General features: G+C 43.1%; 6 protein-coding genes, 1 long non-coding RNA gene and 1 pseudogene across 17 annotated transcripts; 4 read left to right on the top strand and 4 right to left on the bottom strand.

Annotated features, from left to right (window-relative positions):
• Nucleotides 1-7,212: 7,212 nt before the first annotated feature.
• LOC110516916 (uncharacterized) lies at nucleotides 7,213-20,731 on the bottom strand. Of its 2 annotated transcripts, XM_090196100.1 has the most exons (3): nucleotides 17,978-20,731; nucleotides 9,475-10,509; nucleotides 7,213-9,308 (listed from the first exon to the last, which is right to left on the bottom strand). In XM_090196100.1, the coding sequence occupies exons 1-3, from the start codon at nucleotides 18,306-18,308 to the stop codon at nucleotides 9,238-9,240; spliced, it is 1,437 nt and encodes a 478-aa protein (XP_090052226.1). In that variant the 5' UTR covers nucleotides 18,309-20,731; the 3' UTR covers nucleotides 7,213-9,237. The 2 variants fall into 2 exon arrangements, with proteins under 2 accessions (XP_090052226.1, XP_021450888.3); XM_021595213.3 differs by having other exon boundaries at nucleotides 7,213-10,509; nucleotides 17,978-20,730.
• Nucleotides 20,732-75,630: 54,899 nt separating this feature from the next.
• Nucleotides 75,631-124,919, bottom strand: LOC110487375 (uncharacterized). Of its 7 annotated transcripts, XM_090196090.1 has the most exons (5): nucleotides 124,267-124,919; nucleotides 114,262-114,409; nucleotides 109,573-110,400; nucleotides 76,767-77,030; nucleotides 75,631-76,178 (listed from the first exon to the last, which is right to left on the bottom strand). In XM_090196090.1, the coding sequence occupies exons 1-5, from the start codon at nucleotides 124,495-124,497 to the stop codon at nucleotides 76,075-76,077; spliced, it is 1,575 nt and encodes a 524-aa protein (XP_090052216.1). In that variant the 5' UTR covers nucleotides 124,498-124,919; the 3' UTR covers nucleotides 75,631-76,074. The 7 variants fall into 7 exon arrangements, with proteins under 7 accessions (XP_090052216.1, XP_090052215.1, XP_090052217.1 ...); XM_090196089.1 differs by lacking the exon at nucleotides 124,267-124,919 and having other exon boundaries at nucleotides 75,631-77,062; nucleotides 109,437-109,883; nucleotides 110,286-110,400; nucleotides 114,262-114,591; XM_090196094.1 differs by lacking the exons at nucleotides 75,631-76,178; nucleotides 76,767-77,030; nucleotides 109,573-110,400; nucleotides 114,262-114,409 and adding exons at nucleotides 120,617-122,785; nucleotides 123,250-123,336 and having other exon boundaries at nucleotides 124,152-124,902.
• A 5,295-nt stretch (nucleotides 124,920-130,214) lies between these two features.
• LOC149978863 (uncharacterized) lies at nucleotides 130,215-141,291 on the top strand (annotated as a pseudogene). The gene is made up of 2 exons (XR_016485467.1): nucleotides 130,215-130,289; nucleotides 139,961-141,291. The product of XR_016485467.1 is annotated as an uncharacterized LOC149978863 (transcript).
• Nucleotides 141,292-143,626: 2,335 nt separating this feature from the next.
• Nucleotides 143,627-183,925, top strand: LOC118940234 (uncharacterized). Its single transcript, XM_090194340.1, is given in 8 exon segments — nucleotides 143,627-146,790; nucleotides 147,107-147,204; nucleotides 164,850-165,027; nucleotides 168,421-169,127; nucleotides 176,757-176,904; nucleotides 177,348-177,445; nucleotides 177,581-177,758; nucleotides 182,477-183,925. Coding segments are annotated over 8 exon segments (2,652 nt in total). The 5' UTR covers nucleotides 143,627-146,228; the 3' UTR covers nucleotides 183,160-183,925.
• Nucleotides 183,926-190,172: 6,247 nt separating this feature from the next.
• Nucleotides 190,173-195,504, bottom strand: LOC149978862 (uncharacterized). The gene is made up of 2 exons (XR_016485867.1): nucleotides 195,236-195,504; nucleotides 190,173-190,798 (listed from the first exon to the last, which is right to left on the bottom strand). It is a non-coding gene; the product is annotated as an uncharacterized LOC149978862 (long non-coding RNA).
• A 3,631-nt stretch (nucleotides 195,505-199,135) lies between these two features.
• On the top strand, nucleotides 199,136-209,517 carry LOC149978861 (uncharacterized). Its single transcript, XM_090196120.1, has 2 exons — nucleotides 199,136-199,713; nucleotides 204,512-209,517. The coding sequence occupies exons 1-2, from the start codon at nucleotides 199,428-199,430 to the stop codon at nucleotides 204,940-204,942; spliced, it is 717 nt and encodes a 238-aa protein (XP_090052246.1). The 5' UTR covers nucleotides 199,136-199,427; the 3' UTR covers nucleotides 204,943-209,517.
• Nucleotides 209,518-217,607: 8,090 nt separating this feature from the next.
• Nucleotides 217,608-247,482, top strand: LOC110487402 (uncharacterized). Of its 3 annotated transcripts, none has more exons than XM_090196102.1 (2): nucleotides 217,608-218,206; nucleotides 243,056-247,482. In XM_090196102.1, exons 1-2 carry the CDS (start codon nucleotides 217,867-217,869, stop codon nucleotides 244,210-244,212), a joined length of 1,497 nt encoding a protein of 498 aa, XP_090052228.1. In that variant the 5' UTR covers nucleotides 217,608-217,866; the 3' UTR covers nucleotides 244,213-247,482. The 3 variants fall into 3 exon arrangements, with proteins under 3 accessions (XP_090052228.1, XP_090052229.1, XP_036798284.2); XM_090196103.1 differs by lacking the exon at nucleotides 243,056-247,482 and adding an exon at nucleotides 228,230-230,031; XM_036942389.2 differs by lacking the exon at nucleotides 217,608-218,206 and adding an exon at nucleotides 230,435-230,747.
• A 10,985-nt stretch (nucleotides 247,483-258,467) lies between these two features.
• Nucleotides 258,468-274,871, bottom strand: LOC118938062 (uncharacterized). Its single transcript, XM_036939725.2, has 2 exons — nucleotides 274,192-274,871; nucleotides 258,468-260,423 (listed from the first exon to the last, which is right to left on the bottom strand). Exons 1-2 carry the CDS (start codon nucleotides 274,478-274,480, stop codon nucleotides 259,273-259,275), a joined length of 1,440 nt encoding a protein of 479 aa, XP_036795620.2. The 5' UTR covers nucleotides 274,481-274,871; the 3' UTR covers nucleotides 258,468-259,272.
• Nucleotides 274,872-288,358: the final 13,487 nt, after the last annotated feature.

Genomic DNA, 288,358 nt, shown 5'->3' with positions numbered 1-288,358 from the left:
CAGATTTCACCGCTCTTCACTCCTTTACTGCACATCGGCTGAAATCCATATCACCATGAGAGTGAAAACCCGCTGGCCTTTGACGGGGAGAACATCCACGCCCTCGAGGACGTCCCCATGGGACTTGGGGTTCCGCTAGGGCTGTTTTTTTTTTTTTAAATGTCCCTTAAATTTCCCCAAAATGTCAGAAAAACACTTATGTTGTCAAGTTAATGTGTTCTGGGGAGAAGAGAAGTTGGGGTGGAGATACCAGGGCCGGTCAAAAAGATGGAAAACTTCCTAACATAACTAAGTGGATACGATATACACACGAAAGCTGAAAAATCTGTATTTAGCATCAAGTCAACAATATTGTTATTTTACCTATGATTCATTTTTAATGTATGTTTGTTTTTATTTTACATAATTTTAGATTTTTTTTTAGATGTCATGAAATGCACTTTACAAAGTAATTTAATTATTTATTATGGTCTGACATGTCTGCAGAAATGTTGCAATTTTGTAATGTGTTTTGTTTGGTAAATTATTTTGTAAATGTGAATTCACATTTGTGGATCCACTAAATAAACAATTATTTAAGTCAATATTGTCAATATTATTATGTTTTTATAATGGGGGGAGGGTGGACAGGGAGTTAAAAAATGAACCCCAAAAGGTTCTTCGAGGAACCATGATAAGGGGTTCTTCAAATAACTTATAGGGGTTCCCACAAAAGGTTCTTCAAATAACTGTTTTAGCTTTTTTGTCTGAAAGTATTTTCTCAACTGCGATACTAACTCCAGTCAGCAGATGGCGATGTGTGTCTTTCAGGTGATTCTGACACTGTGACGTATAATCTAGTGGACGGGACACTCCTTCAACATCAACAGTTAGTCAGACACTTTGGTTCACTCTAACTTGATGGAAAAAAGGTTTAGTCAATAAATCTAGCAACTCCTCTCATACTGGAAAGACCCCCACAGGCCTTAAGGGCAGTTTTATTTCAAATGTAGTACCCGTACGGAGAAAATCCAATAAGCATTTTATAGTTTCATCCTTAGGGTAACTTACCCTAAAGTGGACACACTCCCATCAGTTTCTGAGACAACTGCCCAGACTTTGTAGACTGTTTAATAATGCTTAAACCTCATCTTTATCAAATTATCCATTAAAGATACCAACTTAAAACCTACGTTCGTCTACATACGGGTTGCTTAAATTATATCTAATTATATTCCCAGTTTTACTTTAGCAAATCTCTAGTAATCATTAAACACACATACAATTCATCAAATTTTCATATATTCACAGAATCCATATAAAACGTAAGAAATTCTTAGGTACTCACGAAAACCATTCAATTAGCTTATTCAAGGACTCTCCATAACTAAGAAGCAGCTCTCCAAACATACTCCCAGCAGAATAAAAAAATTAACTTTTGTTTCCCAGACAATGACCATGGGATCGTCAAAGGTTCTCTAATCTCCCAGAGACCATGGGAAAATCACGTCTCCCAGGAACAATAGACCTTCCGCTGCTTTCTAAAATATCATCCCGCTTATTATCCAAATTTCAATAATCTGAATAGGCATATTTCTATATGTTACTATCCGAACATCAGATTAAGACTCATTTTCACATTCACATAACTCTCATATCAGTCACACAATGCTATTCCCAAACACAACTAATCAATTAGTTGTTTTCCAACAATATTTTAACCTTCAGGAATCTTTACACATTTCTATGTCATGGTTAGTTCCTAGGATAATGTAACTCATACATTTACATCTTTCAATACTTCTAAAATGGGGTCCAGGTTTTAAAAAATTACAGGTGCACCTTACTATCTTATACTATATCATAAATGGTCTTAACTAGTAAACACAGATTCTAGTTTTCATCCAGTTCACACAGATAGCTGCCTCGGCACTGTTTACACCTCCAAGGTGCCCCCCTCACACAGGAATACACACTCAGAGCCTACGAGGCATTTCTAAAAACTCCACTGTACATGTTTTGCTTGTCTTTTTTAAAACTACGTTTGAGATGTGGTATCCACTCAGCTCGCTGCCTCTCAGATCAAAGGTGGGACAATCTGCTCCGTTCCCAAAGTGTGGTCTCCCTGAGATCCCATGTTTGAGGGATCCCTCATGCACCATTTATCCAGGTCGTCAGGAGCGGTCACCAAGTGAAGATTAACATCCCCATCGCCAAAATGTGGTTAATTTCTTTAATATCAAATGAGACAAACTTATCACACAAGTCAGAGTTACATTAAATATTTATTAACTTATTAATAAGGGAGCAGGTCAATACAAAGCACAAATATAAAGTGAATCAATTGAGTGCTCTACGATAATGATGGCTGGTCAACAAATCACCCCCAGATGATTCGTTTGATAGCCACGATTCAAAAGTACAAAGGTCTTTTACAGCCAAGATACACCCCTTTCAACCTACATGACCAACAACAGATGTATAGAACGGGTCACAAGGTTAAGATTTGTATGAAAGATACTCTCTGTTGAGAATTTTAAGTATCTGCTGTAAAAACATTACTCTTTGTGTAGAGACCAGGGTCTGGCCCTGAGGTCATCTCTCCCTGGTACCATATAGAACAGAAACATTAACTCATGCTCTGGAATGCGGTCTCTTTAGGTTTTATCACCCAAAATACATTGTAAATCTCCTGTCAGTGTTATCTCCCAGAGGCCAATCATCAGTAGAAAACACAGACACACTAATAGTTCTAAGAACCCTCTATTCTGTTGAATAAAACAACCGTTTGATGCAATAAAAGTATTATAACATAATGTTGAAGTTTTGCTCTCAGTGTCTACTGAAATTTGGCTAGTAACAACAACTGGGACCTAAAAGACACCCACCATGAGACCCACTAAAACTGCCCAAGAAGAGGGAAACAAAAGAAAAACCCACACCACACTTAAAAACAGGAAGCAAACCAAAAAGGTGGTTAAAATAATTTATTACATTACAATCAATACCATTCATACTACTACAAAATCATAATTCTCATTCATTCTTAATTAATTCTATTTACAAAAACATCAAACAAAAACAAACCTCAGGGGAGCATCGTCCCTCCCCGTCATACCTAACCAATTCCTAACCCTTTCCCTATCTCCCCTTCCCTAATCTATCCCCTTACCAAACTCACTAACACTCCCAGCCCTAAACCCCCTTTCCAACTCTCCCGTGCCGCATGCTTCCCCCACTTCCTCTCCTCCCTCTTCATCTTCCCCCTCAAATCACCTTCCACCCTTCTCACTATCCCTTCCACCCCCCAATCTCTCCCTGTCTTGACTAAATTCTGCCTGGCTTCCCACAGTCCCTTTTTAAAGAGACTCATGAGAAGCCACAGCAGAAACCTGTCCCTATCCGTTCCCTTTGCTCTCCCTACGCCTCTCTCTAGCCTAGCCCATGTCAAAACAAAATCACTCCTAACCACACCTAGCATTACCCGTGCCCTAGCCCAGACTAGTCCGGCAAAGGCACAGTCCCAGAAGGCATGGCGCACAGTCTCCTCCCTGCCACAAGAGGATCTTGGACAGGTGGGGGATTGCACCAAACTATACCGATACAAGATGGCACGTACCGGCAAGCACTTATGGAGGCCCAACCAATTCAGCTCCTTGAGCCGGTTGTCCAGGCCCCGCGCCTGCACTACCTCCCAGACCACTGACGAGATGCCCGCTACAGGCGCAGGACTCCCTGCCTGCCTGACCTCCTCGTACAGGTGCCGGCGGTCTAAACCTACTCGGGCAACTTCAACCTCGGGGTGCGCACGCAGCCACTTGGCCGCATGGCCAAAATGCTACGGCAGCTGTTCCGCCCGAGGATCCGCGTTAGACCACACCATTACGCTTCTCGCCTTATACGAGAAGAACACCCGCAGGAGGTAACCGGACGGGTGTATAACCGGACGAGCAAGCTCCGTCAACAAGAAAGAAACAAAAATGGCATCCAGCTTGAGGGGGAAATGTGGTACCCCCCTACCTCCCTCCCCGATGGGACAGATCATGCGTGCCCTGGCGACCCACTCGCACCTGCCATTCCACATAAACTGAAACACAAGCCTCACTAGAGACCTCCTCAGACAAGCCGGAAATGGGTAGATGTATGCCACGTACAAAAGAGACGGCAACACATCCACCTTTAGGACCAGGACTTTGCCCATAAAAGACAAATACCTAGCCTTCCACATTGCTAGCTTCCTCTGTACCACTGCGATACGCATGTTCCAGTTTAGCGTCGCTGAGCCGGAGGTCTCAAAATGAACCCGAGAATCCTCAGGGCCCCTTCACAGAGAGATAACCCCCCAGGCACATCTGTTCTACCGCGCCATCTTCCGAAAAACTTGACGGAAGACTTTGCATGGTTCAGAACTGCTCCCGACACTCGGGTGAAATCCCCAAAGATGGCAAGGGACCTTGTCAGGCACGAGTCCTTGCACAACAGCAAGGAAGTGTCGTCGGCGTACTGCGTCATCTTAACACGCAGCCCACCGTTTCCAAGGATCAACAAGCCTTCCACCCCTGTGTCTGCCCTAATGGCAGCCCCCAGAGGCTCCATGTACAGAACGAAGAGGAGAGCCGAGAGTGGGCATCCCTGCCTGACCCCAGACGAGAGGTCAAAAACGTCACCTAAGTGACTATTTACACTAACTCGACACCCCGCTCCGACATATAAAGTACGGATCCATCCTATAAACTTCTCCCCAAATCCTAATCTACCTAACACCCTGAATAGAAAAGATCTATTCACGCGATCAAAAGCTTTCGCCTGATCTAGCGCTGCTACCATTAAAGGCAGCCCTCTATCTTCAACCCAAACGATGGAATCCCTGATCAACTGTAGGTTCCATCTTATAGAGCGGCCCTCTACCCCGCACGTCTGATCCCCATGGACGACGTAGGGAAGGGCTGTGCGCAACGGGTCTGCTAAAACCTTTGCAAGAATCTTGTAATCTACGCACAGCATGGTCAATGGCCGCCAGTTGCCAAGGTCAGTTGCTTCCCCCTTCTTATAAAGAAGTGACAGCACACCAACAGCCATTGATCCCCCCGGGACCCCCGTCTCAAGGATGGCCTTCAAGACTTCGAGAACCACTGGTCCAAGTATACCCCAAAACTTGAGGTAAAACTCAGCCGGCAGCCCATCCATCCCAGGCACCTTCCCTTTTCCCATCCTCCTAAGAGCGCTCTCAACCTCTTCTAGTGAGATCTGGGCCTCCATCACGTCTCTAATGTCTTCTGGCAACCGCCGGGACAAGTGTTCTAAAAACACGTTTCCCTGCTCTACATCTATTTCCCTTTCCTTAAATAAACCTTGGAAATGATCAGTTGTCACCCTGACCATTTCCTCTGGTTTACTTACTATACTACCATTTTCTTCCCTAACTCCCTTCATTACCTTCCTACTCTTTCTGGCCCTAACCGACTTAAAGAACATAGCGAAACAAGTCTCATTATGTTCTAGAAAGCCACTATGCGCACGCTCCAGGAAAGCTCGAGCCTTCTGCTCCTGCAGCTCCCTGAGCTGCGCATTTAGGGCTGCGAATCTCTCCCAGTCAATCGACCCGCCGAGGTTGCCTGCCTCGTACTCGAGTTCAATTAACCTTTGGATACGATCCACCTCCCTCCTTTCCTCCCTTTTTTTCCTTCTACAATATCCTATTATAAAAGCCCTTATCCTCCCCTTGACTAAATCCCACCACTCTTAACACCCCCTCGCACATGGACCGAAAGAAACAAAAAAATGCATAAACGAAAGCCTGCTCCTCCAGTATATCCCGATCTAACTTCCAGTACCCCCTACCGAAGAGGCAGACTGGCGACCCCACCTGCAGGAACACCCCGTCGTGATCCGTGAAGAAAACAGGCAACAGCCGCCCAGACAACTGACCCAAAGACCTGGATACAAAAATGTAGTCGAGCCTCCGCGCAACCCCCCTGGAGTTGCGCCATGTAGGACCGACCATTGCCGGAGTAGTGTGCAGGCCACCATCAACCAGACCATGGCAAGCCATTAGCCCAGAGATGGCACCTGCACTGCTATCACCGCCTACCCCTAAATCTATATTAAAGTCTCCTCCTATCACCAAGTGCCTGTTTGTAACACACAGGGGCGCCAGACAGTCCACCATCTCCCTCCTGTCTGCCGCCACCTGTGGCCCACACACCCCAATTAACCTATATCTAGCTTCTCTAAACTTAACATCTATCCCCAAAACTCTACCCTGCATTATTACAAAAGTGTTCTCTATTTTAACCTCTCTATGCCCACACAAAATCCCTACTCCTGTTGAGTGCACCCCTCCTATGCCCCAAAAAGATTCCCCCTTATCCCACTCCCTCTTAAATCTACACACATCCCCACCATCCCTCAGGTGAGCCTCCTGTAAAAAACAGAAATCAAACCCCACACCCTCTAAATAACAAAAAACCGCCCTCCTTTTAACATTATCCCTTAACCCCCTAACATTTAGACTAAAAAAAGAAACAGAACTATTCATTTAATTATTTACAACAAATAAAAACCCCAAAACCCAAAGAAAAACCAGGAGACTCACCCGATGCTCCCCTGGTCCATCTCCACCGGCGGGGACGTCCTCTCCTCTCCTGACGCCCCCCCGTCCTCCATCCCAACCCATGATCCAGGCAGTGTGTTGGGTCCTCCCTCCCCACCCACCATCCCCCCTCCCTGTTTGCCTCGGGGCTGCATATAGGGGACCCCATCTCCCCAAACAGGAGTTGGGATCCCTCTAGCAAACAACCCACCGACCCCTCACTGGAGTCATCCACTAAAATGCAAGGGGCTGAGGCAAACCGGGAGGACAAATTACCCTCCCCTCCCCCCCCTGCCACTCTCTTAACCCCCCCCTCCCCCTCCACACCCCCGTCCCTCTCACTTCCTGCCAAGCTCCCCCTCTTTATCCCTTTCTTCTTTGGTGAAGGAGGTAGCGGGGAGACAACGTCCCATCCCCGCTAACCCCTCCACCAAATCCCTCATTTCGACCTCGAGGAAGCCTGGCAGGCTGTCCCCCCACTCCTTCCCCCCATCTCCTCCCCCCTCCCCTCCCACATCCACTCCTCCCTCCTTCTCCGTCACTGTCCCCCTTCCCTCTTCCACTCCTTCTCGTACCACTGTCCCCTTCTCCCTCTTCTCTGCTCCTCCACGTTCTTCCATGTTCTTTTTAATCTCTCCTTCTTTTTCCTTCTTTCCATCTTCTCTCCTCTTTCTTTTCACCTCTTCCTTCTTCTCTTCTTCGTCCTTCTCCGTCCTTTCCCCTGTGCCATCCGTACAATCCACATGCGTCCTCTCTTTCCTCCCCCCATCCCCCGCTCCCCCCCCCCCCCCCCAGCTGCAGACGCGTATGACCTGTGACGAGCCGGGCAATCACGCCACAGGTGTGCTCTTGAGCCACACCCGTGGCAAGCCTTGGGCTCGTCACACTCCTTGGCCTCATGCTCTTCCGACCCACAAAAACAACATTTCTTGGCGCTGCACGAGGCCAGGATATGGCCGTAGGCCATACAACGCCTGCAGAACAGGGGCTGACGTGCATAGTAGCGTGTTCCCCTGTCAGCCCCCAGGGAGAACATCGCCGGAGGATGGAGGTAGCCATCCACACTCTTCGGGGACTCCCTGAGTAACGCCTGGAACCCTCTCCTCCCGTTCCAGAAACCCAGGGAGTCCCTGAGGTACCTCGCTGAGGAGACATTGTCCATGTATCTCCCCAGAAAGGCCCTCACTTCTTCATCCTTCACGTGCGGATTGTACATGTTTACGGTGACCACCCTGAAGTTGTTCTTTGCCAGGCTGGTCACCGCATAATGGCACAGGGGTCCTTTTCTTTCCGCTTCCTTTGCCATCTTCAATACATCATCATGTTTCTCTTGCTTGTGAAACGTCACATCAAAACCCTTTTCATTTGGGTTGCCTTGAAGGCAGAGTACTTCCTTCACCCCTATCCTGAGGCATCCCATCAATATGGTCCTTCCAAAAGTTTCCCTGCCCCAAGGTTCCATCTCCTTTTCAGTCCATGAAAATCTTACGGTATTTGCTATACCAATCCCCGGAACCGACCAGGTTTGCTTGTTTGTATTCATTTTTCATCTTCTTCTTCTTCAAAAAAAAAGCTCTCTTCAGAAAGAAGCTTCAACCTGAAATGAAAACATCTTAAACCAAAAAGGTGGCGCAACTAAAGGTGTTGACTCTCCACATCTATCAAGACAACTGGAGCACTGGGCCAGACACTCTTAAATAGAACCTGGACCAGGTCAGGTGAAACACCTTCCCACTAACGAGATGGACAAGGCAGCACAGATGTAACACATACTGACTAACGAGGTGACACCAATCAGTGCGTTCTGCGTGCTAACAAGCTGGACGTGCTAACGAGGTGACACCAATCAGTGCGTGCTACGTGCTAACTAGCTATACGTGCTAACAAGCTGGACGTGCTAACGAGGTGACACCAATCAGTGCATCCTACGCGCTAACGAAGTGACACCAATCAGTGCACTGAAGACACATTTCCGTTGAACGCATTCAGTTGTACAGACTAGGTATCCCCCTTTCCTACGTGCTAAAGTCCAACCTCAAAACATAAATGGAAAAACGAAAGCCTGTAACACTTTCCCCCTAAAAACAACAAATATATCTTATCTTGTTGTTGGAAAAGTTTGCGCACCACCAACAGAAAAGAACCATTACACATATTCTACTACAATACTTCACCGCCTACAATATAAACATGGTGTCTACTGGCTGTCAACAATTAAAAACAATAAAAAAACATGTATTTCTAAATAATAATATACAATCGTATATTTTCTTTTTCTTTCTATAGAATCCTTAAAACTCACTTGCGTCTAGAACTCATGTCTTCCTAAAACTCCACTTGCCTCTAGAACTCTCGTCCCCTTGGAAAGAGCACAAACAAAACTCATTCCAATACGGGAAAGACTTACAAGCAAAATAAATTGGCATGCACTGGCTAAAAGCAAAACACAACACTTTTTGACTGCCCAACCTTGAGACAATCAGCAACCAAATACTCCTTCTACAATGTTAAAACCTTCTACATTGTGACATCATTAAAATACTCATTCTACAATGTTTGATATCATGAAAAAAACTCCTTCATGCATGTATTTTCTGATGTTTAATCAGATATCTATATATCACAGCTATAAGATGTATCTCCTGTATGTGTTATCTGGTGTGATATCAGGTGGCTTGATTGAGTAAAACTTTTCCCACATTGAGTACAGCTATGAGGTTTCTCTCCTGTGTGTGTTCTCTGGTGTGCTATCAAGAGACTTGACTGAGTAAAATGCTTCCCACATTGATCACAGCTATAGGGTTTTTCTCCTGTGTGTGTTCTCTGGTGTATCTTCAGTTCCCCAGATTGAACAAAACTCTTCCCACATTGAGTACAGCTATAAGGTTTCTCTCCTGTGTGTGTTCTCTGGTGTCTCTTCAGATGGCTAGACTGAACAAAACTCTTCCCACATTGAGTACAGCAATAGGGTTTCTCTCCTGTGTGTGTTCTCTGGTGTTTCTTCAGATGGCTAGACTGAACAAAACTCTTCCCACATTGAGTACAGCAATAGGGTTTCTCTCCTGTGTGTGTTCTCTGGTGTATCTTCAGTTCCCCAGATTGAACAAAACTCTTCCCACATTGAGTACAGCTATAAGGTTTCTCTCCTGTGTGTGTTCTCTGGTGTTTCTTCAGGTTGCTAGATTGAACAAAACACTTCCCACATTGAGTACAGCTATACGGTTTCTCTCCTGTGTGTCTTCTCTGGTGTATCTTCAGATGGCTAGATGTAAAAAAAAACATCCCACATTGAGTACAACTATAGGAGTTCTCTCCTGTGTGTGTTCTCTGGTGAAGAGTCAGATTGCTCGACTTTGCAAAACTCTTCCCACATTCATCACAGCTATATGGTTTCTCTCCTGTGTGTTTTCTCTGGTGTGATATCAGGCTGCTTAGCCGAGTAAAACTCTTCCCACATTGATCACAGATATAAGGTTTCTCTCCTGTGTGTGTTCTCTGGTGAAGAGTCAGATTGCTCGACCTTGCAAAACTCTTCCCACATTCATCACAGCTGTATGGTTTCTCTCCTGTGTGTATTCTCTGGTGTGATATTAGGGTGCATAGCTGAGTAAAACTCTTCCCACATTGATCACAGCTATAAGGTTTCTCTCCTGTGTGTATTCTCTGGTGTGATATTAGGTTGCATAGCTGAGTAAACCTCTTCCCACATTGATCACAGCAATATGGTTTCTCTAAAGTGTGGATTCTCTGATGAATTTTAATGCCTGCTGATGAGGTGAATCTTTTCCCACAGTCAGAGCAGCAATGAGATTTTTTTCCCGTGGGTGTCTGCTGGTGTTTCTTGGGGAGTTCTGATCTAGAGAGACTCTTCTCTGCCTTGTCAGCATCATGAGGTTGTTGAGGCTCCCAAGAGGGCCCATGGTAGACAGTTCTCTCTCCTGTGTGAATGACAAAGTCATACAGATGGTTAAAGGCCCACAACAGCAGAAATCCACTGTAAAAGGTGATGTACAACATCATGGCTACGCTGTTGGCAACAATTGACGTCTGTAATGAATGTAATGATTATTTGACATTTGTCTTAAAATGAGCAACAATAGTCATATTTTGTCTTGTTTTCAAATTAGTAGTAACATCTAAGTTTGTAGACTAGAAATTAGTTATTCATGTTGTTGAAACTCTAAGCAGTGTGCCAGACGACTTTTGGTCTTCAATATAGGCCCCTTTCTGTGTTTGCTAAAATTGTATGTAGTATATCTGCCTGGAGCAAAAATGGCGAGCAAAGTTTTTCGTCTTTCACAATGTATTCTGAATGGGGGAAACTCAGGGGAGTAACCTCCATTTCCAGGTTGCTAATGAATGCATTTCACGCTTTGGATTATAATTGTCAGGCTCTTTTGAATGTCCTGCTTAATATAATGTTTGTGTACATCATCGCAAATCAACCGCTTTGTACTTAAAAAACACTTCAACCAGTAAAATGCTCTTTGGCTTTTTCATCAGCCTGACAATGAGAGTTTGTACACTGTTTGACAAATTGGCAGTTTGCATAGATCTACTGTAGGACCCATAATTTCACCTAACAATAACATAGACCTACAGTAGGACCCACCTAACAACAAATATAGGAAAACAGCTCTGTGTTGTACAATAGCCTATCCATCAAGGAACAGTTCTCTACACATTATGAGCAAAGTATCTCTGTGTGCAAACAGACCAACGAGACCCTACAGTAAATCAAGCAGACAATAACATTATAAACAACAATTTGTTAGGGATGTTGGATCCAACATGGAACATGGCATAACTGTCTTTACCATAGTAATGAATGAAGAAGCACTTTGATTGTTGTTATGTCATGATGTTTGTCATTTGACTGGCATTCAGAAAATTATTTCCTGGATCTTCTGATGATAGTTGAACATGTGACTGTAACTAAACAGCTACAGTATTAAGAATTATGTGTAATTATTGAAGAACTGCGTTAATGACAGTTTCGATGAGTGTTGTCAATAAAGCTACTATTTAAATATATATATATATATATATATATTTCACCTTTATTTAACCAGGTAGGCTAGATGAGAACAAGTTCTCAACTGCAACCTGGCCAAGATAAAGCAAAGCAGTGCGACAAAAACAACAGAGTTACAAGTGAGAAACAAAAGTACAGTCAATAACACAATAGAAAAATCTATATACAGTGTGCAAATGGAGTACGAAGGTAAGGCAATAAATAGGTCATAGTAGCGAAGTATTAAACAATTTAACAAATTAACACGAGTGATAGATGTGCAAGTAGAAATACTGGTGTGCAAAAGAGCAAAAAAAAATCAATAAAAACATGGGGATGAGGTAGGCAGTTGGATGGGCTATCAGCAATCGGTGAGGTAAGCTGCTCAGATAGCTGATGCTTAAAGTTAGTGAGGGAGATATGTCTCCAACTTCAGCGATTTTTGCAATTCGTTCCAGGCATTGGCAGCAGAGAACTGGAAGGAAATGCGGCCAAAGTAGGTGTTGGCTTTGGGGATGACCAGTGAGATATACCTCCTGGAGCACATGCTATGGGTGGGTGTTGCTAAAAATGGATGGCACTGTGCTAGATTTAATCCAGTTTGCTGAGTAGAGTGTTGGAGGCTATTTTGAAAATGACATCGCCACAGTCAAGGATCGGTAGGAGAAGTTTTACGAGGGTATGTTTGGCAGCGTGAGTGAAGGTAGCTTTGATGCAAAATAGGAAGACTTCATTTTGGATTGGAAATGCTTAATATTAGTCTGGAAGGAGAGTTTACAGTCTAGCCAAACACCTAGGTATTTATAGTTGTCCACATATTCTAAGATAGAACCATCCAGAGTAGTGGTGCTGGGGGGGCAGCGATCGGTTGAAGAGCATACATTTAGTTTTGCTATCGTTTAAGAGCAGTTGGAGGCCATGGATGGAGTGTTGAATGGCACTGAAGCACGTTTGGAGGTTTGTTAACACAGTGTCCAAAGAAGGGCCAGATGTATACAGAATGGTGTCATCTGCGTAGAGGTGGATCAAGGAATCACCCCGCAGCAAGAGCAACATCGTTGGTATATACAAAGAAAAGAGTCGGTCTGAGAATTGAACCCTGTGGTACCTCCATAGAGACTGCCAGAGGTCCGGACAAAAGGCCTTCCGATTTGACACACTGAACTCTGTCTGAGAAGTAGTTGGTGAACCAGGCGAGTCAGTCATTTGAAAAACGAAGGCTGTTGAGTCTGCCGATAAGAATACGGTGATTGACAAAGTCGAAAGCCTTGGCTAGGTTGATGAAGATGGCTGCACAGTACTGTCTTTTATCAATAGCTGTTACATCGTTTAGTACCTTGAGCGTGGCCGAGGTGCACCCGTGACCAGCTCGGAAACTGGATTGCACAGCGGAGAAGGTATGGTGGGATTCAAAATGGTCAGTGATCTATTTGTTAACTTGACTTTCAAAGACTTTAGAATGGCAGGGCAGTATGGATATAGGTCTGTAATAGGTTGGGTCTACAGTGCCTCCCACTTTAAAGAAGGGGATGACCGTGGAAGCGTTCCAATCTTTAGGAATCTCGGACGATACGAAAGAGAGGTTGAACAGACTAGTAATAGGGGTTGCCACAATGGCGGAGGATAAATTTAGAAAGAGAGGGTCCAGATTGTCTAGCCCAGCTGATTTGTACGGGTCCAGGTTTTGCAACTCTTTCAGAACATCAGCTATCTGGATTTGGGTGAAGGAGAAGCTGGGGAGGCTTGGGGAAGTAGCTGCAGGGCGTGGGGAGCTGTTGGCCAGGGTTGGGGTAGCCAGGAGGAAAGCATGGCCAGCCGTAGAGAAAGGCTGGTTGAAATTCTCAATTATCGTGGAGTTATCGGTGGTGACAGTGTTTCCTAGCCTCAGAGCTACAGGGTGCAAATTTCTGTTTGAAAAAGCTAGCCTAACTGACTGTGTATATCGGTTCCCGACTTCTCTGAAAAGTTGCATATCGCAGAGAGTATTCAATGTTTTTGTGCTGGTCGAGGGCAGTCAGGTCTGGAGTGAACCAAGGGCTATATCTGTTCTTAGTTCTACATTTTTGAAAGGGCATGCTAATTTAAGGTGGTGAGGAAATTACAATTAAAGAACAACCAGGCATCCCCTACTGACAGGATGAGGTCAATATCCTTCCAGGATACCCGGGCCAGGTCGATTAGAAAGGCCTGCTTGCAGAAGTGTTTTAGGGAGCGTTTGACAATGATGAGGGGTAGTCGTTTGACCGCGGACCCCTAACGGATGCAGGCAATGAGGTAGTGATCGCTGAGATCCTGATTGAAAACAGCATAGGTGTATTTGGAGGGCAAGTTGGTCAGGATAATATCTATGAGGGTGCCCATGTTTACAGATTTAGGGCTTTACCTGGTGGGTTCCTTGATAATTTGTGTGAGATTGAGGGCATCTATCTTGGATTGTAGGACGGCCAGGGTGTTAACCTCACTAGGGTAGGGGGCACTATTTTCACCTCCGTATGAAAAGCAAACTTGGTAGATTTGGATAGAAAACACAGTTTACAAAACTGTTAAAATAATGTATGTGACTATAACAGAAATTATATGACAGGCGAAAACCTGAGAAAAATTCATCCAGGAAGTGGGATTTTTATATTTTTGTAGTTTTCTATTGAATGCCTATACAGATTTGATTGACTTAGGACTCAAATTGCACTTCCTATGGTATCCACTAGACGTCAGTCTTTAGAAATGATTTCAGGCTTGTATTCTGAAAAATGAGAGTAAGACCACTCTGAATGAGTGGCACATTTAGTGTTCCAGAGATTTTTCATGTGTGACACCGAGAGAGCGCCTTTCTTGTTTACTTTTTATATTGACGACGTTATTGTCCGGTTGAAATATTATCTATTATTTAGGCTAAAAACAACCTGAGGATTGATAATAAACACCGTTTGACATGTTCCTACGAACTTTACTGATACTTTTCGTCTGGCTGTTGTGATTGCTTTTGAGCCTGTGGATTATTGAACAAAACACGTGAACCAAACAGAGGTTTTTGGATATAAAGAGACTTTATCGAACAAAACTAACATTTATTGAGTAAATGGGAGTCTTGTGAGGGCAACGATATGAAGATCATCAAAGGTAAGTGATTAATTTTATTGCTATTTCTGACTTGTGTAACTCCTCTACTTGGCTGGTAACTGTTTGTAATGATTTGTCTGCTGGGCGCTGATCTCAGATAATTGCATGGTATGCTTTCGCCTTAAGCCTTTTTGAAATCTGACACTGTGGTTGGATTAACAAGAAGTTCATCTTTAAACCGATGTATAACACTTGTATGTTTCATGCATTTTTATAATGAGTATTTCTGTTTTTGAAATTGGCACTCTGCAATTTCACTGGATGTTGGCTATGTGGGATGGTAGCGTCCCACACCCCCTAGAGAGGTTAAGCATATCCCAGTTTCGGTCACCTAACAGAACAATCTCTGAAGATAGATGGGGGGCAATAAATTCACATATGGTGTCCAGGGCAAAGCTGGGAGCTGAGGGGGATCTGTAACACACTGCAACAGAGAGAGAGAGGGAGAGACTTATTTCTGGAGAAATTAATTTTTTAAATTAGAAGCTCGAACTGTTTGGGCATGGACCTGGAAAGTATGATAGAACTTTGCAGGCCATCCTCTGCAGTAGATTGCAACTCCTCCCCTCTTTGGCAGTTCTATCTTGACGGAAAATGTTGAAGATGGGGATGGAAATTTCCGAATTTTTGGTGGCCTTCCAAAGCCAGGATTCAGACACAGCAAGGACATCAAGGTTGGCGGAGTGTGCTAAAGCAGTGAGTAAAACAAACTTAGGGAGGAGGCATCTGATGTTAACATGCATGAAACCAAGGCTTTTATGGTTACAGAAGTCAACAAATGAGAGAGCCTGGGGACATGCAGGGTCTGGGTTAACCTCTACATCACCCGAGGAACTGAGGAGTAGGATGAGGGTACGGCTAAAGGCTATCAGAACTGGTCGTCTAGTGCGTTGTGAACAGAGAAAAAAAGGAGCAGATTTCTGGGCGTGGCAGGATAGATTCAAGGCATAATGTACAGAGAGGGGTATGGTAGGGTGCGGGTACAGTAGAGGTAAACCTAGGCATTGAGTGACGATAAGCGGTTGCATCTACTGGAGGCACCAGTTATGCTAGGTGAGGTCACCGCATGTGTGGGAGGTGGGACAAATGAGTTCTCTGAGGCATGTTGAATGGGACTAGGGGCTATGCAGTAAAACAAAACAATGATAACTACCCTACACAACAGTATACAAGGATTATTGATATTAGAGAGACATAAAGCGAGGCATAAAGCAATCACGTGTTGATTGGGAGAGCTAGCTAAGACAACGGGTAAGACAACAGTTAATCAGCTAAGACAACAACAACAGGTAAAATGGTGATGAATGGGCAGAGAGGGTCAGTTAACTACACACAGGGCCTGAGTTCGAGGCTGGGGCCGACAGTTAAACAAAATGGAGAACTGTGATTAATGAACAGTCCAGCAGGCATCAGCTATGTAGCCAAGTGATCATAGGGTCCAGTGAATAGCAATATATGAACCAGGGAAGCCGTTAGGTAGTCATTACTACGCAAGAGGTATTGTAGCTGGAGTAATTTTGTTTGCTAGCCGGTAGATGCACCTGGCTCGAGGCTAACTGGTGCTAGCTTCAAGACAAGGGCGTTAGCCACTATAGCAAATCCATATACAGCAAATTAAACTGTTTCAGGAAAATGTACATATGAAAATAATAACTGGCACACAGATTGGTAGAAATGGTCAGATAAATTGACCCTCCAACTGGAAAAGGTTGCAGACTGCTGGTGTAGTCTATTACTGAAAATTTCAGGAGCAGAACAGCATAAGTTATGAAGTCCAGCAGCAGAGGGGGGGCACCCCCTGGTCGGGTCACGTTGACGACCGGCTCCCCCTGGTCGGGTCATGTTGACGACCGGCTCCCTCTGGTCGGACTATAGTGACGACTGGCTCCCTCTGGTCATTTGTGTGTATAATTTATTTAATCAAACAGCGTGCTTAAAGCATCAGACAAGTTCAGTACATATAGATTTTATAAAAACACATGGGGCGATTGGTAGAAAGAAAATGACTCTTGGTTGACCAATATGTATTTTAGTTGGGGACAGCACTGGAACATGATTCTGGGGCTCTCGAGTGGCACAGCAGATACTGCATCTCAGTGCTTGATGTGTCACTACAGACACCCTGGTCCAAATCCAGGCTGTATCACAAACGTCTGTGGTTGGGAGTCCCATAGGGGGTGCACAATTGGCCTAGCGTCGTCCGGGGTAGGCAGTCATTGTAAATAAGAATTTGTTCTTAACTGACTTCACTAGTTAAATAAAGGTTACATTTAAATAAATAAAAAATAGTGTTTCAAGACAAACTTTTTTTTTTTTATCCGCCAAGGCACCAACTTTGAGAAGGGTTTAAAACAAAGGTTTCAAACCAATTTATGAATGTAATTGAATCTAGATATGTCTTGCCTTTAATGTAAGGGCATGAAAAAACATTGGCTGAATATTATACAATGACTTATCAACCGCTCTAATAATTTGACCCCCACAGGAAATCTACACGGGCAATGATAGAACATACTATATAGCCTAGAAACCTGGTTAGCCTATCATTATGACATCATGGATGAATTCTAGAATATACTATATAGCCGAGAAACCTGGTAAAACTATCATTATGACATCATGGATGGCCAGTCCTTGTATTCATAGTGTAGTGAATTCTGGGGGTAGCCCTGAGCTGAACTCAAACTTGGGTCCAGCGACTGTCAAGCCAACACCTTATAACTGTTACGCCAAGATGTCTGAACTTCTTGACGAGGTCGCTAGGTGTTAGGTTACAGTTGCTACAATAGCTCTCTCTATGAATGTGAGAGTGGTTACACTTCTCCTTCTCCCATCCCTCAGCTGTTTACCAAACCAAGCCTCTGGACAGCCATTTTGTTGCTGTTTAAAAAACCCACACAACCCAGCAATCTGCAGTTCCAAACAATAACAAATCTGTCATTCCACCACTGTTCTGGTAATAAAATGATTATGGAGTTGGAGAAATGGAACTACAGACAGACAGACCTATGGATGCAAGGACTGACCATCCATGATATCAACATTATAGTATTAACCATGTTGAGGCGATACAGTGTTGATTTACATTGTTTCTAAACATTATAGTAAAAAAAGCTTATTTGGGGTTCTGATGGGGTACAACAGTTGAACTAAGCTATAAATAAATAATTGAAAAGTCACAATATGGATGTAGCAATTGTAGATTTCTGCTTTAACACCTAACATCAGTTCAACTGCAGAGTTTGTGCCTCTGTTTTTAAGACAGTACTTACTAGTGTTAATCAGGGAACGGTTTCTCAAAACCATCTTATGGCTTAATTCATCGGTAGAACCATTGGATGCCTTGAGATGCGTTTGGGAAACCGGGACCAGATATCCAGTTTCCTCCTCTTCTTCCTCCTCCTTTTTGGATGTAACAGTCATCTCCTCCTCCTCTTTCACTCCATAAACTGCTTCATCCTCTCCTTTTACTGTAACATCCTCCTCCTCTTTCACTCTGAACATGTCTTCCTCTTCTTTCACAGTAACGGCCTCACCCTCTACTTCTTGTTTTACTGTGATATCCTCCTCTTCATTAGAAGGAGAGTAGCTTAGTGACCGCATGGTTGGGGATGTTAGCTAGGCTAATGCTAACTTAACCAGACCGCTAGATGAATAATAACAACACCGTAAATATGAAATTAAATCGGAAAACTAACCAAGACGACAGAAGTGGGTTTAAAACACAGTGGCTAATATACACTAAAGCGATATATTGGTTCGGCTATTTTGTCTTGCAAGCTACTGAGGTGTCTGACTAACTATTGTTGCTGCTGTTGAAAGAAGATTTCCGTCCACTAGATTAGACGTCACACTAGCCGCATAACCATAAATTCCCACACAGCCATCTGCTGATTGGAGTGGGTAACGCAGTTGAGTAAAATGTATATGTTATTTTCAGACAAAAGGTTAAAGGGTAGGAATCAGGGACGTCACTAGAACTAAAATATTCATTAGCCCCCCCCCTAAATAAATCAATATCAGTCAATATATTTTTTCTGTGAATAATTTTTTGGGGTCAACCGTTCCATCGCATCTAAACGTTCTACCGGTCCGGCACTTGGAGGCTGCTGCACTCGTGACTGTAGGACGGGTAGAACGCTGCTGCACCAGAGACTAGTGACTGTTTGACTTTCATCAGCAAAGATGGCGGACAGAAATACTAGGAGAGAGGTGTACCCCTACACAGAACTGGACAGAAATGTAAAGGATTATAACGTCAGTAAAAAACATGTACAGTTGACAGGAAAATCATAGTTCATTTACGAAAATCGCGATTTAGCAGTTAGCTTTACGTTAAGCTGGCTAGCTTTATGGGTGTTGTGACATTAGTATGAAATTGTAATTCTGGTTGTTTTAGTGACTCCTGAAACAACCAGCAAACCAGCTTGTCGTTTTGTGAAACAGTGGATGTATAGAATCTAGCTGAAGAATTTACTGCAAATTTAATGTACAATTTTGTAAGCGTTCCTTGCTATTGCTATTGTCGTGGAAATCTTTTTTTTTAAATAAAAATATTTTCAAACAGCCTGAATGACATTAATGAAGCCTATGGATTGAGTAGAATATAATATCATGTTGTACCAAGGATGCAAGTCGTACATACATGTAGTTATTACCATGCATGAGATCCCCACATTGTAGCCTGTACATGTAATATATTCACTGATCATGTACTCTATCTTGGCAAATAAAGGTGCAGTTTAGGTATGAATGTATTATCCAATACCGGTCATATCCAATACCAGGAGTATCAAATTCCAGTCTTTGAATGATGCTGTGTCTGCATGTATGTATTACAATTATACACTTCAACAGTATTTACCAATCTTGGTGCTGGGACATCAATGGTTACACATTGTAACTAATAGACTAGAAACAGGATTTAACTAGTTAATTAATATATACAGAAATATAATGTTAAAAAACACTACACTACACTTCCTATGCATCATGTAAATACTCTTAACACCGGTTCATCTCAATATCTAATTTCCTTCATCTGCATTGATCTGATAAACACAGGATAGGTGGAGTATTTCATCACATTACACTTCATTTCAACCAGTAGAGAATGTGAAACATTTATGGAAAAGCTCATTATCCAAGTGTTATCAATACAAGTTCAATCTGTACTTCAATGCACATCTGTTGTGAATTATAAAAACAGAGGAAGAAAGAGGAGGAGGTGTAAAAGACAGAAAGGGAAAGAGGTAAACACAAGGAGCAGGGAAGGCAGCTAAATATTCTCTCAGTTCATCACAATTACATAATAGTGTCTCTAGTCGGCCCAAAGGTTATCTTAAAAGATGGTGAGGTGGCGATGATGGGACTGGGGGTTGGCATCCTCTCACAACAAAACATATCTGCAGACGAGAGAGAGAGCATGTTTAAGCCTTGTGTTTTTATTTTTTATTCTAACATTGTTAGTCATCAATCAGGAGGTGAAATGCAAAACTGACCTGGGATCATTAACTCTGGGACTACTGCATCTATCTGTATTTCAATGTAAAGCATCTCTTTAATAATACTTCCTGTTGACCTGACCAATTGACCTCTCACCTCTGATCATGCTGTGTCCTCTATGTAGCCAGTTCAGATGGAGGAGTGGTTCACCGACACAGCTGATATAACCTAGAGGATTTAGGGAGAAGGGGAGAGAGGGATGAAGTGAAGGAGAGAGAATGTTATTGAGAAAATAAGGTAGTTAAAGCGACAGTGTTCAACAGGAATCTGAGTGTGTGGCCTCACCTGGTGTCCACACCACATTAAGTGGCTGCAGAGCACTTCATGCTGAAAAACATGAACCGACCCACAAGGACAAACAATTTAGCTAGTTAGTTATAGAAGTAATGAAGTGTCTTACTATTCTTCACGGTAGCCTTCACACACCTGAATTCCTCCAGGAGGCAGTCCCAGATGACCCTGGTCACCCAACCTTGCAGTGCCCTACACGGTAACTATAGGCAATAGTTTTGAAGGAATCTCCAGTTACAAGGTATCTGTAGGAATATGGAAGACAATGTAATTATTAGACTGTTACATCACCAGGTCATTGTGGATTACTAAAGTATAATATCCTTGATAACAAATCATGACAACATTGGATTGATAGATGCATGGACACACATATGTACATGTGTAGCATGTGACAATAACAGGATCATATCAAGGATAGCATCACAAATGAATACATAAATACTACTTGAAGCTTGATGATGAGTTGATCATTTGAATCAGCTGTGCAGTGCTGAGGCAAAAACAACAATGTGCCTCTGAGTCCCCAGGACTGAGAACCACTGCTCTTCATTGGGACCTCTTCATATGTAGACTGGCTTTCATAGCGCTCTTTATCTGAGGACAGAAAACCTCACAAGAAACAGACTTCATTCTAGTCAAATTACACCACACTGAATATGTTGGTCCTATTATCTCCGTCTTCACTTCTAGAGCCAGGAACTACACAAAAGTACCTGCCCTATCCAGAATAGCCTCCTCTCTCATTGACAGTTGGGGCTGCTATCCTTTCACCCTCCTCCATGGCTGTTAGCTAGCTACCTACAAATGCATTTGGAGTTTGTTTTTTACAGTGATAAATACATCAAGATAGCTAGCTAATATGAAGTTAGGTAGCTGGTGATATTTAATTCACTTAGCTAGCTATCTATACAGTATTTGAAGTTGTCTAGATAGCTCATTTAGCAGCTCATTTGAGTTAGCCTGCACTGTAGCTAGTTAGCTAATAATATAATCGTTTTTTTTTCCATTTTCAAAATCTATTTACTTACTTACTTGAATAGGTTCTCCCAGAAATGTGGACAACTGGAAACAGGGCAGCAAAGTTCATCACCAGAGGGTGTTACAGGATATTACTATTGAACTATGTACCCATTTAATAACCAGGCCTTCATACAAACTTGCTCTGCTGAATTATTGACGGAGTCACAACGGGGCCTAAGCGGCATCTCGTCCATCTGCTGACTGGACGCAGTTGAGGAAAATGTAGATTTTAGTTTAGGAAGCATGAGTTTTTACTCACCAGTGTAACAAAAGTGTCGTTAAAGACTTAGTAACTTAGTTTTTATTATGAACACAACAAATACAACAACAAAAAAATATAAATATACAAACAAGAGTACATTAACCTAACAAACAGGGGTATTACATATCAAGATTCATTTTCAATTTGTTAAATACTTATGGTGCGTATTGCTTTTTTGTTTTTACATTTACTGATCACTTCAAAATAATATTTAAATTATATCTTAAATCATGTGAAGAGGGGTTTGTCCACTTCATTTTATGGACAAAGAATCTTCCATGAAAGATAAATAAATGAACAATGAAAGTTAAATCAGGGTCCATATCATTTGGATCAAAATAAAACATAATATCAGATTAGCATTAATAGTTGTTTATTTTAAAATAAAATCTTCTGACATGAGAGGAGTCCCCCCAAAAATGGTCAAGAGTCTCTGGGTCACAATCACAAAATACACATTTGTTATTAATAGCTATTTTAAATCTGTGTATAATAAAAGTCTTTACAGGGAAGATTCTATGAATGAGTTTGTATGATGCTTCTTTCACCTTATTAGATAGACAATATTTACCAGACAACAACGAGACTTTGTTCCAGTTCACTTGTCCAAGGGCTGCATTCCAGTTCACTTGTTCTAGGGCTACATTTCATTCCACTTGTCCTAGGGCTACATTTCAGTACACTTGTCCTAAGGCTGCAATCCAGGACACTTGTCCTAGGGCTGCATTCCAATTCACTTGTCCTAGGGCTGCATTCCAATTCACTTGTCCTAGGGCTGCATTCCAATTCACTTGTCCTAGGGCTGCATTCCACTACACTTTTCCTAGGGCTGCATTCCACTACACTTTTCCTAGGGCTGCATTCCAGTTCACTTGTCCTAGGGCTGCATTCCAGTTCACTTGTCCTAGGGCTGCATTCCAGTTCACTTGTCCTAGGGCTGCATTCCAGGTTACTTGTCCTACGGCTGCATTCCAGTACACTTGTTCTAGGGCAGCATTCCAGTATACTTGTCCTAGGGCTGCATACCACTACACTATTCCTAGTGCTGCAATCCAGGTCACTTGTCCTAGGGCTGTATTCCAGTTTACTTGTCCTAGGGCTGCATTCCAGTATACTTGTCCTAGGGCTGCATTCCAGGTCACTTGTCCTACGGCTGCATTCCAGTACACTTGACCTAGGGCTGCATTCCACTACACTTGTCCTAGGGCTGCATTCAAAGTCACTTGTCCGAGGGCTGCATTCCAGGTTACTTGTCCCAGGGCTGCATTCCAGTTCACTTGTTCTAGGGCTGCATTCCAGTTCACTTGTTCCAGGGCTGCATTCCAGTTCACGTGTTCTAGGGCTGCATTCCAGTTCACTAGTTCTAGGGCTGCATTCCAGTATACTTGTCCTAGGGCTGCATTCCAGTTCTCTTGTCCTAGGGCTGCATTCCAGTTCACTTGCCCTAGGGCTGCGTTCCAGTTCACTTGTCCTAGGGCTGCATTCCAGGTCACTTGCCCTTGGGCTGCAATCCATTTCACTTGTCCTAGGGCTGCATTCCAGTTCAATTGTTCTAGGGCTGCATTCCAGTTCACTTGTTCTAGGGCTGCATTCCAGTTCACGTGTTCTAGGGCTGCATTCCAGTTCACTAGTTCTAGGGCTGCATTCCAGTATACTTGTCCTAGGGCTGCATTCCTGTTCTCTTGTCCTAGCGCTTTATTCCAGTTCACTTGCCCTAGGGCTGCGTTCCAGGTCACTTGTCCTAGGGCTGCATTCCAGGTCACTTGTCCTAGGGCTGCAATCCAGTTCACTTGTCTTAGGGCTGCATTCCAGTTCACTTGTCCTAGGGCTGCATTCCAGTATACTTGTCCTACGGCTGCATTCCAGTTCACTTGTCCTAGGGCTGCATTCCAGTTCACTTGTCCTAGGGCTGCATTCCAGTTCACTTGTCCTAGGGCTGCATTCCAGTTCACTTGTCCTAGGGCTGCATTCCAGGTCACTTGTCCTAGGGCTGCATTCCACTACACTTTTCCTATTTTTGCATTCCAGGTCACTTGTCCTAGGGCTCTTTTCCAGTTCACTTGCACTAGGGCTGCATTCCGGTTCATTTGTCCTAGGGCTGCATTCCAGATCACTTGTCCTAGGGCTGCAATCCATTTCACTTGTCTTATGGCTGCATTCCAGTACACTTGTCATACGGCTTCATTCCAGTTCACTTGTGCTAGGGCTACATTCCATTTCACTTGTCCTAGTGCAGCATTCCAGATAACTTGTCCTACGGCTGCATTCAAAGCCACTTGTCCTAGGGCTGCATTCCAGTTCACTTGTCCTAGGGCTGCATTCCAGTTCACTTGTTCTAGGGCTGCATTCCAGGTCACTTGTCCCAGGGCTGCATTCCAGTACACTTGTCCTAAGGCTGCATTCCAGCACACTTGTCCTACTGCTGCGTTCCAGTTCAATTGTCCTTGGGCTGCATTCCAGGTCACTTGTCCTTGGGCTGCATTCCAGGTCACTTGTCCTAGGTCTGCATTCCAGGTAACTTGTCACAGGGCTGCAATCGAGTTTACTTGTCCTAGGGCTGCATTCCAGGTCACTTGTCCTACGGCTGCATTCCAGTACACTTGTCCTACGGCTGCATTCCAGTTCACTTGTGCTAGGGCTGCATTCCATTTCACTTGTCCTAGGGCTGCATTCCAGGTCACTTATCGTAGGGCTGCATTCCAGTTCTCTTGTCCTAGGGCTTTTTTCCAGTTCACTTGCCCTAGGGCTGCGTTCCAGTTCAATTGTCCTTGGGCTGCATTCCAGGTCCCTTGTCCTTGGGCTGCAATACATTTCACTTGTCCTTGGGCTGCAATCCAGTTCACGTGTTTTAGGGCTGCATTCCAGTTCACTTGTCCTAGGGCTGCATTCCAGGACACTTGTCCTACGGCTGCATTCCAGTACACTTGTCCTACGGCTGCATTCCAGTTCGCTTGTCCTAGGGCTGCATTCCAGTTCACTTGTCCTAAGGCTGCATTCCACTACACTTTTCCTAGGGCTGCATTCCAGTGCACTTGTCCTAGGGTTGCATTCCAGGTCACTTGTCCTAGGGCTGCATTCCAGGGCACTTGTCCTAGGGCTGCATTCCACTACACTTTTCCTATTTTTGCATTCCAGGTCACTTGTCCTAGGGCTCTTTTCCAGTTGACTTGCCCTAGGGCTGCATTCCGGTTCATTTGTCCTAGGCCTGCATTCCAGATCACTTGTCCTAGGGCTGCAATCCATTTCACTTTTCCTAGGGCTGCATTCCAGGTCACTTGTCTTATGGCTGCATTCCAGTACACTTGTGCTAGGGCTACATTCCATTTCACTTGTTCTAGGGCTGCATTCCAGTTCACCTGTCCAAGGGATGCATTCCAAGTCACTTGTCCTAAGTCTGCATTCCAGTATACTTGTCCTAGGGCTGCATTCCAGGTTACTTGTCCTACAGCTGCATTCCAGTACACTTGTCCTAGTGCAGCATTCCAGATAACTTGTCCTACGGCTGCATTCAAAGCCACTTGTCCTAGGGCTGCATTCCAGTTCACTTGTCCTAGGGCTGCATTCCAGGTCACTTGTGAACTGGAATGCAGCCCTATGACAAGTGACCTGGAATGCAGCCCTAGGACAAGTGAACTGGAATGCAGCCCTATGACTTGTTCTAGGGCTACATTCCAGTTCACTTGTTCTATGGCAGCATTCCAGTTCACTAGTTCTAGGGCTGCATTCCAGTATACTTGTCCTAGGGCTGCATTCCAGTTCTCTTGTCCTAGGGCTTTATTCTAGTTCACTTGCCCTATGGCTGCGTTCCAGTTCAATTGTCCTTGGGCTGCATTACAGGTCACTTGTCCTTGGGCTGCAATTCAATTCACTTGTCCTTGGGCTGCAATCCAGTTCACTTGTCTTAGGGCTGCATTCCAGTTCACTTGTCCTAGGGCTGCATTCCAGGACACTTGTCCTACGGCTGCATTCCAGTACACTTGTCCTACGGCTGCATTCCAGTTCGCTTGTCATAGGGCTGCATTCCAGTTCACTTGTCATAGGGCTGCATTCCAGTTCACTTGTCATAGGGCTGCATTCCACTACACTTTTCCTAGGGCTGCATTCCAGGTCACTTGTCCTAGGGCTTTATTCCTGTTCACTTGCCCTAGGGCTGCATTCCAGGTCACTTGTCCTAGGTCTGCATTCCAGGTCACTTGTCCCAGGGCTGCAATCCAGTTTACTTGTCCTAGGGCTGCATTCCAGGTCACTTGTCTTACGGCTGCATTCCAGTACACTTGTCCTACTGCTTCATTCCAGTTCACTTGTGCTAGGGCTGCATTTCATTTTACTTGTCCTAGGGCTGCATTCCAGGTCACTTGTCGTAGGGCTGCATTCCAGTTCCCTAGTCCTAGGGCTGCAATCCAGTTCACTTGTCCTAGGGCTGCATTCCAGGTCACTTGTCTTATGGCTGCATTCCAGCACACTTGTTCTATGGCAGCATTCCAGTTCACTAGTTCTAGGGCTGCATTCCAGTATACTTGTCCTAGGGCTGCATTCCAGTTCTCTTGTCCTAGGGCTTTATTCTAGTTCACTTGCCCTAGGGCTTTTTTCCAGTTCACTTGCCCTAGGGCTGCGTTCCAGTTCAATTGTCCTTGGGCTGCATTCCAGGTCCCTTGTCCTTGGGCTGCAATACATTTCACTTGTCCTTGGGCTGCAATCCAGTTCATGTGTTTTAGGGCTGCATTCCAGTTCACTTGTCCTAGGGCTGCATTCCAGGACACTTGTCCTACGGCTGCATTCCAGTACACTTGTCCTATGGCTGCATTCCAGTTCGCTTGTCCTAGGGCTGCATTCCAGTTCACTTGTCATTGGGCTGCATTCCAGTTCACTTGTCCTAAGGCTGCATTCCACTACACTTTTCATAGGGCTGCATTCCAGTGCACTTGTCCTAGGGTTGCATTCCAGGTCACTTGTCCTAGGGCTGCATTCCAGGTCACTTGTCCTAGGGCTGCATTCCACTACACTTTTCCTATTTTTGCATTCCAGGTCACTTGTCCTAGGGCTCTTTTCCAGTTGACTTGCCCTAGGGCTGCATTCCGGTTCATTTGTCCTAGGGCTGCATTCCAGATCACTTGTCCTAGGGCTGCAATCCATTTCACTTGTCCTAGGGCTGCAATCCAGTTCACTTTTCCTAGGGCTGCATTCCAGGTCACTTGTCTTATGGCTGCATTCCAGTACACTTGTCCTAGGGCTGCAATCCATTTCACTTGTGCTAGGGCTACATTCCATTTCACTTGTTCTAGGGCTGCATTCCAGTTCACCTGTCCAAGGGATGCATTCCAAGTCACTTGTCCTAAGTCTGCATTCCAGTATACTTGTCCTAGGGCTGCATTCCAGGTTACTTGTCCTACAGCTGCATTCCAGTACACTTGTCCTAGTGCAGCATTCCAGATAACTTGTCCTACGGCTGCATTCAAAGCCACTTGTCCTAGGGCTGCATTCCAGTTCACTTGTCCTAGGGCTGCATTCCAGGTCACTTGTGAACTGGAATGCAGCCCTATGACAAGTGACCTGGAATGCAGCCCTAGGACAAGTGAACTGGAATGCAGCCCTATGACTTGTTCTAGGGCTTCATTCCAGTTCACTTGTTCTATGGCAGCATTCCAGTTCACTAGTTCTACGGCTGCATTCAAAGCCACTTGTCCTAGGGCTTCATTCCAGTTCACTTGTTCTAGGGCTGCATTCCAGTTCACTTGTCCTACGGATTCATTCCAGTTCGCTTGTCCTAGGGCTGCAGTCCAGTTCACTCGTCCTAGGGCTGCATTCCAGTTCACTTGTCATAGGGCTGCATTCCAGGTCACTTGTCCCAGGGCTGCATTACAGTTCACTAGATCTAGGGCTGCATTCCAGTATACTTGTCCTAGGGCTGCATTCCAGTTCTCTTGTCCTAGGGCTTTATTCCAGTTCACTTGCCCTAGGGCTGCGTTCCAGTTCAATTGTCCTTGGGCTGCATTCCAGGTCACTTGTCCTTGGGCTGCATTCCAGTTCTCTTGTCCTAGGGCTGCATTCCAGTTCATTTGTCTTAGGGCTGCATTCCAGTTCACTTGTCCTAGGGCTGCATTCCAGGTCACTTGTCCCAGGGCTGCATTCCATGTACTTGTCCTACGGCTGCATTCCAGTACACTTGTCCTACGGCTGCGTTCCAGTTCAATTGTCCTTGGGCTGCATTCCAGGTCACTTGTCCTTGGGCTGCATTCCAGGTCACTTGTCCTAGGGCTGCATTCCAGGTCACTTGTCCCAGGGCTGCAATCGAGTTTACTTGTCCTAGGGCTGCATTCCAGGTCACTTGTCCTACGGCTGCATTCCAGTACACTTGTCCTACGGCTGCATTCCAGTTCACTTGTGCTAGGGCTGCATTCCATTTCACTTGTCCTAGGGCTGCATTCCAGGTCACTTGTCGTAGTGCTGCATTCCAGTTCTCTTGTCCGAGGGCTTTTTTCCAGTTCACTTGCCCTAGGGCTGCGTTCCAGTTCAATTGTCCTTGGGCTGCATTCCAGGTCACTTGTCCTTGGGCTGCAATACATTTCACTTGTCCTTGGGCTGCAATCCAGTTCACTTGTTTTAGGGCTGCATTCCAGTTCACTTGTCCTAGGGCTGCATTCCAGGACACTTGTCCTACGGCTGCATTCCAGTACACTTGTCCTACGGCTGCATTCCAGTTCGCTTGTCCTAGGGCTGCATTCCACTACACTTTTCATTTGGCTGCATTCCAGGTCACTTGTCCTAGGGCTTTATTCCTGTTCACTTGCCCTAGGGCTGCATTCCAGGTCACTTGTCCTAGGTCTGCATTCCAGGTCACTTGTCCCAGGGCTGCATTCCAGTTCACTTGTCCTAGGGCTGCATTCCAGTTCACTTGTCATTGGGCTGCATTCCAGTTCACTTGTGCTAGGGATACATTCCATTTCACTTGTTCTAGGGCTGCATTCCATTTCACCTGTCCAAGGGCTGCATTCCAAGTCACTTGTCCTAGGTCTGCATTCCAGTATACCTGTCCTAGGGCTGCAATCCAGTTCACTTGTCCTAAGGCTGCATTCCAGTTCACTTGTTCTAGGGTTGCATTCCAGTTCACTTGTTCTATGGCTGCATTCCAGTTCACTAGTTCTAGGGCTGCATTCCAGTTCGCTTGTCCTAGGGCTGCATTCCAGTTCACTCGTCCTACGGCTGCATTCCAGTTCACTTGTCCTACGGATTAATTCCTGTTCGCTTGTCCTAGGGCTGCATTCCAGTTCACTCGTCCTAGGGCTGCATTCCAGTTCACTTGTCATAGGGCTGCATTCCAGGTCACTTGTCCCAGGGCTGCATTACAGTTCACTAGTTCTAGGGCTGCATTCCAGTATACTTGTCCTAGGGCTGCATTCCAGTTCTCTTGTCCTAGGGCTTTATTCCAGTTCACTTGCCCTAGGGCTGTGTTCCAGTTCAATTGTCCTTGGGCTGCATTCCAGGTCACTTGTCCTTGGGCTGCAATCCATTTAACTTGTCCTTGGGCTGCAATCCAGTTCACTTGTCTTAGGGCTGCATTCCAGTTCACTTGTCCTAGGGCTGCATTCCAGGTCACTTGTCCCAGGGCTGCATTCCATGTACTTGTCCTACGGCTGCATTCCAGTACACTTGTCCTACGGCTGCGTTCCAGTTCAATTGTCCTTGGGCTGCATTCCAGGTCACTTGTCCTTGGGCTGCATTCCAGGTCACTTGTCCTAGGTCTGCATTCCAGGTAACTTGTCACAGGGCTGCAATCGAGTTTACTTGTCCTAGGGCTGCATTCCAGGTCACTTGTCCTACGGCTGCATTCCAGTACACTTGTCCTACGGCTGCATTCCAGTTCACTTGTGCTAGGGCTGCATTCCATTTCACTTGTCCTAGGGCTGCATTCCAGGTCACTTATCGTAGGGCTGCATTCCAGTTCTCTTGTCCTAGGGCTTTTTTCCAGTTCACTTGCCCTAGGGCTGCGTTCCAGTTCAATTGTCCTTGGGCTGCATTCCAGGTCCCTTGTCCTTGGGCTGCAATACATTTCACTTGTCCTTGGGCTGCAATCCAGTTCACGTGTTTTAGGGCTGCATTCCAGTTCACTTGTCCTAGGGCTGCATTCCAGGACACTTGTCCTACGGCTGCATTCCAGTACACTTGTCCTACGGCTGCATTCCAGTTCGCTTGTCCTAGGGCTGCATTCCAGTTCACTTGTCCTAAGGCTGCATTCCACTACACTTTTCCTAGGGCTGCATTCCAGTGCACTTGTCCTAGGGTTGCATTCCAGGTCACTTGTCCTAGGGCTGCATTCCAGGGCACTTGTCCTAGGGCTGCATTCCACTACACTTTTCCTATTTTTGCATTCCAGGTCACTTGTCCTAGGGCTCTTTTCCAGTTGACTTGCCCTAGGGCTGCATTCCGGTTCATTTGTCCTAGGCCTGCATTCCAGATCACTTGTCCTAGGGCTGCAATCCATTTCACTTTTCCTAGGGCTGCATTCCAGGTCACTTGTCTTATGGCTGCATTCCAGTACACTTGTGCTAGGGCTACATTCCATTTCACTTGTTCTAGGGCTGCATTCCAGTTCACCTGTCCAAGGGATGCATTCCAAGTCACTTGTCCTAAGTCTGCATTCCAGTATACTTGTCCTAGGGCTGCATTCCAGGTTACTTGTCCTACAGCTGCATTCCAGTACACTTGTCCTAGTGCAGCATTCCAGATAACTTGTCCTACGGCTGCATTCAAAGCCACTTGTCCTAGGGCTGCATTCCAGTTCACTTGTCCTAGGGCTGCATTCCAGGTCACTTGTGAACTGGAATGCAGCCCTATGACAAGTGACCTGGAATGCAGCCCTAGGACAAGTGAACTGGAATGCAGCCCTATGACTTGTTCTAGGGCTACATTCCAGTTCACTTGTTCTATGGCAGCATTCCAGTTCACTAGTTCTAGGGCTGCATTCCAGTATACTTGTCCTAGGGCTGCATTCCAGTTCTCTTGTCCTAGGGCTTTATTCTAGTTCACTTGCCCTATGGCTGCGTTCCAGTTCAATTGTCCTTGGGCTGCATTACAGGTCACTTGTCCTTGGGCTGCAATTCAATTCACTTGTCCTTGGGCTGCAATCCAGTTCACTTGTCTTAGGGCTGCATTCCAGTTCACTTGTCCTAGGGCTGCATTCCAGGACACTTGTCCTACGGCTGCATTCCAGTACACTTGTCCTACGGCTGCATTCCAGTTCGCTTGTCATAGGGCTGCATTCCAGTTCACTTGTCATAGGGCTGCATTCCAGTTCACTTGTCATAGGGCTGCATTCCACTACACTTTTCCTAGGGCTGCATTCCAGGTCACTTGTCCTAGGGCTTTATTCCTGTTCACTTGCCCTAGGGCTGCATTCCAGGTCACTTGTCCTAGGTCTGCATTCCAGGTCACTTGTCCCAGGGCTGCAATCCAGTTTACTTGTCCTAGGGCTGCATTCCAGGTCACTTGTCTTACGGCTGCATTCCAGTACACTTGTCCTACTGCTTCATTCCAGTTCACTTGTGCTAGGGCTGCATTTCATTTTACTTGTCCTAGGGCTGCATTCCAGGTCACTTGTCGTAGGGCTGCATTCCAGTTCCCTAGTCCTAGGGCTGCAATCCAGTTCACTTGTCCTAGGGCTGCATTCCAGGTCACTTGTCTTATGGCTGCATTCCAGCACACTTGTTCTATGGCAGCATTCCAGTTCACTAGTTCTAGGGCTGCATTCCAGTATACTTGTCCTAGGGCTGCATTCCAGTTCTCTTGTCCTAGGGCTTTATTCTAGTTCACTTGCCCTAGGGCTTTTTTCCAGTTCACTTGCCCTAGGGCTGCGTTCCAGTTCAATTGTCCTTGGGCTGCATTCCAGGTCCCTTGTCCTTGGGCTGCAATACATTTCACTTGTCCTTGGGCTGCAATCCAGTTCATGTGTTTTAGGGCTGCATTCCAGTTCACTTGTCCTAGGGCTGCATTCCAGGACACTTGTCCTACGGCTGCATTCCAGTACACTTGTCCTATGGCTGCATTCCAGTTCGCTTGTCCTAGGGCTGCATTCCAGTTCACTTGTCATTGGGCTGCATTCCAGTTCACTTGTCCTAAGGCTGCATTCCACTACACTTTTCATAGGGCTGCATTCCAGTGCACTTGTCCTAGGGTTGCATTCCAGGTCACTTGTCCTAGGGCTGCATTCCAGGTCACTTGTCCTAGGGCTGCATTCCACTACACTTTTCCTATTTTTGCATTCCAGGTCACTTGTCCTAGGGCTCTTTTCCAGTTGACTTGCCCTAGGGCTGCATTCCGGTTCATTTGTCCTAGGGCTGCATTCCAGATCACTTGTCCTAGGGCTGCAATCCATTTCACTTGTCCTAGGGCTGCAATCCAGTTCACTTTTCCTAGGGCTGCATTCCAGGTCACTTGTCTTATGGCTGCATTCCAGTACACTTGTCCTACGGCTTCATTCCAGTTCACTTGTGCTAGGGCTACATTCCATTTCACTTGTTCTAGGGCTGCATTCCAGTTCACCTGTCCAAGGGATGCATTCCAAGTCACTTGTCCTAAGTCTGCATTCCAGTATACTTGTCCTAGGGCTGCATTCCAGGTTACTTGTCCTACAGCTGCATTCCAGTACACTTGTCCTAGGGCTGCATTCCAGGTCACTTGTGAACTGGAATGCAGCCCTATGACAAGTGACCTGGAATGCAGCCCTAGGACAAGTGAACTGGAATGCAGCCCTATGACTTGTTCTAGGGCTTCATTCCAGTTCACTTGTTCTATGGCAGCATTCCAGTTCACTAGTTCTACGGCTGCATTCAAAGCCACTTGTCCTAGGGCTTCATTCCAGTTCACTTGTTCTAGGGCTGCATTCCAGTTCACTTGTCCTACGGATTCATTCCAGTTCGCTTGTCCTAGGGCTGCAGTCCAGTTCACTCGTCCTAGGGCTGCATTCCAGTTCACTTGTCATAGGGCTGCATTCCAGGTCACTTGTCCCAGGGCTGCATTACAGTTCACTAGATCTAGGGCTGCATTCCAGTATACTTGTCCTAGGGCTGCATTCCAGTTCTCTTGTCCTAGGGCTTTATTCCAGTTCACTTGCCCTAGGGCTGCGTTCCAGTTCAATTGTCCTTGGGCTGCATTCCAGGTCACTTGTCCTTGGGCTGCATTCCAGTTCTCTTGTCCTAGGGCTGCATTCCAGTTCATTTGTCTTAGGGCTGCATTCCAGTTCACTTGTCCTAGGGCTGCATTCCAGGTCACTTGTCCCAGGGCTGCATTCCATGTACTTGTCCTACGGCTGCATTCCAGTACACTTGTCCTACGGCTGCGTTCCAGTTCAATTGTCCTTGGGCTGCATTCCAGGTCACTTGTCCTTGGGCTGCATTCCAGGTCACTTGTCCTAGGGCTGCATTCCAGGTCACTTGTCCCAGGGCTGCAATCGAGTTTACTTGTCCTAGGGCTGCATTCCAGGTCACTTGTCCTACGGCTGCATTCCAGTACACTTGTCCTACGGCTGCATTCCAGTTCACTTGTGCTAGGGCTGCATTCCATTTCACTTGTCCTAGGGCTGCATTCCAGGTCACTTGTCGTAGTGCTGCATTCCAGTTCTCTTGTCCGAGGGCTTTTTTCCAGTTCACTTGCCCTAGGGCTGCGTTCCAGTTCAATTGTCCTTGGGCTGCATTCCAGGTCACTTGTCCTTGGGCTGCAATACATTTCACTTGTCCTTGGGCTGCAATCCAGTTCACTTGTTTTAGGGCTGCATTCCAGTTCACTTGTCCTAGGGCTGCATTCCAGGACACTTGTCCTACGGCTGCATTCCAGTACACTTGTCCTACGGCTGCATTCCAGTTCGCTTGTCCTAGGGCTGCATTCCACTACACTTTTCATTTGGCTGCATTCCAGGTCACTTGTCCTAGGGCTTTATTCCTGTTCACTTGCCCTAGGGCTGCATTCCAGGTCACTTGTCCTAGGTCTGCATTCCAGGTCACTTGTCCCAGGGCTGCATTCCAGTTCACTTGTCCTAGGGCTGCATTCCAGTTCACTTGTCATTGGGCTGCATTCCAGTTCACTTGTGCTAGGGATACATTCCATTTCACTTGTTCTAGGGCTGCATTCCATTTCACCTGTCCAAGGGCTGCATTCCAAGTCACTTGTCCTAGGTCTGCATTCCAGTATACCTGTCCTAGGGCTGCAATCCAGTTCACTTGTCCTAAGGCTGCATTCCAGTTCACTTGTTCTAGGGTTGCATTCCAGTTCACTTGTTCTATGGCTGCATTCCAGTTCACTAGTTCTAGGGCTGCATTCCAGTTCGCTTGTCCTAGGGCTGCATTCCAGTTCACTCGTCCTACGGCTGCATTCCAGTTCACTTGTCCTACGGATTAATTCCTGTTCGCTTGTCCTAGGGCTGCATTCCAGTTCACTCGTCCTAGGGCTGCATTCCAGTTCACTTGTCATAGGGCTGCATTCCAGGTCACTTGTCCCAGGGCTGCATTACAGTTCACTAGTTCTAGGGCTGCATTCCAGTATACTTGTCCTAGGGCTGCATTCCAGTTCTCTTGTCCTAGGGCTTTATTCCAGTTCACTTGCCCTAGGGCTGTGTTCCAGTTCAATTGTCCTTGGGCTGCATTCCAGGTCACTTGTCCTTGGGCTGCAATCCATTTAACTTGTCCTTGGGCTGCAATCCAGTTCACTTGTCTTAGGGCTGCATTCCAGTTCACTTGTCCTAGGGCTGCATTCCAGGTCACTTGTCCCAGGGCTGCATTCCATGTACTTGTCCTACGGCTGCATTCCAGTACACTTGTCCTACGGCTGCGTTCCAGTTCAATTGTCCTTGGGCTGCATTCCAGGTCACTTGTCCTTGGGCTGCATTCCAGGTCACTTGTCCTAGGTCTGCATTCCAGGTAACTTGTCACAGGGCTGCAATCGAGTTTACTTGTCCTAGGGCTGCATTCCAGGTCACTTGTCCTACGGCTGCATTCCAGTACACTTGTCCTACGGCTGCATTCCAGTTCACTTGTGCTAGGGCTGCATTCCATTTCACTTGTCCTAGGGCTGCATTCCAGGTCACTTATCGTAGGGCTGCATTCCAGTTCTCTTGTCCTAGGGCTTTTTTCCAGTTCACTTGCCCTAGGGCTGCGTTCCAGTTCAATTGTCCTTGGGCTGCATTCCAGGTCCCTTGTCCTTGGGCTGCAATACATTTCACTTGTCCTTGGGCTGCAATCCAGTTCACGTGTTTTAGGGCTGCATTCCAGTTCACTTGTCCTAGGGCTGCATTCCAGGACACTTGTCCTACGGCTGCATTCCAGTACACTTGTCCTACGGCTGCATTCCAGTTCGCTTGTCCTAGGGCTGCATTCCAGTTCACTTGTCCTAAGGCTGCATTCCACTACACTTTTCCTAGGGCTGCATTCCAGTGCACTTGTCCTAGGGTTGCATTCCAGGTCACTTGTCCTAGGGCTGCATTCCAGGGCACTTGTCCTAGGGCTGCATTCCACTACACTTTTCCTATTTTTGCATTCCAGGTCACTTGTCCTAGGGCTCTTTTCCAGTTGACTTGCCCTAGGGCTGCATTCCGGTTCATTTGTCCTAGGCCTGCATTCCAGATCACTTGTCCTAGGGCTGCAATCCATTTCACTTTTCCTAGGGCTGCATTCCAGGTCACTTGTCTTATGGCTGCATTCCAGTACACTTGTGCTAGGGCTACATTCCATTTCACTTGTTCTAGGGCTGCATTCCAGTTCACCTGTCCAAGGGATGCATTCCAAGTCACTTGTCCTAAGTCTGCATTCCAGTATACTTGTCCTAGGGCTGCATTCCAGGTTACTTGTCCTACAGCTGCATTCCAGTACACTTGTCCTAGTGCAGCATTCCAGATAACTTGTCCTACGGCTGCATTCAAAGCCACTTGTCCTAGGGCTGCATTCCAGTTCACTTGTCCTAGGGCTGCATTCCAGGTCACTTGTGAACTGGAATGCAGCCCTATGACAAGTGACCTGGAATGCAGCCCTAGGACAAGTGAACTGGAATGCAGCCCTATGACTTGTTCTAGGGCTACATTCCAGTTCACTTGTTCTATGGCAGCATTCCAGTTCACTAGTTCTAGGGCTGCATTCCAGTATACTTGTCCTAGGGCTGCATTCCAGTTCTCTTGTCCTAGGGCTTTATTCTAGTTCACTTGCCCTATGGCTGCGTTCCAGTTCAATTGTCCTTGGGCTGCATTACAGGTCACTTGTCCTTGGGCTGCAATTCAATTCACTTGTCCTTGGGCTGCAATCCAGTTCACTTGTCTTAGGGCTGCATTCCAGTTCACTTGTCCTAGGGCTGCATTCCAGGACACTTGTCCTACGGCTGCATTCCAGTACACTTGTCCTACGGCTGCATTCCAGTTCGCTTGTCATAGGGCTGCATTCCAGTTCACTTGTCATAGGGCTGCATTCCAGTTCACTTGTCATAGGGCTGCATTCCACTACACTTTTCCTAGGGCTGCATTCCAGGTCACTTGTCCTAGGGCTTTATTCCTGTTCACTTGCCCTAGGGCTGCATTCCAGGTCACTTGTCCTAGGTCTGCATTCCAGGTCACTTGTCCCAGGGCTGCAATCCAGTTTACTTGTCCTAGGGCTGCATTCCAGGTCACTTGTCTTACGGCTGCATTCCAGTACACTTGTCCTACTGCTTCATTCCAGTTCACTTGTGCTAGGGCTGCATTTCATTTTACTTGTCCTAGGGCTGCATTCCAGGTCACTTGTCGTAGGGCTGCATTCCAGTTCCCTAGTCCTAGGGCTGCAATCCAGTTCACTTGTCCTAGGGCTGCATTCCAGGTCACTTGTCTTATGGCTGCATTCCAGCACACTTGTTCTATGGCAGCATTCCAGTTCACTAGTTCTAGGGCTGCATTCCAGTATACTTGTCCTAGGGCTGCATTCCAGTTCTCTTGTCCTAGGGCTTTATTCTAGTTCACTTGCCCTAGGGCTTTTTTCCAGTTCACTTGCCCTAGGGCTGCGTTCCAGTTCAATTGTCCTTGGGCTGCATTCCAGGTCCCTTGTCCTTGGGCTGCAATACATTTCACTTGTCCTTGGGCTGCAATCCAGTTCATGTGTTTTAGGGCTGCATTCCAGTTCACTTGTCCTAGGGCTGCATTCCAGGACACTTGTCCTACGGCTGCATTCCAGTACACTTGTCCTATGGCTGCATTCCAGTTCGCTTGTCCTAGGGCTGCATTCCAGTTCACTTGTCATTGGGCTGCATTCCAGTTCACTTGTCCTAAGGCTGCATTCCACTACACTTTTCATAGGGCTGCATTCCAGTGCACTTGTCCTAGGGTTGCATTCCAGGTCACTTGTCCTAGGGCTGCATTCCAGGTCACTTGTCCTAGGGCTGCATTCCACTACACTTTTCCTATTTTTGCATTCCAGGTCACTTGTCCTAGGGCTCTTTTCCAGTTGACTTGCCCTAGGGCTGCATTCCGGTTCATTTGTCCTAGGGCTGCATTCCAGATCACTTGTCCTAGGGCTGCAATCCATTTCACTTGTCCTAGGGCTGCAATCCAGTTCACTTTTCCTAGGGCTGCATTCCAGGTCACTTGTCTTATGGCTGCATTCCAGTACACTTGTCCTACGGCTTCATTCCAGTTCACTTGTGCTAGGGCTACATTCCATTTCACTTGTTCTAGGGCTGCATTCCAGTTCACCTGTCCAAGGGATGCATTCCAAGTCACTTGTCCTAAGTCTGCATTCCAGTATACTTGTCCTAGGGCTGCATTCCAGGTTACTTGTCCTACAGCTGCATTCCAGTACACTTGTCCTAGTGCAGCATTCCAGATAACTTGTCCTACGGCTGCATTCAAAGCCACTTGTCCTAGGGCTGCATTCCAGTTCACTTGTCCTAGGGCTGCATTCCAGGTCACTTGTGAACTGGAATGCAGCCCTATGACAAGTGACCTGGAATGCAGCCCTAGGACAAGTGAACTGGAATGCAGCCCTATGACTTGTTCTAGGGCTTCATTCCAGTTCACTTGTTCTATGGCAGCATTCCAGTTCACTAGTTCTACGGCTGCATTCAAAGCCACTTGTCCTAGGGCTTCATTCCAGTTCACTTGTTCTAGGGCTGCATTCCAGTTCACTTGTCCTACGGATTCATTCCAGTTCGCTTGTCCTAGGGCTGCAGTCCAGTTCACTCGTCCTAGGGCTGCATTCCAGTTCACTTGTCATAGGGCTGCATTCCAGGTCACTTGTCCCAGGGCTGCATTACAGTTCACTAGATCTAGGGCTGCATTCCAGTATACTTGTCCTAGGGCTGCATTCCAGTTCTCTTGTCCTAGGGCTTTATTCCAGTTCACTTGCCCTAGGGCTGCGTTCCAGTTCAATTGTCCTTGGGCTGCATTCCAGGTCACTTGTCCTTGGGCTGCATTCCAGTTCTCTTGTCCTAGGGCTGCATTCCAGTTCATTTGTCTTAGGGCTGCATTCCAGTTCACTTGTCCTAGGGCTGCATTCCAGGTCACTTGTCCCAGGGCTGCATTCCATGTACTTGTCCTACGGCTGCATTCCAGTACACTTGTCCTACGGCTGCGTTCCAGTTCAATTGTCCTTGGGCTGCATTCCAGGTCACTTGTCCTTGGGCTGCATTCCAGGTCACTTGTCCTAGGGCTGCATTCCAGGTCACTTGTCCCAGGGCTGCAATCGAGTTTACTTGTCCTAGGGCTGCATTCCAGGTCACTTGTCCTACGGCTGCATTCCAGTACACTTGTCCTACGGCTGCATTCCAGTTCACTTGTGCTAGGGCTGCATTCCATTTCACTTGTCCTAGGGCTGCATTCCAGGTCACTTGTCGTAGTGCTGCATTCCAGTTCTCTTGTCCGAGGGCTTTTTTCCAGTTCACTTGCCCTAGGGCTGCGTTCCAGTTCAATTGTCCTTGGGCTGCATTCCAGGTCACTTGTCCTTGGGCTGCAATACATTTCACTTGTCCTTGGGCTGCAATCCAGTTCACTTGTTTTAGGGCTGCATTCCAGTTCACTTGTCCTAGGGCTGCATTCCAGGACACTTGTCCTACGGCTGCATTCCAGTACACTTGTCCTACGGCTGCATTCCAGTTCGCTTGTCCTAGGGCTGCATTCCACTACACTTTTCATTTGGCTGCATTCCAGGTCACTTGTCCTAGGGCTTTATTCCTGTTCACTTGCCCTAGGGCTGCATTCCAGGTCACTTGTCCTAGGTCTGCATTCCAGGTCACTTGTCCCAGGGCTGCATTCCAGTTCACTTGTCCTAGGGCTGCATTCCAGTTCACTTGTCATTGGGCTGCATTCCAGTTCACTTGTGCTAGGGATACATTCCATTTCACTTGTTCTAGGGCTGCATTCCATTTCACCTGTCCAAGGGCTGCATTCCAAGTCACTTGTCCTAGGTCTGCATTCCAGTATACCTGTCCTAGGGCTGCAATCCAGTTCACTTGTCCTAAGGCTGCATTCCAGTTCACTTGTTCTAGGGTTGCATTCCAGTTCACTTGTTCTATGGCTGCATTCCAGTTCACTAGTTCTAGGGCTGCATTCCAGTTCGCTTGTCCTAGGGCTGCATTCCAGTTCACTCGTCCTACGGCTGCATTCCAGTTCACTTGTCCTACGGATTAATTCCTGTTCGCTTGTCCTAGGGCTGCATTCCAGTTCACTCGTCCTAGGGCTGCATTCCAGTTCACTTGTCATAGGGCTGCATTCCAGGTCACTTGTCCCAGGGCTGCATTACAGTTCACTAGTTCTAGGGCTGCATTCCAGTATACTTGTCCTAGGGCTGCATTCCAGTTCTCTTGTCCTAGGGCTTTATTCCAGTTCACTTGCCCTAGGGCTGTGTTCCAGTTCAATTGTCCTTGGGCTGCATTCCAGGTCACTTGTCCTTGGGCTGCAATCCATTTAACTTGTCCTTGGGCTGCAATCCAGTTCACTTGTCTTAGGGCTGCATTCCAGTTCACTTGTCCTAGGGCTGCATTCCAGGTCACTTGTCCCAGGGCTGCATTCCATGTACTTGTCCTACGGCTGCATTCCAGTACACTTGTCCTACGGCTGCGTTCCAGTTCAATTGTCCTTGGGCTGCATTCCAGGTCACTTGTCCTTGGGCTGCATTCCAGGTCACTTGTCCTAGGGCTGCATTCCAGGTCACTTGTCCCAGGGCTGCAATTGAGTTTACTTGTCCTAGGGCTGCATTCCAGATCACTTGTCCTACGGCTGCATTCCAGTACACTTGTCCTACGGCTGCATTCCAGTTCACTTGTGCTAGGGCTGCATTCCATTTCACTTGTCCTAGGGCTGCATTCCAGGTCACTTGTCGTAGGGCTGCATTCCAGTTCTCTTGTCCTAGGGCTTTTTTCCAGTTCACTTGCCCTAGGGCTGCGTTCCAGTTCAATTGTCCTTGGGCTGCATTCCAGGTCACTTGTCCTTGGGCTGCAATACATTTCACTTGTCCTTGGGCTGCAATCCAGTTCACTTGTTTTAGGGCTGCATTCCAGTTCACTTGTCCTAGGGCTGCATTCCAGGACACTTGTCCTACGGCTGCATTCCAGTACACTTGTCCTACGGCTGCATTCCAGTTCGCTTGTCCTAGGCCTGCATTCCAGTTCACTTGTCATTGCGGTGCATTCCAGTTCACTTGTCCTAGGGCTGCATTCCACTACACTTTTCATAGGGCTGCATTCCAGGTCACTTGTCCTAGGGCTTTATTCCTGTTCACTTGCCCTAGGGCTGCATTCCAGTACACTTGTCCTAGGGCTGCATTCCAGTTCACTTGTCATTGGGCTGCATTCCAGTTCACTTGTGCTAGGGATACATTCCATTTCACTTGTTCTAGGGCTGCATTCCAGTTCACCTGTCCAAGGGCTGCATTCCAAGTCACTTGTCCTAGGTCTGCATTCCAGTATACCTGTCCTAGGGCTGCAGTCCTTTTCACTTGTCCTACGGCTGCATTCAAAGCCACTTGTCCTAGGGCTGCATTCCAGTTCACTTGTTCTAGGGCTGCATTCCAGTTCACTTGTTCTATGGCTGCATTCCAGTTCACTAGTTCTAGGGCTGCATTCCAGATCACTTGTCCTACGGCTGCATTCCAGTCCACTTGTCCTACGGATTCATTACAGTTTGCTTGTCCTAGGGCTGCATTCCAGTTCACTCGTCCTAGGGCTGCATTCCAGTTCACTTGTCATAGGGCTGCATTCCAGGTCACTTGTCCCAGGGCTGCATTACAGTTCACTAGTTCTAGGGCTGCATTCCAGTATACTTGTCCTAGGGCTGCATTCCAGTTCTCTTGTCCTAGGGCTTTATTCCAGTTCACTTGCCCTAGGGCTGCGTTCCAGTTCAATTGTCCTTGGGCTGCATTCCAGGTCACTTGTCCTTGGGCTGCAATCCATTTCACTTGTCCTTGGGCTGCAATCCAGTTCACTTGTCTTAGGGCTGCATTCCAGTTCATTTGTCTTAGGGCTGCATTCCAGTTCACTTGTCCTAGGGCTGCATTCCAGGTCACTTGTCCCAGGGCTGCATTCCAGTACACTTGTCCTACGGCTGCATTCCAGTACACTTGTCCTACGGCTGCGTTCCAGTTCAATTGTCCTTGGGCTGCATTCCAGGTCACTTTTCCTTGGGCTGCATTCCAGGTCACTTGTCCTAGGGCTGCATTCCAGGTCACTTGTCCCAGGGCTGCAATCGAGTTTACTTGTCCTAGGGCAGCATTCCAGGTCACTTGTCCTACGGCTGCATTCCAGTACACTTGTCCTACGGCTGCATTCCAGTTCACTTGTGCTAGGGCTGCATTCCATTTCACTTGTCCTAGGGCTGCATTCCAGGTCACTTGTCGTAGGGCTTTTTTCCAGTTCACTTGCCCTAGGGCTGCGTTCCAGTTCAATTGTCCTTGGGCTGCATTCCAGGTCACTTGTCCTTGGGCTGCAATACATTTCACTTGTCCTTGGGCTGCATTCCAGTTCACTTGTCCTAGGGCTGCATTCCAGGACACTTGTCCTACGGCTGCATTCCAGCACACTTGTCCTACGGCTGCATTCCAGTTCGCTTGTCCTAGGGCTGCATTCCAGTTCACTTGTCATTGGGCTGCATTCCAGGTCACTTGTCCTAGGGCTGCATTCCACTACACTTTTCGTAGGGCTGCATTCCAGTTCACTTGTCCTAGGGCTTTATTCCTGTTCACTTGCCCTAGGACTGCATTCCAGGTCACTTGTCCTAGGTCTGCATTCCAGGTCACTTGTCCCAGGGCTGCATTCCAGTACACTTGTCCTAAGGCTGCATTCCAGTACACTTGTCCTACGGCTGCGTTCCAGTTCAATTGTCCTTGGGCTGCATTCCAGGTCACTTGTCCTTGGGCTGCATTCCAGGTCACTTGTCCTAGGTCTGCATTCCAGGTCACTTGTCCCAGGGCTGCAATCCAGTTTACTTGTCCTAGGGCTGCATTCCAGGTCACTTGTCCTACGGCTGCATTCCAGTACACTTGTCCTACGGCTGCATTCCAGTTCACTTGTGCTAGGGCTGCATTCCATTTCACTTGTCCTTGGGTTGCAATACATTTCACTTGTCCTTGGGCTGCAATCCAGTTCACTTGTCCTTGGGCTTCATTCCAGTTCACTTGTCCTAGGGCTGCATTCCAGGACACTTGTCCTACGGCTGCATTCCAGTACACTTGTCCTACGGCTGCATTCCAGTTCGCTTGTCCTAGGGCTGCATTCCAGTTCACTTGTCATTGGGCTGCATTCCAGTTCACTTGTCCTAGTGCTGCATTCCACTACACTTTTCGTAGGGCTGCATTCCAGTTCACTTGTCCTAGGGCTTTATTCCAGTTCACTTGCCCTAGGACTGCATTCCAGGTCACTTGTCCTAGGTCTGCATTCCAGGTCACTTGTCCCAGGGCTGCATTCCAGTACACTTGTCCTAAGGCTGCATTCCAGTACAAATGTCCTACGGCTGCGTTCCAGTTCAATTGTCCTTGGGCTGCATTCCAGGTCACTTGTCCTTGGGCTGCATTCCAGGTCACTTGTCCTAGGGCTGCATTCCGGGTCACTTGTCCTACGGCTGCATTCCAGTACACTTGTCCTACGGCTGCATTCCAGTTCACTTGTGCTAGGGCTGCATTCCATTTCACTTGTCCTTGGGCTGCAATACATTTCACTTGTCCTTGGGCTGCAATCCAGTTCACTTGTTTTAGGGCTGCATTCCAGTTCACTTGTCCTAGGGCTGCATTCCAGGACACTTGTCCTACGGCTGCATTCCAGTACACTTGTCCTACGGCTGCATTCCAGTTCGCTTGTCCTAGGGCTGCATTCCAGTTCACTTGTTATTGGGCTGCATTCCAGTTCACTTGTCCTAGGGCTGCATTCCACTACACTTTTCCTAGGGCTGCATTCCAGTTCACTTGTCCTAGGGCTGCATTCCAGGTCACTTGTCATTGGGCTGCATTCCAGTTCACTTGTTCTACTGCTTCATTCCAGTTCACTTGTGCTAGGGATACATTCCATTTCACTTGTTCTAGGGCTGCATTCCAGTTCACCTGTCCAAGGGCTGCATTCCAAGTCACTTGTCCTAGGTCTGCATTCCAGTATACCTGTCCTAGGGCTGCAATCCAGTTCACTTGTCCTACGGCTGCATTCAAATTCACTTGTCCTAGGGCTGCATTCCAGTTCACTTGTTCTAGGGCTGCATTCCAGTTCACTTTTTCTATGGCTGCATTCCAGTTCAATAGTTCTAGGGCTGCATTCCAGAACACTTGTCCTACGGCTGCATTCCAGTACACTTGTCCTACGGATTCATTCCAGTTCGCTTGTCCTAGGGCTGCATTCCAGTTCACTCGTCCTAGGGCTGCATTCCAGTTCACTTGTCATAGGGCTGCATTCCAGGTCACTTGTCCCAGGGCTGCTTTCCAGTTCACTAGTTCTAGGGCTGCATTCCAGTATACTTGTCCTAGGGCTGCATTCCAGTTCTCTTGTCCTAGGGCTTTATTCCAGTTCACTTGCCCTAGGGCTGCGTTCCAGTTCAATTGTCCTTGGGCTGCATTCCAGGTCACTTGTCCTTGGGCTGCAATCCATTTCACTTGTCCTTGGGCTGCAATCCAGTTCACTTGTCTTAGGGCTTCATTCCAGTTCATTTGTCTTAGGGCTCCATTCCAGTTCACTTGTCCTAGGGCTGCATTCCAGGTCACTTGTCCCAGGGCTGCATTCCAGTACACTTGTCCTACGGCTGCATTCCAGTACACTTGTCCTACGGCTGCGTTCCAGTTCAATTGTCCTTGGGCTACATTCCAGGTCACTTGTCCTAGGGCTGCATTCCAGGTCACTTGTCCCAGGGCTGCAATCGAGTTTACTTGTCCTAGGGCAGCATTCCAGGTCACTTGTCCTACGGCTGCATTACAGTACACTTGTCCTACGGCTGCATTCCAGTTCACTTGTGCTAGGGCTGCATTCCATTTCACTTGTCCTAGGGCTGCATTCCAGGTCACTTGTCGTAGGGCTTTTTTCCAGTTCACTTGCCCTAGGGCTGCGTTCCAGTTCAATTGTCCTTGGGCTGCATTCCAGGTCACTTGTCCTTGGGCTGCAATACATTTCACTTGTCCTTGGGCTGCATTCCAGTTCACTCGTCCTAGGGCTGCATTCCAGTTCACTTGTCATAGGGCTGCATTCCAGGTCACTTGTCCCAGGGCTGCATTCCAGTTCACTAGTTCTAGGGCTGCATTCCAGTATACTTGTCCTAGGGCTGCATTCCAGTTCTCTTGTCCTAGGGCTTTATTCCAGTTCACTTGCCCTAGGGCTGCGTTCCAGTTCAATTGTCCTTGGGCTGCATTCCAGGTCACTTGTCCTTGGGCTGCAATCCATTTCACTTGTCCTTGGGCTGCAATCCAGTTCACTTGTCTTAGGGCTTCATTCCAGTTCATTTGTCTTAGGGCTGCATTCCAGTTCACTTCTCCTAGGGCTGCATTCCAGGTCACTTGTCCCAGGGCTGCATTCCAGTTCACTTGTCCTAGGGCTGCATTCCACTACACTTTTCATAGGGCTGCATTCCAGGTCACTTGTCCTAGGGCTTTATTCCTGTTCACTTGCCCTAGGGCTGCATTCCAGGTCACTTGTCCTAGGTCTGCATTCCAGGTCACTTGTCCCAGGGCTGCATTCCAGTACACTTGTCCTAGGGCTGCATTCCAGTTCACTTGTCATTGGGCTGCATTCCAGTTCACTTGTGCTAGGGATACATTCCATTTCACTTGTTCTAGGGCTGCATTCCAAGTCACTTGTCCTAGGTCTGCATTCCAGTATACCTGTCCTAGGGCTGCAGTCCTTTTCACTTGTCCTACGGCTGCATTCAAAGCCACTTGTCCTAGGGCTGCATTCCAGTTCACTTGTTCTAGGGCTGCATTCCAGTTCACTTGTTCTATGGCTGCATTCCAGTTCACTAGTTCTAGGGCTGCATTCCAGAACACTTGTCCTACGGCTGCATTCCAGTCCACTTGTCCTACGGATTCATTACAGTTCGCTTGTCCTAGGGCTGCATTCCAGTTCACTTGTCTTAGGGCTTCATTCCAGTTCATTTGTCTTAGGGCTGCATTCCAGTTCACTTGTCCTTGGGCTGCAATCCAGTTCACTTGTCTTAGGGCTTCATTCCAGTTCATTTGTCTTAGGGCTGCATTCCAGTTCACTTGTCCTAGGGCTGCATTCCAGGTCACTTGTCCCAGGGCTGCATTCCAGTTCACTTGTCCTACGGCTGCATTCCAGTACACTTGTCCTACGGCTGCGTTCCAGTTCAATTGTCCTTGGGCTGCATTCCAGGTCACTTGTCCTAGGGCTGCATTCCAGGTCACTTGTCCCAGGGCTGCAATCGAGTTTACTTGTCCTAGGGCAGCATTCCAGGTCACTTGTCCTACGGCTGCATTCCAGTACACTTGTCCTACGGCTGCATTCCAGTTCACTTGTGCTAGGGCTGCATTCCATTTCACTTGTCCTAGGGCTGCATTCCAGGTCACTTGTCGTAGGGCTTTTTTCCAGTTCACTTGCCCTAGGGCTGCGTTCCAGTTCACTAGTTCTAGGGCTGCATTCCAGTATACTTGTCCTAGGGCTGCATTCCAGTTCTCTTGTCCTAGGGCTTTATTCCAGGTCACTTGTCCTTGGGCTGCATTCCAGGTCACTTGTCCTTGGGCTGCAATACATTTCACTTGTCCTTGGGCTGCATTCCAGTTCACTCGTCCTAGGGCTGCATTCCAGTTCACTTGTCATAGGGCTGCATTCCAGGTCACTTGTCCCAGGGCTGCATTCCAGTTCACTAGTTCTAGGGCTGCATTCCAGTATACTTGTCCTAGGGCTGCATTCCAGTTCTCTTGTCCTAGGGCTTTATTCCAGTTCACTTGCCCTAGGGCTGCGTTCCAGTTCAATTGTCCTTGGGCTGCATTCCAGGTCACTTGTCCTTGGGCTGCAATCCATTTCACTTGTCCTTGGGCTGCAATCCAGTTCACTTGTCTTAGGGCTTCATTCCAGTTCATTTGTCTTAGGGCTGCATTCCAGTTCACTTGTCCTAGGGCTGCATTCCAGGTCACTTGTCCCAGGGCTGCATTCCAGTACACTTGTCCTACGGCTGCATTCCAGTACACTTGTCCTACGGCTGCGTTCCAGTTCAATTGTCCTTGGGCTGCATTCCAGGTCACTTGTCCTAGGGCTGCATTCCAGGTCACTTGTCCCAGGGCTGCAATCGAGTTTACTTGTCCTAGGGCAGCATTCCATTTCACTTGTCCTACGGCTGCATTCCAGTACACTTGTCCTACGGCTGCATTCCAGTTCACTTGTGCTAGGGCTGCAATCCAGTTTACTTGTCCTAGGGCTGCATTCCAGGTCACTTGTCCTACGGCTGCATTCCAGTACACTTGTCCTACGGCTGCATTCCAGTTCACTTGTCCTTGGGCTGCAATACATTTCACTTGTCCTTGGGCTGCAATCCAGTTCACTTGTTTTAGGGCTGCATTCCAGTTCACTTGTCCTAGGGCTGCATTCCAGGACACTTGTCCTACGGCTGCATTCCAGGACACTTGTCCTACGGCTGCATTCCAGTACACTTGTCCTACGGCTGCATTCCAGTTCGCTTGTCCTAGGGCTGCATTCCAGTTCACTTGTCATTGGGCTGCATTCCAGTTCACTTGTCCTAGGGCTGCATTCCACTACACTTTTCCTAGGGCTGCATTCCAGTTCACTTGTCCTAGGGCTGCATTCCAGGTCACTTGTCATTGGGCTGCATTCCAGTTCACTTGTTCTACTGCTTCATTCCAGTTCACTTATGCTAGGGATACATTCCATTTCACTTGTTCTAGGGCTGCATTCCAGTTCACCTGTCCAAGGGCTGCATTCCAAGTCACTTGTCCTAGGTCTGCATTCCAGTATACCTGTCCTAGGGCTGCAATCCAGTTCACTTGTCCTACGGCTGCATTCAAAGCCACTTGTCCTAGGGCTGCATTCCAGTTCACTTGTTCTAGGGCTGCATTCCAGTTCACTTGTTCTATGGCTGCATTCCAGTTCAATAGTTCTAGGGCTGCATTCCAGAACACTTGTCCTACGGCTGCATTCCAGTACACTTGTCCTACGGATTCATTCCAGTTCGCTTGTCCTAGGGCTGCATTCCAGTTCACTCGTCCTAGGGCTGCATTCCAGTTCACTTGTCATAGGGCTGCATTCCAGGTCACTTGTCCCAGGGCTGCATTCCAGTTCACTAGTTCTAGGGCTGCATTCCAGTATACTTGTCCTAGGGCTGCATTCCAGTTATCTTGTCCTAGGGCTTTATTCCAGTTCACTTGCCCTAGGGCTGCGTTCCAGTTCAATTGTCCTTGGGCTGCATTCCAGGTCACTTGTCCTTGGGCTGCAATCCATTTCACTTGTCCTTGGGCTGCAATCCAGTTCACTTGTCTTAGGGCTTCATTCCAGTTCATTTGTCTTAGGGCTGCATTCCAGTTTACTTGTCCTACGGCTGCATTCCAGGTCACTTGTCCCAGGGCTGCATTCCAGTACACTTGTCCTACGGCTGCGTTCCAGTTCAATTGTCCTTGGGCTGCATTCCAGGTCACTTGTCCTTGGGCTGCATTCCAGGTCACTTGTCCTAGGTCTGCATTCCAGGTCACTTGTCCCAGGGCTGCATTCCAGTACACTTGTCCTAAGGCTGCATTCCAGTACACTTGTCCTACGGCTGTGTTCCAGTTCAATTGTCCTTGGGCTGCATTCCAGGTCACTTGTCCTTGGGCTGCATTCCAGGTCACTTGTCCTAGGGCTGCATTACAGGTCACTTGTCCTACGTCTGCATTCCAGTACACTTGTCCTACGGCTGCATTCCAGTTCACTTGTGCTAGGGCTGCATTCCATTTCACTTGTCCTAGGGCTGCATTCCAGGTCACTTGTCGTAGGGCTGCATTCCAGTTCTCTTGTCCTAGGGCTTTTTTCCAGTTCACTTGCCCTAGGGCTGCGTTCCAGTTCAATTGTCCTTGGGCTGCAATACATTTCACTTGTCCTTGGGCTGCAATCCAGTTCACTTGTTTTAGGGCTGCATTCCAGTTCACTTGTCCTAGGGCTGCATTCCAGGACACTTGTCCTACGGCTGCATTCCAGTACACTTGTCCTACGGCTGCATTCCAGTTCGCTTGTCCTAGGGCTGCATTCCAGTTCACTTGTCATTGGGCTGCATTCCAGTTCACTTGTCCTAGGGCTGCATTCGACTACACTTTTCCTAGGGCTGCATTCCAGGTCACTTGTCCTAGGGCTTTATTCCTGTTCACTTGCCCTAGGGCTGCATTCCAGGTCACTTGTCCTAGGGCTGCATTCCAGGACACTTGTCCTACGGCTGCATTCCAGTACACTTGTCCTACGGCTGCATTCCAGTTCGCTTGTCCTAGGGCTGCATTCCAGTTCACTTGTCATTGGGCTGCATTCCAGTTCACTTGTCCTAGGGCTGCATTCCACTACACTTTTCCTAGGGCTGCATTCCAGTTCACTTGTCCTAGGGCTGCATTCCAGGTCACTTGTCATTGGGCTGCATTCCAGTTCACTTGTCCTAGGGCTGCATTCCAGGTCACTTGTCCCAGGGCTGCATTCCATGTACTTGTCCTACGGCTGCATTCCAGTACACTTGTCCTACGGCTGCGTTCCAGTTCAATTGTCCTTGGGCTGCATTCCAGGTCACTTGTCCTTGGGCTGCATTCCAGGTCACTTGTCCTAGGGCTGCATTCCAGGTCACTTGTCCCAGGGCTGCAATTGAGTTTACTTGTCCTAGGGCTGCATTCCAGATCACTTGTCCTACGGCTGCATTCCAGTACACTTGTCCTACGGCTGCATTCCAGTTCACTTGTGCTAGGGCTGCATTCCATTTCACTTGTCCTAGGGCTGCATTCCAGGTCACTTGTCGTAGGGCTGCATTCCAGTTCTCTTGTCCTAGGGCTTTTTTCCAGTTCACTTGCCCTAGGGCTGCGTTCCAGTTCAATTGTCCTTGGGCTGCATTCCAGGTCACTTGTCCTTGGGCTGCAATACATTTCACTTGTCCTTGGGCTGCAATCCAGTTCACTTGTTTTAGGGCTGCATTCCAGTTCACTTGTCCTAGGGCTGCATTCCAGGACACTTGTCCTACGGCTGCATTCCAGTACACTTGTCCTACGGCTGCATTCCAGTTCGCTTGTCCTAGGCCTGCATTCCAGTTCACTTGTCATTGCGGTGCATTCCAGTTCACTTGTCCTAGGGCTGCATTCCACTACACTTTTCATAGGGCTGCATTCCAGGTCACTTGTCCTAGGGCTTTATTCCTGTTCACTTGCCCTAGGGCTGCATTCCAGTACACTTGTCCTAGGGCTGCATTCCAGTTCACTTGTCATTGGGCTGCATTCCAGTTCACTTGTGCTAGGGATACATTCCATTTCACTTGTTCTAGGGCTGCATTCCAGTTCACCTGTCCAAGGGCTGCATTCCAAGTCACTTGTCCTAGGTCTGCATTCCAGTATACCTGTCCTAGGGCTGCAGTCCTTTTCACTTGTCCTACGGCTGCATTCAAAGCCACTTGTCCTAGGGCTGCATTCCAGTTCACTTGTTCTAGGGCTGCATTCCAGTTCACTTGTTCTATGGCTGCATTCCAGTTCACTAGTTCTAGGGCTGCATTCCAGATCACTTGTCCTACGGCTGCATTCCAGTCCACTTGTCCTACGGATTCATTACAGTTCGCTTGTCCTAGGGCTGCATTCCAGTTCACTCGTCCTAGGGCTGCATTCCAGTTCACTTGTCATAGGGCTGCATTCCAGGTCACTTGTCCCAGGGCTGCATTACAGTTCACTAGTTCTAGGGCTGCATTCCAGTATACTTGTCCTAGGGCTGCATTCCAGTTCTCTTGTCCTAGGGCTTTATTCCAGTTCACTTGCCCTAGGGCTGCGTTCCAGTTCAATTGTCCTTGGGCTGCATTCCAGGTCACTTGTCCTTGGGCTGCAATCCATTTCACTTGTCCTTGGGCTGCAATCCAGTTCACTTGTCTTAGGGCTGCATTCCAGTTCATTTGTCTTAGGGCTGCATTCCAGTTCACTTGTCCTAGGGCTGCATTCCAGGTCACTTGTCCCAGGGCTGCATTCCAGTACACTTGTCCTACGGCTGCATTCCAGTACACTTGTCCTACGGCTGCGTTCCAGTTCAATTGTCCTTGGGCTGCATTCCAGGTCACTTTTCCTTGGGCTGCATTCCAGGTCACTTGTCCTAGGGCTGCATTCCAGGTCACTTGTCCCAGGGCTGCAATCGAGTTTACTTGTCCTAGGGCAGCATTCCAGGTCACTTGTCCTACGGCTGCATTCCAGTACACTTGTCCTACGGCTGCATTCCAGTTCACTTGTGCTAGGGCTGCATTCCATTTCACTTGTCCTAGGGCTGCATTCCAGGTCACTTGTCGTAGGGCTTTTTTCCAGTTCACTTGCCCTAGGGCTGCGTTCCAGTTCAATTGTCCTTGGGCTGCATTCCAGGTCACTTGTCCTTGGGCTGCAATACATTTCACTTGTCCTTGGGCTGCATTCCAGTTCACTTGTCCTAGGGCTGCATTCCAGGACACTTGTCCTACGGCTGCATTCCAGCACACTTGTCCTACGGCTGCATTCCAGTTCGCTTGTCCTAGGGCTGCATTCCAGTTCACTTGTCATTGGGCTGCATTCCAGTTCACTTGTCCTAGGGCTGCATTCCACTACACTTTTCGTAGGGCTGCATTCCAGTTCACTTGTCCTAGGGCTTTATTCCTGTTCACTTGCCCTAGGACTGCATTCCAGGTCACTTGTCCTAGGTCTGCATTCCAGTATACTTGTCCTAGGGCTGCATTCCAGTTATCTTGTCCTAGGGCTTTATTCCAGTTCACTTGCCCTAGGGCTGCGTTCCAGTTCAATTGTCCTTGGGCTGCATTCCAGGTCACTTGTCCTTGGGCTGCAATCCATTTCACTTGTCCTTGGGCTGCAATCCAGTTCACTTGTCTTAGGGCTTCATTCCAGTTCATTTGTCTTAGGGCTGCATTCCAGTTTACTTGTCCTACGGCTGCATTCCAGGTCACTTGTCCCAGGGCTGCATTCCAGTACACTTGTCCTACGGCTGCGTTCCAGTTCAATTGTCCTTGGGCTGCATTCCAGGTCACTTGTCCTTGGGCTGCATTCCAGGTCACTTGTCCTAGGTCTGCATTCCAGGTCACTTGTCCCAGGGCTGCATTCCAGTACACTTGTCCTAAGGCTGCATTCCAGTACACTTGTCCTACGGCTGTGTTCCAGTTCAATTGTCCTTGGGCTGCATTCCAGGTCACTTGTCCTTGGGCTGCATTCCAGGTCACTTGTCCTAGGGCTGCATTACAGGTCACTTGTCCTACGTCTGCATTCCAGTACACTTGTCCTACGGCTGCATTCCAGTTCACTTGTGCTAGGGCTGCATTCCATTTCACTTGTCCTAGGGCTGCATTCCAGGTCACTTGTCGTAGGGCTGCATTCCAGTTCTCTTGTCCTAGGGCTTTTTTCCAGTTCACTTGCCCTAGGGCTGCGTTCCAGTTCAATTGTCCTTGGGCTGCAATACATTTCACTTGTCCTTGGGCTGCAATCCAGTTCACTTGTTTTAGGGCTGCATTCCAGTTCACTTGTCCTAGGGCTGCATTCCAGGACACTTGTCCTACGGCTGCATTCCAGTACACTTGTCCTACGGCTGCATTCCAGTTCGCTTGTCCTAGGGCTGCATTCCAGTTCACTTGTCATTGGGCTGCATTCCAGTTCACTTGTCCTAGGGCTGCATTCGACTACACTTTTCCTAGGGCTGCATTCCAGGTCACTTGTCCTAGGGCTTTATTCCTGTTCACTTGCCCTAGGGCTGCATTCCAGGTCACTTGTCCTAGGGCTGCATTCCAGGACACTTGTCCTACGGCTGCATTCCAGTACACTTGTCCTACGGCTGCATTCCAGTTCGCTTGTCCTAGGGCTGCATTCCAGTTCACTTGTCATTGGGCTGCATTCCAGTTCACTTGTCCTAGGGCTGCATTCCACTACACTTTTCCTAGGGCTGCATTCCAGTTCACTTGTCCTAGGGCTGCATTCCAGGTCACTTGTCATTGGGCTGCATTCCAGTTCACTTGTCCTAGGGCTGCATTCCAGGTCACTTGTCCCAGGGCTGCATTCCATGTACTTGTCCTACGGCTGCATTCCAGTACACTTGTCCTACGGCTGCGTTCCAGTTCAATTGTCCTTGGGCTGCATTCCAGGTCACTTGTCCTTGGGCTGCATTCCAGGTCACTTGTCCTAGGGCTGCATTCCAGGTCACTTGTCCCAGGGCTGCAATTGAGTTTACTTGTCCTAGGGCTGCATTCCAGATCACTTGTCCTACGGCTGCATTCCAGTACACTTGTCCTACGGCTGCATTCCAGTTCACTTGTGCTAGGGCTGCATTCCATTTCACTTGTCCTAGGGCTGCATTCCAGGTCACTTGTCGTAGGGCTGCATTCCAGTTCTCTTGTCCTAGGGCTTTTTTCCAGTTCACTTGCCCTAGGGCTGCGTTCCAGTTCAATTGTCCTTGGGCTGCATTCCAGGTCACTTGTCCTTGGGCTGCAATACATTTCACTTGTCCTTGGGCTGCAATCCAGTTCACTTGTTTTAGGGCTGCATTCCAGTTCACTTGTCCTAGGGCTGCATTCCAGGACACTTGTCCTACGGCTGCATTCCAGTACACTTGTCCTACGGCTGCATTCCAGTTCGCTTGTCCTAGGCCTGCATTCCAGTTCACTTGTCATTGCGGTGCATTCCAGTTCACTTGTCCTAGGGCTGCATTCCACTACACTTTTCATAGGGCTGCATTCCAGGTCACTTGTCCTAGGGCTTTATTCCTGTTCACTTGCCCTAGGGCTGCATTCCAGTACACTTGTCCTAGGGCTGCATTCCAGTTCACTTGTCATTGGGCTGCATTCCAGTTCACTTGTGCTAGGGATACATTCCATTTCACTTGTTCTAGGGCTGCATTCCAGTTCACCTGTCCAAGGGCTGCATTCCAAGTCACTTGTCCTAGGTCTGCATTCCAGTATACCTGTCCTAGGGCTGCAGTCCTTTTCACTTGTCCTACGGCTGCATTCAAAGCCACTTGTCCTAGGGCTGCATTCCAGTTCACTTGTTCTAGGGCTGCATTCCAGTTCACTTGTTCTATGGCTGCATTCCAGTTCACTAGTTCTAGGGCTGCATTCCAGATCACTTGTCCTACGGCTGCATTCCAGTCCACTTGTCCTACGGATTCATTACAGTTCGCTTGTCCTAGGGCTGCATTCCAGTTCACTCGTCCTAGGGCTGCATTCCAGTTCACTTGTCATAGGGCTGCATTCCAGGTCACTTGTCCCAGGGCTGCATTACAGTTCACTAGTTCTAGGGCTGCATTCCAGTATACTTGTCCTAGGGCTGCATTCCAGTTCTCTTGTCCTAGGGCTTTATTCCAGTTCACTTGCCCTAGGGCTGCGTTCCAGTTCAATTGTCCTTGGGCTGCATTCCAGGTCACTTGTCCTTGGGCTGCAATCCATTTCACTTGTCCTTGGGCTGCAATCCAGTTCACTTGTCTTAGGGCTGCATTCCAGTTCATTTGTCTTAGGGCTGCATTCCAGTTCACTTGTCCTAGGGCTGCATTCCAGGTCACTTGTCCCAGGGCTGCATTCCAGTACACTTGTCCTACGGCTGCATTCCAGTACACTTGTCCTACGGCTGCGTTCCAGTTCAATTGTCCTTGGGCTGCATTCCAGGTCACTTTTCCTTGGGCTGCATTCCAGGTCACTTGTCCTAGGGCTGCATTCCAGGTCACTTGTCCCAGGGCTGCAATCGAGTTTACTTGTCCTAGGGCAGCATTCCAGGTCACTTGTCCTACGGCTGCATTCCAGTACACTTGTCCTACGGCTGCATTCCAGTTCACTTGTGCTAGGGCTGCATTCCATTTCACTTGTCCTAGGGCTGCATTCCAGGTCACTTGTCGTAGGGCTTTTTTCCAGTTCACTTGCTCTAGGGCTGCGTTCCAGTTCAATTGTCCTTGGGCTGCATTCCAGGTCACTTGTCCTTGGGCTGCAATACATTTCACTTGTCCTTGGGCTGCATTCCAGTTCACTTGTCCTAGGGCTGCATTCCAGGACACTTGTCCTACGGCTGCATTCCAGCACACTTGTCCTACGGCTGCATTCCAGTTCGCTTGTCCTAGGGCTGCATTCCAGTTCACTTGTCATTGGGCTGCATTCCAGTTCACTTGTCCTAGGGCTGCATTCCACTACACTTTTCGTAGGGCTGCATTCCAGTTCACTTGTCCTAGGGCTTTATTCCTGTTCACTTGCCCTAGGACTGCATTCCAGGTCACTTGTCCTAGGTCTGCATTCCAGGTCACTTGTCCCAGGGCTGCATTCCAGTACACTTGTCCTAAGGCTGCATTCCAGTACACTTGTCCTACGGCTGCGTTCCAGTTCAATTGTCCTTGGGCTGCATTCCAGGTCACTTGTCCTTGGGCTGCATTCCAGGTCACTTGTCCTAGGTCTGCATTCCAGGTCACTTGTCCCAGGGCTGCAATCCAGTTTACTTGTCCTAGGGCTGCATTCCAGGTCACTTGTCCTACGGCTGCATTCCAGTACACTTGTCCTACGGCTGCATTCCAGTTCACTTGTGCTAGGGCTGCATTCCATTTCACTTGTCCTTGGGTTGCAATACATTTCACTTGTCCTTGGGCTGCAATCCAGTTCACTTGTCCTTGGGCTTCATTCCAGTTCACTTGTCCTAGGGCTGCATTCCAGGACACTTGTCCTACGGCTGCATTCCAGTACACTTGTCCTAGGGCTGCATTCCAGTTCACTTGTCATAGGGCTGCATTCCAGGTCACTTGTCCCAGGGCTGCATTACAGTTCACTAGTTCTAGGGCTGCATTCCAGTATACTTGTCCTAGGGCTGCATTCCAGTTCTCTTGTCCTAGGGCTTTATTCCAGTTCACTTGCCCTAGGGCTGCGTTCCAGTTCAATTGTCCTTGGGCTGCATTCCAGGTCACTTGTCCTTGGGCTGCAATCCATTTCACTTGTCCTTGGGCTGCAATCCAGTTCACTTGTCTTAGGGCTGCATTCCAGTTCATTTGTCTTAGGGCTGCATTCCAGTACACTTGTCCTACGGCTGCATTCCAGTTCACTTGTGCTAGGGCTGCATTCCATTTCACTTGTCCTTGGGTTGCAATACATTTCACTTGTCCTTGGGCTGCAATCCAGTTCACTTGTCCTTGGGCTTCATTCCAGTTCACTTGTCCTAGGGCTGCATTCCAGGACACTTGTCCTACGGCTGCATTCCAGTACACTTGTCCTACGGCTGCATTCCAGTTCGCTTGTCCTAGGGCTGCATTCCAGTTCACTTGTCATTGGGCTGCATTCCAGTTCACTTGTCCTAGGGCTGCATTCCACTACACTTTTCGTAGGGCTGCATTCCAGTTCACTTGTCCTAGGGCTTTATTCCTGTTCACTTGCCCTAGGACTGCATTCCAGGTCACTTGTCCTAGGTCTGCATTCCAGGTCACTTGTCCCAGGGCTGCATTCCAGTACACTTGTCCTAAGGCTGCATTCCAGTACAAATGTCCTACGGCTGCGTTCCAGTTCAATTGTCCTTGGGCTGCATTCCAGGTCACTTGTCCTTGGGCTGCATTCCAGGTCACTTGTCCTAGGGCTGCATTCCGGGTCACTTGTCCTACGGCTGCATTCCAGTACACTTGTCCTACGGCTGCATTCCAGTTCACTTGTGCTAGGGCTGCATTCCATTTCACTTGTCCTTGGGCTGCAATACATTTCACTTGTCCTTGGGCTGCAATCCAGTTCACTTGTTTTAGGGCTGCATTCCAGTTCACTTGTCCTAGGGCTGCATTCCAGGACACTTGTCCTACGGCTGCATTCCAGTACACTTGTCCTACGGCTGCATTCCAGTTCGCTTGTCCTAGGGCTGCATTCCAGTTCACTTGTCATTGGGCTGCATTCCAGTTCACTTGTCCTAGGGCTGCATTCCACTACACTTTTCCTAGGGCTGCATTCCAGTTCACTTGTCCTAGGGCTGCATTCCAGGTCACTTGTCATTGGGCTGCATTCCAGTTCACTTGTTCTACTGCTTCATTCCAGTTCACTTGTGCTAGGGATACATTCCATTTCACTTGTTCTAGGGCTGCATTCCAGTTCACCTGTCCAAGGGCTGCATTCCAAGTCACTTGTCCTAGGTCTGCATTCCAGTATACCTGTCCTAGGGCTGCAATCCAGTTCACTTGTCCTACGGCTGCATTCAAATTCACTTGTCCTAGGGCTGCATTCCAGTTCACTTGTTCTAGGGCTGCATTCCAGTTCACTTTTTCTATGGCTGCATTCCAGTTCAATAGTTCTAGGGCTGCATTCCAGAACACTTGTCCTACGGCTGCATTCCAGTACACTTGTCCTACGGATTCATTCCAGTTCGCTTGTCCTAGGGCTGCATTCCAGTTCACTCGTCCTAGGGCTGCATTCCAGTTCACTTGTCATAGGGCTGCATTCCAGGTCACTTGTCCCAGGGCTGCTTTCCAGTTCACTAGTTCTAGGGCTGCATTCCAGTATACTTGTCCTAGGGCTGCATTCCAGTTCTCTTGTCCTAGGGCTTTATTCCAGTTCACTTGCCCTAGGGCTGCGTTCCAGTTCAATTGTCCTTGGGCTGCATTCCAGGTCACTTGTCCTTGGGCTGCAATCCATTTCACTTGTCCTTGGGCTGCAATCCAGTTCACTTGTCTTAGGGCTTCATACATCAGAGAATTCACACTGTAGAGAAACCTTTTGGCTGTAATCAATGTGGGAAGAGTTTTACTAAGCTAAGCAACTTGAAATCACACCAGCAAATACACACGGGAGAGAAACCTTATGGCTGTGATCAATGTGGGAAGAGTTTTACTCAGTCAAGCGGCCTGATATCACACCAGATAACACACACAGTAGAGAAACCATGTAGCTGTACTCAATGTGGGAAGAGTTTTGCTACATCTGGCTATCTGAAGATACACCAGAGAATACACACAGGAGAAAAATCTTATAGCTGTAATCAATGTGGGAAGAGTTTTACTCAGTCAAGCAGCCTGAAATCACACCAGCGGACACACACATGAGAGAAACCTTATGGCTATGATCAATGTGACAAGAGATACTCTGATAAAATATATCTAACCAAACATCAGAAAATACATGGAGTTGTTTCATGATATCAATTAAATATTGTCACAATGTAGAATGTTGTAACATTGTAGAAGGAGTATTTGAATGAATTTCACAATGTAGCACCCTAAACGAGGGGAAATTAACTTTCATACAGCCAAAAGGGGTGAGAAATTACACCAATATCAGTGGACAATTTGTACTAATGTAAATAAACATAGATGATGGAACATATTACCTTTTGCTTACGTGATGAACCACTAAGGGGACATAAATATTTACCATCTAAACCATCTGTGACCTCTCACCTCTCTGGCTGTAGAAGTGTTCTTCCTAACCAGTCCCTCAACAGCTCTCTGACTGAGCTCCAACCTCACTGGGTCTTCAGAGGAGAGGAAGACCGAGGAGGGTCAATAAAGTTTAGAGCTGCTGTCTATGCTGTCTGACATACAGTGCCTTGCGAAAGTATTCGGCCCCCTTGAACTTTGCGACCTTTTGCCACAATTCAGGCTTCAAACATAAAGATATAAAACTGTATTTTTTTGTGAAGAATCAACAACAAGTGGGACACAATCATGAAGTGGAACGACATTTATTGGATATTTCAAACTTTTTTAACAAATCAAAAACTGAAACATTGGGCGTGCAAAATTATTCAGCCCCTTTACTTTCAATGCAGCAAACTCTCTCCAGAAGTTCAGAGAGGATCTCTGAATGATCCAATGTTGACCTAAATTACTAATGATGATAAATACAATCCACCTGTGTGTAATCAAGTCTCCGTATAAATGCCCCTGCACTGTGATAGTCTCAGAGGTCCGTCAAAAGCGCAGAGAGCATCATGAAGAACAAGGAACACACCAGGCAGGTCCGAGATACTGTTGTGAAGAAGTTTAAAGCCGGATTTGGATACAAAAAGATTTCCCAAGCTTTAAACATCCCAAGGAGCACTGTGCAAGCGATAATATTGAAATGGAAGGAGTATCAGACCACTGCAAATCTACCAAGACCTGGCCGTCCCTCTAAACTTTCAGCTCATACAAGGAGAAGACTGATCAGAGATGCAGCCAAGAGGCCCATTATCACTCTGGATGAACTGCAGAGATCTACAGCTGAGGTGGGAGATTCTGTCCATAGGACAACAATCAGTCGTATATTGCACAAATCTGGCCTTTATGGAAGAGTGGCAAGAAGAAAGCCATTTCTTAAAGATATCCATAAAAAGTGTTGTTTAAAGTTTGCCACAAGCCACCTGGGAGACACACCAAACATGTGGAAGAAGGTGCTCTGGTCAGATGAAACCAAAATTGAACTTTTTGGCAACAATGCATAACTTTGTTTGGCGTAAAAGCAACACAGCTGAACACACCATCCCCACTGTCAAACATGGTGGTGGCAGCATCATGGTTTGGGCCTGCTTTTCTTCAGCAGGGACAGGGAAGATGGTTAAAATTGATGGGAAGATGGATGGAGCCAAATACAGGACCATTCTGGAAGAAAACCTGATGGAGTCTGCAAAAGACCTGAGACTGGGACGGAGATTTGTCTTCCAACAAGACAATGATCCAAAACATAAAGCAAAATCTACAATGGAATGGTTCAAAAATAAACATATCCAGGTGTTAGAATGGCCAAGTCAAAGTCCAGACCTGAATCCAATCGAGAATCTGTGGAAAGAACTGAAAACTGCTGTTCACAAATGCTCTCCATCCAACCTCACTGAGCTCGAGCTGTTTTGCAAGGAGGAATGGGAAAAAATGTCAGTCTCTCGATGTGCAAAACTGATAGAGACATACCCCATGCGACTTACAGCTGTAATCGCAGCAAAAGGTGGCGCTACAAATTATTAACTTAAGGGGGCTGAATCATTTTGCACGCCCAATTTTTCAGTTTGATTTGTTAAAAAAGTTTGAAATATCCAATAAATGTCGTTCCACTTCATGATTGTGTCCCACTTGTTGTTGATTCTTCACAAAAAAAATACAGTTTTATATCTTTATGTTTGAAGCCTGAAATGTGGCAAAAGGTCACAAAGTTCAAGGGGGCCGAATACTTTCGCAAGGCACTGTAACTATTTTAGTCGTAAATTAAAGGAATTAAGGCTTTCTGACTGCTGAATACCAACTATTAATCACTTAGATCATGTATTTTCAGGTAGAGATAGATTCTTGGGACGTCACTAGCCTGTTGAAGTTGACATTTAAAATGGTTTGGGTAGGGGTGTCCCAAGGATCCCAGATAGAAGAATGCACAATGGTCAATGCTGTCTCTTTTACATAGCAGGTGATGGGTTCTGATTTCTGAACTTGAAAATATGAAATATCCTTATTATGTGAAATTGAATGAAACAATAATATATGTTGATGCTAATATGATGTACAATATTCCATGTTGTTTATATATGATAACAATAGAGTAATATTTAATATGCCAAATACTCTTTTTTAACAGTTTCACTAATTAATTTAAATTAACTTAATCATTATGATTCAACATCCGTTCACAGTCTCATACTGTATTGGAGAAGCAGCAGCTGACTTGATCGTTGATACTAATCATCATGTTTTGAATCTGAGAGTAAATAGAGCCGACGTCAACTCTAAAAATGAAGGGTTCAACTGGAGTTGTTCTCAGATCCCCTAAGAACCGTAGGGTTCTTGGTAAATGGAAAACAGCCCCAAAAGGTTCTGCAAAGAACTTGTTAGAAGGTGGGTTCATCGAGGAACCTCAGCTGTTGCAGGACTTCTTCCGGGAACTTCGCAATTACAACTGAAAACGATGGTGACCAGTTTGGATGCGACAACAAGTTAAAAAGGTTAAGTTGGGTTGATGTTTGGCTCTGAATATGTCTCGAAATAATAATAATAATATAACATACTAATAATGAATAACGAAGACAATTCTGTTTTTCTGTGAATATCTTCCGTAATGTTACTATAGTTAATTACCGTAAATATTAGAAAGCCGGGTTTGACCGTGGGCGTTGTATGAGCTACAGTACAGTACCGTTATCTAGCTAGAGAACGTTATGTCCTAACTAGGCACAACTAGGTTTGGATTATTTCCCTCAACGATATCCGTTCCCATATATTGCATATCGTTTCCATAAAGCCAACATGGCTTTACACTCATTAACGTAAGTTCTCAGTTTTGTGATAATGAACTAGCAAATGTTAACTAACTAACTAACTAAATAAGGACGGTGACCTGTCCAGACGAGACGTTACAACGAACTGAATCGTCAATGGAGGTCTTCCTCTTTATATAGCCTGCTACAGCATGTAATACTATTAACTCACAAGGGGGCATAACGTCACATGTACAATACTATCCCATTTTGGAAACGTTACATGTCCGCGTTAATTATCTGAAATATCTTTTCAGATCTTCTCAGAAATTAATCCATGGAAGTCCATGGAATGGATACAGACAAAACGAGATTTCAAGGACTAGCAGAGGTAGAGAGGTAGGGGTGAGGACATCATCCTGGTATTTTGACAGTCCCTGAAGGACAATACAGAAGAGGTATTTGCTCTTATTCCTTCCCTTTCTCTAAAGTATTTTGTAATAAAATTAGCAAGTGTAGTAAGATCAATGCTTTACTTGGACTGGAGACCACAGCAGCGATTCTGCTCTTGCCCTACCTCTTCAAAGAGGACCCGAGTGGCCTTTGTTTCCGTGACAACGTATGCCTATGCACCAATCATCTATTTCTTCATAAACATAAGTGTGCATGCTTATATAAAACTACAGCTGAACATTTGTTATGTTCTTTGTTAATTGTATGTGTATTAATCTTTTCTTACTAATGTTGACACAGATTTCACCGCTCTTCACTCCTTTACTGCACATCAGCGGAACTTGGGGCTCTGCTAGGGCTGTATTTTTTTATTTTCCCTTAAATTTCCCAAAAATCACTTATGTTATTAAGTTACTGTGTTCTGGGGAGAAGAGAAGTTGGGGTGAAGTTACCAGGGCCGGTCATAAAGATGGCAAACTTACTAACATAACTAAGTGAATATGATACACACTAAAGCTGAAAAATCTGTATTTAGCATCAAGTCTACAATGTTGTTAGTTTACCTATGATTCTTTTTTGAATGTATGTTGTTTTTATTGTACATCATTATTTTTGGTAAATTGTTTTGTAAATATTAATTCACATGTGTGGTGCCACTAAATAAACAATTAATTATTTAAGTCAATATTGTCAATATTATTATAATATGTTTTTATGGGTGGACAGGGAGTTTAAAAAATGAACCCCAAAAGGTTATTTGAGGAACCATAAGGCGTTTTTCAAATATGTTCTTCAAATAACTTTAGCTTTTTGTCTGAAAGTATTTTCTCAACTGCGATACCAACTCCAGTCAGAAGATGTGCGTCTTTCAGGTGATTCTGCCACTGTGATGTAGTGGACGGGACGCTCCTTCAACATCAACAGTTAGTCAGACAGTTAGTCAGCCACCTTGCTTCACTCTAACTTGATGGAAAAATGGTTTATTCAGCACATCAAGCAACTCCTCTCATACTGGGAAGACCCCCACAGGCCTTAAGGGCAGTTTTTTTTCAAATGTAGTACCCGGACGGAGAAAATCCAATAAGCCTTTTATAGTTTCATCCTTAGGGTAACTTATCCTAAAGTGGACACACTCCCATCAGTTTGAGACAACGGCCCAGACTTTGTAGACTGTTTAATAATGCTTAAACCTCATCTTTATCAAATTATCCATTAAAGATAAACTTAAAACCTACGTTTGTCTACATACGAGTTGCTTAAATTATATCTAATATTCCCAGTTTTACTTTATCAAATCTCTAGGAATCATTATACACACATACAATTAATCAAATTTTCATATATTCACAGAATCCATATAAAACATAAGAAAATCTTAGGTACTCACAAAAACCATTCAATTTGCTTTTTCAAGAACTCTCCATAGCGAAGAAGTAGCTCTCCAAACATACTCCCAGCAGAATAAAAAAAATAAACTTTTGTTTCCCAGACAATGACCATGGGATCATCAACGGATCTCTAACCTCCCAAACACCACGGGAAAATCAAGCCTCCCAGGAACTATAGACCTTCCGCTGCTTTCTAAAATATCATCCCGCTTATTATCCAAATTTCAATCATCTGAGTAAGCATATTTCTATATGTTACTATCCAAACGTCTGTAACGGTTCTCTTGTTGTGAAGTAGAGGCGGACCAAAAAGCAGCGTGGTTGTTATTCATTGTACTTTAATAACGAAACTGTACATGAAAAAACAAATAAAACAACAAACGTGCGAAAACCTAAAAAACAGCCCTGTCTGGTGCAAAACACAGAGACAGGAACAATCACCCACAAACACACAGTGAAACCCAGGCTACCTAAGTATGATTCTCAATCAGAGACAACTAATGACACCTGCCTCTGATTGAGAACCATACTAGGCCGAAACATAGAAATACCCCAAAACATAGAAAAACAAACAGACTGCCCACCCCAACTCATGCCCTGACCATACTAAATAAATACAAAACAAAGAAAATAAAGGTCAGAACGTGACAACGTCAGATTAACACTCATTTCCACATTCACACAACTCTCATATAAGTCACACAATGCTATTCCCAAACATACCTAATCAATTAGTTGTTTTTCAACAATATTTTACCTGCAGGAATATTTTCACATTTCTATCTCATGGTTAGTTCCTAGGATAATGCAACTGATACATTCACATCTTTCAATACTTCTAAAATGGGGTCCAGGTTTTTTAAAAATTACAGGTGCACCTTACTATCTTATACTATATCATAAATGGTCTTAGATTCTAGTTTTCATCCAGTTCACACAGATAGCTGCCTCAGACCTGTTTACACCTCCAAGGTGCCCCCCTCACACAGGAATACACACTCAGAGCCTACGAGGCATTTCTAAAAACTCCACTGTACATGTTTCGCTCGTCTTTCTTTCAAAAGAAAACTGAGTTTGAGATGTGGTATCCACTCGGCTTGCTGCCTCTCAGATCAAAGGTGGGACCATCTGCTCCGTTCGCAAAGTGCGTTCTCCCCGAGATCATGTTTGAGGGATCCCTCATGCACGATTAACCTGGGTCGTCAGGAGCGGTCACCAAGTGAAGATTAACATCCCCATCGCCAAATGTGGTTAATTTCTTTAATATCAAATGAGACAAACTTATCACACAAGTCAGAGTTACATTTAAATATTTATTCACTTATTAAAATGGGAGCAGGTCAATACAAAGCACAAATATAAAGTGAATTAATTGAGTGCTCTACGATAATGATGGCTGGTCGACACATCACCCCCAGATGATTCGTTGAGAGCCATGATACAATAGTACTAAGGTCTTTTACAGCCAAGACACACCCCTTTCAACCTACATGACCAACAACAGATGAATAGAACGGGTCACAAGGTTAAGATTAGTATGAAAGATACTTATAATTCTCAGCAGACAGTATCTGCTGTAAAAACAGTTAAACTCTTTGTGCAGAGACCAGGGTCTGGCCCTGAGGTAATCTCTCCCTGGTACCATATAGAACAGAAACATTAACTCATGCTCTGGAATGCTGTCTCTTTAGGTTTTATCACCCAAAATACTTTGTAAATCTCCTGTTAGTGTTATCTGCCAGAGGTCCATGGAACACACAGACACAATAGTTCTAAGAACCCTCTATTCTGTTGAATAAAACAACCATTTGATGCAATAAAAGTATTATAACATAATGTTGAAGTTTTGCTCTCAGTGTCCACTGAAAGTTGAATCGTAACAAATCAAATCAAATTTTATTTGTCACATACACATGGTTAGCAGATGTTAATGCGAGTGTAGTGAAATGCTTGTGCTTCTAGTTCCGACAATGCAGTAATAACCAACAAGTAATCTAGCTAACAATTCCAAAACTACTACCTTATAGACACAAGTGTAAGGGGATAAAGAATATGTACATAAAGATATATGAATGAGTGATGGTACAGAGCGGCATAGGCAAGATACAGTAGATGGTATTGAGTACAGTATATACATGGGAGATGAGTATGTAAACAAAGTGGCATAGTTAAAGTGGCTAGTGATACATGTATTACATAAAGATGCAGTAGATGATATAGAGTACAGTATATACGTATACATATGAGATGAATAATGTAGGGTATGTAAACATTATATTAGGTAGCAATGTTTAAAGTGGCTAGTGATATATTTTACATCATTTCCCATCAATTCCCATTATTAAAGTGGCTGGAGTTGAGTCAGTGTGTTGGCAGCAGCCACTCAATGTTAGTGGTGGCTGTTTAACAGTCTGATGGCCTTGAGATAGAAGCTGTTTTTCAGTCTCTAGGTCCCACCTTTGATGCACCTGTACTGACCTCGCCTTCTGGATGATAGCGGGGTGAACAGGCAGTGGCTCGGGTGGTTGTTGTCCTTGATGATCTTTATGGCCTTCCTGTGACATCGGGTGGTGTAGGTGTCCTGGAGGGCAGGTAGTTTGCCCCCGGTGATGCGTTGTGCAGACCTCACTACCCTCTGGAGAGCCTTACGGTTGTGGGCGGAGCAGTTGCCGTACCAGGCGGTGATACAGCCCGATCGATGCTCTCGATTGCGCATCTGTAGAAGTTTGTGAGTGCTTTTGGTGACAAGCCAAATTTCTTCAGCCTCCTGAGGTTGAAGAGGCGCTGCTGCTCCTTCTTCACGATGCTGTCTATGTGGGTGGACCAATTCAGTTTGTCTGTGATGTGTACACCGAGGAACTTAAAATGTACTACCCTCTCCACTACTGTCCCATTGATGTGGATAGGGGGGTGTTCCCTCTGCTGTTTCCTGAAGTCCACAATCATCTCCTTAGTTTGGTTGACGTTAAGTGTGTGGTTATTTTCCTGACACCACACTCCGATGGCCCTCACCTCCTCCATGTAGGCCGTCTCGTCGTTGTTGGTAATCAAGCCTACCACTGTAGTGTCGTCCGCAAACTTGATGATTGAGTTGGAGGCGTGCGTGGCCACGCAGTCGTGGGTGAACAGGGAGTACAGGAGAGGGCTCAGAACGCACCCTTGTGGGGCCCTAGTGTTGAGGATCAGTGGGGTGGAGATGTTGTTACCTACCCTCACCACCTGGGGGCGGCCCGTCAGGAAGTCCAGTACTCAGTTGCACAGGGCGGGGTCGAGACCCAGGGTCTCGAGCTTGATGACGAGTTTGGAGGGTACTATGGTGTTAAATGCTGAGCTGTCGTCGATGAACAGCAATCTCACATAGGTATTCCTCTTGTCCAGATGGGTTAGGGCAGTGTGCAGTGTGGTTGAGATTGTATCGTCTGTGGACCTATTTGGGCGGTAAGCAAATTGGAGTGGGTCTAGGGTGTCAGGTAGGGTGGAGGTGATATGGTCCTTGACTAGTCTCTCAAAGCACTTCATGATGATAGAAGTGAGTGCTACTGGGCGGTAGTCGTTTAGCTCAGTTACCTTAGCTTTCTTGGGAACAGGAACAATGGTGGCCCTCTTGAAGCATGTGGGAACAGCAGACTGGGATAAGGATTGATTGAATATGTCCGTAAACACACCAGCCAGCTGGTCTGTGCATGCTCTAAAGGGCGCGGCTGGGGATGCCGTCTGGGCCTGAAGCCTTGCGAGTGTTAACACGTTTAAATGTTTTACTCACCTCGGCCGTGTCAGTAGCACTGTATTGTCCTCAAAGCGGGCAAAAAAGTTATTTATTCTGCCTGGGAGCAAGACATCCTGGTCAGTGATGGGGCTGGATTTCTTTTTGTAATCCATGATTGACTGTAGACCCTGCCACATACCTCTTGTGTCTGAGCCGTTGAATTGCGATTCTACTTTGTCTCTATACTGACGCTTAGCTTGTTTGATTGCCTTGCGGAGGGAATAGCTACACTGTTTGTATTCGGTCATGTTTCCGGTCACCTTGCCCTGGTTAAAAGCAGTGGTTCGCGCTTTCAGTTTCACCCGAATGATGCCATTAATCCACGGTTTCTGGTTTGGGAATGTTTTAATCGTTGCTATGGGAACGACATCTTAAACGCACGTTCTAATGAACTCGCTCACCGAATCAGCGTATTCGTCAATGTTGTTGTTTGACGCAATATGAAACATATCCCAGTCCACGTGATGGAAGCAGTCTTGGAGCGTGGAATCAGATTGGTCGGACCAGCGTTGAACAGACCTCAGCGCGGGAGCTTCTTGTTTTAGCTTCTGTAGGAAGGGAGCAACAAAATGGAGTCTTGGTCAGCTTTTCCGAAAGGAGGGCGGGGGAGGGCCTTATATGCCTCGCGGAAGTTAGAATAGCAATGATCCAAGGTTTTACCAGCCCTGGTTGCGCAATCGATATGCTGATACAATTTAGGGAGTCTTGTTTTCAGATTAGCCTGGTTAAAATCCCCAGCTACAATGAATGCAGCCTCAGGATATGTGGATTCCAGTTTGCAAAGAGTCAAATAAAGTTTGTTCAGAGCCATCGATGTGTCTGCTTGGGGGGGAATATATACGGCTGTGATTATAATCGAAGAGAATTCCCTTGGTAGATAATGCGGTCAACATTTGATTGTGAGGAATTCTAAATCAGGTGAACAGAAGGACTTGAGTTCCTGTATGTTGTTGTGACCACACCATGTCTCGTTAACCATAAAGCATACGCCCCTGCCCCTCTTCTTACCAGAAAGATGTTTGTTTCTGTCGGCGCGATGCATGGAGAAACCAGCTGGCTGCACCGACTCCGATAGCGTCTCTCGAGTGAGCCATGTTTCCGTGAAGCAAAGAACGTTACAGTCTCTGATGTCCCTCTGGAATGCTACCCTTGCTCGGATTTCATCAACCTTGTTGTCAAGAGACTGGACATTGGCGAGAAGTATGCTAGGGAGTGGTGCGCGATGTGCCCGTCTCCGGAATCTGACCAGAAGACCGCTTCGTTTCCCTCTTTTACGAAGTCGTTGTTTTGGGTCGCCGGCTGGGATCCATTCCATTGTCCTGGGTGAAAGGCAGAACACACTTTCCGCTTCGCGAAAGTCATATTCCTGGTTGTACTGATGGTGAGTTGACGCTGCTCTTATATTCAGTAGTTCTTCTCGACTGTATGTAATGAAACCTAAGATGACCTGGGGTACCAATGTAAGAAATAAAACGTAAAAAAACTAAAAACTGCATAGTTTCCTAGGAACTCTTAATTAAGACAAAAAATATATTGTATATTTTTGTTGGACAAGTTTGCTCACCACCAACAAAAAACTATTTCCATTTCACCAATATAAACACGGTGTCTACAATTTTAAAAACTATTATTTAGCTTCTAGAACTCTCATCTTCCTAAAACTCACTAGATTCTAGAACTCTCTCCCTTTGGAACGAGCCAAAACAAAACTAATCTCAATACAAAAAAATGTGCATTCAAAATAAATTGTGATCCATGGCAACGCAAAACACAAAACTTTTTGACTGACCACCCTTGAGAAAATCAGCAAGCAAGTTGTCCTTACCACAGACATGTCTGATTTCAAGAGGACTCCTGCAATATCTGTAACTTTCAGTTTTAATGTGTCCAAATCAATAACCAATATGCAGAAACAGTTTGGGATAAATTGAAAACCTAAACATAAAATGTGCTACAGACACTAACATCTGCAACAATAGTCATATTACTTGTATTTTTTTAAACGAGCACCTTTAAAATGCACAAGCACCGAAAATGCTGTTGTTTTGAAAAGCAGCAATAAATCACTGATATTGATTAGGGGGAAATCAGGCTGTACGTGCTGTTGAAACTAACAACAACAAAAAAAACACATGGAAATGTCATTTCAAAATCATTTGTGCGAGAGAAGGGAGATGAGGTTGCACGTCCTGTTAAAACTAACAACTCAAAAACCACACAGAATATGGGAATAATGTGTACATCCCTGGTTAGAGGACAACTTGGAGAAAACAGCTAGCTACATTTTGAAGTGTTGCATTTTGATTCACGTGGGTCAACAACGTGGTAAGTGTAACAACTATTTTTTTGTTAATCACTTTTAGTTAAATCTCAGAAATAGTACTCTTTCAATTCAGAGCTTGGATTTCCCCCCTGAGGCTAATATCCATATCATGCTGAAATCAATAGATCAGGGGACAAACATTTAGGGTCCTACATTGTGACATCATGAAAATACTCCTACTACAATGTTAAAACATTCTACATTGTAACATTAATTCATTGATGTTATGAAACAACTCCATGTATTTTCTAATATTTGATATGAGATCTTTTATCAGATTATCTCTGGTTACAGCTATAACATTTATCTCCTGTGTGTTCTCTGGGGTACTCTCAGACTGCTAGATTGAACAAAACTCTTCCCACATTGATTACAGCCATAAGGTTTCTCTCCGGTGTGTGTTCTCTGGTGTGATATCAGGTTGGTTGAATGAGTGAAACGCTTCCCACATTGATCACAGCTATAAGATGTATTTCCTGTGTGTGTTCTCTGGTGTACTGTCAGGCTAGATGAAACAAAACTCTTCCCACATTGATTACAGCTATAAGGATGCTCTCCTGTGTGTGTTCTTTGGTGAACAATCAGATTGCCAGATGTAGTAAAACTTCTCACATTGATCAGAGCTATAAGGTTTCTCTCCTGTGTGTGTTCTCTGGTGTGATATCAGGTTGCTTAGCTGAGTAAAACTTGTGTGTTATTTGGTGTATTTTAAGTGCTGATGAAGATTTGCAACATTTCCCACAATCAGAGCAGCAGTGAGATTTATGACCTGAATTCTCTGGTGTGGTTTTAGTGAATCTGATCTGGAGTAACTCTTCCCACAGTCAGAGCAGCAGTGAATTCTCTTCCCTGTGGGTCTCTGCGGGTGTTTCTTGAGGTGTTCTGATCTGGAGAGACTCTTCTCTGCCTCTTCAACATCATGAGGTTGTTGAGGCTCCCCAGAGAACACAAGATAGTCCCGTCTCTCTCCTGTGTGAACAACAAAGTCACACAGATGGTTAAAGGCCCACAACAGCAAAAAAACACTGTAAAAGGTGGTGCCAACAACGTAGCCATGATGTTGTACAACAATCGACGTCTGTAATGAATGTTACAATTATTTGACAATTGACCTAAAATGAGCAAGAATAGTCATATTTTATCTTGTTTTCACATTAGTAGTAACATCGATCATTGTAGGCTAGAAATAAGTTATTTGTGTTGTTGAAACTCTAAGCAGTGTGCCAGATGACTTTGGTCTCCAATATAGGTCCCTTTCTGTGGTTAATAAAATTGCGGCACGAGGGTGATGCCCACACAATTTGATTGCAGAAACTCCTCCCTGCTAATGAGGAAACCGATAGTTATGGATGTACTATATCTGCCTGGAGCAAAAATGGTGAGCAAAGATTTTAGTTTTTAAAAATATATTTTGAATGTGAATGGGGGAAAACTCAGGAGAGTAACCTCAATTTACAGGTTGCTTATGAGTGCATTTCACACTACTTTGGATTATAATTGTAAGGCTCGTTTGAATGTCCTGCTTAATATAATGTTTGTGTCATCATCGCAAATCAACCGCTTTGTACTAAAAAAAAACCAGTAAAATTCTTTTTTGGCTAGTTTTTCCATCAGCCTGACAATGTGGGGTTGTACACTGTTTGCCAAATTGCCCATAACTTCACCTAACAACAAATATACCTATGTTGTGATGTTTGTCATTTGATTGGCATTCAGAAAATTATTTCCTGGATCAGCTGATAGTTGAACATGTGACTGTAACTAAACAGCTACAGTATTAAGTGTCTATTATGATGTCATAATGACATAACCCTAAATCTATCTTCAGAGTTTGTCCTGTTGCTTTATGCCACGCTTTATGTCTCTCTAATGTCAATATGCCTTGTATACTGTTGTTTAGGGTAGTTATCATTGTTTTATTTTACTGCGGAGCCCCTAGTCCCACTCAACATGCCTCAGAAAACTATTTTGTCCCAACTCCCACACATGCGTTGACCTCACCTAGCATAACTAATGCCTCCAGAGATGCAACCTCTCTTATCTTCACTCAATGCTTAGGTTTACGTCCACTGTACCCGCACCCTACCCGTCTGTACATTATGCCTTGAATCTATCCTACCACGCCCAGAAATCTGCTCCTTTTATTCTCTGTTCCCAACGCACTAGACGACAAGTTCTGATAGCCTTTAGCCATACCCTCATCCTACTCCTCTGTTCCTCATGTGATGTAGAGGTTAACCCAGGCCCCGTGTGTCCCCAGGCTCTCTCATTTGTTGACTTCTGTAACCATAAAAGCCTTGGTTTCTTGCATGTTAACATCAGAAGCGTGCTCCCTAAATTTGTTTTTTACTCGCTGCTTTAGCACACTCCGCCAACCCATTTCTATCCCCAACTACAACATTATCCGTCAAGATAGAACTGCCAAAGGGGGAGGAGTTGCAATCTACTGCAGAGATGGCCTGCAAAGTTCTATCATACTTTCCAGGTCCATGCCCAAACAATTCGAGCTTCTAATTTTAAAAATGAATCTCTCCAGAAAAAAGTCCTTCACTGTTGCCGCTTGTTATAGACCCCCCTCGGCTCCCAGCTGTGCCCTGGACACCATATGTGGATTGATTGCCCCCCCATCTATCTTCAGAGTTTGTTCTGTTAGGTTACCAAACTGGGATATGCTTAACACCCCTGCCGTCCTACAATCCAAGCTGAATGCCCTCAATCTCACACAAATTATCAAGGAACCCACCAGGTACAACACTAGATCCGTAAACATAGGCACCAAGCTCATAGATATTATCCTGACCAACTGGCCCTCCAAATACACCTCCGCTGTCTTCAATCAGGATCTCAGCAATCACTGCCTCATTGCCTGTATCCGTTATGGGTCCTCGGTCAAACGACCACCCCTCATCACTGTCAAACGCTCCCTAAAACACTTCTGCGAGCAGGCCTTTCTAATCGACCTGGCCCGGGTATCCTGGAAGGATATTGACCTCATCCCATCAGTAGAGGATTCCTGGTTGTTCTTTAAAAGTCATTTTAATCAGCTAAGACGACAACAACAGGTAAAATGGCGATGAATGGCAGAGAGGGGCAGTTAACTACACACAGGGCCGACAGATAAACAAAATAGAGTATCGAGTTTAATGAACAGTCCAACAGGCATCAGCTATGTAGCCAAGTGATCATAGGGTCCGGTGAACAGCAATATATGAAACAGGGAAGCTGTTAGGTAGTCGATACTATGCTAGCCAGGAGATGCGGCTGGCTCGAGGCTAACTGGTGCTAGCTTCAGGACAAGGGCGTTAGCTACTATAGCCAATCCAGTGCAAAGATCCAGAGCTTATGGCAGGAATCCGGTGATGTCGTGGCTTCTAGAAATCTTTGTGAAGAGTCTGGGAGGCATCAGCTGTGTAGGTGAGTGTTCATAGGGTCCACTGAGCAGGCCGGAAGATGGGCCTGGCTCAAGGCTAGCTTCGGGGCTGGGCCACTCGGTAGAAGCTAGCTAGCTGCGATTATCCAGTGTAATGGCAGGAATAAGGGGATGTAGTGGAGAAAAACAGTCCGATATGCTCAGGGTTGATATCGCGCTGTGCAGACTGGCAGGTATTAAAAAATAGTATAATAATTTAATTTAATAAATAATTTACAACAACAAACACGTCTTACTAGTTTTGGAATAGTTTTCATTTTTCAAACAGGTTTATTATTTTATTTCAGTTTACTAAATAGTTTTCCCCTAATTACTTTTTCTATATTAAGCATTTCCCCTATCAACCAGTCACAGGTACTGGCGACAAAGCACCTCGTAACCTAGCTGGGAATGGGACAGATGGAACACTTCTGTGGTAACAGACAGGGGCGATTTGAAATTAAATCTAATTCCCAGGAATGGGGTTCATATGAACCACAGAGACTGTATGTGGGATAATAACATGGCCGTGTCCAACCCTGCTCCTTCCCTCGACTCCACTACCAACCACCAATCTCCAACAGGGCCCTTAACCTGTATCACTAGACACTTCATAGTGAGCTACAGGTAGGAATCAGCAATGAATCCCAATAATGAGACACCTCTGGGGAGGGGGTGTCAGAAACATTAAAATATATATTTAGTGTTTTATGACAAACCGTTTTTTTACAAATTTGTCAAGACACCAACTTAGTCTTTACCGTGAAATGCTTTACATACAAGCCCTTAAATAACAGTGCAGTTCAAGAAGAAGAAAACGTTTACCAAGTAGGCTAAAATAAAAAGTAATAATAAAAAATAACACAATGAGAATAACAATAACGAGGCTATATACAGGGGGCACTGGTACCGAGTCAGTGTGCGGGGGTACAGGCTAGTTGAGGTAATCTGTACATGAAGGTGGGGGCGTAGTGACTATGCACAGGTAACAAACAACCAGCGAGTAGCAGCAGTGCACCAAAGGGAGGGGGATGGGGGGGTCAATGTAAATTGTCCGGTGGCGATTTTATGAATTGTTCAGCAGTTTTAGGGCTTGGGGGTAGAAGCTGTTGAGGAGGCTTTTGGTCCTAGACTTGGTGCTCAGGCTTTCCGTGCGATAGCAGCGAAAACAGTCTATGACTTGGGTGACTGGAGTCTCTGACAATTTTGTGGGCTTTCTTCTGACACCGCCTATTATATAGATCCTGGATGGCAGGAAGCTTGGCCACAGTGATGTACTGGGCCATTCGCACTACCCTCTGTAGCGCCTTCACTGTCAGATCCCGAGCAGATGCCATACCAGGCGGTGATGCAACTGGTCAGGATGCTCTCGGTGGTGCAGGTGTATTACCTTTTGAGGATCTGGGGACCCATGCCAAATCTTTTCAGTCTCCTGAGGGGGAAAAGGTTTTGTTGTGCCCTCTTCATGACTGTCTTGGTATATACCCACGTTGGTGATTGAAAGATGAACTCAGGTCCACACTCCAGTCCAGTTGATGGTGGTAATGTACCTTAAAGTTGGTTGCCAACCGCCATTTAAAGTCCAAAGAAGAAAAAGAAGCCCGAAGGAAGGAGAAATTACGAGAAACCAATTTGGTTTACCGTTTGGGGCGTCGCAACTGGTTACCTATTTTGATGTGATATGAAAGTATTGTGTGAAATTATTTTGTTGTGATATCAAAGTATTATGTTAGTACAGCAGTTTATGTTTCTAGAAATCACAATCGATTGAAGATCGATTCACATTTACATGGAATATTTGACTATTTTGGGTTCTGATGGGGTACGACAGTTGAACTAAGCTCATGAGGAATTTATAAGTGAATTCTTAAAGAAACAATAGGTGTCTACTGGCTGTCAACAATTAAAAACAAGAAAAAAAACACATTTCTAAATAATAATATACATTAGTATAATTTAAAAAAATAATTTTTCAATAGAATCCTAAAACCCACTAGCTTCTAGAACTCTCGTCCCCTTGGAACGAGCCCAAACAAAACTCATCTCTAATACGGAAAAACGTGCAGTCAAAATAAATTGTGATCCATGGCAACACACTGGCTAAACGCAAAACTTATTGACTGCCCACCCTTGAGGCAATCAGCAACCAACTCCTGCAATATCCGTAGTAACTTTCCACCTTACTTCTCGCTCTCTTTTCAGGGTTCACTCGATAGGCATGTTGTTGGATCGGGCCTAGTCCCCAGTCCCCAATGTCATGCATTTGGGTTAGCACATCTGATAATGAATCCTGATATTCTAAAAGCAGGGCAACATTGTCAATATAATTGTACCCAAATATGGTCAGCTGGTTGCATAAATAACTATGATTACTAAATGTTACATAAATTGTAAATATGAAAATCAAAACCAAATGTACACCACTTTGTTAAGTTATGGCTAGCGTTCCCATCGGGGAACACCCCCCCCGCCCATTCAGCAGAAAAGGTGGCAAGCCATTTTTCAGTCACAAAAGCAGAATAATAGATCAAATGAATCACTAACCTTTGATTATCTCCATCAGATGACACTCATAGGACATCATGTTATACATTTATTGTGTGTTTTGTTCGATAATGTGTAAATATATATATATATATATATAAAAAAACTCAGTTTACATTGGCATGTTATGTGCAGTAATGTTTTGATTCCAAAACATCCGGTGATTTTGCAGAAATACTCAAAATAAACATTGATAAAAGATGCAAATGTTACTTACAGAATTAAAGATAAACGTATCCTCTATGCAACCGCTGTTACGGAAAAATAATAATCTGAGAACTGCGCTCAGAACCCAAATTAGCCAAAGAAATAGCAGCCATTTTGGCGTCAACAGAAGCTACAAAAAAAAACACTATAAATATTCACTTACCTTTGAATATTTTCATCCGAAGGCAATTCCAGGAGTCCCAGTTCGACAATGAATGACTGATTTGTTCCATAAAGCCCATCATTTAGCCACTTGTTGTTAGCTTGTTCAGCCCAGCATTCAATCCTCAAAAAGCACAAGCAATTCCTCTAGACAAAAACTCAAAAGGTTCCGTTACAGATCGTAGAAACAAGTCAAATGATGTATGCAATCCATATTTAGGATGTTTTAAACATTAATCAGCAATAAGGTTCCAACCGGAGAATTTCATTGTCTGAAGAAACGCATTGGAACGGAAGAACACTCTCTCGTGACCGCGCGCAAGGAGACCAAGGCTTTCTGCCAGACCACCCACTCAAAGTAGAATCATACAACCAGAATCTAAAGACGGGGACATCTTGCGGAGCCCTAGGAAGTGCATGCTCATCCATATCTAAGATGGACATCAAATGGCAGTTTTCAAAATTGAGTTCTCACTTCCTGTTTGGATTTCTTCTCAGGTTTTTGTCTGCCATATGAGTTCTGTTATACTCACAGACATAATTCAAACACTTTTAGAAACTTCAGTGTTTTATATCCACCAGTAATAATAATATGCATATATTCCCATCTGGGAAAGAGTAGGAGGAAGTTTACTCTGGACACGCCTTTCATCCTAAAGTGAAAATGCTGCCCCCTAGCCCCAACAAGTTTTAATATGTATTGGTAATACTTCACTTAATGGTGAGGCATGGAATAATAAAACATGTATATTTTGTCAGGCTGAATGTTTGAAATATGAGTAGGTGATTTGAGTCATGCTTCTTCAGTAGTGGAATAAAGACAATTAGCATTTGAATTTTGTCAAGAAATACTGGAGTGATGTCAGATTGTTAATAAAATTGATTATAGACCAATTTATTATACTGCTTTCATGTGTGTATATACACAAACATCTGCAACAATTATCATCTTACATGTCATTCTTAAACAAGCAGCTTTTTCAACTTGTAGAAAACAGCTAGCTACATTTTGAAGTGCTACATTTTGATTAAAGTGGGTCACCAACGCAGTAAGTGTAACACAGCTCTTTTCTTGTTACTCACTTTTTGTTAAATAATACTATTTCAATTCAGAGCCTGGATTTTCCCCTGAGGCTAATATCCATATCATGCTGCAATCAATTGAACAGGGCAAACGATAAGGTAGAACATCATTAAAATACTCCTACTACAATGTTAAAACATTCTACATTGTGACCTCGTTAAAATACTCCCACTACAATGTTAAAACATTCTACAATGTGACATTATTCCATTGATATCATGAAACAACTTCATGTATGTATTTTCTGATGTTTGATCAGAGATCTTTTATCAGAGTATCTCTTGTCACATTGATCACAGCTATGAGGTTTCTCTCCTGTGTGTGTTCTCTGGTGTGAAGTCATCTGGCTAGATGTTAGAAAACACTTCCCACATTGATCACAGCTATAAGGCTTCTCTCCTGTGTGTGTTCTCTGGTGTTGAGTCAGATGGCTAGCTTGAACAAAACTCTTCCCACATTGATCACAGATATAAGGCTTCTCTCCTGTGTGTGTTCTCTGGTGTGAAGTCAGCTGGCTAGATGTAGGAAAAGTCTTCCCACATTGATCACAGCTATAAGGTTTCTCTCCTGTGTGTGTTCTCTGGTGTTGAGTCAGATGGCTAGCTTGACCAAAACTCTTCCCACATTGATCACAGATATAAGGCTTCTCTCCTGTGTGTGTTCTCTGGTGTTGAGTCAGATGGCTAGCTTGACCAAAACTCTTCCCACATTGATCACAGATATAAGGCTTCTCTCCTGTATGTGTTCTCTGGTGTTGACTCAGATGGCTAGCTTGAACAAAACTCCTCCCACATTGATCACAGCTATAAGATTTCTCTCCTGTGCGTGTTCTCTGGTGTGAAGTCAGCTGGCTAGATGTAGGAAAAGTCTTCCCACATTGTTCACAGCTATAAGGGTTCTCTCCTGTGTGTGTTCTCTGATGTTGAGTCAGATGGCTAGCTTGAACAAAACTCTTCCCACATTGATCACAGATATAAGGTTTCTCTCCTGTGTGTTTTCTCTGGTGTATTGTCAGACCGCTAGATGTAGTAAAACTCCTCCCACATTGACCACAGCTATAAGGTTTCTCTCCTGTGTGTGTCCTCTGGTGTATTGTCAGACCACTAGATGTAGTAAAACTCCTCCCACATTGATCACAGCTATAAGGTTTCTCTCCTGTGTGTATTCTCTGGTGCATTTTAAGTTCTGATGAAGATTTGCAACCTTTCCCACAGTCAGAGCAGCAATGAGATTTCTTCCCTGTGGGTCTCTGCTGGTGTTGTGACGTGGAGAGACTCTTCTCTGCCTCGTCAGCATCATGAGGTTGTTGAGGCCCCCCAGAGGATCCACGATAGTCACGTCTCTCTCCTGTGTGAGCAAAAAGTCGGACAGGTGGTTTAAGGCCGACAACAGCAAAAATACACTATAAAAAGGTGATGCCAACAGCGTAGCCATTATGTTGTACAAACAATGACGTCTGTAAAGAATGTTAATTATTTTACATTCGTCTTAAGACAGTCAAGTGAACAACAATAGTCATTGTCTTGTTTACCCATTAGTAGTAATCAACGATTTTACGCAAGAAATACGATTTTAAAGTTGTTGAAATCCTAAGCAGTGTGCCAGACAACTTTTGGTCTCCAATATAGGCACCTTTCTGTAGGTCTATGTTGTTGTTAGGTGAAGTTATGGGTCCTACAGTAGGTCTATGGTATTGGTATAACTAGCGGTTTCTGCATTAGCATGGAGGAGTTTCTGCAACCAAATTGTGTTTTTGCGAACAGAGGGCAGAGAGTGATGCAGCTATTTGGGGATGTCTGATAGCATTTACGCACCACCACTAATGATTTGTCGAGCTTCTCAAAGTCATTTTTTCTTCAACTCAAACAGCAAGTAAACAAAGTCTTATAAATACTTTGAGGAACTATTGATTGGAGTAAAATATTTCCAGCTCTCACTCTTGATAACCACTCGACATGAAAGGGAAAAATGTAATGCTCTGATCCAGTGGAAATGTCAAACAATACCTGATTACTTCTTATCCCTTTCACAAATAGGTACAGCTGTGTCTGTCCAAAACTCACTTGTGCGGGAAACTGAGAGCCCAGAATATTTTATACAATGTTGCTATCACGTTTCGGACAGACCTAGGTGATAGAACTTGAAACAGTGTATCAACTATGTAGACAGGCCATGCGCAGCCAATGTGATTTATTTTTATCTGGATATTTTCTAGATGTTTTTATTTGTTGGCTTTATGTAGGCTATTTTTACATAGTTGGCAATGGAAATAAACATTATTTAGATATATATAATTTTCATTTCTATTTATATAGAATGTAGATTAATCACAGACAATGATTTTGAGATAGGATTATAAATTAAACTGTTCCAGTAAAATTTGAATATGAAAATCATAACTGACACCAGATCAGTAAAAATGGTTAGATAAATTTGCACTACAAATGGAAAACGTTGCTGACTGCCGTTGTAGCCTATTACTGGAAACTTCAGGATTATAATGTCAGAATTTACGAAGGCCATCAGCAGCGGGAGGAGGAAGAGTTTTTTCCTTATGGTTAGGATATCTTGATCTCTGGTTCCCTCAAGTAATTTGTGTGTCTCAATTATTTAATAAAACATGTGATTCCTATGTTGACGATGTAAAGAATATTTGCTGCTCTCTGGTGTGTAATGAGGAATAACCAGACACTGCACGCATTTCTGAAATTGCTTATTCCAGTTACTGATAAGCATGCACCCATTAAGAAAATGACTGTAAAAGCTGTTCAATCCCAGTGGAATGATGAGGAATTGAAAAATTGTATGGTTGAGAAGGATGAGGCAAAAGGAATGGCAAATAAGTCTGGCTGTACAACCGATTGACAAACGTCCTGCAAATTGAGAAATCATGTGACAAACTGAATAAAAAGCCAAAGACAATGAAACAAAGATAAATGACAAAGAATGATAGTAAAAAAGCTTTTGAGATCCTTACATACAATGTTGGGAAAAAATTAACTGAATCAGATGGCTCATTCAAAGCCCACTACTTTTATGATTTTTTCATTGGCAAGATTAGCAAACTTAGGCATGTCATACCAGTAACAAACGCTGACACTACACTTCCAAGTATATCTGACCAAATTATGAAAGACAAGCATTGTAATTTAGAATTCAGTAAAGTCAGTGTGGAAGAGGTGAAAAAATTATTGTTGTCTTTCAACAATGACAAGCCACCGGGGTCTGACAATTTTGATGGAAACTTACTGAGGATAATAGCAGACGATATTGCCACTCCTATTTTCCGTATCTTTAATTTAAGCCTACTAGAGAGCATGTGCCCTCAGGCCTGGAGGGAAGCTAGAGTCATTCGACATGCGCTATGCTCTGCATAGTTAGCTCCAGGAAAAATGTTGCACTTATTCAGCCATTCTGTGACCAAAAACAAGCTACATATGGACAATACCAAAATAAACTGACTCTGGAAATAACAAAGCGCCTCTTAACCTAGCTGGAAATGGGACAAACGGACCCCTTCTGTGGTAACAGACTGGGACGATTTCTAATGAAATCTAATTCCCAGGAACGGGGTTCATACGAACCACAGAGACTGTGTGGGATAATAACATGGTCATGTCCAACTCTGTTTGTTCCCTCGACTCAGCTACCAACCAGCAATCTCCAACAGGGCCCTTTACCTGTATCACTAGACACTTCATAGTGAGCTACAGGTAGGAATCAGCAATGAATCCCAATAATGAGCCACCTATGGGAGGGGTATCCCTTTGTGGACAAATCTCAAAGTATTACTGCTACCCTGGGGAGATTGCTATACCCCTTGAACATTGGCTCCAACCCTCATCGGCTGTGGCATGCTTGCCACAGACTACAAAGGGAAGCACAGCCGATAGCTGCCCAGTGACACAAGCCTACAAGACGAGCTAAATAACTTCTACGCTCGCGGCGAGGTAAGTAACACTGAAACATGCATGAGAGCATCAGCTGTTTCGGACGACTTCGTGATCACCCTCTCCGCAGCCGATGTGAGTAAGACCTTTAAACAGGTTAACATTCACAAGGCCGCAGGGCCAGACGGATTACCAGCTCAGCGTCCAACACCATAGTCCTTCAAAGCGCATCACTAAGCGAAGGACCCTGGAACTAAACACTGAGCACGCCCCCATTCTCATCGAAGGGGTTGTAGTGGAGCAGGTTGAGAGCTTCAAGTTCCTTGGTATCTACATCCTTGGTGTCCACATTATAGGCTTAGTTAACTGGTGAACTGTTGAAATCATGGAAACATAAAGACGATTCTAATTCTAGATTTGGAATAGAATGTGCAGCACCTTCAATATATTGTTGTTTGACCTGACTACCAATTAATAAACCAGGGAGGAATTACTGACCGAGTAGGAGCATGGTGGAGACATCCAAGAGAGGGAAATCGGGAAGGGAAATGACAGCAAGTAGTGCAGTCGAAAGGGTTAACAAGTTGGTGAAACAACATATGTGCTGGAATGAGAACAATATAGATGCTACTTTGAGAACACAAACTCACATCTTTCACAGCACAGAGTGAGGGAGTCCAGGGGATGACTGGAGGAGCAATGGAGGAAGCATTGAGGGATTCTCCTGGCGTGAGTACAGTTGGTGAGACTGAGTGGACGATGGTGAAGAACAGTGGAGTGAAAAGGGCTAAAGTTGGTAATGAACAGCAGTTTAGGGTCAGAGTGAGAATCATCAGCAAGGATGTTTTTGTGGGTGACCTGCTAACGGTCTCAAAGATGGTGAAGGATGAATTGGGTAAAGTGGAATCGGTTCGAGTGACCAGGAGTGGTATGATGCCGATTGTGTGGCAACAGCGCAAAAGGAGAAAGCTTTGTGTGGTTTAGGTTAAACATTTCAGGTAGATGCACGTGAAGTGGGTCTCCCATCTTATGTAAAATCTGGGTAAGTGAGATATACAGAAGCCGCTGCAGTGTTACAATTGTAAAAAAGGTTGGACATGTGGCAAGTGCTTGTCGAAGGAATAAATATGTCAGTCAGATGAAGCATGTTGTAATTGTGATGGGAATCAGTGCCCTGTACAGATGAAGGAGGTTGTAGTAGCTAGGATGATCAGGCCCATCCAGCAGGTGTCCTATGTGGAGGCAGTGAAAATAGCCAAAGGAGTAGAGAGGAGAAGGTAGTTCATGTCCCACAGTCTGCAGTGAAGCCATGCAGGAGAAGGATCCCAACAGACAAATAGTGAAAGAGGTGGACTTTGTTGTGTTTATAGAGCAAGTGATAAATTGCATTAATAAATTATTAGTAACCTTTGTCCAAAACTAGCAGTTTCCAAAATTGTGTTTGCATTGCCCTCACTGCCGCAGTGATAAATTGCATTAATAATGTTATATAAGTATTCATACACATAGCTCATATAAACAAAGACATTCCGTTGTAAGAACACATACACCCAGCCACAAGACTGACCCCCTCTATTGGTCGGATGCTCAGGATAAGGCTCTGCTGTGCACCAATGGGGCTTCTGCTCTGGCTAGAGCAAGGCCCGCCTCCAACCCTCCGACCAGTCAAGAAGACCGAAACGACAAGACTCCACCTACTTTATTCTATGTATAAAAATGAATGTAACCATTGTATAGGCCTCTTTTTCACCTGGCTCCTTGCCAAGTTATGTTAACTAGGTCCGTGCACGTAAAACTGCGGGACAAGATATCTCTGACTCATTAAAACTGTCTTTTGTTACAACTGAAATCCACTCTGTCCAGCGTCCGTGATTTGGTCTCAACTCTCCAGTATTTGAACACACAAAATTGGTAGCAGAGTTTGGTTATTCTTGAATTCGATCTATTATAAGTTAGTGTGAGAGGACGAGACTGATCACGGCTAAAAAAATCAGACGGAAGAGTGACTTCCCCAGCCATTCATCTTGCCTCAGGAAATCTGATCGGAGCGCTCTATATCAGGTGAGCAGAGCCCGTTATATCGAAATCTGCATATTGTATTATAGCCTAAACCAAATTTTGATCAGAAAGTACTGGGCGTGAGTTTGAATCGGTGCCCAAATTTTTACATAAGAACCTAAGACATTGATCGGGGAGATCTTGTTTTGCTCGTTTTTATTTTTTATTTGTATTTTTATTTTTTATCAATTGGCCTATTATTAGAAGTGTAGTATGCATGTAAAAGTTCCTATTGAATAAGTTCTAAACTGTTTAATTGGTTGTGTTTAGAGATTTAGTTAATTAATAGATCGACTGAATCTGCATGTAAAAGATCCTATTGAATAAGTTGTAAACTGTTTAATTGGTTATGTTAGAGGTGTAGTCGAATAGATATAGGATATGTAAGTTTGGCCTTCCACAAGACAGAGATCGGGAATGATGTGGCTATTGCACATCAAACAATAAACATAATATGAACCAGAGTTGACATTCCTTGATTTGGAGATGGGGGAAATTAAATTGAAAGAAACGTTTGTCGCGGAGTAGGTTGGGATACGTAACTGGGCTATTAGGCACACGTGCTGGTAGACAAAGCCACCTTGGTATCGAATGGCCGTGCAACTTTGATTGACAGCAGCCGGGCTGGAATACTGATTTTCGTTTTTTTCATTCCTGTTGATATTGCCTAAAGTTTAAAATTATTCTGACAATTGCTATAGAATCGCTGGAATTTACTGATATAAGTTCATAAAGGAACTTACTGAATTGTTTCTAGAAAGTATTTAAATAATTCACTGAACAACTCTTAGTTGTCTAGAAATTCTATCTATATTTCCTAAAGAGCTAGAATTACTCTGAAAATTGTTATAGAACCGCATATATTCACTGATATATTGTTCCAAAAGGAAATCGCAGAATCATTTTTAGAAAATACCTAAACGAATCGCTGAACAAATTCAAATAAAATACCGGAGAAACAGACACGTGGCGGGTGTCACATACTGATAACCCCCTTTGTATGCGAGGGTGGGGGTAGAAGAGATAAGCCATTGCCAGTACAGCAGTATATCTAAGCATACAACGATAGAAATAAACACCACATAGTAAGGATTGAATATACCTAAATAACGCATTATACACATTATCAGACGAACTAGATAAAATGTCTGCAGCTACCACGCCCAAACTAAAATTCAATGAATATTTAGATCAGAGTATGATTGATAGAGCGGGAGGTAAAGAACAGTATGGGAAAGTGGAGAAAGTGTGGAAAGGATTACGGATAAGATGGACACAAGCAGGTTATTTTAGCGGAGGACCACCTACAGGGGGGAAACTCCAAGATATGCAGACAGAATTAGAGGACGCAGTAGAGCATGCAAAAGCGAGTGAGGCGGAGAGAAACAAGATACACAGGTTCAAAAAAGTAGGTACAAGAGAGAGAGAGAGAGCGGAGGGGGAGCTCAAGATAGGTACATGGGCCATACAGGAGAGTAGGAGGGTCCTACCCAAAAACACACCAGACATGATGTGCGTGGCTATTGTGGCGTCGGGGGATGTTAAAGCTCCGCCTGAGAACTTGCCCACGGCTCCCCCTGTTGCCGTTTCTCCCTCACTATATCCACAATTGACAATGGAGGCAGTTCAGCCCCAGCCATACTCAAAGGGACAAAATCACCGGAGCCCGTCACACAACCCATTCCTGCCCAGGGCACCTCCCACAATACAGGCTCCAGTTCTGAGAATAGACCAAGGGGAGTTAAAAGGGGAAATTACCCTGGGGATAACGGCTGGCCATATGTATGTATGTGAACAGTTCGAAACTGGGATTCCAGGAGCAGGAGACCTCCCCCAGGAACGGAGGCCGCAATGCTCCTCTGTGAACTCTCTCACCTCTGAAACCAGAGGACACCTACAAACAAGATTAGATTCAAACCACTTCTATCAGACGGATAGGGAGGACTGTCATCAGAACATGGATATCGAAAATGAAGAAGAAATTGACATGGTGCTCACCCCAGCTCCGATGGGAGCTCCAAACGTGACTAAGATGCAGGAGCTGCTGAAATCATCAATAGCTCGAGCTAAGGAACTCAGGGAGCTAATAGCTAACCAAGATGACAACAGAGAGGGAGCCTACCGTGTGGAAGGCATAATGAGAGGAACAGTAACCAAAGTTACCGAATCAATGGGGTCCGAAACACTCCGTCGGTCCTCCAGAATTGCTGATAGAAGAGAGCGAGAGCAGGAGATGGCAGGACAGTACCCCCTGCGACCGACACCAGGTGATGCACACACTGTGGAGTACCAGCCCTGGAAAATGACTGATTTAACAACACTGATGGGACAGATGCCTAGCCTACATGGAGGAGCTTCAGCGTGGCTACTTCAACTGCAGACACTTACGTCAGGCCTGCAACTCTGCCTAGGAGACATGAAAGCACTTCTAGCAAGAGCCACCAACCACGGAACCATGGAGGCCCTCATGACAGCAGCTGACCTTGGATGGCGGGCCCCAACACTGCCCATAGACCACTTCCGTACCAGATTATGGGAAGTTCTACGGAGAGCATACCCTACAGAAAGAAACCATGCCACCTTATCCTCCTTTACAATCAACCCAGGTGAGCAACCTGCAGCATACCTGGACAGGGCTAAGACCACATGGAGATCGGTCCACGAAGAACCATTCGATCACACTGATACCACACTCAGCATGTGGAAGGAAATGGTGGTCAACGGGTGTCCCGGAGATGTTAAAACCAAACTCAGAGGAACGGTAGGGTTGATTGCACTTCCTCTGACCCAATTCAACACTCATGTGCACCACCATGTGACCCAGCACAACAAGGAAAGAGGGGGTGCTGAGAGCCAGGTGCAGTCCCTCCAGGTACAACTCCTGAAACTCCAATTGAAGGAAGCACAACAAGGAGAAAAACCTAAGAAACAGATGGTGGCGGAAGAAACGAAGGAGACAGGCACCAAAACAGACATCTCTCAAATAGTGGCCCAGACTATCTCCCAGATGATTCAACAGCAGGCCGGTCCTCAACCAGCCAACCCGGGGCCTTGGTATCCCCCGCAACCACAATTTGCATACCAGCCGCAATGGATACCAGGCCATCCAAGAGGAGGGGTTTGTTTCAACTGTAGAACACCAGGGCACTACTCACGAGAGTGTCCATACCCACTCACACCACAACAACGCCAGTGGAACTCTACGAGAGGTCCATATGGGAAGGAAAGGGGTGGAAATAGACCTCAACAGTACGAACATCAGCAACCAGGACCCACACCCATGCATCAGCAACCCGCATACAACCAACCGCAGTTCCAGGGAATGACTGGGAACACCATCCCCTGGCCATAAAAATGCCCACCACCCACGGCAGAAGAAGGAAACAGCAACTCCCAGACGGTTCACATGTCACCCTTCAATCAGCATCGGCCAAATTAGCTGAAATCATCGGATTGACGCAGGTCCTCATCAGAGGAAAAGGAAAGACTGAATATCTATACAGACTCAGCCCATGCCCATGAAGCAGGCCACACTGATGGACCCAGAACTTTTATGAGAAACACATGGCCCCACACACGAAGGCAAACTAAAGACCCTCCAAAAAGGCCTCGCACATCTGGTGGCACCCTCACATAAAAAATATGACTGACTTATTTTATGACAATGATTTATTTTGTGACGAATGCAATGGTTGTGACAGACACAACCCAAAGAAACCATGTCAAACACCAATGGGCTCATACGTAATACCTAATGCATGTTTTCAGGATATTAGTATAGACTACACCGACATGGGCCCCGAAAATTTAGCTAAAGGCAAACTCTATCTCCTAGTCATAGTAGATAGGTTCTCCAAATGGGTAGAGGCAATACTAACAAAAGGGGAGGATGCTAGGTCAGTCTTTGAGTGGCTACAAACCAAACTAATACCCAGGTATGGCATCCCAAGACAAATCAAATTTGACAAATGGCTTACATTTAACAAACACCTGAGACAGGTGGAAGAAAGATTTGGCATAACCCACAGATTTGGATCTGTGTACAGGCCCCAATCACAAAATCTGGTGGAACGTCAAACCAAAAGCAAAAGCTAAGATAGCTAAAGTATGTGCCTCATGGGATAATGACTGGTAGAGTCATGCATGGTCCACCAAGGGAGGGAGGTCATATGCCCGCCCTTGATGTACAACAAATTGTAATGTCTAATTATGTGAAAAAACTGACGGTTCTCTCTGCAGCACTCTCTACCCAGGTTCACAAGGTCCAGGAGGGGGAGCTGCCGGGGGACACGCCACTACTGAAGGTAAAGGTTGGTGACAGGGTGAGGGTTACAGTCCACAAGAGAAAGTGGCTGGAACCCAGGTGGACTGGACCGTACGAAGTGAAGGAGGTTACTTCACACTCAGTCCAGGTCAAAGGTAAATCAGGCACACCTTGGCACCGCCTTACACATTGCACCCCAGCCCCAATTCCTTCTAGAACACTGACTGAAGTCAGAGCTGATTTGAGCGGCCTAAATTCGATTCCAAATGAAGACACTCCTTCCTCAGGTGATGCGGCATCAAACTCCGCCTCCCCTGAGAAGGGAACCTCGCCCAGTTAGAGGGAAATTTCTCCCTCTCTGGGTGAGGCTGGGGATATCTGGTCCCTTATTTGTGATATTCCTACTGATATTTGGAGTAACCCTAGGACTTTCACATGGTTAATTGAACAACTATTTCACCCTGCCACATCACATATACCAACCCCTACACATGTCCCTAACTCCTTTCCTGATATCACTCCCTCCAATCACTCCCGTCCCAAACGTAGCACTACACCTACAGACCCACCATGCAAACCAGGCAAGGTTAGGAGCACCACCTTATGTATACCCACGATTGCAACCGCCACCTTTCTGCTATAGTTTTCACGTCTAATAGACGTGAAGAGAGGGATTTGTTATATAAGTATTCATACACATAGCTCATATAAACAAAGACATTCCGTTGTAAGAACACATACACCCAGCCACAAGACTGACCCCCTCTATTGGTCGGATGCTCAGGATAAGGCTCTGCTGTGCACCAATGGGGCTTCTGCTCTGGCTAGAGCAAGGCCCGCCTCCAACCCTCCGACCAGTCAAGAAGACCGAAACGACAAGACTTCACCTACTTTATTCTATGTATAAAAATGAATGTAACCATTGTATAGGCCTCTTTTTCACCTGGCTCCTTGCCGAGTTATGTGAACTAGGTCCGTGCACGTAAAACTGCGGGACAAGATATCTCTGACTCATTAAAACTGTCTTGTTACAACTGAAATCCACTCTGTCCAGCGTCCGTGATTTGGTCTCAACTCTCCAGTATTTGAACACTAACAATAATAAACTAATAAAACATCTAAGAAGCTAGACATCATTGTGAAGGTGGCAAATAGATTTCTGGATCTCCAGGACTTCAGACAAAATGTTACAGGGAGTACTGAATGAAGAAGTCCCCCCCAGGTTCCTGAACCTGTGTAGGGATCTGAATAGTACAATTTTTGTTTGAAATTCAGGGTAGTGGAGTGAATTTGGTTAGTGTTTATTTTTTATTTTACCTAATTAGTATGATTTGTTAATCTAATTTATTTTTGCGTTTTGGTTATTTTTTACAACCCCGTACAGTAAGGTGGGAGCAATACACCTGATGAGTGTAGTCTGACAAACCTCAGAGAAGAAGACAAAGAAGACCAAAGTGTTGGTCATTGTTTCAAGTTGACCCTAATTAGATGTTACATTACATGTGGTTTTCTTACTTCATGTAGCCTGCTAGCTAGCCAACATCTTCATCCTTCTCTTACTCCTCTCTGATAAGATACCGCTGCACAAACATGCTTATCTAGGCCTACAACAGCACTGGTACCCGGCAGTATTAGCTAGCTGCGTTTGCTCTGACTTAATACATTTAGCAAGCTAGCTAGCCCGCTAACTAGCGATTAGCAGCTAACATTATTTGAGCAACACCTTGCTAAGAAAAGACAATATTTCGCCTTTAATGTAATGGCATGAAAATAATTGCCAGAATATTATCCAATGACGTAACAGCTCTAACAATTTGACCATAACAGGACATCTACACTGGCAATTATAGAAAGACCCATTTACTATATAACCATATATAACCAGTATGACATCCAGGAACATTTGGCATGCTAACTATTTCACACTATGACCAATAAGCATACTATATACTCAATTAACATCACAAATAGTACAGTTAATATGAGTATTCTAACACAGCTAATGACTTAACAGCTCTATCAATTTGACCCTAACAGGAAATCTACACTGGCAGTTATAGAAAGACCCATTTACTATATAACCACTGATTCTTGACGAATATAACTTAAATGCCTCAAATGTTTCAGCCGTATTACCCCACCAGAAACCAAAACATAAGCTCGTATAACGCCACTGTTTGTAAACTAATACTATATGGCTGAGTAGGGTCGATCCAAGCATTCTGACCTCACAATGACAGTAAAGCACCCAAGCTAACTGGCTAACGTTGGATAGCTTGCTAGACACAAATCAGAGAAAACCTCATTCTTACCACTTTACTTGCCCTAGCAGAGCTGTTTAGGCTGTTTTCATGTTATCCAGAGCGTTGGGGACTAACTGTGCTGCTGGCAACAAATTAATTTGAGAATTTTTGCAGATGTTTACTGACACCGGCCATATTCAACGGGTGTTGAACGTTATTAAATTCATCAGTTATTCTGCTCTCTAATCAAGTCAATAAACATTGGGTAGTTAGTTTGAATATAGTTACTATACTGGCAAGTATGATGTATAAGTAGCCAACTAACGTTAGGTAGCTAGTTAACATACTGATACATACTGCTGTAAAGATAAGGATAGTGTAGCTAACATAACGTGTAACGTAACTTATTTGAAAAGTCATTACATTATTACATTGCTCAACATTTGTCATACTTATTTAAAGCAGTTCATTTGTATCCGCTCTCGTTGGACTATGGCTGAATATTTTCCTCCATTTTCTTCAAATCTGAAATCGATGTTAAGTCACGCCCATTTCCTGAAGAGTTGCATTATGGGCCCTAAAGTACTGCGTGTATATGTCATATTTTGGCGAATTTAGTACGACATCCGGGAACTTTTGACATACTAACTACATCATACTATAATAAGCAAACTATATACTCAATTAACATCACAAATAATATGGTTAGTATGAGTATTCTAACACAGCTCAGGTCTCTGGGCAGCCATTTTGTTTGTTTAAAAACTTGGTTGCCCCTTTGAATGTTGTGTGGCTTTTTCAATCAACCAATCTGCAGTTCAACCAATAACAAAACTGTAATTACACCACTATTTTGGTAATAAGATGGATGGGGCTGGAGAAATGTAACTACTCAAATTCATAGACAGACCTATGGATGCAAGGACTGACCATCCATGATATCAACATTATAGTTTTAACCATGTTTTGAGGCTATACAGTGTTGGTTTACATTGTTTCTAAATATTGGAGTAAAAAAAGCTTATTTGAGGTTCTGATGGGGTAAACAGTTGAACATTGCGTTATATTCTTCAAGAATCAATGGCTATAAATAAATCATTTAGAAATCAAAATATGGATGCAATTGCAAATGTCCCCTTTAACACCACACATCAGTTCAACAACCGCAGAGTTTGTGCTTCTGTTTTTAAGACAGTACTTACTAGTATTAATCAGTGCCCGTTCATCGTTAGAACCATCCGACGCCTTGAGATGCGCTTGGGAAACCGGGCCCAGATATCCAGTTTCCTCTTCTTCATTTTTCGATGTGACAGTCACTTCCCCCTCCTCTTCTTTCACTGAAACGTCGTCGTCCTCTTTAACTCTGAACGAGTCTTCCTCTTTTTTAACTGAGACGTCTTTCTCTTCTGCTTTCCCGGTAACAGCCTCAACCTCTACTTGTTTTTGTATTGTAACAGCCTCTTCCTCCTCCTCCTCCTCCTCCTCCTCTTCTTTCACGAGAGCTTCTTTCTCCATCCAGCAGACCCCCCTCTTCTTCAGCAGGAACGGGGTTAAGTTTGAGACTGGAGCTATGAGGCATGTACTGAAGTCCCTAAGCGGTATAATTCAAAGCAGTGTCCCTTTATCAGCAGCACGTGATCAATGACGTCTGAAGAATAATTTCGTCGAACACCTGATTGGTTTGGTATTGGGCTCGTCTGACATTGCAGCCGACAGTGCAGGTGGCTGCTGACTAATTTACAAATCACCTTGTACCATAAATAACTACTCATTATTATTTATAAATCAGTCAGGCAGTCAGTCACCGTTTACCCACAATGCAGCATGGACTTGATGCTCTCGATCAAGGCCCGTGGTTTCGTAGAATACATCATTGCTAGGCTGCTACGGTGTGGGACGTCATCTTTAAAAAATGTGGCTGTTCTAAATTCTGTGTCGCTCAAAACCTTGAGTAATGAACCTTTTTTTTTAAAATTTTTAAACAATTGTCTGGAAAGAGCCAATGCTTCAGGAAGCTTTGTTTCACCATCACTACTTTTTAGCATGTTTTCTGTGAATTCGACTACGGGAGTTTTGTAACTTTTTCCACCTTGGCTTACTGTTAGTTGTGTTCTAACTGGTCTCCGGTAGTTGGTCTCGCTGACCATAACCGTGCTGGTTGGCTACGCTGTTTAGGCTAATATCTAGTTGGCTAAATAACTAACGTTAGCTGGCTGGATGGCTGGCTGGCTAAGATAACTGCATATAGCTAACATTCTTTGATTGGTTAGATGGCATTATGTATTTCCAAAACGTTGGTTTACTTTAATCACTCAAGTCATGAGTGCAAACGATTGGTTTAATTTAAAGTTATACATTTTAAGTTATTTCTGTTGTAGTTAACATCATAGGTAAGGATTGGTTGATTTCCAGTTTTTAAGTATGGTATTTAAGATGATTGATGAGAAAAGTATTGTCCAACCATCTGGTAACTTGTTTCATGAGCATTAAAGGTGAGGGTGAATTTCAGATGTTCCCTGCTTGTATTGATGAAGGAGTGGAATGATAAAGTTCCTCTGCTGTGCCCTGGAATAGAAGGAACACGTCATCAAAGAAGCCTTTTTCAGAACCTGATGAGGTGCTAGAATGGATTGTTAGGGCTGACAATCACATTCTTCTCTAACAAACCTTCATACAGTTACACATAATTAGATGCTATTTTTTAAAACTACAATGACCGTAATGACCTGAGCGCCTACTTGTCTTGTCTGTTTCTTTTAAACCTGCTACGTAAAAGAGACCGACGCTTCCGTCCCTCTCCTCGCCCCTACTTGGGCTCGAACCAGGGACTCTGCACACATCAACAACTGCCTCCCACTTAACATCGTTACCATCGCTGTTAGTGCACACCCCACTAACTAGCTAGCCATTTCACATCGGTTACAAATGCACGATGGTCATTGCTATCTGGGATTCTTTGGACATCCCTACCCTAAACCCTAACTTAACCATTTTAAATGTCAACTTCAATGGGCTAGGGAAGTCCCAAGGATGTATCGCTACCTGAAAATACAAGATCTAAGTGATTGATAGTTGGTATTCAGCAGTCATAAAGCCTTATTTACATTAATAAACGACTAAAATAGTGATTTTGTCAGACCGCACCTCTACACTTTATTGACTGACTGATCCATCCATCCTTCCATCCCTCCTCGGTCTTCCTCTCCTCTGAAGACCCAGTGAGGGTGGAGCTCAGTCAGAGAGCTGTTGAGGGACTGGTTAGGAAGAACACTTCTACAGCCAGAGAGGTGAGAGGTCACACATGATTTAGATGGTAAATATTTATGTCCCCTTAGTGGTTCATCACATCAGCAAAAGGGAATATGTCCCATCATCCATGTTTATTTACATTAGTGCAAATTGTCCACTGATATTGGTGTAACTTCTCACCACTTTTGGCTGTATGAAAGTTAATTTCCCCTCAGACACATTTGTTCTGCACTATTATGGTCATTTGTGTAGAATGTACTTTTCCCCACTCATTCACCCCACCTCTTTACGTTGCTTATTTATATTCAGTGGCCTGACTGCGTCCAGACTGTCAAAGGCCCATCCTGGTAGATCTGAACCTAATGCAGTTTGGAGTGATCAGATGACAGAAGTCACATTTAGGTGCCAGGTGTAACTGAGGCCATAGACGATCCATATCCATTACTTTTAATGTTTTATATAATATGACTGAATGTGTTTATTTCTGTGTTGCAGGGGCAGTCAATAAATGTAATGGCAAGAACACTGAGCATGACATAAGCAGAGCTGTGGGAGACCACCTGAAGCCCTTGGTAGAGCCGGGGGTGGTGTTTACCACTCCACCACGCCTTCAGCAGGCTGGAAAAGTGGGATTGATACCGTTTTTCATACTAAGAGGGACCAAGAGTCTGTTGATTGGTCAGTCTTTGGTTTAATTTGTTGAAATCAAATCAAGCTTTATTTATACAGCACATTTCAGACATGGATGCAACACAATGGCTTCACAGGAAAAAAATGAAAATAGACAAAAATATTTAGTACACAACAAACAGAAGATTAACAACTGAAAGACTAATGATCATTAAGGAAATTCCATTGATTAAAATATTAATTGGATGCAATATCCAACCCAAAATATGAGCTTGTTTTTTAGGAGGGGCTCTGAAAGACACTATAGGGGTGTCCACTGGAAGTTGACTAGTAACAACAACTGGGACATAAGACACCCACCATGAGACCCACTAAATCTGTCCAAGAAGAGGGAAACAAATGAAAAATGTAAAAACAGGAAGTAAACCAAAAAGGTGGTTAAAATAATGTATTACAATCAATACCATTCATACTATTACAAAATCATAATACTCATTCATTCTTAATTAATTATGTTTACAAAAACAAACCTCAGGGGAGCATCGTCCCTCCCCGTCATACCTAAACAATACCTAACCCTTTCCCTAGCTCCCCTTCCCTAATCTATCCCCTTACCAAACTCACTCTAACACTCCCAGCCCTAAACCCCCTTTCCACCTCTCCCGTGCCGCATGCTTCCCCCACTTCCTCTCCTCCCTCTTCATCTTCCCCCTCAAATCACCTTCCACCCTTCTCACTATCCCTTCCACCCCCCAATCTCTCCCTGTCTTGACTAAATTCTGCCTGGCTTCCCACAGTCCCTTTTTAAAGAGACTCATGAGAAGCCACAGCAGAAACCTGTCCCTATCTGTTCCCTTTGCTCTCCCTACGCCTCTCTCTAGCCTAGCCCATGTCAAAACAAAATCACTCCTAACCACACCTAGCATTACCCGTGCCCTAGCCCAGACTAGTCCGGCAAAGGCACAGTCCCAGAAGGCATGGCGCACAGTCTCCTCCCTGCCACAAGAGGATCTTGGACAGGTGGGGGATTGCACCAAACTATACCGGTACAAGATGGCACGTACCGGCAAGCACTTATGGAGGCCCAACCAATTCAGGTCCTTGAGCCTGTTGTCCAGGCCCCGCGCCTGCACTCCCTCCCAGACCACTGACGAGATGCCCGCTACAGGCGCAGGACTCCCTGCCTGCCTGACCTCCTCGTACAGGTGCCTGTGGTCTAAACCTACTCGGGCAACTTCAACCTCGGGGTGCGCACGCGAGGACCCGCGTTAGACCACACCATTACGCTTCTCGCCTTATACGAGAAGAACACCCGCAGGAGGTAACCGGACGGGTGTATAACCGATCATGCGTGCCCTGGCGACCCACTCGCACCTGCCACTCCACATAAACTGAAACACAAGCCTCACTAGAGGCCTCCTCAGACAAGCCGGCAATGGGTAGATGTATGCCACGTACAAAAGAGACGGCAACACATCCACCTTTAGGACCAGGACTTTGCCCATAAGAGACAAATACCTAGCCTTCCACATTGCTAGCTTCCTCTGTACCACTGCGATACGCATGTTCCAGTTTAGCGTCGCTGAGCCGGAGGTCTCAAAATGAACCCCGAGAATCCTCAGGGCCCCTTCACAGAGAGATAACCCCCCAGTCACATCCGTTCTACCGCGCCATCTTCCGAAAAACTTGACGGAAGACTTTGCATGGTTCAGAACCGCTCCCGACGCTCGGATGAAATCCCCAAAGATGGCAAGGGACCTTGTCAGGCACAAGTCCTTGCACAACAGCAAGGAAGTGTCGTCGGCGTACTGCGTCATCTTAACACGCAGCCCACCGCTTCCAGGGATCAACAAGCCTTCCACCCCTGTGTCTGCCCTAATGGCAGCCCCCAGAGGCTCCATGTACAGAACGAAGAGGAGAGCCGAGAGTGGGCATCCCTGCCTGACCCCAGACGAGAGGTCAAAAGCGTCACCTAAGTGACTATTTACACTAACTCGACACCCCACTCCGACATATAAAGTACGGATCCATCCTATAAACTTCTCCCCAAATCCTAATCTACCTAACACCCTGAATAGAAAATATCTATTCACGCGATCAAAAGCTTTCGCCTGATCTAGCGCTGCTACCATTAAAGGCAGCCCTCTATCTTCAACCCAAGCGATGGAATCCCTGATCAACTGTAGGTTCCATCTTATAGAGCGGCCCTCTACCCCGCACGTCTGATCCTCGTGGACGACGTAGGGAAGGGCTGTGCGCAACCGGTCTGCTAAAACCTTTGCAAGAATCTTGTAATCTACGCACAGCATGGTCAATGGCCGCCAGTTGCCAAGGTCAGTTGCTTCCCCCTTCTTATAAAGAAGTGACAGCACACCAACAGCCATTGATCCCCCTGGGACCCCCGTCTCAAGGATGGCCTTCAAGACTTTGAGAACCACTGGTCCAAGTATACTCCAAAACTTGAGGTAAAACTCAGCCGGCAGCCCATCCATCCCAGGCACCTTCCCTTTTCCCATCCTCCTAAGAGCGCTCTCAACCTCTTCTAGTGAGATCTGCCTTGGGCTCGTCACACTCCTTGGCCTCGTGCTCTTCCGACCCACAAAAACAACATTTCTTGGCGCTGCACGAGGCCAGGATATGGTCGTAGGCCATACAACGCCTGCAGAACGGGGGCTGACGTGCATAGTAGAGTGTTCCCCTGTCAGCCCCCAGGGAGAACATCGCCGGAGGATGGAGGTAGCCATCCACACTCTTCGGGGACTCCCTGAGTAACGCCTGGAACCCTCTCCTCCCGTTCCAGAAACCCAGGGAGTCCCTGAGGTACCTCGCTGAGGAGACATTGTCCATGTATCTCCCCAGAAAGGCCCTCACTTCTTCATCCTTCACGTGCGGATTGTACATGTTTACGGTGACCACCCTGAAGTTGTTCTTTGCCAGGCTGGTCACCGCATAATGGCACAGGGGTCCTTTTCTTTCCGCTTCCTTTGCCATCTTCAATACATCATCATGTTTCTCTTGCTTGTGAAACGTCACATCAAAACCCTTTTCATTTGGGTTGCCTTGAAGGCAGAGTACTTCCTTCACCTCTATCCTGAGGCATCCTATCAATATGGTCCTTCCAAAAGTTTCCCTGCCCCAAGGTTCCATCTCCTTTTCAGTCCATGAAAATCTTACGGTATTTGCTATACCAATCCCCGGAACCGACCAGGTTTGCTTGTTTGTATTCATTTTTCTTCTTTAAAAAAAAGCTCTCTTCAGAAAGAAGCTTCAACCTGAAATGAAAACATCTTAAACCAAAAAGGTGGATCAACTAAAGGTGTTGACTCTCCACATCTATCAAGACAACTGGAGCACTGGGCCAGACACTCTTAAATAGAACCTGGACCAGCTCAGTTGAAACACCTTCCCACTAACGAGATGGACAAGCCAGCACAGGTGTAACACATACTGACTAACGAGGTGACACCAATCAGCTAACGAGCTACACGTGCTAAAGTCCAACCTCAAAACATAAATGGAAAAACCAAAGCCTGGAACACCTTCCCCCTTAAGACAACAAATATATCCTAGATTTTGTTGGACAAGTTTTCTCACCACCAACAGAAAACAACTTCCATTTCACATTATAATCAACTACAATGCTTCACCTTCACCAACATAAACATGGTGTACACTGTCAACAATTAAAAACAAGAAAAAACACCTATTCCTAAATAATAATAAACAATCGTGTTATTTTTTTCTCATTTTTCTTTCTATATAATCCTAAAACTCACTAGCTTCTAGAACTCTCGTCCCCTTGGAACGAGCCCAAACAAAACTCAAATTAAATTGTATTAGTCACATGCGCCGAATACAACAGTGAAATGCTTCCTTACGAGTCTCTAACCAACAGTGCAGTTTCAATACGGAAAAGAATAAGAGATAAAACTACAAATAAATTGTGATCATGGTAACACACTGGCTAAACGCAAACACAAATCTTTTTGACTGCCCACCCCAGAGATAATCAGCAACCAAGTTGTCCTTACCACGGACATGTCTAATTTCAAGAGGTAACTCCTGCGATATCCGTAGTAACTTTCCACCTCACTGCAGAGCTTCTCTCTCTTTTCAGGGTTCACTCGATACGATAGGCATATTGTTGGATCGGGGCCCAGTCCCCAATATCATGCTCTAGTACATTTGGTTTGACACATGTGAGAATTAACCCTGGTATTCTAAAAACAGGGCAACAATGTCAATATAATTGTACCAAAAAATTGTCAGTTGGTTGCATGAATAAATATCACTACCAAATGTTACATGAAATGTAAATATGAAATATTTGATTGCATAGTCATATTTTTAACGTCTTTTCTTTTTTCTTTTACTCTTTTTATTACGTTTTACACACACACAGACAAGACAAAGCAATATAAATAATATACTCAACTAGAAAAAAATACAAATAAAAAAATAGCTTTAATGATACCATACTTTAGACAAGTTAAACACGCCAGGCCGAAGGCTACAGAGGTTAAAGGGCAATCTATAGTACAGGGACAGAGCAAACACCTCACCATTGTTCCTGTAAACAGTCAAGGGATAAGGGTGGAGAAATGCAACCACTCACAGAGAGTCATGGCCACAGACTGACCCTCCACTGGACCAAAAATAAAGTTTACAATGCTTTAAAATAAAAAAAATAAAAAAATAGAATGATTATTCATGTAGGCGTGAACAAAATGTAAAAATAACTGGGAAAAACAAGCTCACACTTCAGTCTCTGCCCGGGCAAGATGAACAAGGCATCTGCGGATCACAATCAATAAGCACATGGACCTTAATGCCCCCCCAGCAAAAACACAGAGAGAAGCTCCTCCAACCCTTAAGTCACAGACTTATTTTAGTATTAATTGGAATGCCATCAGAGGATGGACTGTTTAAAGTAAGACCGGAATGGAGCCCAAGCCTCATTAAACAGTTTGGGGTTCCCACGTGAGTTGAATTGAATTTTTTCTAGTTTCAGAGAGCACAACACACCCCTCACCCAATATTTATAAGATGGGGGAGCTGCCATCTTCCAGTTCTGTAGTATTAGCCGTCTAGCTAAAAGAGTTGTATAAGCAACAGTGTCCGACTGGATTCTTGATAGGGGGGTACCCATGGGCAGTACTCCAAAAAGGTCTGTAAGGGGAGACGGATCTATAACAGTAATCTATAACTCTGACATATATATCAGAGAAACATTTAAATATTAATTCCCAGAAACCTGACAGTTTATGACAGCCCCAAAACATATGCAACAGTGTGGCTGGTTCCACTTTACATCTGACACAGGTAGGATCAAAATCAGAGAATATTCTTCCAAGTTTAGCCCCCGACCAGTGGATACGGTGAACCACCTTGAATTGAATGAGGCTGTGTCTAGTGCTAAAAGAGGACGAGTGTACCCTGTGCAGCACAGATTCCCAGGCGTCCTCCCCAAGTTCCTCCCCCAAATCCTTTTCCCATCGAGTCTTTAAAGGCACCAAAGAAAGGTCCTGTAAGTCATGAATGATTGCATATACATCTGAAATTGCGCCCCTAGGAAGCTTGTTCAGCTCCAAGATGCTCTCTATAGCTGTATTTGCAGGCCTATTGGGAAATCCAGGTGTGTTAGCTCTGACAAAGTTTCTAGTCTGGAGATAGCGGAAAAAGTGGGATTGGGGGAGATTGAACTTTTCCTGCAGCTGAGAAAAAGAGGCAAATGTATCATCACAGAATAATTGGGCTAGCGAGGAGAGGCCTAGTGAGTGCCAAATGCCAAAAGCCCCATCATTCAAAGATGGTGGAAATAAAATGTTCTGATTGATTGGGCCTGATAGAGAAAAGCCTCGGAGGCTAAAGGCTAAACGGAACTGATTCCAAATTTTAAGAGACTGCTTTACAATTGGGTTGACACACCTTTTGCCTAGGGACACTGGGAGAGACGAGCACAGCACAGAGGAAAGTGCTGCAGGTTTACACGATTCAGACTCCATCTGGACCCAGAGTGGTCTAGGGCCAGTAGGATCAGTCTGCAACCAGTACAGAACGGCTCTGAAATTTGCAGCCCAGTAGTATGTCTGAAAATGTGGTAGAGCTAAACCCCCCAATGACCTAGGCTTCTGTAAATGTTTTCTACCAATCTGTGGTACCTTGCCATCCCAAATAAAATGCATGAATGTTTGATCCAGTGAAATAAAAAAAGATTTTGGAATAAAAATGGGTAAACATTGAAATAAATATAAAAATTTGGGCAACACATTAATTTTAATGACATTAATCCTTCCGATAAGAGAAAGGGGTAGCGAATTCCAAAAATGTAAAGATTGTTTCAATCTGTCTGCTAGAGCAACAAAGTTTTCCTGAAACAATTTTGAATATTTCCTTGTCACTTTTACTCCCAAGTAGGTGAATTGAGCCCGGACAATCCTAAGCTGAGAACTTGTAAAAGAGCACTTTAAAGCAGCCTTGTTTACCGGAAAAAGCTCACTCTTGCCTAGATTCAGCTTGTACCCTGAGATTGATCCAAACTTTTTAAGAACAGATAGGGCATGTGGCAATGAGGTATCGGGGTTGGAGATAAACAAAAGGAGGTCGTCAGCATATGGCGAGACTTTCTGCTCCCAGCCCGCCCTGATTATGCCTTGAATGGCATCATTAGAGCATAGTGCAATGGCGAGAGGCTCGATTGCCAAAGCAAACAACAAGGGGGAGAGTGGGCAACCCTGTCTGGATCCGCGGTGCAAGGGAAAATAGTCAGAGGACAAGTTATTAGTCCGTACCGAAGCCATGGGGGAAAAATAAAGAATCTTTATCCATGCCATGAATTTGGGGCCAAAGCCAAATCTATAAAGGGCAGCTGTTAGGTAATCCCACTCAACGCGGTCAAATGCTTTTTCGGCATCAAGTGAGACCACCACCTCTGGGTCCTCCGATGCTGGGGAGTACAGTATATTCATAAGGCGCCTAATATTGAAAAATAAATGCCTATTTCTCACAAAGCCAGTCTGGTCAGAGTGTATTACTTGGTGCAGCAAGCCTTCCATACGGATGAATAAAAGCTTAGCTTGGATTTTGTAATCACAGTTTAAAAGCGAGATTGGGCGATAGGATCCACATTCCAGGGAGTCTTTGTTTTTCTTTAGTAGTAATGAAAATGAAGCCTGATAATGACTAGGCGGTAGCTTTGAAGTATTAAGGCCCTCTGCAAATAGTCGAGACAAGAATGGGCAAAGCAGACCAGAAAACGTCCTGTAAAATTCGGTTGGAAAACCGTCCGGACCCGGTGATTTACCACTTTTCATTGCGGACACTGCTGTGGCAATCTCCTCAAGCGTAAATTCTTCTTCTAGACAGTCATGGGAGTCTGTATCAATTGAAGGCATATTCAAGCCATTAAAGAAGGAGTCAATCAGCAAAGGGTCTTGAGGGGATTCAGAGGTGTATAGCGCAGAGTAAAATGGTTTAAATTGATCATTGATCTCTTTATGTATAACTGTGGTGGCACCAGACGGGGTCCTTATTTGTGGGATTAAACGTGAGGCCTCAGATTTACGGATCTGATGTGCAAGGAGTTTACTGGCCTTGTCGCCTTGTTCATAGACTTTGTATCGAGCTCGCAAGAGTAACTGTTCAGCTTGCCTGGTAGAAAGCTCATCAAAATCAGATTGGAGTAGTTGGCGCTCTTTATGCAGATCAGTGGAAGGATCCGTAGCATACTTCTCATCCAATGTGGCTATGGACTCGCTCAGGTCCCGAAGTCGCTGGGAGCGAACTCTGTTTTGGTTGGCTGTATAAGAAATAATTTGGCCACGTAGGTATGCTTTGAGCAGGACATACCTGGTGTTGAATTAGTTTCTAGGAATAAGGTGATTTCAGAAGAAATGAAATTGACAAACTCCTTATCTGAGAGTAAAATGGGGTTGAGACGCCATTGATAACACATAGGAGGTCGCTGGGGAAACTCTAGTTCAAGCACTAATGGTGAATGGTCAGAGATAACAATACTCTCGTAGTTACACTGCCGAAGGTTAGGCAGAAGTTTTTTGTCCAAAAATAAGTAATAAATCCGGGAGTATGTTTGATGAACTTGAGAATAAAAGGAATACTGTCTATCTGTAGGATGTAGGAAACGCCAGGCCTCAAACATAGCATATTTCTGAAGAAAGGATTGAATAAGTAGGGCACATTTAGATGGGCCTGTATTTGTTTGTGAGGACTTGTCAAGAACAGGGGACATTTTACAGTTGAAATCCCCCCCTAAAATCAACAAATGAGAATCTAAATTGGGAATAGCAGACAGAAAGGACGAAATGAAACTTGTGTCATCCCAGTTGGGAGCATAAACACTAGCCAAAACAAGAGGGATAGAAAACAGTTCACCGGTTACTATGACGTATCGTCCCTTAGGATCAGCAATAACCTCAAAGCTACAAAGGGAGTAGCTTTATCAACCAGAATAGCAGCACCTCTTGATTTACTATGAAAGTTTGAGTGGAACACTTGACCAACCCAGTCCTTACGCATCCTAAAATGCTCACCAGTCCTCAAGTGAGTCTCTTGTAGAAATGCAATATTTGCATTCAAACCCTTTAAGTGTGTCAACACCCTCTTACGCTTCACCGGGTTGTTAACCCCTTTGGTGTTCCATGAAATGTACTTGATCGCATTATTTCGGCCCCTCTGGGCATTCCCGTTATTCAACCCTGTCATTAGAGCATAGAATGGAAAAGCAATGAGTGCCCAAAACCCCCAGAATAACTTGTCTCAGAGTAATAATGTACGGTGGTAAATGTTTGGAAAAAGTACAGGAAAAAAAACAGGGAAAAAAACTAAAAAGACAAAATGACAACCCCAAAAACCGTGTAGCCTCGGGAGACATTTACTGTTTACTGGGTCAATGCAAACGGATGCAGTAAACAAATAACAAAAAATATTTTGAGTCACTGAGACAATTGTGTAAACAAACTAAATAGGTGAGCGAGACAGCCTAGAGACACAGGAGTTAAGTAAAACCTCAATACAATTAAATTAAAATGACTGAATGCTTGTAAGGCATGATCAAAACATTAGATCACATCAAATAAGCCTGAATAGTTTCGCCAACTATATAAGACTAGCCTGCTATATCTAAACATAATTGTACCACCCTGAAACGAAATCCGTGGCGCGATACATTTCCGCTGACTCTGGGACCGATACAAGTCTCAGATTATCGCGGCGAGAGAATAGCTCTAAACTCACACAGCTCTCCTTCACCTTTTTCAAATCCGCAGCTAGGTGTTTAATTTCAGCCTCCAGGGATGTACAGTGCCTTGCGAAAGTATTCGGCCCCCTTGAACTTTGAGACCTTTTGCCACATTTCAGGCTTCAAACATAAAGATATAAAACTGTATTTTTTTGTGAAGAATCAACAACAAGTGGGACACAATCATGAAGTGGAACGACATTTATTGGATATTTCAAACTTTTTTAACAAATCAAAAACTGAAACATTGGGCGTGCAAAATTACTCAGCCCCTTTACTTTCAATGCCTCAAACTCTCTCCAGAAGTTCAGTGAGGATCTCTAAATGATCCAATGTTGACCTAAATGACTAATGATGATAAATACAATCCACCTGTGTGTAATCAAGTCTCCGTATAAATGCACCTGCACTGTGATAGTCTCAGAGGTACGTTAAAAGCGCAGAGAGCATCATGAAGAACAAGGAACACACCAGGCAGGTCCGAGATACTGTTGTGAAGAAGTTTAAAGCCGGATTTGGATACAAAAAGATTTCCCAAGCTTTAAACATCCCAAGGAGCACTGTGCAAGCGATAATATTGAAATGGAAGGAGTATCAGACCACTGCAAATCTACCAAGACCTGGCCGTCCCGCTAAACTTTCAGCTCATACAAGGAGAAGACTGATCAGAGATGAAGCCAAGAGGCCCATGATCACTCTGGATGAACTGCAGAGATCTACAGCTGAGGTGGGAGACTCTGTCCATAGGACAACAATCAGTCGTATATTGCACAAATCTGGCCTTTATGGAAGAGTGGCAAGAAAAAAGCCATTTCTTAAAGATATCCATAAAAAGTGTCGTTTAAAGTTTGCCACAAGCCACCTGGGAGACACACCAAACATGTGGAAGAAGGTGCTCTGGTCAGATGAAACCAAAATTGAACTTTTTGGCAACAATGCAAAACGTTATGTTTGGCGTAAAAGCAACACAGCTCATCACCCTGAACACACCATACCCACTGTCAAACATGGTGGTGGCAGCATCATGGTTTGGGCCTGCTTTTCTTCAGCAGGGACAGGGAAGATGGTTAAAATTGATGGGAAGATGGATGGAGCCAAATACAGGACCATTCTGGAAGAAAACCTGATGGAGTTTGCAAAAGACCTGAGACTGGGATGGAGATTTGTCTTCCAACAAGACAATGATCCAAAACATAAAGCAAAATCTACAATGGAATTGTTCAAAAATAAACATATCCAGGTGTTAGAATGGCCAAGTCAAAGTCCAGACCTGAATCCAATCGAGAATCTGTGGAAAGAACTGAAAACTGCTGTTCGCAAATGCTCTCCATCCAACCTCACTGAGCTCGAGCTGTTTTGCAAGGAGGAATGGGAAAAAATGTCAGTCTCTCGATGTGCAAAACTGATAGAGACATACCCCAAGCGACTTACAGCTGTAATCGCAGCACAAGGTGGCGCTACAAAGTATTAACTTAAGGGGGCTGAATAATTTTGCACGCCCAATTTTTCAGTGTTTGATTTGTTAAAAAAGTTTGAAATATCCAATAAATGTCGTTCCACTTCATGATTGTGTCCCACTTGTTGTTGATTCTTCACAAAAAAATACAGTTTTATATCTTTATGTTTGAAGCCTGAAATGTGGCAAAAGGTCGCAAAGTTTAAGGGGGCCGAATACTTTCGCAAGGCACTGTAGTTAAATCGGAGACATTAGTAGCGGAGGTCTCCAGTGCTGCAATCGTTGTAGTGTGTGACACAGTTGTTGTTTTGAGTAATGTGATTTCTGGCACAGTCTCGTTCCGCAGGATGGTTAAATCTGCTTTTAAAGTATCAGAAACCTCCTGTATTCTGGCCTCAATCGTAGCAACCACCTGTGTTTTCATTTCAACTGTCTCAGAGCGTAGTAGTTTGATGGCCTCGAGAATGTTAATTTCAGCGCCGCCAGGCCAAGCCGCACCCCCGGGTAAAGTGTGCGTCCCCGGGCCCTCAGACTCAGGAGAGGGCGGTGATGAGAGCGGGTCTTGTAGGCTGGGTTTTCTCAAAGTCATGCTTTTGGCCTTATGTTTGGTCGACATGCTGACATTCGGAAGCAAAGTAGTCTTGGTTTTTACGGAAAGGGATCACCAAATTAATATTTGAAAATAAATACGGTTCTGCTGCAAAATTCACATAAACTTTAAGAATACCACGGGAGCAAACGGAAAACACGTCAGTCGCACATGGCGTCCCCTACCATCCCCCTTAACGTCTTTTCAATGACATTTTGCTAGGTGGTATAGCCCAATTTCAAAACACAGTTTTAACATGTCCAACTCAATAACCAATATGCAGAAACAGTTTGGGATAAATTGAAAACCTAACATGTGCTATATACACAAACATCTGACACAATAATCACATTACTTGTATTTTTTAAAACAAGCTCCTTATAAACTGCATAGGCACCAAAAACACTGTTGTTTTGACAAGTAGTAATAAATCACTGATATCGATTTGGGGGGACAAAACACATGGAAATGGGCGATATATTTTACCTCACTGGTTAGAGGACAACCTGCAGAATAGTCAGCTACATTTGGGAGTGATGCATTTAAATTTAGGGGTCGCTAAACAAGGGAATGCAACACTTATTTGTCATCACTCATCAATATCATGCAAAAATCATTTGTGCGAGAGGAGAGAGATGAGGTTGCACGTCCTGTTAAAACTAACAGCTCAAAAACCACACGGAATCTGGAAGTAATGTGTACATCCCTGGTTAGAGGACAATTTGTAGAAAACAGCTAGCCACATTTTGAAGTGTTGCATTTTGATTCAAGTGGGACACCAAGGTGGTAAGTGGAACACAACTCCTAATTGTCCCTAGAATTTCTAAGCAAACAGCTGGAGGCAGGGCTTTCTCCTATAGATCTCCATTTTAATGGAATGGTCTGCCTAACCATGTGAGAGAAGAAGACTCGGTCTCAACCTTCAAGTCTTTACTGAAGACTCATCTCTTCAGTAGGTCATATGATTGAGTGTAGTCTGGCCCAGAAGTGTGAAGGTGAACGGAAAGGCTCTGGAGCAACGAACCGCCCTTGCTGTCTCTGCCTGGCCGGTTCCCCTCTCTCCACTGGGATTCTCTGCCTCTAACCCTATTACAGGGGCTGAGTCACTGGCAAACTGGTGCTCTTTCATACCATCATTAGGAGGGGTGCGTCACTTGAGTGGGTTGAGTCACTGACGTGATCTTCCTGTCTGGGTTGGCACCCCCCCTTGGGTTGTGCATTGGCGGAGATCTTTGGGGGCTTGTCTCAGGATGGTAAGCTGGTGGTTGAAAATATTCCTCTACAGGTGTGGGGGCTGTGCTTTGGCAAAGTGGGTGGGGTTATATCCTTCATGTTTGGCCCTGTCCGGGGGTATCATCAGATGGGGCCAGCGTCTCCTGACCCCTCCTGTCTCAGCCTCCAGTATTTATGCTGCAGTAGATTGTGTCGGGGGGCTAGGGTCAGTTTGATATATCTGGAGTACTTATCTTGTCTTATCCGGTGTCCTGTGTGCATTTAAGTATGCTCTCTCTAATTCTCTCTTTCTTTCTCTCTCGGAGGACCTGAGCCCTAGGACCATGCCTCAGGACTACCTGGCATGATGACTCCTTGCTGTTCCCAGTCCACCTGGCCGTGCTGCTGCTCCAGTTTCAACTGTTCTGCCTGCGGCTATGGAACCCTGACCTGTTTACCTGACGTGCTACCTGTCCCAGACCTGCTGTTTTCAACTCTCTAGAGACAGCAGGAGCGGTAGAGATACTCTTAATGATCGGGAATGTAAAGACAACTGACATTTACTCCTGATGTGCTGACCTGTTGCACCCTCGACAACTACTGTGATTGTTATTATTTGACAATGCTGGTCATTTTTGAACATCTTGGCAATGTTCTGTTACAATCTCCACCCGGCACAGCCAGAAGAGGACTGGCCACCCCTCATAGCCTGGTTCTCTCCTCTTCCTCTCTAGCTTTCTTCCTAGGTTTTGGCCTTTCTAGGGAGTTTTTCCAAGCCACCGTGCTTCTACACCTGCATTGCTTGCTGTTTGGGGTTTTAGGCTGGGTTTCCTGTTACTTCCGGCGCCGACAGAGATGGCCGCCTCGCTTCGCGTTCCTAGGAAACTATGCAGTTTTTTGTTTTTTTACGTGTTATTTCTTACATTAGTACCCCAGGTCATCTTAGGTTTCATTACATACAGTCGAGAAGAACTACTGAATATAAGATCAGCATCAACTCACCATCAGTACGACCAAGAATATGTTTTTTGCGACGCGGATCCTGTGTTCTGCCTTACAAACAGGACAACGGAGTGGATCCTATGCAGCGACCCAAAAAAACGACTCCGAAAGAGAGGGAAACGAGGCGGTCTTCTGGTCAGACTCCGGAGACGGGCACAGCGCGCACCACTCCCTAGCATTCTTCTTGCCAATGTCCAGTCTCTTGACAACAAGGTTGATGAAATCCGAGCAAGGGTAGCATTCCAGAGGGACATCAGAGACTGTAACGTTCTTTGCTTCACGGAAACGTGGCTTACTGGAGAGACGCTATCCGAAGCGGTGCAGCAAACAGGTTTCTCCACGCATCGCGCAGACAGGAAAAAACATCTTTCTGGTAAAAAGAGGGGCGGGGGCGTATGCCTTATGACTAACGTGACATGGTGCGATGAAAGAAACATACAGGAACTCAAATCCTTCTGTTCACCTGATTTAGAATTCCTCACAATCAAATGTAGACCGCATTATCTACCAAGAGAATTCTCTTCGATTATAATCACAGCCGTATATATCCCCCCCCAAGCAGACACATCGATGGCTCTGAACGAACTTTATTTAACTCTTTGCAAACTGGAAACAATTTATCCGGAGGCTGCATTCATTGTAGCTGGGGATTTTAACAAGGCTAATCTGAAAACAAGACTCCCCAAATTTTATCAGCATATCGATTGCGCAACCAGGGGAGGAAAGACCTTGGACCATTGTTACTCTAACTTCCGCGACGCATATAAGGCCCTGCCCCGCCCCCCTTTCGGAAAAGCTGACCACGACTCCATTTTGTTGATCCCTGCCTACAGACAGAAACTAAAACAAGAGGCTCCCACGCTGAGGTCTGTCCAACGCTGGTCCGACCAAGCTGACTCCACACTCCAAGACTGCTTCCATCACGTGGACTGGGAGATGTTTCGTATTGCGTCAGATAACAACATTGACGAATACGCTGATTCGGTGTGCGAGTTCATTAGAACGTGCGTTGAAGATGTCGTTCCCATAGCAACGATTAAAACATTCCCTAACCAGAAACCGTGGATTGATGGCAGCATTCGTGTGAAACTGAAAGCGCGAACCACTGCTTTTAATCAGGGCAAGGTGTCTGGTAACATGACCGAATACAAACAGTGCAGCTATTCCCTCCGCAAGGCTATCAAACAAGCTAAGCGCCAGTACAGAGACAAAGTAGAATCTCAATTCAACGGCTCAGACACAAGAGGCATGTGGCAGGGTCTACAGTCAATCACGGACTACAGGAAGAAACCCAGCCCAGTCACGGACCAGGATGTCTTGCTCCCAGGCAGACTAAATAACTTTTTTGCCCGCTTTGATGACAATACAGTGCCACTGACACGGCCTGCAACGAAAACATGCGGTCTCTCCTTCACTGCAGCCGAGGTGAGTAAGACATTTAAACGTGTTAACCCTCGCAAGGCTGCAGGCCCAGATGGCATCCCCAGCCGCGCCCTCAGAGCATGCGCAGACCAGCTGGCCGGTGTGTTTACGGACATATTCAATCAATCCCTATACCAGTCTGCTGTTCCCAAATGCTTCAAGAGGGCCACCATTGTTCCTGTTCCCAAGAAAGCTAAGGTAACTGAGCTAAATGACTACCGCCCCGTAGCACTCACATCCGTCATCATGAAGTGCTTTGAGAGACTAGTCAAGGACCATATCACCTCCACCCTACCTGACACCCTAGACCCACTCCAATTTGCTTACCGCCCAAATAGGTCCACAGACGATGCAATCTCAACCACACTGCACACTGCCCTAACCCATCTGGACAAGAGGAATACCTATGTGAGAATGCTGTTCATCGACTACAGCTCGGCATTCAACACCATAGTACCCTCCAAGCTCGTCATCAAGCTCGAGACCCTGGGTCTCGACCCCGCCCTGTGCAACTGGGTACTGGACTTCCTGACGGGCCGCCCCCAGGTGGTGAGGGTAGGCAACAACATCTCCTCCCCGCTGATCCTCAACACTGGGGCCCCACAAGGTTGCGTTCTGAGCCCTCTCCTGTACTCCCTGTTCACCCACGACTGCGTGGCCACGCACGCCTCCAACTCAATCATCAAGTTTGCGGACGACACAACAGTGGTAGGCTTGATTACCAACAACGATGAGACGGCCTACAGGGAGGAGGTGAGGGCCCTCGGAGTGTGGTGTCAGGAAAACAACCTCACACTCAACGTCAACAAAACTAAGGAGATGATTGTGGACTTCAGGAAACAGCAGAGGGAACACCCCCCTATCCACATCGATGGAACAGTAGTGGAGAGGGTAGCAAGTTTTAAGTTCCTCGGCATACACATCACAGACAAACTGAATTGGTCCACTCACACAGACAGCATCGTGAAGAAGGCGCAGCAGCGCCTCTTCAACCTCAGGAGGCTGAAGAAATTCGGCTTGTCACCAAAAGCACTCACAAACTTCTACAGATGCACAATCGAGAGCATCCTGGCGGGCTGTATCACCGCCTGGTATGGCAACTGCACCGCCCTCAACCGTAAGGCTCTCCAGAGGGTAGTGAGGTCTGCACAACGCATCACCGGGGGCAAACTACCTGCCCTCCAGGACACCTACACCACCCGATGTCACAGGAAGGCCATAAAGATCATCAAGGACATCAACCACCCGAGCCACTGCCTGTTCACCCCGCTATCATCCAGAAGGCGAGGTCAGTACAGGTGCATCAAAGCTGGGACCGAGAGACTGAAAAACAGCTTCTATCTCAAGGCCATCAGACTGTTAAACAGCCACCACTAACACTGAGTGGCTGCTGCCAACACACTGACACTGACTCAACTCCAGCCACTTTAATAATGGGAATTGATGGGAAATGATGTAAATATATCACTAGCCACTTTAAACAATGCTACCTTATATAAATGTTACTTACCCTACATTATTCATCTCATATGCATACGTATATACTGTACTCTATATCATCGACGGTATCCTTATGTAATACATGTATCACTAGCCACTTTATACTATACTATGCCACTTTGTTTACATACTCATCTCATTTGTACATACTGTACCCGATACCATCTACTGTATCTTGCCTATGCTGCTCTGTACCATCACTCATTCATATATCCTTATGTACATATTCTTTATCCCCTTACACTGTGTACAAGACAGTAGTTTTGGAATTGTTAGTTAGATTACTTGTTATTACTGCATTGTCGGAACTAGAAGCACAAGCATTTCGCTACACTCGCATTAACATCTGCTAACCATGTGTATGTGACAAATAAAATTTGATTTGATTTGTACAGCAATTTGAGATATCAGCTGATGTAAGAAGGGCTATATAAATACATTTGATTTTAAATATTTTTTTGTTTGTCAATTTTGTTAAATCACATAAATAGTACTCTTCCATTTCAGAGCATGGATTTTTCGCCTGGGGCTAATATCCATATCATGTTGAAATCAATTCATAAGGGGGAAAACGTTTAGGCTTCTACATTGTGAAATCATTATAATACTCCTACTACAATGTTAAAACATTCTACATTGTGACACTATTAAAATACTCCAACTACAATGTGTTAACATTTTACATTGTGACATCATTAAAATACTCCTAATACAACGTTAAAGCATTCTACATTGTGACACTATTACTTGATATGATGAAACAACTCCTTCCTGTATTTTCTGATGTTTAGTCAGAGATCTATTATCAGATTATGTTTAGTCACAACTATATGGTTTCTCTCCTGTATGTGTTCTCTGGTGTGATATCAGGTTGAATTGCTGAGTAAAACTCTTCTCACATTGATCACAGCTATAAGATTTCTCTCCAGTATGTGTTCTCTGGTGTGATATCAGGCGTGATGAATGACTAAAACCTTTCCGACATTGAGTACAGCTATAAGGTTTCTCTCCTGTGTGTATTCTCTGGTGTGATATCAGGCTGCTTAGCTGAGTAAAACTCTTCCCACATTGAGTACAGCTATAGGGTTTCTCTCCTGTGTGTGTTCTTTGGTGAGGAGTAAGATTGCTCGATGAAGTTAAACTCTTCCCACATTGATCACAGCTATAAGATTTATCTCCTGTGTGTGTTCTCTGGTGTAATGTCAGACAGCTAGATGTAACAAAACTCTTCCCACATTGACCACAGCTGTAAGATTTCTCTCCTGTTTGTGTTCTCTGGTGTAATGTCAGCTGGTCAGATCGAACAAAACTCTTCCCACATTGAGCACATACATACGATTTCTTTCCTGTGTGTGTTCTCTGGTGTGATATCAGGTTGCATTGTTGAGTAAACCTCTTCCCACATTGAGTACATCTATAAGATTTCTCTCCAGTATGTGTTCTCTGGTGTGATATCAGGCGTGATGAATGACTAAAACCTTTCCGACATTGAGTACAGCTATAAGGTTTCTCTCCTGTGTGTATTCTCTGGTGTGATATCAGGCTGCTTAGCTGAGTAAAACTCTTCCCACATTGAGTACAGCTATAAGATTTCTCTCCTGTGTGTGTTCTCTGATGAATTTTAATACCTGATGAGGAGAATCTCTCCTCACAGTCAGAGCAGCAGTGAGTTCTCTGCAGGTGTTTCTTGAGGTGTTTTAATGTGGAGAGACTCTTCTCTGCCTTGTCAGCATCATGAGGTTGTTGAGGCTCCCCAGAGGACCCACGGTAGTCTCGTCTCTCTGCTGTGTGAACAACAAAGTCAGACAGATGGTTAAAGGCCCACAACAGCAGAAATCCACTGTAAAAGGTGATGCTAAAGGGTAATGATCATTTGACAATTGTCTTAAAATGAGCAAGAATAGTCATATTGTCTTGTTTTCACATTAGTAGTAACATCGATGATTGTAGGCTAGCAATAAGTTATTAAAGTTGTTGAAATCCTTAGAAGTGTGCCAGACGACTTTTGGTCTCCAACATAGGCACCTTTCTGTGTTTGCTAAAATTGCGGCACGAGGGCGATGCACATGCAATTTGGTGGTAGAAACTCGTCCCCCTAATGAGGAGCAAAAATGGTGAGCAAAGATTTTGGTAATGTAATGAATGAAGAGGCACTTTGGTTGTTGTTGCATGACACACATAGTGTACTCTAGGACTCATAACAATAACATAGGCCTACTGTAGGACCCATAACTTCAACTAACAACATAGACCTACTGTAGGACCAATAACTTCACCTAAGAACAAATATAGGAAAATAGCTGTGTGTGTTGTTCAACAGTCTATCTATCAAGGAACCGTTCTCTACACAATATGAGCTAAGTATCTCTGTGTGAAAACAGACTAACGAGACCCTACTGTAAATCAAGCAGACAATAACATTATAAACATACATTTGTTCGGGATGTTGGGTCCAACGTGGAGCACGGCATAACTCTCTTTACCAGAGTAAAGGATGAAGAAGCACTTTGGTTGTTGTTGCATGTCGTGATGTTTGTCATTTGACCGGCATTCAGAAAATGATTTCCTGGATCAGCTGATGATAGTTGAACATGTGACTGTAACTAAACAGCTACCGTATTAAGAATTGTGTGTAATTATTGAATAACAGCGTTAATGACAGTGTCGATTTTTCACCTTTATTTAACCAGGTAGGCCAGTTGAGAACAAGTTCTCATTTACATTTGTGACTTGGCCAAGATAAAGCAAAGCAGTTCGACAAAAACAACACCACCGAGTTACACGTGGGATAAAAAAACGTACAGTCAATAGCACAATAGAAAAATCTATATACAGTGTGCAAATGGAGTAAGGAGGCACGGCAATAAATAGGCCATAGTAGCGAAGTAATTACAATTTAACAAATTAACACTGGAGAGATAGATGTGCAGATAGATGATGTGCAAGTAGAAATACTGTTGTGACAAAAGAGTACAAAAAGTAAAAAACATGGGATGAGGTAGGCAGTTGGATGGGCTATTTACAGATGGGCTGTGTACAGCTGCAGCGATCTGTAAGCTGCTCTGATAGCTGATGCTTAAAGTTAGTGAGGGAGATTTAAGTCTCCAACTTCAGTGATTTTTGCAATTTGTTCCAGTCATTGGCAGCAGAGAAGTGGAAGGAAATGCGGCCAAAGTAGGTGTTGGCCTTGGGGATGACCAGTGAGATATACCTCCTGGAGCACGTGCTATGGTTGGGTGTTGCTATGGTGACCAGTGAGCTGAGTGAAGGCGGCCTAGCAAAGACTTATAGATGACCTGGAGCCAGTTGGTTTGCTACGAACACGTAGCGAGGGCCAGCTAACGAGAGCATACAGGTCACAGTGGTGGGTGGTATATGGGGCTTAGGTAACAAAACGGATGGCACTGTGATAGCAAACTGGATGCAGCCTGAGTAAAGTGTTGGAGGCTATTTTGAAAATGACATCGCCAAAGTCAAGGATCGGTAGGATAGTCAGTTTTACGAGGGTATGTTTGGCAGCGTGAGTGAAGGTAGCTTTGATGCGAAATAGGAAGCCAATTCTAGATTTAATTTTGGATTGGAAATACTTAATATTAGTCTGGAAGGAGAGTTTACAGTCTAGCCAGACACCTAGGTATTTATAGTTGTCCACATATTCTAAGTTAGAACCGTCCAGAGTAGTGATGCTGGACGGGGGGGTGCGGGCGGCAATCGGTTGAAGAGCATACATTTAGTTTTGCTAGCGTTTAAGAACAGTTGGAGGCCACGGATGGAGTGTTGAATGGCATTGAAGCGCGTTTGGAGGTATGTTAACAGTATCCAAAGAAGGGCCAGATGTATACAGAATGGTGTCGTCTGCATAGAGGTGGATCAAGGAATCACCCGCAGAAAGAGCAACATTGTTGGTATATACAGAGAAAAGAGTCGGTCCGAGAATTGAACCCTGTGGTACCTCCATAGAGACTGCCAGAGGTCCAGACAACAGACCCTCCGATTTGACACACTGAACTTTGTCTGAGAAGTAGTTGGTGAACCAGGCGAGTCAGTCATTTGAGAAACGAAGGCTGTTGAGTCTGACGATAAGAATACGGTGATTGACAAAGTCGAAAGCCTTGGCCAGGTTGACATAAACGGCTGCACAGTACTGTCTTTTATCGATGGCTGTTATATCGTTTAGTACCTTGAGCGTGGCTGAGGTGACCCGTGACCAGCTCGGAAACCGGATTGCACAGCGGAGAAGGTACGGTGGGATTCAAAATGGTAAGTGATCTGTTTGTTAACTTGACTTTTGAAGACTTTAGAACAGCAGGGCAGGATAGATATACGTCTGTAACAGTTTGGGTCTAGAGTGTCACCCCCTTTAACTTCTAAACCTGTTGAACGATTTAATTTGATTGCTTTTCTGATTTTCGTGACCAGGTTGCCTGCTGCTAGCTAGGCATAATGCTTTGCTAGGCTATCGATAAACTTACACAAATGCTGGTCTTGGTTTGGCTGTAAAGCATATTTTCAAAATCTGAGATGACAGGGTGATTAACAAAAGGCTAAGCAGTGTTTCAATATATTTCACTTGTGATTTCATGAATATGAATATTTTCTAGTAATATTTATGTCCGTTGCGTTATGCTAATTAGTGTCCGTTGATGACAACGCTCCCGGATCCGGGATGGGTAGTACCAAGATTAAGGTATAGGGGGCAACATTTTCACTTTGGAGAAATAGCGTGCCCAATTTCAACTTCCTGCTACTCATGCCAAGAATATAAGATATGTATATTATTAGTAGATGTGGATAGAAAACACTCTGAAGTTTCTAAGACTGTTTGAATCATGTCTGTGAGTATAACATAACTTATGTAGCAGGCAAAACCCAGAGGACTAAACGTTCAGAAATTGTTATTTTTAGGTCTCTGTCTGTTCAATGGGTTCCCATGGGGAAATTACATTTCTTTTTCAGTTCCTACCGCTTCCACTGGATGTCACCAGTCTTTGGAATTTGGAAGAGGTTATTCATTTGTGCAATGAAGAAGTAGGCCATCTAGGAACAACGTAACACTGTTGAGAGTTGGGCAAGATGTGAAAAGTAGCTTGGTTTGTTGTTTTCCTGTATTGAACACAGAGACCCGTCTTCAATTTGATCGATTATTAACGTTTAAAAATACCTAGAGTTGTATTACAAAAGTAGTTTGAAATATTTTGGCAAAGTTCATAGGCAAATTTCGAAATATTTTGTAGTGACGTTGCGCATTTTGGAAGCTGTTTTTGTCTGGATCAAGCGCGCCAAATAAATGGACAAAATGGATATATATGGAGGGAATTAATAGAACAAAAGGACCAATTGTGATGTTTATGGGACCGACTGCTGGTGTAGTCTATTACTGAACATTTCAGGAGCAGAACGGCAGAATTTACAAAGTCCAGCAGCAGATGGGGCTCTCTCTGGTCGGGTTATGTTGACGGCCGGCTCCCTCTGGTCAGGTTGTGTTGACGAGCGGTTCCCTCTGGTCGGGTTATGTTGACGAGCAGCTCCCTCTGGTCAGGGTTATGTTGACGAGTACAACATGTAGCAATTGCAGATTTCCGCCTTAACACCAAACATCAGTTCAACTGCAGAGTTTGTGCCTCTGTTGTTAAGACAGTACTTACTAGTGTTAATCAGGGAACGGTTTCTCAAAACCATCTTATGGCTAAATTCTTCGTTAGAACCATTGGATGCCTTAAGATGCGTTTGGGAAACCGGGCCCAGATATCCAGGTTTCTCCTCCTTTTTCGATGTAACAGTCATCTCCTCCCCCTCCTCTTTCATGCCATAAACTGCATCTTCCTCTCCTTTAACTGTAACATCATCCTCCTCTTTCACTCTGAACGCGTCCTCCTCTTCTTTCACAGTAACGGCCCCACTCTCTACTTCTTGTTTTACTGTGATATCCTTCTCTTCGTTAGAAGGAGAGTAGCTTGGTGACCACATGGTCGGGGATGTTAATTAACTGAAATTAATTGAAATTAAATCGGATAACTAACTAGACGACAGAAGTGGGTTTAAAACTGGGGAATAGCTTAGTGACCGCATGGTCGGGGATGTTAGCTAGGCTAATGCTAACTTAACCAGACCGCTAGCTGACTAATAACAACACCGTAAATATGAAATTAAATCAGATAACTAACTAGACTATAGAAGTGGGTTTAAAACACAGTGGCTAATATACACTAAAGCGTCTAAAGTAATGTATTGTTTCGGCTATTTTGTCAAGCAAGCTACCGAGGTGTCTGACTAACTGTTGCTGCTGTTGAAAGAAGCGTTCCGTCCACTAGATTATACGTCACACCAACAGCATAACCTTAAATTCCCAGACCGCCCTCTGCTGACTGGAGTGGGTAACGCAGTTGAGTAAAATGTATATTTTATCTTCAGATAACAAGTTAAAGTGTAGGAAGCATGAATTTTTACTCACCAGTGTAACAATACAGTGTGGTTAAAGACTTAGTAAGCTAGTTGTCGTCGCGATATGGTTACCTATAAGGACAAACAGTTATGTTCTTGCGTTATTACATATTTATTAACTTATTTTGTGAACTCTTCCAAACTACCCACAATGCAGTATTTCTTCACGTCATATGGATGATCAACTCTGTGCTACTGAGTTTGTATGCCAGTGTAACGGTGTAATGAAGTTACAATTTTAAAATATATTTAACCTTTATTTAACTAGGCAAGTCAACAAATTCTTATTTACATTGACGGCCTGCCCCTGCCAAACCCTAACCCAGAGACGATGCTGGGCCAATTGTGCGCTGCCCTATGCGACTCCAAATCACGGCTTGTTATGATACAGCCTGGTTTTGAACAAGGGGCTGTAGTGACGCCTCTAGCACTGAGATGCCATAACTTAGACTGCTGCACTGCTCGTGTGTTTACATTACACTCAGTGTAATACACTCAGTGATAAAGGTATGGGATTCTGGGTAATCCACAGCAGATTTTTGGAGAATTTGAAAATTGAGTGGTCCTGGGATAGAAATGTATACACTTGACATTACATTATGTTTATTAGTGAATTTATTAACTTATTTCCGGATATCTTCTAAACTACCCACAATGCAGTATTTCTCAACGTCATATCAAATCAAATCAAATCAAATGTTATTTGTCACATACACATGGTTAGCAGATGTTAATGCGAGTGTAGCGAAATGCTTGTGCTTCTAGTTCCGACAATGCAGTAATAACCAACAAGTAATCTAACTAACAATTCCAAAACTACTGTCTTATACACAGTGTAAGGGGATAAAGAATATGTACATAAGGATATATGAATGAGTGATGGTACAGAGCAGCATAGGCAAGATACAGTAGATGGTATCGAGTACAGTATATACATATGAGATGAGTATGTAAACAAAGTGGCATAGTTAAAGTGGCTAGTGATACATGTATTACATAAGGATGCAGTCGATGATATAGAGTACAGTATATACGTATGCATATGAGATGAATAATGTAGGGTAAGTAACATTATATAAGGTAGCATTGTTTAAAGTGGCTAGTGATATATTTACATCATTTCCCATCAATTCCCATTATTAAAGTGGCTGGAGTTGAGTCAGTGTCAGTGTCAGTGTGTTGGCAGCAGCCACTCAATGTTAGTGGTGGCTGTTTAACAGTCTGATGGCCTTGAGATAGAAGCTGTTTTTCAGTCTCTCGGTCCCAGCTTTGATGCACCTGTACTGACCTCGCCTTCTGGATGATAGCGGGGTGAACAGGCAGTGGCTCGGGTGGTTGATGTCCTTGATGATCTCTATGGCCTTCCTGTAACATCGGGTGGTGTAGGTGTCCTGGAGGGCAGGTAGTTTGCCCCCGGTGATGCGTTGTGCAGACCTCACTACCCTCTGGAGAGCCTTACGTTTGAGGGCGGAGCAGTTGCCGTACCAGGCGGTGATACAGCCCGCCAGGATGCTCTCGATTGTGCATCTGTAGAAGTTTGTGAGTGCTTTTGGTGACAAGCCAAATTTCTTCAGCCTCCTGAGGTTGAAGAGGCGCTGCTGCGCCTTCTTCACGATGCTGTCTGTGTGAGTGGACCAATTCAGTTTGTCTGTGATGTGTATGCCGAGGAACTTAAAACTTGCTACCCTCTCCACTACTGTTCCATCGATGTGGATAGGGGGGTGTTCCCTCTGCTGTTTCCTGAAGTCCACAATCATCTCCTTAGTTTTGTTGACGTGAAGTGTGAGGTTATTTTCCTGACACCACACTCCGAGGGCCCTCACCTCCTCCCTGTAGGCCGTCTCGTCGTTGTTGGTAATCAAGCCTACCACTGTTGTGTCGTCCGCAAACTTGATGATTGAGTTGGAGGCGTGCGTGGCCACGCAGTCGTGGGTGAACAGGGAGTACAGGAGAGGGCTCAGAACGCACCCTTGTGGGGCCCCAGTGTTGAGGATCAGCGGGGAGGAGATGTTGTTGCCTACCCTCACCACCTGGGTGGCGGCCCATCAGGAAGTCTAGTACCCAGTTGCACAGGGCAGGGTCTCGAGCTTGATGACGAGCTTGGAGGGTACTATGGTGTTAAATGCCGAGCTGTAGTCGATGAACAGCATTCTCACATAGGTATTCCTCTTGTCCAGATGGGTTAGGGCAGTGTGCAGTGTGGTTGAGATTGCATCGTCTGTGGACCTATTTGGGCGGTAAGCAAATTGGAGTGGGTCTAGGGTGTCAGGTAGGGTGGAGGTGATATGGTCCTTGACTAGTCTCTCAAAGCACTTCATGATGACGGAAGTGAGTGCTACGGGGCGGTAGTCGTTTAGCTCAGTTACCTTAGCTTTCTTGGGAACAGGAACAATGGTGGCCCTCTTGAAGCATGTGGGAACAGCAGACTGGTATAGGGATTGATTGAATATGTCCGTAAACACACCGGCCAGCTGGTCTGCGCATGCTCTGAGGGCGCGGCTGGGGATGCCGTCTGGGCCTGCAGCCTTGCGAGGGTTAACACGTTTAAATGTCTTACTCACCTCGGCTGCAGTGAAGGAGAGACCGCATGTTTTTGTTGCATGCCGTGTCAGTGGCACTGTATTGTCCTCAAAGCGGGCAAAAAAGTTATTTAGTCTGCCTGGGAGCGAGACATCCTGGTCCGTGACTGGGCTGGATTTCTTCCTGTAGTCCGTGATTGACTGTAGACCCTGCCACATGCCTCTTGTGTCTGAGCCGATGAATTGAGATTCTACTTTGTCTCTGTACTGACGCTTAGCTTGTTTGATAGCCTTGCGGAGGGAATAGCTGCACTGTTTGTATTCGGTCATGTTACCAGACACCTTGCCCTGATTAAAAGCAGTGGTTTGCGCTTTCAGTTTCACGCGAATGCTGCCATCAATCCACGGTTTCTGGTTAGGGAATGTTTTAATCGTTACTATGGGAATGATATCTTCAACGCACGTTCTAATGAACTCGCACACCGAATCAGCGTATTCGTCAATATTGTTATCTGACGCAATATGAAACATATCCCAGTCCACGTGATGGAAGCAGTCTTGGAGTGTGGAGTCAGCTTGGTCGGACCAGCGTTGGACAGACCTCAGCATGGGAGCCTCTTGTTTTAGTTTTTGTCTGTAGCCAGAGATCAACAAAATGGAGTCGTGGTCAGCTTTTCCGAAAGGGGGGCGGGGCAGGGCCTTATATGCGTTGCGGAAGTTAGAGTAACAATGGTCCAAGGTCTTTCCACCCCTGGTTGCGCAATCGATATACTGATCAAATTTAGGGAGTCTTGTTTTCAGATTAGCCTTGTTAAAATCCCCAGCTACAATGAATGCAGCCTCCGGATGAATGGTTTCCAGTTTGCAAAGAGTTAAATAAAGTTCGTTCAGAGCCATCAATGTGTCTGCTTGGGGGGGGATATATACGGCTGTGATTATAATCGAAGAGAATTCTCTTGGTAGAATTTAGTAGAATATGGATGATCTTCTCTGTGCTACTGAGTTTGTATGCCAGTGTAACGGTGTAATGAAGTTACATTTTTAAAATATTTGTATCCTCTATTTAGCTAGGCAAGTCAGTTAAGAACAGTGCCTTAGACCGCTGCGCCGCTCGTGTGATAAAGGTATGGGATTCTGGGTAATCCACAGGAGATTTATGGAGAATTTGAAAATGTAGTGGTCCTGGGATAGAAATGTATAAAATTGACATTACATCATTAAATCCACGTTTTAAATCATACATTAGCAATTTATGTTTTAGTAACTACTGTTGTTGGTTTGGTGTCAAGTCAGCCTCTCTTTATATGTTATTTGCCGAATCTCAGTTTTCCATGTGGGTTTTATGCTAAAGTTCCCTCTTTCAAGTTGGTATCTAACTGGAAAATGGATCTTCTTTAGGAGTGCTATTTTTACCCTGTCGACTACTGATCATTCATCCACACTGTGTGTCTCATAAATGCAGGTCATTTATGACAAATGTATTAAGTATATGTTTTACAAACTCATTAACACCAGCGAGTTTATTAGCCCGGTTTTGTTAGTTTAGGTGTATTATATTTATTCGCCACCAGAGGGGGACATTGAGTAATATTTCAGGTTAATTTGATAATTTTTGATACTAAAATGGATGACAGTTTATTCTGATGTACTGAATATGAGACACACGGAAATAATGTATTTATTTTTATTATAGTAAATTAGGAATTAGCAGGAAATGTTAAATCCACTATATGATCAAAATAACTTTGATAGACATTTCAACTGTTTTTTTGTTAGTATATTATAGGGCAGATTTATGTAGAATTGCTGTGGGAGTGCTGTTTATATCCTGTCACTACTGATCATCCATCCATACTGTGTGTGTCCCATCATTGCAGCTTTGGAAATAAATGAACTATCCATTCATTGCTCCTTCCTGACAGACTCACTAAACAGAGAACATCCCTGGTCGTCCCTACTGCCTCTGATCTGACGGACTCACTAAACACAAATGCTTCGTTTGTAAATTATGTCTGAGTGTTGCAGTGTGCCCCTGGCTATCTGTAAATAAAACAACAAGAAAATGGTTCCGTCTGGTTTGGTTAATATCAGGAATTTGAAATTATTCATACTTTTACTTTTGATTCTTAAGTATATTTAAAACCAAATACTTTGACTTTTACTCAAGTAGTATTTTACTGGGTAACTTTCTATTAAGGTATCTATACTTTTACTCAAGTATGACAATTGGGTACTTTCTCCACCACTGATTATGAGTCTAATCTGCTCTCCTTCAACATGGTCAGCCTCATTATGAGTCTAATCTGGTCTCCTTCTACATGGTGAGCCTCATTATGAGTCTAATCTGGTCTGCTTCAACATGGTCAGCCTCATTATGAGCCTCATTAATTGTCTGATGAAAAAGAAAACCCACACACTGATCAGTATCAATCAGCCTTTTGTTTTCTTTCAAGTTATTAACTAATGATTAGCACACACAAGTTCTCAGATGTGTGAGTGCTTTACCTATTTCTAACAGTATCATTTCAAATGGAGAAAACAACTCAGCAACATGGAAACAATGTGGGAGGATTAGCAAATCCTGTTTCAGTATCGAAATTACAAACCACATGAACAAGTGCATTGGACATGTCTATGAGGTCAATACTAATCCATCATGTCTGCATTGGACACACCTATGGGCCAGCAGGTAGTCTAGTGGTGAGAGCATTGGGCCAGAAACCAAAAGGTTGATGGATCGAATCCCGAGCTGACAAGGTAAAAATCGGTTGTTCTGCCCCTGAACAAGGCAGTTAACCCACTGTTCCCCGGTAGGCTGTCATTGTAAATAAGAATTTGTTCTTAGTTAAATGAATAAAATCACTTTTTAAATGTAGCAGAATTAAATATCCACAACATTCATTCTGTGGGTACTAGATTGACTCAGTTCACAGACTGTCAGCCAGACAGTGATTGTGCAATATCATCAGACTAAATTAGAGTAACAACCAAATAAAAAAGACAAACAGGGAATGTTCAATGACCCCAAAACACACTACACTTCATTCAAAGAATCAACACTTTATTTCATATCATGAAGAACACCTGTGGAAATGGGCAGTGGGTTTAGTCATCCATCTGACTCCAAAACAAGCCATGATTGAATAGTGTCTAATCCAAATAATCAGCACAATGTCAGCTGTTAGTGCAGGGCTGGAACAGAAACCTGCACACCCAGTAGCTAGATCTCTAGCAGCAAGGTTGGCCATGTATTTTCTAGGTCTCTGCATCGTCTCTTTAACAGTATTGGTGTAGTCATACAACTTATTGTAACAGTAAACCAACAGCATATTTAGAAAGTATTCAGACCCCTTGACTTTTTCCACATTTTTTTACATTACAGCCTTATTCTAAAATGTATTAAATAATATTGTGTTCCTCATTAATCTACACACCATTCCCCATAATGACATAACACCCCATAATGACAAAACAGAAATACCTTATTTACATAAGTATTCAGACCCTTTGCTATGGGACTCGAAATTGAGCTCAGGTGCATCTTGTTTCCATTGATCATCCTTGAGATGTTTCTACAACTTGATTGGAGTCCACCTGCGGTAAATTCAATTGATTGGACATGATTTGGGCACACCTGTCTATATAAGGTCCCACAGTTGACAGTGCATGTCAGAACAAAAACCAAGCCACGAGGTCAAAGGAATTGTCCGTAGAGCCCCGAGACAGGATTCTGTAGAGGCACAGATCTGGGGACCAAAAAATGGGTACCAAAAAATGTCTGCGGTATTGAAGGTCCCCAAGAACACAGTGGCCTCCATCATTCTTAAATGTAAGAGGTTAGGAACTACCAAGACTCTTCAAACAGATCAGTCAGGGGAGAAGGGTCTTGTTCAAGTATGTGACCAAGAACCTGCTGGTCACTATTATGACAGAGCTCCAGAGTTCCTCTGTGGAGATGGGAGAACCTTCCAGAAGGACGACCATCTATATAGCACACCTCAGTAAAAGGCACATGACAGCCTGCTTGGTGTTTGCCAAAATGCACGTAAAGGACTGACCTTGAGAAATAACATTTTCTGGCCTGATGAAACCAAAACGTAACTCTTTGGCCTGAATGCCAAGCATCACGTCTGGAGGAAACCAGACACCATCCCTACGGTGAAGCACGGTGGTGGCAGCATCATGCTGTGGGGATGTTTTTCAGTGGCAGGGACTGGCAGACTCATCAAGATCAAGGGAAATATGAATGGAAAGTACAAAGATTTTCCCACTGATATCCATATCATGCCGAAACCAATTGATAAGGGGGCAAACATTTAGGGTTCTACATTGTGACATCATTAAAATACTCCTACTACAATGTTAAAACATTCTACATTGTGACATTATTTCATTGATATCATGAAACAACTCCTTTATGAATGTATTTTCTGATGTTTGATCAGAGATCTTTTATCAGAGTATCTCTTGTCACATTGATCACAGCTATAAGGTTTATCTCCTGTGTGTGTTCTCTGGTGTACTGTCAGATCACTAGATGTAGTAAAAATCTTCCCACATTGGTCACAGCTATACGGTTTCTCTCCTGTGTGTGTTCTCTGGTGTGATATCAGGGTGCTTAACTGAGTAAAACTCTTCCCACATTGATTACAACTATGAGGCTTCTCTCCTGTGTGTGTTCTCTGGTGTGATACCAGGGTGCTTGACTGAGTAAAACTCTTCCCACATTGATTACAACTATAAGGCTTCTCTCCTGTGTGTGTTCTCTGGTGTCGAATCAGATGGCTTGATGTAGTAAAACTCTTCCCACATTGATTACAGCTATAATATTTCTCTCCTGTGTGTTTTCTCTGGTGTGATAACAGGTTGCTTGACTGACTAAAACTCTTCCCACATTGAGTACAGCTATAAGGTTTCTCTCCAGTGTGACTTCTCATGTGTACTTTTAGTGAATCTGATCTTACATAACTCCTCCCACATAGATTACAGCTATAAGGCTTCTCTCCTGTGTGTGTTCTCTGGTGTATTTTAAGTTCTGATGAAGATTTGCAACCTTTCCGACAGTCAGAGCAGCAATTAGATTTCTTCCCTGTGGGTCTCTGCTGGTGTTTCTTGAGGTGTTCTGATATGGAGAGACTCTTCTCTGCCCTGTCAGCATCCTGAGGATGTTGAGGCCCCCCAGAGGATCCACGATAGTCACATCTCTCTCCTGTGTGAACAACAAAGTCAGACAGATGGTTAAAGGGCCACAACAGCAGAAATCCACTGTAAAAGGTGATGCCAACAGCGTTGCCATGATGTTGTACAAACAATGACATCTGTAATGAATGTTCAAATTATTTGACATTTGTCTTAAGACAGTCAAGTAAGCATCAAAAGTCATATTTTGTCTTGTTTTCACATTAGTAGTAACATCAATGATTGTAGGCTAGAAATAAGTTTCCAAAGCAGTGTGCCAGACGTATTTTGGTCTCCAATATAGGCCCCTTTTCTGAAGGTCTATGTTATTGTTAGGTGAAGTTATGGGTCCTACAGTGGGTCTATGTTATTGTTATGGGTCCTACAGTAGGTCTATGGCAAGACTTGAAAATTGATTTCTAGATCAACAACCAACTTGACAGAACATTAAGGATTTTAAAAAGAATAATGAATATTCACGTGAAGATCAGTCACCTATTGGATGACATCACGGCTTCCCATCTAGCCAACTCCTTGAAGGCCTTATTATGACATCACTCACTCCTTCTAGTTTGCAGTTGTCTAAAAAAACACGATTTTGCTCAAAACATTTATTTGTTTCCCTTTAATGTTTATACTTTACTGTATTTATATATCACTTTTCAACTGGAAAAGTTTTTTAAAAATCACTGGAGGACGTCATGAACAATTCCGACAGTACAAAAACATATTTAAGTGTAGAATGCCCTTTTAAAAATCACACATTAGTTCAACAACTGCAAAATTTGTGTCCCTGTTTTATAAGACAGTACTCACTGCATTTACTGGTGTTAATCAGATCAATGTCCCTGTTTTATAAGATAGTACTCACTATCTGCCAGCAGCATACCACCGCTGGCTTGCTTCTGAAGCTAAGCAGGGTTGGTCCTGGTCAGTTCCTGGTTGGGAGGCCAGATGCTGCTGGAAGTGGTGTTGGAGGGCCAGTAGGAGGCACTCTTTCCTCTGGTCTAAAAAAATATCCCAATGCCCCAGGGCAGTGATTGGGGGACACTGCCCTGTGTAGGGTGCCGTCTTTCAGATGGGACGTTAAACGGGTGTCCTGACTCTCTGAGGTCATTAAAGATCCCATGGCACTTATCGTAAGAGTAGGGGTGTTAACCCCGGTGTCCTGGCTAAATTCCCAATCTGGCCCTCAAACCATCACAGTCACCTAATAATCCCCAGTTTACAATTGGCTCATTCATCCCCCTCCTCTCCCCTGTAACTATTCCCCGGGTCGTTGCTGCAAATGAGAACGTGTTCTCAGTCAACTTACCTGGTAAAATAAAGGATAAATAAAAACTATATTTACTGGTGTTAATCAGATCAAGGTCCCTGTTTTACAAGATAATACTCACTGTATTTACTGGTGTTCATCAGATCTCCAGTCCTCTCTTCTTCGTCCTCCTCTAATGTGACAGTAATCTCCCCCTCTTCATCCTTCATTCCAAAAACGTCTTCATCTTCTTTCACTTCATCCTCCACTCCAAAAACCGAATATTCCTCTTCTTTCACAGTAACATCTTCCTCCTCTTTCACTCTGAAGGCGTCTTTCTCTTCTTCTTTCACAGTAACAGCCTCACCCTCTACTTGTTTTTGTATTGTAATAGCCTCCTCTTCCTCCTCCTCTTTCACGAGAGCTTCTTTCTCCGTCCAGTAGACCTCATCTTCTTTAGCAGGAGGAGAGAAGCTTAGTGAACTCATGGTCGTGGATAATAGCTAATTAGCATTAGCGACTAGACTAGTGCTAACTTAACCAGCCAGCAAGTTGACTTACAAAGTAAATATTAAAGTAAATGGGGTAGCTAGTTGTTTACACATAAGTATGTTTAAATCATAGTGGCAAACAAACCAGGAAATTGTCTAAAGAACTTGAATGTTCCGACTTTGTTGTCTAGCGAGCTACCGAGGTGGCTGCAGTTGTTGAAGAAGCGTTCCGTCCACTAGATTATACGTCTCAGTAGAAACATCGCCTGAAAGACATATATCGCCATCTGCTGTCTGGAGGGAGGAAACGCAGTTGAGGAGGGAAAACTATTTTTCTTTTCTTCATTCTTCATTCTTCATTCATTCATTATAATATTATAAAGCAGTTTAGGGAAACGTTTTTTTACTCTCCATTAAATATGAATATTATATCAACACGTACAAAGAGCAACAAGTGTTGTTTGATTAGTTCAGATTTTTTTATGAGAATTTAAAACAAACTCTACATCTACTCCACATCGGTATTTCTGATTCAGTCAAATAACTAGATATCAAAATAAGCACCTAGTTATTGATACCCTTGATAAAGATGAGCAAAATGTATGTATAAAATAAATAAATAAACTTTACCCACTGCCAGGATATGTTAGCCCAAAACCTGGTTACCTCTCTGCTAGGAGGCTGAAACTAGGGCCATAAGTGGATCTTCCAGCAAGACACATCAACATCCATGAAGAATTGGTTAATTGGGCACAAAATCAACATTTTCTATGGCCATCACAGTCTTCGGGCTTCAACTACATTGAAAACCTGTGGTTTGAATTGAACAGGGCAGTCCATAAGCGCAGACAAAATTAATCAAGGACCTTGAGAGATTCTGTATGGAGGAATGGTCTAAGATCCCACCCAATGTGTTTTCTAATCTCATAAAACATTTCAGTGTCGTTATCCTCCCAAGGCAAAGGTGCTGGAGTATTGAAAACATGGTTGTTATTTTTTTTTTTTTTATATATATATTTTACATACAATATATCTCAGTATTTGAAATCTTTTTTTAATAGAGTCATTTATCTCATCTTTATCAAGGGTGTCAACAATTTGTCCCCCACTGTACCTCCATACTGCTGCTACATGGTGTAACAATACATCATGTAGATGTATATAATGAACAGACTAGATTTATACTGCTCCGAAATGGTGTAACAATACATCATGTAGATGTATATAATGAACAGACTAGATTTATACTGCTCCTACATGGTGTAACAATACCATTCAAAAGTTTGGGGTCACTTAGAAATGTCCTTGTTTTTGAAAGAAAAACTAGTTTTTTGTCCATTAAAATAACATCAAATTGATCCGAAATACAGTGTTGGCATTGTTAATGTTGTAAATGACTATTGTAGCTCGAAACAGCTGATTTTTTTATGGAATATCTACATAGGCGTACAGAGGCCCATTATCAGCAACCATCACTCCTGTGTTCCAACGGCACGTTGAGTTAGCTAATCCAAGTTTATCGTTTTAAAAGGCTTATTGATCATTAGAAAACTCTTTTGTAATTATGCTAGCACCACTGAAAACTCTTGTGCTGATATAACAAAGCTTTTGTAAACAGTGTTTTTCAATAACAATCATGCAGTAGAACAACAATAATCATCCCCCTGTTGACCCCCTTCTTAAGACGTGAAAACTATAGCAGAAAGGAGAAGGAGGATATAACGAAAACAAGAAGCCCCCTCAAGTCCTAATCCTCTTGTCTCCCCATGTCCCCCAAGGTAGTGCAATGGTGGTGGTTGCATTCGTGGGTATACATAAGGTGGTGCTTCTAACCTTGTCTGGTGTGCATGGTGGGTCTGTAGGTGTAGTGCTACGTTTGGTGCGTGTGAGATTGAAGGGAGTGGTGCTAGGAATGTTATCAGGGATAGGGGTTGGGGTGAGAGGGGTTGATGCTTTAGTATGTGTTTGTTGTTCTATTAACCATGTGAGAGTGCCTAGGGTTACTCCAAATATCAGTAGGAATATCACAAACAGTGGTTCAGATATTCCTAGCTTTGCCCAGGGAGAGAGAAATATCCCTTTAACTGGGCGAGGTTCCTTTATCAGGGTTAGAGGGGTTTGATGCCCCATCACCTGAGTCAGGAATTTATTCATTTGGAATTAAATTTAGGCTGTTCAAATCAGCTCTGACTTCAGTCAGTGTTCTGGAAGGAGTTGGGGCTGGGGTGCAATGTGTAAGGTGGTGCCAAGGTGCGCCTGATTTACCTTTGACCTGGACTGAGTGTGAAGTAACCTCCTTCACCTCGTACGGTCCAGTCCACCTGGGTTCCAGCCACTTTCTCTTGTGGACTTTAACCCTCACCCAGTCACCAACCTTTACCTTCAGTGTTGGCGTGTCCCCCGGCAGCTCCCCCTCCTGGAACTTGTGAACCTGGGTAGAGAGTGCTGCAGAGAGAACCGTCAGTTTTTTCACATAATCAGACATTACAATTTGTTGTACATCAAGGGCGGGCATATGACCTCCCTCCCTTGGTGGACCAGGCATGACTCTTCCAGTCATAATTTCATGAGGAGAGAGATGGGTGCCTGCTCCTGGTGAGGCTCTCATGGCCATCAACGCCAGAGGCAGGGCTTCAACCCATGTCAACTTCAAACCTGCACACACTTTAGCTATCTTAGCTTTCAGATTTTGGTTTGACGTTCCACCAGACCTTGAGATCGGGGCCTGTACACAGATCCAAATCTGTGGGTTATGCCAAATCTTTCTTCCACCTGTCTCAGGTGTTTGTTACTGAAATGTGAGCCATTTGTCAAATTTGATTTGTCTTGGGATGCCATACCTGGGTATTAGTTTGGTTTGTAGCTACTTAACGACTGACCTATCATCCCCCTTTGCTGTTGGTATTGCTTCTACCCATTTGGAGAACCTATCTACCATAACTAGGAGATAGTGTTTGTCTTTAGATACATTGTCGGGGCCCATGTCGGTGTAGTCTATACTAATGTCCTGAAAACATGCATTAGGTACTGGGTATGAGCCCATTGGTGTTTGATATGGTTTCTTTGGGTTGTGGCTGTCACAAACATTGCATTCGTCATAAAATAAGTCAGTCATATTTTTCATGTGAGGGTGCCACCAGATGTGCAAGACCATTTGGAGGGTCTTTAGTTTGCCTTCGTGTGTGGGGCCATGTGCTTCTCGTAAAAGTTCTGGACAAAGGTTTGCTGGGGCTACCTGTGCCGGTAATGGTACTGATGCTATTAGTCTCTCCATCTGTGTCTTGTGTTTGATTGGAAGATTTCCTGTTGTGGTAAAGTTTCTGCTTACCCACTGTGGTCCATCAGTGTGGACTGCTCCATGGGCACAGGCTGAGTCTGTATAGATATTCACAGTCTTTCCTTTTGCTCTGATGAGGGCCTGGGTCAATCCGATGATTTCAGCTAATTGGGCAGATGCTGGTTGAGGGATGATGGCTGATTCAAGGGTGACATGTGAGCCGTCTGGGAGTTGCTGTACCACCGCATAGGCTGCTATGTTTCCTTCTTCTCCTTTGTAGCAGCAGCCATCAGTGTACAGCCGTTGGTCGGGATTAGTCAGTGGTTCATTCTTCAGGTCTGGTCTCAGTTTTAGTTCTTGTTCCGCTCTTTCAGCACACGAGTGGGGCAGTCCTTCTTCTGCGTTGAGTGCATCTGCCATGTTTTTTTGTCAGTGTTCACAAACGTGATAAGTGACTGTGTGCATTTGTTCTGGATCTTGGTTTTTCTTTCAGCACTGAACGTGAATTCTTTGCTCATCAGATATGCAGCAACGCCATGATGGGTGTGGATCTACAATGGATGACACATCACGAGGTGAGCTGTTTTTTCAATAGCTTTTGCTACTGCAGCAACGTATCTGGAACATGTTGTCTGTCCTACCTCAATATGGTCAAGTTTGGAAGAGTGGTACATCAAGACCCTTCTCTCCCCCTCTTGTTTCTGGAATAGGACGGATGAGGTGAATACCTTCCTTTTCAGAAACATCCAAATGGAACTTGTTCTTGTAGTCAGGTGCAGTCAGAGCTGCTGCCGCTGATAGATGATCTGTTTTCAGGAGTGCAATGGCTGTTGATGCTTCAGCCGTCCAGGCCAGGGGAGAATGGAGGTTCCTGGGTCCAACATCACGCACTATTTCCCTCAGGGGTTCAGTTCTGGATGTGTGTGCCACCGATATGGAATCAGATGACAGCATTTGAGGGAACTTGATAGCAGAATAGGTGCATCCTGTGTCTACCAGGAACTGATGGGGAACACCCTCAACTTCACACATCATAGTTGGTTCAGTATATAGTTGAAAATATCGGCTCCCCCCTCCTGCCGCAGGTGGTGGGCATCTTCATGGCCAGGGCATGGTGTCCCCAGCCATTCCCTGGAACTGCGGTTGGTTGTAGTGTAGATGAGGGGGTCCTCCTCTTCCTCTTCCTCTCCACTGCTGTTGCTGCGGGGAGAGTGGTTTCATGCAATCTCTGGCAAAGTGACCGGGAATTCCGCAGTTAAAACACTGGTAGTTTCCCCCTCTGTATAGTCCAGTGTAGGGGCCCCGTTGAGCTCATTGTGGCTGTTACTGTTGCAAGATATACTGCTGTGGGGGAGGGTATTGGGGTGGTGGGGCCCCCATAGGGGCAGTGAGTGGGGCTGCCTGCTGTTGGATCATCTGAGAGACAGTCTGGGCCACTATTTGAGAGATGTCTGTTTTGGTGCCTGACTCCTTCGTTTCTTCCGCCACCATCTGTTTCTTAGGTTTTTCTCCTTGTTGTGCTTCCTTCAATTGGGGTTTCAGGAGTTGTACCAGGAGGGACTGCACCTGGCTCTCAGCACCCCCTCTTTCCTTATTGTTGTCACATGGTGGTGCACATGCGTATTGAATTGGGTCAGAGGAAGTGCAATCAACCCTACCGTTCCTCTCAGTTTCGTTTTCACATCTCCAGGACACCCGTTCACCACCATTTCCTTCCACATGCTGAGTGTGGTGTCTGTGTGATCGAATGGTTCTTCGTGGACCGATCTCCATGTGGTCTTAGCTCTGTCCAGGTATGCCGCAGGTTGCTCACCTGGGTTGATTGTAAAGGAGGATAAGGTGGCGTGGTTCCTTTCTGTAGGGTACGTTCTCCGGAGTGTTTCGGACCCCATTGATTCGGTCACTTCGGTTACTGTTCCTCTCATTATGCCTTCCACACGGTAGGCTCCCTCTCTGTTGTTTTCGTGGTTAGCCATAAGCTCCCTGAGTTCCTTAGCTCGAGCTATTGATGATTGCAGCAGCTCCTGCATCTTAGTCACGTTTGGACCTCCCCTTGGAGCTGGGGTGAGCACCATGTCAATTTCTTCTTCGTTTTCGGTATCCATGCTCTGATGACTGTCCTCCCTATCCGTCTGATAGAAGTGGTTTGAATCTATTCCTGTGAGTAGGTGTCCTCTGGTTTCAGAGATGAGAGAATTCACAGAGGAGCATTGCGGTCTCCGTTCCTGGGGGAGGCCTCCTGCGCCTGGAGTCCCGGTTTCGAGCTGTTCACATACAATATGGCCACCCGTTATCCCCAGTGTCATTTCCCCTTTTAGCTCCCCTTGCTGTACTCTCAGAACTGGAGCCTGTATTGCGGGAGGTGCCCTGGGCAGGAATGGGTTGTTACCGTGGAATGGGTTGTGTGACGGGCTCCGGTGATTTTGTCCCTTTGAGTATGGCGGGGGCTGAACTGCCTCCATTGACAATTTTGGATATAGTGAGGGAGAAGCGGCCTCAGGGGGAGCCGTGGGCAAGTTCTCAGGCAGGGCTTTAACATCCCCCGACGCCACAGTAGCCACGCACATCATGTCTGGTGTGTTTTTGGGCTGCACCCTCCTACACTCCTCTATAGCCCATGTCCCAACCTTCAACTCTGCTTCTGCCCGTTCTTTCTCTCTTGTCCCTTTATTTTTGAACAAATGAGCTTTGTTCCTCTCTGTCTCACTTGCTTTTACATGCTCTACTGCGTCCTCTAGTTCTTTCTGCATATCTTGGAGTTTCCCCCCTGTAGGGGGTCCTCCTCTAAAGTAACCTGCTTGTGTCCATTTTAGCCGTAATCCTTTCCACACTTTCTCCACTTTCCCATACTGTTCTTTACCTCCCGCTCTATCAATCATACTCTGATCTAAATATGAATTGAATTTGAGTTTGGGCGTGGTGGCTGCAGACATTTTATCTAATTAGTCTGATAATGTGTATAATGCGTTATCTAGGTTTTAGTCAGTCCTTTGTGTGGTGTTTATTTCTATCTTTGTATACTCAGCCCGTCCTTGATCGAGACCAGGGATGTACTGCGGTGCTGGCTCAGGCTTATCTCATGCGCCCCCACCCTCGCACAGAAATATTTTATCAGTAATGTGGTGGCAGTTACGTGTGTGCCTCTCCGGCATGTAATTTGAATTTGTTCAGCGATTTATTTAGGTATTCTCTAGAAATGATTCGGCGATTTCCTTTTGGATTAGTATATTAGTGAATTTAGGCGGTTCTAGCACAAATGTCAGAGTAATTCTATCTCTTTAGGAAATACCGATAGAATTTAGAAAAACCAAAAATTGTTCAGCGAATTATTTAAATACTTTCTGAAAATAATTGAGCAATCACCTCTTGGAACAATATGTCAGAAAATTCAGGCGATTCTATAACAATTGTCAGAATAATTATATCTCTTTAGGAAATATCGATAGAAATAGAAAAACCAAAAATCAGTGTTTAGCTCAGCATCTGTCAATCAAAGTCAGTACTCAGCTCGGCGGCTTATTTAAGTACTTTCTAGAAATAATTCAGTAACTTCCTTTTGGAACAATATGTCAATAAATTCAAGCGGTTCTATAACAATTTTCAGAATAATTTTAGTACTTTAGGGACCGTTTTTTTTATTCGGATTTGTTCAGTGATTTATTTAAATACTTTCTCCAAATAATTCAGCAATCACCTTCTGGGACAATATATCAGAAAATTCAGGCGATTCTATAACAATTGTCAGAACAATTTTAACACTTTAGGCAATACCAACAGAATAGAAAAACTGAAAATCAGTGTTTAGCCCGGCGGCTGTCAATCAAAGCGGCACAGCGATTCGACTACTAGTTGGCTAGCCTAGCAGTAGGAGTACATAAAAGCCCAGTTACGTAACTTAGCCACGGCGGTTACTCCGCAACAAACGTTTCTTTCAATTTAATTTCCCCGGTCTCAAAATCGTGGAACGTCAAACCTGGTTCATATATTGTCTCAATACCACATTCATTCGTATGAAATTCTCATTGAATTTCCAATATCCATTATTGTGTCCTTTACGTGTTAGAACACAGCCACTATTTAACTTCACCTCTATACACAACCTATATATATATAATTAGGACAGTTTTCTATGCAGATTTCAGAACAAATAGGGTCCCAGAAGGAATCTAACACATTGGTCAATCACAATTCACACATTCCTATTAAAATAACTCACACAATAGTCGAATTAATAAAAATAAAAAATAAAAAATACAAGTATATATATTTTTTTTTTTAGGAAAACAAGATCTCTTTGATCAATGCCTTAGGTTCTTATGGTTAGGTTCTTATGTAAAAATAATTTGGCAACGATTCATACTCACACTCAGTACTTCTGATCAAAATTTGGTTTAGACTATAATATAATATGCAGATTTCGATTTAACAGGTTCTGCTTACCTTTTGGTAGAGCGCTCTGATCAGGTTTCCTGAGGCAAGACGAATGGTTGATGGTTTCCTGTACTACCGATCACTCTTCCGCCGCTGATTTGTCTCGCCTCTCACACCAACTTATCATAGATCGAATTCAGGAATAACCATCCTCATGCAACCAAGTTTGTTAGTGTTCAAATACTGGAGAGTTGAGACCAAATCACGGACGCAGGACAGAGTGGATTTCAGTTGTAACAAAAGGCAGTTTATTAAGGTCAAAGATATCTTGTCCTGCAGTTTAACGTGCACGGACTTAGCCATATGACTCAGTATGGAGTCAGCTGAAAAAGGAGTTAGACAAAGGTTACAGCAGTTTTTATACATGGAATAATGTAGGTAGAATCTTGTCGTGTCGCCTTCTGAATGGTCCCGAAGGGTTGGAGGCGGACCTGCTCTAGCCAGAGCAGGAGCCCCATTGGTGCACAGCAGAGTCTTCTGCTCTGGGCACCCGACCAGTAGAGGGGGGATGAAGTGTGTGTGTTTATGCAAGAAGGTATTTGTGTGTCAGGGGATCGTGGGGTAGGGAGAACTGAGAGGGGCAGTTTTATGGCTGGGTGTGTGTGTTCGTGCGATGGAATGTCTATGTGTGTCCTGGGGTCGTGAGACAAGAGAACTGAGAGGGGCAGTTTATTGTTGGGTATATGTGTTCGTTCCTGTTTGGGCAGGGATACGTGCAATGACTTGAGTCAGGCAGATTAATTTGGCGCTGAGCTATGTGTATGAATATATGTATATATGACATTAGCTTCTGGAGGTTCTTGAGTGTGTTCTAAAAATTAAAAATAATAGCGATTCCGAATCACATTGGGTGAGGCAGGTTACCGGAAGGTATAAACAAATTAACAATCGAAAAGAGATAGAAAGTAAATATGGGTCCAGTGAGTGTTTGGGACGCGGCGATTCAGGCCTGTGCTAACAAGCTAGCAGTTAGCAGGCCGAATTAGCAAGCAAGGAGATAGCAAGGGCTAGAGAGAGAGTTAGCCTTTGGGGGACGTTGCGATGGGGTGAGTCTGTTTATTCCTCTTCATGCGGTGACATCGATAGACCGGTCGTGGGTCCGGGTATTGTAGCCCAGGAGTATGCTACGGTGGTAGCACAGGGGCTCTGGCCGGGCTAGCTTCAAGCTAAGTGGGTGGAAACGCTAGCCAGGAGTAATCATCCGGGGTTGCGGTTTAGCTAGATAGCTAGTTGTGAATTTCCAGCTGAAAAATGTTCCGTTTGCGGTGGGAATCCGGGGATAAAAAAAAAAAATAGGTCTGTTATGCTCTGGTTAGAGTTGCGTTGTTCGAACTGGCGAGAGCTTTCCGAGCTAAAGGTTAGCTGATGACCGGTTAGCTGAAGACCGCTAGCATAGCTGGTAGTTAGCTGGCTAGCTTCAGTTGAGGGGTTCCGGGTCCGAAGTAAATATAAATACTTTAGAAAAAAATAGCTACATTGGGTGAGGCGGGTTGCAGGATAGTATTTAGAAGCTGAGGTTTAGTAGAATGTTTTAAAAGATATGCGAAGAAAAATATGTAAAAACAAACAAAAACAAAAAAAACGATATATACAAGGGACACGACACGACAGGTCTTACTGCTACGCCATCTTGGGGGTTGGCAGTTCTGGTAACCTGTCTCCCCCCTTCATCTACACAGATTGAAGTGGATTTAATTGGTGACATCAGTAAGGGATCATAGCTTTAGCCTGGATTCACCTAGTCTTTCTAAGTCATGGAAGGAGCAGCTGTTCTTAATGTTTTGTCTACCCAGTGTATAGCACTACAGATAATCAAGTGCTATTTGCTTGTGATGCATTTGTTCTGTTGTTTACAGGATGATGTGTATCTTATAGAGCGTGGCTTTAAGGGAATAGTATGGTCACATGTAGATAAAAAAGAATGTGAAAAATGAACAGAGAAAATGTATATCAACACACTACTTATTCATATAAGTATTTATTAATCATCTACATATTCATATTGAGCTTCTACGTCTGTGTACAGGAACGTATTATTTGGAAGAGAAAATGTATCAGCTTATTGTTAAATAATTATGACGTTCTTTCCAATACAAAATTGTGTAGTAACTAGTGTTTCCAAACTGCGTTACCCACTCCAGACAGCAGATGGCGACGAGCATCTTTCAGTTGACTCTTCTTTCGTATAATGGACTGGACGCGACGCTTCTTCAGGAACAACAAGGCGCCAACTCTTTCAACCACGTCGGTAGCTTGCTAGCCAACATAAAACTGAAAGATTGACGTTTTAGACCATGTTAATGTACATTATCTAATCTCAGTGTTTTAAACGATTTTCGGTTGACGTATCAACTGGTTCAATTTGCAAACGTGTTAACGATTGATACTGAGCCTAGCACTAGGCTAGACGCTAATGCTAGCTAGCCAACATCCCTGACCATGAGCTCACTAAACTACTCCTCCCTTGCTAATGAAGAGGGGGTCGGCTGTTTGGAGAAAGAATATTTCAGAATGAAAAAGGAGGAAGAGGAGGCTGTTATAGTGAAAGAAGAGAAAGAACCGTTTAGAGGAAGAGGATGCTATCTCAATAAAAGGTGAAGAAGGAAGACGTTTTGGCAGTGAAAGAGGGGACAGAATATCAGATTAACACCAGTGAGTACTGTCTTAAACAGGGGCACAAACTATGCCGTTGTTGAACTAATGTGTGGTTTTAAAGGGGCATTCTACTGAAGTTCTACACTTGAATATGTTGTTCAGTACTGTAGGAATTTTTAAAGGGTCAATCTGCCATTGGTTCATATATTTTTGGGACTTTTCAATTAGATGTATTGAATTCTCCATGTGGTAAATATATTAAAGTTCCCCTCATCTAATATAACAGGCTTTTAAAATATCTATATAAATATATAAATATCTATCTATATTGGTGCATATTTTCTACTTAAAATAACAAAGGCCAACCATTTTGTGGAACGACCCTTTTACATTTGCATCACAAACAATATTTTAGGAAATCATGATGAAAGTGGCCATTTTAGACTCTTGTAAGACTCTATGATTGCAATAGATGGTCATAAGTTTACCATCTGTTTGATGTTCTCATTCACACAGGAGAGACACATGACTATCGTGGATCCTCTGGGAAGCCTCAACAACATCCTGATGCTGACGAGGAAGAGAAGAGTCTCTCCAGATCAGAACACCAGATGGTACAGCTTGGTCTGGTCTAGCATACAGCTTGGTCTGGTCTAGCATACAGCTTTCTCTATCGGGCTCTGAGTCTGGGATGGGTTTCTGTAGAGCACTTCATGACAACAGTGACATCAGCATCCATAATGATGTGCGTCTGTGTCCCCTCTTTATGGTTACCAGGACAACGCTAGCCCTTCCTCCCTCCCGGAGTCCCCGTGTCATGCCTCTCCTGTTAGCACCTTACTGCTGGGTATGAAGAGGTTGTCTGTGCTGCTGGTGGACTGCAGGAAAACAACGGGGCTGAGTGGAACTGTGGGAGGAGAGGAAAGAGAGGAAAGAGAGGAAAGGATCAGATTTGACTCAAAGTAAGTGCTGTAGTTCAGTTTGAACAAATAAATATATCTATTCATTGGTATCTGTTACCAGGACAACCAGCACTGTTCTGTTCGTTTTCAGGAAGATAGACTGGTGGATATGGATGTTATGAATATCATAACACTGAAAAAGGATTCTGCCAATGAAAAGAGAGAAACCAATAGACCATATAAAACCTTGATGAAAGTTAGATTTAGAGAGAAAGTTTCAAGATGATCCATTGTAAGGTGCTTGTTTTACATAAACGTTTTCTCAAAACATTATGGATGTTACAATGCCTGTCCCAGTCAACCCACCTATCTTTACACGACTGTAGAACATGGAAACTAAACTCAAGACACTGTTAATTAATTAACTAATACTGGAGGAAAGCTGTGATCAGGCTGCCTACTCAAGAGAAAGCTTCAAACTGTAACCAGTGCCTGCAACCTTGTTTAGGTTATCAATCAACCTACCAGGGTAGTTACAAACAGTACAGAAATTGAATCAACATATTTTGATCATATCTTTACTATTGCTGCAGAAATGTGTTTGAAAGCAGTATTCAAATTCATCGGATGTTGTGATCACAATATAGTAGTCATATCTAGGAAAACCAAAGTTCCAAAAGGCTAGGCCTAGTGTTCTATATAAGAGGTCATACAATTGTTTGTGGTGATTCCTATGTTGTTGATGTTATTAGGTTGTTTTTTTTCACAGTAAATAACTCACGAACACTAGAGAAGCTTTAACCAAGTTTAATAATTCCCAAAGGTTCTGTACATCTGTAATTCAGACCACCCAACATTTGTTCCATCCAGATATATATCCCACTTAAGACACTCCTCCTTCTCTCCAATCCTTACATCTTATGGTTCCACAGGAAGAGAGTAAAGAGGGTAACAGGATACCAGACCTTTATCTCCCTGATGAGAATCTGTCCTGACCTCAACCCCTCCTTCATCTAATCCACAGATGTTCATCTGTCTCCCCTGTTTAACACTTTGCTCTCCTCTCGTCCACCCAACACATTCCAAAGCCATCTGTCTTTCTTCAGAGAACCATTAACTTCTGACATAACACCCAGTCTCTTTCACTTCCTATCACTTCTTTAATGTCTCCATGTTCAAAGTTTAGCCGATTCCAACAATGGAAACAATATTTGTTGGTCCGTGGTGTGTAATGACGAGCAACCAGACGCTGCCCTTGACACGTTTATGAAATTGCTTATCCCAGTTACTAATAAGCAAGCACCCATTAAGAAAATGACTTTAAAAACTGTTAAATCCACATGGATTGATGAGGAATTTAAAAATGGTATGATGAAGAGGGAGGCAAAAGAGATGGCATATAGGTCTGGCTGAATAACTGATTGGCAAACCTATTGCAAATTGAGAAATAATGTGACTAAACTGAGTAAAACGAAGAAACTACACTATGAATTACATGAAGAATGATTGTAAAAAGCTTTGGAACTCCTTTGATGCAATTTTGGGCAAAAAATCAACAATGACATGTCACTGGTGTCTGACAATGTGGATGGAAAATGATTGAGGATAATTGCGGCCGATTTTGCCAGTTCTATTCGCATTATCTTCAATTTAAGCCCACAATTTAAGCCCAAGTGTGTTCCCTCATGCTTGGAGGGAAGCTAAAGTCATTCCACTCCCCAAGAATAGTAAAGCTCTCTTTACTGGTTTAAATAGCCATCCAATCAGCCTGTTACCAACCCTTACATGAAAATTTAAAAAAATGGTGTTTAACCAGATACAATGCTATTTTACAGTAAACAAATATAGACTTTCAGCTTATAGGGAAGTTCATTCAACTAGCACAGCACTTACAAGTGACTGATTGGCTGAGATAAATTGATGATACAAATATTGTTGGGGCTGTTTTGTTTGTGTCAGTGCGGCTTTTGACATTATCGATCATAGTCTGCTGCTGAAAAAAAAACGTATGGCTTTACACCCCCTGCTATATTGTGGATAAAGAGTTTTTCTTTAAAATGTAACCTTTATTTAACTAGGCAAGTCAGTTAAGAACACATTTTTTTTTTCAATGACGGCCTAGGACTGCCTTGTTTAGGGGCAGAACGACACAGTTTTACCATGTCAACTCGGGGATTCGATCCAGTAATCTTTCGGTTACTGGCCTACCACTCTAACCGCTAGGCTACCTGCCGCACCAGAGCTACCTGTCTAACAGAACACAATGTTCTTTAATGGAAGCCTGTACAACAAAATCAAGGTAGAATCAGGAATTCCCCAGGGCAGCTATTTGGCACCTTCTCTTCTTCAATCCTTACAAACAACATGCCAATGACATTTGAGTTAAGCCAGTGTGTCTATGTATGCGGATGACTCAAACCTGTACACGTCAGCTACTACAGCGACTGAAATGACTGCAACACTTAACATAGAGCTGCAGTTAGTTTCAGAATGGGTAGCAAGGAATAAGTTAGTCCTAAATATTTCTGATTACCTTAAGTTACATGGCCTACTATGCTAATTCTGTAGCGGTATTGTTAGAGGGGGTAAATATGAAGATTTTGTTGGTGTGCCAGGCAGGTATTAACCCTAGTTAATAAAGTTAGTTATTACCTATTTTAACATTATTATTAAATATTATTAAAACCGAAAGGATGAGAGTAGAATAGATTAGCGCTTCCAGACACATTCTAAACATGACGGGGACTTAAAGGAGGACTGTAGCATCTAATGATGAAACATTATGGAGTCTTAAAGGAGGACTGTAGCATCTAATGATGAAACATTATGGAGTCTTAAAGGAGGACTGTAGCATCTAATGATGAAACATTATGGAGTCTTAAAGGTGCCCCCTAGTTTCAAGAGTTAATGTGCCATGACAGGTTTTAATGTGTTTGAGCCAATCAGTTGTGTTGTGACAAGGTAGGGGGGTATACAGAAGATAGCCCTATTGGGTTAAAGACGAAGTCCATATTATGTCAAGAACAGCTCAAATAAGCAAAGAGAAGCAACTGTCCATCATTACTTTAAGGACCACCACAATAATGGAAGACCCAGAGTTACTTCTGATGCATAAGTTCATTAGAGTTACCAGCCTTAGAAATTGCAGCCCAAATAAATGCTTTAGAAGTTCAAGCAACAGACACATCTCAACATCATCGGTTCAGAGGAGACTGTGTGAATCAGGCCATCATGGTCAAATTGCTGCAAGGAAACCACTACTAAAGCACACCAATAAGAAGAAGACTTGCTTGGGCCAAGAAACACGAGCAATGGACATTAGACCGGTGGATATCTGTCCTTGGGTCTGATGAGTCCAAGTTTGAGATTTTTGGATCCGAGCGTCATGTCTTTGTGAGACGAGGAGTAGATGAACAGATTATCTCTGCATGTGTGGTTCCCACCGTGAAGCATGGAGGAGGAGATGTGATGGGGTGCGGGTGCTTTGCTATTGACAATGTCAGTGATTTATTCATTCAAGTCACACTTAACCAGCATGACTACCACAGCATTCTGCAGCGATATGCCATCCCATCTGGTTTGGGCTTAGTCCCACTGTCATTTGTTTTTCAACAGGACAATGACCCAACACACCTCCAGGCTGTGTAAGAGCTATTTGACCAAGATGGAGTGCTGCATCAGATGACCTGGCCTCGACCTCACCCAAATCGAGATGGTTTGGGATTAGTTGGATCGCAGAGTGAAGGAAAAGCAGCCTACAAGTTCTCAGCATATATGGGAACTCCTACAAGACTGTTGGAAAAGGATTCCAGGTGAAGCTGGTTGAGAGAAAGCAAGGGTGGCAACTTTTGAAGAATAAAATATATATTTTGATTTAACACTTGTGGTTACTACATGATTCCATGTGTTTTTTAATCATTTTGATGTCTTTATTATTCTACAATGTAGAAAATTGTAAAAATAAAGAAAAACCCTTGAATGAGTAGGTGAGTCCAAACTTTTGACTGGTACTGTACATTCAATTCCCTGACAACAGCTCCAGTGGACATTCCTGCAGTCAGCATGCCAATTGCCCGCTCCCTCAGAGATCTGTGGCATTGTTGTGTGACCAAACTGCACATTTTCGAGTAGCCTTTTATTACCCCCAGCACAGGGTGCACCTGTGTAACAATCACGCTGTTCAATCAGCTTCTTGATATGCCACACCTGTCAGGTGGATGGATTATCTTGGCAAAGAATAAATGTTGACTAACAGGGATGTAAAAAATTCTGCAAGACTCGGAGGAACCAAAGCCAGGGACGTCCAAACCAGCAAGACGACACCAGTGCTCCCACTGTGGAAAGAGTTTTAACCAGAAAACACCTGAAAGCTCACGAGAGAATACACACAGGGGAGAAGCCTTACCGCAGCTCCCAGTGTGGAAAGTGTTTCAAACGGCCTTTTCATCTGAAACAACATGGGAGAATACACACAGGAGAGAAGCCTTACCACCTCTCCCAATGTGGAAAGTGTTTCAACAAGAGAGGACTCCTGAAACGGCATGAGAGAATACACACAGGAGAGAAGCCTTACTACTGCTCCCAATGTGGACAGGGTTGTAGTGCGTTATGGCACCTGAAACAACACGAGAGAACACACACACGGGGGAGAAGCTTTACCACTGCTCCCAGTGTGGAAAGTGTTTCAGCCAATCAGGGACGCTGAAACGACATGAGAGAATACACACAGTGCAGAAGCCTTACCACTCCTCCCAGGGTGCAAAGCTTTTGCCCATTTAGGAAGCCTGAAAGAACACATTAAACTGCACACAGAGGAGAAGGCTTAGAAAAGCTCAGACTGTGGGAAAACATATTACTCATAACAGTCATTTAAACGTCATTAGAGAATCCACACAGGAAAGAGAAATTACTTCTCTTAGCGTGTATATTGATATACATCACATTGACTTAGAATTCATCAGAGAACATACACAGTGCTCCCGTTGTCTTATATTGTTGACTGACAATGTGTTTACCTGTCTTTACCAGATGAAATTAAATGGTACAGGGTATACTCAAACATATATTTGTTTGTTTTTATTAGAAAACATGAAGTGAATATGGAGTCTGTCAGTTTGAATATAAAGAAGATCAGGTTCCTTCTTTTAAACGGTCCTTTTTTTAAACTCTTTGTCTGTGTTTATCTGGGTGTGTCATTCCTCCAGCACAACAGATAATCAAATGATATTTGGATGTGATGCATTAGTTCCATTGTTGACATTTGCATTGTTGGCCCACTGATGATTTAATGAAATGAAAATGTTCAGACTCTAATGGAAAATTTTAATTGTTTGTGTGTCCACATAACTGAGTATGTGACTAACCTTGTGAAACTGTCCTATTATAATCTCCTGTTTTTGGGACTATCATCCTGTGTTGCAAACCAATTTGCACCTGTGTCCTTGTATGAATAAAGTCCCGCCCAGGAACAGGAAACTATAAAGATATGTGCTCATTCCCCAATGCTTCAGGAATTCAGACTGTCTACACTGCGCTGTGTAACTCTGTTATTCTCTCTGAGCTCAGAAATAAAGAATCTTGGTTTGACTTGGACTCCAGCAGATCCTTATTTTATAATATCCACCACAACTCTCCCAAGGATTGCTGTTTATCATTGTCTCAATGAAGAGTTCCTCTTTCGACTTTCCTGGGGGCATTTACAAACCTCCCACTGGTTGAATAAAAGTTTTTACCCGAATGATGAGATTATTATTTTATTTGTCAAATGGCAACCAATCATCGATCATCATGTCACCAGATTAAGACCCTCAAAATGTATTGGAATTGAGCATCAAGCTCATCACATGTAGTTTCACCACCCTGTGAAGTTCATAACTTATTTCATCTGTAGCCTAATAAACTACATGGTTTTCCAAGTTTTAGAAGGAGGACCACGCAACATATCATCACGTGACTCCAAGTTAACTAAGACATGATGGTTATTATATAAATATTTGTACATAAAGGAGTTTCCAACGCCATTTCTCACTAAAACGTTTTTACTGACACAACCCACCATGTCAAACGAAATGTCGCCATTTATAAAAATGTTCAGGCATATCCTGTTTCCATCAGCCCGGTCATTACTTTTGAAATGGTTGGATCAATATCCACCTTCATGATATGGATGAAGCCTGATTTGGAATGTCTGAGTAGTTCTATATGATGTCATAATTCACCCCTCTGATAATCAAGTGATATTTGGAATGTCTGAGTAGTTCTATCTGATGTCATAATACACCCCTCTGATAGTGATACACAGGGCACCACTGCCCCTGACCAGCTGAATGCAGGTGGGCTCTCCTGTCAACATGGGGCTCCTGCTGCAGGTAGCCTAGCGGTTAACAGTGTTGGGCCAGTAACTGAAAGATCCCTTGTTTGAATCCCAGAGAGGACTAGGTGGAAAATCTGTCAATGTGCCCTTGAGGGCTGCAACAGGAGCCTCATGTTGACAGGAGAGACCACCTGCACTCAGCTGGCCAGGTGTCTTAACAGGAACAAGCTTTGGCACACCTGTATTTTTTCCCATTCTTCTCTGCAGATCCTCTCAACCTCTGTCAGGTTGGATGGGGAGCGTCGCTGCACAGCTATTTTCAGGTCTCTCCAGAGATGTTCGATCGGGTTCAAGTCCAGGCTCTGGCTGGGCCACACAAGGACATTCAGAGACTTGTCCCGAAGCCACTTCTGCGTTGTCCTTTGTCTGTGTGCTTAGGGTTGTTATTCTGTTGGAAGGTGAACCTTTGCCCCAGTCTGAGGTCCTGAGTGCTCTGGAGCAGGTTTTCATCAATTATCTCTCTGTACTTTATTTTTATTTAATTTATTTATTATTGAACCTTTATTTAACTTGGCAAGTCAGTTAAGAACAAATTCTTATTTACAACGGTGGCCTACCAAAAGGCAAAAGGCCTCCTACGGTGGCTGGGATTCAAAACAAGAATACATCCCTAGCCAAGGTCCTTCTTCAGTGGCTTCTTCCTTGCTGAGCGGCCTTTCAGGTTATGTTGATATAGGACTAATTTTACTATGGATATAGGTATTTTTGTACCTGTTTCCTCCAGCATCCTCACAAGGTCCTTTGCTGATGTTCTGGGACTGGTTTGCACTTTTCGCACCAACGTATGTTGATCTCTAGGAGACAGAACAAGTCTCCTTCCTGAGCGGTATGACGGCTGTGTGGTCCCATGGTGTTTATACTTGCATATACTATAGTTTGTCAACAAGACATTTGTGGAGTGGTTGAAAACCGAGTTTTAATGACTCCAACCTAAGTGTATGTAAACATCCCTTGTATAGCCTCCACTCTGTACTGGTACCCACTGTATATAGTCTCCACATTGACACTGTACCGGTACCCCCTGTATATAGTCTCCACATTGACACTGTACCGGTACCCCCTGTATATAGTCTCCACATTGACACTGTACCGGTACCCCCTGTATATAGTCTCCACATTGACTCGGTACTGGTACCCCCTGCATATAGTCTCCACATTGACTCTGTACTGGTATCTCCTGTATATTGCCTCCACATTGACTCTGTACTGGTACCCCCTGTATATAGCCTCCACATTGACTCTGTACTGGTATCTCCTGTATATAGCCTCCACATTGACTCTGTACTGGTACCCCCTGTATATAGCCTCCACATTAACTCTGTACTGGTATCTCCTGTATATAGCCTCCACATTGACTCTGTACCGGTACCCCCTGTATATAGCCTCCACATTGACTCTGTACCGTAATACCCTGTATATAGCCTCCACATTGACTCTGTACCGTAATACCCTGTATATAGCCTCCACATTGACTCTGTACCGGTACCCCCTGTATATAGCCTCCACATTGACTCTGTACCGTAATACCCTGTATATAGCCTCCACATTGACTCTGTACCGTAATACCCTGTATATAGCCTCCACATTGACTCTGTACTGGTACCCCCTGTATATAGCCTCCACATTAACTCTGTACTGGTATCTCCTGTATTTTGCCTCGTTATTGTTTTTTTATTGTGTTACTTTTTTTTATTTAGGAAATATTTTCTTAACCCTTATTTTTCTTAACTACATTGTTGGTTAAGGCTTGTCAGTAAGCGTTACACCTGTTGTATTCAGCGCATGTGACAAATAATATTTGATTTTAACTAAATATGGAGTAGAGTTTGACCGATCATGATTTTTCAACTTAATATAATACATCAATAAAAATCCATTTAGCCTCAAATAAATAATGAAACATGTTCAATTTGTTTTAAATAATGCAAAAACAAAGTGTCGGAGAAGTATATAAATGGCAATATGTGCCATGTAAAAAAGCTAACGTTTGAGTTCCTTGCTCAGAACATGAGAACACATGAAAGCTGGTGGTTCCTTTTAACATGAGACTTCAATATTCCCAGGTAAGAGGTTTTAGGTTGTAGTTAATATAGTATTTATAGAACTATTTCTCTCTATACCATTTGTATTTCATTTACCTTTGACTATTGAATGTTCTTATAGGCACTCTAGTATTGCCAGTGTAACAGTATAGCTTCCGTCCCTCTCCTCGCCTCTACCGCCTCTACCTGGGCTCGAACCAGGAACACATCGACAACAGCCACACTCAAAGCAGCGTTACCCATTACTCCACAAAAGCCGCAGGCCCCTACTCCAAGTCTCAGAGAGAGTGACGTTTGAAATGCTATTAGCGTGCGCCCGCTAACTAGCTAGCCTCATTTTGAAAACAAAACGTTTATTATTTCAGTGAAATACGGAACCGTTCGGTATTTTATCTAAAGGGTGGCATCCCTAAGTCTAAATATACTTGTTACATTGCACAACCTTCAATGTTATGTCATAATTACTTAAAGTCCTGGCAAATTAGTTTGCAATGAGCCAGGCTGCCCAAACTGTTGCATATACCCTGACTCTCGCAAGAGAAGTGACACAATTTCACCTGGTTAATATTGTCTGATAACCTGGATTGCTTTTAGCTAAATATGCAGGTTTAAAAATATATACTTCTGTGTATTGATTTTAAGAAAGGCATTGGTGTTATGGTTAGGTACACATTGGAGCAACGATACGCACCGCATCGACAGGACATGCTAGATAAACTAGTAATATCATCACCCATGTGTAGTTATAACTAGTGATTATGATTGATTGATTGTTTTTATAAGAAGTTTAATGCTAGCTAGCAACTTCTACTACATTTGTGTAACAGGCAGGATCCTCGTGGAGTATAATGAGAGGCAGGTGGTTAGAGCGTTGGACGAGTTAACTGTAAGGTTGCAAGTTTGGATCCCCCGAGCTGACAAGGTGAAATTCTAGCGTTCTACCCCTGGACAAGGCAGTTAACCCACCGTTCCTAGGCCGTCATTGAAAATAAGAATGTGTTCTTAACTGACGTGCCTAGTTAAATAAAGATTAAATAAAGGTGTAAAAAAAAAAAATTATACAAACTTGAAATCGGCCCTAATTAATCGGTCTACGTCTAATATGAAGTATGTCAGTTTCAATGTTACGGTCTTTGATTTAATTATATTTTTGAAACTCAGGCTGTGTGTGTTTATCTGCGTCATTCCTTGATCATTCCTTGTGGTCCTGCTTGTTAAATCAGGGTAGTGGGTTTGATTCCTGGGACCATCCATATGTTAATTGTTTGCAAACATGACTGCAAATCCCTTTAGATAAAAGTGACTGCTAAATGGCAGATATATCCACTGATTATACCAAACATTTCGAACACCTTCCTAATATGAAGTTGGACCCTCCTTTCTCCCTCAGATTAGCCTCAATTCGTCGGGGCATGGACTCTACAAGGTGTCGAAAGCTTTCCACAGGGATGCTGGCCCATGTTGACTCCAATGCTTCCCACAAAAGTTGGCTGGATGTCCTTTGGGTGCAGGGGAGGCTCCTCAGAGGAGGAAGGGGATGCTCCTCAGAGGAGGAAGGGGAGGCTCCTGAGAGGAGGAAGGGGAGCTTCCTCAGAGGAGAAAGGGGAGGCTCCTCAGAGAAGGAAGTGGAGGCTCCTGAGAGGAGGAAGGGGAGGACCCCTTTATAAAAATAAAAATGATAAAACATGTAAAAAAGTTTAATCCTTTTTAGATATTAGAAATTACGGTACGTTCTTTCCAATACAAAAGTGTAGTGTAGTGTATTGTTTCCAAACTGCGTTACCCACTCCAGACAGCAGATGGCGATGAGCGTCTTTCAGGTGATGATTCTTCGGGGACGTATAATGGACTGGACGGACGCTTCTTCAGGAACAACAACGCGGCTACTCTTTCAACCACCTCGGTAGCTTGCTAGCCAAAATAAAAGTGAAAGATTGACGCTTTAGACCATCTTTATGTACATTATCTAATCTCAGTGTTTTAAACACAGTTCTGTTGACGTATTAACTGGTTAACTGTAACCTAATTTGCAAACTTGTTAAAGATTGATGCTGAGCCTAGCACTAGGCTATTCGCTAATGATAACGAGCTAGCTAACATCCCTGACCATGAGTTCATTAAAGTACTCATCCCCTGCTATAGAAGAGGAGGTCTGCTGTTTGCAGAAAGAAGCTCTGGCAATGAACATTGAAGAAGAGGAGGAGGTTACAGTGAAAGAAGAGAAAGAACCTTTTAGAATGAAAAAGGAGGAAGAGGAGACTGTTATAGTGAAGGAAGAAGATGCTGTTATAGTGGAAGAACATTTCAGAATGAAAAAGGAGGAAGATGAGACTGCTATAGTGAAGGAAGAAGATGCTGTTATAGTGGAAGAACATTTCCGAATGAAAAAGGAGGAAGAGGAGACTGTCATAGTGAAAGAAGAAGATGCTGTTATAGTGAAAGAACATTTCAGAATGAAAAAGGAGGAAGAGGAGACTGTTATAGTGAAGGAAGAAGATGCTGTTATAGTGAAAGAACATTTCAGAATGAAAAAGGAGGAAGAGGAGGCTGTTATAGTGATAGAAGAGAATGAACCTTTTAGAGAGGAAGAGGATGCTGTCTCAATAAAGGTGAAGGAGGAAGACGTTTTGGGAGTGAAAGAGGAGGAGACAGAATATCCGATTACCATCAGTGAGTACTGTCTTAAAAACAGGGGCACAAACTATGCAGTTGTTGAACTAATGTGTGGTTTTTAAGGGGCATTCTACTGAAGTTCTACACTTGAATATGTTGTTCAGTACTGTAGGAATTGTTAAAGGGTCAATCTGCCATTGGTTCATATATTTGAGGGACTTTTCAATTAGATGTATTGAATTCTCCATGTTGTCTATATTAAAGTTCCCCTCATCTAGTATAACAGGCTTTTAAAATGCAATATTGAAGCATATGTTCTACTTAAAATATCAAAGGGAGTTTACTACTCATTTTGATGTTCTCGTTCACACAGGAGAGAGACATGAATATGGTGGATCCTCTGGGGAGCCTCAACAACATCCTGATGCTGACGAGGCAGAGAAGAGTCTCTCCAGATCAGAACACCAGATGGTACAGCTTGGTCTGGTCTAGCATACAGCTTGGTTTGGTCTAGCATACAGCTTGATCTGGTCTAGCATACAGCTTGGTCTGGTCTAGCATACAGCTTGTTCTGGTCTAGCATACAGCTTGCTCTCTCTGGGCTGGGTTTCTGTAAAGCACTTCATGACAACAGTGGCATCAGCATCCATAATGATGTGCGTCTGTGTCCCCTCTTTATGGTTACCAGGACAACGCTAGCCCTTCCTCCCTCCCGGAGTCCCTGTGTCGTGCCTCTCCTGGTAGCACCTTACTGCTGGGTATGAAGAGGTTGTCTGTGCAGCTGGTGGACTGCAGGAAAACAACGGGGCTGAGTGGAACTGTGAGAGGAGGAGAAGAGAAGAAAGGATCAAATTTGACACATCAAAGTAAGTGCTGTAGTTTAGTTTGAACAAATACAATAGATCTGCCCACTGGTATCTGTTACCAGGAAGATAGACTGGTGTCTGTTATCAGGACAACCAGCAGAGTTCTGTTAGTTGACAGGAAGATAGACTCGTGTATATGGATGTCATGAATATCATAACACTGAAAAGGATTCTGCCAATGAAAAGAGAGAAACCAATTGACCATATAAATCCTTGATGAAAGTTAGCTTTGGAGAGAAAGTTTCAAGATGATCCAATGTAAGGTGCTTGTTTTACAAAAACTTTTCCTTAAAACATTATGGATGTTACATTGCCCGTCCCAGTCAACGCCCCTATCTTTACAAGACTGTAGAACAGGCAAACTAAACTCAAGACTTTGGTCATTAATTAACTAGTACTGAAGAAAAGCTGTGATCAGGCTGCCCACTCAAACGAAAGCTTCAAGCTGTAACTGTTGCCGGCAACCTTGTTCAGGTTATCAATCAACCTACCAGGGTAGTGACAAACAGTAGAGGAATGAAATCATCAACATGATTTCATCAGTGATATCATCATTCATATCTTTACTAATGCTGCAGAAATTAAAGCAGTATCCAGATCCATCAGATGTAGTGATCACAATATAGTAGCCATGTCTAGGAAAACCACAGTTCCAAAGGCTGTGCCTAATATTGTGTATAAGAGGTCATACATTTTTTTGTAGTGATTCCTATGTTATTGATGTAAATAATATTTGTTGGTCTGTGGTGTGTATTGAGGAGCAACCAGACACTGCCCTTGACACATTTGAAACTGTTTATTCCAGTTACTAGTAAGCATGCACCCATTAAGAAAATGACTGTAAAAACTGTTAAATCCACGTGAATTGATGAGGAATTTAAAAAATGGTATGATGAAGAGGGAGGCAAAAGAGATGGCATATAGGTCTGGCTGTATAACTGATTGGCAAACCTATTGCAAATTGAGAAATCATGTGACTAAACTGAATAAAAAGAATAAAGTACACAATGAAACAAAGATAAATGGCATGAAGAATGATAGTAAAAATCTTTGGAGCATCTTCAATGAAATTTTGCGCAAATAAAATCTACAATGATAAGTCACTGGTGTCTGACAACGTGGATGGAAAATTGAGGATAATAGCGGCCGATATTGCCATTCCTATTTGCCTTGTCTTTAATTTAAGCCTACTAGAAAGTGTGTGCCCTCAGGCCTGGAGGGAAGCTAAAGTCATTCCACTACCCAAGAATAGTAAAGCTCCCTTTACTGGCTTAAATAGCTGACCAATCAGCCTGTTACCAACCCTTACAATTTTGACCAGATACAATGCTATTTTACAGTAAACAAATCTAGACTTTTAGCTTATAGGGAAGTTCATTCAACAAGCACAGCACTTGCAAATGACTGATTTGCTGAGAAAAATTGATGATAAAAATATTGTTGGGGCTGTTTTGTTTGACTTCAGTGCAGCTTTTGGCATTATCGATCATAGTCTGCTGCTGAAAAAGACGTATGGCTTTACACTCCCTGCTATATTGTGGATAAAGAGTTTTTCTTTTAAAATGTAACCTTTATTTAACTAGACAAGTCAGTTAAGAACAAATTCTTTATATCAATGACGGCCTAGGACTGCCTAGTTCAGGGGCAGAACGACACAGTTTTACCTTGTCAACTCAGGGATTCGATCCAGCAATCTTTCGGTTACTGGCCTACCACTCTAACCACTAGGCTACCTGCCGTCCCAGAGCTACCTGTCTAACGGAACACAAAGAGTGTTCTTTAATGGAAGCCTGTACAACAAAATCAAGGTAGAATCAGGAATTCCCCAAGGGCAGCTGTTTGGCACCTACTTTTTTAAATCTTTACCAACAACATGCCAATGACATTTGAGTAAAGCCAGTGAGGCTATGTATGCGGATGACTCAACACTGTACACTTCAGCTACTACAGCGACTGAAATGACTGCAACACTTAACATAGAGCTGCAGTTAGTTTCAGAATGGGTGGCAAGGAATAAGTTAGTCCTAAATATTTCTGATTACCTTAAGTTACATGGCCTCTTATGCTAATTCTATAGTGGTATTGTTAGAGTGGGGTAAATATGAAGATTTTGTTGGTGCGCAGGTATTAACCCTAGTTATTAAAGTTAGTTATTACCTATTATAACATTATTATTATTGTTATTAAATATTATTAAAACCGAAAGGATGAGAGTGGAATAGATAGAGTAGCGCTTCTAGGTAGTCACCGGGAAGTCATTTCAATTAACATGTGTGCCTTTTTAGAAGTTAAGTTGTGGAATTTCTTGCCTTATAAATCCTGTTTGGGATAGGGGGCAGTATTTTCACGTCTGGATGAAAAGCGTTCCCAAAGTAAACTACCTGCTACCTGCCCAGAAGCTAGGATATTTATATAATTGGTAGGTTTGGATAGAAAACACTCTAACGTTTCTAAAACTGTTAAAATAATGGATGTGAGTATAACATAACTTATTTGGCAGGTTAAACCCCAAGGACAAACCATCCAAGAGGAATTTTTTGTTGTTGAGGTGACTCTGTTTTCAAATGTTTTTTTGTGGAACTTTTTTGTGGCACTTGGTTGCAGTTCCTATTGCGTCCACTAGATGTCAACAGTCTTTAGAAATTGGTTGATGTTTTTCTTTAGAGAAATGAAGAAGTACGGCTATTCAGAATGAGGGTCCAGCCTAGTGCTCTCTAATGTTTTGATGCGCGCTCCAGGTCACGCGCTTCACATTGTTTTTATCCGGTATTGAACACAGTTTATCCCGTCTTAAATTTTCTCGATTATTTACGTTTTAAAATACCTAAAGTTGGATTAGGAAAGTTGTTTCAAATGTTTGGACAGCGTTTACAGGTAACTTATTAGATATTTTGTAGTGATGTTGGGCGAGTTGGAACCAATGTTTTTTTTTTTATCAAACGCTCCAAATAAATTGACATTTTGGAGATATAACGACGGAATTAATCGAACAAAAGGACTATTTGTGATGTTTATGGGACATATTGGAGTGCCAACAGAAGAAGCTCTTCAAAGGTAAGGCACGAATTATATTGTTATTTCTGAGGTTTGTGTCGCGCCTGGTGGGTTGAAATATGATTGTCATGTGTTTGTTTGATGGGGTGCTGTCCTCAGATAATCGCATGGTTTGCTTTTGCCGTAAAGCCTTTTTGAAATCTGACACGGTGGCTAGATTAACAAGAAGTTAAGCTTTGCACTTGTGAATGCATGAAAGTTAAATATTTCTAATAAATAAATAAATATTTTGCACTCAGCAATTTCACCCGGTTTTGTCAGCTAGCTGGTTTTAATGTGTTTTAACCTTTTGGAACTACTCCTCCCGGATCCGGGATAATTGTCATCAACTACACTAATTAGCATAACGCAACGGACAAAAAATCCTACTAGAAAATATTAATTTTCATGAAATCACAAGTGAAATATAGTGAAACACAGCTTAGCCTTTTGTTAATCACCCTGTCATCTCAGATTTTGAAATGATGCTTTACAGCCAAAGCAAGACAAGCATTTGTGTAAGTTTATTGATAGCCTAGCATAGCATTATGTCCAACTAGCAGCAGGGAGCTTGGTCACGAAAATCAGAAAAGCAATCAAATTTAATCATTTACCTTTGATGAGCTTCGGATGTTTTCACCCACGAGACTCCCAGTTAGACAGCAAATGTTAATTTTGTTCCATAAAGATGATTTTTTATAGCCAAAATACCTCCGTTTATTCTTCACGTTTTGTTGAGAAATCCACCGGAAGTTGCGGTCACGACAACGCCGAAAAAACTCAAAATTAGATCCATAATATCGACAGAAGCATGGCAAACCTTTTTTATAATCAATCCTCGAGGTGTTTTTCAAATATCTATTTGATAATATATCAACCAGGACAATGGGCTTTTCACTAGGAGCGAGAGGCACAATGGTCGCCTTTGTCTATTACGCACAAATCAATCTGAGAGCCACCACCTGACCACAGACGCAATGTTGTCGTTCACGCACATTTTTCAAAAAAAAAAGCCTGAAACTATGTCTAGTGACTGTAGACACATTAGGGAAGCCATAGAAAAAGGAATATGGTTGATATCCCTTTCAATGGTCAATAGGGATGCATAGGAACGCAGAGGTTTCAAAATAAGAGTCACTTCCTGATTGGATTTTTCTCAGGCTTTCGCCTGCAATATCAGTTCTGTTATATTCACAGACAATATTTTTACAGTTTTGGAAACTTTATAGTGTTTTCTATCCTAAGCTGTCAATTATATGCATATTCTAGCACCTGGTCCTGAGAAATAGCCCGTTTACTTTGGGAACGTTATTTTTCCATAAATTAAAATAGTGCCCCCTAGTTTCAAGAGTTAATGTGCCATAACAGGTTTTAATGTGTTTGAGCCAATCAGTTGTGTTGTGACAAGGTAGGGGGGGTATACAGAAGATAGCCCTATTGGGTAAAAGACGAAGTCCATATTATGTCAAGAACAGCTCAAATAAGCAACAGTCCATCATTACTTTAAGGACCACCACAAGAATGGAAGACCCAGAGTTACTTCTGATGCATAAGTTCAGTAGAGTTACCAGCCTTAGAAATTGCAGCCCAAATAAATGCTTTAAAAGTTCAAGCAACAGACGCATCTCAACATCATCGGTTCAGAGGAGACTGCGTGAATCAGGTCTTCATGGACAAATTTCTGCAAGGAAACCACTACTAAAGCACACCAATAAGAAGAAGACTTGCTTGGGCCAAGAAACACGAGCAATGGACATTAGACCGGTGGATATCTGTCCTTGGGTCTGATGAGTCCAAATTTGAGATTTTTGGTTCCGAACGTCATGTCTTTGTGAGACGAGGAGTAGATGAACAGATTATCTCCGCATGTGTGGTTCCCACCGTGAAGCATGGAGGAGGAGATGTGATGGTGTGCGGGTGCGGGTGCTTTGCTATTGACAATGTCAGTGATTTATTCATTCAAGTCACACTTAACCAGCATGACTACCACAGCATTCTGCAGCGATATGCCATCCCATCTGGTTTGGGCTTAGTCCCACTGTCATTTGTTTTTCAACAGGACAATGACCCAACACACCTCCAGGCTGTGTAAGAGCTATTTGACCAAGATGGAGTGCTGCATCAGATGACCTGGCCTCGACCTCACCCAAATCGAGATGATTTGGGATTAGTTGGATCGCAGAGTGAAGGAAAAGCAGCCTACAAGTTCTCAGCATATATGGGAACTCCTACAAGACTGTTGGAAAAGGATTCCAGGTGAAGCTGGTTGAGAGAAAGCAAGGGTGGCAACTTTTGAAGAATAAAATATATATTTTATTTTAACACTTGTGGTTACTACATGATTCCATGTGTTTTTTAATAATTTTGTTGTCTTCTCCATTATTTTACTATGTAGAAAATAGTAAAAATAAAGAAAAACCCTTGAATGAGTAGGTGAGTCCAAACTTTTGACTGGTACTGTACATTCAATTCCCTGGCAACAGCTCCAGTGGACATTCCTGCAGTCAGCATGCCAATTGCCCGCTCCCTCAGAGATCTGTGGCATTGTTGTGTGACCAAACTGCACATTTTCGAGTAGCCTTTTATTACCCCCAGCACAGGGTGCACCTGTGTAACAATCACGCTGTTCAATCAGCTTCTTGATATGCAACACCTGTCAGGTGGATGGATTATCTTGGCAAAGAATAAATGTTGACTAACAGGGATGTAAAAAATTCTGCAATCTTTTTTTTCAGCTCATGAAACATCCAACACTTTACATGTTGCATTTATATTTTTGTTTATTGTTGTTACTATCAGTTTTAGGAACATTTACCCAAATATTTCACCTTATTTTTTACTTTACCCAAAATATGACATCAGCGATAATCAAAATGTTGAAAATCTGTGAACGTCTAAATAAGAAATTGGTCCAATTAAACAGCAATGTGTCGAACCCTTTCAACAACGGGGAGATGTTACTGATGTGCTTTGTATCTGTGACGTAAAAACAAGTTTTGGAATTCCACACAAAATTACTTCTTTAGTAATTTTATGTTTAAGGAAGTGTGTAGGTCACATTCTGTATCATACAGCTATGAAAGTTAGATATTTAGAACCACCTGTTCAATTGGAATCCAGTGACGTCTGTGTCTTCAGTGTCCTAGAACTGTCTAGGTATTTGTGTTCTGACTTGTAAAACAGGATGAATAAAATAAGTAATGTAAACATAGCAGTAGTTACCAGGAAGCCTTGTTTTTTGATTTGTTTTAAAATCACACTAAGATTGTTAAAACTGGCCTCGGGTTATTGAGAGATCTGATTTAGGATTTACCCTCGTAGCAAGGTTGTTTTATCATGTGGTTTCATTCGGGTCTCTATTTAAAAATAACACTATCTTTGGCAGGACAAAGACCAGACTCAGAGGAACCAGAGCCAGGGACGTCCAAACCAGCAAGACGACACCAGTGCTCCCACTGTGGAAAGAGTTGTAACCAGAAAGCACAACTGAACGCTCATGAGAGAATACACACAGGGGAGAAGCCTTACCACTGCTCCCAGTGTGGAAAGGGTTTCAACCAGCCAGGGGTGCTAAAACAACATGAGATAATACACACAGGAGAGAAGCCTTACCACTGCTCCCAATGTGGAAAGTGTTTCCTCCGTAAGGGGGAGCTGAAACTACACGAGAGAATACACACAGGAGAGAAGCCTTACCACTGCTCCCAATGTGGAAAGTGTTTCGTCCGTTCGGGGGAGCTGAAACGGCATGAGAGAATACACACAGGAGAGCAGCCTTACAACTGCTCCCAATGTGGGAAGTGTTTCAACCAGTCGGGGGGGCTGAAACTACATGAGAGAATACACACAGGAGAGAAGCCTTACCACTGCTCCCAATGTGGAAAGTGTTTCAACCGGTCGGGGATGCTGAAACAACATGAGAGAGTACACACAGGAGAGAAGCCGTACCACTGCTCCCAATGTGGAAAGTTTTTCAGCCAGAGAGGATACCTGAAACAACATGAGAGAATACACACAGGGGAAAAGCCTTACCACTGCTCCCAGTGTGGAAAGTGTTTCAACGATTCAGGGACGCTGAAACGACATGAGAGAATACACACAGGGCTGAAGCCTTACCACTCCTCCCAGGGTGCAAAGCTTTTGCCCATTTAGGAAGCCTGAAAGAACACATTAGACTGCACACAGAGGAGAAGGCTTAGAAAAGCTCAGACTGTGGGAAAACATATTACTCATAACAGTCATTTAAACGTCATTAGAGAATCCACACAGGAAAGAGAAATTACTTCTCTTAGCGTGTGTATTGATATTTCACATCACATTGTCTTAAAATTAATCAGAGAACATACACAGTGCTCCCATTGTCTTATATTGTTGACTGACAATGTGTTTACCTGTCTTTACCAGATGAAATTAAATGGTACAGGGTATACTCAAACATATATTTGTTTGTTTTTATTAGAAAACATGAAGTGAATATGGAGTCTGTCAGTTTGAATATAAAGAAGATCAGGTTCCTTCTTTTAAACTGTCCTTTTTTAAAACTCTTTGTGTGTGTTTATCTGGGTGTGTCATTCCTCCAGCACTACAGATAATCAAGTGATAATTGGATGTGATGCATTAGTTCCATTGTTGACATTTGCATTGTTGGCCCACTGATGATTTAATGAAATGAAAATGTTCAGACTCTGTAATGGAAAATGTTAATTGTTTGTGTGTCCACATCAAATCAAATCAAATTTATTTATATAGCCCTTCGTACATCAGCTGATATCTCAAAGTGCTGTACAGAAACCCAGCCTAAAACCCCAAACAGCAAGCAATGCAGGTGTAGAAGCACGGTGGCTAGGAAAAACTCCCTAGAAAGGCCAAAACCTAGGAAGAAACCTAGAGAGGAACCAGGCTACGAGGGGTGGCCAGTCCTCTTCTGGCTGTGCCGGGTGGAGATTATAACAAAACATGGTCAAGATGTTCAAATGTTCATAGATGACCAGCATGGTCGAATAATAATAAGGCAGAATAGTTGAAACTGGAGCAGCAGCACAGTCAGGTGGACTGGGGGCAGCAAGGAGTCATCATGTCAGGTATTCCTGGGGCATGGTCCTAGGGCTCAGGTCCTCCGAGAGAGAGAAAGAAAGAGAGAATTAGAGAGAGCATATGTGGGATGGCCAGTCCTCTTCTGGCTGTGCCGGGTGGAGATTATAACAGAACATGGCCAAGATGTTCAAATGTTCATAAATGACCAGCATGGTCGAATAATAATAAGGCAGAACAGTTGAAACTGGAGCAGCAGCACAGCCAGGTGGACTGGGGACAGCAAGGAGTCATCATGTCAGGTAGTCCTGGGGCATGGTCCTAGGGCTCAGGTCCTTCGAGAGAGAGAAAGAGAGAAGGAGAGAATTAGAGAACGCACACTTAGATTCACACAGGACACCGAATAGGACAGGAGAAGTACTCCAGATATAACAAACTGACCCTAGCCCCCCGACACATAAACTACTGCAGCATAAATACTGGAGGCTGAGACAGGAGGGGTCAGGAGACACTGTGGCCCACTCCGAGGACACCCCCGGACAGGGCCAAACAGGAAGGATATAACCCCACCCACTTTGCCAAAGCACAGCCCCCACACCACTAGAGGGATATCTTCAACCACCAAATTACCATCCTGAGACAAGGCTGAGTATAGCCCACAAAGACCTCCGCCACGGCACAACCCAAGGGGGGGTCACATCAGTGACTCAACCCACTCAGGTGACGCACCCCCTCCAGGGACGGCATGAGAGAGCCCCAGTAAAGCCAGTGACTCAGCCCCTGTAATAGGGTTAGAGGCAGAGAATCCCAGTGGAAAGAGGGGAACCGGCCAGGCAGAGACAGCAAGGGCGGTTCGTTGCTCCAGAGCCTTTCCGTTCACCCTCCCACTCCTGGGCCAGACTACACTCAATCATATGACCCACTGAAGAGATGAGTCTTCAGTAGAGACTTAAAGGTTGAGACCGAGTTTGCGTCTCTGACATGGGTAGGCAGACCGTTCCATAAAAATGGAGCTCTATAGGAGAAAGCCCTGCCTCCAGCTGTTTGCTTAAAAATTCTAGGGACAATTAGGAGGCCTGCGTCTTGTGACCGTAGCGTACGTGTAGGTATGTACGGCAGGACCAAATCAGAGAGATAGGTAGGAGCAAGCCCATGTAATGCTTTGTAGGTTAGCAGTAAAACCTTGAAATCAGCCCTTGCTTTGACAGGAAGCCAGTGTAGAGAGGCTAGCACTGGAGTAATATGATCAAATTTTTTGGTTCTAGTCAGGATTCTAGCAGCCGTATTTAGCACTAACTGAAGTTTATTTAGTGCTTTATCCGGGTAGCCGGAAAGTAGAGCATTGCAGTAGTCTAACCTGGAAGTGACAAAAGCATGGATTAATTTTTCTGCATCATTTTTGGACAGAAAGTTTCTGATTTTTGCAATGTTACGTAGATGGAAAAAAGCTGTCCTTGAAATGGTCTTGATATGTTCTTCAAAAGAGAGATCAGGGTCCAGAGTAACGCCGAGGTCCTTCACAGTTTTATTTGAGACGACTGTACAACCATTAAGATTAATTGTCAGATTCAACAGAAGATCTCTTTGTTTCTTGGGACCTAGAACAAGCATCTCTGTTTTGTCCGAGTTTAAAAGTAGAAAGTTTGCAGCCATCCACTTCCTTATGTCTGAAACACATTCTTCTAGCAAGGGCAATTTTGGGGCTTCACCATGTTTAATTGAAATGTACCGCTGTGTGTCATCCGCATAGCAGTGAAAGTTAACATTATGTTTTCGAATAACATCCCCAAGAGGTAAAATATATAGTGAAAACAATAGTGGTCCTAAAACGGAACCTTGAGGAACACCGAAATTTACAGTTGATTTGTCAGAGGACAAACCATTCACAGAGACAAACTGATATCTTTCCGACAGATAAGATCTAAACCAGGCCAGAACTTGTCCGTGTAGACCAATTTGGGTTTCCAATCTCTCCAAAAGAATGTGGTGATCGATGGTATCAAAAGCAGCACTAAGGTCTAGGAGCACGAGGACAGATGCAGAGCCTCGGTCCGATGCCATTAAAATGTAATTTACCACCTTCACAAGTGCCGTCTCAGTGCTATGATGGGGTCTAAAACCAGACTGAAGCATTTCGTATACATTGTTTGTCTTCAGGAAGGCAGTGAGTTGTTGCGCAACAGCCTTTTCTAAAATTTTTGAGAGGAATGGAAGATTCGATATAGGCCGATAGTTTTTTATATTTTCTGGGTCAAGGTCCACATGACTGAGTATGTGACTAACCTTGTGAAACTGTCCTATTATAAGCTCCTGTTTTTGGGACTATCATCCTGTGTTGCAAACCAATTTGCACCTGTGTCCTTGTATGAATAAAGTCCCGTCCAGGAACAGGAAACTATAAAGATATTTGCTAATCACTCAATACTTCAGGAATTCAGACGGTCTACACTGCGCTGTGTAACTCTGTTATTCTCTCAGAAATAAAGCTCAGAAAGAGCTCAGAAATAAAGAATATTGGTTTGACTTGGACTCCAGCAGATCCTTATTTTATAATATCCACCACATCTCCCACCTCTCCCAAGGATTGCTGTTTATCATTGTCTCAAAGAAGAGTTCCTCGTTCCACTTTCCTGGGGGAATTTACAAGCCTCCCACTGATTGAATAAACATTGTATCCACAGGTAACATTTTGTATTTCACCCAAACAGCAACCGATATCCAATGACAGGTAACTTTTTGTGTTTCACCCAACTTGCAACCTAAATCCAATGACAGGTGACATTTTGTGTAGATTTCATGTTAAATTCACTTTAGTTGACGAATCAAAGAAATGTAAATAGAAACTAGATGTTGAACTGACGTCTGTGCCCAGTGGGCTGGTTTGAATAAGCAGCAGGTGTTGGATCGATATCCACCTTAGTAGCTAAGTTTCCATGTAATTTGAGACAGATTTTCATGTGAATATTCTCAAATCTGCATAAAACAATATATACATTTTCCCACCAGAAATGTTTCTATCAAACAGATTTATTGCGGATTAAAGGCTTTGCGTGACAAATAAATAACTTTTGTTGTTGAATTCCCAATGGTTTCTATCGCATTTTCAACTCTACTGATGGTTTAACAAAACTGTTGCACTATATAGCAAAAATTCTCTTGTCCCGTGCACTGTAGCCAGCAGCTCATAGATACAGTGTTGGTAGGCTACCTACATGATGAGATTATTATGGATGAGAGCAATATTATTTTATTTGTCAAATGGCAGCTAAGCATCGATCATCATGTCACCAGAATAAGACCATCAAAATGTATTGGAAAGGAGCATCAAGCTCATCACGTGCACTTTCACCACCCTGTGACGTTCATAACTTATTTCATCTGTAGCCTAATAAACTGCATGGGTTCCCAAGTCGTAGTGGGAGGACCACACAACATATCATCACGTGACTCCAAGTTAACAAAGATGTGATGGTTATTATATAAATATTTGCTCATAAAGGAGTTTCCACCTCCATTTCTCGCTTATACATTTTTACCGACACAAAAAGTCCCCACCATGTCAAACGAACTAACATATAGTTTGTCGGCTTTTATAAAATTGTTCAGGCATAACCTGTTTCCGTCAGCCTGGTCATTACTTTTGAAATGGTTGGATCAATATCCACCTTCATGATATGGATGAAGCCTGATTTGGAATGTCTGAGTAGTTCTATATGATGTCATAATACACTCTGATAATCAAGTGATATTTGGAATGTCTGAGTAGTTCTATCTGATGTCATAATACACCCCTCTGATAGTGATACATTTGCTACATTGTTTCCATGTCAGTTGGTTTCCCACTCTGATGATTTATATCTGACAGAGGGGCTTTAAAGGAATAGTATGGTGACATCTTAGTGGGGCTTGAAGTAAATAGGATTATTAATCATAAACTCCTACAGCAACAATACACTGTGGCGTTGAAGTCAAGATGAGAACGGTCTGATGGGTGGTGGTGCTACTCTATAGGTAAGGCTGTTCAATATGAATGTTCAATCCACACAATAGGTTGATCAGTATAGCTAGCTGTACAGTCCTATATGAATTTTCAATACACACAATAGGTTGACTGGGGAGGTGATGTACCACAGTCAAAGTTCTGCAATAAGAGCTAAGAGACTAATATTTGTGTTAACTATACATTGTTGTGTTCTGTAGTTGTCACTGAGTTGGCTGATATCCCATTTTATAGGGTCACTCCACAGTTAAGGCTGTACAGTGCCTATACAAAGTCTACACTTTGCTCCTTTCATATTTCTTTTGATCCTGACAAACTCACCAGTCCCTGCCGGTGACAAGCATACCCATAACATGATGCTGCCACCACAATACTTATTGTGTGGTTAATGTGTGGTCTATCTCCAGGTCATCAGACTGTTAAATAGTCACCTCTAGCCGGCCTCCGCCCAGTACCCTGCCCTGAACTTAGTCACTGTTACTAGCCGTCTACCACCCAGTACTCCACCCTGTATACTAGTCAAGGCTCATCCTATATAACTACTACTGTACACACCTTTTATATTCATATACGGTCCATAATGTCTAGACACACCATCATATACATTGTAAACCAGCTATATATATTTATATTCCAGACATTCCTCGTTCTACATTTTCTATATTTCTAAATCCTTAAAAGAAATTGTAGGGAAAATCATTAGGTCACACAAATGACTATTTCTAAACAAAGATAATAGACAAGTAGAATGGGAGAGGTTTCTTAAACTATCTTTACTTACTCGGTGAATAGACTCCAGGGATGGTGATGAAGGCTGTAGGAATGAAGATCAGACAGTGAAGAGACTCCAGGGATGGTGATGAAGGCTGTAGGAATGAAGATCAGACAGTGAAGAGATTCCAGGGACGGTGATGAAGGCTGTAGGAATGAAGATCAGACAGTGAAGAGACTCCAGGGATGGTGATGAAGGCTGTAGGAATGAAGATCAGACAGTGAAGAGACTCCAGGGACGGTGATGAAGGCTGTAGGAATGAAGATCAGACAGTGAAGAGACTCCAGTGGTTAAGGGCGCTGTGCATCTTTTTTTTTAAACAAAACTATTTTTTTTTTTTTTTAAGTATTTCTCTTAACTGCATTGTTGGTGAAGGGCTTGTAAGTAAGCTTTTCACTAAGGTCTACACCGGTTGTATTTGGCACGTGACAAATAATATTTAATTTGATTTTCATACTTTTCAAATTTTTATTTTTAATTTTTATTTCACCTTTATTTAACCAGGTAGGCTAGTTGAGAACAAGTTCTCATTTGCAACTGCGACCTGGCCAAGATAAAGCATAGCAGTGTGAACAGACAACATAGAGTTACACATGGAGTAAACAATTAACAAGTCAATAACACAGTAGAAAAAAAGGGGAGTCTATATACATTGTCTGCAAAAAGGCATGAGGAGGTAGGCGAATAGTTACAATTTTGCAGATTAAAACGCAGATTAAAACACTTTTCAACCCATTTCAACCCATATGATCTATTACATAATAAAAGTCTTAAAAAAACGTATACAAATATCATGTCATAATGAATTCATGACATGTGAACAAACAAGCCTTTTCATACTTTATAATATACAGTGGGGAAAACAAGTATTTGAAACACTGCCGATTTTGCAGGTTTTCCTACTTACAAAGCATGTAGAGGTCTGTAATTTTTATCATAGATACACTTTAACCGTGAGAGACAGAATCTAAAACAAAAATCCAGAAAATCACATTGAATGATTTTTAAGTAATTCATTTGCATTTTATTGAGACCCAGAGTTACTTCTGCTGCAGAGGATAAGTTCATTAGAGTTACCAGCCTCAGAAATTGCTGCCCAAATAAATGCTTCACAAAGTTGAATGAACAGACACATCTCAATATCAACTGTTCAGAGGAGACTGTGTGAATCAGGCCTTCATGGTCGAATTGCTGCAAAGAAACCACTACTCTAGGACACCAAAAAGAAGAAGAGACTTGGGCCAAGAAACATGAGCAAGCCTTCACATTGACCCTGTACAGGTACCTCCTATATATAGCCTCCACATTGACTCTGTACTGGTACCTCCTATATATAGCCTCCTGTATATAGCCTCCACATTGACTCTGTACTGGTACCTCCTGTATATAGCCTCCTGTATATAACCTCCACATTGACCCTGTACTGGTACCTCCTATATGGGGCGGCAGGGTAGCCTAGTGGTTAGAGTGTTGGACTAGTAACCGGAAGGTTGCGAGTTCAAACCCCCGAGCTGACAAGGTACAAACAAATCTGTCGTAACCCACTGTTCCCAGGCCGTCATTGAAAATAAGAATTTGTTCTTAACTGACTTGCCTGGTTAAATAAAGGTAAAATAAAAAAATAAAAAAAATAAATAAAATAAAATATATAGCCTCCACATTGACTCTGTACTGGTACCTCCTGTATATAGCCTCCTGTATATAACCTCCACATTGACCCTGTACTGGTACCTCCTATATATAGCCTCCACATTGACTCTGTACTGGTACCTCCTGTATATAGCCTCCACATTGACTCTGTACTGGTACCTCCTGTATATAGCCTCCACATTGACTCTGTACTGGTACCTCCTATATATAGCCTCCTGTATACAGCCTCCACATTGACTCTGTACTGGTACCTCCTGTATATAGCCTCCACATTGACTCTGTACTGGTACCTCCTGTATATAGCCTCCACATTGACTCTGTACTGGTACCTCCTATATATAGCCTCCTGTATACAGCCTCCACATTGACTCTGTACTGGTACCTCCTGTATATAGCCTCCACATTGACTCTGTACTGGTACCCCCTGTATATAGTCTCCACATTGACTCTGTACTGGTACCCCCTGTATATAGTCTCCACATTGACTCTGTACTGGTACCCCCTGTATATAACCTCCACATTGACTCTGTACTGGTACCCCCTGTATATAACCTCCACATTGACTCTGTACTGGTACCTCCTATATATAGCCTCCTGTATACAGCCTCCACATTGACTCTGTACTGGTACCTCCTGTATATAGCCTCCACATTGACTCTGTACTGGTACCTCCTGTACATAGCCTCCACATTGACTCTGTACTGGTACCCCCTGTATATAGTCTCCACATTGACTCTGTACTGGTACCTCCTGTATATAGCCTCCACATTGACTCTGTACTGGTACCCCCTGTATATAGTCTCCACATTGACTCTGTACTGGTACCCCCTGTATATAACCTCCACATTGACTCTGTACTGGTACCCCCTGTATATAACCTCCACATTGACTCTGTACTGGTACCCCCTGTATATAACCTCCACATTGACTCTGTACTGGTACCCCCTGTATATAACCTCCACATTGACTCTGTACCGGTACCCCCTGTATACAGCCTCCACATTGACTGTGTACTGGTACCTCCTGTATATAGCCTCCACATTGACTCTGTACCGGTACCCCCTGTATACAGCCTCCACATTGACTCTGTACCGGTACCCCCTGTATACAGCCTCCACATTGACTCTGTAGCCACTGTATAGTTTTTTTTATTGTGTAACTTTTTTTCCTACCTCTTATTTTTCTTAACTACATTGTTGGTTAAGGGCTTGTCAGTAAGAATTTTATGGTAATGTCTACACCTGTTGTAGCTTTGTAGCGTAGCTTTAAGGGAATAGTATGGTCACATCTAGATACAAAATTAACAGTAACATTAACACTTCCTATTCATGGAGGAATTTATTCATCATCTACATATTCATATTACACTTCTACGTCTGTGTACAGGAAAGTATTAGTTGTAAGACGTAAGAGAAAATATATCAGCTTATTGTTAAATAATTATGACGTTCTTTCCAATACAAAAAGTGTTGTAACTATTGTTTCCAAACTGCGTTGCCCACTCCAGTCAGCAGATGGCGATGAGCGTCTTTCAGTTGACTCTTCTTGTGTGACGTGTGATGAACTGGACGGGACGCTTCTTCAGGAACAACAAGGCCCCAACTCTTTCAACCACCTCGATAGCTTGCTAGACAACATAAAACTGAAAGATTGACGTTTTAGGCCATGTTAATGTACATTAGCTAATCGCAGTGTATAAAACACATTTCAGTTGACGTTAACTTGAACCTAATTTGCTTTTTGAAGTTGCAAATTTGTTAAAGATTGATACTGAGCCTAGCACTAGGCTATTCGCTAATGCTAACTAGCTAGCTAACATCCCTGACCATGAGCTCATTAAACTACTCATCCCCTGCTGAAGAAGATGATGTCTGCTGTCCGGAGAAAGAAGCTCTGGCGCTGAACATTGTCGTGAAAGACGAAGAGGAGGATATTACAGTGAAAGGAGAGAAAAATGCTCTGGCGCTGAACATTGTCGTGAAAGACGAAGAGGAGGATATTACAGTGAAAGGAGAGAAAGAACCTTTCGGAATGGAAGAGGAGGCTGTTATAGGGAAAGAAGAGAAACCCTCCTCTTCCTCTCTAAAAGGTTCTATCTCAGTAAAGGTGAAGGAGGAAGACGTTTTGGGAGTGAAAGAGGAGGAGACAGAATATCAGATTAACACCAGTGAGTACTGTCTTAAAAACAGGATCACAAACTTTGCAGTTGTTGAACTAATGTGTGGTTTTTAAGGGGCATTCTACTGAAGTTCTTCACTTCAATATGATGTTCAGTACTATATAAATTGTTAAAGGGTCAATCTGCCATTTCTACATATATTTTTGGGACTTTTAAATGAGATTTAATTATATATAACAGGCTTTTAAAATGTAATAATGGAGCATAATTTATACTTAAAATATCAAAGGGACACAAAAGGCACCCAATTAATTTAGAGATATTAATGCCTCTGATAAGACCCTATGACTGTAATAGACAGTAATAATTGATGATGGTAATAAGTTTACCATCTGTTTGATGTTCTCGTTAACACAGGAGAGAGACATGACTATCGTGGATCCTCTGGGGAGCCTCAACAACATCCTGATGCTGACGAGACAGAGAAGAGTCTCTCCAGATCAGACCACCAGATGGTACAGCTTGGTCTGGTCTAGCATACAGCTTGCTCTATCCGGGTCTGGGTTTCTGTAAGGCACTTGATGACAACAGTGACATCAGCATCCATAATGATATGTGTCTGTGTCCCCTCTTTATGGTTACCAGGACAATGCTAGCCCTTCCGCCCTCCCGGAGTCCCTGTGTCGTGCCTCTCCTGGTAGCACGTTACTGCTGGGTATGAAGAGGTTGTCTGTGCTGCTGGTGGACTGCAGGAAAACAACGGGGCTGAGTGGAACTGTGAGAGGAGGAGAAGAGAAGAAAGGATCAGATTTGACACATCAAAGTAAGTGCTGTAGTTTAGTTTGAACAAATAAAATAGATCTGCCCATTGGTATCTGTTCCCAATAGGGCTGTCCCAGACTAAAACAAAAACAACTCTGCACACTCTTGGTATTCTCTCAACCAGCTTAACCTGGAATGCTTTTCCAACAGTCTTGAAGGAGTTCCCACATGCTGGGCACATGTTGGCTACTTTTCCGTCACTCTGCACTCCAACTCATCTCAATTCATCTCAATTTGGGTTGAGGTCGGGTGATTGTGAAGGCCAGGTCATCTGATGCAGCACTCCATCACTCTCCTTCTTGGTCAAATAGCACTTACACAGCCTGGTTGTGGTTGGGTCATTGTCCTGTTGAAAAACAAATGATAGTCCCGCTAAGCACAAACCAGATGGGATGGTGTATCGCTGCAGAATGCAGATTCACACAGTCTCCTCTGAACAGTTGATGTTGAGATGTCTCTTAATTGAACTCTGTAAATCATTTATTTGGGCTGCAATTTCTGAGGCTGGTAAGTAAATGAAGTAACTGGTCTTCCTTTCCTGTGGAGGTCCTCATGAGAGCCAGTTTCATCACAGCTTTTGATGTTTTTTGCGACTGTACTGAAAGAAACTTTCAATATTCTTGAAATATTCGGTATTGACTGACCATGTCTTCAAGTAATGATGGGCTGTTGTTTCTCTTTGCTTATTTGAGCCATTTGGACTTGGTCTTTTACCAAATAGGGCTGTCTTCTGTATACCCCTTTAACTTGTCACAAGACAACTGATTGGCTCAAACGCACTAAGAAGGAAAAACACAAATTAATATTTAAACAAGGCACACCTGTTAATTGAAATGCTTTCCAGATGACTACCTCATGAAGCTGGTTGAGAGAATGCCAAGAGTGTGCAAAGCTGTCATCAAGACAAAGGGTGGCTACTTTGAAGAATCTCAAATATAAAATATATTTTGATTTGTTTAACACTTTGTTTACTACATGATTCCATTTGTGTTATTTCATAGTTTTGATGTCTTCACTATTATTCTACAATGTAGAAAATAGTTTTAAAAAATAAAGAAAAACCCTTAAATGAGTAGGTGTGTCCAAACTTTTGACTGGTTCTCTATACACAGTGGGGAGAACAAGTATTTAACACACTGCCGATTTTGCAGGTTTTTCCTACTTACAAAGCATTTAGAGGTCTGTAATTTTTGTCATAGGTACACTTCAACTGTGAGAGACGGAATCTAAAACAAAAATCCAGAAAATCGCATTGTATGATTTTTAAGTAATTAATTTGCATTTTATTGCATGACATAAGTATTTGATACATCAGAAAAGCATAACTTAATGTTTGGTACAGAAACCTTTGTTTGCAATTACAGAGATCATATGTTTCCTGTAGTTCTTGACCAGATTTGCACACACTGCAGCAGGGATTTTGGCCCACTCCTCCATACAGACCTTCTCCAGATCTTTCAGGGCTGTCACTGGGCAATATGGACTTTCAGCTCGCTCCAACGATTTTCTATTGGGTTCAGGTCTGGAGACTGGCTAGGCCACTCCAGGACCTTGAGTGGCTTCTTACGGAGCCACTCCTTAGTTGCCCTGGCTGTGTGTTTCGGGTCGTTGTCATGCTGGAAGACCCAGCCACGACCCATCTTCAATACTCTTACTGAGGGAAGGAGGTTGTTGGCCAAGATCTCGCGATACATGGCCCCATCCATCCTCCCCTCAATACAGTGCAGTCGTCCTGTCCCCTTTGTAGAAAAGCATCCCCAAAGAATGATGTTTTCACCTCCATGCTTCACGGTTGGGATGGTGTTCTTGGGGTTGTACTCATCCTTCTTCTTCCTCCAAACACAGCGAGTGGAGTTTAGACCAAAAAGCTCTATTTTTGTCTCATCATACCACATGACCTTATCCCATTCCTCCTCTGGATCATCCAGATGGTCATTGGCAAACTTCATACGGGCCTGGACATGCGCTGGCTTGAGCAGGGGGACCTTGCGTGCGCTGCAGGATTTTAATCCATGACGGCATAGTGTGTTACTAATGGTTCTTTTTGAGACTGTGGTCCAAGCTCTCTTCAGGTCATTGACCAGATCCTGCCGTGTATTTCTGGGATGATCCCTCACCTTCCTCATGATCATTGATTCCCCACAAGGTGAGATCTTTCATGGAGCCCCAGACCGAGGGTGATTGACCGTCATCTTGAACTTCTTCCATTTTCTAACAATTGCGCCAACAGTTGTTGCCTTCTCACCAAGCTGCTTGCCTATTGTCCTGTAGCCCATCCCAGCCTTCTGCAGGTCTACAATTTTATCCCTGATGTCCTTACACCCTCTCTGGTCTTGGCCATTGTGGAGAGGTTGGAGTCTGTTTGATTGACTGTGTGGACAGGTGTCTTTTATACAGGTAACGAGTTCAAACAGGTGCAGTTAATACAGGTAATGAGTGGAGACCAGGAGGAATTCTTAAAGAAAAACTAACAGGTCTGTGAGAGCCGGAATTGTTACTGGTTGGTAGGTGATCAAATACTTATGTCCTGCAATAAAATGCCAATTAAATACTTAAAAATCATACAATGTGATTTTCTGGATTTTAGTTTTAGATTCCGTCTCTCACAGATGAAGTGTACCTATGATAAAAAATGACAGACCTCTACGTGCTTTGTAAGTAGGAAACACTGCCGATTTTGCAGGTTATCAAATACTTGTTCTCTCCACTGTATGTATATACTGAACAGATATGAAAACAACAATTTCAATGATTTACAGTTCAAATTAGGAAAGTAGTCAACGTAAATACATTCATTAGGCCCTAATCTATGGACTTCACATGACTGGGCAGGGGCGCAGCCATTGGTGGGTCTGTTGGGGCGTAAGCCCACCCGCTTGGGAGCCAGGCCCATCGAATCAGAATTAGTTTTCCCCACAAAAGGGCTTTGTTAAATAGTCCTCAAGGATAAATACTCCTCAGTTTCATCAGATGTCCGGGTGGCTGATCTCAGACGATGTGGAGGTCCTTGATCTGCGGTTGTGAGGCCTGTTGGACGGACTTCCAAATTCTCTAAAAAGACATTGGAGGCGGCTGATGGTAGAGAATGCAACATTCAATTCTCTGGTAGCAGCTCCAGTGGATATTCCTGCAGTCCCCAATCCATTTGCACACTCCCTCAAAACTTGAGACATCTGTGGCATTGTGTTGTGTGACAACTGTACATTTTAGAGTGGCTTTTTAGTGTCCCCAGCACAAGGTACACCTGTGTAATGCTGTTTAATCAGCTTTTTGATATGCTACACCTGTCACGTGGATGGATTATCTTGGCAAAGCAATGTAAACAAATTTACACAAAATTGGGGAGTGGAGGTTTCATTCTGGTCTCTTTTTATATAAACACTGTCTTTGGCAGGAGGAAAACCAAACTTGGAGGAACCAAAGACCTCCACAACATCAAGACGATACCTCTGCTCCCAGATCAAGTTAGGAAGCCTGAAAAGACCTGAGAGGACACACACAGGAGAGAAGCCGTACCATTGCACCCAGTGTGGAAATAGTTTTAGCCGGTTAGGAAGCCTCAAAGCTCATGAGCGAATACACACGGGAGAGAAGCCATACCATTGCGGCCAGTGTGGAAAGAGTTTTAGCCTGTTAGGAAGCCTGAAAGCTCATGAGAGAATACACTCAGGAGAGAAGCCATACCATTGCGGCCAGTGTGGAAATAGTTTTAACCAGTTAGGAAACATGAAAAGACATGGGAGAATACACACAGGGGAGAAGCCATACCACTGCTCCCAGTGTGGAAAGAGTTTTACGGCGTTAGTTAAGCTGGAAGCTCATGAGCGAATTCACACAGGGGAGAAGCCTTACTACTGTTCCCATTGTGGAAAGAGTTTTAACCATTTAGTTAACATGAAAAGACATGAGAGGATACACACAGGAGTGAAGCCTCACCATTGCTCCCAGTGTGGAAAGAGTTTTAAGCGGTTAGACACCCTCAAAGATCATTTGCGAATACACACAGGGGAGAAGCCTTTCCGTTGCGCCCAGTGTGGAAAGAGTTTTAGCCGGTCAGGAAGCCTGAAAGAGCATGAGCGAATTCACACAGGGGAGAAAACTTACCACTGATCCCAGCGTGCAATGCGTTTTTACCCAATTAGGACACCTGAAAGAAGACCGCACATGGGGGAGAAGCCTTACAAATATTCAGACTGGGGGGAAGGCATTTTACTCATCAGTAGCGTAAAAAACATGTGCGAATCCACACAGGAGAGAATAATGACTTCTCCTTGTGTGTAAATGTATATTTCACATCACACTGACTTAAAATTCACCAGAGAACATACACAGTGCTCCCAATTGTCTTATATTGTTGACTGAGAATGTGTTTACTTGTTTATACCACATGAAATTGAATGGTAAAGTATACTCAAAAATATATTTGTGTGTTTTTATTAGAAAATATGAATTCAATATTGTCGTGTCTTTGCCATCATTAAAAGTGAAGACTTATTTTATTAAGTCAATTCTCTGTAATTATTATTACGTGATTAAACCAATCGTGTACATTTAATTAACTAGGAAGTCGGGGCACCACGGAAAGACTTCAGATTACAAAGTTATACTTTTCCGAATGTAACTCTTCTGATATTTTATTATATTTTCAATTAGTTTTATATTAATGAATTATTCTTTACCTCACATCAGTCTCATTCCAAACGTCGTAAATTGTTGGTTATCTGCACGAACCCAGACTTTTTTTAAAATAAATCATCCATACACCAATTGGCGTAATCATTTATTTACAAACTAAATAATAATTTATTTACAAACTAAATAATAATTTATTTACAAACTAAATAATCACAGAAATGCGCAAACAAACAGTAGATACTGGTTACTAACGAATAATAGGGAAGATTCCCTACTGGGCTAAGCCGATATGACGGCTTGGTGGACAAAGGGAAGTGGGTGTGGACTGAGAAACAAACAGTAGATACTGATTACTAACGAATGATAGGGCAGATTCCCTACTGGGCTAAGCCGATATGACGGCTTGGTGGACAAAGGGAAGTGGATGTGGACTGAGAAAGAAGCGGGAAGACAAAAGGGTTCATTACACACAGTTGATAAGTACAGTTGAAGTCGGAAATGTACATACATTGGGGCAAAAAAGTATTTAGTCAGCCACCAATTGTGCAAGTTCTCCCTCTTAAAAAGATGAGAGAGGCCTGTAATTTTCATCATAGGTACACTTCAACTATGACGGACAAAATGAGAAGAAAGAAATCCAGAAAATCACATTGTAGGATTTTTAATGAATTTATTTGCAAATTATTGTGGAAAATAAGTATTCAGCTTACACCGATGTATGCGTTGTCTAAACTATTCGCAATCACAGCGCTCAGTCTGAAGAGGATTTTTTTCTAGGAGGGGCTTTTATTCGAAACAATAGGATAGGCGGTTCCATGATGCCAGATCATGTCTGTGCCCTCGGGGACGGACCAATGACTTAGTTAAACTTTTAAAGGAATACAATTCTCTCACATTAAAGGTTTAACATCACATTACATCATTTCATATATAGTTGCATCTTTACTCATTCATTTTATACAAGAATTAGATGCAAACCCCATAATTGAGAAATGTACACATTGAGACATAGTTATGTGTGTTTCCTGTCCTCTCTGAGGTCACCAAATGAAACACACTCAACATAACTGTCCCTTAAGTGTCCACAGACCCTTCCCACACTCCCAAAGGTGGACATATAGTTTAATTTTGCCATTTTGGAGAGATTAGGAGTTCGGCCATGTGAATTCCTTTGTTCACTCTGTGGTCTCTCTCTGTATGAAAAGGGGGAGAGAGTCTCTGCCAGGAATTTACGACCTGAGATAACAGAACCTGGGTGTAGGAGAGGGGGAAGCCACAATCTATACCCAGAAAAGGCCACATCATGACAATATGGAGTATGTCAGTTTGAATATAATGTAAATCAGTTTCCTTGTGTTCAAATGTAGGATAGATCAGATTCCATGTGTTTAAATGGTCCTTTTTTAAACTCTGATTGTGTGTTTATCTGGGTGTGTCATTCCTCCAGCACTACAGATAATCAAGTGATATTTGGATGTGATGCATTTGTTCCATTGTTGACATTTGCATTGTTGGCCCATTGATGATTTAATTAAATGAAAATGTTCAGACTCTGTAATGGAAAATGTTAATTGTTTGTGTGTCCACATAACTGAGTATGTGACTAACCTTGTGAAACTGTCCTATTATAATCTCCTGTTCTTGGGAGTATCATCCTGTGTTGCAAACCAATTTGCACCTGTGTCCTTGTATGAATAAAGTCCCTCCCAGTAACAGGAAACTATAAAGATGTGTGCTCATCACCCAATGCTTCAGGAATTCAGACTGTCTACACTGCACTGTGTAACTGTTATTCTCTCTGAGCTCAGAAATAAAGAATCTTGGTTTGACTTGGACTCTGGGTTCTGGATGCATGCCAACAAAGACTACAACTGCTTCAAACAATGGGAGAGGCTACCATTGACAACCACACTTTCTTTCATAATCAGGAAGCCCATGTTGAGCCATCAGTGTTCTCACTATGGAAGAGGGAGCAGGAAGCTGTCATCCAGTCTCAAGGACAAAGGTGCAGCACTGGTGTTAGTAGCTGATGACAGAAGTGACAGCCTGGACACACAGCAAAGTTTGACGCGATCAGTGTTGTTGAGCAGAGAATCAACCAGATTGATTCACAGTCAGTGTTGTTGAGCAGAGAATCAACCAGAGAATCAACTAGATTGATTCACAGTCAGTGTTGTTGAGCAGAGAATCAACCAGAGAATCAACCAGATTGATTCACATTCAGTGTTGTTGAGCAGAGAATCAACCAGAGAATCAACCAGGTTGTTGAAGTTATTCAGGTGCATAATACATTTGATTTGTTTAATTCTGTTTTATTCAATTAGAATAATTTACTCTGAATGAGAACAATCACATCTGTGAGCTTTATGCATTATAACATCGATTGACTAAATGATGACGTTGACAGATTTGTAGTAAAACCAGGGTTGGAGTCAAATCCATTTCATTTCCAGTCAATTCAGGAAGTAAACGAAATTCCACATTTTCCTCATTGAAAACCATAGAAGAGAATTGGAATTTTCAGTTTACTTCCTGAATTTATTGGAATATTCTAAAATTGATTAAATTGGGAGGTTTTCCTCAAGAATCTGCACAAAAACACTCTATAATGACGAAGCAAAAACTGAATTTTAGACATGTTTGCAAATGCATTTAAATATTACAACTGAAATATCACATTTAAATAAGTATTCAGAACCTTAACTCTGTGCTTTGTTGAAGCACTTTTGGCAGTGATTATAGCCTCAAGCCGCCTTGGGTATGACACTACAATCTTGGCACCCCTGTATTTGTGGAGTTTCTCCCATTCTTCTCTGCAGATCCTCTCAAGATCTGTCAGGTTGGATGGAGAGCGTCAATGCGCAGCTATTTTCAGGATTTCTTCAGAGTTGTTCGATCGGGTTCAAATCCGGGCTCTGGCTGGGCCACTCAAGGACATTCAGAGACTTGTCCCAAAGCCACTTCTATGTTGTCTTCGCTGTGTGCTTAAGGTCGTTTTCCTGTTGGAAGGTGAACCTTTGCCCCTGTCTGAGGTCCTGAGTGCTCTTGAGCAGGTTTTCAACAATTATCTCTCTGTACTTTGCTCCATTCATCTTTCCCTCGATCCCGACTAGTCTCCCAGTCCCTGCCGCTGAAAAATATCCCCACACCATGATGCTGCCACCACCACGCTTCACCGTAGGGATGGTGCCAGGTTTCCTCCAGACCTGACGCTTGGCATTCAGGCCAAAGTGTTTAATCTTGGTTTCATCAGATCAGAGAATCTTGTTTCTCATGGTCTGAGAGTCCTTTAGGTGCCTTTTGGCAAACTCCAAACAGACTTTCATGTGCCTTTTACTGAGAAGTGGCTTCCGTCTGGCCACTCTACCAAAAAGGCCAAATTGGTGGAGTGCTGCAGAGATGGTTGTCCTTCTGGAAGGTTCTCCCATCTCCACAGAGGAAGTCTTGAGCTCTGTCAGAGTGACCATCGGGTTCTCAGTAACGTCCCTGACCAAGGCCCTTCTCCCCCAATTGTTCAGTTTGGCTGGGCGGCCAGGTTCCAAACTTTCCATTTAAGAATGATGGCGGCCAATGTGTTCTTTAGGACCTTCAATGCTGCAGAAATGCTTTGGTCCACTTCCCCAGATCCGTGACACAACCTGTCTCGAAAGGATTATATCACAACAAATAAAGGCTACTTAAAGTTCACGAGAGAACACGCATATGCTCGTACACTTGTCTCATGTTTACAAAAATAGAATTGTGCTTTTGGTCATTAAGCCTCATTAAATCAAACTGTATGAAGTTGTATGTATTTTATTTCAACACCTGCTCCTGATCTGTACCTCAGTACATTGACTCTGTACTGGTACCCCCTGTATACAGCCTCCACATTGACTCTGTACTGGTACCCCCTGTTTATAGCCTCCACATTGACTCTGTACTGGTACCCCCTGTTTATAGCCTCCACATTGACTCTGTACTGGTACCCCCTGTATATAACCTCCACATTGACTCTGTACTGGTACCCCCTGTTTATAGCCTCCACATTGACTCTGTACTGGTACCCCCTGTATATAGCCTCCACATTGGCTCTGTACTGTTACCCCCTGTATTTAGCCTCCACATTGACTCTGTACTGGTACCCCCTGTATATAGTCTCCACATTAACTCTGTACTGGTACCCCCTGTTTATAGCCTCCACATTGACTCTGTACTGGTACCCCCTGTATATAACCTCCACATTAACTCTGTACTGGTACCCCCTGTTTATAGCCTCCACATTGACTCTGTACTGGTACCCCCTGTATTTTGCCTCGTTATTGTTTTTTATTGTGTTACTTTTTTGAACTTTTTATTTTGGGAATATTTTCTTAACCCTTATTTTTCTCATCTACGTTGTTGGTTAAGGGCTTGTCAGTAAGCATTTCACGTTAAGATCTACACCTGTTGTATTCAGCGCATGTGACAAATAATATTTGATTGTAACTAAATATGCAGTTTCAATGTTACGGTCTTTGATTCAATTATATTTTTGAAACTCAGGCTGTGTGTGTTTATCTGCGTCATTCCTTGATCATTCCTTGATGTCCTGTAGCTCAGTTGGTAGAGTATAGTGCTTGTTAAACCAGGGTAGTGGGTTTGATTCCTGGGACCACACATATGTAAAGTGTTTGCACACATGACTGCAAATCCCTTTGGATAAAAGTGTCTGCTAAATGGCAGATATATCCACTGATTATACCAAACATTTGGAACAACTTCCTAATATGGAGTTGGACCCTCCCCTTTTCCTCTCAGAACAGCCTCAATTCGTCGGGGCATGGACTCTACAAGGTGTCGAAAGCATTCCACAGGGATGCTGGCCCATGTTGACTCCAATGCTTCCCACAATTGTGTCAAGTTGGCTGGGTGTCCTTTGGGTTCAGTGGGGTCTCCTCAGAGGAGGAAGGGGAGGACCATCGTTATTTTCAGAAAAACAAAAATGGTAAAATATTTAAAAGTGGTCCTTTTTAGATAAAACTATACTAAATATAATCACGTCACCAAATAATTTATTAAAACATACTATTTTGCATCCTCCTCTGGGTATATTGACCACAATACAAAACATAGGAGGATTATGGTTCTCAAGGCTTCCATAGACTTACACGGTTATTATGACAACTTCCGGAGGACATCCTCCAACCTATCAGAGCTCTTGCAGCATGAACTGACATGATGTCCAACCAATGAAAGGATCAGAGAATGTATCTAGTACTGAAAGCATAAGCTACAGCTAGCTAGCACTGCAGTGCATAACATGTGGTGAGTAGTTGACTAAAAGAGAGAAAAATACAATAGTTGAACAGTTTTTAACAAATTATTTTATTCCAAAATGAAGGAGAAGCGAGAGAGAGATATTTCGTCATTTATTTTCCACTTTCAGTTTCACTTACTTAGCTAGCAAATGCAGCTATCTAGTTTAGTCTACTCAAACACTTGGCTCAAACAAAGGGATGTTATGTTAGCTAGCTGGCTATGACTATCCAACACAACACTGGAACTCTTCCAAGTCAAGGCAAGCTTTTGGTTTGACTAATTTATTGCCACTGGGACCCGCCAAGGTAAGTGCTAAACTGCTTACTGACTGTACACTGTAACGGTACTGCATGATTGTAGCAGGTTTACTAACGAGTTAGTTATATTAGCTCTGTTGACTATGATGTTATTTTAGCTAATATGGTGACAACAATGTAAGCTGTGTGTAGCAGTTATTAAATGGTTTGGCTGATTTGTTGTGCATTGAAGTGCAGAAACAAAGGGAGAAGGTGATAAGAGGAGAGCACATAGATGCAAGAAGGAATACAACGTGTCTGTAATGAAAGTGAACTGTGTTTATGCATGATCAGGGGTGCATTCATTCCGCCGATTCTGTTGACAAACGTTTAAATGGAACAAAACGGGGATAAACATACCTGAATTTGTCTAGTAATATCTCTATTTCAGCTAGATGCAGGCGAGAGTGTGCAAGGCAGTATTGAATGTGGCACTGACCTGCACTGTTTGGGTGGTGGACCACTCTTGGTACACATGGGAAACTGTTGAGCTGAAAAACCCAGCAGCGTTGCAGTTCTTGACACAAACCGGTGCGCCTGGCACCTACTACCATACCCCGTGCAAAGTAACTTAAATATTTTGCCTTCCCCATTATCTCTCTAAATGGCACACATGCACAATCCATGTCTCATGTCTCAAGGCTTAAAAATCCTTATTTAACCTGTCTCCCCCCTTCATCTACACGGATTGAAGTGGATTTAACTAGTGACATCAGTAAGGGATCATAGCTTTAGCCTGGATTCACCTAGTCTTTCTAAGTCATGGAAGGAGCAGCTGTTCTTAATGTTTTGTCTACCCAGTGTATAGCACTACAGATAATCAAGTGCTATTTGCATGTGATGCATTTGTTCTGTTGTTTACAGGATGATTTGTATCTTATAGAGCGTGGCTTTAAGGAAATAGTATGGTCACAGGTAGATAAAAAAGAATGAAAAATTAAGAGAGAAAATGTATATCAACACACTACCTATTCATAAAAGTATTTATTAATCATCTACATATTCATATTGAGCTTCTACGTCTGTGTACAGGAACGTATTATTTGGAAGAGAAAATGTATCAGCTTATTGTTAAATAATTATGACGTTCTTTCCAATACAAAAAGTGTAGTAACTATTGTTTCCAAACTGCGTTACCCACTCCAGCCAGCAGATGGCGATGTGCGTCTTTCAGTTGACTCTTCTTGCGTGACGTATAATGGACTGGACGGGACGCTTCTTCAGGAACAACAAGGCGCCAACTCTTTCAACCACGTCGGTAGCTTGCTAGCCAACATAAAACTGAAAGATTGAGTTTTTAGACCATGTTAATGTACATTAGCTAATCTCAGTGTTTTAAACAAGTTTCGGTTGACGTATCAACTGGTTCAATTAGCAAACGTGTTAAAGATTGATACTAAGCCTTGCACTAGGCTAGACGCTAATGCTAGCTAGCTAACATCCCTGACCATGAGCTCGACTAAACTACTCCTCCCTTGCTAATGAAGAGGGGGTCTGCTGTTTGGAGAAATAATATTTCAGAATGAAAAAGGAGGAAGAGGAGGCTGTTATAGTGAAAGAAGAGAAAGAACCGTTTAGAGAGGAAGAGGATGCTATCTCAATAAAGGTGAAGAAGGAAGACGTTTTGGCAGTGAAAGAGGAAGAGACAGAATATCAGATTAACACCAGTGAGTACTGTCTTAAACAGGGACACAAACTATGCCGTTGTTGAACTAATGTGTGGTTTTAAAGGGGCATTCTACTGAAGTTCTACACTTGAATATGTTGTTCAGTACTGTAGGAATTGTTAAAGGTTCGATCTGCCATTGGTTCATATATTTTTGGGACTTTTCAATTCGATGTATTGAATTCTCCATGTGGTCTATATTAAAGTTCCCCTCATCTAATATAACAAGCTTTTAAAATTCTATATTGGTGCATATTTTCTACTTAAAATAACAAAGGCCACCCATTTTGTGGAACGACCCTTTTACATTTGCATCACAAACAATATTTTAGGAAATCATGATGAAAGTGGCCATTTTAGACATATGCATGCCTCTTGTAAGACTCTATGATTGCAATAGATGGTCAGAAGTTTACCATCTGTTTGATGTTCTCATTCACACAGGAGAGACACATGACTATTGTGGATCCTCTGGGGAGTCTCAACAACATCCTAATGCTGACGAGGCAGAGAAGAGTCTCTCCAGATCAGAACACCAGATGGTACAGCTTGATCTGGTCTAGCATACAGCTTTCTCTATCGGGCTCTGGGCTGGGTTTCTGTAAAGTACTTTATGTCAACAGTGGCATCAGCATCCATAATGATATGTGTCTGTGTCCCCTCTTTATGGTTACCAGGACAACACTAGCCCTTCTTCCCTCCCGGAGTCCTCGTGTCGTGCCTCTCCCGGTAGCACCTTACTGCTGGGTATGAAGAGGTTGTCTGTGCTGCTGGTGGACTACAGCAAAACATTGGGGCTGAGTGGAACTGTGGGAGGAGGAGAAGAGAGGAATGGATCAGATTTGACTCATCAAAGTAAGTGCTGTAGTTCAGTTTGAACAAATACAATAGATCTGTCCACTGGTCAGGACAACCAGCAGAGTTCTGTTAGTTGACAGGAAGATAGACTGGTGTATATGGGTGTTATGAATATCATAACACTGAAAAAGGATTCTGCCAATGAAAAGAGAGAAACCAATAGACCATATAAAACCTTGATGAAAGTTAACTTTAGAGGGAAAGTTTCAAGATGATCTGATGTAAGGTGCTTGTTTTACAAAAACGTTTCCATAAAACATTATGGATGTTACAATGCCTGTCCCAGTCAACCCCCCTATCTTTACTAGACTGTAGAACAGGCAAACCAAACTCAAGACACTGTTAATTAATTAACTAATACTGGAGGAAAGCTGTGATCAGGCTGCCTACTCAAGAGAAAGCTTCAAACTGTAACCAGTGCCTGCAACCTGGTTCAGGTTATCAATCAACCTACCAGGGTAGTTACAAACAGTACAGAAATTGAATCATCAACATATTTTGATCATATCTTTACTATTGCTGCAGAAATGTGTTTGAAAGCAGTATTCAAATTCATCGGATGTTGTGATCACAATATAGTAGTCATATCTAGGAAAACCAAAGTTCCAAAAGGCTAGGCCTAGTGTTCTATATAAGAGGTCATACAATTGTTTGTGGTGATTCCTATGTTGTTGATGTTATTAGGTTGTTTTTTTCACAGTAAATAACTCACGGACACTAGAGAAGCTTTAACCAAGTTTAATTATTCCCAAAGGTTCTGTACATCTGTAATTCAGACCACCCAACATTTGTTCCATCCAGATATGTCTCACTTAAGACACTCCTTCTCTCCAATCCTTACATCTTATGGTTCCACAGGAAGAGAGTAACAGGATACCAGACCTTTATCTCCCTGATGAGAATCTGTCCTGACCTCAACCCCTCCTTCATCTAATCCACAGATGTTCGTCTCCCCTGTTTAACACTTTGCTCTCCTTTCGTCCACCCAACACATTCCAAAGCCATCTGTCTTTCTTCAGAGAACCATTAACTTCTGACATAACACCCAGTCTCTTTCACTTCCTATCACTTCTTTAATGTCTCCATGTTCCAAGTTTTGCCGATTCCAACAATGGAAACAATATTTGTTGGTCCGTGGTGTGTAATGACGAGCAACCAGACGCTGCCCATGACACGTTTATGAAATTGCTTATCCCAGCTACTAATAAGCATGCACCCATGAGGAAAATGACTGTAAAAACTGTTAAATCCACATGGATTGATGAGGAATTTAAAAATTGTATGATGAAGAGGGAGGCAAAAGAGATGGCATATAGGTCTGGCTGAATAACTGATTGGCAAATTGAGAAATAATGTGACTAAACTGAATAAAAAGAAGAAACTACACTATTAAACAAAGATAAATGACATGAAGAATGATTGTAAAACGCTTTGGAACACCTTCAATGAAATTACCAACCCTTACAATTTTGACCAGATACAATGCTATTTTACAGTAAACAAATATAGACTTTTAGCTTATAGGGAAGTTCATTCAACAAGCACAGCACTTGCTGATTGGCTGAGAAAAATTGATGATAAAAATATTTTTGGGGCTGTTTTGTTTGACTTCAGTGCAGCTTTTGGCATTATCGATCATAGTCTGCTGCTGAAAAAAACGTATGGCTTTACACCCCCTGCTATATTGTGGATAAAGAGTTTTTCTTTTAAAATGTAACCTTTATTTAACTAGACAAGTCAGTTAAGAACAAATTCTTTTTTTCAATGACGGCCTAGGACTGCCTTGTTTAGGGGCAGAACGACACAGTTTTACCTTGTCAACTCGGGGATTCGATCCAGCAATCTTTCGGTTACTGGCCTACCACTCTAACCACTAGGCTACCTGCCGTCCCAGAGCTACCTGTCTAACGGAACACAAAGAGTGTTCTTTAATGGAAGCCTATACAACAAAATCAAGGTAGAATCAGGAATTCCCCAGGGCAGCTGTTTGGCACCTACTTTTTTCAATCTTTACCAACAACATGCCAATGACATTTGAGTAAAGCCAGTGAGGCTATGTATGCGGATGACTCAACACTGTACACGTCAGCTACTACAGCGACTGAAATGACTGCAACACTTAACATAGAGCTGCAGTTAGTTTGAGAATGGGTGGCAAGGAATAAGTTAGTCCTAAATATTTCTGATTACCTTAAGTTACATGGCCTACTACGCTAATTCTGTAGCGGTATTGTTAGAGGGGGGTAAATATGAAGATTTTGTTGGTTACCCTAGTTATTAAAGTTAGTTATTACCTATTATAACATTATTATTATTATTATTAAATATTATTAAAACTGAAAGGATGAGAGTAGAATAGATAGAGTAGCACTTCCAGACACATTCTAATCACAATGGAGACTTAAAGGAGGACTGTAACAGCTAATGATGAAGCATTTTAGAGTCTTAAAGGAGGACTGTAGCATCTAATGATGAAACATTATGGAGTCTTAAAGGAGGACTGTAGCATCTAATGATGAAACATTATGGAGTCTTAAAGGAGGACTGTAGCATCTAATGATGAAACATTATGGAGTCTTAAGATTTAATTTGTGGTATTGCACGTGTGAATGCATGAAAGTTAAATATTTCTAAAAAATATATATATATATTTTGCACTCTGCAATTTCACCTGATGTTGTCGAAATGTTCCGCTAGCGAAATCCCTAGCCATAACAGGTTTTAATGTGTTTGAGCCAATCAGTTGTGTTGTGAAAAGGTAGGGGTGGTATACAGAAGATAGCCCTATTGGGTAAAAGACAAAGTCCATATTATGTCAAGAACAGCTCAAATAAGCAAAGAGAAACAGTCCATCATTACTTTAAGGACCACCACAAGAATGGAAGATCCAGAGTTACTTCTGATGCATAAGTTCATTAGAGTTACCAGCCTTAGAAATTGCAGCCCAAATAAATGCTTCACAAAGTTCAAGTAACAGACACATCTCAACATCATCGGTTCAGAGGAGACTGCGTGAATCAGGCCTTCATGGTCGAATTGCTGCAAGGAAACCACTACTAAAGGACACCAATAAGAAGAAGAGACTTGCTTGGGCCAAGAAACACGAACAATGGACATTAGACCGGTGGATATCTGTCCTTGGGTCTGATGAGTCCAAATTTGAGATTTTTGGATCCGAGCGTCATGTCTTTGTGAGACGAGGAGTAGATGAACAGATTATCTCCGCATGTGTGGTTCCCACCGTGAAGCATGGAGGAGGAGATGTGATGGTGTGCGGGTGCTTTGCTGTCGACAATGTCAGTGATTTATTTATTCAAGTCACACTTAACCAGCATGGCTTCCACAGCATTCTACAGCTATATGCCATCCCATCTAGTTTGGGCTTAGTCCCACTGTCATTTGATTTTCAACAGGACAATGACCCAACACACCTCCAGGCTGTGTAAGAGCTATTTGACCAAGAAGGAGAGTGATGGAGTGCTGCATCAGATGACCTGGCCTACACAATCCCCCGACCTCAACCAAATCAAGATGGTTTGGGATGAGTTGGATCACAGAGGTGAAGGGAAAGCAGCCTACAAGTTCTCAGCATATGTGGGAACGCCTACAATAATGTTGGAAAAGGATTCCAGGTGAAGCTGGTTGAGAGAAAGCAAGGGTGGCAACTTTTGAAGAATAGAATATATATTTTGATTTAACACTTGTGGTTACTACAAGATTCCATGTGTTTTTTAATAATTTTGATGTCTTTATTATTCTACAATGTAGAAAATAGTCAAAATAAAGAAAAACCCTTGAATGAGTAGGTGAGTCCAACCTTTTGACTGGTACTGTACATTAAATTCCCTAACAACAGGTCCAGTGGACATTCCTGCAGTCAGCATGCCAATTGCCCGCTCCCTCAGAGATCTGTGGCATTGTTGTGTGAACAAACTGCACATTTTCGAGTAGCCTTTTATTATCCCCAGCACAAGGTGCACCTGTGTAACAATCACGCTGTTCAATCAGCTTCTTGATATGCCACACCTGTCAGGTGGATGGATTTTCTTGGCAAAGAATAAATGTTGTCTAACAGGGATGTAAAAAATTCTGCCATCTTTTTTGTTCAGCTCATGAAACATCCAACACTTTACATGTTGCGTTTATATTTTTGTTTTTTGTTGTTACTATCAGTTTTAGGAACATTTACCCAAAATATGACATCAGCGATAATCAAAATGTTGAAAATCTGTGAACGTCTAAATAAGAAATTGGTCCATTTAAACAGCAATGTGTCGAACCCTTTCAACAACGGGGAGATGTTACTGATGTGCTTTGTATCTGTGACATAAAAACAAGTTTTGGAATTCCACACAAAATTACTTCTTTAGTTATTTTATGTTTAAGGAAGTGTGTAGGTCACATTCTGTATCATACAGCTATGAAAGTTATATATTTAGAACCACCTGTTCAATTGGAATCCAGCGACGTCTGTGTCTTCAGTGTCCTAGAACTGTCTAGTTTTTTGTGTTCTGACTTGTAAAACAGGATGAATAAGTAATGTAAACAGCAGTAATTACCAGGAAGCTCTACATTTGTTTTAAAATCACACTAAGATTGTTAAAACTGGCCTCAGGTTATTGAGAGATCTGATTTGGGATTTACCCTCCGTAGCAAGGTTGTTTTATCATGTGGTTTCATTTGGGTCTCTTTAAAAATAACACTATCTTTGGCAGGAGAAAGACCAGACTCAGAGGAACCAGAGCCATGGACGTCCAAACCAGCAAGACGACACCAGTGCTCCCAGTGTGAAAAGAGTTTTAAACAGAAAGCACAACTGAAAACACACACAGGGGAGAAGCCTTACCACTGCTCCCAGTGTGGACAGTGTTTCGTCCGTCCGGGGGAGCTGAAACAACATGAGAGAATACACACAGGAGAGAAGCCTTACCACTGCTCCCAGTGTGGAAAGAGTTTCAAACGGAAAACATGCCTGAACCAACACGAGAGAATACACACAGGAGAGAAGCCTTACCACTGCTCCCAATGTGTAAAGTGTTTCAGCCAGAAAGCATACCTGAAAAAACATGAGAGAATACACACAGGAGAGAGGCCTTACCACTGCTCCTAATGTGGAAAGTGTTTCGTCCGTTCGGAGGTGCTGAAACGGCATGAGAGAATACACACAGGAGAGAAGCCTTACCACTGCTCCCAGTGTGGAAAGAGTTTCGAACGGAAAACATGCCTGAACCAACACGAGAGCATACACACAGGAGAGAAGCCTTACCACTGCTCCCAATGTGTAAAGTGTTTCAGCCAGAAAGCATACCTGAAAAAACATGAGAGAATACACACAGGAGAGAGGCCTCCCAGGGTGCAAAGCTTTTGCCCATTTAGGAAGCCTGAAAGAACACATTAGACTGCACACAGAGGAGAAGGCTTAGAAAAGCTCAGACTTTTGGAAAACATGTTACTCATAACAGTCATTTAAACGTCATTATAGAATCCACACAGGAGAGAGAAATTACTTCTCTTAGTGTGTATATTGATATACATCACATTGACTTAGAATTCATCAGAGAACATACACAGTGCTCCCGTTGTCTTATATTGTTGACTGACAATGTGTTTACCTGTCTTTACCAGATGAAATTAAATGGTACAGGGTATACTCAAATATATATTTGTTTGTTTTTATTAGAAAACATGAAGTGAATATGGAGTCTGTCAGTTTGAATATAAGTTGTCCTTTTTTAAAAATCTTTGCGTGTTTATCTGGGTGTGTCATTCCTCCAGCACTACAGATAATCAAGTGATATTTGTGTTGTGATGCATTTGCATTTGTTCCATTGTTGACATTTGCATTGTAGCCCACTGATGATTTAATGAAATGAAAATGTTCAGACTCTGTAATGGAAAATGTTAATTATTTGTGTGTCCATATAACTGAGTATGTGACTAACCTTGTGAAACTGTCCTATTATAATCTCCTGTACTTGGGACTATCATTCTGTGTTGCAAACCAGCTGCACCTGCATCCTTGTATGAATAAAGTCCCTCCCAGGAACAGGAAACTATAAAGATATGTGCTAATCACTCAATGCTTCAGGAATTCAGACTGTCTCCACTGTGCTGTGTTACTCTGTTATTCTCTCTGAGCTCAGAAATAAAGAATCTTGGTTTGATTTGGACTCCAGCAGATCCTTAGTTTATAATATCCACCACAACTCTCCCAAGGATTGCTGTTTATTATTGTCTCAATGAAGAGTTCCTCTTTCGACTTTCCTTGGGGCATTTACAAGCCTCCCACTGGTTGAATAAAAGTTTTTACCCGAATGATGAGATTATTATTTTATTTGTCAAATGGCAACCAAGCATCGATCATCATGTCACCAGAATAAGAACCTCAAAATGTATTGGAAAGGAGCATCAAGCTCATCACGTGCACTTTCACCACCCTGTGAAGTTCATAACTTATTTCATCTGTAGCCTAATAAACTACATGGTTTCTCAAGTCATAGTGGGAGGACCACACAACATATCATGTGACTCCAAGTTAACTAAGATGTGGTTGTTATCATTAAGGAGTTTCCACAGCCATTTCTCGCTTAGACATTTTTACTGACACAAATATACAAACAAATTGTCAAACGGAGTAACAAATAGTCTGTTGGCATTTATAAAAGTGTACAGGCATATCCTGTTTCCATCAGCCCGGTCATTACTTTTGAAATGGTTGGATCAATATCCACCTTCATGATGTGGATGAAGCCTGATTTGGAATGTCTGGAGTAGTTCTATATGATGTCATAATTCACCCCTCTGATAATCAAGTGATATTTGGAATGTCTGAGTAGTTCTATCTGATGTCATAATACACCCCTCTGATAGTGATACATTTGCTACATTGTTTCCATGTCAGTTGGTTTCCCACTCTGATGATTTATATCTGACAGAGGGGCTTTAAAGGAATAGTATGGTGACATCTTAGTGGGGCTTGAAATAGGATTATTAATCATAAACTCTTATAGCAACAATACACTGCATCTTTGACAGCAAGAAGAGAATGGGCTGATGGGTGGTGGTGCTACTCTATAGGTAAGGCTGTTCAATATGAATTTTCAATACACACAATAGGTTGACTGGGGAGGTGATGTACCACAGTCAATGTCCTGCAATAAGAGCTAAGAGACTAATATTTGTGTTAACTATACATTGTTGTGTTCTGTAGTTGTCACTGAGTTGGCTGATATCCCATTTTATGGGGTCACTCCACAGTTAAGGCTGTACAGTGCCTATACAAAGTCTACACTTTGCTCCTTTCATATTTATTTTGATCCTGATAAACTCCCCAGTCCCTCCCTGCCAGTGACAAGCATACCCATAACATGATGCTGACACCACAATACTTAATGTGTGGTTAATGTGTGGTCTATCTCCAGGTCATCAGACTGTTAAATAGTCCCCTCTAGCCGGCCTCCGCCCAGTACCCTGCCCTGAACTTAGTCACTGTTCCTAGCCGTCTACCACCCAGTACTCCACCCTGTATTCTAGTCAAGGCTCATCCTATATAACTACTACTGTACACACCTTTTATATTCATATACGGTCCATAATGTCTAGACACACCATCATATACATTGTAAACCAACTGTATATATTTATATTCCAGACTCTGACATTCCTCGTTCTACATTTTCTATATTTCCAAATCCTTAAAATAAATTGTAGGGAAAATCAGTAGGTCACACAAATGACTATTTCTAAACAAAGATAATAGACAAGTAGAATGGGAGAGGTTTCTTAAACTATCTTTACTTACTCGGTGAAGAGACTCCAGGGATGGTGATGAAGGCTGTAGGAATGAAGATCAGACAGTGAAGAGACTCCAGGGGCGGTGATGAAGACTGTAGGAATGAAGATCAGACAGTGAAGAGACTCCAGGGGCGGTGATGAAGACTGTAGGAATGAAGATCAGACAGCAATACTGGTCCTGTGGTCAGGTGGGGGAGTGGTCGATCCAGACAATGATTGTGAGTAAGCATGCGGGGAACAGGCTTCTTTCTACTACCATTCTGGGGTCTGGATACATGCCAACAAAGACTAAAACTGCTTCAAACAATGGGAGAGGCTACCATTGACCACCACACTTTCTTTCATAACCAGGAAGCCCATGTTGAGCCATCAGTGTTCCCACTATGGAAGAGGGAGCAGGATGCCTTCATCCAGTCTCTCAGAAAACCATGTTGAGCCATCAGTGTTCTCACGATGGAAGAGGGAGCAGGAAGCCGTCACCCAGGGACAAGGACAAAGGTGCAGCACTGGTGTTAGTAGCTGATGACAGAAGTGACAGCCTGGACACAAAACAAAGTTTGACGCGATCAGTGTTGTTGAGCAGAGAATCAACCGGATTGATTCACAGTCAGTGTTGTTGAGCAGAGAATCAACCAGATTGATTCATAGTCAGTGTTGTTGAGCAAAGAATCAACCAGATTGATTCACAGTCAGTGTTGTTGAGCAGAGAATCAACCAGATTGTCCAAGTTGAAGTTATTCAGGTGCATAATACATTTGATTTGTTTAATTCTGTTTTATTCAATTAGAATAATTTACTCTGAATGAGAACAATCACTTCTATGAGCTTTAGGCATTATAACATCAATTGACTAAATGATGACGTTGACAGATTTGTAGTAAAACCAGGGTTGGAGTCAAATCCATTTCATTTCCAGTCAATTCAGAAAGTAAACGAAATTCCACATTTTCCTCATTGAAAACCATAGAAGAGAATTTGAATTTTCAGTTTACTTCCTGAATTTACTGGAATATTCTAAAATTGATTAAATTGGGAGGTTTTCCTCATGAATCTGCACAACAACACCCTATAATGACAAAGCAAAAACAGGATTAGAAATGTATGCATATGCATTTAAATATTAAAACTGAAATATCACATTTAAATAAGTATTCAGAACCTTAACTCAGTGCTTTGTTGAAGCACCTTTGGCAGTGATTATAGCCTCAAGCTGCCTTGGGTATGACACTACAATCTTGGCACACCTGTATTTGTGGAGTTTCTCCCATTCTTCTCTGCAGATCCTCTCAAGATCTGTCAGGGTGGATGGGGAGCGTCGCTGTGCAGCTATTTTCAGGATTTCTTCAGAGTTGTTCGGTCGGGTTCAAATCCGGGCTCTGGCTGGGCCACTCAAGGACATTCAGAGACTTGTCCCAAAGCCACTTCTATGTTGTCTTCGCTGTGTGCTTAGGGTCGTTGTCCTGTTGGAGGGTGAACCTTTGCCCCAGTCTGAGGTCCTGAGTGCTCTTGAGCAGGTTTTCATCAATTATCTCTCTGTACTTTGCTCCGTTCATCTTTCCCTCGATCCTGACTAGTCTCCCAGTCCCTGCCCCTGAAAAACATCCCCACACCATGATGCTGCCACCACCACGCTTCACCGTAGAGATGGTGCCAGGTTTCTTCCAGACCTGACGCTTGGCATTCAGGCCAAAGAGTTTAATCTTGGTTTCATCAGATCAGAGACCCACTCAAATTTGCATACCGCCCCAACAAATCCACAAACGATGCAATCTCTATTGCACTCAACACTGCCCTTTCACATTTGGACAAAAGGAATACCTATGTACAGTCGTGGTCAAACTTTTTGAGAATGATACAAATATAAATGTTCACAAAGACTTTTGGAGGATGGCCTGTTGTCAAGAAGGGCAGCAAAGACGCCACTTCTCTCCAGGAAAAACATCAGGGACAGACTGATATTTTGCAAAAGGTACAGGGATTGGACTGCTGGGGATTGGACTGCTGAGGACTGGGGTAAAGTCATTTTCTCTCATGAATCCCATTTCCGATTGTTTGGGGCATCCGGGAAAAAAGATTGTCCGGAGAAGACAAGGTGAGCGCTACCATCAACCTTGTGTCATGCCAACAGTAAAGCATCCTGAGACCATTCAAGTGCGGGGTTGCTTCTCAGCCAAGGGAGTGGGCTCACTCACAATTTTTCCTCAGAACACAGCCATGAATAAAGAATGGCACCAACACATCCTCCGAGAGCAACTTCTCCCAACCATCCATGAACAGTTTGGTGATGAACAATGGCTTTTCCAGCATGATGGAGCACCTTGCCATAAGGCAAAAGTGATATCTAAGTGGCTCGGGGAACAAAACATCGATATTTAGGGTCCATGGTCAGGAAAGTCCCCAGACCTTAATCCCATTGAGCATTGGTGTTCAATCCTCAAGAGGCGGGTGGACAAACAAAAACCCACAAATTCTGACAAACTCCAAGCATTGATTATGCAAGAATGGGCTGCCATCATGTGGCCCATAAGTTAATTGACAGCATGCCAGGGTGGATTGCAGAGGTCTTGAAAAAGAAGGGTCAACACTGCAAATATTGACTCTTTGCATCAACTTCATGTAATTGTCAATAAAAGCCTTTGACACTTATGAAATGCTTGTAATTATACTTCACTATTCCATTGTAACATCTGACAAAAATATCTAAAGACATTGAAGCAGCAAACTTTGTGGAAATTAATATTTGTGTCATTCTCAAAACTTTTGGCCATGACTGTAGAGGCGGCAGGTGGTTAGAAAATTGTGCCAGTAACCGTAAAGGTGCTAGATCGAATCTCTGAGCTAACAAGGTAATAATCTGTCTTTCTACCCGTCAACATGGCAGTTATGTTACGGCTTCTAGGAATGTTGGGTGGAGGAGTCAAGCGCAGAGAGCAGGTTAGTTCCGAACGTGGATCTTTATTCCAAAGACAGCGAAAACAGACATGCAAAACACAAGGGCGCATGAAACAACCCGTCCAAACAAACAGGACTAAACTGTCTGGAAAAATAGAGACCACAAAATAAACCAACACCATAAAACAGAGAACAAGCCCGCACAATAGCCAGCGGGCCTAGTGCCCTTAAATAGCCTACAAACAAAACTAAACTCAAAACAGGTGTTACCAATTAGACCCAACTAACAGAAACAAAATGGAAAGGGAATCGATGGCAGCTAGTAGGCCGGCGACGACCGAACAGGAAGAGGCACCATCTTCGGCGGGATTCGTGACAAGTTAACCCACTTTCATAGGCTGTCATTGTAAATAAGAATTTGTTCCCTAACTGACTTGCCTAGATAAAAAATTAAAAAAGGTGAGAATGCTATTCATTGACTACAGCTCCGCTTTCAACACCATAGTGCCCTCAAAACTCATCTCTAAGCTTAGGAACCTGGGACTAAACACCTCCCTCTGCAACTGGATCCTGGACTTCCTGACGGGCCAACCCCAGGTGGTAAGAGTAAGTAACAACACATCTGCCACGCTGATCCTCATCACGGGGAGCCCCTCAGGGGTGCATGCTCAGCCACCTCCTGTACTCCCTGTTCACTCATGACTGCATGGCCAGACACGACTCCTACGCCATCATTGACACAACAGTGTCATCAGGCCTGATCACTGACAACAACAAGAAAGCCTACAGGGAGGAGGTCAGAGACCTGGTCGTGTGGTGCCAGGACAGCAACCATTCCCTCAATGTGATCAAGATAAAGGAGATGATTGTGGACTACAGGAAAAGGAGGACCAAGCACGCCCCATTCTCATTGACGGAGCTGTAGTGGAGCAGGTTGAGAGTTTCAAGTTCCTTGGTGTCCGCATCACCAACAAACTATCATGGTCCAAGCACACCAAGACAGTCGTGAAGGGGGGCACGACAAAACCTATTCCCCCTCAGGATACTGAAAAGATTTGTCATGGGTCCTCAGATCCTCAAAACGTTCTACAGCTGCACCATCGAGAGCATCCTGACTGATTGCATCACTGCCTGGTTTGGCAACTGCTCGGCCTCTGACCGCAAGGCACTACAGAGGGCAGTGCGTCACTAGGGCCAAGCTTCCTGCCACTCAGGACTTCTATACCAGGCGGTGTCAGAGGGACTGCACCCCCCCCCACACCCCTTTACGCTGCTGCTACTCTCTGTTTATTACCTATGCGTAGTCACTTTAACTCTACCTACATGTGCATATTGCCTCATTTACCTTGACTAACCGGTGCCCCGGCACATTGACTCTGTACCGGTACCCCCTGTAAATAGCCTCCACATTGCCTCGCTATTGTTATTTTACTGCTGCTCTTTAATTATTTGTTACGTTTATTTCATCTTTTTTTTTAAACATAACTATTTTTTTACTTAACAAGTATTTCTCTTAAACCTGTTATGGCTGCATCCCTTTGTTCTCAATTTCTGCCTGAAGACATACCCTAATCTAACTGCCTGTAGCTCAGCCCCAGAGGCAAGGATATGCATATTCTTGGTATCATTTGAATGGAAACATTCTGAAGTTTGTGGAAATGTTAATTGAATGTAGGAGAATATAAACACAGTAGATCTGGTGGAAGAAAAGAGAAAGAAAGAGCATACGTTTTCTGTTTTTTATTGTTGTAGTATCGTCTTTCACATGTACTAGAATAGCCACACAGTCAGATAGGATGCTGGAGATAATTTTGATGGATATCACAAGAGGGCAACTGTAGGTGTGCAACGTTTCAGACTGATGACTTCAGTAATGGGTGAGATACATGACATTTAGCATGAAGTCACCCAGGTGTCCCACACAAGTTGCCCAAATGTGCCCAAGTGTCCGAATTGGTGAAATGACCTGTAACTATATACAGCAGTGCAAATAACTATATACACAACATATCAAAAAGCAATTCTAACACACACACACAAAAAAAATGTTTAAAAAAATATTAGAAAATAAATATTTAAAAAAACAGTACACCCTTTGGAAGTCCTCGTCACAATATTTTGCTGCTTGTGCCATGTCCCGTAGCAGTCTCTTTCTGATGTAAAGGAGAGGCAAACTGAACAAGTGGTGCATTTCATGCGACACAGAACACAACGACGCCTCCATGCTGTGCCCTTTTGGCCCTGAGGCACAGTAATGCCTGCAGTAATGAACTGTGGCATATGAACACCACTGGGGGCAGAGGTAGAGCGGGCAGCTTGGCACCGGGGGCTCCCAGTCGGAGTCACTATCACTGTGAAAGAAAACATTTAAAAAATATTTGTATTCTATGAGCCTTTTAATCATCACATAAAATCAACAGATATGTATTGTATAGAGCAGAGTGAACAGTCACTAAGGTGAAATGCTGTTCCATTCAACTGTGCTGTTCCATGTTGTGGGCCTGCCCTCTCCTGAACAGCACCCAATGTCATGTTGTGTCTTGTTTCTGTCCTTTCCCTTCACCCTGTCTCCCTCTGCTGGTCGTTATTAGGTTACCTTTTCTCCCCCTCTTTCCCCCAGCTGTTCCTTGTCTCCTCCTAACTACCTCGTCACCCCTTTCCCACCTGTTCCCTTTTTCCCTCTGATTAGTCCTCTATATCGCTCTCTGTTTTTGTTTCTGTCTTTGTCGGATTCTTGTTTGTGTTATTCATGCCTGAACCAGACTATCGTCATGTTTGCTGCAACCTTGTCCTGTCCTGTCGGAATCTGCCGGTCCATCTGAGCCTACGTTTGTTTTGTTATTAAAGAAGCTCTGTTTACGTTAATTCGCTTTTGGGTCCTCATTCACGCACCGTAACACCCAATGGCTATTTAATATGGAAATGGAGAGGAGAAGCAGGCAGTGGCCATGTGTGTGTTTGCTGTTCTACTCCATTCCATTTGAATTAAAAAATGGAAAATATAATATGACATGGGAAAAAAAGTGTCATATATATATATATATATATATATAGGAACGCGAAGCGAGGCGGCCATCTCTGTCGGCGCCGGAAGTTTGTGTGTGTGTGTGTGTGTGTGTGTGTGTGTATGTGTGTATATATATATATACACACATACACACACACACACACAAACTTCCGGCGCCGACAGAGATGGCCGCCTCGCTTCGCGTTCCTAGGAAACTATGCAGTGTTTTGTTTTTTTACGTGTTATTTCTTACATTAGTACCCCAGGTCATCTTAGGTTTCATTACATACAGTCGAGAAGAACTACTGAATATAAGATCAGCGTCAACTCACCATCAGTACGACCAAGAATATGTTTTTCGCGACGCGGATCCTGTGTTCTGCCTTTCACCCAGGACAACGGAATGGATCCCATGCAGCGACCCAAAAAAAACGACTCCGAAAAAGAGGGAAACGAGGCGGTCTTCTGGTCAGACTCCGGAGACGGGCACATCGTGCACCACTCCCTAGCATTCTTCTCGCCAATGTCCAGTCTCTTGACAACAAGGTTGATGAAATCCGAGCAAGGGTAGCATTCCAGAGGGACATCAGAGACTAACGTTCTTTGCTTCACGGAAACATGGCTCACTGGAGAGACGCTATCGGAGGCGGTGCAGCCAGCGGGTTTCTCCACGCATTGCGCCGACAGAAACAAACATCTTTCTGGTAAGAAGAGGGACGGGGGCGTATGCCTTATGGCTAACGAGACATGGTGTGATGAAAGAAACATACAGGAACTCAAATCCTTCTGTTCACCTGATTTAGAATTCCTCACAATCAAATGTAGACCGCATTATCTACCAAGAGAATTATCTTCGATTATAATCACAGCCGTATATATCCCCCCCCAAGCAGACACATTGATGGCTCTGAACGAACTTTATTTGACTCTTTGCAAACTGGAATCCATTTATCCGGAGGCTGTATTCATTGTAGCTGGGGATTTTAACAAGGCTAATCTGAAAACAAGACTCCCTAAATTTGATCAGCATATCGATTGCGCAACCAGGGGTGGAAAAACCTTGGATCATTGTTACTCTAACTTCCGCGACGCATATAAGGCCCTGCCCCGCCCTCCTTTTGGAAAAGCTGACCACGACTCCATTTTGTTGATCCCTGCCTACAGACAGAAACTAAAACAAGAGGCTCCCACGCTGAGGTCTGTCCAACGCTGGTCCAACCAAGCTGACTCCACACTCCAAGACTGCTTCCATCACGTGGACTGGGACATGTTTCGTATTGCGTCAGATAACAATATTGACGAATACGCTGATTCGGTGTGCGAGTTCATTAGAAGGTGCGTTGAAGATGTCGTTCCCATAGCAACGATTAAAACATTCCCTAACCAGAAACCGTGGATTGATGGCAGCATTCGCGTGAAACTGAAAGCGCGAACCACTGCTTTTAATCAGGGCAAGGTGACTGGTAACATGACCGAATACAAACAGTGCAGCTACTACCTCCGCAAGGCTATCAAACAAGCTAAGCGTCAGTACAGAGACAAAGTAGAATCTCAATTCAACGGCTCAGACACAAGAGGCATGTGGCAGGATCTATAGTCAATCACGGACTACAAGAAGAAATCCAGCCCAGTCACGGACCAGGATGTCCTGCTCCCAGGCAGACTAAATAACTTTTTTTGCCCGCTTTGAGGACAATACAGTGCCACTGACACGGCCTGCAACGAAAACATGCGGACTCTCCTTCACTGCAGCCGAGGTGAGTAAGACATTTAAACGTGTTAACCCTCGCAAGGCTGCAGGCCCAGACGGCATCCCCAGCCGCGCCCTCAGAGCATGCGCAGACCAGCTGGCCGGTGTGTTTACGGACATATTCAATCAATCCCTATACCAGTCTGCTGTTCCCACATGCTTCATGAGGGCCACCATTGTTCCTGTTCCCAAGAAAGCTAAGGTAACTGAGCTAAACGACTACCGCCCGTAGCACTCACTTCCGTCATCATGAAGTGCTTTGAGAGACTAGTCAAGGACTATATCACCTCCACCCTACCCGACACCCTAGACCCACTCCAATTTGCTTACCGCCCAAATAGGTCCACAGACGATGCAATCTCAACCACACTGCACACTGCCCTAACCCATCTGGACAAGAGGAATACCTATGTGAGAATGCTGTTCATCGACTACAGCTCGGCATTCAACACCATAGTACCCTCTAAACTCGTCATCAAGCTCGAGACCCTGGGTCTCGACCCCGCCCTGTGCAACTGGGTACTGGACTTCCTGACGGGCCGCCCCCAGGTGGTGAGGGTAGGCAACAACATCTCCACCCCGCTGATCCTCAACACTGGGGCCCCACAAGGGTGCGTTCTGAGCCCTCTCCTGTACTCCCTGTTCACCCACGACTGCGTGGCCACGCACGCCTCCAACTCAATCATCAAGTTTGCGGACGACACAACAGTGGTAGGCTTGATTACCAACAACGACGAGACGGCCTACAGGGAGGAGGTGAGGGCCCTCGGAGTGTGGTGTCAGGAAAATAACCTCACACTCAACGTCAACAAAACTAAGGAGATGATTGTGGACTTCAGGAAACAGCAGAGGGAACACCCCCCTATCCACATCGATGGAACAGTAGTGGAGAGGGTAGCAAGTTTTAAGTTCCTCGGCATACACATCACAGACAAACTGAATTGGTCCACTCTCACAGACAGCATCGTGAAGAAGGCGCAGCAGCGCCTCTTCAACCTCAGGAGGCTGAAGAAATTCGGTTTGTCACCAAAAGCACTCACAAACTTCTACAGATGCACAATCGAGAGCATCCTGGCGGGCTGTATCACCGCCTGGTACGGCAACTGCTCCGCCCACAACCGTAAGGCTCTCCAGAGGGTAGTGAGGTCTGCACAACGCATCACCGGGGGCAAACTACCTGCCCTCCAGGACACCTACACCACCCGATGTTACAGGAAGGCCATAAAGATCATCAAGGACATCAACCACCCGAGCCACTGCTTGTTCACCCCGCTATCATCCAGAAGGCGAGGTCAGTACAGGTGCATCAAAGCTGGGACCGAGAGACTGAAAAACAGCTTCTATCTCAAGGCCATCAGACTGTTAAACAGCCACCACTAACATTGAGTGGCTGCTGCCAACACACTGACACTGACACTGACTCAACTCCAGCCACTTTAATAATGGGAATTGATGGGAAATGATGTAAATATATCACTAGCCACTTTAAACAATGCTACCTTATATAATGTTACTTACCCTACATTATTCATCTCATATGCATACGTATATACTGTACTCTATATCATCGACTGCATCCTTATGTAATACATGTATCACTAGCCACTTTAACTATGCCACTTTGTTTACATACTCACCTCATGTATATACTGTACTCGATACCATCTACTGTATCCTGCCTATGCTGCTCTGCACCATCACTCATTCACATATCCTTATGTACATATTCTTTATCCCCTTACACTGTGTATAAGACAGTAGTTTTGGAATTGTTAGATTACTTGTTGGTTATTACTGCATTGTCGGAACTAGAAGCACAAGCATTTCGCTACACTCGCATTAACATCTGCTAACCATGTGTATGTGACAAATAAAATTAGATTTAATTTGATTTGACACACACACACATACCCAAACAAACCAACACACACACACACACAAACAAACCACACATTTCATTGCAAAAAAAATTATATTTTATTTATAATATATATATATTTTTATATTTCATAAAACGGCATTAGCACTTACCCATCCAGAAGTACGTCCTGTCCTTGCAGAAACAACTCCCCAGTTTGTTTGAATCATAACACTCCAAGATTCCTCAAACAAAAAATCTGTCTCAGTTTCACTTTTTCACTTTCACTTTAGACTTTGACTTCGCTTTTCCTGATTTATTCGCCATGATATCTTCAATGAAATCGTTGAAACTACAACTTTCCGAAATACAGCTGCGCGTAAAAAGCCTTACAGCAACTCCTCTGATCGTCAAGGCGAGAATGGAGGTCCTTGCGCATGCGATTCCAAACAAGGAATGGTGGTCCAACCCAAAACCATTACATACTGGCGTTTACCTCAGCTCATTGGCTATCTACCCAGCTAGATTTCAAGAAGATCAGTCAGTGGTCATTGTGCAGAAATATAGTCAATCAATGAAGCTTCGCTAAAATTATTGGTGCGTAAAGGTAGTCATTGCTCGTTGTCTTCAAATCAGTTCACTTCGGTCAATACTCCCAGCAAAAAAAAAAACACTGACTAGATTAACGATTGTTTACGGTGTGTAATTACGTCAAACGCTCCGTAAAAAAAATTGATAGAGATGGAATTCATGGCACAAACGGTTTACAAAATGTTTCGATTTAGGCTATAAAAATTGATTATATCAAAGAAAACGGCACTTCATTTGATCACTGGTACCCTCAGGAAGAGAAATAAGAGCAAGATATCAGAATGTAAGTCATAATTTTACCTTCAGATGTGAATGTGTAAAAACTGTCATGGTGGAAAATGTTTCTGTTGTTGATTGCTCTTCTCAAACAAAAGCATGGTATTTGTTCTCTGTAATAGCTATTTTAAATTGGAAAACGTAGTTTGATTACCAACATTCTAATCTTTTGAAGGGTGTAAGACACTTGCATTTTCAAGAATGTTTAATGTTACGAAGTGTTAGATTTGCGTCAATTCGAATCTGGTATCAGGATAAATATGACAATGAGTCACAGATTGTATACTATTTATTTTTTATTAGCTAAGCAATAAGTGGTAAATGCAATTTTCGTATATACGGGCTCTCTGTCCCTGTGATATTATAATATACTCTGATGACAGAAATAGTTCCTGCTTCCGAGCCGGCCTGTAGAGTAGAGACTGGGCGTGGTTTAAACTCACCCAGCGTATCGTTGATTGTTGGTGCAGAGGCTGGTCCCAGCCCCCTAAACGCTTCAGTTGATAGATGTAACTGTTGCTGTGAAGAATATCTATGCGCTCATACTCGATACCGTTATCTCGCACCTGGCTCCTGTTATCTAACAAAAGACTGTTTGTTCTCGCAACACTACGTTCTGAATGTGCCCCCCCAACTCATTGCACAGTTCCTGTCTTCATGTTATTCTGTATTTTTCCATCATGAGAAAGGCCCATGGCCCTGAAACTGTTAACAATGTTTCAAGTCAGCTATGTTGCAAAACACATACATACATCCACACAAGCCAACAGCAGATAATATTCAATCACATATATGGTAACGGGCTATAGTGCATAACACAGAATCCTCATGGAAGTTGTATTTTTAGTTGTCACTCTGAAATGTCCCCTGATGTTGATCCCTGTACAGGGATCGCAGTCATAACATTGGATTTGATTCAGACCCTGTCAGTGTGCCAGGTGGACATTGGGTTTGATTCAGACCCTGCCAGTGTGCCAGGTGGACATTGGGTTTGATTCAAAATATTACAAATCATTTCAGACTCAAATATGTCATTTTAAATAGCTCAATTCAATCCAGCTGGGCCTTTTTAACACAGACAGTTGTTCCTGCTGTAGATGGTATGCCTTTGTACAGATCTAGGATCAGCTCTACTCCACAATGCATATACAGTACCGGTTAATTTTTTGGACACACCTACAAATTCAATGTTTTTTATTTTAACTATTGTCTACATTGTAGAATAATAGTGGAGACATCGAAACTATGAAATAACTCATATGGAATCATGTAGTAACCAAAACAAACGTGTTAAACAAATCAAAATATATTTTATATTCTCCAAGTTTATCATTTTAAAAGGCTAATTGATCATTAGAAAACCCTTTTGCAATTATGTTAGCACAGCTGAAAACTGTTGTTCTGATTAAAGAAGCAATACAACTGGCCTTCTTTAGACTAGTTGAGTATCTGGAGCATCAGCATTTGTGGGTTTAATTACAGGCTCAAAATGGCCAGAAACAAATCATTTTCTTCTGAAAATCGTTAGTCTATTCTATTTCTGAGAAATGAAGGCTATTCCATGTGAGAAATTGCCAAGAAACTGAAGAACTCGTACAATGCTGTGTACTACTCCCTTCACAGCGCAAACTGGCTCCACAGCGCAAACTGGCTTTAACCAAAATAGAAGGAGGCACCAGTGCACAAGCAAGAAGACAAGTACATTAGTGTCTAATTTGAGAAACAGATGCCTCACAAGTTTTCAACTGGCAGCTTTATCAAATAGTCCCTGCAAAACACCAGTCTCAATGTCAACTGTGAAGAGGTGACTCCGGGATGTTGGACTTCTCGGCAGAGTTGCAAAGAAAAACCCATATCTCAGACCGTTTAAAAATAAAGAAAAGATTAAGATGGGCTAAATAACACAGACATTGGGCAGAGGGTTTATGGAAAAAAGGGTTTATGGACAGACAAATCTAAGTCTGAAGTGTTTGGATCACAAAGAGGAACATTCGTGAGAAAAAAAGAGGCTGGGGGAGAGAGGCTGGGGGAGGCTGGGGGAGTGCTTGACACCTTGGGAGATTTATACAGGGTAAAAGGGATCTTGAAGAAGGAAGGCTATCACTCCATTTTGCAGCACCATGCCATACCTGTGGACAGCGCTAAATTTCCTCCTACAACAGGATAATGACCCAAAGCACAGGTCCAAACTATGCAAGAACTATTTAGGGAAGAAGCAGTCAGCTGGTATTCTTTCTTTAATGGAGTGGTCAGCACAGTCACCGGATCTCAACCCTATTGAGCTATTGTGGGAGGAGCTTGACCGTATGACACGTAAGAAGTGCCCATAAAGCCAATCAAACTTGTGGGAGATGCTTCAGGAAGCATGGGGTGAAATCTCTTCAGATTACCTCAACAAATTGACAACTAGAATGCCAAAGGTCTGCAAGGCTGTAATTACTGCAAATGGAGGATTCAACGTTTGAAGGACACAATTATTATTCCAATGAAAAATCATTATTTAAAACCTTGTCAACATCTTGACTATATTTCCTATTCATTATGCAACTCATTTCATGTATGTTTTCATGGAAAACAAGGACATTTCTAATTGACCCCAAACTGTTGAATGGTAATGTAGGTTAAACAGGTTTGAGCAACACAGAATTTAGAACAGTCACATTATTATAGATGACGCCCTAGAGCGTGCACAGCGTAGCCTTTATGTCATCTACTAAACCACTAGCGGTGTTTGAGAGCATCAAATCCAAGCTGCATTGTGGGTAAATGGTGACTGGCTGACTGATTTATTAATAATAATGAGTAGTTATTTATGATGTAAGGTGGTTTGTAGATCAGTCAATTTGCAGTCTCCTGTAGTGTCGAACAAGCCCAAAACCAAACCAATCAGGTGGTTGTTCGATGAAATGAAGCTTCAGACGTCATTGTTCACGTGCTGCTGATAAACTGATACAGGCATCAGCACACTACTTTGAAGTTTACTCCTTAGCGATTTGGACGCATACCTTGTAGCTCCGGTATCAAACGTAACATCCCTACCGAAAAGTTGACAAAACAAAAAGGATCAAGCAGAACATGCTTCCTACACTTTAACTTGTTGTCTGAAAATTAATTATACGTTTTACTCAACTGCGTTACCCACTCCAGTCAGCAGATGGCGGTCTGGGAATTTATGACAATGCTGCTGGTGTGACGTATAATCTAGTGGACAGAACGCTTCTTTCAACAGCAGCAACAGTTAGTCAGCCACCTCGGTAGCTTGCTATACAAAATAGCCGAACCAATAAAGCTCTTTAGACGCTTTAGTGTATATTAGCCACTGTGTTTTAAACCCACTTCTGTCGTCTAGTTGGTTATCCGATTTAATTTAATATTTACGGTGTTGTTGTTATTAGTCAGCTAGCGATCTGGTTAAGTTAGCATTAGCCAAGCTAGCCAACATCTCCGACCTTGCGGTCACTAAGCTACGCTCCTGCTAAAGAAGATGAGGCCTGCTGGATGGAGGAAGAGGAGGATATCACAGTCAAACAAGAAGTAGAGGGTGAGGCTGTTACTGTGAAAGAAGAGGAAGACGCTTTCAGAGTGAAAGAGGAGGAGGATGTTACAGTAAAAGGAGAGGAAGATGCAGTTTATGGCGAGGAGCAGGAGGAGATGACTGTTACATCGAAAAAGGAGGAGGAAGAAGAGGAGGAAACTGGATATCTGGGCCTGGTTTCCCAAACGCATCTTAAGGCATCCAATGGTTCTGACGGTGAACTTAGCCATAAGTCCCTGATTAACACTAGTAAGTACTGTCTTAAATACAGAGGCACAAACTCAGCAGTTGTTGAACTGATGTTTGGTGGTAAAGCGGAAATCTGCAATTGCTACATCCATATTATGACTTTGAAATGATTTATTTATAGCCATTGATTCTTGACGAATATAACACATGCTTCATGAGCTTAGTTCAACTGTTGTACCCCATCAGAACCCCAAATTAGCTTTTTTTTACTCTGTTTAAAAACAATATAAATCAACACTGTATCGCCTCAACATGGTTAAAACTACAATGTTGATATCATTGATGGTCAGTCCTTGCATCCATACCAAACCAAGTCTCTGGGCAGCCATTTTGTTGCTATTTAAAAACAAACACACAACCCAGCAATCTGCAGTTCAAACAACAACATCTGTCATTCCACCACTGTTTTGAATTTTGAAAGTAGTTACATTTCTCCAACCCCATCATCTTATTACCAAAACAGTGCTGGAATGGCCTGAAGAACCCTCCCGCTCCGCTCCCCGGACTTCGTAAATTCTGCCGTTCTGCTCCTGACGTTTTCAGTAATAGACTAATAGACTACAGATAGACTAAAAGACTAGTAATAGACTATAGATAGATAGACTAATAGACTAGTAGTAGACTACACCAGCAGTCTGCAACCTTTTCCAGTTGGAGTGCCAATTTATCTGACCATTTCTGCTAATCTGTGTGCCAGTTATGATTTTCATATTCACATTTTCGTGGAAGTTTAATTAAAATAGTATCTCAATATTATTGTCTGTGATTAATCTACATTCCAAATAAATAGAAATTAAAATTATACAAATCTAAAAGTAACTTTTATTGCCATAGCCAACTATGTAAAAAAAAAAATGCCTACATAAAGCCAACAAATAAAAACATTGCATTCGGCAGTTAGAAAATATCCTGATAGAAATAAATATACTAGAAATGACTTTGGCTGCACATGGCCTGTCTACAACAAACTTGAAACGTATCAACTATCAACTGGGTCAGGAAACTCGGATAGCAAGCTTGCAACATTGTATAAAATATTCTAGGCCGTCAGTTTCCCGTGCCAGTGAGTTCTGGACAGACACAGCTGTCGGCTATTTGTGAAAAGAATAAGAAGGAATCAGGTATTTTATGACATTTCCACTGGATCAGAGCATTACATTGTTCCCTTTTATGCTGAGTGGTTATCGAAAGGGCAAAAGCTGGAAATATTTTATGAAAATACTTTTGAGGAGCTATTGTCATACGCAATTGATTTTGATTAGACTTTGTTTGCTTGCTGTTTGAGGTGAAGAAAAATTACTTTGAGAAGCTCCACAACTTATTAGTGGTGCAGCATTAAGACAATGAGAAATACTATCCCCAAATGGGCACATTTCTAGAGCTGCATTTGCACAAAGGCCAGGTAGACTAAATCCTACTTCTCAAATCAAATTTTACTTGTCACATGCGCCGAATAGAACAGGTTCAAACTTACAGTGAAATGCTTATATATGTGTAATCAGGTGTGAGTCCTTACTCAACATTGACAGGAGTGTTTCAAACTAATGACAATGAATAAATTGACAAAACTGACGCATCTTGCGGGGTCAGGTCTGGGTGGTCTGCCATGGGCCGTTTAATTTAGTATCCGTTTGGGTCGGCATGAGGAATGAATCTATTTCCCCGTAGTGTGTTCTACCGAAGTTGACCGCCTGAAAGGGAGTGTAACTTTATGACTTTAACTACTGTTCCCTGAAGGAGAGAAACAAGGTACAACACCTGTTTGGCCCTGCCCCTTCCTGGTCGGTAAAGATTTAAGGAATACATTTAAGCCTCACGCTCATCACCTGTGGAAGGCGGGGCTTCCAGCGAGGCGTGGATTTAATAGTATGTTGTACCTAGTTTTCCTGCTGTAGGTTTATTTGAACAGTGAGGGGACAGAATAACAACAAAAAAATCCAGAAAAACGCATGTCAAAAATGTTATAAATTGATTTGCATTTTAGTGAGGGAAATAAGTATTTGACCCCCTCTCAATCAGAAAGATTTCCAGCTCCCAAGTGTCTTTTATACAGGTAACGAGCTGAGATTAGGAGCACACTCTTAAAGGGAGTGCTCCTAATCTCTGTTACCTGTATAAAAGAAACCTGTCCACAGAAGCAATCAATCAATCAGATTCCAAACTCTCCACCATGGCCAAGACCAAAGAGCTCTCCAAGGATGTCAGGGACAAGATTGTAGACCTACACAAGGCTGGAATGGGCTACAAGACTATCGCCAAGCAGCTTGGTGAGAAGGTGACAACAGTTGGTGCGATTATTCGCAAATGGAAGAAACACAAAATAACTGTCAATCTCCCTCAGCCTGGGGCCCCATGCAAGATCTCACCTCGTGGAGTTGCAATGATCATGAGAACGGTGAGGAATCAGCCCAGAACTACACGGGAGGATCTTTTCAATGATCTCAAGGCAGCTGGGACCATAGTCACCAAGAAAACAATTGGTAACACACTAGGCCGTGAAGGACTGAAATCCTGCAGCGCCCGCAAGGTCCCCCTGCTCAAGAAAGCACATGCCTGTCTGAAGTTTGCCAATGAACATCTGAATGATTCAGAGGACAACTGGGTGAAAGTGTTGTGGTCAGATGAGACCAAAATGGAGCTTTTGGCATCAACTCAACTCGCTGTGTTTGGAGGAGGAGGAATGCTGCCTATGACCCCAAGACATCATCCCCACCGTCAAACATGGAGGTGGAAACATTATGCTTTGGGGGTGTATTTCTGCTAAAGGGACAGGGCAACTTCACCGCGTCAAAGGGACGATGGACGGGGCCATATACCTTCGGTGAAAACCTCCTTCCCTCAGCCAGGGCATTGAAAATGGGTCGTGGATGGGTATTCCAGCATGACTATGATCCAAAACACACGGACACGGCAACAAAGGAGTGGCTCAAGAAGAAGCACATTAAGGTCCTGGAGTGGCCTAGCCAGAGCTGAAGGTTCGAGTTGCCAAACGTCAGCCTCGAAACCTTAATGACTTGGAGAAGATCTGCAAAGAGGAGTGGGACAAAATCCCTCCTGAGATGTGTGCAAACCTGGTGGCCAACTACAAGAAACGTCTGACGTCTGTGATTGCCAACAAGGGTTTTGCCACCAAGTACTAAGTCATGTTTTGCAGAGGGGTCAAATACTTATTTCCCTCATTAAAATGCAAATCAATTTATAACATTTTTTACATGCGTTTTTCTGGATTTTTGTTGTTGTTATTCTGTCTCTCACCGTTCAAATAAACCTACCATTAAAATTATAGACTGATCATTTCTTTGTCAGTGAGCAAACGTACAAAATCAGCAGGGGATCAAATATTTTTTTCACCATTTTTGTTCCAGGCACATCCACTACATCCATAACTAGTGGTTTCCTCATTACCAGATATACTACATCCATAACTAGTGGTTTCCTCATTAGCAGGGAGTCTCTGCAACCAAATTGTTTGTGCATCGCCCTCGTGCAGCAATTTTAGCAAACACAGAAAGGGGCCTATATTGGAGACCAAAGTTAATCTGGCACACTGCTTAGAGTTTCAACAACATGAATAACTTATGTATAGTCTACAATCTTAGGTGTTACTACTAATGTGAAAACTAATGTGAAAACAAGAAAAAATATGACAATTCTTGCTCATTTTAAGACAAATAATTTTAACATTCATTACAGATGTCAATTGTTTGTATAACATCATGGCTACGCTGTTGGCATCACCTTTTTCCTCAAATAAACAGTGGATTTCTGTTTTGGGCCTTTAACCTCTGGTACAAGTGTGACGTAGCGTCCCACCTCGACAACAGCCAGTGAAATTGCAGGGCGCCAAATTCAAAACAATAGAAATTCCATAAATATAATTCCTCAAACATACAAGTATTATACACCATTTTAAAGAAAATCCAACTACAGTGTCCGATTTCAAAAAGGCTTTACTGCGAACGCGCACCATGTGATTATGTTAGGTCAGCGCCTAGTCACAGAAAACCATACAGCCATTTTCCAGCCAAGGAGAGGACTCAAAAAAGCCAGAAATAGTGATGAAATGAATCACTAACCTTTGATGATCATCAGATGGCACTTCCAGAGTCCCTAACCCATGTTAGACAATAAATGTGTCATCTTTATGTTCAAAAACCTCATTTGAAATCGGCACGTTTAGTCCTGTAATCCAAATGCACAATGTGTGGGCACCAAGTCCAGACGAAAAGTCAAAATAGTTCCCTTACAGTTTGTAGAAACATGTCAAACGATGTATAGAATCATACTTTAGGATGTTTTTATCATAAATCTTCAATAATATTCCAACCGGACAATTCCTTTGTCTTTAGAAATGAAAGGGAACGGAGCTCGTGCTCACAGCCGCGTGTGTGACTAAACTAAAGGCTTTCAGCCAGACCACTGGTTAAAACAGCTCTTATTCTCTCTCCTTTCATAGTAGAAGCCTGAAACAACATTCTAAAGACTGTTGACATCTAGTCAACAGGCCCTAGGAAGTGCAATCTGGCCCCAAAGACACATATAGGATATCACTTGGAAAAATCACTTGGAAAAACTGATTCCTCAGGTTTTCGACTGCCATATCAGTTCTGTTATACTCACAGACATTATTTTAACCGTTTTGAAAACTTAACAAATCTACTAATTATATTGCATATCCTAGCTTCTGGGCCTGAGTAGCAGGTAGATTTAATTTGTGCACGCTTTTCATCCAAAATTCCGAATGCTGCCCCCTACCCTAGTGAAGTTAACCATCTGTCTGACTTTGTCGTTCACACAGGAGAGAGACGTGACTATTGTGTATCCTCTGGGGATCCTCAACAACCTCATGATGCTGAAGAGGCAGAGAAGAGTCTCTCCAGATCAAAACACCTCAAGAAAAACCTGCAGAGATCCACAGGGAAGGGAACTCACTTCTGCTCTGACTGTGGGAAGAGATTCACCTCATCAGGCATTAAAATTCATCAGAGAACACACACAGGAGAGAAACATTATAGCTGTGGTCAATGTGGGAGGAGTTTTACTATATCTGGCCAGCTGACTCAACACCAGAGAACACACAGGAGAAAAATATTAGAAAATACATACATGAGGGAGTTGTTTCATGATTTCAATGAATTAATGTCACAATGTAGAATGTTCCAACATTGTAGTAGGAGTATTTTAATGGTGTCACAATGTAGAAGCCTAAACGTTTTCCCATCTTTATGAATTGATTTCAACATGGATATTAGCCTCAGGGGGAAAATCCAGGCGAAAAACCCAGGCTCTGAAATGGAAGAGTACTATATATGTGATTTAACAAAAATTGACAAACAAAAAAAGAGTTAAAATCAAATGTATTTATATAGGGCTTCTTACATCAGCTGATATCTCAGTGCTGTACAGAAACCCAGCCTAAAACCCCAAACAGCAAGAAATGCAGGTGTTGAAGCATGGTGGCTAGGAAAAACTCCCTAGAAAGGCCAAAACCTAGGAAGAAACCTAGAGAGGAACCAGGCTACGAGGGGTGGCCAGTCCTCTTCTGGCTGTGCCGGGTGGAGATTGTAACAGAACATGGCCAAGATGTTCAAATGTTCATAAATGAACAGCATGGTCAAATAATAATAATCACAGTAGTTGTCGAGGGTGCAACAGGTCAGCACCTCAGGAGTAAATGTCAGTTGGCTTTTCATAGCCGATCGTTGAGAGTATCTCTACCGTACCTGCTGCCTCAAGAGAGTTGAAAACAGAAGGTCTGGGACAGGTAGCACGTCCGGTAAACAGGTCAGGGTTCCATAGCCGCAGGCAGAACAATTGAAACTGGAGCAGCAGCACGGCCAGGTGGACTGGGGACAGCAAGGAGTCATCATGCCAGGTAGTCCTGAGGCATGGTCCTAGGACTCAGGTCCTCCGAGAGAATTAGAGAGAGCATACTTAAATTCACACAGGACACCGGATAAGACAGGAGTACTCCAGATATTTCAAACTGACCCTAGCCCCCCGTCACATAAACTACCTCAGCATAAATACTGGAGGCTGAGACAGGACGAGTCAGGAGACACTGTGGCCCCATCCGATGATACCCCCGGACAGGGCCAAACAGCAAGGATATAACCCCACCCACTTTGCCAAAGCACAGCCCCCACACCACTAGAGGGATATCTTCAACCACCAACTTACCATCCTGAGACAAGGCCGAGTATAGACCACAAAGATCTCCGCCACGGCACAACCCAAGGGGGGGTGGGGGGCGCCAACCCAGACAGGAAGATCACGTCAGTGACTCAACCCACTCAAGTGACGCACCCCTCCTAGGGACGGCATGTAAGAGCACCAGTTTTCCAGTGACTAGGGTTAGAGGCAGAGAATCCCAGTGGAGAGAGGGGAACCGGCCAGGCAGAGACAGCAAGGGCGGTTCGTTGCTCCAGAGCCTTTCCGTTCACCTTCACACTCCTGGGCTAGACAACACTCAATCATATGACCTTCTGAAGAGATGAGTCTTCAGTAAAGACAAAGGTTGAGACCGAGTCTATATCTCTCACATGGATAGGCAGACCATTCTATTAAAATGGATATCTATAGGAGAAAGCCCTGCCTCCAGCTGTTTGCTTAGAAATTCTAGGGACAATTTTGAGTTGTTACACTTACCATGTTGGTGACCCACTTGAATCAAAATGCAACACTTCAAAATGTGGCGAGCTGTTTTCTACAAATGTTCCTCTAACCATTACTTCCAGATTCCGTGTGGTTTTTGAGCTGTTAGTTTTAACAGGACGTGCAACCTCTTCTCCCTCCTCGCACAAATGATTTTAGCATGATATCGATGAGTGATGACAAATAAGTGTTGCATTCCCTTGTTTAGCGACCCCTAAATGTAAATGCATCACTCCCAAATGTAGCTGACTCTTCTGCAGGTTCTCCTCTCACCAGTGAGGTAAAATATATCTCCCATTTCCATGTGTTTTTTGTTGTTGTCAGTTTCAACAGCACGTACAACCTAATTTCCCCCCTAATCGATATCAGTGATGTATTGCTACTTGTCAAAACAACAGTGTTTTTGGTGCTTGTGCAGTTTATAAGGAGCTTGTTTTAAAAAATACAAGTAATGTGATTATTGTGGCAGATGTTTGTGTATATAGCACATGTTAGGTTTTCAATTTATCCCAAACTGTTTCTGCATATTGGTTATTGATTTGGACACGTTAAAACTGTGTTTTGACATTGGGCTATCCCACCAAGCAAAATGTAATTGAAAAGACGTTGAAAATATGACTATGCAATCAAATATTTCATATTTACATTTCATGTAACATTTGGTAGTGATATTTATTCATGCAACCAACTGACAATTTTTTGGTACAATTATATTGACATTGTTGCCCTGTTTTTAGAATATCAGGGTTAATTCTCACATGTGCCAAACCAAATGTAGTAGAGCATGACATTGGGGAATGGGCCCAGATCCAACAACATGCCTATTGAGAGAACCCTGTAAAGAGAGAGAAGCTCCGCAGTGAGGTTGAAAGTTACTACGGATATTGCAGGAGTTTCCTCTTGAAATCAGACATGCCCGTGGCAAGGACAACTTGGTTACTGATTATCTCTTGGGTGGGCAGTCAAAAAGATGTGTGTTTTGCGTTTAGCCAGTGTGTTACCATGATCACAATTTATTTGGAGTTTTATCTCTTATTCTTTTCCGTATTGAAACTGCACTGTTGGTTAGGGGCTCATAAGGAAGCATTTCACTGTTGTATTCGGCGCATGTGACTAATACAATTTGATTTGAGTTTTGTTTGGGCTCGTTCCAAGGGAACGAGAGTTCGAAAAGCTAGTGAGTTTTAGGAAGACGAGAGTTCTAGAAGCTAGTGAGTTTTTGGAAGACGAGAGTTCTAGAAACTAGTGAGTTTTAGGATTCTATGGAAAGAAAAAGTAGAAAAAAATAATACGATTGCTTATTATTATTTAGTAATAGGTGCTTTTTCTTGTTTTTAATTGTTGACAGCCAGTAGACACCATGTTTAAATTGGTGAAGGTGAAGCATTGTAGTTGATTATAATGTGAAATGGAAGTTGTTTTCTGTGTGGTGAGCAAACTTGTCCAACAAAAATATAGGATATATTTGTTGTCTTAAGGGGGAAGGTGATCCAGCCTTTGGTTTTTCCATGTATGTTTTGAGGTTGGACTTAAGCACATGTAGCTCGTTAGCACTGATTGGTGTCACCTCGTTAGTCAGTATGTGTTACACCTGTGCTGGCTTGTCCATCTCGTTAGTGGGAAGGTGTTTCACCTGAGCTGGTCCAGGTGAAGCTGGTCCAACCTGTAGTGACACCCCATCCCGTGAACGGGACAGTTGTCATCATCTGACACTAATTAGCATAACGCAACGGACATAAATCTTCCTAGAAAATCTTCCTATTCATGAAAATCACAAGTGAAATATATTGGCCTTTTGTTAATCACCCTGTCATCTCAGATTTTCAAAATATGCTTTACAACCAACGCATTTGACAAGCATTTGTGTAAGTTTATCACAGCCTAGCATAGCATTATGCCTTGCTAGCAGCAGGCAACCTTGTCACGGAAATCATAAAATCAATCAAATTAAATCGTTTACCTTTGATGAACTTCGGATGTTTTCACTCACGAGACTCCCAGGTAGATAGCCAAAGTTCATTTTTCCCAAAATATTATTTTTGTAGGCGAAATAGCTCAGTTTGTTCTTCACATTTTGCTGAGAAATCGCCCGGAAATTGCGGTCACCACAACGCCGAAAAATATTCCAACTTAGCTCCATAATATCGACAGAAACATGGCAAACGTTGTTTAGAATCCATCCTCAAGGTGTTTTTCTAATATCTATTCGATAATGTATCCGTCGGGACAATTCGTTTTTCACTAGGACTGATTGGAGTAATGGCTACCTCTGTATTTTTACGCGAGAATCTCTCTCGGAGCCACCATGTGACCACTTACGCAATGTGGCCGCCTACGGCTATTCTTCAACAGAAATGCGTAAAACTACGTCACAATGCTGTAGACACCTTGGGGAATACGTAGAAAGCGTAAGCTCGTTGATGGTACATTCACAGCTGAATAGGGAGTCATTGGAATGCAGCGCTTTCAAAACCTGGGGTACTTCCGGATTGGATTTTTCTCAGGCTTTCGCCTGCAACATCAGTTCTGTTATACTCACAGACAATATCTTTACAGTTTTGGAAACGTTAGTGTTTTCTATCCAAAGCTGTCAATTATATGCATATTCTAGCATATTTTCCTGACAAAATATCCCGTTTAAAACTGCAATGTTTTTTTTCTCCAAAAGGTTTTAAGAGTGTCTGGCCCAGTGCTCCAGTTGTCTTGATAGATGTGGAGAGTCAACACCTTTAATTGCTCCACCTTTTTGGTTTGCTTCCTGTCTTTAAGTTTGTTGTGGGTTTTTCTTTTGTTTGCCTCTTCTTGGGCAGATTTAGTGGGTCTCGTGGTGGGTGTCTTTTAGGTCTCAGTTGTTGTTACTAGTCAACTTCCAGTGGACACCCCCATAGTGTCTTTCAGAGCCCCTTCTAAAACACAAGCTAATATTTTGGGTTGGGATATTGCATCCAATTAATATTTTAATCAATGGAATTTCCTTAATGTTCATTAGTCTTTCAGTTGTTAATCTTCTGTTTTTGTGTACTAAATATTTTTGTTTATTTTCATTTTGTTTTTTCCTGTGAAGCCATTGTGTTACATCCATGTCTGAAATCTGCTGTATAAATAAAGCTTGATTTGATTTCAACAAATGAACCCAACAACTGACCAATCAACAGACTCTTGGTCCCTCTTTATTATGAAAAACAGTATCAATCCCACTTTTCCAGCCTGCTGAAGGCGTGGTGAAGTGGTAAACACCAAACACCACCCCCGGCTCTACCAGGGGCTTAAGGTGGTCTCCCACAGCTCTGCTTATGTCATGCTCTGTGGCCTTGCCGTTCCATTTCTTGACTGCCCCTGCAACACAGAAATAAACACATTTACTCATATTATATAAAACAGTTTAAGTAATGGATATGGAGTGTCTATGGCCTCAGTTACACCTGGCACTTAAATGTGACTTCTGTCATCCAATCACTCCAAACTAAATTAGGTTCAGATCTACCAGGATGGGCCTTTGACAGTCTGGACGCAGTCAGGCCACTGAATATAAAGAGGTGGGGTGAATGATTGGGGAAAAGTACATTCTTCACAAATTACATTCATAATAGCAAAGAACAAATGTGTGTCTGAGGGAAAATTAACTTTCATACAGCCAAAAGGGGTGAGAAATTACACCAATATCAGTGGACAATCTGCACTAATGTAAATAAACATAGATGATGGGACATATTCCCTTTTGCTTTTCCCTTTTCCCTCCCCTTTCCAGTCCCTCAACAGCTCTCTGACTGTTCTCCACCCTCACTGGGTCTTCAGAGGAGAGGAAGGCTGAGGAGGGATGGAAGGATGAATGGATCAGTCAGTCAATAAAGTGTAGAGCTGCTGTCTGACAAAATCACTATTTTAGTAGTTAATTAAAGGAAATAAGGCTTTATGACTGCTGAATACCAACTATCTATCACTTAGATCATGTATTTTCAGGTAGCGATACATCCTTGGGACGTCCCTAGCCCATTGAAGTTGACATTTAAAATGGTTAAGTTAGGGGTTAAGGTTAGGGTTTAGGGTAGGGATGTCCCAAGAATCCCAGATAGCATTGACCATTGTGCATTTGTAACCGATGTGAAATGTCTAGCTAGTTGGCGGGGTGTGCACTAATAGAGATGGTAACGTTAGTTCGTAGGTGTCAGTTGTTGATGTGTGCAGAGGGTCCCTGGTTTGAGCCCAGGTAGGGGCGAGGAGAGAGACGGAAGCTATACTGTTACACATTCTTCGGTCTCTTTTACGTAGCAGGTGTAAAAGAAACACAGACAAGACAAGTAGGCGCTCAGGTCATTATGGTCATTGTAGTTTAAAAAAAATAGCATCTAATTATGCCAATCTGCATGTGGGGTTGTTAGAGAAGAATGTGATTGTCAGCCCTAACAATCCATTCTAGCACCTCATCAGGTTCTGAAAAAGTCTTCATTGATGACGTGTTCCTTCTATTCCAGGGGGCAGCAGAGGAACTTCATCGATTCTACTCCTTCATCAATACAAGCCGTGAACATCTGAAATTCACCCTCACCTTTCATGCGCATGAAACAAATTACCTCATGGTTGGACTATACTTTTCTCGTCAATCATCTTAAATACTATACTTAAAAACTTAAAAACAACAAATCCTACATTGTTAATGCAATAGAAGGTCAAATGCTTTATTGTCTAAAAATGTAAAGTGCTTGGCGACGGTGAGAAATAAAATGGTGATGCAGGAGCTGGAGAAGGAGGTGTGTTCTAGTGGGTCTGTGCAGGTGTGACGTAGTTAATGAAGATGGAGGTGTGTTCTAGTGAGTCTATGCAGGTGTGACGTAGTTAATGAAGATGGATGTGTGTTCTAAGTGGGTCTGTGCAGGTGTGACGTAGTTAATGAAGATGGGGGTGTGTTCTAGTGGGTCTGGGCAGGTGTGATGTAGTTAATGAAGATGGAGGTGAGTTATAGTGGGTCTGGGCAGGTGTGATGTAGTTAATGGAGATGGAGGTGTGTTCTTGTTGGTCAGGGCAGGTGTGATGTAGTTAATGAAGATGGAGGTGTGTTATAGTGGGTCTGGGCAGGTGTGATGTAGTTAATGAAGATGGAGGTGTGTTATAGTGGGTCTGGGCAGGTGTGATGTAGTTAATGAAGATGGAGGTGAGTTCTAGTGGGTCTGGGCAGGTGTGATGTAGTTAATGAAGATGGAGGTGTGTTCTAAGTGGGTCTGGGCAGGTGTGATGTAGTTAATGAAGATGGAGGTGTGTTATAGTGGGTCTGGGCAGGTGTGATGTAGTTCATGTTTGTATGATGTTGTTTGTATGTGTATGTTTTGTATTGTATTGTTTATAAAATAAAATATTAAAACATTTCCAATGCAACATAACACCTCACAGTTCTATGTTTGGAGTTATTACATTAAACCAATCAGAATTCAGAAAAATGCCAAAGTCAGGTGTGATGTAATATGGAGGACCAGCCTATTCCCTATAATGAAAACTACAACAGAAATAACTTAAAATGTATAACTTTAAATTAAACCAATAATTTGCACTCATGACTTGAGTTATTACAGTAAACCACAGTTTTGGAAATACATAACGCCATCTAACCAAATATCAAATAATATTAGCTATATGCAGTTATCTTAGCCAACCAGCTAACGTTAGCTATTTAGCCCACTAGCTATTAGCCTAAACAGCGTGGCCAACCAGCACGGTTATGGTCAGCAAAACCAACTACCGGAGACCAGTTTGAACCCAACTAACAATAAGCCAAGGTGGAAAAAGTTACAAAACTCCCGTAGTCGAATTCACAGAAAATATGCTGAAAAGTAGTGATGGGGAAAATAAGCTTCCTGAAGCATTGACGCTTCAGGAAAAAATAGGTTCATTACTCAAGGCTTTGAGCGACACAGAATTTAGAACAGCCACATTTTTATTGATGAAGTCACACACCGTAGCAGCGTAGCCATTATGTCATATATTACACCAGATGATTAGTAAATTAGTCAGTCAGCAGCCACCTGCACTGTCGGCTGCAACGTCGAACGAGCCCAAATTAATCAATACCAATCAGGTATTCGACAAAATTATTATTCAGACGTCATTGATCACATGCTGCTGATAAAGTGAGACTGCTTTGAATTTTACCGCTTAGCGACTTCAGTACATGCCTCATAGCTCCAGTCTCAAACTTAATAACCCCGTTCCTGCTGAAGAAGAGGTGGTCTGCTGGATGGAGAAAGAAGCTCTCGTGAAAGAGGAGGAGGAAGAGGAGGCTGTTACAATACAAAAACAAGTAGAGGGTGAGGCTGTTACAGTGAAAGAAGAAGAGAAAGACGTTTCAGTAAAAGAAGAGGGAGACTCGTTCAGAGTTAATTATGAGGAAGACGACGACGTTTCAGTGACAGAAGAGGAGGGGGAGGTGACTGTCACATCGAACAATGAAGAAGAGGAGGAAACTGGATATCTGGGCCCGGTTTCCCAAGCGCATTTTAAGGCGTCGGATAGTTCTAACGATGAAGGTGTTTCACCTGATCTGGTCCAGGTTCTATTTAAGAGTGTCTGGCCCAGTGCTCCTGTTGTCTTGATAGATGTGGAGAGTCAACACCTTTAGTCGATCCACCTTTTTGGTTTGCTTCCTGTTTTTAAGTTTGGTTTGGGTTTTTCTTTTGTTTGCCTCTTCTTGGGCAGATTTAGTGGATCTCATGGTGGGTGTCTTTTAGGTCCCAGTTATTGTTACTAGTCAACTTTCAGTGGACACTGAGTGCAAAACTTCAACATTATGTTATAATACTTTTATTGGCTCAAATGGTTGTTTTATGCAACAGAATAGAGGGTTCTTAGAACTATTGTGTCTGTGTGTTCTACTGATGATTGGCCTCTGGGAGATAACACTGACAGGAGATTTACAATGTCTTTTGGGTGATGAAACCTAAAGAGACCGCATTCCAGAGCATGAGTTAATGTGTCTGTTCTATATGGTACCAGGGAGAGATGACCCCAGGGCCAGACCCTGGTCTCTACACAAAGACTACTGTTTTTACAGCAGATACTGTCTGCTGTGAATTATAAGTATTTTTCATACAAATCTTAACCTTGTGACCCGTTCTATACATCTGCTATTCGTCATGTAGGTTGAAAGGGGTGTATCTTGGCTATAAAAGACCTTTGTACTTTTGTCTCGGGGTTCTCAACGAATCATCTGGGTGTGATTTGTCGACCCGCCATCATTATCGTAGAGCACTCAATTGATTCACTATATATGTGTACGTTGTATTGACCTGCTCCCTTATTATTAAGTGAATAAAGATTTAGTTTAAGAATAAATCTGACTTGTGTGATAAGTTTGTCTCATTTGATATGAAAGAAATTAACCATATTTGGGGATGTTAATCTTCACTTGGTGACCCCTCCTGATGACCTGGGTAAGTGGTTCACCAGGGATCCCTCAAACTTGGGATCTCAGGGAGACCACACTTTGGGAATGGAGCAGATGGACCCACCTTTGATCTGAGAGGCAGCGAGGCCAGTGGATACCACATCTCAAACCTAGTTTAAATATAAAGAGGTGAGCGAAACACGCAAAGTGTAGTTTTTAGTAAAGCCTCGTAAACAGGGCCGAGGCAGTAGGCTCTGAGTGTGTTTTCCTGTGTGAGGGGGCACCTTGGAGGTGTAAACAGTTCCCAGTCAGTAGGCTCTGAGTGTGTTTTCATTGGTCGGTTGCAGGTGACCTAGAGCCGTCCTGACACTGAATTGATCACAGTGGGGATTGGTGCGGTCTGTAGGGGGGAGGGGCCAGGGTGACTGGGTTCTGTGGGAAACACGGTACCTGGTGAAACTATTGGAAGAAGGACCTCATTCTGAAAAGTGTCTTTGTGACCCTCCGAAGTGGTGAATTCCTGGCCAGGTATGCCCTGGGTTTGGTCATTTAGTGTTAATATCTCGAATCTTTGTGAACTAGATGACAACTCATAACTCAAATTTGATAAAGATGAGGTTTAAGCATTATTAAACAGTCTACAAAGTCTGGGCAGTTGTCTCAGAAACTGGTGGGAGTGTGTCCACTTTAGGGTAACTTACCCTAAGGATGAAACTATAAAACGCTTACTGGATTTTCTCCGTCTGGGTACGACATTTGAAATCAAACTGCCCTTAAGGCCTGAAAATTCCACTTTTGGTTCTTCCCAGTATGAGAGAAGTTGTTATATTTATTGAATAAACATTTTTACATCAAGTTAGAGTGAACCAAGGTGGCTGACTAGCTGTTGATGTTGAAGAAGTGTCCCGTCCACAAGATTATACGTCACAGTGTCAGAATCACCTGAAAGACGCACATCGCAATTGAGAAAATACTTTAAGACAAAAAGCTAAAAAAGTTATTTGAAGAACCTTTTGTGGGAACCCCTATAAGTTATTTGAAGAACCCCTTATCATGGTTCCTCAAATAACCTTTTGGGGTTCATTTTTAACTCCCTGTCCACCCTCCATTATAAAAACATATTATAATAATATTGACAATATTGATTTAAATAATGAATTGTTTATTTAGTGGCACCACACATGTGAATTAATATTTACAAAACAATTTATCAAACAAAACACATTACAAAATTGCAACATTTCTGCAGACATGTCAGACCATAATAAATAATAAAATTACTTTGTAAAGTGCATTTCATGACATTTAAAAAAAAATCTAAAATGATGTAAAATAAAAGCAACATACATTAAAAATGATTCATAGGTAAACTAACAATATTGTTGACTTGATACTAAATACAGATTTTTCAGCTTTCGTGTGTATATCGTATCCACTTAGTTATGTTAGGAAGTTTTCCATCTTTATGACCGGCCCTGGTATCTCCACCCCAACTTCTCTTCTCCCAGAACACAGTAATTTAACAACATAAGTGTTTTTCTGACATTTTTGGGAAATGTAAGGGAAAATAAAAAATCCAGCCCTAGCAGAGCCCCAAGTCCCATGGAGACGTCCTCGAGGACGTGGATGTTCTCCCCATCAAAGGCCAGTGGGATTTCACTCTCATATCCATTCCCTGGACTTGATTCATTTCTGAGAAGATAATTTGCACACATTTGTATGCTAATAGATTTTCAGTTTGTATTAACTGCTAGGTAGGTTAAATGTACACTTCAAATGCAGCTGTCCTACAACAGATCTGTTCCTTCTCCTTGATCCCAATTGCATTGTGTCCATGTTCTGTCCGATAAGAGTTTCAAAGGAAGAGAAAATCTACCAAAGAATAGTCTTTAAAAAACATAAATATATTAAATAAATATTGAAAGATAAATGGCATCGACATACAATTGAATGCAAAATAGAAGATCATATTGGAGAAAGCACTAGCCAATACAGTACTTCCATACAGTAACAGTACTGCCATACAGGCCTAATATCACATTTCAAGATATCTTTGTACTCAAATTGTTCAATATTTTATTAGGCTGACTTGAAAGATTATATGCAACATTTTGCTGCATGGCAATACTGTGTTTGGATTCTGAAGGGCATTCAGATGGTAAGTTGGTGGTTGAAGATATCCCTCTAGTGGTGTGGGGGCTGTGCTTTGGCAAAGTGGGTGGGGTTATATTCTGCCTGTTTGGCCCTGTCCGGGGGTATCATCGGATGGGGCCACAGTGTCTACTGACCCCTCCTGTCTCAGCCTCCAGTATTTATGCTGCAGTAGTTTATGTGTCGGGGGGCTAGGGCCAGTTTGTTATATCTGGAGTACTTCTCATATCTTATCTGGTGTCCTGTGAGATTTAAGTATGCTCTCTCTAATTCTCCCTTTCTTTCTCTCTCTCTGAGAAAGACCTGAGCCCTAGGACCATTCCTCAGGACTACCTGGCATGATGACTCCTTGCTGTCCCCAGTCCACCTGGCTGTGCTGCTGCTCCAGTTTCAACTGTTCTGCCTGTGGCTATGGAACCCTGACCTGTTCACTGTTCAATTGTGCGCTGCCCTATACGACTCCAAATCACGGCTTGTTATGATACAGCCTGGTTTTGAACAAGGGGCTGTAGTCACGCCCCTATCACTGAGATGCCATACCTTAGACTGCTGCACTGCTCGTGTGTAATACACTCAGTGATAAATGTATGGGATTCTGGGTAAACCACAGCAGATTTTTGAAGATTTTGAAAATTGAGTGGTCCTGGGATAGAAATGTATAAAGTTGACATTACATCATAAAATACACATTTTAAATCACACATTAGCAATTTATGTTTTCGTTACTACTGTTGTTGGTTTGGCGTCAAATAAGCCTCTCTTCATATGTTTCTTGCCGAATCTCAGTTTTCCATGTGGGTTTTATGCTAAAGTTCCCTCTTTATAGTTGGTAGCAAACTGGAAAATGCATCTTCTTTAGGTTTGCTATTTTACCCTGTTGACTACTGATCAGTCATCCACACTGTGTGTCTCATCAATGCAGGTAATTTATGACAAATGTACAAAGTATATGTTTTATAAACTCATGAACACCAGCCAGTTTATTTGCCCGGTTCTGTTAGTTTAGGTGTATTATACTTTTTGCCAGCAGAGGGGGACATCGAGTAATCTTTCAGGTTAATTTGATAATTTTTGATACTAAAATGGATGACAGTTTATTCTGATGTAGTGAATATGAGACACATGAAAATAATGTTTATTTTTATTATAGTAAATTAGGAATTAGTAGGAATAGTTAAATCCACTATACGATCACAATAACTTTGATAGACATTTCAACTGTTTTTTTGTTAGTATATTATAGGGCAGATTTATGTAGAATTGCTGTGGGAGTGCTATTTATATCCCGTCACTACTGATCATTCATCCATACTGTGTGTGTCCCATCATTGCAGCTTTGGAAATAAATGAACTATCTTCCTTACATCTACATGATGTATTGTTACACAATGTAGGAGCAGTATAGACCTAGTCTATTCATTATAGACATCTACATGATGTAGACATCATTGTAGACATCTACAGTAGCTAGCTACTTATTTAGATTTAGTATGACTTAATGAAACTGCCTTAAATGTGCTGTAGTAAACATTGTTTTATTCGCACTAATCAATCAACACTTTCCTGTCATTTGTATGTCTCAATATAATAGTATTATTTAATTAAATCCATTTAAAATGATCTTTGTCTGAAAAAAAAAAATGATCCTCAACTGCGTTTCCCCTCCAGTCAGCAGACGGCGATGTGCGTCTTTCAGGCGACGCTGCCAGCGTGACGTATAATCTAGTGGACGGTTCTTCAAAAACAGCTCGTCAACCACCTCGGTAGCTTGCTAGACAACATAGCCGAAAGATTCAAGCTATTTATACTCTTTCGGTGTATATTAGCTACTGTGTTTTAGATACACTTCTGTCGTATCTACTTGTTAACCTATTTAATGTAATATTACGTTATTTTGTATTAGTCAGCTATAGTAGCTGGCTGGTTAAGTTAGCACTAGCCTTGTCGCTAATGATAGATAGCTAACACCCCCGACCATGAGCTCCCTAAACTACTCTCCTCCGGTTAAAGAAGAGGAGGTCTGCTGGACGGAGAAAGAAGCTCAGGGGCTGAACATTGTTGTGAAAGAGGAGGAGGATGTCACAGTAAAAAAAGAAGTAGAGGGTGGGGCTGTTACAGTGAAAGAAGAAGAAGAAGAGAAAGACGTTTCAGTGAAAGAGGAGGAAGACGCGTTCAGAGTGAAAGAGGAGGATGTTACAGTAAAAGAAGATGAGGAAAATAAAGAGGAGGATGCAGTTTTTGGAGTGAAGATGGAAGGAGAGATTACTGTCACATTGAAAGATGAAGAGGAGGAGATGGGAGATCTGATTAACACCAGTAAGTACCGCCTTAAATGTGATTTGAATTTTGGTTTGGATATTCGGAGTTGGCTCGTCAATACCTCTTCAACGGAGGGCCCTAGGATGATGACTGATATGTCTAGAATCAGACGACGTAGAGAACAAGCTACCCCTTGTTTTCTCCGTTCCGTTTCCAAAAAGTGACATAACATATATATTTGAGAAGGGTCTATCTGCTGACAGCAGACTGGGGGGCACGGCATGTAGTGATTTTTCATGTAGGGATGATTTAATACACACCGAGCCCCCCAGTAGTGCCATGCGAGAGTTGGGTTGGCTACACCAAAGATTATGGATATACTGACAAGATGTCTCTCCGCCCTAACAAGGGGAGTCGTTGTCCACAAAGCTGCACTGTGGGTTGTCTAGCTCTCACCTATCCTTTTTTTGGATTGGTGGATACTTCTGATTATTGTAATCCATTTTTTATATGTTCTATTAGGGTTGTTGACATCAACCCCTTGTATTCAATGGAGAGAAATGCTAAGCTACTAGCCTCATGGATATGCATCTGGAGACAACTCCTATAGTGTTTTTATTAGAAAACACCATTCTAAGCAGTCCACCCGGTTTTGGTTCATGTCTGACAGAGATGAACACACCGTTCTATACAGTCCACCTGGTAGAAGTTCATATCTGACAGAGATGAACACACACCGTTCTATACAGTCCACCTGGTAGAGGTTCATATCTGACAGAGATGAACACACCGTTCTATACAGTCCACCTGGTAGAGGTTCATATCTGACAGAGATGAACACACCCTTCTATACAGTCCACCTGGTAGAGGTTCATGTCTGACAGAGATGAACACACCGTACTATACAGTCCACCTGATAGAGGTTCATATCTGACAGATGAAAACCTCTGTTAGAAACTTAGAAAGAGGGCGAGTCTAAAGCTGCAACAACTAGGATTGTGCCTTTTGGCTTCTGGTCAACGAAATAAAGTTGATATGAAAACCAATAGAACGGGAGGGAAATGGCATAGTGGTGGATCCAATAGAACAGGAGAGAAATGACATAGTGGTGGATCTAATAGAACAGGAAATAAATTACATAGTGGTGGGTCTAATAGAACAGGAGAGAAATGACATAGTGGTGGGTCCAATATAACAGTAGAGAAATGTCATAGTGGTGGGTCTAATAGAACAGGAGAGACATGACATAGTGGTGGGTCTAATAGAACAGTAGAGAAATGTCATAGTGGTGGGTCCAACAGGTAAATACATTGAAATAAATTTGCCCAAATGATTTCATTACCCCAAAGAAAGGATTGCCAAATCATTTCCCAATATGAATGAGACCCTCTTCACCAGTAGGCTAGGTCTCACTCCAAAGACAACGGAATGAGAAATGTTTTAAGGTTATACCAAGGATCATTTTGCTATTTAATTTTGAATTGTAAGACGCCTTGAAGTATCAACAAAAAATATTTAAAAATTATTTTGTCAAAAAATTATTTGTCCATACTGCTGTAACACATTGGAAAACATTCACAACATGGAACAACAGTAACCATAGTAACAATTTAAAGGAAGTTTGTTCTGAGGTGTCTGTCCTGTATCTGAGAGATATAATAACATATATGTATATATATAAATATAAACATTTTTTTGGGATGTCTTTAATCCCTTATTTATGTCACTAAAGTCTTTCCACATTTTGTTACGTTACAGCCTTATTCTACAAAAATAAAATCCTCATCAATCTACACACAATACCCCATAATGAAAAAGCGTAAATAGGTTTTTAGAAAAAATGCTACATTTATTATAAGAAAAAACATTATTTTTTTATTATTAAATGATTTAATATTATTATGTACAAGTATTCAAATCTTTTACTATGAGACTCGAAATTGAGCTCAGGTGCATACTGTTTCCATTGAGATGTTTCTACAACTTGATTGGAGTCCACCTGTGGTCAATTCAATTGATTGGACATGATTTGGTGTGCCTTACACACCTGTCTGGCTACCACAGCATTCTGAAGCGATACTCCATCCCATCTGGTTTGCGCTTAGTGGGACTATCATTTGTTTCTCAGCAGGACAATGTCCCAACACACCTCCAGGCTGTGTAAGGGCTATTTGTGATGAGTGATGGAGCGCTGCATCAGATGACCTGGCCACCACAATCACCCGACCTCAACCCAATTGAGATGGTTTGGGATGAGTTGGACTGCAGAGTGAAGGAAAAGCAGCCAACAATTACTCAGCATATGTGGGAACTCCTTCAAGACTGTTGGAAAAGCATTCCAGGTGAAGCTCGTTGAGAGAATGCCAAGAGTGTGCAAAGCTGTCATGAAGGCAAAGGGTGGCTACTTTGAAGAATCTAAACTATATATTTTGATTTGTTTACCACTTTTTTGGTTACTACATGATTCCATATGTGTTATTTCATGGATTTCATGTCTTCACTACTATTCTACAATGTAAAAAATAGTAAAGATAAAGAAAACCCCTGGAATGAGTAGGTGTCAACTTTTGACTGGTACTGTATATCTCATGAATGTTTTTACATTCAGTTACAAACGTACAACTTTCTTATCACTTCTTCCACAGGCAAACATGTAAGGAAAGCTTTTTTTTTATCAAAAGGGAAGCTGTCAAAAATGTATTGAATTCAAATGGATTTACCCAGCCTACAAAGCACTCCAGCCACTCTGTAATGACCAGTTCTGATCTTTTATTTAGGGATCTAGTCTAGATTAAACCTCATAGGAAGACCAGTTTTATCATGTGGAGGTTTCATTCAGGTCTCTCTTTAACAAGATACTCTGACTTTGGCAGGAGAGAGACCAGACTCTCACTCTGACAGCAGGAACAGTCCTTCAGGGGAACCAGACCCAAAAACAACCAAACCAGTGAGACAACACCACTGCTCCCACTGTGAAAATAGTTATTGCTGGTTAAGGAACCTAAAAAGGAACCTCCTGTGTGTATTCTCCTGAATACACACAGGAGAAAAGCCTTATCACTGTTCCCACTGTGGAATTAGTTTTATTCTGTTAGGGCACCTAAAAGCTCACGAGAGGACACACACAGGAGAAAAGCTTTACCAATGTTCCCAGTGTGAAAATAGTTTTACTCAGATAGGGTACCTAAAAGCTCATGAGAGAATACACACAGGAGAAAAGCCTTACCACTGCTCCCAGTGTAAAAATAGTTTTTCCTGGTTAGGGAGCCACACTAAAAAAGCCCCAACACTACTCTCTCTCTGTGTGGAAGGACATTTTTCCAGTCAGAGAACCTAAAATCACATGAGAGAATAAAGGCGCTGTGTTCTGACTTATTTTTTATTGAGAATTTCTGTTTTTGTTTATGCCACATGAAATCATATTGTTTATGATTATACCTGTCTATTTAAGGTCCCACGGTTAACAATGCATGTCAGAGCAAATACCTAGCAATGAGGTCAAAGAAATTGTCCGTAGAGCTCAGAGACAGGATTGTGTCGAGGCACAGATCTGGGGAAGGCTACCAAAAATGTCTGTAGCATTGGAGGTCCCCAAGAACACAATGGCCACCATCATTCTTTAATGGAAGAAGTTTGGAACCACAAAGACTCTACCCAGAGCTGTCCACCCGGCCAAACTGAGCAATCGGGAGAGAAGGGCCTTCATGGAGGTGACCAAGAACCCAATGGTCACTCTGATAGAGCTCCAGAGCTCCTCTGTGGAGATGGGGGAACCTTCCAGAAGGAAACCATCTCTGCAGCACTCCACCAATCAGGCCTTTATGTAGCAATGATTAAAACCTCTTAAGGATGCGCCCCTTTTTTTTCAAAAACCTGTTTTTGGTTTGTCATTATGGGGTATTGTGTGTAGATTGATGAGGAGGGGAAAATGTTCAATTTTAGAATAAGGTTGTAACGTAACAAAATGTGGAAAAGGTGAAGGGGTCTGAATACTTAACGAATGCACTGTATGCCGCTGGCAGAGTTTTCTACCTCTGGTAGTTTTGTACACAGTCACGTGATTTAATTTATTTATTTATTTTACCTTTATTTAACCAGGTAGGCAAGTTGAGAACAAGTTCTCATTTACAATTGCGACCTGGCCAAGATAAAGCAAAGCAGTTCGACAGATACAACAACACAGAGTTACACATGGAGTAAAACAAACATACAGTCAATAATAAAGTATAAACAAGTCTATATACAATGTGAGCAAATGAGGTGAGAAGGGAGGTAAAGGCAAAAAAGGCCTTGGTGGCAAGGTAAATACAATATAGCAAGTAAAACACTGGAATGGTAGTTTTGCAATGGAAGAATGTGCAAAGTAGAAATAAAAATAATGGGGTGCAATGGAGCAAAATAAATAAATAAATTAAATACAGTTGGGAAAGAGGTAGTTGATAGGGCTAAATTATAGGTGGGCTATGTACAGGTGCAGTAATCTGTGAGCTGCTCTGACAGTTGGTGCTTAAAGCTAGTGAGGGAGATAAGTGTTTCCAGTTTCAGAGATTTTTGTAGTTCGTTCCAGTCATTGGCAGCAGAGAACTGGAAAGAGAGGCGGCCAAAGAAAGAATTGGTTTTGGGGGTGACTAGAGAGATATACCTGCTGGAGCGTGTGCTACAGGTGGGAGATGCTATGGTGACCAGCGAGCTGTGATAAGGGGGGACTTTACCTAGCAGGGTCTTGTAGATGACATGGAGCCAGTGGGTTTGGCGACGAGTATGAAGCGAGGGCCAGCCAACGAGAGCGTACAGGTCGCAATGGTGGGTAGTATATGGGGCTTTGGTGACAAAACGGATTGCACTGTGATAGACTGCATCCAATTTGTTGAGTAGGGTATTGGAGGCTATTTTGTAAATTACATCGCCAAAGTCGAGGATTGGTAGGATGGTCAGTTTTACAAGGGTATGTTTGGCAGCATGAGTGAAGGATGCTTTGTTGCGAAATAGGAAGCAGAAGATACGTGGTATAGAAAAGTCCAATCTTAGGAGAGTTCATGGGAGGCACTATACTGTGTGTCTGCAGGTGTCTATCTGGTTAAAACCACTGAAACAGGAGCCCCTCCACCCTCTGGTGGGATGCATCATGTCTACAGAGAAACCTAGATTCAAATACTTAGATGTGTGTGTATTGGGTATACGTTGTGAAATTGTTAGATATTACTTGTTAGAAATGACTGCACTGTCAGAGCTTAGTTCAACTGTAAAGGGGTTCTCCACTTTAATGTTGTTCTGTAGGAATGGCTGAAGCTACACTGTAACGTGTAGAACATCAAGAGTGGACCATCAACAAAACGTTAACAATTGATCAAATGGTTCCAATGACAATGCCTGGAATACTGTAGTCCTCAATATCTCCTATTAGATTAGCCCAATATGTACTCTTAAAGGGGCAATCAGCAGTTGTTACATCCATTTTGGGACGTATACATTAATGACATATACACATCTGTTTCTTGAAGAAATCACTTATAAATGCCTCATGAGCTTAGTTCAACTGTCGTCAGAACCCCAAATATTAGCTTTTTTTTACTCCGATGTTTGTTAGCAAATATAAACAAACACTCTATATCCTCAAAAAATGGTTAAAACTATAATGTTGATATCATGGATGGTTGCATTTCTCCAGCCCCATCCCTCAGCTTTTTACTGAAATGGGCAGGGAGTTCATTTTGTTATTGTTTCTACTGCTGATTTGCTGCCCCCGTTACTCCTCAAGGTCCAAGGACTGTATGTTATTTTCAGAGGTAGACTGGCTCTGGCAGCTAAAAAAAGTCAAATATTCCATCAAAATGTGAATCGATTCTCAATTGCGATACGTTTCTAGAAACATAAATCGCTGTACTTTCATATCACATCAAAATGATTTCACATAATACTTTTATGTCACATCTAAAATAATTTAAAATAATACTTTCATATCACATCAAAAATTATTTCACACTTACTGCACACTGTTTTAACCAGATTCATCACAGTTGCAGCTGACGGTATGTTTCAGTGTTTCATCACAGTTAAAGCTGACAGTATGTTTCAGAAATGAAATGGAATGGCCAACTGGGAACACAACTTTAACCCTATTAAGGTGTGTATCAATTTAACCTTTAGTTTAAGAAAATTGTTTCTCGCTGATATGAAAGATTAGGTCCTTATGCTTCCAAAACCGTACCGCAAGCGTTGTGTGTAAATGTTCAGACAGAGCGTAGGGGCTCTAAACCCCCCTCGAACAGAAGACGCCTTCGTCCAAGGACTCTCCTGTGTATTGTAATGGAACTGAGAGTCATGGTTGGGGACTACTATTAGCCAGATAGGGGTCTGCTCAGCCATGTGAAAGTGGCATTACATCATACTTCCAGCCAGGGTCCCCTGACCTTTTTGAATTACTTGGTCATTTACGTGGTCATTTACGATATACAATCAGGTCCAGTATTATTGGCACCCTTGATAAATGTAAACACTATATAGTATTTAAATACTATGTTTTATAGTCAGGTCCAGTATTATTGGCACCCTTGATAAATGTAAACACTATATAGCCTTTAAATATAACAACCAGCCGAGCCTCTGCCTGTTCAGCCTGCTTCAATCCAGAAGGCAAGGTCAGTACAGGTGCATCAAAGCAGGGACCGAGAGACTGAAAAATAGCTTCTATCTGAAGGCTGTCAGACTGCTAAACAGCCATCACTAACTCAGAGAGGCTTCTGCCTACATAGAGACACACTAGTCACTTTAAACAATGCCACTTTAATAATAATGTTTACATATCTTACATTACTCATCTCATATGTATATACTGTATTCTATCCTATTCTACTGTATCTTAGTCTATGTATTACTCATCTCATATGTATATACTGTATTCTATCCTATTCTACTGTATCTTAGTCTATGTATTACTCATCTCATATGTACAGTGCCTTGCGAAAGTATTCGGCCCCCTTGAACTTTGCGACCTTTTGCCACATTTCAGGCTTCAAACATAAAGATATAAAACTGTATTTTTTTGTGAAGAATCAACAACAAGTGGGACACAATCATGAAGTGGAACGACATTTATTGGATATTTCAAACTTTTTTAACAAATCAAAAACTGAAAAATTGGGCGTGCAAAATTATTCAGCCCCTTTACTTTCAGTGCAGCAAACTCTCTCCAGAAGTTCATTGAGGATCTCTGAATGATCCAATGTTGACCTAAATGACTAATGATGATAAATACAATCCACCTGTGTGTAATCAAGTCTCCGTATAAATGCACCTGCACTGTGATAGTCTCAGAGGTCCGTTAAAAGCGCAGAGAGCATCATGAAGAACAAGGAACACACCAGGCAGGTCCGAGATACTGTTGTGAAGAAGTTTAAAGCCGGATTTGGATACACAAAGATTTCCCAAGCTTTAAACATCCCAAGGAGCACTGTGCAAGCGATAATATTGAAATGGAAGGAGTATCAGACCACTGCAAATCTACCAAGACCTGGCCGTCCCTCTAAACTTTCAGCTCATACAAGGAGAAGACTGATCAGAGATGCAGCCAAGAGGCCCATGATCACTCTGGATGAACTGCAGAGATCTCCAGCTGAGGTGGGAGACTCTGTCCATAGGACAACAATCAGTCGTATATTGCACAAATCTGGCCTTTATGGAAGAGTGGCAAGAAGAAAGCCATTTCTTAAAGATATCCATAAAAAGTGTTGTTTAAAGTTTGCCACAAGCCACCTGGGAGACACACCAAACATGTGGAAGAAGGTGCTCTGGTCAGATGAAACCAAAATTGAACTTTTTGGCAACAATGCAAAACGTTATGTTTGGCGTAAAAGCAACACAGCTCATCACCCTGAACACACCATCTCCACTGTCAAACATGGTGGTGGCAGCATCATGGTTTGGGCCTGCTTTTCTTCAGCAGGGACAGGGAAGATGGTTAAAATTGATGGGAAGATGGATGGAGCCAAATACAGGACCATTCTGGAAGAACCTGATGGAGTCTGCAAAAGACCTGAGACTGGGACGGAGATTTGTCTTCCAACAAGACAATAATCCAAAACATAAACCAAAATCTACAATGGAATGGTTCAAAAATAAACATATCCAGGTGTTAGAATGGCCAAGTCAAAGTCCAGACCTGAATCCAATCGAGAATCTGTGGAAAGAACTGAAAACTGCTGTTCACAAATGCTCTCCATCCAACCTCACTGAGCTCGAGCTGTTTTGCAAGGAGGAATGGGGAAAAAATTCAGTCTCTCGATGTGCAAAACTGATAGAGACATACCCCAAGCGACTTACAGCTGTAATCGCAGCAAAAGATGGCGCTACAAAGTATTAACTTAAGGGGGTTGAATAATTTTGCACGCCCAATTTTTCAGTTTTTGATTTGTTAAAGAAGTTTGAAATATCCAATAAATGTCGTTCCACTTCATGATTGTGTCCCACTTGTTGTTGATTCTTCACAAAAAAATACAGTTTTATATCTTTGTTTGAAGCCTGAAATGTGGCAAAAGGTCGCAAAGTTCAAGGGGGCCGAATACTTTCGCAAAGCACTGTAAAGCCAAAAAAACAAACAGTGCATCCTGCAGGTAGAAAATAGCCTAAATATCACATTTTCTGCACATGGCCTGTCTACAACGATCTTGAAACATTGTATCAACTATCAACTTGGTCCTCCGAAACTTGCACTGTCCTATTCTACTGTATCTTAGTCTATGTATTACTCATCTCATATGTATATACTGTATTCTATCCCATTCTACTGTATCTTAGTCTATGTATTACTCATCTCATATGTATATACTGTAACTTTTACCATCTATTGCACCTTGTCTATGCCGCTCGGCCATGGCTCATCCATATATTTATATGTACATGTTCTCATTCACCCCTTTTAGATTTGTGTGTATTAGGTAGTTGTTGTGGTATTGTTAGATTACTTGTTAGATTTTGCTGCACTATCGGAAATAGAAGCACAAGCATTTCGCTACAATAACATCTGCTAACCGTGTGTATGTGACCAATAATTTTTGATATGATTGATTACTACCTCAATCCTCACCTTTTTCCTAAAATGTTTTATGAGATTGGAGAACACCGTGGGAGGGATCTTAGGCCATTCCTCCATACAGAATCCTACCAGATGTTTGATGATTTCTAGAACACATAGTGATCTTAGACCATTCTCCATACAGAGTCCTTCCAGGTCCTTATGGACTGCCCTCCAAATGGGGTTAAAGTGTGGGGCCTGAGATGGCCCTGCGTTCTCATTCTGACACCAAACCACAGGTTTCCAAATGGGGTTAAAGTGTGGGGCCTGAGATGGCCCTGCGTTCTCATTCTGACACCAAACCCACTCCTGGTGGGCGTGGCTAAACACCTCTATTTCCCAGTAATCTGACTACAGCACCGCTTTCAATCCAATTACCAATGGTGTTTAGCCATTTATTGTCTCCAGTCATTTACATGTGTTGGATGACATGAACATAGAGGTCCTTGGTAACACCAGTGGGTTTAGAGTCTAACTTAGAATGCAGAACAGAACCCCATACCTACTGTCAAATATGGTGCTGGATCTTTGGGCTTCAACTGGTCCTGGAACACTTCATGCCTCAGCCTATAAACATTATATATTATAGAGCTCTGTTCAGCCTATAAACATGATATATTATAGAGCTCTGTTCAGCCTATAAACATGATATATTATAGAGCTCTGCTCAGCCTATAAACATTGTATATTATAGAGCTCTGATCAGCCTATAAACATTATATTATAGAGCTCTGTTCTATTATTATAGAGCTCTGATCAGCATATATACATGACATTATCTAATATTACCCCCTTTCCCTGTTATAGAGCTCTGCTATAAACATGAGAGCAAAATTAGATTTTATGTTCTACATTATTATTATGGTTTTTATTAAATGATGGAATGTTCTGAAAACTGACTTCAGGTTTTTGAGGAATCTAGCCTCACAGGAAGACAGTTTTATTTTATGGAGGTTTAATTCAGTTTTCTGTTTTAGTATTTAACTAGATACTCTGTTTGTCTTTGGAAGGAGAGGGACCAGACTCTCACAGCGGGGAGACTCCTTCAGGGGAACCAGACCCAGAGACGCCCAAACCAGCGTGACAACACCTCTGTTCCCAGTGTGGAAAGAGTTTTAAGGGGTTAAGGAACCTGAAAGTACACGAGAGAACGCATACAGGAGAAAACCCTTATGATTGCTCCCACTGTGGAAAGAGTTTTACCAAGTTAGAGAACCTAAAAGAGCATGAGAGGACACACACAAGAAAAAAGTGTTTCCAATGTTCCCAGTGTGGAAAGAGGTTTACCCAGTTACGGTACCTGAAACAACATGAAGAAATACACACAGTAGGAATACCTACCACTGCTCTCAGTGTGGAAAGATATTTACTGGGTTAGGGAACCTGAAAATACATATGAGAATACACTCTGGAGTGAAGCCTTATCACTGTCCCCACTGTGGAAGGAATTTTAGGTGGTATGCGAGCCTGAAGGAGCATGAGAGAAAACACACAGGAGAAAAGCCTTACCACTGTTCCAATTGTGAAAAGAGTTTTACCCATCAAGGGAGCCTGAAAGCGCACGAGAGAATACACTCGGGAGAAAAACCTTACCAATGTTCCCGGTGTGAAAAGAGTTTTACCCGGTTAGTGAGCTTGAAAAGGCATGCGAGAATACACACAGGAGAAAAGCTTTTCCAACATACTAAGGCACAGGAGGAGAAGACATACCACTGCTCTCGTTGTGAAAATACTTTTTCCCAGTCAAAGGACCTGAAATCACAGGAGAGAATAGAGAGGCTGTGTTCTGACTTATGTTTTTGATTGTGAAATTGTGTTTTTGTTCATGCTACATTAAATCATATTGTATGAATGAAATCATACTGAAAAATAGATCATTTATTTTGTTCAGCTCAAGACATGATCATGTTGAAAATCAGATTAAAATAGTTTAAAAAATATATGATGTTTTGATTATGAATTTCAGATTGATTGAATGCAAGTGTAAACCCCTACATGTTGTTCACTATATAATTGTGACATTTCAAACATGTTAATTATTACATAGATTGATATTAGTATTTCTTCATTCAGATTGTCATTGTAAATGCGAATTGGTTCTCAGTTGACATATCTGATTAAATAAAGGTGAAATATGGCATTTACTTTATTATCTTTGGGAAGTCTATTTGATTCTAAGTTGGGACTATAAGAATATTTTGAAGATAAATACACAAGGCAGAGTACGACAGAGACAGAGGACGAGAGGTCAATACAGTACTAACAATCAATGGGGGGGGTTGAATGCTGAGCTATAGTCAATGAACAGCATTCTTACATAGGTATTTATCTTGTCCAGATGGGCAGTGCGATGTCACTACAGTCCCTGGTTCGAATCCAGGCTGAATCACATCTGGCCATGATTGGGAGTCCTGTAGGGAAGCGCAAAATTGGCCCAGCATCGTCCGGGTTTGGACAGGGTAGGCCGTCATTGTAAATAAGAATTTGTTCAAAACTGACTTGCCTAGTTAAACAATGGTTAAATAAAAATATATTGGGTACAGGAACAATGGCGGACATCTTGAAGCATGTGGGGACAGTAGACTGGGATAGGGAGAGATTGAATATGTCTGTAATATGTTTCATAGCAAAGGGTCTGAATACTTATGTAAATAAGGTAATTCTGTTTTTTATTTGTATTTGTATTTTCTGATCATTTCGAAAAACCTGCTTTCACGTTGTCATTATGTTGTGTGTAGATTGATGAGGAATATTTTCTATTTAATCCATTTTAGAATAAAGCTGTAATTAATCCAACAAAATGTGGAAAAAGTCACGGGGTCTGAATACTTTCTGAATGTAAACTAAAGTAAAAAAAAAAGTTAATTAAATACATTTCAAATGAACTTGGTCTGAAAATAAAATATGACCCTCAACTGCGTTTCCCCTCCAGTCAGCAGACGGCGATGTGAGTCTTTCAGGTTCTTCAGAAACAGCTCGTCAACCACCTCGGTAGCTTGCTAGACAACATAGCCGAAAGATTCAAGCTATTTATACGCTTTTGGTGTATATTAACTACTGTGTTTTAGACACACTTCTGTTGTATCTACTTGTTAACCTATTTAATTGAATATTACGTTAATATTACGTTATTTTGTATTAGTCAGCTATAGGAGCTGGCTGGTTAAGTTAGCACTAGCCTTGTCGCTAATGATAGCTAGCTAACATCCCCAACCATGAGCTCCCTAAACTTCTCTCCTCCTGTTAAAGAAGAGGTCTGCTGGACGGAGGAAGAGGGTCTGGGGCTGAATGTTGTTGTGAAAGAGGAGGATGTTACAGTAAAACAAGAAGTAGAGGGTGAGGCTGTTACAGTGAAAGAAGAGAAAGACGTTTCAGTGAAAGAAGAGGAAGATGCGTTCAGAGTGAAAGATGAGGAGGATGTTACTGTGAAAGAAGAGGAGGATGTAGTTTTTGTTGTGAAGAAGGAGGGGGAGATTACTGTCACCTTGAAAGATGAAGAGGTGGAGATGGGAGATCTGATTAACACCAGTAAGTGCCGCCTTAAATTTGTTTTTAACTTTGGATATTCGGAGTTGGCTCGTCCGTCAATACCTCTTCAACGGAGGGCCCTGGGATGATGACTGATATGTCTGGAATCAGACGACGTAGAGAGCAAGCTACACCTTGTTTTCTCCATTCCGTTTCCAAAACGTGACTTAACATATATATTTGAGAAGGGTCTTAACATAGACCTTTCTCAAATACATATCGGCATGTAGTGATTTTCATGTAGTGATGTTTTACTACACACCGAGCCCCCCAATAGTGCCATGTGAGAGTTGGGTTGGCTACACCAAAGATTATGGATATACTGACAAGATGTCTCTCTGCCCTGACAAAGGGAGTTGTCCACAAAGCGGCACTGCAGGTTGTCTATCTCCCGCCTATCCTTTCTTTGGATTGGTGGATACTTCTTATTATTGTAATCTATTGTTTATATTCTGTGAGGGTTGTTGTCGTCAACCGCCTGTATTCAATGGAGAGCTATGCATATTCACGCTAGCAGCTTAGCATATCAATCTGAAGACCAGGAGAGCAATGGCATAGTGGTGGGTCCAATAGAACAGGAAATAAATGATATAGTGGTGGATCTAATAGAACAGGAGAGAAATTGCATAGTGGTGGGTCCAATAGAACAGGAAAGAAATGACATAGTGGTGGGTCTAATAGAACAGGAGAGAAATGACATAGATAAGGTAAATAAATTGAAATAAATTTGCCCAAATGATATAATTACCTCAAAGAAAGGATTGCCAAATAATTTCCCAATATGAATGAGACCCTCTTCACCAGTAGACTTGGCCTCACTCCAAAGACAACGGAATGAGAAATGTTTTAAGGTTATACCAAGGATCATTTTGCTATCTAATTTTGAATTGTAAGACGCCTTGAAGTATCAACAAAAAATATATAAAAGATTATTTGTCCATACTGCTGTAACACATTGGAAAACATTCACAACATGGAACAACCGTAACCATAGTAACAATTAAAAGGAAGTTTGTTCTGAGGAGTCTGTCCTGTATCTGAGAGATATAATAACAAATAACAAATATATATGAACGACCAAGTAGATCTAATGTCTCAATTTTATTATGGCAGACCAGCTAAATCTACTGTCTCAATGTCTCAATTAGATTACGAAAGACCAGCTAGATTTACTGTCTCTAGTAAATTATGAAAGACCAGCTAGATCTACTATATTATGACAGACCATCTGCAGTCTCTAATATATTATGACAGACTAGATAGATCTACGGTCTCAATTATATTATGGCAGATCAGCTACATATACGATCTCAATTAAACTATGAAAGACCGGCTAGATTTTCTGTCTCTATTATATTATGACAGACCAGCTAGATATACTGTCTCAATTATATTATGACAGACCAGCTAGATCTACTGTCTGAATTATATTATGACAGACCAGCTAGATCTACTGTCTGAATTATATTATGACAGACCAGCTAGATCTACTGTCTCTTCTATATTATGACAGACCAGCTACATCTACATTCTCTAATATATTATGACAGACCAGCTACATCTACATTCTCTAATATATTATGACAGACCAGCTAGATCTACTGTTCCTATTATATTATGACAGAGCAGCTCGATCTACTGTCTCTACTATATTATGACAAACCAGCTAGACCTACTACAGTCTCAATAATATTATGGCAGACCAGCTAGATCTACTGTCTCAATTATATTACGAAAGACCAGCTAGATTTCCTATCTCTAGTACATTATGACAAACCAGCTAGATCTACTGTCTCTTCTATATTATGACAGACCAGCTACATCTACATTCTCTAATATATTATGACAGACCAGCTACATCTACATTCTCTAATATATTATGACAGACCAGCTACGTCTACATTCTCTAATATATTATGACAGACCAGCTACATCTACATTCTCTATTATATTATGACAGACCAGCTAGATCTACTGTCTCTATTATATTATGACAGACCAGCTAGATCTACTGTCTCTATTATATTATGACAGACCAGCTAGATCTACTGTCCCACCTTTATTATGACAGACCATCTAGATCTACTGTCTATATTATATTATGACAGACCAGCTAGATCTACTGTCTCTATTATATTATGACAGACCAGCTAGATCTACTGTCTCTATTATATTATGACAGACCAGCTAGATCTACTGTCCCACCTTTATTATGACAGACCATCTAGATCTACTGTCTATATTATATTATGACAGACCAGCTGGAACTACTGTCTCTGCTATTTTATGAGAGAACAGCTAGATCTGTCTAATTATATTATGGCAGACCAGCTAAATCTACTTTCTGAGTTACAGTGCCTTGCGATAGTATTCGGCCCCCTTGAACTTTGCAACCTTTTGCCACATTTCAGGCTTCAAACATAAAGATATAAAACTGTATTTTTGTGTGAAGAATCAACAACAAGTGGGACACAATCATGAAGTGGAACGACATTTATTGGATATTTCAAACTTTTTTAACAAATCCAAAACTGAAAAATTGGGCGTGCAAAATTATTCAGCCCCCTTAAGTTAATACTTTGTAGCGCCACCTTTTGCTGCGATTACAGCTGTAAGTCACTTGGGTTATGTCTCTATCAGTTTTGCACATCGAGAGACTGAAATGTTTTCCCATTCCTCCTTGCAAAACAGCTCGAGCTCAGTGAGGTTGGATGGAGAGCATTTGTGAACAGCAGTTTTCAGTTCTTTCCACAGATTCTCGATTGGATTCAGGTCTGGACTTTGACTTGGCCATTCTAACACCTGAATATGTTTATTTTTGAACCATTCCATTGTAGATTTTGCTTTGTTTTGGATCATTGTCTTGTTGGAAGACAAATCTCCGTCCCAGTCTCAGGTCTTTTGCAGACTCCATCAGGTTTTCTTCCAGAATGGTCCTGTATTTGGCTCCATCCATCTTCCCATCAATTTTAACCATCTTCCCTGTCCCTGCTGAAGAAAAGCAGGCCCAAACCATGATGCTGCCACCACCATGTTTGACAGTGTGGATGGTGTGTTCAGCTGTGTTGCTTTTACGCCAAACATAACGTTTTGCATTGTTGCCAAAAAGTTCAATTTTGGTTTCATCTGACCAGAGCACCTTCTTCCACATGTTTGGTGTGTCTCCCAGGTGACTTGTGGCAAACTTTAAACAACACTTTTTATGGATATCTTTAAGAAATGGCTTTCTTCTTGCCACTCTTCCATAAAGGCCAGATTTGTGCAATATACGACTGATTGTTGTCCTATGGACAGAGTCTCCCACCTCAGCTGTAGATCTCTGCAGTTCATCCAGAGTGATCATGGGCCTCTTGGCTGCATCTCTGATCAGTCTTCTCCTTGTATGAGCTGAAAGTTTAGAGGGACGGCCAGGTCTTGGTAGATTTGCAGTGGTCTGATACTCCTTCCATTTCAATATTATCGCTTGCACAGTGCTCCTTGGAATGTTTAAAGCTTGGGAAATCTTTTTGTATCCAAATCCGGCTTTAAACTTCTTCACAACAGTATCTCGGACCTGCCTGGTGTGTTCCTTGTTCTTCATGATGCTCTCTGTGCTTTTGACGGACCTCTGAGACTATCACAGTGCAGGTGCATTTATACGGAGACTTGATTACACACAGGTGGATTGTATTTATCATCATTAGTCATTTAGGTCAACATTGGATCATTCAGAGATCCTCACTGAACTTCTGGAGAGAGTTTGCTGCACTGAAAGTAAAGGGGCTGAATAATTTTGCACGCCCAATTTTTCCGTTTTTGATTTGTTAAAAAAGTTTGAAATATCCAATAAATGTCGTTCCACTTCATGATTGTGTCCCACTTGTTGTTGATTCTCCACAAAAAAAATACAGTTTTATATCTTTATGTTTGAAGCCTGAAATGTGGCAAAAGGTTGCAAAGTTCAAGGGGGCCGAATACTTTCGCAAGACACTGTACTATATAGCCTAGAAACCTGGTTAAACTATCATTATGACATCATGGACAAATTCTAGAATATACTATATATTCTAGAAACTTGGTTAAACTATCTATGACATTATGGATTAATTCTAGAATATACTATATAGCCTAGAAACCTGGTTAAATTATCATTATGACATCTAGAATATACTATATATTCTAGAAACTTGGTTAAACTATCATGACATCATGGAGGAATTCTAGAATATACTATATACTCTCTGGCCTACCTGGTTTAAATAAAGGTGAAATAACAGATATGTGATAATTCAACAACATAACTGGTTGTGCTTATCTGTTACCAGATCTTCAATACAACTAAGTTTCTAAGTCTTTAACCACACTGTATCGTTACACTGGTGAATAAAAACTTATGCTTCCTACACTTTAACTTGAATGAAAATTAAATATACGTTTTACTCAACTGCGTTACCCACTCCAGTCAACAGATGGCGATGTGGGAATTAAGGCAATGCTGCTGGTGTGACGTATGATCTAGTGGACGGAACGCTTCTTTCAACAGCAGCAACAACAGTTAGTCAGACACCTGCGTAGCTTGCAAGACAAAATAGACGAACCAATAAAGTTATTTCGACGCTTAAGTGTTTATTACCACTGTGTTTAAACCACTCCTGTCGTCTAGTTAGTTATCCGATTTCATATTTACGGTGTTGTTGTTATTAGTCAGCTAGCGGGCTGGTTGAGTTAGCATTAGCCTAGCTAGCTAACATCCCCGACCATGCGGTCACTAAACTACTCCCCTGCTAAAGAAGAGAAGGGCTGCTGGACGGAGGAAGAGGAGGCTGTTACAATACAAAAACAAGTAGAGGGTGAGGCTGTTACAGTGAAAAAAGAAGAGAAATACGTTTCAGTGAAAGAAGAGGAAGACTCGTTCAGAGTGAAAGAAGAGGAGGATGTTACAGTAACAGGAGAGAAGGATGAATTTTATGGTGTGAAAGAAGAGGCGGAGGAGATGACTGTTACATCCACAAAGGAGGAGGAAACTGGATATCTGGGCCCGGTTTCCCAAACGCATCTTAAGGGGTCCAATGGTTCTAACGGTGAACGGGCCCTGATTAACACTAGTAAGTACTGTCTTAAAAACAGTGGCACAAACTCTGCAGTTGTAGAACTGATGTTTGGTGTTAAAGCGGAAATCGGCAATTGCTACATCCGTATTGTGACTTTTTAATTATTTATTTATAGCCATTGATTCTTGAAGTGTGTAACACATGCCTCATGAGCTCATGAACTGTTTTACCAAATACGTTTTTTTTACTCAAGTGTTTAGAAACAATTCCCGCTTTAACACCACTGTATAACCTCAACATGGTTAAAACTGTTATGTTGATATAATTTATGGTCAGTCCTTTCATCCATAGGTCTGTCTGAATTTTGAAAGTAGTTACATTTCTCCAACCCCATCATCTTATTACCAAAATAGTTGTGGAATGACATATTTGTTATTGTTTGAACTGCAGATTGCTGGGTTGTGTGTTTTTTTTAAACAGCAACAAAATGGCTGCCCAGATGCTTGGTTTGTTAAACAGCTGAGGGATGGGGGAAGGAAAAGTGTTACCACTCTCACATTCATAGGTTACGGTTGCTACAATAGCTTTCTCTAACACCTAGCGACCTTGTCAAGAAGTTCAGAAATCTTGGCGTAACAGTTCTAAGTTGTTGGCTTGACAGTCACTGGACCCAGGTTTCAGCTCGGGGCTACCCCCTGAATTCACTACACTTTGAATACAACGACTGGCCATCCATGAGGTCAAAATTATTGTTTTAAACAGATTGAGGCTATATAATATATTCTATAAATGCCCGTGTCGATTTCCTGTGGGGGCAAATTATTAGAGCTGTTTAAGTCATTGTATAATATTCAGCCAATTTCTTTCATGCCATTACATTAGATTCAATTACATTCATGAATTGGTTTGAAACCTTTGTTTTAAACCCTCAAAGTTGGTGCCTTGACGGATTTGTAAAAAATGGTTTGTCATTAAACATTTATGTTTCTAAAAGTAACCTTTATTTAACTAGGCAAGTCTGTTAAGAACAAAATCTTATTTACAATGACTACCTACCCCGGACGACGCTGGGCCAATTGTGCGCCACCCTATGGGACTCCCAATCACGGCCAGTTGTGATACAGCTTGGATTTGATCCAGGGTCTGTAGTGACTCCTCAAGCACTGAGATGCAGTGTCTGCTGCTCCTTCTGGGAGCCCCAAAATCATGTTCTAGTGTTGTCCCCAACTAAAATACATATTGGTCGACCAAGAGTCATCTGTAATTTTTACCAATCGCCCAATGTGTTTTTATAAAATCTATATGTACTGAACGAATGATGCTTTATGCACGCTGTTTGGTTAAATAAACACGACACACAAATGACTAGAGGGGGCCAGTCATCAATATAACCTGACTAGACGGAGACTGGCATCGACACAACCTGTCTAGGAGGGAGCCAGTCATCGACACAACCTGTCTAGGAGGGAGCTGGTCATCGACATAACCTGACTAAATCATTTCAGAGTTTGCTAAATCCAATGGTTTTTAACTGAGTGTCATCTTGTAATCCAAGATGGCGTAGCAGTAAGACGTGTTTGTTGTAAATGCTTTTTTTTCTCGTCTTTTTGTATAAATTGCAATACATTTCAATCTCTTTTTCCATTTTTAAATTAAATATACCTTTCAATCTCTAGTGGCTCCTTATGTTAAGCTGGAAAAACTGTTTTCGTGCAAAACAATTTCGTAAGCTTTGCACCAGACGCACCGGAGTGGCTATAGTGGCTAATGAGCTGACACTCAGTTAAAAACCATTGGATTTAGCAAACTCTGAAATTATTTCGTATTTCTGTTCCCACGAAAACTGTTTTCCCAGCGTATCATGAGGAGCCACGAAATGATACATAGTTCAAGTGCATTTCAGTATACAAAAAACTGTCCGACAGCAAGATCCTGTATTTAAGTTGAAGTTCATCATATGCTAGCTTCGGGACAAGGGCGTCATCGACGTCTGGCAAAGGCCGGTTGAGGGCACATCGGATGGAATTGCGTCGGCAGACCAGTCGTGATGGATCGTGGGGCTCCATGTCGACAAAGGGTCCAGGCCAATTGGTATAATATGAATTGTAGCTGTAGTCATTTTGTTTGCTAGCCGGGAGATGGACCTGGCTCGAGGCTAACTGGTGCTAGCGTAGTAATGACTACCTAATGGCTTCCCTGGTTCATATATTCCTGTTCACTGGACCCTATGATCTATGATCACTTGGCTATATAGCTGATGCCTGCTGGACTGTTCATTAATCACGGTACTCCATTTAGTTTATCTGTCAACCTCAGCTTCGAACTCAGGGCCCGTGTGTCGTTAACCGACCCTCTCTGCCCGTTCATCGCCATTTTACCTGTTGTTGTTGTCTTAGCTAGCTCTCCCAATCAACACCTGTGATTGCTTTATACATTGCTTTATTTATCTCTAATGTCAATATGCCTTGTATACTGTTGTTTAGGGTAGTTATCATTGTTTTATTTTTACTGCGGAGCCCCTAGTCCCACTCAACATGCCTCCAAGAACTCTTTTGTCCCACCTCCCACACTTGCAGTGACCTCACCTAGCATAACTGGTGCCTCCAGAGATGCAACCTCTCTTATCATCACTCAATGCCTAGGTTTACCTCCACTGTACTCACACCCTACCATACCCCTGTTTGCACATTATGCCTTGAATCTATCCTACCACACCCAGAAATCTGCCCTTTTTATTCTCTGTTCCCAACGCACTAGACAACCAGTTCTGATAGCCTTTAGCCGTACCCTCATCCTACTCCTCTGTTCCTCTGGTGATGTAGAGGTTAACTCAGGCCCTGTGTGTCCCAGGCACTCTCATTTGTTGACTTCTTTAACCATAAAAGCGTTGGTTTCATGCATGTTAACATTAGAAGCCTCCTCCCTAAGTTTGTTTTACTCACTGCTTTAGCACACTCGACCAACCTTGATGTCCTTGCCGTGTCTGAATCCTGGCTTTGGAAGGCCAACAAAAATTCAGAAATTTCCATCCCCATCGACAACATTTTCCGTCTAGATATAACTGCCAAAGGGGGAGGAGATACAATCTACTGCAGAAATGGCATGCAAAGTTCTGTCATACTTTCCAGGTCTACACCCAAACAGTTTGAGCTTCTAATTTAAAAAATGAATCTCTCCAGAAATCAGTCTCTCACTGTTGCTGCCTATTATAGACCCCCCCCCCCCCCCTCAGTTCCCAGCTGTGCTCTGGACACCATATGTCTGTTTGATCAATGTCTATTGATTTCCCCCCATCTATCTTCTTTCTGTTGGGTGACCTCAACTGGGATATCCTGATATGCCGTTCTACAAACATGGGCACCCTCATAGATATTATCCTGACCAGCTTGTACTCCAAATTCACCTCTGCTGTTCTCAGTCAGGATCTCAGCGATCACCCCCTAATTGCCTGCATTCGTTATGGGTCCGCGGTCAAACGACCACCCCCCCATCACTGGCAAACGCTTCCTAAAACACTTCTGCAAGCAGGCCTTTCTAATCAACCTGGCCCGGGTGTCCTCTGAGGATATTGACCTCATCCTGTCAGAAGAGGATGCCTGGTTGTTCTTTAAAAGTAATTTCCTCACCACCTTAAATAAGCGTGCCCCTTTCAAAAAATGTAGAACTAAGAACATATATAGCCCTTGTTTCACTCTAGACCTGACTGCTCTCGACCAGCACAAAAACATCCTGTGGCGTACTGCACTAGCATCGAATAGTCTCCGCGATATGCAATACACACAGTCAGTTAGGAAAGCAAAGGCAAGCTTTTTCAAACAGAAATTTGCATCCTGTAGCTCGAACTTTAAAAAGTTTTGGGACATTGTAAAGTCCATGGAGAATAAGAGAATCTCATCCCAGCTGCCCACTGCACAGATGTTAGGAAACACTGTCACCACCGATAACTCCACAATAATCGAGAATTTCAATAAGCATTTCTCGACAGCTGGCCATGCTTTCCTTCTGGCTACCCCAACCCCGGCCACAGCTCCCCACCCCCCGCAGCTACTTGCCCAAGCCTCCCCAGCTTCTCCTTCACCCAAATCCAGATAGCTGATGTTCTGAAAGTGTTGCAAAACCTGGACCTGTACAAATCAGCTGGGATAGACATTCTGGACCCTCTCTTTCTCAAAATATCCGCCGCCAATGTGGCAACCCCTATTACTAGTCTGTTCAACCTCTCTTTCTTATCGTCTGAGATTCCTAAAGATTGGAACACTTCCGCGGTCATCCCCCTCTTCAAAGGGGGCGACACTCTAGACCCAAACTGTTACAGATCTATATCCATCCTGCCCTGCCTTTCTAAAGTCTTCAAAAGCCAAGTTAACAAACAGATCACTGACCATTTTTAATCCCACCGTACCTTCTCCGCTGTGCAATCCGGTTTCCGAGCTGGCCACGGGTGAACCTCAGCCACGCTCAAGGTCCTAAACGATATCATAACCGCCATCGATAAGAGACAATACTGTGTCGCTGTCTTCATCAACCTGGCCAAGGCTTTCGACTCTGTCAATCACCGTATTCTTATCGGCAGACTCAACAGCCTTGGTTTCTCAAATGACTGACTCGCCTGGTTCACCAACTTCTTCTCAGACAGAGTTCAGTGTGTCAAATCGGAGGGCCTGTTGTACGGACCTCTGGCAGTCTCTATGTGGTACCACAGGGTTCAATTCTCGGGCCGACTCTTTTCTCTGTATATACCAACAATGTTGCTCATGCTGCGGGTTATTCCTTGATCCACCTTTACGCAGACGACACCATTCTGTATACATCTTGCCCTTTTTTGGACACTGTTAATTTCTTGGTGACGGGGGCAGTATTGAGTAGCTTGGATGAATAAGGTGCCCAGAGTAAACTGCCTGCTACTCTGTCCCAGATGCTAATATATGCATATTATTGTTAGTATTAGATAGAAAACACTTTGAAGTTTCTAAAACTGTTTGAATGATGTCTGTGAGTATAACAGAACTCATGGCAGGTGAAAACCTGAGACAAATCCTACCAGGAAGTGGGAAAAACTGAGGTTTGTAGTTTCATTTAAGTGATTGCCTATCCAATATGCTGTGTCTATGGGGCCAGATTGCACTTCCCAAGGCATCCAGCAGATGTCAACAGTCTTTAGAAAGTTGTTTGAGGCTTCTATTATGGAAGGGGGTCGAATAAGAGCTGTTTCAACAAGTGGACTAGGCTGTGGCCAATCAGTTTTTTACGGCGCGGTCACGCCGTTCCCCCTTTTTCCTCTGTAATGAATACGCTATTGTCCGGTTGGAAAATTATTGAAGATTTATTATAAAAAAGACCCGAAGACCCTATTGATTGTTAACATCGGTTGACATGTTTCTACAAACTGTAATGGAACTCTTGACTTTTCGTCTGGATTTTGCGCTCGCGCATTGTGCCTTTGGAATAGTGAACTAAACACGCGAACAAAACGAAGGTATTTGGACATAAATATGGATGTAATCAAACAAAACAAACATTTATTGTGGGAGTCCTGGGAGTGCTTTCCAACAAAGATCAGCAAAGGTAAGTGAAGATCTATAATGCTCCACAATTTGGCGGGTAACTGTATAGCTTGCTTTTGTGGCTGAACGCTGTTCTCAGATTATTGAATATTGTGCTTTTGCCGTAAAGCTTTTTTTGAAATCTGACACTGCGGTTGCACTAAGAACAAGTTTATCTTTAATTCTATGTAAAACATGTATCTTTCATCAAAGTTTGAGTATTTCTGTTCTTTGATGTGGCTCTCTGCAATTTCTCTGGATGTTTTGGAGGCATTTCTGAACATGGCGCCAATGTAAACTGAGGTTTTTGGATATAAATATGAACTTGATCGAACAAAACATACATGTATTGTGTAACATTGAGACCTGGGAGTGTCATCTGATGAAGATTATCAACGGTTAGGGATTCATTTATCTATATTTCTGCTTTTTGTGACACCTCTTTGGTTGGAAAATGGCTGAGTGCTTTCTGTGACTAGTTGCTGACCTAACATAATGATATGTTCTGCTTTCGCCGAAAAGCCTTTTTGAAATCAGACACTGTGGTTGGATTAACGAGAAGTGTATCTCAGTTTACATTGGCGCGTTAAGTGCAGTAATGTTTTGATTCCAAAACACAAGGGGATTCTGCAGAAATACTCGTAATAAACATTGATAAAAGATACAACTGTTATTCACAGAATTAAAGATGGAATTCTCCTTAATGCAACTGCTCTGTCAGATTTTTTAAAAACTTTACGGAAATAGCATAATCTGAGAACGACGCTCAGAACCCAAAACAGCCAGAAGAATATCCGCCATTTTGGAGTACAGAAGTTAGAAATTACACCATAAATATTCACTTACCTTTGATGATCTTCATCAGAAGGCACTCCCAGGAATCCCATTTCAACAATAAATGACTGATTTGTAACACAAATTTCCATAAAGTCCATCATTTATGTCCAAATAGCCACAAATTGTTAGCGTGTTCAGCCCAGTAATCCGTCTTCATGAGGCGCAGGCACTTTGTCCAGACAAAAACTTGAAGTTCCTTTACAGTCCTTTAGAAACATGTCAAACGATGTATGGAATCAATCTTTAGGATGTTTTTAACATAAAACACCAACCGGCGAATTCCTTTGTCTGAAGAAAAGCACTGGAACGAGAGGTAACTCTTCTTCTTTTTTGATTTTTTAAACCTTTATTTAACTAAGCAAGTCAGTTAACTTCTTGGAACTCTGGGGGTGGTAATTTCATTATTGGATAAAAAAAAAGTTCCCGTTTTAAGCGCGATATTTTGTTACGAAAAGATGCTAGACTATGCATATAATTGACAGCTTTGGAAAGAAAACACTCTGACGTTTCCAAAACTGCAAAGATATTGTCTGTGAGTGCCACAGAACTGATGCTACAGGCGAAACCAAGATGAAATTTCAAACAGGAAGTGCCCCAGATTTTGAAGGCGCTGTGTTCCAATGACTCCTTATATGGCTGTGAATGGGCCACGAATGAGCTTAGACTTTCTGTCGTTTCCCCATAGTGTCGACATCATCAATGTTACTACTAATGTGAGAACAAGACAAAATGTGACTATTCTTGCTCATTTTAAGACAATTGTCAAATAATTTTAACATTAATTTACAGACCTCAATTGTTGTACAACATCATGGCTACTCTGTTGGCCTGACCTGTCTTTTAAAGTATTTTTCTGCTGTTGTGGGCCTTGAATCATTTGACTTTGTTGTTCACACAGGAGAGAGTGGGGACTATCGTGGATCCTCTGGGGATCCTCAACAACCTCATGATGCTGAAGAGGCAGAGAAGAGTCTCTCCAGATCAAAACACCTCAAGAAACACCTGCGGAGATCCACAGGGAAGAGAACTCACTGCTGCTCTGACTGTGGGAAGAGATTTACCTTATCAGGCATTAAAATTCATCAGAGAACACACACAGGAGAGAAACCTTATAGCTGTGGTCAATGTGGGAAGAGTTTTAGTCAATCTGGAGATCTGACAGTGCACCAGAGAATACACACAGGAGAAAAACCTTATAGCTGTGATCAATGTGGGAAGAGTTTTAGTCAATCTGGAGATCTGACAGTGCACCAGAGAATACACACAGGAGAGAAACCCTATATTTGTGGTCAATGTGGGAGGAGTTTTGTTCAAGCAAGCCATCTGACAGTGCACCAGAGAATACACACAGGAGAGAAACCTTATAGCTGTGGTCAATGTGGGAAGAGTTTTAGTCAATCTGGAGATCTGACAGTGCACCAGAGAATACACACAGGAAAGAAACCCTATATTTGTGGTCAATGTGGGAAGAGTTTTGTTCGATCTGACCAGCTGACATTACACCACAGAACACACACAGGAGAGAAACATTTTAGCTGTGGTCAATGTGGGAGGAGTTTTACTACATTTAGCTATCTGACAGTACACCAGAGAAAACACACAGGAGAGAAACCTTATAGCTGTGATCAATGTGGGAGGAGTTTTACTTCATCTAGCTATCTGACAGTACACCAGAAAAAACACACAGGAGAGAAACCTTTTAGCTGTGGTCAATGCGGGAGGAGTTTTACTACATCTAGCTATCTAACAGTACACCAGAGAAAACACACAGGAGAGAAACCTTATAGCTGTGATGAATGTGGGAGGAGTTTTACTACATCTAGCAATCTGACAGTACACCAGAGAAAACACACAGGAGAGAAACCTTATAGCTGTGATCAATGTGGGAAGAGATTTGCTACATCTGGCCACCTGACTCAACACCAGAGAATACACACAGGAGGGAAACCTTATAGCTGTGGTCAATGTGGGAAGAGTTTTTCAGCATCTAGCAATCTGACTATACACCAGACAACACACACAGGAGAGAAATCTCATAGCTGTGACCAGAGATAATCTTAAGGAGTTGTTTCATGATTTCAATGAATTAATGTCACAATGTAGAATGTTTAACATTGTAGTAGGAGTATTTTAATGATTTCACAATGTAGAAGCCTAAACGTTTGCCCCCTTATGAATTGATTTCAACATGGATATTAGCCTCGGAAAATCCAGGCTCTGAAATGGAAGAGTACTCTTTATGTGATTTAACAAAAATGGACAAAGAAAAGAGTTCAAATCAAATGTATTTATATAGCCCTTCTTACATCAGCTGATATCTCAAGGTGCTGTACAGAAACCCAGCCTAAAACTCCAAACAGCAAGCAATGCAGGTGTAGAAGCACGGTGGCTAGGAAAAACACCCTAGAAAGGCCAAAACCTAAAAAGAAACCTATAGAGGAACAAGGCTATGAGGGGTGGCCAGTCCTCTTCTGGCTGTGCCGGGTGCAGATTTAAACAGAACATGGCCAAGATGTTCAAATGTTCATAAATGACCAGCATGGTTAAATAATAATACTCACAGTAGTTGTCGAGGGTGCAACAGGTCAGCACCTCAGGAGTAAATGTCAGTCGGCTTTTCATAGCCAATCATTAAGAGGATCTCTACCGCTCCTGCTGTCTCTAGAGAGTTGAAAACAGCAGGTCAGGGACAGGTAGCGCGTCCGGTGAACAGGTCAGGGTTCAGTTAACTGGAGCAGCAGCACGACCAGATGGACTGGGGACAGCAAGGACTCATCATGCCAGATAGTCCTGAGGCATGGTCCTAGGGCTCAAGTCCTCAGAGAGAGAGAATTAGAGAGAGCATATTTAATTTCACACAGGAAACCGGAGAAGTACTCCAGATATATAAAACTGACCCGAGCTCCCCGACACATAAACTACTGCAGCATAAATACTGGAGGCTGAGACAGGAGGGGTCAGGAGACACTGTGGCCCCATCCAATGATACTCCTAGACAGGGCCAAACAGGAAGGATATAACCCCACCCACTTTGCCAAAGCACAACCCCCACACCACTAGAGAGATATCTTCAACCACCAACTTACCATCCTGAGACAAGGCCGAGTATAGCCCACAAAGATCTCCGCCACGGCACAACCCAAGGGGGGGCGCCAACCCAGACAGGGAGATCACTTCAGTGACTCAACTCACTCAAGTGACGCACCGCTCCTAGGGATGGCATGAAAGAACACCAGTAAGCCCCTGTAATAGGGTTAGAGGCAGGGAATCCCAGTGGAGAGAGGGAAAGGGCGGTTCGTTGCTCCAGAGCCTTTCCGTTCACCTTCGCACTCCTGGGCCAGACTACACTCAATCATATGACCTACTGAAGAGATGAGTCTTCAGTAAAGACTTAAAGGTTGAGACCGAGTCTGCGTTTCACATGGGTAGGCAGACCATTCCATTTAAATGGAGATCTATAGGAGAAAGCCCTGCCTCCAGCTGTTTGCTTAGAAATTCTAGGGACAATTAGGAGTTGTTACACTTACCACATTGGTGACCCACTTGAATCAAAATGCAACACTTCAAAATGTGGTGAGCTATTTTCTACAAATTGTCCTCTAACCAGGGATGTACACATTACTCCCAGATTCCATGTGGTTTTTGAGCTGTTAGTTTTAACAGGACGTGCAATCTAATCTTTCTCTTGCACAAATGATTTTAGCATGATATCGATGAGTGATGACAAATACGTGTTGCATTCCCTTGTTTAGCGACCCCTAAATTTAAACGCATCACTCCAAAATGTAGCTGACTGTCTTCTGCAGGTTGTCCTCTAACCAGTGAGGTAAAATATATCTCCCATTTCCATGTTTTTTTTTCTGTTGTGTCAGTTTCAACAACACTTACAACCGAATTTCCCCCATAATCGATATCAGTGAATTATTGCTACTGTCAAAACAGCTTTTTTGGTGCTTGTGCAGTTTATAAGGAGCTTGTTTTAAAAATACAAGCACAATACGATTATTGTGGCAGATGTTTGTGTGTATAGCACATGTTACGTTTTCAATGTATCCCAAACTGTTCCTGCATATTGGTTATTGATTTGGATACGTTAAAACTGTGTTTTGACATTGGGCTATCCCACTTAGCAAAATGTCATTGAAAAGATGTTGAAAATATGACTATGCAATCAAATATTTCAATTCATGTAACATTTAGTAGTGATATTTATTCATGCAACCAACTGGTACAATTATATTGACATTGTTGCCATGTTTTTAGAATATCAGGGTTAATTCTCACGTGCCAAACCAAATGTACTAGAGCATGACATTGGGGACTGGGCCCAGAGCCAACAACATGCCTATCGAGTGAACCCTGAAAAGAGAAAGAAGCTCCGCAGTGAGGTGGAAAGTTACTACGGATATCGCAGAAGTTTCCTCATGAAATCAGACATGTCCGCGGTAAGGAAAATTTGGTTGCTGATTATCTCTGGGGTCAAAAAGATTTGTGTTTTGCGTTTATCCAGTGTGTTTAATTGGAGTTTTATCTCTTTTCCGTATTGAAACTGCACTGTTGGTTAGGGGCTCGTAAGGAAGCATTTCACTGTTGTATTCGGGGCATGTGACTAATACAATTTGATTTGAGTTTTGTTTGGGCTCGTTCCAAGGGGAAGAGAGTTCTAGAAGCTAGTGAGTTTTAGGAAGACGAGAGTTCTAGAAGCTAGTGGGTTTTAGGATTCTATAGAAAGAAAAGGAGAAAAAAATAATACGATTGTTTGTTATTTAGGAATGTGTTTTTTTTTCTTTCTTGTTTTTAATTGTTGACAGCCAGTAGACGCCATGTTTTATATTGGTGAAGCATTGTAGTTGATTGTAATGTCAACTTGAAGTTGTTTTCTGTTGGTGGTGAGCAAACTTGTCCAACAAAAATATAGGATATAAGGGGGAAGGTGTTCCAGGCTTTGGTTTTTCCATTTATGCTTTGAGGTTGGACTTTCGCGTGTCTTGCTCGTTGGCACGTCTAGCTCGTTAGCACGTAGGACGCACTGATCGGTGTCACCTCGTTAGTCGGTATGTGTTACACCTGTGCTGGCTTGTCCATCTCGTTAGTGGGAAGGTGTTTTACCTGAGCTGTTCCAGGTTCTATTTAAGAGTGTCTGGCCTCTTAATATTTTAATCTATGGCATTTTCTTAGGGTGCTCATTAGTCTTCTGTTTGATATGTACTAAATATTTCTGTTTTTTTCCTGTGTAGCCATTGTGTTGCATTCATGTCTGAAATGTGCTGTACAAATAAAGCTTGATTTGATTTCAACAAATGAACCCAATGACCGACCAATCAACAGACTCCTGGTCCCTCTTAGTATGAAAATCAGTATCAATCCCATGTCAAAGGATTCAACTAACTGAAACAAACAGATCAATCCCACTTTTCAAGCCTGCTGAAGGTGTGGTGGAGTGGTAAACACCACCCCTGGCTCTACCAAGGGCTTGAGGTGTTCTCCCACAGCTCTGCTTATGTCATGTTCTGTGGCCTTGCCGTTCCATTTCTTGACTGCATTTAGTCATATTATATAAAACACTCAAAGTAATGGATATGCATCTATGGCCTCCATAACACCTGACACCTAAATGTGACTTCTTTTATCAGATCTCTCCAAGCTGCATTGGGTTCAGATCTAACAGGATGGGCCTTTGACATAGTCTGGACACAGTCAGGCCACCAAATATGCACAAGCAATGTAAAGAAATTACCTTCATAATATCAAAGAACAAATGTGTGCCTGAGGGGAAATGAACTTTCATTTAGCCAAAAGGGGTGAGATATTACACCAATATCAGTGGACAATTTGCACTAATGTAAATAAACATGGATGATGGAGCATATTACCTTTTGCTGAGATGATGAACTGCTAATGAGACATACATATTTACAATCTAAACCATGTGTGACCTCTCACCTCTCTGGCTGTAGAAGTGTTCTTCCTAACCAGTCCCTCAACAGCTCTGACTGAGCTCCACCCTCACTGTGTATTCAGAGGAGAGGAAGGCTGAGGAGGGATGGAAGGATCAGTCACTTAATAAAGTGTAGAGCTGCTGTCAGAATCACTATTTTAGTAGTTAATTAAAGTAATTAAGGCTTAATGACTGCTGAATACCAACTATCAATTATTTAGATCATGTATTTTTAGGTAGATATACATCCTTGGGACGTCCCTAGCCCGTTGAAGTTGACATTTAAAATGGCTAAGTTTAGGGTAGGGATGTCCCAAGTATCCCAGATAGCATTGAACATTGTGCATTCTTCTGTCTCTTTTACATAGCAGGTGATGGGTTCTGAACTTGAAAATATTAAATATCCTTATGTGAAATTGAATGAAACAATAATGTATGTTGATGCTAATATGATGTACAATATTCCATGATGTTTCTATACGATAACAATAGAGTAATATTTAATATGATGTACAACATTCCACGATGCTTCTATATGATAACAATAGAGTAATATTTAATATGCCATATACTATTTTAAGTTTCACTAATTAACTTAATCATTATGGTTCAACATCAGTTCACCGTCTAACCTCATACTGTATTGGAGCAGCAGCAGCTGACTGCCCAGTTCAACGTCAGTTCACCGTCTCACCTCATACTGTATTGGAGCAGCAGCAGCTGACTGTATCGTTGATGTTAATCATCATGTTTTGAATCTGAGAGTAAATAGAGCCGACGTCAACTCTAAAAATGAAGGGTTCAACTGGAGTTGTTCTCAGAACCCCTAAGAACCGTAGGGTTCTTGGTCAATGAAAAACAGCCCCAAAAGGTTCTTCAAAGAACTTGTTAGAAGGTGGGTTCATCGAGGAACCTCCGTTGTTGCTGGACTTCTTCCGGGAACTTCGCAATTACAACTGAAAACGATGGTGACAAGTTTGGATGCGACAACAAGTTAAAAAGGTTAAGTTGGGTTGATGTTTGGCTCTGAATGTCTCGAAATAATTTATATATAATAAAACATACTAAAAATGAATAACGAAGACAATGATGGTTTTCTGTGAATATCTTCCATAACGTTGCTATAGTTAATTACCGTAAATATTAGAAAGCCGGGTTTGACCGTCAGCGTTGTGTGAGCTACAGTACAGTACCGTTATCTAGCTAGATAACGTTATGTCCTAACTAGGCACAACTAGGTTTGGATTATTTCCCTCAACTATATTTACCGTTTCCATAAAGCCAACATGGCTTTACACTCATTAACGTAAGTTTCCAATCTAGAGCAGTTCCCACTTTTGTGATAATGAACTAGCTAACGTTAACTAACTAACTAAGGACGGTGACCTGTCCAGACGAGATGTTACAACGAACTGAAACGTCTTCCTCTTTATATAGCCTGCAATACTATTAACTCACAAGGGGGCATAACGTTACATGGACAGTACTATCCCATTTTGGAAACGTTACATGTACAATACTATCCCATTTTGGAGACGTTACATGTACAATACTATCCCATTTTGGAAACGTTACATGTACAATACTATCCCATTTTGGAAACGTTACATGTACAATACTATCCCATTTTGGAGACGTTACATGTACAATACTATCCCATTTTGGAAACGTTACATGTACAATACTATCCCATTTTGGAAACGTTACATGTACAATACTATCCCATTTTGGAAACGTTACAAGGACAATACTATCCCATTTTGGAAACGTTATATAGACAATACTATCCCATTTTGGAAACGTTACAAGGACAATACTATCCCATTTTGGAAAGGTTACATGTCTGCGCCCCTGTGGAGGGAAATTAATATCTTAGATGGTAGCTGAAGATGGGATTCAAATACATAATGGTATTAATACAGTGATACTACCTATTTTGTATAAATGCCCTTTAGAATCCAAACACAGTATTGCCACGCAGCAAAATGTTGCGTATAATCATTCAAGTCAGCCTGGTAAAATATTGAACAATTTGTGTACAAAGATATCTTGAAATGTGATATTAGGCCTGTGTGGCAGTACTGTATTGGCTAGTGCTTTCCCCAATATGTTCTTCTATTTTACATTCAATTGTATATTGATGCCATTTATCTTTCAATGTTTATTTAATATATATATTTTAATGCTTGTAAGACGATTCTTTGACACATTTTCTCTTCCTTTGATATTCTTATAGGACAGAACATGGACACAATGCAATTGGGATCAAGAAGAAGGAACAGATCTGTTGCAGGACAGCTGCATTTGAAGTGTACATTTAACTTTCATAGCAGTCAATACAAACTGAAATCTATTAGCATCCAAATGTGTGCAAATTATCTTTTCAGATCTTCTCAGAAATGAATCAAGTCCATGGAATGGATATAGACAAAAAGAGAATTGAAGGACTAGCAGAGGTAGAGAGGCGAGGCAGGGGTGAGGACATCATCCTGCTATTTTGCCTGTCCTTGAAGGACAATACAGAATAGGGATTTGCTCTTATTCATTCCCTTTCTCTAATGTATTTTGTAATAAAATTAGCAAGTGTAGTAAGATCATTGCTTTACTTTACTTGGACTGGAGACCACAGCAGCGATTTTACTCTTGCCCTACCTCTTCAAAGAGGACCCAAGGTATGCCTATGCACCAATCATATGTTTCTTCATAAACATAGGTGTGCATGCTTATATAAAACTACAGCTGAACATTTGTTATGTTATGTTAATTGTATGTGTATGAATCTTTTCTTACTTTTGTTGACACAGATTTCACCGCTCTTCACTCCTTTATTGCACATCGGTGGAAATCCATTTCACCATGAGAGTGAAATCCCGCTGGCCTTTGATGGGGAGAACATCCACGCCCTCGAGGACGTCCCCATGGGACTTGGGTCTCTGCTAGGGGTGTATTTAATTATTTTCTATTAATTTTCCCCAAAATGTCAGAAAAACACTTATGTTGTTAAGTTACTGTGTTCTGGGGATAAGAGAAGTTGGGTAAAGTTACCAGGGCCGGTCATAAAGATGGCAAACTTCCTAACATAAGTGAATATGATATACACACTGAAGCGGAAATATCTGTATTTAGCATCAAGTCTACAATATTGTTAGTTTACCTATGATTCATTTTTAATGTATGTTGTTTTTATTGTACATCATTATCAAAAAAATATTTAAATGTCATGAAAAGCACTAAACAAAGTAAATGTATGGTCTGACATGTCTGCAGAAATGTGTTTTCTAAATATTAATTCACATGTGTGGTGCCATTAAATAAAGAATGAATTATTTAAATCAATATTGTCATTATTAAAATATGTTTTTATAATGGAGGGAGGGTGGACAGGGAGTTTAAGAAATGAACCCCAAAAGGTTCTTTGAGGAACCATGATAAGGGGTTCGCTCGCTGCCTCTCAGATCAAAGGTTGGTGCATCTGCTCCATTCCCGAAGTGTGCTCTCCCTGAGATTGCAAGTTTGAGGGATCCTCGTGCACGATTTACCCAGGATGTCAGGATTCATATCCCCATTGCCAAATGTGGTGGTTAATTTCTCTAATATCAAATGAAGAGAAACACAAGTCAGTTATTCTTAAACTAAATCTTTATATACTTAATATGGGAGCAGGGCAATACAACGCACACATATAAAGTGAATCAATTGAGTGCTCTACGATAATGATGGCTGGTCGACAAATCACCCCCAGATGATTCGTTGAGAGCCACGAGACAAAAGTATTTTACAGCCAAGATACACCCCTTTCAATCTACATGACAAACAATAGATGTATAGAACAGGTCACAAGGTTAAGACTTGTATGAAATATACTTATAATTCACAGCAGACAGCATCTGCTGTAAAAACAGTCCTCTTTGTGTAGAGACCAGGGTCTTGCCCTGGGGTCATCTCTCCCTGGTACCATATAGAACAGAAACTCATGCGGTCTCTTTAGGTTTTATCACCTAAAATACATTGTAAATCTCCTGTCAGTGTTTTCACCCAGGGGCCCATCCTCAGTAGAACACACAGAAACTATAGTTCTAAGAACTCTCTATTCTGTTGCATAAAACAACCATTTGATGCAATAAAAATATTATAACATAATCTTGCAATTTTGCTCTCAATGTCCACTGAAAGTTGACTAGTAACAACAACAGGGACCTAAAAGACACCCACCATGAGACCCACTAAATCTGCCCAAGAAGCGACAAACAAAAGAAAAAACCCCACCAAACGTAAAGACAGGAAGCAAACCAAAAAGGTGGTTAAAATAATTTATTACAATCAATACCATTCATACTATTACAAAATCATATTTCTCATTCATTCTTAATTAATTCTATTTACAAAAACATCAAACAAAAACAAACCTCAGGGGAGCATCGTCCCTCCCCGTCATACCTAACCAATACCTAACCCTTTCCCTATCTCCCCTTCCCTAATCTATCCCCTTACCAAACTCACTCTAACACTCCCAGCCCTAAACCCCCTTTCCACCTCTCCCGTGCCGCATGCTTCCCCCACTTCCTCTCCTCCCTCTTCATCTTCCCCCTCAAATCACCTTCCACCCTTCTCACTATCCCTTCCACCCCCCAATCTCTCCCTGTCTTGACTAAATTCTGCCTGGCTTCCCACAGTCCCTTTTTAAAGAGACTCATGAGAAGCCACAGCAGAAACCTGTCTCTATCCGTTTCCTTTGCTCTCCCTACGCCTCTCTCTAGCCTAGCCCATGTCAAAACAAAATCACTCCTAACCACACCTAGCATTACCCGTGCCCTAGCCCAGACTAGTCCGGCAAAGGCACAGTCCCAGAAGGCATGGCGCACAGTCTCCTCCCTGCCACAAGAGGATCTTGGACAGGTGGGGGATTGCACCAAACTATACCGGTACAAGATGGCACGTACCGGCAAGCACTTATGGAGGCCCAACCAATTCAGGTCCTTGAGCCTGTTGTCCAGGCCCTGCGCCTGCACTCCCTCCCAGACCACTGACGAGATGCCCGCTACAGGCGCAGGACTCCCTGACTGCATGACCTCCTCGTACAGGTGCCTGTGGTCTAAACCTACTCGGGCAACTTCAACCTCGGGGTGCGCACGCAGCCACTTGGCCGCATGGCCAAAATGCCACGGCAGCTGTTCCGCCCGAGGACCCGTGTTAGACCACACCATTACGCTTCTCACCTTATATGAGAAGAACACCTGCAGGAGGTAACCGGACGGGTGTATAACCGGACGAGCAAGCTCCGTCAACAAGAAAGAAACAAAAATGCCGTCCAGCTTGAGGGGGAAATGTGGTACCCCCCTACCTCCCTCCCCGATGGGACAGATCATGCGTGCCCTGGCGACCCACTCGCACCTGCCACTCCACATAAACTGAAACACAAGCCTCACTAGAGGCCTCCTCAGACAAGCCGGCAATGGATAGATGTATGCCACATACAAAAGAGACGGCAACACATCCACCTTTAGGACCAGGACTTTGCCCATAAAAGACAAATACCTAGCCTTCCACATTGCTAGCTTCCTCTGTACCACTGCGATACGCATGTTCCAGTTTAGCGTCGCTGAGCCGGAGGTCTCAAAATGAACCCCGAGAATCCTCAGGGCCCCTTCACAGAGAGATAACCCCCCAGGCACATCCGTTCTACCGCGCCATCTTCCGAAAAACTTGACGGAAGACTTTGCATGGTTCAGAACCGCTCCCGACGCTCGGGTGAAATCCCCAAAGATGGCAAGGGACCTTGTCAGGCACGAGTCCTTGCACAACAGCAAGGAAGTGTCGTCGGCGTACTGCGTCATCTTAACACGCAGCCCACCGCTTCCAGGGATCAACAAGCCTTCCACCCCTGTGTCTGCCCTAATGGCAGCCCCCAGAGGCTCCATGTACAGAACGAAGAGGAGAGCCGAGAGTGGGCATCCCTGCCTGACCCCAGACGAGAGGTCAAAAACGTCACCTAAGTGACTATTTACACTAACTCGACACCCCGCTCCGACATATAAAGTACGGATCCATCCTATAAACTTCTCCCCAAATCCTAATCTACCTAACACCCTGAATAGAAAATATCTATTCACGCGATCAAAAGCTTTCGCCTGATCTAGCGCTGCTACCATTAAAGGCAGCCCTCTATCTTCAACCCAAGCGATGGAATCCCTGATCAACTGTAGGTTCCATCTTATAGAGCGGCCCTCTACCCCGCACGTCTGATCCTCGTGGACGACGTAGGGAAGGGCTGTGCGCAACCGGTCTGCTAAAACCTTTGCAAGAATCTTGTAATCTACGCACAGCATGGTCAATGGCCGCCAGTTGCCAAGGTCAGTTGCTTCCCCCTTCTTATAAAGAAGTGACAGCACACCAACAGCCATTGATCCCCCCGGGACCCCCGTCTCAAGGATGGCCTTCAAGACTTCGAGAACCACTGGTCCAAGTATACCCCAAAACTTGAGGTAAAACTCAGCCGGCAGCCCATCCATCCCAGGCACCTTCCCTTTTCCCATCCTCCTAAGAGCGCTCTCAACCTCTTCTAGTGAGATCTGGGCCTCCATCACGTCTCTAATGTCCTCTGGCAACCGCCGAGACAAGTGTTCTAAAAACACGTTTCCCTGCTCTACATCTATTTCCCTTAACTTAAATAAACCTTGGAAATGATCAGTTGTCACCCCTCCCATTTCCTCTGGTTTACTTACTATACTACCATTTTCTTCCCTAACTCCCTTCATTACCTTCCTACTCTGTCTGGCCCTAACCGACTTAAAGAACATAGCGGAACAAGTCTCATTATGTTCTAGAAAGCCACTATGCGCACGCTCCAGGAAAGCTCGAGCCTTCTGCTCCTGCAGCTCCCTGAGCTGCGCCTTTAGGGCTGCGAATCTCTCCCAGTCAATCGACCCGCCGAGGTTGCCTGCCTCGTACTCGAGTTCAATTAACCTTTGGATACGATCCACCTCCCTCCTTTCCTCCCTTTTTTTCCTTCTACAATATCCTATTATAAAAGCCCTTATCCTCCCCTTGACTAAATCCCACCACTCTAACACCCCCTCGCACATGGACCGGAGGCCGTCAAGCCTCCGAAAGAAACAAAAAAATGCATCAACGAAAGCCTGCTCCTCCAGTATATCCCGATCTAACTTCCAGTACCCCCTACCGAAGAGGCAGACTGGCGACCCCACCTGCAGGAACACCCCGTCGTGATCCGTGAAGAAAACAGGCAACAGCCGCCCAGACAACTGACCCAAAGACCTGGATACAAAAATGTAGTCGAGCCTCCGCGCAACCCCCCTGGAGTTGCGCCATGTAGGAACGACCATTGCCGGAGTAGTGTGCAGGCCACCATCAACCAGACCATGGCAAGCCATTAGCCCAGAGATGGCACCTGCACTGCTATCACCGCCTAACCCTAAATCTATATTAAAGTCTCCTCCTATCACCAAGTGCCTGTTTGTAACACACAGGGGCGCCAGACAGTCCACCATCTCCCTCCTGTCTGCCGCCACCTGTGGCCCATACACCCCAATTAACCTATATCTAGCTTCTCTAAACTTAACATCTATCCCCAAAACTCTACCCTGCATTATTACAAAAGTGTTCTCTATTTTAACCTCTCTATGCCCACACAAAATCCCTACTCCTGTTGAGTGCACCCCTCCTATGCCCCAAAAAGATTCCCCCTTATCCCACTCCCTCTTAAATCTACACACATCCCCACCATCCCTCAGGTGAGCCTCCTGTAAAAAACAGAAATCAAACCCCACACCCTCTAAATAACAAAAAACCGCCCTCCTTTTAACATTATCCCTTAAGCCCCTAACATTTAGACTAAAAAAAGAAACAGAACTATTCATTTAAATATTTACAACAAATAAAAACCCCAAAACCCAAAGAAAAACCAGGAGACTCACCCGATGCTCCCCTGGTCCATCTCCACCGGCGGGGACGTCCTCTCCTCTCCTGACGCCCCCCCGTCCTCCATCCCAACCCATGATCCAGGCAGTGTGTTGGGTCCTCCCTCCCCACCCACCATCCCCCCCTCCCTGTTTGCCTCGGGGCTGCATATAGGGGACCCCATCTCCCCAAACAGGAGTTGGGATCCCTCTAGCAAACAACCCACCGACCCCTCACTGGAGTCATCCACTAAAATGCAAGGGGCTGAGGCAAACCGGGAGGACAAATTACCCTCCCCTCCCCCCCCCGCCACTCTCTTAACCCCCCCCTCCCCCTCCACACCCCCCTCCCTCTCACTTCCTGCCAAGCTCCCCCTCTTTATCCCTTTCTTCTTTGGTGAAGGAGGTAGCGGGGAGACACAACGTCCCATCCCCACTAACCCCTCCACCAAATCCCTCATTTCGACCTCGAGGAAGCCTGGCAGGCTGTCCCCCCACCCCTTCCCCCCATCTCCCCCCCCTACCACCCCCTCCCCTCCCACCTCCCCTCCTCCCTCCGTCACTGTCCCCGTTCCCTCTTCCACTCCTTCTCGTACGACTGTCCCCTTCTCCCTCTTCTCAGCTCCTCCACCTTCTTCCGTCCCCTTTTTCTTCTCTCCTTCTGTTCCATTCTTTTCTTCTCCTCGCCTCTTTCTTCCCACCTCATCCTTCTTCCCATCTTCTTCCTGCGCCGTCTTTTCCCCTGTGCCATCCATGCAATCCGCACGCGTCCTTTCTTCCCTCCCCCCATCCCCCGCTCCCCCCCCAGCTGCAGACGCGTATGACCTGTGACGAGCCGGGCAATCACGCCACAGGTGTGCTCTTGAGCCACACCCGTGGCAAGCCTTGGGCTCGTCACATTCCTTGGCCTCGTGCTCTTCCGACCCACAAAATCGACACCTCTTGGCACTGCACGAGGCCAGGATATGGCCGTAGGCCATACAACGCCTGCAGAACGGGGGCTGACGGGCATAGTAGAGTGTTCCCCTGTCAGCCCCCAGGGAGAACATCGCCGGAGGATGGAGGTAGCCATCCACACTCTTCGGGGACTCCCTGAGTAACGCCTGGAACCCTCTTCTCCCGTTCCAGAAACCCAGGGAGTCCCTGAGGTACCTCGCTGAGGAGACATTGTCCATGTACCTCCCCAGAAAGGCCCTCACCTCTTCATCTTTCACGTGCGGATTGTACATGGTTACGGTGACCACCCTGAAGTTGTTCTTCGCCAGGCTGGTCACCGCATAATGGCACAGGGGTCCCGTTTTCTCCGCTTCCTTTGCCATCTTCATTACTTCGTCGTGTTTTTCTTCTTTGTGAAACGTCACATCGAAAGCCTTCTCATTCGGGTTCCCTTGAAGGCAGAGCACTTCCTTCACCTCTATCCTGAGGCATCCCATCAAAATAGTCCTTCCAAATGTCTCTCTACTCCACGGCTCCATCTCATTTTCAGTCCAGGCAAATCGTAAGGTATTTGCCATACCAATCCCCGGAACCGATCTTGTTTGCTTGTATTGATTCATTTTATAAAATAAGCTCTCTTCAGAAAGAAGCTTCAACTTGGAATGAAAACATATTTTAATCAAAAAGGTGGCGCAACTAAAGGTGTTGACTCCACATCTATCAAGACAACTGGAGCACTGGGCCAGACACTCTTAAATAGAACCTGGACCAGCTCAGGTGAAACACCTTCCCACTAACGAGATGGACAAGCCAGCACAGGTGTAACACATACTGACTAACGAGGTGACACCAATCAGTGCGTCTTACGTGCTAATGAGCTAAAGTTCAACCTCACAACATAAATGGAAAAACCAAAGCCTGTAAAACATTCCCCTTTAAGACAACAAATATATCCTATATTTCTGTTGGACAAGTTTGCTCACCACCAACAGAAAACAACTTCCATTTCACATTATAATCAACTACAATGCTTCACCTTCTACAATATAAACATGTGGTCTGATGGCTGGCAACAATTGAAGACAGCAACAACAAAAAAAATCGAAATAGTAATATACAATAGTATTATTTTTCCATTTTTTTTAATAGAACCCAAAAACTCACTAGCTAATAGAACTCTAGTCCACTTTTTATTTAACTAGGCAAGTCAGTTAAGATCAACTTCTTATTGACAGTGACGGCCTAGGAACAGTGAGTTAACTGGGGGGAGAACAATATATTTTTACCTTATCAGCTCGGGGATTCGATCCAGCAACCTTTCGGTTACTGCCAAACGCTCTAACCACTCGGCTACTGAAAGTACGTTGAAATTACGTTGTTTTAAAGTAATTTAAAAAATGACCCGAAAATACATATTTTCAACTACAACCGAACAAATATTGGACGTCAGTCATAGTCTTCTTTTCAATTACATTTTGCTACGTGGGATAGCCCCAAAGTAAAAACACAGTTTTAACGTGTTCAAATCAATTACCAATATGCAGTTTTTGATTTATTGAAAACCTAAACATAAAATGTGCTATGTACACAAACATCTGCCACAATAATCATATTACTTGTATTTTTTAAACAAGCTCCTTATAAACTGCACACGCATCAGAAACACTTGTTTTGACAAGTAGCAATAAATCACTGATATCGATTAGGGGGGAAATCAGGTTGTACGTGCTTTTGAAACTAACACAACTAAAAGAACACATTGAAATGGGAGATATCTTTTACCTCACTGATTAGAGGACAACCTGCAGAAGACAGTCAACTACATTTTGGAGTGATGCATTTAAATGTAGGGGTCGCTAAACAAAGGAACGCAACACTTATTTGTCATCACTCAAAGATATCATGTTGAAATCAATTGTGCCGAGAAGAAGGAGATGAGGTTGCACGTCCTGTCAAAACTAACAGCTCAAAAACCACACGGAATCAGAGAATAATGTGTACATCACTGGTTAGAGGACAATTTGTAGAAAACAGCTAGCTACATTTTAAACTGTTGCATTTTGATTCAAGTGGGTCACCAACACGGGAAGTGTAACACAGCTCTTTTTGTGTTAGTCACTTTTTGTTAAATCACATAAATAGTACTCTTTCAATTCAGAGCCTGGATTTTTCCCAAGGCTAATATCCATATCATGGTGAAATCAATAGAACAGGGGGCAAACGTTTAGGATTCTACATCGTGAAATACCTTAAAATACTCCAAATACAATGTTAAAAACATTCTACATTGTGAAATTATTTCATTGATATCATGAAACAACTCCTTCATGTATTTTCTGATGAGTTCTCTCCTGTGTGTGTTCTCTGGTGTAGAGTCAGATGGCAAGATTGACGAAAACTCTTCCCACATTGAACACAACTGTAAGGTTTCTCTCCTGTGTGTGTTCTCTGGTGCAATATCAGGCTGTTTAGCTGAGTAAAGCTCTTCCCACATTGATTACAGCTATACGGTTTCTCTCCAGTGTGTGTTCTCTGGTGTAGAGTCAGATGGCAAGATTGACTAAAACTCTTCCCACATTGAACACAGCTGTAAGATTTCTCTCCTGTGTGTGTTCTTTGGTGTAGAGTCAGAGTGCTAGATGCAGCAAAACTCTTCCCACATTGAACACAGCTGTAAGGTTTCTCTCCTGTGTGTGTTCTCTGGTGTTGAGTCAGAGTGCTAGATGCAGCAAAACTCTTCCCACATTGACCACAGGTATAAGGTTTCTCTCCTGTATGTGCTCTCTGGTGTAGAGTTAGATTGCCAGATGTAGTACATCTCTTCCCACATTGATCACAGCAGTAAGGTTTCTCTCCTGTGTGTGTTCTCTGGTGCACTGTCAGAGAGCCAGATCGACCAAAATTCTTCCCACATTGAACACAGATATAAGGTTTCTCTCCTGTGTGTGTTCTCTGGTGCACTGTGAGCTCTCCAGATTGACCAAAACTCTTACCACATTGACTACAGCTATAAGGTTTCTCTCCTGTGTGTGTTCTCTGGTGTATAGTTAGATGGCCAGATGTAGTGCATCTCTTCCCACAATGACCACAGCTGAAAGGGTTCTCTCCTGTGTGTGTTCTCTGGTGTACAGTCAGAGAGCCAGATCCACCAAAACTCTTCCCACATTGAACACAGCTATATGGTTTCTCTCCTGTGTGTGTTCTCTGGTGCACTGTCAGAGAGCCAGATCCACCAAAACTCTTCCCACATTGAGCACAGCTATACGGTTTCTCTCCTGTGTGTGTTCTCTGGTGCATTTTAATGCCTGATGACGTGAATCTCTTCCCACAGTCAGAGCAGCAATGAGTTCTCCTCCCTGTGGATCTCTGCAGGTGTTTATTGAGGTGTTCTGATCTGGAGAGACTCTTCTTTGTCTCTTCAGCATCATAAGGTTGTTGAGGCTTCCCAGAGGATCCACGATAATCCCGTCTCTCTCCTGTGTGAACAACAAAGTCAGACAGATGATTAAAGGCCCACAACAGCGGTAATCCCCTGTAAAAGTTGATGCCAACAGCGTAGCCATGATGTTATACAACAATTGTAATGTCTGTAATGAATGTTAAAATTATTTGACAATTGTCTTAAAATGAGCAAGAATAGTCATATGTTGTCTTGTTTTCACATTAGTAGTAACATCCATGATTGTAGGATAGAAATAAGATATTCATGTTGTTGAAACCCTAAACAGTGTGCCAGACAACTTTTGGCCTCCAATATAGGCCCCTTTCTGTGTTTGCTAAAATTGGGGCACGAGGGCGATTTGATTGCAGGAACTCCTCCCTGCTAATGAGGAAATCGATAGTTATGGATGTACTATATCTGCCTGGAGCAAAAATGGCGAGTAAAGATTTTAGTTTTTCACAATGTATTCTGAATGTGAATGGGGGAAAACTCAGGGGAGTAACATCCATTTCCAGGTTGCTTATGAGTACATTTCACACTACTTTGGATTATAATTGTAAGGCTCGTTTGAATGTCCTGTTTAATGTGTTTGCTACAGTATTATGAATTATGTGTAATTATTAACCTGTCTACGACACAGGTTCCGCTAAAGAAACCCCCCCACCCCCCAGCATTCCGCTGAAAAGGCAGCGCAGGATATTCAAAAATATTTTTCCGAAATATTTATCTTTCACACATTAACAAGTCCAATACAGCAAATGACAGAAACATCTTGTTAATCTACCCATCGTGTCCGATTTTTTAAATGGTTTACAGCGAAAACACAACATATATTTATGTTAGATCACCACCAAATCCCCAAAAACACACAGCCATTTTTCCCAGCCAAAGATAGTCACAAAAGCAGAATTAGAGATAAAATTAATCACTAATCTTTGATAATCTTCATTAGATGACACTCATATGACATCATGTTACACAATACATTTATGTTTTATTCGATAATATGCATATTTATATCCACAAATCTCAGTTTACATTGGCGCCATGTTCAGAAATGCCTCCAAAATATCCAGAGTAATTACAGAGAGCCACGTCAAATAACAGAAATACTCATCATAAACTTAGACAAAAGATATGTTTTACATTTAATTAAAGATATACTGGTTCTTAATGCAACCGCTGTGTCAGATTTTTAAAAAACGTTACGAAAAAAGCATACCATGCAATAATCTGAGACGGCGCTCAGACGTAACTATATTTCTCCGCCAAGTTTGAGTCAACAGAAATACGAAATGACATCATAAATATTCCCTTACCTTTGATGATCCTTCATCAGAATGCAGTGCAAGGAATCCTAGTTCCACAATAAATCGTTGTTTTGTTCCATAATGTCCATTACTAGTGGCCAATTAGCTACTTTAGCTAGCACGTTTAGTTCACATGTCCAAAAGCTGGCGCTGGTCCAGGCGAACTCGGACGAAAACTTAAAAAATATATATTCCAGGTCGAATAAACTGGTCAAACTAAGTAGAGAATCAATGAGTTGAAAATCAACCAGCCCCAGAATTTCCACTTCCTGTTTGGAAGATCGCCTGCCCTATGAGTTCTGTTATACTCACAGACATAATTCAAACAGTTTTAGAAACTTCAGAGTGTTTTTTATCCAATAGTAATAATAATATGCATATATTAGCATCTGGGACAGAGTAGGAGGCAGTTCACTATGGGTACGCAATTCATCCAAAGTGAAAATGCTCCCCTATCCCTAAAAGGTTAAGAACCGGGTTAATGACAGTATCCATTTGGGGGTTGTCAATAAAGTTAAGATTTTATTTTGTATTTCACACTTATTTAACCAGGTAGGCCAGTCGAGAACAAGTTCTCATTTACAAAGCAGTGCGACAAAAAAACAACAGAGTTACATGTGGGATAAACAAACGTACAGTCAATAACACAATAGGAAAATCAATATACAGTGTGCAAATGGAGTAAGGAGGAAAGGCAATAAATAGGCCATAGTAGTGAAGTAATTACAATTTGGCAAATTAACACTGGAGTGATAGATGTGCAGATGATGATGATGTGCAAGTAGAAATACTGGGGTGCAAAAAAAATAAAAACATGGAGATGAGGTAGGCAGTTGGATGGGCTATTTACAGATGGGCTGTGTACAGCTGCAGCGATCCACTGCTCAGATAGCTGATGCTTAAAGTTAGTGAGGGATTTATGAGTCTACAACTTCAGCGATTTTTGCAATTCGTTCCAGTCATTGGCAGCAGAGAGCTGGAAGGAAAGGCGGCCAAAGTAGGTGTTGGCTTTGGGGATGACCAGTGAGATATACCTCCTGAAGCGTGTGCTATGGGTGGGTGTTGCTACGGTGACCAGTGAGCCGAGTTATGGCGGCCTAGCAAAGACTTATAGATGACCTGGAGCCAGTGGGTTTGGCGACGAATATGTAGCGAGGGCCAGCCGACGAGAGCATACAGGTCGCAGTGTTGGGTGGTATATGGTGCTTTAGTGACAAAACCGATGGCACTGTGATAGACTGCATCCAGTTTATTGAGTAGAGTGTTGGAGGCTATTTTGAAAATGACATCACCGAAGTCAAGGATCGGTAGGATAGTCAGTTTTACGAGGGTATGTTTGGCAGCGTGAGTGAAGGAGGCTTTGTGGCGAAATAGGAAGCCAATTCTAGACTTAATTTTGGGTTGGAGATGCTTAATATGAGTCTGGAAGGAGAGTTTACAGTCTAACCAGACACCTAGAATATGTGGACAAAAACAAATACCTAAGTCAGAATCGTCCAGAGTAGTGATGCTAGTCAGGCGGCGGGTGCAGGCAAGATCGGTTGAAGAGCATGCATTTAATTTTACTAGCGTTTAAGAGCAGTTGGTGGCAACAGAAGGAGTTTGGTATTGCATTGAATGGCATTGAAGCTCGTTTGGAGATTTGTTAACACCGTGTCCAAAGAAGGTCCAGATGTATACAGAATGGTGTCGTCTGCGTAGAGGTGGATCAAGTAATCACCCGCGAAATAGGAAGCCGATTCTAGATTTAATTTTGGATTGGAGATGCTTAATATGAGTCTGGAAGGAGAGTTTACAGTCTAACCAGATACCTAGGTATTTGTAGTTGTCCACATATTCTTTTTTTTTTTTTTTTTTTTTTTACCCCTTTTTCTCCCCAATTTCGTGGTATCCAATTGTTGTAGTAGCTACTATCATGTCTCATCGCTACAACTCCCGTACGGGCTCGGGAGAGACGAAGGATGAAGTCCTCCGATACACAACCCAACCAAGCCGCACTGCTTCTTAACACAGCGCGCATCCAACCCGGAAGCACCTATGTGTCGGAGGAAACACTGTGTACCTGGCCACCTTGGTTAGCGCGCACTGCGCCCGGCCCGCCACAGGAGTCGCTGGTGCGCGATGAGACAAGGACACCCCTACCGACCAAGCCCTCCCTAACCCGGACGACGCTAGGCCAATTGTGCGTCGCCCCACGGACCTCCCGGTCGCGGCCGGTTACGACAGAGCCTGGGCGCGAACACAGGGACTCTGATGGCACAGCTGGCGCTGCAGTACAGCGCTCTTAACCACTGCGCCACCCGGGAGGCTGTTGTCCACATATTCTAAGTCAGAACCGTCCAGAGTAGTGAGGCGGGCGGGTGCAGGCAGCGATCGGTTGAAGAGCATGCATTTAGTTTTACTGGCGTTTAAGGGCAGTTGGTGGCAACAGAAGGAGTTTGGTATTGCATTGAATGGCATTGAAGCTCGTTTGGAGGTTTGTTAACACAGTGTACAAATAAGGGACAGAAGTATACAGAATGGTGTCGCCTGCATAGAGGTGGATCAACAAATCACCCGCAGCAAGAGCAACATCGTTGGTATATACAGAGAAAAGAGTCGGTCTGAGAATTGAACCCTGTGGTACCCCCATAGAGACTGCCAGAGGTCCGGACAACAGGCCCTCCGATTTGACACACTGAACTCTATCTGAGAAGCAGTTGGTGAACCAGGCGAGTCAGTCATTTGAGAAACCAAGGCTGTTGAGTCTGCCGATAAGAATACGGTGATTGACAGAGTCGAAAGCCTTGGCCAGGTCGATGAAGACTGCTGCACAGTACTGTCTTTTATCGGTGGCGGTTATGATATCATTTAGTACCTTGAGTGTGGCTGAGGTGCACCTATGACCAGCTCGGAAACCGGATTGCACAGCGGAGAAGGTACAGTGAGATTCAAAATGGTAAGTGATCTGTTTGTTAACTTGGCTTTCGAATACTTTAGAAAGGCAGGGCAGGATGGATATAGGTCTGTAACAGTTTCGGTCTAGAGTGTCACCCCCTTTGAAGAGGGGGATGACCGCGGAAGCGTTTCCAATCTTTAGGAATCTCGAACGAGACAAAAGAGAGGTTGAACAGACTGTGTGTATTGGTTCCTGACTTCTCTGAAAAGTTGCATATCGCTGGGATTATTCGATGCTAGTGCAGTACGCCACAGGATGTTTTTGTGCTGGTCGAGGGCAGTCAGGTCTGGAGTGAACCAAGGGCTATATCTGTTCTTAGTTACACATTTCGTGAAAGGGGCATGCTTATTTAAGGTCGTGAGGAAATTACTTTTATAGAACAACCAGGCATCCTCTATTGACGGGATGAGGTCAATATCCTTATGCTTGCAGAAGTGTTTTAGGGAGCTTTTGACAGTGATGAGGGGTGGTCGTTTGACCGCAGACCCATAACGGATGCAGGCAATGAGGCAGTGATCCTGATTGAAAACAGCAGAGGTGTATTTGGAGGGCAAGTTGGTCAGGATAATATCTATGAGGGTGCCCATGTGTACGGATCTAGGGTTGTACCTGGTGGGTTCCTTGATAATGTGTGTGAGATTGAGGGCATCTAGCTTGGATTGTAGGACGGCCGGGGTGTTAATCATATCCCAGTTTAGGTCACCTAACAGAACGAACTCTGAAGATAGATGGGGGGCAATCAATTCACATGTGGTGTCCAGGGCACAGTTGGGAGCTGAGGGGGGTCTGTAACAGGCAGCAACAGAGAGAGACTTATTTCTGGAGAGATTAATATTTAAAATTAGAAGCTCAAACTGTTTGGGTTTAGACCTGGAAAGTATGACAGAACTTTGTAGGTCATCTCTGCAGTAGATTGCAACTCCTCTCATTTTGACAGTTGTAGTTGGGGATGGAAACTTCAGAATTTATAGTGGCATTCCAAAGCCAGGAGTCAGACACGGCAAGGACACCAAGGTTGGCGGAGTGTGCTAAAGCAGTGAGTAAAACAAACTTAAGGAGGAGGCTTCTGATGTTAACATGCATGAAACCAAGACGCCTGGGGACACACAGGGCCTGGGTTAACCTCTACATCACCAGAGGAACAGAGGAGTAGGATGAGGGTGTGGCTAAAGGCTATCAGAACTGGTTGTCTAGTGCATTGGGAACAGAAAGTAAAAGGAGCAGATTTCTGGGCGTGGTAGAATAGATTCAAGGCATAATGTAGAGACAGGGGTTTGGTAGAGTGCGGATACAGTAGAGGTAAACCTAGGCATTGAGTGATGATAAGAGAGGTTGCATCTCTGGAGGCACCAGTAATGCTAGGTGAGGTCACTGCATGTGTGGGAGGTGGGACAAAATAGTTCTGAGGCATGTTGAGTGGGACTTGGGGCTCTGCAGTAAAATAAAACAATGATAACAACCCTAAACAACATTATACAAGGAATATTGACATTAGAGAGACATAAAGCGAGGCATAAAGCAATCGCAGGTGTTGATTGGGAGAGCTAGCTAAGACAACAACGGGTAAGACAACAGTTAATTAGCTAAGACAACAACAACAGTTAAAATGGAGATGAATGGGCAGAGAGGGTCAGTTAACTACACACAGGGCCTGAGTTCGAGGCTGGGACCGACAGATAAACTAAATTGAGTACCGTGATTAATGAACAGTCCAGCAGGCATCAGCTACGTAGCCAAGTGATCATAGGGTCCAGTGAACAGCAAAATATGAACCAGGGAAGCCTATATGGTAGTCTTTACTACGCTGGCCGGGAGATGCGCCTGGCTCGAGGCTAACTGGTGTAAGCTTCGGGACAAGGGCGTTAGCCACTGTAGCCAAAGGTCCAGAGCTTACGGCAGGAATCCGGTGATGTCGTGGCTTCTAATAATCTTAGTGAAGAGTCTGGGAGGCATCAGCTGTGTAGCTGAGTGATCATAGGGTCCACTGAGCAGGCCAGGAGATGGGCCTGGCTCAAGGCTAGCTTCGAGACTGGGCAACTCGGTGGCAGCTAGCTAGCTGCGATTATCCGGTGTAATGGTCCAGAGTAAGGGCACACACTTAATTACGCATATAGAAGTAGGACTAGTCTACCTGGTCTGCACACAAATGTAGGCCTATAAAATGTGCCCATCTGGGGATGTCTGGTAGTATTTCTGATTGTCTTAACGCACCACCACTAATGAGTTGTGGCGCTTCTCAAAAACATTTTTCTTCACCTCAAACAGCAAGTAAACAAAGTATAATCAAAATCAATTGCGTATGACAATAGCTCCTCAAAGTATTTTCGTAAAACATTTCCAGCTCTCACCCTTTTGATAACCACTCAGCATGAAAGGGAAAAAAGTAATGCTCTGATCCAGTGGAAATGTCATAAAATACCTGATTACTTCTTATCCTTTGCACAAATAGCCGACAGCTGTGTCTGTCCAGAACTCACTGGTGCCGGGAAACTGAGGGCCTAGAATATTTTATACAATGTTGCAAGTTTCAGAGGACCAAGTTGATAGTTGATACAATGTTTCAAGATCGTTGTAGACAGGCCATGTGCAGAAAATGTGATATTTAGGCTATTTTCTACCTGCAGGATGCAATGTTTGTTTTTTTGGCTTTACAGTGCTTTGCGAAAGTATTCGGCCCCCTTGAACTTTGCGACCTTTTGCCACATTTCAGGCTTCAAACATAAAGATATAAAACTGTATTTTTTTGTGAAGAATCAACAACAAGTGGGACACAATCATGAAGTGGAACGACATTTATTGGATATTTCAAACTTTTTAAAAAAATCAAAAACTGAAAAATTGGGTGTGCAAAATTATTCAGCCCCTTTACTTTCAGTGCAGCAAACTCTCTCCAGAAGTTCAGTGAGGATCTCTGAATGATCCAATGTTGACCTAAATGACTAATGATGATAAATACAATCCACCTGTGTGTAATCAAGTCTCCGTATAAATGCACCTGCACTGTGATAGTCTCAGAGGTCCGTCAAAAGTGCAGAGAGCATCATGAAGAACAAGGAACACACCAGGCAGGTCCGAGATACTGTTGTGAAGAAGTTTAAAGCCGGATTTGGATACAAAAAGATTTCCCAAGCTTTAAACATCCCAAGGAGCACTGTGCAAGCAATAATATTGAAATGGAAGGAGTATCAGACCACTGCAAATCTACCAAGACCTGGCCATCCCTCTAAACTTTCAGCTCATACAAGGAGAAGAGTGATCAGAGATGCAGCCAAGAGGCCCATGATCACTCTGGATGAACTGCAGAGATCTACAGCTGAGGTGGGAGACTCTGTCCATAGGACAACAATCAGTCGTATATTGCACAAATCCGGCCTTTATGGAAGAGTGGCAAGAAGAAAGCCATTTCTTAAAGATATCCATAAAAAGTGTTGTTTAAAGTTTGCCACAAGCCACCTGGGAGACACACCAAACATGTGGAAGAAGGTGCTCTGGTCAGATGAAACCAAAATTGAACTTTTTGGCAACAATGCAAAACGTTATGTTTGGCGTAAATGCAACACAGCTGAACACACCATCCCCACTGTCAAACATGGTGGTGGCAGCATCATGGTTTGGGCCTGCTTTTCTTCAGCAGGGACAGGGAAGATGGTTAAAATTAATGGGAAGATGGGTGGAGCCAAATACAGGACCCTTCTGGAAGAAAACCTGATGGAGTCTGCAAAAGACCTGAGACTGGGATGGAGATTTGTCTTCCAACAAGACAATGATCCAAAACATAAAGCAAAATCTACAATGGAATGGTTCAAAAATAAACATATCCAGGTGTTAGAATGGCCAAGTCAAAGTCCAGACCTGAATCCAATCGAGAATCTGTGGAAAGAACTGAAAACTGCTGTTCACAAATGCTCTCCATCCAAACTCACTGAGCTCGAGCTGTTTTGCAAGGAGGAATGGGAAGAAAATTCAGTCTCTCGATGTGCAAAACTGATAGAGACATACCCCAAGCGACTTACAGCTGTAATTGCAGCAAAAGGTGGCGCATATGCATATGCATGCATATGAAAATCCTTACTGGCACGCAGAGTGGTAGAAATGGTAAGATAATTTGGCACTCCAAATGGAAAAGGTTGCCGACCGCTGGTGTAGCCCACTACAGGAAACTTCAGGAGCATAACGGCAGAATTTTTCTCCTTCTGGTTAGGTTATCTTGATCTCTGGCTCCCTCAAGTCATTTGTGTGTCTTCATGATTTGATCAAACAGCATGCTTAAAACTTATGGCTGCAGGGGGCAGTATTGAGTAGCTTGGATGAAAGGTGTCCAGAGGTGCCCAGAGTAAACGGCCTGCTCCTCAGTCCCAGTTGCTAATATATGCATATTATTATTGGTATTGGATAGAAAACACTCGGAAGTTTCTAAAACTGTTTGAATGATGTCTGCGAGTATAACATAACTCATATGGCAGGCAAAAACCTGAGAAGAAATCCAAACAGGAAGTGAGAAATCTGAGGTTGGTCGATTTTCAACCCAGACCCTAATTAATTCACAGTGGGATATGGATGAAGTTGCACTTCCTAGGGCTTCCACTAGATGTCAACCGTCTCTAGAAACTTGAATGAGGCTTCTACTGTGATGTGGGGCTGAATAACAGCTGAATGAGTCAGGTTTCTGGCAGAGAGCCATATCCTGGTCACGCGCATTTCACATAATAGCGACCTGCGTTCCATTGCTTCTCTACACACAAAGGTTGGAAAGTTATTGAAGATTTATGATAAAAACATGATTTGATACTTAGTTTGAAATGTTTCTGTAATATAAACTTTTGGAAGTTTTTGTCCGACGTTATGCCTGACCTGCACGAGCGTTTGGATGTGTACCTAACGCCGTAACAAAAGTAGCTACTTGTCCATTATTTATTTATGTCCATTATCGAACAAATCAAGCATTTATTGTGGAACTAGGATTCCTGGGAGTGCATTCTGATGAAGATCAAAGGTAAGGGAATATTTATATTGTTATTTCTGATTTCTGTTGACTTCTGATATTTTTTTTATTTTTCTGAGCGCCGTCTGAGATTATTGCATGATTTGCATTTATGATAAGTATTTCTGTTGAATTGATGTGGCGATGCAAAATCACAGGATGTTTTTGGAACTACTGAACGTAACGCGCCAATGTAAACTCAGATTATTTTATATAAATATGAACTTTATCAAACAAAACATACAGTGAGGGAAACAAGTATTTGATCCCATGCTGATTTTGTACGTTTGCCTACTGACAAAGAAATGATCAGTCTGTAATTTTAATGGTAGGTTTATTTGAACAGTGAGAGACAGAATATCAACAAAAAAATCCAGAAAAACACATGTCAAAAATGTTGATTGGTTTGAATGATTTGCATTTTAATGAGGAAAATACGTATTTGACCCCTCTGCAAAACATGACTTAGTACTTGGTGGCAAAACCCTGATCACAGAGGTCAGACATTTCTTGTAGTTGGCCACCAGGTTTGCACACATCTCAGGAGGGATTTTTTCCCACTCCTCTTTGCAGATCTTCTCCAAGTCATTAAGGTTTGAGGCTGACGTTTAGCAACTCGAACCTTCAGCCCCCTCCAAAGATTTTCTATGGGATTAAGGTCTGGAGACTGGCTAGGCCACTCCATGATATGAAAGTACAGTGATTTGTTTCTAGAAACATATTGCAATTGAGCATTGATTCACATTTAGATGGAATATTTGACTATTTTAGTCTACCTCTGAAAATAACATACACTCCTTGGACCTTGAGGAGTAACGGGGGCAGGAATCAGCAGTAGACACAATAACAAAGCGTACTCCCTGCCCGTTTCGGTAAAAGCTGAGGGATGGGGCTGGAGAAATGCAACCATCCATGATATCAACATGATAGTTTTAACCATGTTTTGAGGATATACTGTGTTTGTTTATATTTACTGACAAACATTGGAGAAAATAAAGGCTTATATTCTGGGTTCTGATGGGGTACAACAGCTGAACTAAGCTCATGAGGTATTTATTTAGAAGTGAATTCTTAAAGAAACAAATGGGTACATATCATTAATGTATAAGTCCCTAAATGGATGTAACAACTGCTGATTGCACCTTTTTTAGTACATCTTGGGCTAAGCTAATAGGAGATATTGAGGAATACAATATTTCAGGCATCGTCATTGGATGCATTTGATCAATTGTTAACGTTTTGTTGATGGTCCACTCTTGATGTTCTACACGTTACAGTGTAGCTTCTGCCATTCCTTCAGAACAACATTAAAGTGGAGAACCCAGTGACGTGCCGTGGTCCTGGGCCTTCAGTGAGGTCCTACACAGTCCCACCCGAATGAATCCACCTTTTATTACCATCATTATGATGCCATGGCTCTAGACACTATACATTTAGACAGAAACGCAGTATAACCAGGCGTTGTGTCACCTTGAAATTGACATTTTTATTCAGAGAATTGCAGGGGAAGAGTACAATACAGTACAGTTCAACTAATAGGCAAGAGCATAGTCGAGTGCAACAGAGTTATATTAATATTCTTCTTCAATCCATTTCTGGTCCACAAGTAAAAAAAAAAAATACAGTGTGTTCACTAAACAGCGCATTGTCGCACCCAAAGCAGTTTCACCGTGATGATAAAGACATAACTATTCACTGAAAATAAAATAAAACAAATAATTTGCAACATAGGCTATTTGCCATTTTATTGAGTTAATATATAGGCTATTTAATATTAACGAAATAAAATGCGAAACATACATACACATTTAATAAAAAATCAAATGCATTGTATGCCTACTCACCAAAGGCTGATTTTTTGAACACAAAAGCCTTCCTCCTTTCTTCTTCAAGAAGACTTCAATGACTCTGTTGTACAGTCTGTGCATTTTAGTTCCACCAATAAGTCCTTTTCTATCGACATGGAGGCTAATGCTGAAAGCCGAGTCTGTCCAGTAGCATTTCTGGAATTAGGTTTTGATTCGCTTTAAGGCCGAGAATGACCGCTCGACAGAAGCCGTGGACACAGGGATAGTCACTGTCACACATGCCAATGTGTAAAGTTGTCCCATGTCCTCATTCAGATTTTTCTGCTTAAGGAAATCAAGGAGATCAGAGGGAATTTTCCCTTCAAAATCAGTCATAGCATACATTACAGTCAGTTCTGTTTTTAGCTTGGATAGGTCGAACAGTGTTCCGTGACTCTCTGTTAAGCTGGAGAAGGCTGATTGCGTGAATTTTTTCCGGTAGGTCTGAAAGTGCTGGGGGTTCAGGAGGGAGAGAAACATACATTTTTCGTGGTCTTGAAACCTGTTTCGTATCTGGCAAAGAATGTTGTCCAGAATATTGCTGTGGAGTTGTTGGTAGTATGTGCGAGGGTCTCCTTGTGCTGGGCCTCTGCGTGCGCTGGGTGAACTTGAGATGCGCGCTGTGTCATCGTAGATTTGACTGAACCTGCGCCTCTCTCGCTCAATTGTGTCACAAAACTCATTCACCCTTGTCAGGCAGAATTGTACATCCAAAGTTTGTTTCTGTAGAATTCCAAAAAGCCCATCCGAATAATTAAAAATCCCATTGAATGTTTCAAGCAAAAAACAAAACTCAAAATCATCCAAACGTGCATTAAATCCATCAGCCATAAGCACAGTATCCCCGTCATGGTCATCATGATGTTCCAGTAAGTGGTTAAACAGCTCCTTTAGGGCAACTCTCTTTTCAAAGACTGCATTGACCAATCTAGATGTATATTGCCACCTCGTTGGTGCAACCTTAGGAAGACAACGCTTGCAGATGTCATCCAGCAGTTGCGTGCGCTTAGGGGATCGTGAGAAAAATGCTGCAAGGCCATTGAGGTTGGCAAAGAAGACCTTGCATTCTTTAAGCTTTGAGGCTCCTTGAGTCAGTACTAAATTTAGTCGATGTGCATAGCAGTGAATGAATAAGGCCATCGGTGCCCTCTCCTTAACTTTAGCCTGCACCCCATTGAGTCCAGATGCCATGACTGCCGCGCCATCCAAACACTGTGCCACAACTTTATCCAGACTACATTCATTTTCCTCCAAGAAACGGAAAATAAGAGCGGCAATGTCATCAGTTTGCTTGCCGCTTGTCACATCTTCAAATCGGATAAATCACTCCTTGACTCCTGTGTCCGTCACATAACGCAGGACGAGTGAGAGCTGTGCTGCATTTCCCACATCTGTTGTCTCGTCCACCATAACAGCAACAAAGGGAGCTTTTTTAATCTCCATTTTGATCTCTTCTCCCATCACTTCAGCAATAGCATAAATTAGGTCATTTTGTATTTTGCCTGACGTCCCAATGAACACTTTGTTAGTGGACAGGTGGTATTGTAAATCTGTGTTGCTTTCAGAAAGAAAAGAAAGAAGCTCCACGTAGTTCCCTTTGTTTGTGGAGTCAGCACTTTCATCGTGTCCCCTAAATGAAAGTTCCCGTTTACCCAAAAACATGACACAATCAATGAGTATTTTCAATATTTCCCTATTTTTCTTCACCTTTTCATTGTGCAGTTCCATTGCCCTGCGCGCTTGTTCGTTGAGCTGTAGATCCACTCGGGTGTCCCCAAAAGTTTTCAAAAGCACCATTGCTTGTAAGTGCCCAGCCGTACTTTGGTGTCTCGTTGCTGCCTTAGTTAGACAACTCAAGTTTGCAAAGCCAGTGTGGCTCCAAACACCAAATCACTTGCAAATATCAGGCATTCCCAGCAATACAGTTTGCAGTGCTTCTCGGAGCCTGCGAGCCATTGATAGCGCTCGCAGTTGGAACTTTGAAAGTGGCGAACGAACCTGCCTGTGACAGGCTTTGTAGCGTCGGCGTCCTTTTCTTGAAAAGTTTGTCTTGAGAATGGCGGTATAATTATATCCTCGACCAAATCGATATCTTCTCCTCCTTCCGCCATTGTGGGTTGAAAAAAACAGCTTAGTAGTACGCAAATTCCTTAGTAGTACGCAGTTTCCTAGTTCTGAGGTGCCCATAGGACCTGCCTCTCAATATTGGTAATCCAATCAAAAGACGTGCACGCACTACGCCTGCTAGCTGGCTCCTGTGTAACACTGGAGCCAGCCAGCAGGCGTACAATAGCCAACTCTAAAGCTGATTGGTTGACACTAAATTTTAATTTCCATTCACTTCAAGCTACAAGCGCCCGCACTGTTGATTCTGAAGGCCTGAGGGCAGATTTTAGACCCCTGGCAACACATGATGGCTGAATATGATTGGATAAAAGATCTAACATAAAGACCAGCCCTCCAAATCTCAACCTGGGGCTGGAAGCAGTGCAACCAGGAGGAAAGCTATGAAATGAAGGTATAACTCTTACTCTGAGGAATCATTTAATACATATTTGTGGAAAAATATATTTAAAAAAAAATTATATTCTGATGTGTAGGCCAGCTAGCTAGAGCTAGAGAAGGCCTTGCTGGCCCTGACGGCCCACCAATGGTAGAACCCCTTTACTGCATATTGGTTCCCCTTTACTGCATATTGGTTCAACGACTGCAGAGACGGTACTTACTGGTGTTAAACAGATCTCCAACCTCCTCTTCTTCCTCCAATGTGACAGTAATCTCCCCCTCCTCCTCTTTCACTCCAAAAAATGCACCCTCCTCTTTCACTCTGAACGTGTCTTCCTCTTCTTTCACTGAAACGTCTTTCTCTTCTTCTTTCACAGTAACAGCCTCACCCTCTACTTGTTTTTGTATAGTAACATATTTCTCTTCCTCCTCCTCTTTGATGAGAGCTTCTTTCTCCGTCCAGCAAACCTCCTCTTCTTTATCAGGAAGAGAGTAGCTTAGTGAACTCATGGTCGGAGATGTTCGCCAGCTAGCATTAGCGACTAGCCTAGTTCTAAGCTAACTTAGCAAACCAGCTAGCTGACAAACAACGTAAATATATAATTAAATGGGTCAACAAGTACGTACGACAGTAGTGTGTTTAATACACAGCGACTAATATACACCAAAAACAGTGTAAGGAGCGTGAATGTTGTAGCTGTGTTTGCTAGAAAGCTACGGAGGTGTCTGACAAGCTGTTGTTGTTGAAGGAGCGTCCCGTCCACTAGATTATACGTCACACTGGCAGCGTCGCCTGAACCTAAAATACGCACATCGCCATCTGCTGACTGGAGTGGGCAACGCAGTTGAGCAACCAAACGTTTATTTTTCATTTATTTCATAAAAGTTGATTATTATATTGAGTTGTTCAAAGAGAAGCATGTGATGATTCATTTTAATTCCAAACTACAACATTTTCAGACAAGATAGAACTGCCAAAGGGGGCGGTGTTGCAATCTACTGCAAAGATAGCCTGCAGAGTTCTGTCCTACTATCCAGGTCTGTACCCAAACAATTTGAACTTCTACTTTTAAAAATCCACCTCTCTAAAAACAAGTCTCTCACCGTTGCCGCCTGCTATAGACCACCCTCTGCCCCAGCTGTGCTCTGGACACCATATGTGAACTGATTGCCCCCCATCTATCTTCAGAGCTCGTGCTGCTAGGCGACCTAAACTAGAACATGCTTAACACCCCAGCCATCCTACAATCTAAACTTGATGCCCTCAATCTCACACAAATTATCATTGAACCTACCAGGTACCTCCCCAAAGCCTTAAACACAGGCACCCTCATAGACATCATCCTAACCAACTTCCCCTCTAAATACACCTCTGCAGTCTTCAACCAAGATCTCAGCGATCACTGCCTCATTGCCTGCATCCGTAATGGGTCAGCGGTCAAACGACCTCCACTCATCACTGTAAAACGCTCCCTGAAACACTTCAGCGAGCAGGCCTTTCTAATCGACCTGGCCGGGGTATCCTGGAAGGATATTGATCTCATCCCGTCAGTAGAGGATGCCTGGATATTTTTTTTAAATGCCTTCCTAACCATCTTAAATAAACATGCCCCATTCAAGAAATTTAGAACCAGGAACAGATATAGCCCTTGGTTCTCCAGAGACCTGACTGCCCTTAACCAACACAAAAACATCCTATGGCGTTCTGCATTAGCATCGAACAGCCCCCGTGATATGCAGCTGTTCAGGGAAGCTAGAAACCATTATACACAGGCAGTTAGAAAAGCCAAGGCTAGCTTTTTCAAGCAGAAATTTGCTTCCTGCAACACTAACTCAAAAAAGTTCTGGGACACTGTAAAGTCCATGGAGAATAAGAACACCTCCTCCCAGCTGCCCACTGCACTGAAGATAGGAAACACTGTCACCACTGATAAATCCACCATAATTGAGAATTTCAATAAGCATTTTTCTACGGCTGGCCATGCTTTCCACCTGGCTACTCCTACCCCTGTCAACAGCACTGCACCCCCAACAGCAACTCGCCCAAGCCTTCCCCATTTCTCCTTCTCCCAAATCCATTCAGCTGATGTTCTGAAAGAGCTGCAAAATCTGGACCCCTACAAATCAGCCGGGCTAGACAATCTGGACCCTTTCTTTCTGCATTACTAGCCTGTTCAACCTCTCTTTCGTGTCGTCTGAGATTCCCAAAGATTGGAAAGCAGCTGCGGTCATCCCCCTCTTCAAAGGGGGGGACACTCTTGACCCAAACACCTACCCGCCTGTCCAACATCACTACTCTGGACGGCTCTGACTTAGAATACGTGGACAACTACAAATACTTAGGTGTCTGGTTAGACTGTAAACTCTCCTTCCAGACCCATATCAAACATCTCCAATCCAAAGTTAAATCTAGAATTGGCTTCCTATTTCGCAACAAAGCATCCTTCACTCATGCTGCCAAACATACCCTTGTAAAACTGACCATCCTACCAATCCTCGACTTTGGCGATGTCATTTACAAAATAGCCTCCAATACCCTACTCAACAAATTGGATGCAGTCTATCACAGTGCAATCCGTTTTGTCACCAAAGCCCCATATACTACCCACCATTGCGACCTGTACGCTCTCGTTGGCTGGCCCTCGCTTCATACTCGTCGCCAAACCCACTGGCTCCATGTCATCTACAAGACCCTGCTAGGTAAAGTCCCCCCTTATCTCAGCTCGCTGGTCACCATAGCATCTCCCACCTGTAGCACACGCTCCAGCAGGTATATCTCTCTAGTCACCCCCAAAACCAATTCTTTCTTTGGCCGCCTCTCTTTCCAGTTCTCTGCTGCCAATGACTGGAACGAACTACAAAAATCTCTGAAACTGGAAACACTTATCTCCCTCACTAGCTTTAAGCACCAACTGTCAGAGCAGCTCACAGATTACTGCACCTGTACATAGCCCACCTATAATTTAGCCCAAACAACTACATCTTTCCCAACTGTATTTAATTAATTTATTTATTTTGCTCCTTTGCACCCCATTATTTTTATTTCTACTTTGCACATTCTTCCATTGCAAAACTACCATTCCAGTGTTTTACTTGCTATTTTGTATTTACCTTGCCACCATGGCCTTTTTTGCCTTTACCTCCCTTCTCACCTCATTTGCTCACATTGTATATAGACTTGTTTATACTGTATTATTGACTGTATGTTTGTTTTACTCCATGTGTAACTCTGTGTCGTTGTATCTGTCGAACTGCTTTGCTTTATCTTGGCCAGGTCGCAATTGTAAATGAGAACTTGTTCTCAACTTGCCTACCTGGTTAAATAAAGGTAAAATAAAAATAAATCTTTAAAAAATGATTGATTCGTTTTTAATGAGAATTTAAAACCAACTTTACACCCACTACATATTTTTATTGAACCATACATCTGACATGGATCATTTTGACCCCAGAGGCATATATTTTATCGTAGCCAACATGTGGTTTATTCAATTCTTCCAATTTTTCATGACTTTGTCAATAAACTTGTTCTTAATAAATCTAAATATGGTTCAGTGTTTCTGTATCAATATGGACTTTCATTTTGACCCCAGGCAAAAGCACCTTTGATAAATAGGATGTTCATTTAAAATCAAAATCACATTTTATTGGTCACATACACATGTTTAGCATGTTATTGCTGGTGTTGTGAAATGCTTGTGGTTTTAGCTCTGACAGTGCAGTAATATCTAACAAGTAATATCTAACAATTTCACAACATATACCCAATATACACAAATCTAAGTATTCAAATCTAGGTTTCTCTATAGACATGATCCATCCCACCAGAGGGTGGAGGGGCACCTGTATCAGTGGTTTTGACCAGATAGACACCTGCATACACACAGTATAGTGCCTCCCATGTACTCTCCTAAGATTGGATTTTTCTATACCACGTTTTACATGACTGTACAAAACTATCAATGGTAGAAAACTCTGCCAGTGGTAGAAAAGTCTACCAGGAGTATACAGTGCATTCGTAATGTTTTCAGACCCCTTCACTTTTTCCACATTTTGTTACATTACAGCCTTGTTCTAAAATGGAAGATTTTTTCACTCATCAATCTACACACAATACCCCATTATGACATCACAATACCCCATAATGACATCACAATACCCCATAATGACAAACCCAAAACTTTTTTTTTTTACATTTATGCACGTATTCAGACCCTTTGCTATGAGACTCGAAATTGAGCTCACATGCACCCCGATTCCATTGATCATCCTTGAGATGTTTCTACAACTTGATTGGAGTCCACCTGTGGTAAATTCAATTGATTGGACATGATTTGGAAAGGCACACACCTGTCTATATGGTCCCACAGGTAACCAAGCCATGAGGTCAAAGGAATTGTCCGTAGAGCTCCAAGACAGGATTGTGTCAAGGCACAGATCTGGGGATGGGTACCAAAACATTTCTGCAGCATTGAAGGTCCCCAAGAACACAGTGACCTCCATCATACTTAATGGAAGAAGTTTGTTATTATTATTATTATTTGTAGTCTCAATCCGTGGAGCTGCAGGGATTTGTAGTCTTAGTGGCCTCCATCAACGTTAATGGAAGAAGTTTGTTATTATTATTATTATTATTTGTAGTCTTGCATGTCGTCTACTTTGATGTTAATTAGCCTTTTCGAATCGGTGAATAAAGGATCCCCATTAGTTCCTGCCAAGGCAGCAGCTACTCTTCCTGGGGTCCAGCAAAATAAAGGCAGTTATACAATATTAAAAACATTACAATACATTCACAACACACGGTGTGCTCTCAGTCACCTTGTCCTAGAGAGATTTACATGGTTATCAAAACGTCACACCAGGGTAAGGCTAAACAAAACACAGCCCCGTGGGGAAAAAATTAATGGTGGAAAAACCATGTGAACGATTTCCCTGTTTGACCTGTAGTTGTTATGGATATTATAACTCTACAGCGCCCCACAGTGGACGTGTCAAAATATGTTACATTGATAAAGCACACTTTATTTAACCTCCATGTCATCTTGTTTTTACATGGCATTGTAGATTTTAGCGGTATATAGGATGTATTTTGGATGCTTTCAGTGTATTTTCAACGCTTTCAGACAATGGATTAATCGCAATTAAAAAATAGTGCACTAACATTACACAAAGTTATCTCAAGTCTGACAGCCCAAACAAAAACACACATTCTCAGTCAAAAACACAAGTCAGAACACAGCCTCTCTATTCTCTCATGTGTTTTCAGGTCCTCTGACTGGGAAAATGTCTTTCCACAATGAGAGCAGTGGTATTCTTCTCCTGTGCATTTGTATGTATTCTTTCATGCTCTTTCAGGTACCTTAACTGGGTAAATCTCTTTCCACAGTGGGAGCAGTGGTACGTCTTTTTTTCTGTGTGTGTCCTCTCATACAGGTTTCTTAACTGGGTACAACTCTTTCCACAATGGGAACATTGGAACAGTTTTTCCCCTGTGTGGTCCACAGACGATGCAATCTCAACCACACTGCACACTGCCCTTACCCATCTGGACAAGAGGAATACCTATGTGAGAATGGTGTTCATCGACAACAGCTCAGCATTTAACACCATAGTACCCTCCAAACTCGTCATCAAGCTCGAGACCCTGGGTCTCGACCCCGCCCTGTGCAACTGGGTACTGGACTTCCTGACGGGCCGCCCCGTAAGTAACAACATCTCCACCCCGCTGATCCTCAACACTGGGGCCCCACAAGGTTGCGTTCTGAGCCCTCTCCTGTACTCCCTGTTCACCCACGACTGCGTGGCCATGCACGCCTCCAACTCAATCATCAAGTTTGCGGACGGCACTACAGTGGTAGGCTTGATTACCAACAAAGACAAGACGGCTTACAGGTAGGAGGTGAGGGCCCTCAGAGTGTGGTGTCAGGAAAATAACCTCACACTCAACGTCAACAAAACTAAGGAGATGATTGTGGACTTCAGGAAACAGCAGAGGGAGCACCCCCCTATCCACATCGATGGGACAGTAGTGGAGAGGGTAGTAAGTTTTAAGTTCCTCTGCGTACACATCACAGACAAACTGAATTGGTCCACCCACACAGACAGCATCGTGAAGAAGGCGCAGCAGCGCCTCTTCAACCTCAGGAGGCTGAAGAAATTCGTCTTGTCACCAAAAGCACTCACAAACTTCTACAGATGCACAATCGAGAGCATCCTGTCGGGCTGTATCACCGCCTGGTACGGCAACTGCTCCGCCCACAACCGTAAGGCTCTCCAGAGGGTAGTGAGGTCTGCACAACGCATCACCGGGGGCAAACTACCTGCCCTCCAGGACACCTACACCACCCGATGTCACAGGAAGGCCATAAAGATCATCAAGGACAACAACCACCCGAGCCACTGCCTGTTCACCCCGCTATCATCCAGAAGGCAAGGACAGTACAGGTGCATGAAAGCTGGGACCGGGAGACTGAAAAACAGCTTCTATCTCAAGGTCATCAGACTGTTAAACAGCCACCACTAACATTGAGTGGCTGCTGCCAACACACTGACTCAACTCCAGCCACTTTAATAATGGGAATTTATGGAAATTGATGTAAAATATATCACTAGCCACTTTAAACAATGCTACTTAATATAATGTTTACATACCCTACATTATTCATCTCATATGTATACGTATATACTGTACTCTATATCATCTACTGCATCTTTATGTAATACATGTATCACTAGCCACTTTAAACTATGCCACTTTGTTTACATACCCTACATTACTCATCTCATATATATATACTGTACTCGATACCATCTACTGCATCTTGCCTATGCCGCTCTGTACCATCACTCATTCATATATGTTAGTTAGATTACTCGTTGGTTATTACTGCATTGTCGGAGCTAGAAGCACAAGCATTTCGCTACACTCGCATTAACATCTGCTAACCATGTGTATGTGACAAATACATTTGATTTTATTTTATTTCATGCATTTGCAGGCTCCCTAACTGGGTAAACGTCATTCCACATTGAGAACAGTGGTAAGGCTTCTCTCCAGTGTGTGTTCTCATATGTGTTCTCAGGCTCCCTAACTGAGTAAAACTCTTTCCACACTGGGAGCAGTGATGTCGTCCTGCTGGTTTGGACGTCTCAGGGTCTGGTTCCCCTGAAGGACTCTTCCTGCTGTCAGAAGGAGAGTCTGGTCTCTATCCGGTCAAAAACAAACCAATTATTGAATTAAATAGAGACATGAATGAAACCTCCACATGATAAAATTTAGACTCAACACCATCTCAACAAGATGAGATATTTAGCCAGTCACTAGCAGATGGGCTCAACGGAAAGGATTTCCACAGTGTGGGGAACCTCTAAAGCATGTATTACGGTGGGCTCTGGTGTATTAGAGGGGAAATAACACAGTGTGGGTACCTCTTTTACTTGTATTATGGCTCTGGTGTATTAGAGGGTAAATAACACAGTGTGGGAACCTCTATAACATGTATTATGGCTCTGGTGTATTAGAGGGGAAATAACACAGTGTGGGAACCTCTATAACATGTATTATGGCTCTGGTCTATTAGAGGGGAAATAACACCGTGTGGGGAACCTCTATAACATGTATTATGGTGGGCTATGGTGTATTAGAGGTGGAATAACACAGTGTAGGAACCTCTATAACATGTATTATGGCTCTGGTGTATTAGAGGGGAAATAACAGTGTGGGAACCTCTATAACATGTATTATGGCTCTGGTGTATTAGAGGGGAAATAACACAGTCTGGGAACCTCTATAACATGTATTATAGTAGGCTCTGGTGGATGAGAGGGGAAATAACACAGTCTGGGAACCTCTATAACATGTATTATGTTAGGCTCTGGTGTATTAGAGGGGAAATAACACCATGTATTATGACTCTGGTGTATTAGATGGGAAATGACATGCCTCCAGAAAGAAGAGAGAAGGTCTGAAGCAATGAAAAGACTAGAAACAGAGATGTGGTCTGGAAAGGGATTTGGACATTTCACAGATCGCACATTTCAAAACTGCCTGCAAATTCACATTTCAGATGCAGGAAACGTATAACAAAAAAGGCAGAATATGCTCTGTTTAGACCTAGAACCAGTTTAATGAGAGAGGTGAGAAGACAGGCAGGCTACTAGCAAGACAACTAAACATGCAGAACACTTGGAACGTAACTCCAGCCATTGAGAAGGACACTAAGATGTTGACCTCATCCAAAGAGATTGACAGCGTGTTTTAATGTTATTATGAAGATGTATATATATCCTCCTGTTCAGCCCCATAGATATGGACACCTCTTTGTCTGGTATAGAATTACCTAGATTATCAGATAGCCAGGTAGAGGACCTGGACTGGACTATAACAGAAGAGGAGGTTAGAGACGCCATTTTATCTATGAAAGCAGGGAAATCACCTGGTCTGGACGGACTTCCTGTAGAATATTATACAAGTATATTGACATTCTGGTACCTGTGTCATGACGGGTCGAAGATGGAAGACTGGTTTGCCCAGCAGAGATTACCCTCGTCCCTTGTAGAATCTGCCTGGTCATGGTGTCATAGAACGGATACGTTGTACCCTGTCGTTCTCAGGAGATTGTCTGTCCTTTCCTAGGCCACGTACCTTTACAGCTGCAGCTGATAACTCAACATCTAGGATGTCACTTTTTCTTCAGTGAATAAGAGTTCAAAGTTCTTACCAAGTTGCCTCAACGCAGCTCGTACTATATTCTGGCTGGTGTAGTCGAAATTCATCCTTCCAGCGTGGTGATCGTCACCGCCAGGGTTGAAATTAGCCCTTTTAAACGTATGTACACCTCATCAGGAACATGAGGTTGACTTCCGTCAACGGACTTTTGTAGTAGGGGAGAAGGGCGTGTTTCATAGTTCTCAACCAATGTCTGTTCACTTGGGCATGGCCACTGATTGAGCCCAGTTCACTTAATGAAAATAATTCTCTCATTTAGAAGCTAAAATTACATTTCATATTTAAACATTTAAATTGCACAAGAATTCCACGATAACTAGAATGTGTAGACTTTCCAAGATCATATGTCTCGCTGATAGCATCGCCTAAAAGACGCACATCGCCATCTGTTGACTGGAGTGGGTAAAGCAGATACATGTTTATTTTATTTCCAGACAAAAAGTGAATTTTTACATTTCTTTCATTAAATAATAATATAATAGTCAGACAACTGCCAGTAAGCTATGTCTACATAGGTATTGGGATCTAGACTCATTGATCTTCCAGTAAGCTATGTTTACATGGGTATTGGGATCTGACCTCATTGATCTATCAATAAGCTATGTTTACATGGGTATTGGGATCTCAGCTATAGTATAATCCAGAAAAGCAGTCCTACCAGCTAGCAGTGTAAGGAACCTTGTCTGACAGCCAATCAACCGTGTCCTGAGCCTGTCGCCTGCAGTCTGTGGAGAAAAGTATTTTTTTTTTCTCGTAAAGTTACACAGGGTCCATGGGCCACATAAATAATTACCGTCCAGCACATTGTCTAGGAAGGTACTGTTCCTAGGCCGTCATTGTAAATAAGAATGTGTTCTTAACTGACTTGTCAATTTAAATAAAGGAAAAAAAAGGGAATATGTTTCATCAGCCATTGGTATAATTGAACTACATTGGCCATAATGCATTGCATGCCTACTTGTCTGGTCTGTTTATTTTACACCTGCTATGTAAAAGAGACAGAAGAATGCACGATGGTCAATGCTATCTGGGATCCTTGGGAGATCCCTACCCTAAACGCTAACCTTAACCCCTACCTTAACCATTTTAAATGTCAACTTCAATGGGCTAGGGACGCCCCAAGGAAGTATCGCTACCTGAAAATACATGATCTAAGTAATTGATAGTTGGTATTCAGCAGTCATAAAGCCTTAATTACTTTAATGAACGACTAAAATAGTGATTCTGTCAGACAGCATAGACATCAGCTCTACACTTTATTGACTGACTGATCCATTCCTTCTTCCATCCCTCCTGAAGACCCAGTGAGGGTGGAGCTCAGTCAGAGAGCTGTTGAGGGACTGGGTAGGAAGAGCACTTCTACAGCCAGAGAGGTGAGAGGTCACACATGGTTTAGATGGTAAATATTTATGTCCCCTTAGCGGTTCATCCTGTAAGCAAAAGGGAATATGTTCCATCAGCCATGTTTATTTACATTAGTGCAAATTGTCCACTGATATTGGTGTAATTTCTCACCCCTTTCGGCTGTTGTTGGACTTCTTCCGGGAACTTCGCAATTTCAATTGAAAACGATGGTGACAAGTTTGGATGCAACAACAGTTATTAAAAAGGTTACGTTGGATTGATGTCCCGGGTGGCGCCGTGGTTAAGTGCCACCAGAGACTCTGGGTTCGCGCCCAGGCTCTGTCGTAACCGGCCGCGACTGGGAGGTCCATGGGGCGACGCACAATTGGCCTAGCGTCGTCTGGGTTAGGGAGGGTTTGGCCGGTAGGGATATCCTTGTCTCATCGCACACCAGCGACTCCTGTGGCGGGCCGGGCGCAGTGTGTGCTAACCAAGATTGCCAGGTGCACCGTGTTTCCTCCGACACATTGGTGCGGCTGGCTTCCGGGTTGGATGCGCGCTGTGTTAAGAAGCAGTGCGGCTGGTTGGGTTGTGTATCGGAGGACGCATGACTTTCAACCTTTGTCTCTCCCGAGCCCGTACGGGAGTTGTAGCGATGAGACAAGATAGTAGCTACTAACAATTGGATACCACGAAATTGGGGAGAAAAAGGGGGTAAATTAAAAATAAAAAAATAAAAAGTTGGGTTGATGTTTGGCTCTGAATATGTCTCGAAATAATGTATATAATAATATAACATACTAATAATGAATAACGAAGACAATGATGGTTTTCTGTGAAAGTTAATTTCCACCCAGGCACACACATTTGTTCTTTGATATTATGAAGGTAATTTGTGTCAAATATACTTTCCCCACTCATTCACCCCATCTCTTTACGTTGCTTATGCATATTCGGTGGCCAGACTCAAATTCCGAACACAATGCCCATCCTGGCAGATCTAAACCTAATGTAGCACATTGTGACTTTTGTGCATCCAGACCTAATGCAGCTTGTGAGCAGAGTGATCAGATGACAGAAGTCACATATATGTGCCATGTGTAACTGAGGCTGTAGATGCTCCATATCCATTACTTTGAGAGTTTTATATAATATGACTAAATGTGTTGCAGGGGCAGTCAAGAAATGGAATGGCAAGGCCACAGAACATGACATTAGCCGAGCTGTGGGAGACCACCTCAAGCCCCTGGTAGAGACGGGGGTGGTGTTTACCATTCCACCACACCTTCAGAAGGCTTGAAAAGTGTGATTGATCTGGTTGATCCATTTGTTTGTTTTCAGTAGTTGAATCCTTTGACATGGGATTGATACTGATTTTCATACTAAGAGGGACCAGGAGTCTGTTGATTGGTCGGTCATTGGGTTCATTTGTTGAAATCAAATCAAGCTTTATTTATACAGCACATTTCAGACATGGATGCAACACAATTGCTTCACATTAAAAAACAATCCAAATAAACAGAAATATTTAGTACACAACATACATAAGAGGATAAAAAAACAGAATAATAACTGAAAGACTAATGAGCATTCTAAGAAAATGCCATTGATTACAATATTAATTGGATGCAACATCCAACCCAAAATATAAGATTGTTTTTAGGAGGGGTTCTGAAAGACACTATGGGGGTGTCCACTGAAAGATGACAAGTAACAACTGGGACCTAAAAGACACCCACCATGAGAACCATTAAATCTGTCCAAGAGTCAAACAAAAAATAATTTAAAAAAAACCCACAACAAAGTAAAAGACAGGAAGCAAACCAAAAAGGTGGTTAAAATAATTAATTACAATCAATACCATTCATACTATTACAAAATCATAATTTTCATTCATTCTTAATTAATTCTATTTACAAAAACATCAAACAAAAACAAACCTCAGGGGAGCATCGTCCCTCCCCGTCATACCTAACCAATACCTAACCCTTTCCCTATCTCCCCTTCCCTAATCTATCCCCTTACCAAACTCACTCTAACACTCCCAGCCCTAAACCCCCTTTCCACCTCTCCCGTGCCGCATGCTTCCCCCACTTCCTCTCCTCCCTCTTCATCTTCCCCCTCAAATCACCTTCCACCCTTCTCACTATCCCTTCCACCCCCCAATCTCTCCCTGTCTTGACTAAATTCTGCCTGGCTTCCCACAGTCCCTTTTTACAGAGACTCAGGAGAAGCCACAGCAGAAACCTGTCTCTATCCGTTCCCTTTGCTCTCCCTACGCCTCTCTCTAGCCTAGCCCATGTCAAAACAAAATCACTCCTAACCACACCTAGCATTACCCGTGCCCTAGCCCAGACTAGTCCGGCAAAGGCACAGTCCCAGAAGGCATGGCGCACAGTCTCTTCCCTGCCACAAGAGGATCTTGGACAGGTGGGGGATTGCACCAAACTATACCGGTACAAGATGGCACGTACCGGCAAGCACTTATGGAGGCCCAACCAATTCAGGTCCTTGAGCCTGTTGTCCAGGCCCCGCGCCTGCACTCCCTCCCAGACCACTGACGAGATGCCCGCTACAGGCGCAGGACTCCCTGCCTGCCTGACCTCCTCGTACAGGTGTCTGTGGTCTAAACCTACTCGGGCAACTTCAACCTCGGGGTGCGCACGCAGCCACTTGGCCGCATGGCCAAAATGCCACGGCAGCTGTTCCGCCTGAGGACCCGCGTTAGACCACACCATTACGCTTCTCGCCTTATACGAGAAGAACACCCGCAGGAGGTAACCGGACGGGTGTATAACCGGACGAGCAAGCTCCGTCAACAAGAAAGAAACAAAAATGGCGTCCAGCTTGAGGGGGAAATGTGGTACCCCCCTACCTCCCTCCCCGATGGGACAGATCATGCGTGCCCTGGCGACCCACTCGTACCTGCCACTCCACATAAACTGAAACACAAGCCTCACTAGAGGCCTCCTCAGACAAGACGGCAATGGGTAGATGTATGCCACATACAAAAGAGACGGCAACACATCCACCTTTAGGACCAGGACTTTGCCCATAAAAGACAAATACCTAGCCTTCCACATTGCTAGCTTCCTCTGTACCACTGCGATACGCATGTTCCAGTTTAGCGTCGTCAGGCCGGAGGTCTCAAAATGAATCCCGAGAATCCTCAGGGCCCCTTCACAGAGAGATAACCCCCCAGGCACATCCGTTCTACCGCGCCATCTTCCGAAAAACTTGACGGAAGACTTTGCATGGTTCAGAACCGCTCCCGACGCTCGGGTGAAATCCCCAAAGATGGCAAGGGACCTTGTCAGGCACGAGTCCTTGCACAACAGCAAGGAAGTGTCGTCGGCGTACTGCGTCATCTTAACACGCAGCCCACCGCTTCCAGGGATCAACAAGCCTTCCACCCCTGTGTCTGCCATAATGGCAGCCCCCAGAGGCTCCATGTACAGAACGAAGAGGAGAGCCGAGAGTGGGCATCCCTGCCTGACCCCAGACGAGAGGTCAAAAACGTCACCTAAGTGACTATTTACACTAACTCGACACCCCGCTCCGACATATAAAGTACGGATCCATCCTATAAACTTCTCCCCAAATCCTAATCTACCTAACACCCTGAATAGAAAAGATCTATTCACGCGATCAAAAGATTTCGCCTGATCTAGCGCTGCTACCATTAAAGGCAGCCCTCTATCTTCAACCCAAGCGATGGAATCCCTGATCAACTGTAGGTTCCATCTTATAGAGCGGCCCTCTACCCCGCACGTCAACCGGTCTGCTAAAACCTTTGCAAGAACCTTGTAATCTACGCACAGCATGGTCAATGGCCGCCAGTTGCCAAGGTCAGTTGCTTCCCCCTTCTTATAAAGAAGTGACAGCACACCAAAAGCCATTGATCCCCCCCGGGACCCCCGTCTCAAGGATGGCCTTCAAGACTTCGAGAACCACTGGTCCAAGTATACCCCAAAACTTGAGGTAAAACTCAGCCGGCAGCCCATCCATCCCAGGCACCTTCCCTTTTCCCATCCTCCTAAGAGCGCTCTCAACCTCTTCTAGTGAGATCTGGGCCTCCATCACGTCTCTAATGTCCTCTGGCAACTGCCAGGACAAGTTGTCATGTATTGTCATGTTGTGTCTTGTTTCTGTCCTTTCTCTTCACCCTGTCTCCCTCTGCTGGTCGTACTAGGTTACCGTTTCTTCCCCTCTTTCCCCCAGCTGTTCCTTGTCTTCTCTGACTACCTCATTCACCCCTTTTCCCACCTGTTCCCTTTTTCCCTCTGATTAGGTCCCTATATCTCTCTCTGTTTCTG

The sequence above is a fragment of the Oncorhynchus mykiss genome, chromosome 13 (genome assembly GCF_057628025.1).
Source record: "Oncorhynchus mykiss isolate SJ-2025 chromosome 13, ASM5762802v1, whole genome shotgun sequence".
Classification (NCBI taxonomy): Eukaryota; Metazoa; Chordata; class Actinopteri; order Salmoniformes; family Salmonidae; genus Oncorhynchus; species Oncorhynchus mykiss.
Note: the sequence above shows the minus strand (reverse complement) of the source record. Positions and strands in the feature narration are given on the sequence as shown.

Excerpts from the sequence above, each read along its gene's own strand:
- LOC110487402 (XM_090196102.1), top strand. The coding sequence starts at position 217,867 with ATGAGCTCCCTAAACTACTCTCCTCCGGTTAAAGAAGAGGAGGTCTGC. Across the intron at positions 218,207-243,055 it reads GGGAGATCTGATTAACACCA|GAGAGAGTGGGGACTATCGT; the intron begins GTAAGTACCGCC and ends TTGTTCACACAG.
- LOC149978861 (XM_090196120.1), top strand. The coding sequence starts at position 199,428 with ATGGAGGAAGAGGAGGATATCACAGTCAAACAAGAAGTAGAGGGTGAG. Across the intron at positions 199,714-204,511 it reads TAAGTCCCTGATTAACACTA|GAGAGAGACGTGACTATTGT; the intron begins GTAAGTACTGTC and ends TCGTTCACACAG.
- LOC118938062 (XM_036939725.2), bottom strand. The coding sequence starts at position 274,480 with ATGAGTTCACTAAGCTACTCTCTTCCTGATAAAGAAGAGGAGGTTTGC. Across the intron at positions 260,424-274,191 it reads TGGAGATCTGTTTAACACCA|GAGAGAGACGGGATTATCGT; the intron begins GTAAGTACCGTC and ends TTGTTCACACAG.
- LOC110516916 (XM_021595213.3), bottom strand. The coding sequence starts at position 18,308 with ATGCGGTCACTAAGCTACTCTCCTTCTAATGAAGAGGAGGATATCACA. Across the intron at positions 10,510-17,977 it reads CCGTTCCCTGATTAACACTA|GAGAGAGAACTGTCTACCAT; the intron begins GTAAGTACTGTC and ends TCATTCACACAG.
- LOC110487375 (XM_090196089.1), bottom strand. The coding sequence starts at position 114,583 with ATGTGGTCACCAAGCTACTCTCCTTCTAACGAAGAGAAGGATATCACA. Across the intron at positions 109,884-110,285 it reads AAGAAACACCTGCAGAGAAC|AACAGGAGAGAAATCTTACA; the intron begins TCACTGCTGCTC and ends CCAGAGAACACA. Across the intron at positions 77,063-109,436 it reads GAGAAACCATATAGTTGTGA|TGACTGTGGGAAAGGTTGCA; the intron begins CTAAACATAATC and ends TCATTGCTGCTC.